We start from the raw sequence: 233,745 nt of genomic DNA, 5'->3' as shown, positions 1-233,745 counted from the left end.
CGCCCTGCAGCGGCTCGGCGCGCACCGGCCGCGCCCCGCGCAGCTCGCCTTCGCCCCGCTCCCGGCCGCTGCACGCACCCACGCGCGCCCGCCTGACCCGACCCGCGCCCCGGCCGCCCGCTGCTCGCCGCGAACACCGCCCCCGGGCCGTGCCCACGCGAGCGCCTGTGCGCGTGCACGCCCCCGGGACCCCGCTCTCGCGCGCGCCGCTGCGCTCAGCCCGACCCTGCCTGCACGCCGCTCCAGCGCCGCCCACGCCCTGCTCCGCACGCCACGGCCGCCTGGCCGCTCCTACGCGCGCAGCGCCCCACTGTCCAGCCCCGCTCGCCCTGCCCACGACGCGTCCCGTCGACGGCCGAAGCTCCGACCCGCATGCGCACGCCGTCGCCCCGGCGCACAGCGCCGGCGACCACGGCACAGTGCCGCCTGCGGCGGTCGCCGCCTCGCGTCACTTCGCCGTCCACTGGTGCCATTGACGAAGCACAGCGCCGCCCCTCGAACCGTCACTTCACCAGCACGCATCCCGCCTCAACCCCCCGTTGACGCCCGCACAGAGCTTCGCCGCCCCCACCCCATTGACGCCGCTCAAAGCCGCCTCGCCGGCCGTCGCCCCGCTCTTACCCCTCCACCGCCTTGGCCGCCTATAAAAGGGGCCGCGGAGCATCCCCAAGTATCGCATCCACCACCCAGAGCCACCGCCGCCGCCCTAGCTTCTCCTTTGCTCCCCTAGCACCGCCGCCGCCTGCCTTGTAGCACCGCCGCCGTTGGCCGCCGTGGCCGGACCGCCACACGCCATCTCCGGCCGAGGTGAGGCAGGGGATCATCTCACCGCAACTCCCTCTCTCTTTCCCCTCTACCCCGGGCCGCCGTCGAGGCCCAGGGCGGCCGAATCGGCCGCCGCCGGCGCGCCCCTACCCCTCCCCTGTTTTCCCAGCGCGGGGGAGGAAGAGGACTGGCATTTTTGCCAAGAACCCCCTCCACTTTTCTATATTCACTAAAGAAACCCCACCCATTTAAAGCCTTTTTCAATTAAAACCCCTTCTTTTGTTATATTCCCAAAATAAACCCCCACCATATAAAGTTAATTACAACTAAGCCCCTAACCCTTTCAGATTAACCCAAGAAACTTCTAAAATATAAACCAAGCCCCTGCCTACTTAATCTTAATTACAATTAGGTCCCTGAACCCCTGTTTAGGGCCTAAACGCTCCCCTGACCCATCATTTTATGTGCCTAACGACCCCGGTTTAACCTAAAATTTTACCCCGCCTCTCCTAGCTCAGTTGTGGCCATACTATCCAGGAATCATTCAAAAATAACAATCTATGCTCTATATTTCATGTGTTCCCGTTTCGAGCTCGACGACAAATCTTTGTTTTGATTGTGTGCTTGTTTGTGTGCGCTGTAGACCACGGAGTGAACGAAGGAGAACCCGTTGACGAGCAGTGCTGTGAGCAGGTGAACGAGGACCCGTTCCGCGACCCCGAGCCCGAAGGACAGGACTTCCCCGAAGGCTTTGAAGACGGCAAGTTCAATCCCATCCTTTGATGCATGTTTCTGTCCTAGTTTTTATAAACACAACCCAATGGCCTGTTTTATAAATTGCATATGTTTTACTTGCATGAAAACACGGTTGGATAGCCACCCCTTGATTTGTGATGACCATTCCTTGACCACCTGGATTAATGTCTGATTTTGTTTGGACGTTAATCGATATTAGAATGCTTAGGACTTTACTCATAATACTATTTGATTTATAAAGAAAATGTGTGCGTGTGGGAAGGGATAAAATGTGGATTTTCGAAAGATGAGTATGGGCGAGATGGATGGCATTTCTGTGTGATTTGCCGATTGGTGTGCTTATGCCTGTGTGGCTGGGCAAAGAAGGGAGATATCCATCTTGTCGCGTCTAAGGACCGAGTTGGTGTGTCATCTCACCTAACTCCACTATCGTGCAAACCACTCGACCGTTGTATGGGCAACGGCGTAGCATAAATCCCACTAGTTGGTGTGGTAGCCATCAGGAGAGCTGAGAGCAACGGGTGACTAAGGAGAAGGGATAAGCCCAGAGTGACTTATGCCCGGTTATACCTAGGTGAACGGTCGATGACCCCTTGGTGCATCCCGTGATGGCTAGTCAGGCTTAGCTATGGTGGGTAATGGCTATGTTGGGATCTACACCGACACGACGGTGTTCGAGTTGTGGTATCCTACTTGTGGGTAAAGTTGCACACCTCTGCAGAGTTAAGAATCTATTCGAATAGTCCGTGCCCACGGTATTGGGCGAGTTACGGTGTGGTCACATAACTAGTGTTTCTTTGGGCTGGGGCTGGTGTGAGTTGTTTTTGAATTGGTTCCGGCAGTTGTGCCGTGTGCTACGACGGACGGGGAGTCCGGTAGCAGTTTTAAAACCTGAACTCTGTGTTACTGCAAAAACTGATTTCTAAAAGGTTTTTCATAAAATAAACCCCTGCATAAAATGTCGTTTTTCTGCAAATTAAACCGTAACCTTATCCTTGATTTACCTATGCATATTATTCTGTTATAACCCCCTCCGTGGGTGTGGTTGGACTTGCTGAGTACGTTTGTACTCACCCCACTCTTACTTTTTACAGAAGAAGACCCGGACTTCATACCAGACGACGCCGAGTAGGGTTATCGTTCTACACCCAACCTTACCTGTGGAACCGGCCCTGTTGAGATGCCTCCGCTGTCGCAGTACTCTGAGCCCGTAGTAGACCCTATGTGGTTCGCGGTCTGGTGTTATGTCGTAGCCTGGTTAATTATTATTATCATCTGTATCGAGTGTCCGCCAAGGTTTGTAAGGTTTTGAACCATCTGATGTAATAAATGTGGCATCAGCCTCCTGGGACTGGTGCTTTGTATCACATTTAAGTCTTCTCTTATGAGGGGACGCTTCAATTAGCTTTATAGCACATACTTGAGAGTGTTAGTGCAAGTTTAGCTCTAGAGAGAGCGAGAGAAACCAAGGTGTTATGCCTTGTGTGTGGTGAGCTGGCCCTTGAAGTCTTGGAGACTCACCGGCAAGTCTTCGATCGTCTGGCTTGGTGTGGAGCAACGTCGACGACCTTGTGCGGATATGGAGACCCATTCCCTTTGTGGAGAAGCTCCTAGTGGAAAATAGTTGTAACACCCCGGGTGTTAATCACCTGTAATTAAGGTTAGTCAAGGGGTTAACATGATCGTTAGCATTAAACCTGCATGAACAAAACCACTAAATAAAATTTTGCTAGTAATTTAACCTAGGTGATGAGGAAATTTCGTTTAAAACGATTTGTAATAAAGGGTTCGAACCATTTTCAAAAATCAGAATCGACTCAATCTAGATTTTATCTCCTTGGAACTAGTTGGGCCCGGATAGTCCGAAAATATGTCCGGATAGTCCGGACCTGCCCGGACACTCCGGAATTATGTCTGGATACTCCAGACCAGGTGGTTGGGCGTCTATAAATACCCAGCTCTGTACTCTTTTCTCTCTCATTTCCTTTTTCCTCCTCCAGCTCGGGACGTGCCGAGCCGAGCGGTGCTCGCCTCCGACGGCGCCCTGGCCATCTCCTGCCGCCGTTCGTCGATCCCTTCTACGTGGACCTTCCCAACCACGTCCCGCACCTCCGCCGCACATCCATTAGCCTCGCTCGAGCTTCCCCCGGCAAGAATCGATGGCCCTATCGCCGACCGCCATGGGAGTGCCGCCCGAGCTCTGCCCCTTCGCGTCGATCCGCTTCTCCGGTTCTCCTCCACCCAAATTGATCATGGGAATGGATTCCTAGTGAGCTCCTCCACCTACCCCACCCCTTTCCCTGGCCCTTTCTCCGCTGCTCCGTGCGCCGCGCGCGCTGCTGCACCCCGTGGCATACACAGTAGTTTGCCCCTTTGTTAGGTTTACCTGGATACTCCGGGTTTGAACCCGGAAACTCCGGATGTATCCGGATACTCCGGATTTTCACCCGGATAGTCCGGACATGAAATTATATATCACGTGTTTTGGGTCTTGTGACTATTCCCAAACATTATTACTCTGTTTTCTCTCCCTTCCTCTCTCCCTCACGAGCTCTCCCTTTTTCCTTGGCCCTAAACCCTAAATCCTTCCTTCCAAATCCATCCCAAGGCCTAAGGGAGCTCCAATCGGCATGGGGGATCCTCTCCTCCAAGTATTCCACCTTGGGGTGGTTTCATTTTCGAGTTTTCTTGCAAGGGAAGCTTACTCAAGGTACCAAAAGCTAGGGCTAAATGGATTGGTTGTTCTAGGGTGTTTTAAGCGATTTCTTTTTGGTCAATCATCTCCATACGAGCACTCTACTAGGGTTTAGAAGAGTTTCGATTTTCGTGGATTAGTTTTGTCGTAACAAGAATTTCAGTTTTGGGGGCGAAAATGTTGTGAAACTCGGAAACTCCGGGTATTAACCCGGATACTCCGGGTAATCCGGAGATTCCGGATAGGAATCCGGATATTCCGTGTTACATTAGGATTGTTAAGTGTAAATTGTGCAAACTAGTAGTGTTTATACTCGGTGCTTTTTAAGTTGTTGTTGTATATTATATTTGCATTCTCATGTCATATGCATCTCATGTAGATGCGCTAGATGTACACTGCGTGAACGTGAAGCACGCGATGTTAGAGCCAAACCACAAGACGGTGTTCGGTGGACATCTCCAGAAGATGGAAGGACCCTAAGGGGCAACCGTAGACCCGGCCCAAGGTCGGAATGACTCAAGGCCTTGATAACATTAACACTGACTTAGTGTTACCCCCAGACAAGCCCCATTGCACATCCTATTATTTTAAATTATGACACCTATATACGTAACTATTACTTGTGCATTAGGTTTATGAATTGTTTGGAACTCTAGTTGCATGATCCCTAGGATTCCCTGAGTTATACTAGTATGTATAGGACGATAGAAGTGCTATGCTTAATGATTTTCCTGTAGAAGACGAGTGATCTCTTGCACTCGTGAGATATAGTATGTTTAGAAGTCGAGTAATTTCCGGTTACTCGCGAGATATGAGATATAATTATATTCCAGTACATGAGATGTTGAATTTGATATGGAATAAATGGAGAATTGAGACCGGACGGGAAATGATGAGGATACATAGGAATGGCAGCAAGACAGGGTTCCTGGGTGTCTTAGTCCCGTCTGTGTCGATTAAGGACCGGTCGTTGTCGGTAGTGCTGATCGGGGATTGAATTGTACTAACCGCATGCCGAGAGTAGGAGGTAGTCGAAACTGGTAAGCCGAGTACTGTCTTACTTCGAAAGTACAGGACTCCATCTCACCTCCTGGGGTGGTCAAGTAGTCGCGGAGAAACGGAGATGCATATATTACTTTTGGTGGTCTCACGTTGAGCTCGGCTGACCATATGATGGTGGGGCGGTCCTGTAATTCGAGGCGGGGAGGGGAAAGGTCGGTGCATGGGGTCCGACGGGGCTTTTGCGTGCCGTGTTGGTTAGGTCCACCTTGCAAGATTAAATCGGATCGATTCGCCGTGTCTCGCGGTTATGAGAGCCTTGATCTCTTTGTTGCATCGTAGCAAAATGTTAGAATGTGAGTTATATATATATATATAATGTTGAACACACTGAATTATGATTGATTGCACCACCATGTTGCTATAGATGGTTTATGCAAATAATAGATTATGGTTAATACATATATATAATCTGGAGCTAAAATAATGAAAGTAAGGATTTATTTTAGTCGCTTTTTCTGCAAAATAACCACCAGTCAAATGACTTGCATGTCTAGACATGTGGGCTAAGTTATACCCACTAGTCGGGTAAGTCTTGCTGAGTATTAGTTGCTCAGGGTTTGTTGTTTACCCTATTTCAGGTATAGAAGCTAACTAGGTTTCACATCGGTGGGCTCGATGTGGCGCTTTGTCTTCACGTCTCGGTAGTTCTCGACTTATTTAGTTTGTTTTATTTATTCCCTAGTAAAAATGCTCTATAAGTTAGATTCTCTTCCGCTGCTATCATTTCTTTTGTAAATTTAAAAGTTAAAGCTGTTTTGTAAAAGCCTTAATGTTAATTACTATTTTTGTAAGATTGTATCATGCTGGTATCTTCTCCGCTCGCCTTCGTGCGAGACATCTAGTGTGTTTTGATCGGCCTGTGGGTTGGAAACAGCCTGTCAAGTTACACTTAATTAAGCTAATGTGCCTGATGTGTTCAAATGATGGCGATTACGCTTAATTAAGCATTTTAACTCGGCGGGTCTGTCACAATAGTATCATTGCATCAAGGTGGCCGGAGAACTTGGCGTGAGTCTTAGGGGCCTAGCAGCCTTCGTGGTAAATCAAGTTGTATCATGAAAGAGACTTGGTGACCATGAAACAATACTCTTTGTGAGTGATTCAACAATATGGACTAGAGGTAGCTTAATGCCTACCGATATCACAGGATAAATTCTTGTGTCAAGAGTTTGCTTCCCCTCATCTCTTCCTTTATGTTTTCGCATTTTGTTCTTGCAACTTGTGTGTCTTTATATTCTTAGTGCAGTATCTTTTTAGGATTGGCTATATGTTGCAAAACTTTTTTGGGATGAGGGTTTCACACTTGATGAGGCGTAGTTGCACATCTAGATAGCTTGATCTAGTTTATATTTTGTGCAACCTAGTTTGAGCCATATGTTAAAATTTTTAATTTTCCTAATTCACCCCCTTAGACTACAAGCACCGATTCTTTTCATCCCCCAACCCTCCACGCAGTCCACAGAGCCCCCCAAAAGCCCCCCCCCCCCCACCCCCACACACTCAACACACACTAATTTAGCCATATAGATGAAGAAGATAAAGAAGAAAAGAAAAGGGGAATAAGAAAAGGAGAAGATAGAGATAGAAGGGAGAAATAAGCACCTCTAATTTATATTAGCATTCTATGTCCTCCCCCTGAGATGATGCCTTGCAGATAATTGCACCTGGAGGAACCCAAAATCCTTGCTGCCTAAGCAAGCGAAACCGAAGAGAAACCTCATTAAGGCTTCCACTATTGAAATCAGCATCGTGAATGCTATGCAATGTAGTGTTTATCTGTTCCTCAAGATGATGATCTATCCCAAGATGTTGGAGCAAATCCACTGTGTTCTTGCAATTTCAAAATAGAACACTTATCTCCTCTTTTAATTTATTGACCCTCTCTCTCATCCATTTCTTGGACCTCTGCAATTTAATAGAAGCAAGATCACAAAAATTTTATCATCTGATATGAAAGAAATAACACCACGTAGTTGTGTAACCCATAAATAATTTAAGGTTCTAGTTTGTTTTGTTTAGTCATGGTAATTTATATGGAATAATTGTGTTGGGGGTGCGCCTTAGGTTTCCTAAGACTAAGGATCCTTTTGTGTACAAAAGAGGCCTAAAACAGGATGTAAGAGCTTGTTTGTGCGGTCTTGAGATCTATTTGAAAATCCCAGGGATTTTCATGTAATACTCGACCCTACCAATAGAATAAATATAAACGACCGCTTCCTCCTCCCCATAAATAGCGCCCCATGGGCTAGACGTGGGGACTTTTGGCCATTTAATCTCTTGCTCGCTTGCTCTCTCCACTTTAAGGTTATTACATTGAGCTTCGTCCCCTTCGTTAGCTTTTCTGCTTGGTTTCGGCTCGCACGATCCTAACAAATTGTAAAAAAAGGTTTTATAAAATTAGAAAGAATAGAAGACAAAATGGATATGGTTTCTTATAATACTATGCATATATTATATAGAGAGAAGTAAACTAACTAGTGCAACTTTCTTTCCAAATATTCTATTGTTGTGTATAAGCAAAATGCAGAGTGAAATAGTAGAACTATATGTTGGGGACACCACCTTCGGTCTAGGCGCCGAAGGTACGCGAAGACCAAGGGGCACGTGCGTTGACGCGAAGGACGAGCGAAGAACATGGTGGCCTTCGGTCGTTTGGCCGAAGACGTCGTGAAGATGCACCGGCGAGGCGCCCATGCTGACCAGCGAAAGGACGGAAGGTCTTTGGAGAGTGCGACGAGGGTGATTGCCGCAAGGAAGGCTGCCTGAGGCAGCGGGGCCCATCTGAGTTGTAATCCACTCGCGACTGTAATAGGGAAATTACATATACGTCCAGGAATATTCCGGGAATATGACCGTTGTAAAGGCTTAGAGTAGTATTTGCACTTGGAAGGCGAAACGCCGCCTATAAATACCTCTGTAATCTACATTGATGGGACACACTGAATAGAGAGAGAACTTCCTACTTGGTTTGTGTGCATTTTTCTTACTGTTGTAGTGTTTGCCCGTTCTGGAGACACTCCCCACCAACACTATACTCCTCCGTCCAAAAAAACAGTCATTTTACCTATTTAGTATGTCTATTTACATGCAGCAATCAATTCGTGTCAAATATGGCTAATAAATAGGGACCAAGGAAGGCCATTTACATCCCGACTAATTTGTAGTTTAATTTCTAAAATGATGACTTGTTTTCTTTTGAACGGTGTGTGGGAATATGTTCTTCCATGTGTTCCTTCGGTGCGTCTGAACATTGCTATATGCATCTGCTCTTTATTCGAAGCAGATCGAAAATAACGAAGTCCCTTGCTTTAGAAATCTGCTATTTTGTTCCTTGCGACCTTGCCTCAGGCCTGTACGCGCGGCTGTCAGTGTCTACCGGCGAACCACGAGGTCTGCAAGGACACTAATATATCCAGGCGTCAGCATTTGGCCTCGTCAGACCTTAATTGGATTCGATCCAACTCGATGCGCCTCAGCTGGGAGAAGTGTCACTACTCAGTAACTAATGGCATGGAACACGAGCTGAATTAATCAAACAGGTAAAAGTTCAGCCGCCGCAACAACCAAATAGATCTCGCGCGCTACTCAGTATAGCAATGCCATAGGAAACAGACGCGAGTGGCCATGCAAATGCAATGCAATGCAATCATCTCCAAACCAAACTAGTTGGCGCGAGGATCAGTCCAACAGCAAGCTAGTGCTCGATCGCCTCATCGGAGCCATGGGTACCTGCGACCCCGCCGCCGCCGGCGGCCGGAGCACGACGAGAGACGAAGCCCCGGCCTTGTTAGAGGCTTACACCCCAAGCCCTTGGGGCGACTTCTTCCTCAGCCACCAGCCATGGGACTCCATCTCAGCTCCTGTCCATGAAGGAGAGGGCACGCGTCAGGGAGGAGGAGGTGAGGCAGATCGTGCGGGAGACCTTCGCCTCCTCCTCAGACATGGCTCTCAAGCTGGAGCTCGTCGACACGCTGCAACGGATCGGGGTGAGCTACCGCTACGGGGAGGAGATCGACGAGCTGCTGCGCGCTGTTCATCGCAACGCCCGCCAGCATCAAGAAGGCCGCCGTGATGACGACGACCACCTCTACGTCACCTCGCTGCGGTTCTATTTGCTCAGGAAGCATGGCTACAGCGTCTCTTCTGGTATAATATTTTGAAAAAAGTTCGATTTACACATTCGAACTATCGCAAAAATTCAATTTTCAACTTTTAACTATAAAATCGGACAACATAGACCATCCAACTGTCAAAACCGGGCAAATTTGACCCTAGTGGTTTTGAAGGTGGTTTGTATTTTTTAAAAAAATCTAATTAGATCTATAAAATCAAAACTAATTCATTTCAAATCAGAAAAATATGAAACTAGTACCAAAATTTTGCTAAAAATGTAACCTATTTATTATTGCTCCATTTGAATCTTAGTTATTCAAAAATAATAGGTATAACTACAAGTAACCAAATATTAAGAACATAAAAAAATTGGATTTGAATAACTAACAAGTATTGTACCAATAGATAGGTTACATTTTAGAAAACTTTTGGTACCCATTTCGTAATTTTTTTGACTTAAAATGAATTACTTATAAATTTTTAGTTTAAAATTGAATATTTTTATTCTTATAAAATAGAAAACCACCTCCAAAACCACCTAAGGGGCTAAATTTATCTGGTTTGAACAGTTGGATGATCTTTGTTATCCGGTTTTGTAGTTAAATGCTGAAAATCAGTCTCGGATTTTTTCCTAATTTTTTTCTAGTAACTTTCTATATATCTGGGCTACAACATCATCAACCTAATAATATAACGAGCTCCCCCGTAATAATAGCATAGCATTTGAGATTCATCAACATGAATACTGCAGATGTATTCGTGAAGTTCAGAGATGACCAAGGAAACTTTGCAAGTGATGACGTGAACGCCCTGGTGATGCTACATGACGCCGTGCACCTCAGAACTCGCGGGGAAGAGGCGCTCGACAGCGCCGTCACTTTCACCAAGATCCGCCTCCAATCCGTGATGGACTCTTTAGAGCCGGAGCTGGCAGAAGAGGTGCGGTGCACACTGGAGACGCCTCGGTACAGGAAGGTTCAGAGAGTGGAAGCAAGGCGCTACCTCTCGGTGTACGAGCAGAAAGAAGTCTGGAATTCGCAAAGCTGGACTACACCATTCTGCATGCTCAGTACTGTGACGAGTTGAGATCTCTAACAATGTAAGATAAGAAATTGTTAGTGGTATAATAATTGTGTTTAGTAGTACTGCAGCACTAAACACAATTATTCTACAGATGGTGGAAAGGATCTCCGGTCACGGGCAGACCTGAGGTTTGCACGGGAAAGAGTGGTGGAGATGTACTTTTGGATGCTGGGGGTGGTGTGACAGCCTCAGTACTCGTATTCACGGATACTCTTGACCAAGTTCTTCAAACTTGTGTCATTGATAGATGACTTCTGTGACAGCTATAGTACCACCGAAGAAAGCGAGAAGTTCACTATGGCGATTGAAAGGTTCGCCTCCATCCATGATCACTTGCTTCTTCCTGAGATAGCAGCAGATGCAATGCCCAAAAAATAAAATTGAACATGCATCATAGTTAAGAACACAAAATTGCATTTGCTTGGAATTGATGGCAGGTGGGATGAACAAGAAGCGGAGCTATTCACAGCATACATGAAGGCGTTATACATCAACGTACTCCACAATATAAACGATATCATCCAGGAGCTAAAGCTTCAGAAAAAGAGTCATGCCGAACTGGTCAAAGAACTGGTAAGTTTTTAATGTTCCAAAGCTCAAGCAAAAAATAAGCACAAAAACATTTTTGTTTTAGGTTGATTTTTCATAAAAATTTGTTCCATTTACATGTTTATAGTTGATTGATATGACCCAATGTTACCATGCCGAGGTGAAATGGCGCGATGAGCGCTATGTACCAGCAAAGGTAGAAGAGCACCTGCAGCTTTCAGCTCCTAGCAGTGCTTGTATGCGTATCACCAACCTCGCGTTCATCTCACTGGGAGATGTGACGACCAGAGAGGACATTGACTGGGTTTCCTCCTATCCAAAAATCATTAGAGCTGTTTGTATTATCGCTCGCATTAGTAACGACATCACGTCACATGAGGTACCCACTCTATGTGTACATAATTAAACATTTTCATAAGTGAATAACCCACTTATTTGTTCCCTTTACTCTTTTCTTTCTTTTCTTTCTTTTTTCCTTTTCTTTTTGAAGCGGGAACAAGCTTCGGAGCACGTGGTTTCCACGGTGCAAACCTGCATGAAGGAGTACGGGTTCACCGTGGAGCAGGCAAAGGAAAAGCTCGGGGCCCTAATCGACGAAGCATGGATGGACATCGTCGAGGAATGTCTTGATGGGGGACACCCTATGGCGCTGTTGGAGAAGGCGGTCAACCTTGCTCGAGGAATGGATCACATGTACAAGCGCGACGATGCATACACCTTTCCGCTTGGTCTCAAGGACGCAATAGCATCAACGTTCGTGGATTCCATGTGATGTGAACCATCCGTCTTGTAGATGATTGACAACGGTCGAGCATCAATTTCGTAAATTCCGTATGAAGGTCACATTTATGCCGACTTTTGCCTCCATGGCGTGATTTTTCTTTTTTTTCTCTATTAACTTATCAACTCAGCAATGCCGCTGGTCGCAAGGTTCTCCGTGCAGTTCGGAGTACCATCCCAAGCGAGATCGGTGTCCTGTGGACACGCAACTCTATTAGATGATCTGGGAACAAAAACGATGGCACAAGAATGTGTGCATGCCATGTGTGTGTGTGTGTCTTATGTGAAGAAAGATAATTATTTTTTCTACTACATCATCAATGTTATAGATCATTTGCTAATATAGGCGAGTACAGAGGCAGGCCCAGGATTTGAGTTTTGGGTATTCGAAATTTTCGAAGGGCGAAAAAAAAAATTTAGGCAGCCTAAGTATATATTCATAGCACATAATTAATTATCAAAATCATAGCTCTTATCATTACATAACTTAAAATTATTCGACACGAAGATAATAGATGTACTAAACGATCAACATATCCAAGTTGCAACATGTAAAATAAATAGAGGATAAAACAGCAAAATGGTAAGAAATCTTACAAATTTTACCCTACAGGTTAACTTTTCGATCCTTAATGCCTTGAAAATAAGAGATGATGTCCTCATCCTTAGCTTGCAAGAAGACCGCAGATCAGTGATAGCACTACTACTCTTCTTCCTCTTCATGTTTGAACCTAAAAATTGCAATCACTCAGTCACTACTCACTACATTGCTCCACAATTGTCACAAATTAACAAGTAATCGCTAATCAAAACTGCACATTGCTCATCATCTGCTTTCTCACCTTTCTTTTTTTCAGAACTGTTGATGAATCACCGAATCATGTGCCGACTCCGAGGCTCCGCCCCTCGCCCCTGCAGCCAGGCGCCTCGACCGGCCGACCCCCTAGCCGGCGTCTGGCAAGCCCGCGCCTGCTTGGCCGCCGCCCAGCCGCGCGCCTCCGCCCTCCGGTGCTGCAGGGTCTGGCCGCCGCGCGCCCTGTCTTGCTGGCCTGGGCCGCCGCGCGCCGCCGGCGCTGCCATGCCTGGCTGCCGCATGCCGTCGCCAGGCCGCCGCTAGGGTTTAGGGCTGGGGGCAGGGAAGGGCCAAAGGGGGCGGGTCGGCAGTCGACGTCTCGGCAGGAGCTGGGGGCGATGGCCGATGGGGAAGGGTGGGGACTGGGGAGAGGGAGTCAGGTTGGGCCTCTAATTGGGCCTGGGGAGTTGAAGGAGGTGGAGTATTGAGCCTAAGATGGAAAATATGATTGAAAAGCCTGTTTGAGGTGGTATTTTGCTATTTTATGATACATACATATGCTATACACTATACCTATAAATTTTTTTGCCAAAAATTTTGGGTATTCAACTGAATACCCATGAATACATGTGGGCCCGCCCCTGGGCGGGTAATTCCCTAGGGGGAAATGCCTCTAGATGATATATGCATCTAGCTCTATGGGTGATAATGGGGAAAGAAAATCAGTCAAATTTCGAGGAAAAAGAAAGGCTCGATTTGCAAAGAAAGTCATATGGATTCTCTCCGAAACATTTAACATGAAAAAATACACATAATAATGTATTCTGTTTTAAAATATAGGTCATTTTAGTTTTGCCCTAAGTCAAAATTCTCTAACTCTAACCAAATCTATAAAAAATAAATTAAAATCTATATAAGTACTTAAGAAGTTAAATGACAGACGGGTGGTGACATCTGAGGCACAGTGTACAGTACACTTGCAGAACTTCAGGCATTCAGTTTTCTGTACAGGGATTACATTCACAACCTATACATGAGAACCACAGAGCAAGATGGGACGAATATTTCCTTTGCTCTGAAAAAGGCAACAGCTTATATATATGCATGACTAGCCTGAACTGCATCAATCAACCTGCACGCTATCATCTGCAATTACAACGTCGACGGAGTGCCCAGACGTAAAAATGTTGCTGGCAAGATTCATTTGGAGTTGCTCAGCGCTTTGCCCCAGGACGATTCTGCAGGTGCTCCAGTCGTCGGCTGCTATATTAACTCCCATATAGGTCAAATGGTCAGAAGCGCTCCAAAACAGCACAAACACGCTCCTGGAGAAAAAACAGAGGCATAAGAATAGATGTTGAGCTGGGCAGCAACAAAATTCAAGCTACCAGGTCCAACAGAAAACAGGTTCCCACCTGCAACAGTTTGGATCTTCACCACTGCCATCGCAGACTTGAAAAGTTGTGTTGCCATTAACTTTATGTTCCCACACCTAATAGATGTGAAAATTTTGGATGAGGTTGCAAAGATGTGAATGTTTGAGTTAGGAAACACTTCAGAATTCAGTTCAGCTAAGATTCAAGCCAGAACATCATATACTGGTTCTTCATATAGACCTATCAAAGTGGCAATCTAATCCACTCCAAAACAAAGAATGATATTTACTTTTTTACAATTCATTAAGGAACCAAAAGATTAGTAACTGTCATTACATACTATGACACCCATATCATTCCGGAAGCAACTAGTTTTCACAATGCTACCAAGCCCAAAAAATAACAAAGTTATATGCTACTCCTTCCGTTCCAAATTATAGGTCGTTTGACTTTTTTATCCCAAATTTGACCACTTGTCTTATTCAAAAATTTGTGCAAAATATCACTTCTTTTGTACAAGTTCTTCAAGAATAACTTAAATTTGACTATGTTTATACAATTTTTTTGAAGAAGACGAGTGGTCAAACTTAAAGTTAAAAAAGTCAAACGACCTGTAATTTGGAACGGAGGGAGTGCAAAGCACGTGAACGTAAAAACACATCGTCATTGAGTTCAACTTATTAGTTTAATCCAGACAGATAAGCACAACAAATATGAGAATTTGGTCAAATGTTTAGTGATTATTAGGCGCTCAGCACATAACACTTCCTAGGTTTATGCAGGGACATACCTCTCTAGGGAAGTGCCGGTATGTCAGTTGTGGGAGGAAGAAGAAATAAGGGGGCAAATGAGGCACAATATCACGTTCATGTGTAATTCTGATTGTGTTTGGCACATATTTGGCAAAGTAGGAGGCAAAAACAGCATTGCCAACACGTGGCTGCCCAAAGGTCATCAGATGAACATTGTTACTTCCAAAGTGGATCTGTAAATGTTGCAGACGTTTCAGACATCATGAACAAAATAGCTTATATTCAATTATGGTAGTCCCCTGGCCAATAAATATATATTTAGTATTTGGTGGTTACTTACAGCAAGATCAAGCGCACAAAAAGAAGCAATTGCTCCTCCCATCGAGTGCCCTGTTACAATTATGTCACTAGCTCCATGTAACTTCCTTGCCTTGCGAACTGCATTCGCGATGGCTGAACGTAAAAGTGTATTATTGTAAGAAGAGTAAAACCCAGCGTGGACCTTTAACCAGAGCAGAAATCTCATTAGGAAAAAGAAGGATGAAAATTAAGGCGTGTCACACTCTTAAAAAGAAGTATATTTATATCAAATGGTTAATAGAAGAAACCTTAGCATTGGGCACATTTGGATAATTAACATTAACCTGCTTCCATATCATGTCCTTAATCCAATTCTGTATGCTGATCAGGAGATTTAAAAAGTGGGACATTATGAGATTGCAACTCCAAGAAACTAAAAAAGATCAATAGAAGTATGCCAATTATTTCGGAACCTGTTCTCTTGAGTTCCCCTTATCGCAACGATGATAGCATTGAGTTTGTGATCGACACCGATGAATGCCTGCCAGATTGGATGGTCAGTCACCAGATGCTTATTTTTATTTGAATGAAATTGACTGTAAAAATACTCCGAACAATATAATGGAAAGGTAGTAGCATAGAGACCTGCAAACAATTCTGTACATCAACAATTATACATGTCATCTCAAAGCCCTGTTTGTAAAAATGGACCCACTATAAAGTCAGTGAAAAGGGCATATTTGTTGTGCTTAAACTGAAACAAATTACATTAAACTATTACTAAACACCATACTCGAGTCAAGTCATTGCATCTTGAGCATGTCCATGTATATAAAGCCGTTAGGTCTGTCATATATACCTGTATTCCAAAGAAAGAAAGTAGGTCTCTTTATGATAATATCAAAAAATAAAACTGAAAAACTAATATTAGACGAATGATAGAAGTAAAAAACAAAAGGTGTTACTGACTCTTGGGAATTGCAAGGAAAAGGTGGTGGGGAAATGATATAGAAATCTAGTAGTACATATGACAATCAGCTAAAATGAAGGGGAGGGGGGATAGCTTACAGCTGAAGCATATTCCACAATAGCCTTGGCCAGAGTATAGTTAAAAACAAAACTCTGTCCATTGCTCTTGACATCGGGTTCTGTGATAATCAGAGCACTTGGTTTACACAAGGCAGTGATAGTAAGAAGCCCAATCCAAAGCCTTATTTACCATTAACAAGCACTACCAAGCTACAGATGATTCAGAATGCATAGTTACTTACTTGTGTTGGGCTCAGTAAAACCGACAGATGAAAAGGGGGAACGGAAACCCCAATCTGGGAACAAAACAAAACAGCTCATCAGAACTTGATGCGATGGGCTTCGTCAGGAATTTCACCCGCGTGTGACGAATCGGCGCACCTCTCCTTGCTCTCCCAGGAGGAGCGATGGACAGCAGCAAGAGCACCATAACCGCTGCCGGCGCCGCCGATTCGACGGCGCGCCTCCGCCTATCCATGTGGCCCCCCGGCTATAAAGATCACCGTCAGAAGCAACAGAAGGCGCCAACTTGACCTTGGCCTCGCCGGCGGGAGCACGCCCAGCGCACGCAGCACCAAGAAGGCTGGAGGAACAAGAAAAATGGAGAGGGTAGAACGAGGGTGCAAGAAAGCTTAAATAAATAAGTCGCAAAAAAAAGAAAGCTTAAATAAATAATTCCTACACCAGATGCAGTCAGAGGAAGGGCAATCGAAACGGGAAATCCCCATCCGCGCCATAGTCGTTGCCCGGTTTATGAGCGGGGACAGCGACAGGACTCGGGAGGACGGAGGACAGGGGACCAAGCGCAGCGAGGCATCGAGAGATGAAGGGAAGCGACAGGAAACTGGGAAACGTGGGGACCTCCTATTTGTCTTCCGGAAGACAGAATTTTTTTTATTTCTATATTTTTTCGATTTATCAAAAATATATGTGGTTATATTTTTTTTTCAAAAATGTCACCCTGCCGCCGGTTGGTTTGGCGGTAAGGAATTACCGCCGGATTAACCGGCGGTAAGATCCTTGGCCCACGGCCCATAGAAGCTACCGCCGGATCAAACGGCGGTAGCTCCTTACCGCCAAACCAACCGGCAGTAAGTGCTACCGCCGCGCTGTAGCCCGGCTATAGCCGGCTGTAGCAGCCGGCTGTAGCAGCCGGCTGTAGCTGCCCTGTAGACGGCAGCACCCTACCGCCGTTTGAAACGGCGGTAGGTGTTCCCACAATTTATTTTTTATTTTTAATTGTTTTATAAGCTTTCACTGCTATAATTAATTGTATAATTATTTTAAAGACTGTCTGAACTGTAATTATTTTCTTTACGTTTAGAGATATTTCAGAAAATAATAGAGATAGCGGAGGTTAGGGAAAAAAATTTAAAAATTTATACAAATTAGATTTAACTCTAATAGTCTGTGAAAATATATTTTCATGAGATATTCATGAGTTTCAATTACGATTTCGATGTCCTGTCACCTTGCATCAGATTCTTCTGCACCCCACTATAATTAAAAATGTGGGAGTACTTACCGCCGTTTGAAACGGCGATAGACATGCGTGAACCATGCCTATAGACCAAATAGCTCCATCTATAAATAAAACATCGCCACATCTCATATGAAGTCAGTAGCCATCTCATACGAAGTCTTTAGTCATCCACGCACGGCCACCATGTCTTCCTCTGGTTCTACCTACATTCCGTGGAACAAGATTAAAGAACCTGTGCCTCAAGGAGTGCAGGTTCCAATGTGCTTCTGCGGTTCGTTGTGCAAGCTGATGGAGTCCAAAGTTTTGGGCGATGACTTCGGCAGGAGGTTCTTCATGTGTGAGAACTACGAGTACGATCCGCCAAAGCGCTACGGCAAGGACAAAGCGAAGGTATCACCTCGCACTATCTAGTTTGCGCCTTCGGAGTTCAGTATGTTAATTCTAACTCGGCTTGGAAATAGAGTCCACCACCTCTTTGTGATTTCATACAGTGGCTGGACACGGAGCAATCGACCGAAGCTAAGGAACACGTTGAGCGCCAAGCAAGGTGGGCTGCGGAAAGGTGGCAGCGAATGCTGCAAGAGGAAAAAATGGAGGAGAAGCGCAAGAAAGATAAAGAAGAGATCAAGAAGAGGTTCGCAGAAGTGGAACGTCGGCAGGCGGAGGAGTGTGAAGCTGATAGGGAGAGGAAGCGAGAGAGGGCCCGCCGTGCGAAGGAGGCGGGACCCGAGGCTATTAGGAAGGGGAAGTATCCTCGGTGCACTCAGTAGATGACTATCATGTAATGTTCGAATTTCATATTCCCTAAGGCATGTTAGGTCTAGATGGAACACGACGTTAGCGTGTTCCATGTACATGCCAGTGCAATTGTTATTGTAATTTCAATGTCAAATTAATCGACATTGTGTAATTTGTACTAGCTGCAACTAAATTATTCAGAAGCATTGCCCTACAAATAAACTTTTCAGACCGACACGATGACAACTCCATTGGCATATATCGGCCAGTACACACAATAAAAACAATGAAAACAATCACCGTTCAAACATTGAACACAAATTAAATAGTGGTCCACACAATTCAACGCACAGAACACATGACATGGCATGTCAGGACCTGTTGCAAACTACGGTAACGAGGTCCAATACTAAACCTAACATGCCTTAGGTAATTCGAACAAACGTTACATTATTTATTCTTACGGAGCAGTACAACATAAATCATTCACGGGCAGTAGCCTTATCACGTCCCGCGATGTCTGGTTTTGCACGCTCGCCTTTGCGTAAATCTTCATTCACCTTCTTTAACCACTCCATATATTGCTTATCACGATGAGTGATCCACGTGTCAATCCACTCATGGAAATGACACCAATGAGTATGCGTGTCATCACCAGCGTACTTTTACAAATAAAAAACGATTCAAAATTAATAAAAATAATAAAAGCATATTTACAAATTAATCTATACCTGTGATGTTGCACCTCTTTTTTGGACTTCCTCGATATTCTTGCAACACCAATACCTCTGGCCAAAAATCTCGTAATCACGAGATATGTTCGGAACACACGCATTTGGCAATAGCAATCGGGTGGCTCTACACCTTTCGGCCATACCTTGCAATCTGTAATACATCTATTGGGATCGTTAGGAGAGGGTCCTAAATTAGCCTCCATTTCCCGACGGAAAGCTGCCCGGGAGAATGAGGAGCTCATAGCTGTTTGGTTGGGCTAATTAAAAAAAGTGGAAACTGAATTGCAAGTCTGTGCTCTCAGGAACCACAAGGTGCTCTTTTATAGACGCAGGGCTGCTTGCATGTCCAAGCACTTTGAACACAGATATTACCTCTCACTGCTCCACAGTCGTCCACGGTTCTGCACTCGCACGCTCCACAGTGCGCACTCATTCCACTAAAAACAACAAAAGGACCTCTCACTGCTCGTACCATCAGTACTCGCACGCTCCACAGCGTTCACTACTACAACTTTAAACATGGATTATTGCATCGATCTACTCATCGCATCGCCCACTTTAAACTCGTCGTACTGTCACTGCATCGACCTACTTGTGATTATTGCACTGCCCTGACACATCCCATCGCCCGGAACACTACACGGTACCGGGTAATCGTCACAATGTTAACCATAGGAATTACATCATAATACAACGTTAATGAAACACACAGCAGAAATGCAGTGGCATGGCAGAACCCGTTGCCTTAGGTAATTTAAAAAAACCCAACAAATACAATGATGCAACATGTCACTTGGACTAGGTAGTCCTAATAGCCGTACCCCCACGTAGCAAACTGCGTTGAGCCTTCTCCGCAGTATCCACCCATTGCAGGTTGCGCAGGCGGTGGTGCCGGAGGGCCAGGGCCCTTATTCTTGTGACAAGGGCAGTTTGCAGTAAGGAATAGTGCATGATTCATCTTGTGAAGCGGCAGCATTGCTGGTATCATCATCTTCGTCGTCTTTGTTACCCTCGCTCACTTCCTCGTAATGGTTCACCTTGCACTCCAGATCAAATATCTTAATCTGGAGGTACTCGATGAACTCCTGAACTGAATCAATTGGTGCAGGATCGACCCACCTGGTAAACCCACAGTTTTCTGGAGCATCTGAAGACTGCAAAACAAATTTCATGTAAGGTGTCTCAATGAAGATAAAGAAATAAAACAACCGAGCATTACCCATGCGTGAGGGCATTTGAAGAAACGCCGACCACCATCCATCCCGTCGGTGCACATCTGCACTAAGCAGTCCTCACCATGTCTGCATTTTGGCCACGTTTCTCTACGGTTATCGTATTGTCGAAGAGGAGTTTCATTGGTAAATTCACTCTTGTGCTGTGGCGGAAACTCAAACACTGGTTCCGGAAAGGAATCAGGTCCAAGAGGCCCCTCCCATATTATGGGGTCTCCCTTTCTTCCCCCTTTTCCTTTCCCAAAACCGTAGTAATTCTTCCCGCTAGACCCACCTCCAGACATTGGGTATACAATGAGCTTTGGTGTTTAAGTGGTGCTGGGAGTTCACAAACTTGTGAGTATTTATAGACGCACAAAGGTCTGATACCCAGAGTGTGGAGTGTAAATGCACATGAAAAGCCTATTGTATTCGCACGCTCCACAGCGCTCACTCGTACCACTTTAAACACGGACACGACCTCTCATTGCTCTTGATTTATACCCTCGCACGCTCAACACCGCTCACTCCTCCCACTTTAAACAACGACACGACGTCTCACTGCTCATGACTTCAACACTTGCACGCTCCACAGCGCTCACTCTTGATTATTGCACTGCCCCGACATATCCAATCGCCCGAAACATTGCACCGGCCTACTCATCATAATGGTACGTAATGGACACATCGAATCATAGTCTGCACATGCATACATAAGATAGTATGACGGAATTAATTAACAAGCTACAACCTGTAAACTAGATGCGTCCGCGCTTACCCCCTCTCCTCCTACCACGTCGCTCTGCAGCCTGGCCCGCCCTAGTGTGGTGCTGCGAGTACGTCAGTGGCTCCGGCGGGATGGTCTGGCGAGTGGACCGATGACCCTGCTCAGGAACAGGCGTCTGCTCCACCTGACTGTAGTCCTGCGTCGCGAGTGGGGCACCCCCCAGCTGTGAAGTGCCGACGACCTCCTGCGTCGGTGCAGAAGAGAAGAACGTGTTCACCCACTCCATCTGCGCGAGGTCGTCCACCTCCTGAATCTCCTCATCGTCGTCTGTCCCTCCCACCTGCCGGTACTCTGATTCACAAACTTCAATCTATCAATATTCAATTAAAAATGCACTTGTTTCCGCAAATTAACAACTGGTCTTACACGTACCTAAATCGTGTATTGGACGACGAAGAGATGAAGATCCAGCGCCGTAGGGATCCATCGACGGAAACAGCGACGAGCCGGGCGCTACACGAATAAGAAGTACAAGTTAATGAATAAAGTTTTACATGATACGGTATTGTAAGTGACACGAGGTTAGAGTACGATTTACCTGCCGAGTACAAATGTGCTAGTCGCGGCACGTACGTGGGCCGAACTGCAGAACCCGAAGGTGTCGCCATCGTGTCAGGTGGCGGTGGCGGTGGACCTGACTGTGCCGCGTGTGCAGACCGTCGTGACGATGGACCGGTCACAGGAACCGGCCCCGAACTGCGAGGTGGGAGGAAGGTGTCGTCCTCACGACAGGTCACGGCTCGTCGGAATCGCTTGCACATATCGACGATCTTCTGCAGCGTGCTCTGGTGCTGGGCGGGCGTCATGTCATGGTAATGGCCCATACTCGACGAAGCCTCGGACTCAATCGCTCGTATGACACCGTACTGTACCAAGAAAGTAGTAACATCATATGCAACCAGTTTTTTTTACTGCAAAATCAATCAGAGAAACGTACCGCTATGGCGAAGTTCTGGTCTCGAACTACGGGGTACGTCTCCGACACCCTTGCGGCCTCGATCGGAGCCTCTGGTGGAACGTGCACGACACGTGTGCGCGTCCTCGGCAGGTACCACCGTAGGTAGTCCGCGAACGCCTCGTCGCTGTGCGGCCGATCCTCGAAAACGACGTCGTCGAGGGCCGCGGCCCAAGAGTCGACGTAAGGACGGATCTTGTCGGCCCACCGCGAGCCTAGTGGCCGACCCTGCCGTGTCCACCTATAATAGAAAGCTTGAGCGATTCAATGCTAAATGGTAGGTTAAAAAATGATGAATTATTAACAGAACTATTTATTCGGTACCTGTGGACGTGGGCCTCCACTGAGTGCACAATCGGGACCGGGGTCTGTTGGTAGAGACCGAACTGCCTCATAACCCGGTGAACGTGGTACTCCTCGATGTGGATGTCGTAAAGGATCGGCTTCCTTGTCATCCAGTACTCGTGATCTCACAGGCATAAGGACGAAAGACCGCTCGGTGCCCGGGCGTAAATGTCGGCTGCAGTGTACGGAGTCCACCTCACGTCCGTGTCCACAAGAGCGTCAAACTGTCCAACGAAGTCGTGGTACGACTTCCTCGTCTGCACGCCAACCCAAGAAGGCTGCATAATGAAAAAATAAGTTAACCACTAAATCGTACATTTGTGCACGCATGTAACAATAAGTAAAACAAACGATGTAACGTACCCTCCTGAGGCACCACAACGAACCCATCGTAGGTCTGTCGACGTCGTCGTGGTCTGCGGACAGCTGGACGTACGGCTCGAAGTCCATCTCTGGCCTACCGACGGGAAAACGCTCGTAAGACCAGAGCTGTAACAGTAGAGGACACCCAACAAAAATGGGCTCCTCTGCTGAGACCTTCGTCACGCCCGTGCAAAGACCCCTGTAACTCGTAGCCAAAACAGCAGAACCCCAGCTGAACTGTGGCATCTCGTGAAGTGGAGCGTCAGCTATCGACCTCGCTAAAGGAATGAGATGTTTGGGGCACGAGTCACCCTGCGAGCTGCAGAACATGACCCAGCCGAACAGCCACAGTAAGTAGGCCTCGAAGTGCCTGGCAACCGTAAAGTCATCTGCGTCTGCCCTCATGTAGTACGCCTTCAAAATGGTACGAGTCGTCAATGCAAATACGTATCAATATAAGTATGGAAAGAATCAACATTTTTGTACTCACACTAAACTGTAGAAGCCACCTCTTTGTAGGTCCGTGTGCGTGGTTCGCAGGCAAGGGCCGGTACGGCAACGCTAGCTCGTTGCGCTGAACCCCGGCGAACAGAGCCAAAAGGTCGTCGCGCCACAAGAGTCCCACGTCCTCTGCACCCATAGCTCGTCCAGCACACGGCAAGCCTAGAAGCATCGCCACATCCTGAAGAGTAGGGGTCATCTCACCGACCGGGAGGTGAAACGTGTGCGTCTCCGGACGCCAACGGTCGAGAAGTGCCGCGAGGAGGGACATGTCGAACTGGAACCGTGGAGCCCTGTCCCTAGGTCGACGTGCAGGGTCCGCCATATCTCCCTCCACAAGTCGCGCAATCGGGAGAAGACCTGAAGCGCGTAACCTGCATCGCGAAAATATAAATCAAGTTAGAACAAAAGGTTAAGGAAACAATTAAAATATGTGACAAATGTAACCCGTACCTAGGAACCCAACGACGGTGAATCGGCATCGTCGACATGGGCACACGAGCCCGAAACGTCCCTAAGCTGATGCCACGGACCGCAGACATGTACGACCGGTGGCGCTTGTCGACGAGAGCATCTAGCAACTCAGGGGTAGCTCCTTCCTCGTGCGCCATACCTGTATAATGAGATTTATTACAAATAATTTCATAACATAAATAACAATATTAAGCATAATAACATTAAAGTAAAACAATACTAAATAAAATTTCAGAACATAAATTAAGTAAAACAACAAATTTTTAATATAATACTAAATAAAATATAACGTAATAAACTTATAAATGATGCACAACAAATTACATATTATATAACTTCAATTTCCAATTACAGCAATAAAATTGAACATACATTTGCGCCACATATTACAACAAATATTCGTACGCCAAGACGAAATCAGTTTACGACATATTAGTTCTTAATATTACATAATTTAACATCGAACATGATTCAATAGCGAATGACACAAATGACAATCGTCATCGATCACATAAGGCCATCGTTGTTAGGACGGCGGCCACGACGACCCGTTGCCTGCGGTGCCGGATTTGGAGCAGCTTCTGATGGGCCCGCTCCATCTGTGCGGCCACCATAACTCAATGCCGTACAATACTTGTACGTATGACCCGTCTCATGGCACTTCGAGCAGAGGCGGACATCTCGACCAGCCTCCGATCGATCCATGTTATTTCTAATGCGTTTCTTCTTGCGTCGGCCCACCCCTTGAAACATTTCTGGATCTGGATCCGGAATGTAAGTTGCATTGTGTCCAGGATCAGTTATGAAGTCTCCAAGGATGCGAAACCCATATATCTCGTGCCTCCAAGTCATCCAAATAGTTTCCTTCATGAAGTAATTTGAGACATACATACGAGCCTGTAGTCCACCAGCTTCAAAACAGGCAGCAATGACATGTGTGCACGGCAGGTGCAGCAGCTTTGGCTTATGACATGAGCAAATACAAGCATCAGGACGAAGAACACACTCCTGCACATGCTTCTCACGCCGGCCCCCATTCGGCCTTTGTCCCTACACATCACCTCGTACCGACGTTCCATAGAGCCAACTGGAGTCACCCGATGTAAACAGACCTTTTTGAAAGCTTCCTCCATATGCTCCGTAACCTTGTATCCGTAAACTTTGCGATTATCGACCATATCTTTCTGTGCCACAGCGTAACGGTCCCTGAAGTACTCGCAAGTGCGATACAAGAAGAACTCCACGATCCCAACAAGTGGCAATGATCTTACACCACGCAGCACCCAATTGTATACCTCCGCTAGGTTCGTAGTCATTAAACCGTACCTAGCACCTCTTTCATCAAACAGTAAAGCCCATTTCTCTTTTGGTTCGTGCTCAATCCACTCAGAGAATGTCTTAATTGCCCTTCTCCTTTTGCGCCTGACATTCGGACCGTCCAAGCCCACATCTTCAAGCGAGACCTGGTCGTCGTCCTCTGTATTGACAGATCTCTTCGCTAGCTCCGCCGTTTGCTTTTTTGTTAGCTCATCCAATTTTTTCCATAGGAAGTTGAATTTCCTTTCCTGATTCTGGCTGCATAACTGCTTGAATAGCTTCATAAGGATTTTGTTCTTGAACTGGGTATGAAAGTTTGCACCCATATGCCTCATGCACCACCTACTCTTTAGGTCCGGCCAAAGTGCAGTCCTACTACGCTCAGTAGAACCATTCTGTATGTCATCGATTGCTTGTAATATACCCTTGTGCCGATCATGAATCAAACACACGTTCTCTACATCTTTGACAATCATCTGCTTCACCCTATGCAAAAACCAATACCAAGTATCCCCTGATTCTTTCTCCACAAAGGCAATTGCCAAAGGCAACAATTGTCTGTTACCATCAGCTGCAACAGCTGTGAGGATTGTGCATTTATACCTTCCTGTCAAAAATGTCCCATCTATACAAATGACTGGCCGGCAGTGTGGAAATGCCTCAATGCAAGCGCCCAAGGCCAAGAACGACCGTTGGAGTACCAGCTTTCCAGGCTTCTGGGCACATGGATACGTTTTCAAGTCGTAGTAGCTACCAGGATTTCTAAGACATATAGTGTGCAGCAATGCCGGCATATTGTGATACGAAGCTTCATACGTCCCCCACCTCATCTGCAGTGCTTTCTGTTTCGCTCTGTAAGCTTTGTTGTAGCTAATTTTATATTTAAACTCCTCCTCAACAGCACAAATGATTGACTTAGGTTCATAACTAGGATTGTCCACGATCAAAGGGTACATGTAGTTAGCTATGAAACCTGCACTGAAGTTGTGGTGCTGTGGTTCTAATTGCTCAAGCAGACATGTGTGCTCCACAATTTTTTTGACCTCCCAGAAATCCTGCCACTTGCCCATAGAAGCATACACCCTGAAAGGACATTCGCTTCTCACACAACGCACGTCATATGTTCTCGGACTGCTCTTGACAACTTTGAACTATCTTTGCAAAGAGAGAGTCGACCAACGTTTTATAGCTTCCTTCATGTTGTCACTGTTGGCATACACCGAACCGATGCATACCTCATTTTGCCTGTACTCTCAAGGCATCGCTTCACCTTCATTTACACTTAATTTTGAAAAATCATAACCGGACCAGTTGTGTGGGACATGATAATCTCCGTCATCATCATCATCATCATCATCATCATCATCCGAGGAGTCATCATTCATTGCATTGTGCTGTTCTTCACCCTCCCTCTGAAACTCTTCAACTATCTCTGGAATGTTTTCCCCTTCATCAGCCTGACCAGTTGCTTGACGAGGTTCGTGTGCAGCATGTCTATCATCTTCTAAAATCTCGAGTTCACCACCTTCTTCATGAGATTCATGCATCGTCTCAGTTTCTTCCGATACTATATCTCCCTGGCCTTCATGATCCCCGCCCGCTTCGGTTCTAAAACTAATCTTCTCGAATGCTTGAACAAACAACACAAGCGGTAAGCCTCGGCTACTACTTATATTGACATAGTTCCTCCAGTTTTGCGTCCCTTCAAGCGGCAATAGCTCCCAAAATACTGGTTCCCTTCGACTGACCACTGCCATGACAGAGATCTCATGTTCATCTCGACTAAGGCCGAAAGCTTTAAATAGCCAATTGGATATTGAAATCCAAGTCCTCTCTCTAGCTCGGGGTATTTTTTTGTGATCGAGCTAAACTCTGACAAATCTACCCCATCATGACCATATCTAACTTCTCCTGACCCATAGAACACTTGAAAATACAAATCATCTGACATGCCTGCCAATATTTCCGACAATAATTACTCTTCCTTAGAATTTAATCAACGGTAAAAAATAATTCTGCTATTTTTGCATATATCTTAATTATTTCTCTACAATTTTTATTACTGACAACAATTTCTATTTTTCTGTAATATAATATTAATTAATACTTTTTTATGCGACAAAAATGTCTGTTTGAACTCATTAATATTTTCAATTATATTCATATGTAAACTAATATTTTCAATTACATGTTCTACGATTTTGTATCGTAATAATTTATTTTCGAATCACTAATATTTCTACACATAACAAAATAATTTCTACACATGAAACTATATTCAAATAATTACAGGCTAAAAACTATTTCTACACATAAAACTATATTTAAAAACACTAATATTTCTAATTCTAATCTACCAACTATTATTACTAAAATTAAAATTTAAAATGTACCTGCGAGCGCCATCTCGGTGCGGCGGCCGGGAGAGCGCTACGAGCGCCCCGGCGCGCGTGCGGGAGCCGCGCGAGGGGCGGGCGGGCGGCGGCGCGGGGCAGCGCGCGGGCGGGCGCCGGCGCGGGCGGAGCGGGCGGGCGGCGGCGTGAGCGGAGCGAGCGGGCGGCGGCGCTGGGGGACGGGCGCGCGCGGTTTAATACGCCGGACCTTACCGCCGGTTGAAACGGCGGTAGGTTCGTACCGCCGGATCATCCGGCGGTAGGTTCCACCTACCGCCGTTTCAACCGGCGGTAAGGCTCGGCCCACCACGGCCCACCGCGGAACGATCCTACCGCCGGTTCATCCGGCGGTAACAACCTTCCGCCGGATGAACCGGCGGCTGGGTGACATTTTTGAAAAAAAAAATCTCGACATATATTTTTGATAAATCGAAAAAAAATATAAAAATAAAAAAACTCCGGAAGACAGATAACGGTGATATCTTTAAAGCCCATCGAGGCCCAGTTAGCACCGTGCGGAACTGGGGCTTGTGATTTCGCAAGCCCAACGCGCGGCTGCGAGAGGAGCGCTGTCACTGTCACCATAATCGCGTGCACCTAGCGCAGAGCAGGAGGGCAAAAAGTGCAACGAACAGCGAGCACAAGCGGAGAAGTAGGCTGTACTTAGTTGCATACCGTCAACGCGAGAAGGCTCAATCATGAGCACGGTGCTTTGCTTCGTTTTGATTTCTTTTCATTTTTCTACTCTAATTCTTGTAACATTGTATTCGACATTTTTTTAATTGATTCAACATTTTGAAAAGTCTAACCCTACACTTTAGATAAACTAATCCAACATTTTTAGAATAAATGTTGAGATAGTATACTACATATGTTGAAATGATCCATTCAAAATGTTGAGATAGTATATTGAAATGTTGAAATTTTAAAATAAAAAATAATATAATATATTGGATCTTATTTTATTCCATTAATTCTAAAGAATATTCTGGTTCAAACGGATTCTAAATCAGATTTATAGGTTAAGAGAAAATATCACTTGAAGTTAGGAACGGCTTTATCTTTCCAACTTCATCCCTCCATTCTTGTTACGACACGTGTCTACCTCAGGCTGCCTAACCTGGTTTCATCCTGTATGTTTATTTTAATGTGCACAGATCTCAAACAATGGAAGCTATTTAACAAAATTTGATGAATAGATTTTTCGGGAAATGTGCGCCACCGTTCTCGGGCCGCAGTGGGGCGGTTTTGTATGGGGCGCACCGGCCCGCGGAAGCTTTAGGCCCAACGAACCAGATGTTTTGGGCCCATAAATGAAATCATGATAGACTTTGAAGTAGCTGTCTTTTCACTCTTCAAGTGTAGAACTGCACTTTGTCAGTCAGAAAAAAAGGAGGGGGCAGAATTTTACTCTGATTTATCGAATTTCTCTTATACTCGGTTTTGGTTCCTCAACAACGTACAAATCCGCCACACCATTATCTTGCACAAATGACTCGTTATAAACAATGTAGGTGAAGTCACTTTCAGTCAGTCAGGGACGGACCTAGAGTAAATATTAAATAGAGGCACACCTTAAGAGATAGTAGATATCAAACTTTAAACATATCACTCTTTTCTGCTGACAACTAATAACAATGTTTTCTCTGACACCAAATCATCATTTGCCATCGGCCACAGCCAGACAAACAAAGTGTAGTGAAAATTTGTTGGCTTGGCTCCTTCCGTATCAAAAAATTTTGAACGACACCAAAGTTGCTGCCACAAGAACCTTCTTTGCGGTACAAATGCGCCGTGAGTCGGACTCTGAAATAAACGGCGCATCCACGCTAATTCTGCGTGTTAATTGTGTAGTGAGACGAACATGCCGCAGTTCATCTTGGACTGGAATAGAATACATGGAATGGACGCTATAATGATACTGCGTCATGGATCTTCGCCGCTGACTCGTGTAGGCAGAGATCGACGACGGATGAATCAACAGCAATGATCTGGCGACCGCTGGCTACGGGAGGACGGGGGGAGCGACCCTGCAGGTGTTGTGCGACTGGCAGTGGCAGCACTTGTGTCCCGCGACGCCGGAGAAGACCTGCGTCGTGTCCCAGCAGTCGTAGCACACGACCCATCCCTGCGCAAAGCACGAGCAAAACCATCAGCGTGGTACTAGCAGCTTCGCAGCCGCTTGTAAAGCGTCTCTCTGAAAAAAAATTGGCAGCTGCTTCGACATTTTCAGTATCTGGATCTGGTTACGGATAAATGGTCTGAATTTTGTGCGAGTAAACACTATATTCAGAAGAACAAGAGAGCAGATCAAATGGGGTCCAGAGGTGTTGGGAGATAGAAGGTTGGGTCATGTCAGCGGAGCAGTTAGGCACTGACCTTTCCCATGTAACAGTAACTTGCTTCCATCTGCACAAGAGCGAAGCAAAGCACTTTCAGTATTCAGGCAAAGAGACTTTTCAGATTGCCGTAACTACTGCAACATTTGCCATATGTACTTGCAGTAATCGGCTATGATTCGTTAATCTTTATGCGCTGATACTAGTTTTCTCCATACTCTTTGGTGCAAATTAGAGGGGAAATGTTAAGTTCTACTTCATAGATCAGAAATCACAATCGATTCTTGCCCCTGGTCCATGGAACATGCTGAGAACTTTTTTTTTTTTTGAGCAACTTCACGCTGAGAACTTTGCTGAGAGATCTGCGCACCTCTGCATCCAAGGCCCTCAGGAACTTGTCCATGTCGAAGATAGACGTCGAGCATATGGGACAAGAAAACCTACATCACGGATAGCATTATCTAGCTAGGAAAATCAAGCTCACACGAAAGGGAGAGATGCCAGTAAAGCAGCATGGGTGCTTACTTGTCGTGCTTCAACATCTCGTGGAAGCACTGCAGGTGCATCGTGTGCCCACACCGGAGCACGGACGTCTCCCGCAACGAATCAAACAGGTACTGCCTTGCAAGAACAGTACAGTTTTCACATGGTCAGCAGAGGTTCATTTCAGTTCCAGTGGGACTGAGAGAGCATGGAACAACGGCAGACGGACACACCTCGTAGCAGATGGGGCAGTTGTTCTTCATCGAGTTCTCGATGCAGCAGTGCTTCTCCCGCAGGGTCGTCGAGTAGCAGGATCCTGATGGCAGAAACGCAAGAATCAAGAAACAGGAGGAGACTGGATTCAGAGGATGGGAGATGCAGAAGAATTGCTTACCGCACTTCTGGCAGTGGAAGAAGTTTTCCCTCCCTCCAACTCTGCCGAAATTTTCAGTCAGCTTAGTAACTTTGAAATAGTAAATATTATTTCAAAGATTCCAAGTAAACCACGTTTCTTATCACTTTAAAATGAAATTGGATCAAATTAAAAACAGCTGAACTGAAGTCGTCCGGAATCGTAGTTTACACAGCAATTCAGATCCCTACGTGGAAAGTGGAGACGCACCTGCAGATGCCGCAGTCTTTGCAATGGTAGTGCTCCTTGTCAACCTACGAAACAGCATCATCCCGTCAACAACCAACCAGACGATCAGCCGAAATAATCTACCAATGGTAGCGTCTGAAAAAAAAATCATCTCACATCGTCGTCGAAGAACTTGCACGTCCTGCAGAAGTACTCGCCCATGCAAACTCCGCAGTTGCAGCACACCTGCGCAACCTGAAAAACAGAAAGGGAAAAATAACAAAAAAAAATGAATCTCCTGAATTCATAGAAAAAAAATCCTTGGTTTGCGTTGCGACGCTGACACAATACGGATCCAGTCCAGTCCCACATGCCGATGAGACGCCCAGTGCCATACTAGTAGCCTGAGTTCATGACTGATTTAATTGAAAAAACTAACCTCCTGCTCGGTGTCGCAAACAAGGCAGATGACCTGCAAGGCGAGGAGAAGTCAACCCAAGAAGAAACAGGGCGGCATCGGGAGCAGGAGGATGGAGTAGTGTATGGTAAAGAAGATGCACCGATTGGACGGCGTGCCGGTCGAGCTCGTGCCCGTCTTTCTGCGCCGCCCAATCCGATCCAATCCAATGACGCGGGCCGAGAACAAGAAGCACATGGATGCAAAGCAGAACAGAAAACAGAGCAAGGGACGTCAGCGCGTCAGGCGTCGCTCGTGAATGGAAGCAGATGAGCAGGAGAGGGAGGGGAGGGGAGGAGGAGGACGGCACCGTGGACTCGTTGTGGCAATGGCGGCAGTGGAAGACGTCGCCGCAGCAGGGCGCGCGGATCCGGCACCGCCTCCGGTAGTGCTTGCACCTGCGCGCGCGCGCACAGCGAAAAGATGCCGTCAGGCGAAAGCTCCAGCCTTGCTGGCGTGAAACCCCGAGGAGGAGCACGAACCCGAAGCCCATCCTGGCGAACCCGCGGCGCGCCTCGGCGTCGTGCTCCATGGGGTTGGGGTGGGACGGCGGCGCGGCGCGGAGATCTGGAGCTGAGCAGGTCGGGAGGAGGAGGAGGCTTCCGCTGCCGCGCAGCTGGGGCGTGGTGGTGGCGGAGTATTTTATACTCCCCCACAGCTAGCGGTAGACTGCCTGAAAACGGCAAGGAACTGGAATGGGAGCCGCGGATTGGGTCGCCGCCGTCAAAACGGCAGCGAGTGATTCGGTGGCCGTAAAAGGAAAGCCTCCTCCTCCGCTCCTCTTCTGGGGGCGAGCTGGGCACTGTGCTGCTGCTGCTGCTCCCAGTATCTTCGCTTCTGGGGCTCTTGTTCTGGTTGGCCGCCCGGCAAGAAGCCTTTAATGCCATGCTTGCACGACTACTGCCTGCACTGGTCGGTCTCTCGCGCAGGGGGCGGACAGAGGGCGTCAGAGAGCTAGTAGGTCGCCGGCCAGGCCCAGAGAATCAATCTAGAACTGTCCCCATTTCCTTACATTTCCTTTGTTTATCTTATCAAGATCCGTTCCTCAACCATTCAGGCAGGCGCCTTCCAATTTCTTCCCGTTTTGGGAGGGGGAGGCGTGCCGGCGAATCAAAGCACCCGCAGACTCTCCTGGCCCTGCTGCTACGGCGATTCCCTGCTTCAGCTCGGCAACTTTACATTGCGTTACGAACCAATCCAACAGGCCATGTTGTTCCCAAAAAAAAAATTCCAACAGGCCATGCCAGAAAAAGAAAAATACAGGGATGCCTCCTGAAAGCCCCGGTCGGTCTACGATCTCCGTGCTTATCCGCGCGCGTTACCTGACCAAACACCAATCATTCGCGGCGGCCAGATCTCACAAATCTAGATTCTAAGCCGACGGTTAGTCCACCCCAATCCGAACCGAACTGACGCGAGTTTTTTTTTCCTCCTGGCTAGGCTAGCACCCGGTGGTCGTCTCTCGGTGGATCGGGACCGAGTTGCAAGTGATCAGGTGGCGAGCGGGATGGACTACTTGTTAAGGATTTTTTTCCCAAGTATATAATAAACTGCTAGTAGTATAAATTATTCGCGAGGATAAGGAGTGTGCATGTTGCTTCAGGGCCCCGGCTCGGCTGGCGTGGCGTGGGGGCATTCATCGACTTCACTTGATGCTTCTTCCCTACCTGCACGGCCGCTGCCGCCCCTCCTGCTACCCGTGCGCAGGATTTCTGTCGCATTCCAGAGTCATGTATACCCCGTTTCTACCATAGTCATGTTAAAAAAGAATGCTGCCCAAACGTAAACTTGGCACTGGAAAGTGAAAATTGAGCTCTGTTGTTGATGGGTGGATTAGATTGAGCTGTGTTGGAAAATTGAGCTCGAGCTTCTAGCTAGGAGCCAATAGCCAATTCGAGATCTTGGAATTGGGGGCAAATGGCTCCAGCAAGGCGGGTTCGGTATGGGTACTTTTTGTTAGGTCACGTTGCCTGTGATTTCTTGACCTGTTCGTCATTCGTGAGCCCAGCAGCCTGCACGGGTCGTCGTATTATCTTTCTCCCTTGCTGTTACACAAGTTTTGCTATTTTTGTTTTAATGCAAGATTTTAACCATTCATATAATAAGCATGCTTGTTTCGTACAAAAGCCGTTTAAGGCTATCCGCAGCGGGCACTGTAAGCCGCGCGTTACCCGGTTTTGCGTTTCCATTTAGCGCGAAAACAGCCGCAGCGGCACTATGTAAACACCGCGCTACCATACAGAGCGGCGGTTCTCGCTCCAAATATGGAGCGATAGCGTTCGTTCGCTACCGCCTGCGCCGGCCCCACCTCGCCTCCGCTCGCTGCGGCGCGCGCCATCTGCAACCACTGCGCCGCAGCTCGGAACCGGAGGAGGAGAAGCACCGCACCGCTGCCGCTGCCGCTGCCGCCGCATGCGCGTGGAGGGGGAAGGGGACCCGCCTCGCCATGGCGGCCGCTCGCCGCACCGCCCCATCCCATGGCCACGCTCCGCACGCACTTGCCGGCGAAGCTCCAGGCCCTGAGCTGCCCTGTGCCGGTCCGCACAGGGGAGGAAGGACGGCCGAGGCCGCCTCGCTGCGGAGCTCCCCCGCGCCTACTCACTGCTCCGGTTGCCCGCCGTGGCGGCAGCTTGGCCGCGCCCTCTCGCCGCCCGCACCGCGCAGCACGGGAGCTCGGGAACAGGGGCCGCGCCGAGTCCGCGTCGAGCTCGGCCGCCGGCGTCCATGGCGAGCCGTGCGGGCGTGGGCGCGCGCCGCCGAGCAGGGAGGGCGAACGCCCGCCGCCATGGCCCCACGGCGAAGCTCGGCCGCGCGCTAATGGAGCAGGGGAGGGGGGCGCCGGCCGAGCTCGCGGCGGAGGGAGAAGAAAGGGAGGGGTGCCGGAGCGCCGAGGGGGATGAGAGCACCGGAGTGCGGGCCGCGGCGGCGCCAGAGCATAGAGGAAGGGAGCCCGCGCCGAATCCGACCGCCGGAGCTCGAGGGAGGAGGGCGCGGGCCGCCGCCGCCGCACGGCGAGGTAGCAGGGAGGAGAGTGAGGGCGGAGAGTGAGGGGCGGTGGCGGAGAGGAAGGGCGGAGAAGGAGGGGCGGTGGCGGTGGCGGTGGCGGAGAGGGAGGGAAGGGGGCGGAAGGCCGGCGGGGAGAAGAGATGGGGAGGAGAGAAAAAAGGGGAGGGAGTGGAAAAATTTAAATGTGGGTCCCATGGCGTGGTGGTTGATATAGAGATTGGATGGGTGCGGAAGACGAGGTATAGAGCAAAGAATCTTGATGACCAAGACAAAATATTCTGTTTAGAGAGTGAATTTAGAGAACGACGAGTGCGGAAAACCTAAGGTTCTTAGTTTCGATCAGTAACTTGGAAAATGCAAATTTATGCGCATTTCGGGACGATGATCTGGGCACTCCCGTGCACGTCTGCGACTTGTTGCGACCATGCCAACCAACTAATCGAAGGTGCTCGTCGACGCATGTGCCCTTGTGCATATCATCTCGTAGTCATCCTCTTAATTTATGGCAATTTGAGGAAAAAAAAAGTGAACAAAGACGAGAAAAGTTGCGGCGAGCTTTAGGAAGAAAACATCTTTCCCAATTTATTTGTTCAATTCTGAACAAAAAAAAAGGACGAAAGAGATTTAGCGTCTTAGTAGAGTTTAAGCACAAGCCTACCCAAGCTTTAAAGCAACACCTCCCTAAACGTTCAAAACAAAATAACGAAAAAAAAACATATGTAACGTCTATCACCGTACAAAATAAAAAGATAAAACCCAAGGAAAAATCGAGTAACAAGGCCGTAGGATAATCTGTAGGTTTTCCACCATGGGTCAGGGATCAGATAATAACCATCATAGTTTCCCACAAACAAAAAGGGTCAATCGTCAGTGTCATTTTCATTTAAAAAAAAGTTTTACATGTGTCGCTCATTACAGACAAGATGGGCCGACAAACGTGAGGTCCAGTGCGTGAAAGGATAATCCTTCATGCGGTTCTCCAGACCTTGTAGAATGCGCAAGCAAGCCGACACCAAACTGTTCCAGTGTTCCGAAAACTTCTGATGCAGAATAGTACAAATTCCGGGCCACCTCAAAGACAAACCACTTTATATGCACCGCGCCACCTTCTGATACAAATCTTGTGGCCAATTCCAGCTCATGTTGTTTGCTACTATGTTTGCAATCTGCAAAATAGAAATGGAAATGCATTAAAAAGTGAGTATTGCATTTATGTATAGCTAGATGACATTTTTGACGTCAAGTGCATCAGCAGAAGAAAAATTTTAAATATGCATAGTTTACACTTTTTTAAGAGTAAAATAGTTTACACGACAAATGAACAATGCTAAAGAAAACATACGATACTGATATACCCCTCGATTTTAGCTTAAGACAATCTGAACTAGTTTCCATTTTCCAAACAAGAATATCATTCCTTGTTTTCAAAGGAAAAAAAAAGTATCTATAACAATAGTAGGCATTGAGCAGTGCCATGCCAAGAATAAATTTTGGCAAATGCCTCTTTCTGGCTGCTGGTGGTGGGGAGAATGTGTGTTTGCCATCAAGGGGATACTAGGTACGTCGCTATGAACTAAGCAGGTATAAAAAAAAGACATGAAAAGGTTCACCTACTTCACAAAGTTCAATGCCACATTTTCCAATGCTAGTAGGAGTGCGCTTACATGTTTGTGACCCTAGTCTGCTGACAAACGAATGGAACACAAGAAATACCTTGGACTTGACAGCACGCAAGGTCCCATCAGTGTCCCTAACATTGTCAATGCAATTCAGAGCAACCTTCAGGAGATCTGGTATGCAAGCTTGAACATAGGGTGATAAATTCCTGAAAATATCAACAATCACATTTGGAGACTGAGGGTCCAAATGAAGGAACGGGAGCCTGATGGTTTCTCTCAAAGCATCTACAGTCTGCCCAGCTCGAGCTAGCCTATAAATATGGAGAATGGCTTCAAGCTGTCTCAGTACAGTTTGTTGCTCAGAAATGAGATCCTTGTCTTGAATGCTGCAAGCAAATTTCCACAAGGCAAACAATTAAAACAAATTGGAACAGGACAAGAACCGGCACTCCACCTGTGCTAGGGTAAGAGAGGGAAATAACCTGGCTTCAGAAGAATATCTGGCTGTCTCCAGAATCTCATTGCCAGAATGGATTAGGGCTGTAGCCTGACTCTCACCATCTAACCTATTGTGTGCCATGGCACAGACAGCATCAGACAGGCACTTGTTTATTATCTGAAGTGCCATGGCAAAAGATCCTACCCTTTTATGAATTTCCACTGCCTGTCATGCGAACGTGACAAAATTGAATTAATGCAGATCAGTACAACACAAAAATTTCCACTGAATTAATGCCCCGTCGTGTTAGGTTGTATCAATTTCCACATGTGGCAAAAAAACACAATAAGATATAGATAGTAATCAAAAGTGGAGTGCAGAAAATGCACACATCATATTCGATCAGCTAAGCATAATTTAGTTGTGTAGCTCTATAATACTTTAGCAGCATGACAGTGCATGCATGCAAGAAACTAAACAAATACATGACTGTAAACACATAATTCATTCAAAGTTGATTGGCCATGTCTCTGCATGGCAGCATTGAAGCAAAATTAATTAGGATTATACACAAGCCATTCTATAGCAGGGAAATGGTGGGACTGATGGGTGATGAGTAGCTAGGATAAATCAGATGGTGTTCTGTAAGAAACCGAGGCTCAGTTTGGATTCACGTGTGATGATTTGGAATGTGGTCTGTAACAAGGATCTTTAATAACTAGATAGATTTACTTCCAAGGCTCAAAAAAAAAGATGCTTTCAACGACCTGTTCCATGATTAAACATTAGCAGAAAAATTTATGCGCTTTTGAAAAGCTGCTACTATTCCAAACAAAGGTTGGATCTTTCAATCAATACTAAGCAGGCAGACAAAAGATTTCAGAAGAAATATAATCTTATCATGAATATATAGCACTAATCTACAGAGAAATAAAGATGAATCAATTCTGCTGCCTTCTGCATATTGTTATTTTTAAAGTGAGCACACAAAATTAAGTTGAAAGTACAAGAAAAATAAAAACACTCGAGTTCCAAAAACAGTTTTACTTACTTTGTCATAGAGCCCTGCCTCTTGACATCGATGGGCTGCTTCAAGTAAAAATTGCTGCCTGCTTCTCCAATCCACCATATACTTTTTTAGTTCCCCTTCTTCCCCCATTCCACTTGGACCTAGCAGAAGTTGTATACCACCATCCCTTAGTAATATCTCCGTCAGGAGTTGCTTCAACATCAAACTTCGGTGTCGCAGCTGATCAGCATTCCCTTCACCAATCCATGATACCTCTCCTCCACCCATCGCAGCAGCGGCTTGCGCATAATACTCTAAGGCTAAATCAATATTGCCATTACGCAAGTACATAGAGCCATACTGCCGTATTATGCTGGCAGCCTCTGCGCAAGCATCCATAACACCTATCTTCTGGCCTGATCCAACACCATCAGGGAGAACACCATGATCAGCTAAAGCAATTGAAATATGCACAGCATCAACATGGTACCCCTCCTCTCCAACTTCTTTGGACAGATAAAGAATTGCTGGAAGTAATTGGATGCTTAAGAACAGAACATAGGGGTAGATTAAGGGATCTTTTCCACTCTTCGTATAATATGATTGCTCAAATTTGTTCAAGTAACTTTGCAGATCATCCAGTGTATAAGGCACTAAGCCTTCATTCAAAACATTAGAAGAAGATGCATTGTATTCCCGCAGAGCTGACAACTTAAACCACAAGAAATCCTCTATAGTGTTAAAAAGTGTTGGCAGATCTTTTAGCAGTCTTTCAATTTGCTGTCGACAACCACAAATTATGGCATACAGTAGCAACTTCTTTCTATCAAAACCAGGACGTCCTGGTCGATCTCCCATTCTTAGCATTTTATCACATTCCTCAGAAGCAGCCAGAGCAGTCTCTTGCAATACAGCACCATTAGTAGAAATCCAGTCTGCAAGCTGTGGAAGAATATATTTATCGGTAAGTCCCCTATCACGAATTCATGATTGTAGAAATCTTACCAGTGGGGCAAAGTTGTGGGCAGCACGAGATGATAGTGCAACTTGTCTTGCTTCATCATAATATCCGGTTCTCAAGCAGAAATAAATCTGCAAAGATGGCGAAAGTACAGGTTCAAATCAAACATACGTGCACGGTAGTTCAAAAGTTCTACCAAAATTGAACAGTGAATTACATGGATTTTTCAATTGAAGGATTAATTCAACAAACAAAGCTAACAGACCCAAGCACAAGCCATTTTTTCTAGCAGCAGTCCTCTAAATTGAGCCTACATGGTAGAATGTAAGACATTACGTAAGGAACCAGATGCACCTTATACTATAAACAAGAATTCACACTTAGATGAAGAATGCAGTAATTCTAGAAATAACCCATTGACTATCGCTGTCGTTTCACATTAAGCTGCAGTTGCAGCTAAAATAATAACCTATTTAATTGTGGGATTCAACAAGCCATTAAATGATGGGAATATTGATGTTAACTACAAAGTTCTTCTTCTTTCAATTTTATAGTGTGCAAACAAAATAAAACCTGCTGCCAGGTTGTATCCACTGGAGGCTGTCTGCGTAGGTCAGTTGCGTCAAAATCTAGCACACCTTGATCCCGCAGCCGTACCTGCCAAGTCATATGAACAAAAAATGCATTGGAGACTTGGAGTGCAAATATTAGCACCAAACCAACTGCAATAGTACAGAATAACATTAAACTTGGAACCAACCCGCATGAATGCCCGAATCTTCTGAAGATTGCCAACAGATCCACCAAGAGCAGCCTAAAACAACAAATCAGAGCATGATTGATTATCAGGAAATGCAACAGGACTACAGGAGAAGCATTTACATGAATTGAGAACAGAAAAAAAAATCCAAAAATGGAAAACAGAACATCATATGGTAAAATGTAAATTATTATAACTAATTGTGGTGGATACTTCATGGTTTAGATGTTGAAAGGTGAACAAATAAAGTTTGAAGCGACTCACGATACCAGTAAGGCAACAAGAGGGTGAATTGTGTCTTAACTTCTGAGCACATATACCAACCAAGTGATATGCTCATGATCTCAGAACATATCACTAATAATGAAGTAAAGAAAATGCCAGAAATTGCAATATCACAAGCTGAATAGGTCATGCCAGGATCCGGAAATTATAACTAAACACCTAGTAAAAAATGTCCCATGGATATGCACTGTGTGCGTGCGTGCACGCGCCAAATTTAGTTTTGTATAGAAAATCAACAGTAAAGCAGGATACCACAATAGTGTGAGCAAGCAGAATAACTGCCATCATCACTTACATATATGCACCAAAATCATCACTACAAACCTTACATAACTGCATTTGAACAGCAAACTCAAATTCCATAAGAAAACAAACTTGTGAAGAAAGTAATCGGCTAAAGAAAAAGAGAAATCAGAAATACTTACGAGAGCTGGATGGCTGTTGATGGTCTCAAGTATGTACTTTTCATGACCCCACTCGAGATGGCGTCTTGCACCTATCACTAGTGATATTTTTCTTGAAACATTTCGATGAGTCAACCCTTCCCCAACTAATGCCTGAATTAGATAAACAACAAAAATTAAGTAACAGTTTTTAAGGAACAAATGCCACATGGTGAAGTTGCCCATGCACAGTATTGTTCATCTTCCAATAATGTACTGAAATGTAAGTGGAGATGAACAAAAATGATTTAAATTTATGAAGTAAACATTATTACCTGAATTAGATGCCACATTTTCTGCATCGTCACTGATTTTGTGCCAACAGCATCAACAGATAATGACTCATAAGCAGCCTTGAAAGCCGTAGCAGGCTAAGCAAAAATACAACATTAATAAGCAGAAGTGGAACTAAGATGGTTCATCACAAGGTATTTTTTATGGTCTGATGATAACATCAAGGGAAAATTCGATTCATGCCACCACAACTCCGTGAATTTGGGTTTCATGTTGAAAATCATGCCACTCAATGGCATGGATTTCAACATGAAATCCAACTTCAAGAAATTGTAGTGGCATGGATCCAACTAACCCTAACATCAAAGGGAAGAACTTGAGCTATTTAATCAAACTTTAATAAATTGGAGAATAAATTGCAGATGGTATGATATTTCTAATCTAGAAGAAACTCCTTATGGGTTATGGCTGATAACATGTTGAATCTTGAGTTCTTGACATAGATGTAAAGGGGCTTACATTAAAAGGTAGACTGCGTCCTCTAGCATCATTGAGGTCCCTCACAACCCCAGCATAAACTGAAGATTTATTTTCAATAATAGTCTTGTTAGGTATAGGCATGATCCCTGCAGAAGGCAGGCCTGATGAAACCTGAGGACTCGAAGTTGATGGTGGCATCAAAGCAGGGCGAGCCAATCCACTGGCTGAGATATTAATGTTTCTCTTGGGTAATGTAGAAAACAGGTTTAGACTCTGCAAGAAGTCCCTCTTCTCTTTCTGCCAGTCATCCTACAGCAGACATATGATAAATTTACAAAAATCAGGGGCACCAAGAAGCAGTCTAAAGTTAAATGATCAATGAGCAATGAAAAAAAAATGACAAAATGTTAACTCCCTGAATGGTGAAACAGAACCATTATTAACAAGAAATCAGGTCACAGAACTATTATAACCAAGGCTATTGCCAGAAAGGTACAATAAAAGCTGTCCAAACACAAATAAAATTCAGATCATCAAGAAACTTGAACAACTAATGAAACGTACACCAATGCTGACCCAGGAAAGTGTCATCTAGAAGGCATTTGCTGCAGCTACTAGCCCTGATCAAATACAAATAGAACTCAAGAGAAGGAAGAAGCAAACCAACCTCAAGAACTTGCATCATGTAGTTGTTGAAACTCTTTAAGTTGTCCTTTTGAGCTTCTTGGATGGATGAAACTATAGCAACTTCATGAAGCTGAAAACATATATTGTGTTTATACTCCATGTAACTCAGGTGACTGTAAACTAAGAGGAACATTTAAGTGCTCACCTGCTGCAGGTATTCCTCAACAGAGGTTGCTTCAGATGGGAAAACATCCTCAAAGGTTGTCTGCAAACATAATGTTTAGACAACAAATTTACAAGCATTAGCAATCCAGCAAATGATATTCAACAGCCACAGAAGCACATATAGAAACATCACTGAGAAAGGTACTAAGGTTTTCTTCTGATCAATTAGGCATCCTCTTAAACCACCTCAAGGTGTCAAAAAAAAAACAAATCAACATCTCGATTTTTTGAATCGCTACGATTAAACTTGACATATCAGTGTATAATACAGGGCCTTAAATGCACTGTTCCCAGCTCACTCGACACGCTCATCCATTACCTTGAGTTCGAATGACTTGAGGTCCCTGGCAAGCTGCTCTGCATTGATACCCTCGCGAGCCAGCAACCTGCAGAAGTACAGGCGAAACCCTAAGTCCCCAAAAATAATTTCAGAAGCTGCAGTTGCAATCAGACGAAACAGAGACCGCACACGGAAGCTCCCAAAGCTAATCAAGTGGGCTCCAGAGATCTATGTACCTGGTGGCGGAAAGCGACTGAGACGGCGCCTCGGCGCGGATGGTCTTGGCCTTGAGCTTGGTGGAGAGCGCCTCGAGCTGGTCCAGGTTCCTCTGCGCGAGCCGGAAACGAACCCGTCAGGGGCGGAGGCAAACACGTGTAACCTGCGTCGGCGGCGAGCGAGGGAGAAGAAGCGGCGCGGGAGGAAACGGAGCACATCGTCGGGGCGCGCACCTGAAGGGGAGGGAAGTGCGGGGTGGGCGCGGCCTGCTCGAGGAGCTTGGTGGAGGAGTGGAGGAGCCCCGTCCACCCGCCCATCTCCGTGTCACCCCCGCCTCCGCCGCCGCTACTGCCGACACCGGCCATCGCCGCCGGGGGAGGAGGGTTTCGCTCGTGGTTTCGGGGGCGGAGGCTTCCGGCGCGGCGCTGGAGCTTGTGGGGTTTTTCGAGTGCGGAGGAGGGGAGAAGCGGTGGAGCGTTCTGTGAAATGGCTCCTGGGCTGGGCTCACGCGTCTCGTCTTTTTTTGCTTTTTGCGACTGCTGGGTAAAATGAAGGGAGAGAGGGAGATGGATTGTTGGGCTTGACGTAAAGCCCATTTTAGGCCAGTCGTATGAAGCGAGCAATGGCAAGCTCGTTTTATAAATTTAAAAAAGGGAAAAAAATACAGGCGCAAAATTTGCATTTTTCAATTAGTCTCGGTGCTTTGGTTAGAGAGAATGTGATGAAGTCTCGGATATTCATAGTAGCTGCGTTTGGCTGTAATTTGGAGGACTTGTATTTATATTTACGAGTTGGTAGCCAAGATTTGACTGAGCTCATGACCCTTAAGTTAAGGAATTTACTATTTCTTTTTTTTTCCAAAAAGTCCTTACATGAGTTATGAGAATAACTGTATAAAACTCGAGGTATGTTGATCACATGATTCGATATTTCACGCATTCACTGTTTTTCAGGAGCGCAACCTTTACGGTGTCACTATAGATTTCAGCTAAGCAGATTTTACAGATCAAAAGCAGAACAAGTTGCAGCGAGTCACCAAAGTTCTATAATTCTAACATTACCATTTTCACAAGCTATGCTCAAGCTGGTCTCGTCTGCAAGATCAACCGACATGACAAATTTCAAATTTGATCTCCCAAGCTACATTACAGGTAGTTATTCAAACAAACTCAACATAATGGATTCCAAATTCAATCTCCCATAAGTTCCACCTAATGAATTTCAAATTTAACCTCCCAATCTCCCATAAACTCCGGCAGAAAATTTCCATTGAATTGATAAGAACCGATGATTATATAAGGTAAACAGAGTGTTACAATGTAATGAGGGTGTACCAAAATGCTAGAGATCTAAAGCTTCCACTCAAATGAATCTTACATCAAACGCAGCTGCTTCGTGAGCAGGAAAGAGAACCTAATATACAGAAGTACCTACTTCAACTGCCTTCGCAGCCTATACAACGATGTCAAAAAAAATCCTCACATGACAAGTAACCGACAAACTAATTATCGTTGCATGCCTCGTTGCAAAACTGCGTGCAGGTACCACCATGGAGTGTTTCTCCATATTGAAGTTTCTTTACCTATGAATGTCGATCCTTAGGATCTTACCTAGCACGGGCGGTGGCTGGTTGCTTCGATGAGTGCCCTGACTTGTGCTTCCGCTTTTGGTTAGCCACTACAGCAGGATCAGCCAATGGCCCAGACCAAGTAGGCACAGCTCCTTTCTCATAAGTGAACACAGTGCTGAAGGAAGAGGGGTCTGGGGGTTCGTATAATGGGTCCATATGATTTGAAGAATCCAAAGGGACGCCAACCGCGCCATCTTGATGTGGGGGAGGGAACTTTTCGCTCTTACTTTTAGTATTTGCATGAGTGATGAACCTTCTTTTCTGTAAAAAGAAAACGAATAAGCACAAGTTAGCAATCTGCAAAGTATTATGTTTTAGGATAGTATGGCTGCCTTTTTGGACCATGGCTATTAAAAAGCAGAGGACCTATCATGAGAAATAAAGTTTGTCTACTTGGATGTAGGATATAATTTACAAATGTAGAGTTTATGTGAAAGGACTCAGACTGGACAAGTGGTTGCACCACCTCAGAACATTGAACAACTCTATCCTAAGTTTATCTTATTAACCTCCAGGGAAACCAAGTCATAGAAACAAATTGTAACGAGTATAAGTTCATTCAGCATACATCAATATTCACTTGAAGTTCAGCATTTGCCTCTGGAGCTGGAACTGCCTTAGGCCGATCACGTGTCCGTGTCTTCTTGGATCCATCACCATTAGCTCTACCACCAGCAGCTCTTAAACTGTTGATCAAGGTGGATGAGTGAGATAGCATCATAGCAGTGTCAGAAGTACTCAACTAACTCATACGAGACCACGAACAGCAGGGGCGGATCCAGGGGGGTGCGGGGGGGGATCAAGCCCCCCCCCCCCCCCACCCCCTCACAAACCATGGATACCCCCCTAAGCCCCCCCCCCCCCCATTATTTTGAGAGGAAGAAAGGAAGAAGAAGGGGAGAGAAAGAAGAAAGAAGGGGAGAAGAAGAAGAGAAGGGGGAGGAGGAAGAAGAGCCCCCCCTAGACTAGAAGTCTGGATTCGCCACTGACGAACAGGGTAGTGCAAGGATATTTGGCTAGACTTGCAGATATGAAAACATGTAATCAGTGAAAATTCAGTCAGAAAAACGAAACAGTAGTTATCTTTTGACTCAATTATGAGGTCTACAAAACATACTCGACAAGTTACCAGAAATCCAGGGCCTTTGGTGCCATTACAAATACTGCTGCTTTTAACGCAATTATGCCACTTAAATTTTGACCACAGTTAGTACTTAAAGTTAACCAAAATGGCTTTTGACAATAAATACCTAATACTTTTGTAGCATAAACTAGTACTGTGGTTGTTTGTTTCAGCCACTAGACAAAGCTAGTGGTCACAAAACCTTCTTATAATGTGCACTCATGTCTTTTCCTTCTTGATAGTATGCACTCACAAAGCCTGGGACCCTACACTAATATTATACTCATTAATTCTGAATACAAAAAATATCATGTATGAATAATTCAAAATATCGAACATGCAAATATGCATATTTAGAGGCAACTATAGATGAAAAAAATGTGGTTTCAGATTACAAGAAACAAAGAAAAAATAGGCAGCCCTGATCCATAAAAGGTAATTGATCCAGCTCATTTATGATTTTGTGCTTATGTAAAGATGGCACCATTACCCCACAGATCATACATATAGGCTGCAGTTGTTATGCTCATTGTGTGCACTTGTAGATCAGCAAAATTGTGTTACTGTACTCTCGATGGAAATAAGTCTATGGCACTGTAGATCTATGTTACACGGATACGGATACGATACGTATCGGATACGCGGATACACCATTTCCCGAAAAACATTGATACGGGGATACGGCTAGGATATTTTTAAAATTAATAATTAGAAGGCATTTGTCTAGCATTTGATGGATTTGCATCACTAATTCATATATTTATATGTTCGTTTGTGAGAAAATAGGAGTTCTAGGGATTAGAATGTGAGAATATAGAAGTTTCAGGGGCTAGAATGCGTTATAAATTCGTATATTCATATGCTCTATAATTATTAAAAAGAGAAAGGGGCAAAACAAAAATAGACCAAACCTTATCTCCCCCACCCACAAACTGATGCCGGTCGTCTCTCTCCCTCTCGACCTTCTCTCACGCCCTCCTCTGCTCTCGATCTCTCTCCCTCTCCCTCCCTCATGGCCGGGGCGGCTGGCGGCGGGGGCGGCTAGCGCGCTCGCGGCCGGGGCGCCCATCCTCCGGCCACGCCGAGCCGCTCGGGGCTCGACCCCCCTCCCTCCCTCTCCGGCGAGGGGAGCAGCGCCAGCGCGGCCAGGCTGGGCAGGCCCAGATCCGGCGGGCGGCGGACGGCGGCTCCACCCGCCAGCTCTCGATCCGCGCCCCGCTGCCGTCGAGGCCATCCAGCTGCCCGCCTTCGGCTCGCGCACGCGCTGTGCCGCGCCTCCGCCGCCGTCGAGGGCGCCCAGCCGCCGGCCGCCGCCCCGCCTCCTCTCACTTCCTCCCTCCTCCCTCCGGTTTCTCTCTCAAATACGCGCCCCAAGCGTGTCGGATACTCGTATCCGAGGCGATACGTATCCGATTTTTTTGGATACGGCTCAAAACGTATCCGGGGCGTATCCAAGGCGTATCCGTATCCGATACGTATCGGATACGCGATACGCCACCCCCCCAGACGCATCCATGTATCATAGCTGTAGATCATCATAAAAACTGAAACAGGTGTCAAGGTGACAAACCGTCTGGCTTCTTCGTCTCTTCGTTTTGCATCTATTTCTTTGCTTGGAGGATATTTTGGGAGACTCGACGTTTCGCATGCAAAAGGTTCAGTTGTAAAGAACTGCATGCATAGAAAGTTAACATAAGGCATTAATACACTACGCCAAAAATTATGCTACAAAAACCTAATGTGTGACAAGGATAGAAATCTGGATTGATATCATATCAGGAGCTTGAAACCCCTACTAGCTCTGCTACCCTATATTCATGTTGGATTATGATGTTTCTGGAATAACCATATGATACTTGAGACCCAATAGAATCATGAGAATCTGAGAATCATGGTCTGAGTTTCCTCATATTGCACAAAGAATTGATCGAGTTGTTTTTGCGATATGCAATACAAAGCCAGCACATTAACAGTGGCTACGGATGCCTGCAAGTTCAGGTATTGAACCTAGATTTAGACCAATGGATACCATTATGCTGGCAAAAGAGATATTCTCATTTATTTGTTAAGAATTAAAATACTGTGTTTATGAAAGTTAGTAATAACTTTAACACATATAAAGAATTTCAAATGTTTGCCAGCAAATAGGGATAGCCGGATAGGAACTTACATCACTTCTTAATGCAGCCGTCGCTGTTAACCGATCAGCTGGATCAATTGCAAGTAGTGTCTCAATCAACTGCAATGCTGATTGTGGAAAATCTTTAAACGTCTCCCTTATTCGCCTTTTGTATGGCTGCTGAGGCTTAAATATTGTCGCGTGAGGCAGCTTTGACTTTTTCCAATATTCTTCTGTTGGGGAGCCGCATAACTTAAAAATTTTATGCAGCTGTTCCACCTAAAAGGGGCAGGCATGACTACATCAGTGAAACGTGAAAGATTAATGCAGTTACTACCCACCTAAGGTTGGGTGGTATGGACAGTATTAAGTGCACAAACAGTGTTACAGGTCATGATTGACTCGGATGCAGTAGATTGAATGCAACCGCAAACTGAAAGAAAGCATGGAAGTTCTCAAAACAAAGGGATACAAAGCATAGGAAATGAATGTTGAGATGTGGCAATATAATCAGACTTTCAAGGCTGATTAGTGTTTTCATGAGTGCCAGGACAAAAAACTTCTATGCTGGCATGATTCAGTTAGAGGGGCTAGTTATATAGAAGAAACTAAAAGATAAGGAAATGTAAAATGATTAAAAAAATGAAACTTCAACCTTTGATTTTTTCTGAGCCCTCACAAGTCACAATACTGTGATGGACAAGGTTGTTATCAGTTTTCACCTAGGTCAGGATTCAGGAACAAGAAGCAAACATGTTGTCTAACCAGCTCAGTGCAGTCCCATTATCAATGGTGCCAGAACAGGCAAGCTCAAATTGAAAACTTTCTCGAAAACTATGACACAACTACACTCAGTCCTCAACTGAGCCCTAGTTTAGCTGGAATTCAACCGAGTCCTCAACAGGCATATCTAAATGATTATTGGACAGTTAAAAGTATTATGCTAACCTCTGTTCGTCCTGGCATAATTGGACTCCCAGCCAGCAACTCAGCCAGGATACACCCTGCGCTCCACAGGTCTACGCCCACACCATAATCCGTCGCACCTAGAAGCAGTTCCGGCGGCCGGTACCATAGGGTCACCACCCGGCTCGTCATCGGCTGCTTACGGTCTGGGTCGAAGAATGACGCCAGACCAAAATCCGCAATCTTCAGCATGCCATTGTTGTCCAAAAGCAGGTTCGAACCCTTGATATCGCGGTGCAGCACCCCTCGGTCGTGGCAGTGCTCCAGACCCGACAGCAATTGATGCATATAGCACTTAACCTGCATTTTATTCATACGCTGTGAGTGCGTGAAGCCGATGGCACCAAAGGATGCAATGGATGATGCGGGGATCTCGGAGCTGACCTGTGGCTCAGTGAACTTGATATCCGGACTCGCGGCGAGGCCGGCCAGGTCGTGCTCCATGTACTCGAATACGAGGTAGAGGCTGCAGGACATGCGGGATGTGACGAGTCCGTCGAGCTTGACGACGTTGGGGTGGTCGAGGCGGCGGAGGATGAGGATCTCGCGCGCCATGAAGCGGACGCTCTCTGGCTCGAGGTTGTCGAAGCGCACCTTCTTGAGCGCCACGATCTTGCCGCTCACCGTGTCGCGCGCCTTGTACACGTTGCTGTACGTGCCCTGCCCGATCTGCCCAGCACGGCCCACGAAAAGACGCAAGCTTTCGTCGGTTCCATTACTAACGCCAATGGCGGCCGCCAGACGCCACGGAGCGGGGCGGGGGGAATGAACGGGAGAAGCGGGGGGCGAAAGCAAGCAAGCAAGCGCGCGTACCTTGTCGATCTTCTCGAAGGAGTCGGCGCGGCGCGGGGTCCAGCCGTCGATGGCCTCGCCGGCGACGGCGGAGAGCCAGGCGGGCCAGCCGGCGGCGACCTGCTCCCCGCGCGCCCTGTTCGCGAAGCTCCCGCCGACGGGGGCGGGGCGCGACGAGCGGGAGCGCCTCTCCCGCCGCGCCGGCTTCTCCGCGGCGGGCTGCTCCGCCTTCCCGGCAGCCTCCTGCGGCGGCGGCGCGGCGGGGGCCGGCTCTGGCGGCTGCGGCGGCGGGTGGCCGGGGCTGGACGCGGAGGGGCGGCCGTGGACGCAGCCCATGCGGTGCGGGGTTGTTGGTCACCGGCGGCGGCGGCGGCGCATGGGGCTGGGGGCTGGGGAGTGAAGTGGAGCGAGCGCGCGTGAGGACGGGGGGGGGGGGGGGGGGGCGAGCTGGCTGTGCTTTGCTGTGCCTGTGCTCCGGAGGGAGGGAGGGTTTGACTCCGCAGCCGATGGGTCTCTCTCGTCTCACGCTCTCGGTTTGTCTCGGTGCCCCCCGGATCATGTCACGCATGGATGTGGATGTGCTCATGCCATGTGACGGCGATATGGCCACACCCATACAGGGAGGGTCGCGTTACAACGTGAGCACACTTTTTGCCTGCAACGGAAGGATCGCCTTTTACCCGTATTTTGCTTAAAAAAACGGCTCATTGGTTTTGATGGGTTAGACTTTGGTTTGGTAGCTTATTTATGTGTTCCATCCATAGCTTTGTCTGCGATCTTAGCTTGACTTTTCATTCACTCTGTTTTTTTACAAAGCAAGCATATATTTTTTTTAGTTAAGACTGTGATAAATAATTACTACTTTGTTATGATTATAGAGATGTTTTTTTCATATGGATCCTTTTTCATATGGATCCAATAGTTTCAATTTTATATCATATATACTTCTATTCCAAAATGTAAGAATTTCTAGCTTTATCAATCAAATCATCTCCAGTTCTCTAAGCTTATAGAAAAGATGACAACATTTACGGTGTCAAGTTGGTACCGTTGGATCCATCGCGAAATAAGTTCTCTATTTAAATTCAAAGAAGACTTAACTTATTAGTCAAAAAAATAGGGAGTGGAGTACTTTGGACTTTGGAGTGCCATAGAGAGCCTTCCCAAGAGGCCTGCTGCTACCACTACCACACCTTTCGTTTGCTTGCAAGAGCGATTGCTTGCTCGGCGAAAAACCATTGCTTGCCAAGGCTATCAGCTGATCTGAGCGGATCGTCGCTTTGACCACGAGCATCCGTCTCCCTTTCTTGACGCGAAACTAGGAGCATCTGATCTACCTGGCCGTTCGTTCGTTGCTGTCACCAGATCTTTGCTTTCCCGCGGACAGCAACCAGCTGATGCAACCTTTTCCGGACCAACTGCCGCCGTGCTGCACCAGGGAAAGGCGCCGCGTTCTGAGCTGGTCCTGGGCTACGGAGCAGGGATTCCTGCGAAACTAAATCTCAAAAGAGTGTGCAGGTCCACGCACGAATTATTCACCTAATCAACAATGGTGTCGAGTTTAAATATTGTAGTGGATGGTTGGTTTCCAACTTTTCTTTGGCTGATGATTCGAATCGACCGCACGTTGGATCTAGGTAGATGATTTCAAACACCGTGTCGGAGGTTCATGTTGACGGTGAAGCTCCTCTCTCACACATACTAACAACTTCACAGGATTCTATTCAAGGACCCGTCTCTGGTTGGGGATTAACTTCTTTATTTATTGAGTGGTGCTTGTGAGTTAGGAGTAATTTGTATGTGCTTAACAACACGTGAAACACCAATGTTCTACGCCGATGGAACAAGGGTGGCAGATAACTACTGTCAAGCAGCTGGGGACCGAAGTTTCTTGCTTATAGCTTATTGTTCCAGCCTTCAAGGGATGCCCAGGTTAATTGAAAACCTTCGTCTCCCCAGTATACTACCAACGTTAAGATCTGATGGGGTGCGCAAACGCTCTCTACAAGCACAGTCAGCATTAAGCATGAAAGGATCTCTCAGCTGCCTAGTTAGCAACCTCTGTTCAGAAAGGGTGAACAGTAACGGTGATTTATGTGGCTGCGACCGCAAAGGTTCAATTTTTCATCAATCTTCTTGATCTGGCAAGTACTTGAATACACGCTAGGTTCCAAAAAAAAACTAATCTCAACATGGTTACTAGCCTTTGTAATATCCATTCTACAAAACAGGGAGTCCCAACCTTCGTCTTCTTGGCTCTCCCTTACCAATAAAATACCTCACTCATCATCAGCGTGCTTTTTCTTCTTTTTCTTCTTATCTTTCTTGCCGGACTCCTCGGTTTGCATCGCAACATCCTCACCATCCGCACCAGATTTCTTCTTTTTCTTCTTCTTCTCGCCTTCTGCAGTGGCCACAGCAGGCTCCTCCTCGCTCTCCTTAGACTTCTTTTTCTTTTTCTTCTCACCATCAGCATCAGCCGCAGGAGTCTCAGTTTCCTTGGACTTCTTCTTCTTCTTTTTCTTCCTTTCCTGGCCACCATCCTCGTTTGCTTCTGCCGCAGGCTTTGTTGGCAGTGCAGCCTCCGCATCATGATGTTTCCTCTTCTTCGAAGCCAATTCTGACTTCTTTGGTGTCTCTTCAGTGGATTGTCCTAGTACAACATCCGCAGCAGCGTTGTATGTCTAAAACAAACACACATCAGTCAAAATGAGCTCCCACAAAAAATAGGAACATACTGCAACAAAAAGGGTGTTCCTATAGGATCTTATTTCGCTAACTAGATGAAGCATCACGTACCAGAACAGTTAATACTTGCCCAAAACTATTGCCCGAATCATTGACAAAGTTGGCAGTGAAGAGTGAGCAACAGCATTTTTCCCAGCCATTCCATTATACAAAAAACTCAAATATTTTTCAGGAAACACAACCATTGTTTACCTTAGCAGGAGTAATTAATGCCCCAGCACCCTTCTTCCTGTCCTTTTCATACGCTTCTATCTTGGGCTTTCCCTTTGCGGAACCGGCAGATTTCCCAAATTCTGTTTTCTCAAGAACTTGAAGCCGGGTCTCAAGCTGTTTAATTGTCACATGTCAGAAGACAATTTATTGTTTGAATTTACTCCCTCCATCCAAGGATACAAGGCGCACACGTAATTCAAGATTCAAACTTTAAAAACTTTGACCTACAAGTAATCTTGTATACTAAAAACTGTCTTATAACAATAATATCATTGTATTCATATTTATAAGTAGTTTCATATAACTATAATTTTGTTGCTACAAAGCATTATATTATAAGAGATATTAAGAGTCAAATGTAATTAAAGACCGTGCCAAGTTTGACCATGCCTTATATCCTGGGACAGAGGGAGTAGAAACTAAATTATTTCTGCAGTGCAGATACCTTGAGTCGACTCTCCGTGCCAATAGAGTTGTCCTCACCATCACCAAGGGCATCATACCGGATGGCAAGAGCAGTTTTCGCGGCGAGAGAACGAGAGATCTTTCCCTTGTGCTTTTGAGAAGCCTTGCCAATTAAGGATGCATGGTAGATGAGGCCGTACTTAGGTGTAGAATGCTTCGTCTTTAGAGCTCTGAATAAAGCCTGGAGAGAAACACAACCTTAAGTAGCTTAGTGGAGAAACAATCCTAGCAAATAACCATAAAGAAAGAGTCTATATCCATGCCATCAATACATGTCACCACGAATTAGAAAATAAATAATAAGAAAGGAGGGCAAGCCTTGGTACATCTTACTTGGTACATCAATACACGCATAGAAGAACAGTATAAAAACAAAAAAGAACAAAAAATGAAATATCCATTATTAAAATCATAAAAAGAACAGTAGCGCGCACCTTCTCTGCACCAAGTATCTGAATTGTGCTGCCAGGTTGCTTGGCTAAATTTAGCAAACTGCCACCATGCGCAATAAGACGAGCACCAACTAATTCACCCACCAGTGCGGTCAGATTTGGCGCAATAGTGTTCATCCTACTTTTTAGATAGTCATACAGCTGCGCTCTATACTCAGAAAGAGCCAACACTTGATCGCATAGCTCTCTGATATTTAACAAGTCAAGGTCGCTAACTTCAGTTCCCATGGATATTACTGCTGCCTCCTTTAGCTGTGTTTCTACATCTTCATCTGACAGTATCTGTAAACACCAGAGCTTATTTCTAAGCACATTCCCTCATAGGCACGTAAATAACATTTAGAAATGTTAATAACTGACCTCAGAGAAATCAATCTTGACTGCATTAGCTCTGTTACCCATCATCTTCACAACTTTTGCATACTGTATATTATCTGTGACTATTTTAGTGAGCTCTGGAAAGTGCCAACCATACCATTCACGGACCCTCATGGCATAAGTGTTAAGCTCTTTGTCAAGATCATCCAATAAGCCAATGGCCTGAATGATCATGGTATCAACCTGTGGAACAAAAACAATGTTGGTCATCTCACTGACACGAGTCAAAATGGGTAATTAACAAACACAAACCCTAACTAGCCAACACACAAGATGTCTAATATTATGAATGTTGCAAAGATAAATTAGATACATATCAGCATCAAAGTGCAACAAGGTGCAAAATGCGCAAATACAGTATTGAAGCTGAATAAATATGTTTATGTGAAGCAACAAGTGATGGGATAATGAAAAGGAAGAAATTTAGCAAAAAACGAAATAGCAATGGCATCAGACTCACCTTCTCAGGACTGAACTTCAGCTTGTACCTAGACAGGCTGTGGGACAATCCCAAGCTCATCGGACCAAGGTCTTGTGCACCCAACCCAGTTATAAGCTCAGTGAGCTGATTTCTCAGCCCTCTCATCAGCTCCATCACAGCACTGTTGTGCACACAGTCAATTTTCTGCAAGAACGTATCACTACTATAAGGAATGCCAGTCACTCTACAAACATATAAAAATCCGAGTGCCACTGACCAGCTTTTCCTTTATAGCATTTCCAAGCTTAGAATCAGCAACAGCTAATGTTTCACCCTCGCAGTGCTTCTGCAAGAACTTGCGCAGACCCTTGCTTGGCTTGCTATCAATAATTAGGGTCGCAGCAGAGAGAGCATCAGATGTGTTCTCAAACTTGTTGAAAGCCTTCAGCTCAACCACCTACATGAAGTTCATTATTTATAGTCAGAACAGACAACTAAATGTACAGAAGCAAAGCATGTAAGAAGAACACAATATCATAACCATAATTATCATAAAAGCTGATCAAGTATTTTGCATTTTGAACAAAAAGAGCTTTGTGCTGGTAGGTGCACAGACAAAAGATCTTCTGGGGGATCCTGTTAGAGGTGATATGCATCATTACCACCTTCACCCATTAATGTAACTTGTATCAGCAGGAAATTTATTCCCCGGGAGAGAGAAAACAGCAGGAATACAAGAATTCTCCAGGCAATTTGCGGTTAAATTTTATATGTTAAATATAGCTAACAAAAAACGCATTCTGGAACATATTCAGCAGGCAACCCATATTGTCCACATTCTGCTGGCAAGTCCACAGCGTTCCACCAAGGCAAAAGAGTTCCATTAACATCATTAATTTAAAAAGACGCGCAGAATGGCATAATGTGCTAGATCATGCAGTGGAACTTCGTAAAAGGAAAATTAGTTTGCCCCTTGAAGGTTGAATGAATCACATACCCTTCTCGCCGAGTCCGATGTCGTGAACTCCTTCCATAGATCCTACAAACATGAACACATGGTATATCGCGTTGAATTCAACAACAAGCGCGAAACATGCCAAATTTATCAAGTACAATGAAAACCAAACTTCAGAAATTGAAGCTGCGGCTGCAGCGACCACTCACATCGACCTTGTCGAGCTTCCCCTCGTCGAGCACCTTGAAGAGGGCGAACCCCGCGGGGGTCTCGAACAGCACCAACATCTCGGTAGCACCCGACTATCTCCGCTGAAACAAACCAAACAAGCCCCCGCCCTTGACCTGCATCAAACACACGCCCACGGAACCAAATCAGACAGGGGAACGCACGCGTGAACCCAATCGGGCGCTGAGGCGCCGGAATACGTCGAACCTGGGGGAGATTGGGCGTTGGAGAGGGCGAGGCGAAGAGGGGTTGGGCCTGCGTCGGCCGGCGAGACGGAGAGGGGGCGGGCGGGTGGGGAAAGGAGAGGTAGCCGCCGCAGGGGTTTTAGCGCTAGGGTTTGGAGTTGGAGAAACTTATACTACTGGGGAGGAGGAAAGGGCTCGGTGTCCCATCTCGCCGTTGGTTCAGCGGGACCGGGGTGCTCGGCCGTTGGATGGACTGTCTGGGGTTTTAGGTCAGTGGTTGGAGTTAACGAGACCATGTTTCTGTCAACTTTTTGCATCCCAGCAACTCAAATTTAAAAATCAGATTAGAATTTGTAGGAGTTTTAGAACAGATTAAGGATCATGGGAAAATGCACCTATAACCTTGGCAAATGCTGCTAGTAATCATTTTGCACGCACGCATATTTTCATGAATGATTAAAAGTAGGTGCCGATGATTACTTATTGACAAGCAACCCAATACTAAAAAATAATTGTTGCGTGCGAGGTGAATATACAAGACTATAAATGATTAAATTCATGAAAAAAATTTAAGTGCTGCAAATACTTGTATTTGTGGACAGATAAATTATTGGTATAATAAGAACAACCATTTATATTTAACTCAGTTAAGTTTGTTCATCCCATTCTATATTTATATTCCTTTGACCAATTAAAAATAGGATTATCATATTCGTTGTACCAAATGTCACACCCTGAAATTTTTGAATTTCAGGATGTGATTAAAATTAAAAATAAAACAACAATTTTCTCATAGTTTTAAAATTTTCGCAACATTTACTTTTCTTCACAGGGAATTTAGTAAAAATAAATGATAATTGGTTGTTTTTATAAAATTAAATGAAGGTGCTTTGTTTGTTGTGCACTCATGCTACCCTTGCATTGTTTTAATGTTGTGGTTCAATTTGAATTTGAATTCTTCGAATTTGAATTCAACTTGAATTTGTTTGAACCGTTTGCAAAAAGGAAAAATAGGAAAACTCGTTTTCAGCCCAAGCCGGCCCAGCCCTCCTTTTCCTTTTTCCTTCCCGCAGCCCAAAATCCCATCGGCGGCCCGTTACTTTTTCCATTCCCCGGCCCAGCCCGTCCCGGCCTTCCCCTTCCGCAGCCCACCGACAGGCGGGGCCCGCCTGTCGGGGTCGCCCCCTACCTCCCGTGCCCGAGCCGGACTCCCGGTGGAGTCCGACCCGGCCACGCGCGCGCCGCCTGCGCCTCCCTTGGCGCGCACGCCAAGACCTGCGGCCGCCCCCTATAAATAGAACCCTCGGCCCCCTCCTTGACCCGCTTCCAGCTCGCGCCGTCCTCGCACTAACCCTAGCCGCCGCCGCGCCATTGCCGAGCTCGGGGTCCGCCGCCACGCCGCCGTTCCACTACTTCGAGGGTGAATTCAAGGTTTCCAGAGCTTCGCGTGGAGGTATAGGAGCTCACCAACCCCGTATTCCCCCTTCCTCGCGCTCCGTTTCGCTCGGGTCCGCTCGCCGGCGCAGCCGTCCCGCCATGCGCCGCCGTGAGCTTTGTGTCGCCCGCTCTAGCCCGCGCCGCTGCCCTAGATCGATTTCGCGAGCCGCACGCTTGCTCTCCGACCTACCCGCGCTCGAAGCCGAGCCCCGGACGGCCTATCCGGCCTAGTCCGGCGGTGCGCCGCCGCACACGCCTTGCCGTCGGCGTCTTGCGCCGCCGCCCTCCGCCCAATCGACCCGAACCGTTAGATCGCGATCCGACGGACCGGATAAGATCTGACCCGAGTCAAACAAGCCTTATACCGGTCAACAGTGTACTTTTTGCAAATAAGCCCCTCGGTTTTATCAAAATAAACCCGCCGTCCTATGCAGTTGAAAAGTATTTACAAAATAGTCTTTTTATTTATGTTTTAGACCCTGACCTTTTAGGAAATAGAACCCGCCGTCCAGGAAGAGTAGTTTTGCTCTCTAACCCTCGCGAGTTAGGTTTAATTATGTTTAGGTCCCTGATTTCTTTAGATCTAGCCCCTGGAAGCTCTGTTTCTTCGTAAATAAGCCCCTAGAGCCCCTTAGAACATTGTTTTAGCCATAACTTCTTCGTTTTAACTCCGTTTTCATCGATTCTCGCGCTCACGTGATTCTTGCAACGTGTGCGATAGCTTTATGACCTTGTTATCCTCTGTGAGCACACTTTAATGTGCCTCACAAATCCTTTTTTTTTTTGCTAGCCCTTCATGTCCATAGTTAATCGCAACTAGATCCCTAAAGCACCGTTTAACCCATAGAATCGCCGTTTTAGCTCCGTTTTCCGTGTTTCTTGCGCCTTCGTAACCGTAGCAGTTGTGGCAGAACCGCCTAAATTATCCCGGCTCAAGTGCGTAAACCATCACCATAAAGGCAACATTAGCTTAAACGCACTTCAAACGGAACAATTTTTGGTCTGTCGGGTAACGTCCCGATACAACCACCGATTCTCGGATCGAACAAGCATACCTCGCACGAAGGCGAGTCCAGAGATATTACAACCACAAAATTTACAACACAGGCAAGTTCAGTAGTGATTACAAAATAGTTCAAACCATTATTACAAAACCAACTTAAGTAAAACAGTTATACAAGCCATGATTATCAGTTCAGAGTCTAAACAGCGGAAGAAGAAACACGATCTCTACAACACGTCGCCAAAAGTATACCAAGCTAGCCCAAGCCGGGTATCACTCGTCATAGTCATTGCCGGCCGAAGACGTATCCCATTCTACGGACCAGCCAGGAGGCAACGAGCAAGGATAGGTCAAGCTAGCGACCTGATCCTCAAAAGTCATACCTGAAAAAGGGTTTCAACACAGCAAGGCTGAGTATTCTAATACTCAGCAAGACTTAACCGACAACGGGTATAAGTAGCCCACCTTAGCTAGACTATGCAAGGCTTTGTAAGGCTCTGGTTTTCCTTTGCTGAAAAGCAATAAAGAGTAGGTCCTTACTTTCAAGTTTTAGCTGCAAGATTCTAGTTGATTAACCATTCTATGTAAGCATCTACCAACCATTCATGGTGAAACTTCTAAGCAAACATCAAGATTAATAAGAATATTGTTGCTCTTATTACTCTGTGTGGCAAAGAGATCAAGCAGTCTCATTTCATCGTGAGAGGCGGACGATTCTGAATCGAAATTCAACCTTGCAAGGGTAACCTAGCACACACGTCTGGAATACCGTCGGGTCATTCCCAACAACCGTTAACCTTTCTTTCCGGCTTGTGGATAGTGCCACTCTCCCCGACTACAGGGCTCCAAGGCCGAACCTTGTCCCTAGAAGTCGTAGTGTTGCGCAACATAAAATAAAACCTATCCCTACTGAGAGAGGGAGGTATATCCACTCCCCGGTCCAATCGGCTACTAGGCTTGCCGCGTACCATATTTACGGCATGTGACTAGTACTTTCAAAAACTTAACCAGCACTACCACACACCGCGACCTTAGCAAGTTCATCAACACAGACGGGGTCTCACATAGGACATAATATCGAACACAACCCCGTCCGTCGTCCTTATATTAATAACAGAAAGTAAACAAGCAATTCCTATAAAGCTCGCGTGTGACAGGCAATCACTCGACTTTTACCGTTCCTATAAGCTTAGCAGATAGTCGAACTCAGGTCTAGTGTTCAGTACATAGGTTCCTAGGATCATGCATCTAGGGTTCCAATTCAAATCCTAAGAACTGTAAATGCACAAGTAAGTAATAACAGTAAAATGATAATAATTTGAAATATAGGTTATGTCCGGGGCTTGCCTTCTCGGTAATTGCTAACTATTTCAGCGCTAGGCTCTTCCGAACTTTGGTTCGGGGCTTCAGTTAGTTCCGCAGTGTTCACTTGAGCTTCGAGATCACCTCCGTCAGACTCCGGAATCAACTCGTACGTCCCGTCTGACAAGTAGTCGTATCTATATGTAATGCAAGAACAACATTATAAACAAACATGGGCAATCGTTTATAGAGTAGTTAAATAACAAATTTAACTACACAAGGCATCATGATCAAAAGCACAAAAGAAGTTAACTAACTTCATAAAAAGAGTGGTGGCGATTTCCTATACAAATAAGTCATGGTTTGTAAATAAATCAACAAATCAAAGTACAAACAGTAATAAAATCTACCAAAATTACTCTAAACAGAACATGAATAAAGTAATCTACCCTACAAAAATCATGCCAAGACATGTAATCATTTAATCACAATAAATCATTTACTCAGATAACATCTAGAACAAGCAAGAATTACACAGGTCAAACTAAAGAAGATCAGAAGCTCAAAATTTAACATGAGATCTAAACAGGGATGATCTAGCTGATGTGAATTTTTCATGATTTTATCTGTACGGAATTAATTCAGAAAAATTAAACTAAACAGACATCAGTTTAGCAAGATTTAATTTTTGCTCCTGTTCTAGACATGAACTAAAGCTCAAACTTCCTGGACAAGCTAACATACTCCAGAAGAACACTCATGAATATTTTCAGGATTTGTTAAGAACAGAAACTATTTACCATGAATAAAGTCTATTAAACAAAGATTAAATCAAATAAAAAGCTACAACAAAGAACTGATCATGAAATTTTTATAGCAAAGCTAGTGTAACATGAGTAAACTACCACCAAAATTTCAAAGCAAACACAGCTTTCAAGCATCAGATAAGAAAAAGATTAAAGAACAAGTAGTTATACACCTAGTAACACAAAACAACATCTACAGCAAAAACTTGCAACTAAGGCCTAACATATTCTGGTTTTACTGCATAGAGCTCTTCAAGAGGATTCCAAAACATCAAGATTTGCTATTTTACGAATTTTCTACGAATTGATCTAGAATTTCAAAGTTCACTGAAAATATTACAAAGCAGCCCCTACTGGCACTATTCATCTGAGTCTATGCCTATGCAAATAACCCCCTGGGTTTCCTTTCCTTTCAACCCGAGGTCCCTGGGCCGGGTCAGAGAGGGGAGGCGGCGGTTGACCGGCCGTTTCCCGGCGAGGGGCTCACCGGCGGCGAGAGGGAGGGGTGCGTGAGCTTCACGGGTGCAAGGCGCACCTCTGGGTGGCCTAGGGTTGCGCGGAGGGGCTCGGAATCGGCGGCTCGGCGGAGCAGGGCGGGTCGGCGGCGGAGGCAAGCGACGGCGAGGGTGCTCCGGTGAGGTTCAGGCGAGGGGAAGTGGCCTGGGAGCTGCGCGAGGTCGAGGCGGTGCTAAAGGTGGGGGATGTAGGGGTGGAGCGGGCCTGGGTTGGCGGCTCCGCGGTGGAGTGGAGCTCGCCGGCGTTCGGGGTGAGCGGCGGCGGCGTTCTGGGGCGTGGGGTTAGGGAACTGGCGAAACGAGGAGGGGAATAGAGCGCGGGGCTTCTGGTAGTGCTCAGGCGCGCGAAAGATCGAGAGCTGGGCCTCTGGTTTGGGCTCTCCGCGGCGGCGGCGAGGTGGCAGCCGGCGGGGAGGTTCTGGGCGCGGCGGGGCGGCGTGGCGAGGGGTGGAGGGCCAGCGCGAGGCAACAGGCGGGGGAGGAGCTCGTCCGCGACGCGTGGCGCCAGCGCACGGCGAATTGATGGCCGGGAAGGCCGGGAAATCGTCGGCGGGCGGCGCTGTCGGTGGCCGGCGGCGAGAAGCAGAGCAGGGTGGGGAGATGGTCATAAGGACGATTTTGCAATTTCCAAAAGTTCCAGGGACCTTTCTGTAAACAAGCAATAACTTTCGAACTAAAGCTCAAATGAAAAAGTGCCCAACATGAAAGTTGTTCAACTTTTCAAGATCTACAACTTTGATGTTGTGCAAAAATTTATTTGACCAAAGATTCAAGAGCTAAAATTAAAATCATTGAAGGGATTTTGAAATCTAGGAAATTTGTCTTTTTCAACGTAAATTCACTACAAACATAGACTTACAAGCAAAATTGGTTGCCATGCAATAAATGCACTGAAATTTTGCACAAACACCCTCCATAAAAGCTATAAACACAATTAACTATATAAAGGACCTTGCATAAAATCATAATTACACATATAACCTTTCATAATTACAAAAAGATCCTTTTTAAGTAATTGAAGCACATGATGCATAGCAAACCTACACCATTACTGTGCAGGCACCAAAATAAAATACTGTGTAAACACCCGGGGTGTTACAGCCTTCCCCCCTAAAAGGAATCTCGTCCCGAGATTATAGAAAGAAAAGGGTGCAACGATTTGGTACCTGGATTGGTTCTAAGAAAGTCGGGAAAGTTTCTTTGGAGAAAATTTTCAGTTTCCCAAGTAGCTTCTTCTACAGTATGCTGATTCCACTGGATTTTGTACATTTTAACTTTCTCCCTTCTAGTACTTCTTTCTTTTGTGTCAAGAATCTTGATTGGATACTCCGTATAAGATAGATCGGATTCAATTTCGATATCTTGTGGTTCAAGGATTTCAGTAGGTACCCTGGTGCACTTCCGAAGTTGTGAGACATGGAAGACATCATGAACGGCGGCCAATTGAGATGAAAGACGGAGTCGGTAGGCAACGGGTCCACAAGTTTCGATAATTTCAAATGGTCCGATATATCGGGGTGCTAATTTCCCTTTTAAGCCAAAGCGTTGAACACCTTTAGTAGGAGATACTCGCAAATATACAAAGTCTCCTACCTCGAATTGTAAAGGATCTCTTCTTTTGTCTGCATAACTTTTCTGTCTTGATTGGGCTGCTTTAAGATTAACCTGGATAACTCTGACTTGCTCCTCTGCCTCAGAGACTAAATCTGGCCCAAAAATTTTGCGTTCCCCAGCTTGCGACCAATTCAAAGGAGTTCGACACCTTCGACCGTATAATGCTTCAAATGGGGCCATTTGCAAGCTAGATTGATAACTGTTATTGTATGAAAACTCTGCCAGTGCTAAGCACTTAACCCAATTCTTGCCATATTGAATAACACATGCCCTCAACATGTCTTCAAGGATTTGATTGATTCGTTCAGTTTTGCCCATCTGTTTGTGGATGATAAGCTGAACTACGAATCAGTTTTGTTCCAAGGGATTCTTGCACTTTGCTCCCAGAAACGTGCTATAAAACTGAGGCCCACGATCAGAAATAATCGTCTTTGGAATGCCATGTAAACGAACAATCTGATCGAGATAAATTTTCTGCGTACTTCTTGCAGAATAAGTGGTGTGTACTGGAATAAAATGAGCGGGTCTTGGTGAGGTCTATCAATGATTACCCAAACAGAATCATGCTTATGAGGAGTAGTGGGTAAACCAACGATAAAATCCATACTGATGTCCTCCCATTTCCAGGATGGAATAGATAAAGGTTGGAGAGTACCAGCTACTTTCAAATGACTAGCTTTAACTCTTTGACAGACATCACACTCAGAAACATATCTGGCGATCTCTCTTTTCATTCGAGTCCACCAGAAATTTTGTTTGAGATCATGGTACATCTTGGTACCACCGGGATGAATCGAAAACTTCGATAGATGTGCTTCATCAAGGATTTGCTTTCTAAGCTGATGATCCTTAGGTACCACCAGTCGGGATTCGAACCATAGAACTCCCCTATGATCCACTCTGAAACATTTATACTTTGCTTCTCCCTGTGATAAACTTTTCCTTGATAACCTTGATACCCTCATCATGTAATTGTCCCATGATGATGCTATCCTGAAGTGTAGGCTCAAGGGATATATGGTTCAAACTTCCTTGAGGTACCATTTCTAGGTTTAACTTCATCATTTCCTGGCATAGAGTTTCATTGAATGGTTCTACAGATAGACAATGGCATTGTGACTTGCGGCTGAGTGCATCCGCAACCACATTAGCCTTTCCTGGATGATAATGCACTTCTAGATCATAATCCTTTATCAACTCCAGCCAGCGTCTCTGTCTCATGTTGAGATCCGCTCTTGAGTGAAGATATATTTGAGACTCTTATGGTCAGTGTAAATATTACAGTGAGTTCCCATAAGATGATGTCTCCACATCTTAAGAGCGTGAATGACAGCTGCTAACTCCAGATCATGGGTTGGATAATTCTTCTCATGATCTCGGAGAGCTCTTGATGCATAAGAGATAACCCGGTTGTCCTGCATAAGCACACAACCAAGTCCCGTACCCGACGCATCACAATAGACATCAAAAGGTTTAGTACTGTCCGGTGTAGACAATACTGGAGCGGTAGTTAATCTTGCTTTGAGAGTTTGGAAAGCTTCTTCACACTTATCATTCCAAACAAACTTCACTCCCTTCTTCAATAACTCCGTCATAGGCTTGGCTATTCTGGAGAAATCAGTAATGAATCGACGATAATATCCAGCTAAACCAAGAAAACTGCGAATTTGATGAACTGAAATAGGAGATTCCCAATCCATCACTTCTTGTACTTTAGTTGGATCAACAGATATACCGTCACTGGAGATAGTGTGACCTACGAATTTCACACTGTCCAACCAAAATTCACACTTGGAGAATTTGGCATAAAGATGATGATCTCGTAATCGTTGGAGAACGATACGCAAATGTTCAGCATGATCTTCTTCATTCTTGGAGTAGATTAAGATATCGTCAATGAAAACCACGACGAATTTATCCAGCTCCGGCATGAAGACTGAATTCATCAAGTACATAAAATATGCTGGGGCGTTGGTAAGACCAAAAGACATAACCAAATATTCATATAGTCCATATCTGGTAGAGAAAGCAAGTCTTTGGAATATCACAAGGCTTGATCTTTATTTGATGGTAGCCAGAACGAAGATCAATCTTAGAGAAAACCTTAGCTCCAGCTAACTGATCAAACAGAATATCAATGCGGGGAAGAGGATACTTGTTTTTAATAGTGACCGCATTGAGTGGTCGATAATCAACACATAGCCTCAAACTATCGTCTTTCTTCTTCACAAACAGGGCTGGAAATCCCAGGGTGAAGAACTTGGACGTATAAAACCTTTGTCAAGAAGATCTTGGAGTTGGACTTTCAATTCTGCTAATTCATTTGGAGGCATTCGGTACGACCTCTTAGAAATAGGGCGGGGGGGTACCCGGGTTGAAGTTCGATAACAAACTCGATGTCCCTATCAGGAGGCATTCCAGGTAAATCATTTGGAAACACATCCATTAGATACATATTTCTCGCTTCCAAAATCAATGGTACATGCAATGATCATACATTTGGATAAACAACATCAGCAAAAATGTAACTAGATGCGGTGTAGCACAATGTGCACAACACATAAATGTGCAACCCACAAAAATTAAAACTGATCAGCTGCTAGATAGCTTCATGCTCCATCGTATAAAGACTCAATGCTGAGAGCAAAGGGTAAAGGAAATAATCTATCAATTCGCTCTTCCTTGCTATGTGCTATGTTGCTAAACAACAGAGATCATAGAAGGGGTTGGACTAAAATTTAGTCTCACAGATTCAACATGCTAACATTTGATGAACACATATGCCACAAAAATTTGCAACCTCTTGTATTCATCAAAGGGCGTGAAAAAATGCACAAATAAAGAGATTTGCTAAGTAGAAGATTATTATTTCCAAACTGGTAGTCGCTACTTATATTACATCCAAAGCAGCCTTGTTCTTACAACCTAACATCGCTTAACCTTACCACATATAATACAACAAGTGGTACTCCTCCCTAAGGCTATTTTACAATAACATCTTCCCTATATACATATGCTACAACAAGAGAACACAACTATCTAGGACAAGTCTAAGACGCCTAGAAGTCGTCGAGGTTGCCCACAGAAGAGGCACTGCCGGAAGAAGAGTCGTCCGGCTGAGGGTTAGGCTCAGCAAGTGCGTGCTCTGAATCTAAGTCAGATACTCCCTCAATCTCCTCTGGGTCCTCCTCTGCTGCTGCAGGCTCAGCTGGGGCATCTAGTTGCTCCTGGAGCATACCAACATGTGCTAAAGCATCAGCCCAATCTGCTTGCAGCTCATTCACCTGTGCCTGAAGAAATCCGATAACTGTGTTGCGCTGCTCTATCTCAGCACCATACTCCATAGCCTGATGCTCAAACTGTGCAATAGCAGTGTCCCTCCCAGCAACGGCATCCTGAAGTCCCCCAATCTGAATATCCTTCAGACGAAGACCTCGCTGAAAACTCTGGGCCAAGTCTATCACCTGGTCCATGTGTCGCTGCTGAAGTATCTGGTAGTGAGACTGGGCATTCATATATCTGACTACTTGCCTCGATAGTCTCATCCGCTACATCTCCAATCAAGTGCCCAAAGTGTGTGACCCTGAACAGCCACTCTGCATCGCCAGTACGGACTGCTGGAAACAAACCAATAGGATATGCTGCTACATCCTCGGGGTGGTGCTCACAAAAAGTGGTGATAGCGTTGAGAGCTACTTTCTCAAACGCATCCACAAGACGATACCCAATCACCTCGATCTCAATCGGTGGCCACTCCAAGGTGGGGTGCTGAGGAATGGTCATCTTAACTCTGTTCTTCTTAATTCCATCCTCCGAGAACTGGCGTCCCGTGTACTGGGGTGGATCTGGGTAGTGGAAGATACGAAGTGAATCCCAAAGAATCCTCGGAAAACCCTCCCAGTACAGACAATCGGTATGAGCATTTCCCTCCTCATCCCAAAAGATCTGGGAACAAGTCGCCATCTGAATCAAAAAGGATTCAAATGTGAGTAATACAATTATCTCAAGACTTCTCAAATAAAGCTTTAAGAAGACTGCGGTAAAACAAATGTGATTCTAATTCACAAGATGATATGATTCCAAACTCAAAGAATAATAAACCACAATCGGTACTGGTTCATCATTTGAGATTCTAAGGAATGAAAAGATCCTTATAACAACAAGATGGGGCTTAGGAGGAAGGCATGACTCGAAACCATATTTTTTTTTATCTAAGGAAAATCTAAGCATCGTAACAAGCATGCTACTAAAATCAGAGTTTCACTCACTCATGTTTTAAGCACACTAACACTTATCTTATAAGGATTCATACTAGAAATTCCTTAAAAAGCTCATGTAGCAACTTTAAATATCATGAACCAATCAAACATCAACCAGATATGTATGCACGTCCTGACCGTCCTCACAAGATAAACAATTGCCAACTATCGTTGGGCTTACGTGGTTAGCACGGTGGTATACATAAATACGGCTCTCCCTATATAGCTATTCGATACATTCTAACCGTTCTTAGCTTATCGAATCGCGGTTAGTGTACCTGCATAAGATTGACAGACATATATATATATATCCAATGAACCTTTCATGCCAGCATTCATGAAAGCGTTCCCAAACATTACCGCTCACTATAGAAGCGGCAGCCATACAATTTCCGCCGTATGGCCAGCGTTAGCATACGCTACTCAGAGGCGTATTCACAAATTTCTTTACTCCCAATATAGTCGACCGAGGTCGGTATATTGGCAGCAGCTCAAGTAGGTCACTGCTTGAGCGCAGCGTTCGGTTCGCATCACCGACGGGAAGGTCAGACTCCCTCAGCTGACTGAGCACACTTTACTTCCAATATAGTCAACTAATCGTTGGTATATTGGGAGCACCTCAAGTAAGCCACTGCTTGAGGGCAGCGTTCGGCTCGCATCACCGACGGGAAGGTCAGACTCTCTCAGCTGACTGAGGATCCTTACCATCTTACCTCACGTAGGTGCGTCGTTACAATAATAAGAGTTGCTTGTGAGTATGGTTTGACAAAATGTAAAGTGCTGGAAGTCAGATAACATAAACCATACAGAAAATAACCACCTAGTAAATCCCATAAATTCCCTAGGACTTTACGTTCTAAACACAACTCTTAACGAATCCAACATAGTTTTCCGAAATTCTTTATGGTTCCAATTTTATATGGAAAACGATTTTTAAGGTTCCAACACCTCTGGTATATGCTTGTAGCTCTGATGCCAGCTGTGGCAGAACCGCCTAAATTATCCCGGCTCAAGTGCGTAAACCATCACCATAAAGGCAACATTAGCTTAAACGCACTTCAAACGGAACAATTTTTGGTCTGTCGGGTAACGTCCCGATACAACCACCGATTCTCGGATCGAACAAGCATACCTCGCACGAAGGCGAGTCCAGAGATATTACAACCACAAAATTTACAACACAGGCAAGTTCAGTAGTGATTACAAAATAGTTCAAACCATTATTACAAAACCAACTTAAGTAAAACAGTTATACAAGCCATGATTATCAGTTCAGAGTCTAAACAGCGGAAAGAAGAAACACGATCTCTACAACACGTCGCCAAAAGTATACCAAGCTAGCCCAAGCCGGGTATCACTCGTCATAGTCATTGCCGGCCGAAGACGTATCCCATTCTACGGACCAGCCAGGAGGCAACGAGCAAGGATAGGTCAAGCTAGCGACCTGATCCTCAAAAGTCATACCTGAAAAAGGGTTTCAACAGCAAGGCTGAATATTCTAATACTCAGCAAGACTTAACCGACAACGGGTATAAGTAGCCCACCTTAGCTAGACTATGCAAGGCTTTGTAAGGCTCTGGTTTTCCTTTGCTGAAAAGCAATAAAGAGTAGGTCCTTACTTTCAAGTTTTAGCTGCAAGATTCTAGTTGATTAACCATTCTATGTAAGCATCTACCAACCATTCATGGTGAAACTTCTAAGCAAACATCAAGATTAATAAGAATATTGTTGCTCTTATTACTCTGTGTGGCAAAGAGATCAAGCAGTCTCATTTCATCGTGAGAGGCGGACGATTCTGAATCGAAATTCAACCTTGCAAGGGTAACCTAGCACACACGTCTGGAATACCGTCGGGTCATTCCCAAACAACCGTTAACCTTTCTTTCCGGCTTGTGGATAGTGCCACTCTCCCCGACTACAGGGCTCCAAGGCCGAACCTTGTCCCTAGAAGTCGTAGTGTTGCGCAACATAAAATAAAACCTATCCCTACTGAGAGAGTGGGAGGTATATCCACTCCCCGGTCCAATCGGCTACTAGGCTTGCCGCGTACCATATTTACGGCATGTGACTAGTACTTTCAAAAACTTAACCAGCACTACCACACACCGCGACCTTAGCAAGTTCATCAACACAGACGGGGTCTCACATAGGACATAATATCGAACACAACCCCGTCCGTCGTCCTTATATTAATAACAGAAAGTAAACAAGCAATTCCTATAAAGCTCGCGTGTGACAGGCAATCACTCGACTTTTACCGTTCCTATAAGCTTAGCAGATAGTCGAACTCAGGTCTAGTGTTCAGTACATAGGTTCCTAGGATCATGCATCTAGGGTTCCAATTCAAATCCTAAGAACTGTAAATGCACAAGTAAGTAATAACAGTAAAATGATAATAATTTGAAATATAGGTTATGTCCGGGGCTTGCCTTCTCGGTAATTGCTAACTATTTCAGCGCTAGGCTCTTCCGAACTTTGGTTCGGGGCTTCAGTTAGTTCCGCAGTGTTCACTTGAGCTTCGAGATCACCTCCGTCAGACTCCGGAATCAACTCGTACGTCCCGTCTGACAAAGTAGTCGTATCTATATGTAATGCAAGAACAACATTATAAACAAACATGGGCAATCGTTTATAGAGTAGTTAAATAACAAATTTAACTACACAAGGCATCATGATCAAAAGCACAAAAGAAGTTAACTAACTTCATAAAAAGAGTGGTGGCGATTTCCTATACAAATAAGTCATGGTTTGTAAATAAATCAACAAATCAAAGTACAAACAGTAATAAAATCTACCAAAATTACTCTAAACAGAACATGAATAAAGTAATCTACCCTACAAAAATCATGCCAAGACATGTAATCATTTAATCACAATAAATCATTTACTCAGATAACATCTAGAACAAGCAAGAATTACACAGGTCAAACTAAAGAAGATCAGAAGCTCAAAATTTAACATGAGATCTAAACAGGGATGATCTAGCTGATGTGAATTTTTCATGATTTTATCTGTACGGAATTAATTCAGAAAAATTAAACTAAACAGACATCAGTTTAGCAAGATTTAATTTTTGCTCCTGTTCTAGACATGAACTAAAGCTCAAACTTCCTGGACAAGCTAACATACTCCAGAAGAACACTCATGAATATTTTCAGGATTTGTTAAGAACAGAAACTATTTACCATGAATAAAGTCTATTAAACAAAGATTAAATCAAATAAAAAGCTACAACAAAGAACTGATCATGAAATTTTTATAGCAAAGCTAGTGTAACATGAGTAAACTACCACCAAAATTTCAAAGCAAAACAAGCTTTCAAGCATCAGATAAGAAAAAGATTAAAGAACAAGTAGTTATACACCTAGTAACACAAAACAACATCTACAGCAAAAACTTGCAACTAAGGCCTAACATATTCTGGTTTTACTGCATAGAGCTCTTCAAGAGGATTCCAAAACATCAAGATTTGCTATTTTACGAATTTTCTACGAATTGATCTAGAATTTCAAAGTTCACTGAAAATATTACAAAGCAGCCCCTACTGGCACTATTCATCTGAGTCTATGCCTATGCAAATAACCCCCTGGGTTTCCTTTCCTTTCAACCCGAGGTCCCTGGGCCGGGTCAGAGAGGGGAGGCGGCGGTTGACCGGCCGTTTCCCGGCGAGGGGCTCACCGGCGGCGAGAGGGGAGGGGTGCGTGAGCTTCACGGGTGCAAGGCGCACCTCTGGGTGGCCTAGGGTTGCGCGGAGGGGCTCGGAATCGGCGGCTCGGCGGAGCAGGGCGGGTCGGCGGCGGAGGCAAGCGACGGCGAGGGTGCTCCGGTGAGGTTCAGGCGAGGGGAAGTGGCCTGGGAGCTGCGCGAGGTCGAGGCGGTGCTAAAGGTGGGGGATGTAGGGGTGGAGCGGGCCTGGGTTGGCGGCTCCGCGGTGGAGTGGAGCTCGCCGGCGTTCGGGGTGAGCGGCGGCGGCGTTCTGGGGCGTGGGGTTAGGGAACTGGCGAAACGAGGAGGGGAATAGAGCGCGGGGCTTCTGGTAGTGCTCAGGCGCGCGAAAGATCGAGAGCTGGGCCTCTGGTTTGGGCTCTCCGCGGCGGCGGCGAGGTGGCAGCCGGCGGGGAGGTTCTGGGCGCGGCGGGGCGGCGTGGCGAGGGGTGGAGGCGCCAGCGCGAGGCAACAGGCGGGGGAGGAGCTCGTCCGCGACGCGTGGGCGCCAGCGCACGGCGAATTGATGGCCGGGAAGGCCGGGAAATCGTCGGCGGGCGGCGCTGTCGGTGGCCGGCGGCGAGAAGCAGAGCAGGGTGGGGAGATGGTCATAAGGACGATTTTGCAATTTCCAAAAGTTCCAGGGACCTTTCTGTAAACAAGCAATAACTTTCGAACTAAAGCTCAAATGAAAAAGTGCCCAACATGAAAGTTGTTCAACTTTTCAAGATCTACAACTTTGATGTTGTGCAAAAATTTATTTGACCAAAGATTCAAGAGCTAAAATTAAAATCATTGAAGGGATTTTGAAATCTAGGAAATTTGTCTTTTTCAACGTAAATTCACTACAAACATAGACTTACAAGCAAAATTGGTTGCCATGCAATAAATGCACTGAAATTTTGCACAAACACCCTCCATAAAAGCTATAAACACAATTAACTATATAAAGGACCTTGCATAAAATCATAATTACACATATAACCTTTCATAATTACAAAAAGATCCTTTTTAAGTAATTGAAGCACATGATGCATAGCAAACCTACACCATTACTGTGCAGGCACCAAAATAAAATACTGTGTAAACACCCGGGGTGTTACAGCAGTGAGCCCTATCCTTTAGTGCATTCTTTTAAAACCTTTATTTGTTTTGGTGTATTGTTCTTAGATGTATCTTGTTGTTTGCTTTGTATGTTTGCCCGAAGATTGTTCCGAGTAGAAGGATCGTTGTTCGAAGTTGAAGATCAAGAGTTCCAAGTGAGCAAAAGCTGAAGAGCAGTAAGAGTAGCTTTTCGTTGGAGAAAGGCAAGTGACCCTAACCATACTTCTATCTATGCTTTATTTACAAGAGTACTATGATTTAATTGGAACACGGAGAACCACCCAAGAAAACCGTACAACCACAATACTAATGGGCTCTGGTCTTGGCTGAGTAATTAGATGAACTATATGTTGTGTTGGGGTTATTCCGCTTGGTGGTTATGAGTTTGTGTTGTGGAGCGGGTGAAGGAAGCTGTGTCTTCTGAGGGACCGCACGGCAGGGACCAACACATACATATAGGGATTCTTTGTAAAGGCCTCGTAGCGTCCCTATGCAATCACACCTCGGAAGTGTGGTATTGTGCCTAGCTAGCACATTGCGTGGTTGGGTTCAAAGTTCTTCGGAACTTTTACGCGAATTATGGTGAAAGTGTACAACCTCTGCAGAGTTAAAACTAACCGGTTAGCCGTGCTCACGGTCAAGAGCGGCTTGGACCCTCACATGATTAATAAACTTAAAGATGAGCTCAAATCATATTCTGGTTATTTCTTGTGGCTTTGCTGAGTACCAACCATAAGTGTACTCACCCTTGCTTACTGCTGCTCAGAAGGAGAAGGTGTATAAAGATTTCTGAAGATGTTGCTGAGTTCTAGGCGTACGCAACCCCCAGTCGATTGCCTGTGAAGTATGAAGCCTTCGTTTCCAGGATAAGCTGTATAACTCTGATAGTCTTTTATTTGTTTTAGTTCTCTTTTTCGTGATACTGTTACTGATTATTCACTTATGATGTCTCTATATGTATGAAACTTGATCCTGGCATACATATAGCTTTGCATTCGGTTTTGTCCTTAAAACCGGGTGTGACACCAAATAGAAAGCTTTTTTCTTTAATTAAAAATATAGTAAATGATTAACGCTCAAATTAACATTTGCACACCTATTGCTAAGGACACTCGAATACCTTACCCTTTTAATGGCTATAGGGTCGGCAATGAGGCGATGAGCGGTGGGCTTGGTGACAAGAGCAGAGAACAACCGAATACGTGAGGAGCTGGTGGTGTGGACGAGAGGGGAACCTAGAACAGAGAAGAAAAGTGGTATGTAGGGATTAGGAGGAATGCTGTCTGTCGATTGGAGCCAGGAGGTATGGTGCATACCTCTAATTAATTCTATGTTTGTAAACACATATAGAACTAGACAATGGAAGAGGTCCTGGCTCAGCGTCAGAAATTTGCAAAAATGAGGCTACAAATAGTGCCATTTGTAATTTTGCCATTGGATCCACATTTCATATGCACAAATGATCCCACAATGTCATTCACTCGGAATAGCAAAATCACGAGCGTTCAATGTTTGTAGCCCTACAGGCTGCTAACCACCTTCCTTTTGCTTGCAAGAGCGACTGCGTCCGCACAAACCATTGCTTGCCATGGCTGTCAGATGACAGCAGCGCGCCATTGTTTGTTGACGCGAAACCAGGAGCATCTATCAGACCGTTTGCTTTCCCACGGACAGCAAGACCAAACTGCCGCTGTGCTGCACCAGAAAAAGGCAGATGTGTTCCTTCCAACACCGAGTGTCCGTATGGCGAAGGGAACCGCGGGTTGCATTTCCTGTTCCAGCGTTTCCATTGCATGGCTTGGTCCAGTCCTGAAAAAAGTTCACTTCAATGCCTTCTTCTGGCATAAGACATGCCAAACATGGCGCTTTAGATTAAATGATCAACACAAAGCAAATATTAGACAACGAAGCCCCATCTTCCATTAGTATAAATTCAGGGTTTAAACTGATTACAAGACAGGACAAACGAAACAATGGAGAAAAATAAACTATCATCAGGAGACTCGAGGCTCTTCCTGCGAATTAGTTTAGATGTTCCAGTCTTGTGGCGATGCCAGGTGATAGAAACGTGCATCTATCCAGCATGCCACCAACACGATCAGATCTGATGGGGGTGCACAAAAAGTGGATTCTCAGCTGCCTAATTACCAATCTCAGTTCAGAAAGGATAAAAAATAACGGCAACTTATGCGACTGTGCCAGCAAAACTTAAACTTCTTCAACGGTCCAGATCGAGTACTTGGGTTCAAAAAAAAACTAATCTCAACCTGGTTACTAGCCTGTAATCCATTCTACAGAACAGAGAGCCCCAACCTTCATCACCGTGGCTCTCCCTTCCCCAAGTGAAATCCTCACTCATCATCAGCGTGCTTTTTCTTCTTTTTCTTCTTTTCTTTCTTACCGGACTCCTCAGCTTGCATTGAAACATCCTCACCGTCTGCATCAGATTTCTTCTTCTTCTTCTTCCTGCCTTCAGCAGTTGACACAGCAGGCTCCTCCTCGTTCTCCTTAGACTTCTTTTTCTTTTTCTTCTCACCATCAGCATCAGCCACAGGAGTCTCCTCAGTTTCCTTATACTTCTTCTTCTTTTTCTTCTTCTCCTGGTCACCATCCTCCTGGATTGCTTCAGCGGCAGGCTCTGTTGGCGGTGCAGTCTCCACATCATGATGTTTCCTCTTCTTTGAAGCCAATTCAGACTTCTTAGGTGTTTCTTCAGTGAATTTTCCAAGAAAAACATCAGCAGCAGGGTTGTATGCCTAAAACAAAATCAAAACATCAGTCAGAATGAGATCCACCCTAAAAAGGAACAAATTCCACCAAAAAGGGGGCTGACAAAAGAATGCTTCAAGCAAAACCCATAGATTTTTTTTTTTCACTAACTAGATGAAGCATCAGGTGCTAGAACAGTCAATAGTTTGGGAAATACTTGTCTTTCAATGCTTTTAACTATTGGCAAAGTTGGCAGTGAAGTGAACAACAATGTTTCCCTTGCCATCCATTATACAAAATATTTCTCATAATGTTTTTCAAGAAACACAACCATTTTTTACCTTAGCAGGAGTAATTAAAGCCCCAGCACCCTTCTTCCTGTCCTTTTCATACGCTTCTATCTTGGGCTTTCCCTTTGCGGAACCAGCAGATTTCCCAAATTCTGTTTTCTCAAGAACTTGAAGCCGTGTCTCAAGCTGTTCAATTGTCACATGTCAAAAGACAATTTATTGTATGAATTTAGAAACAAAAATAGTTTCAGCAGTGCAGATACCTTGAGCCGACTCTCCGTGCCAATGGAGTTGTCCTCACCATCACCAAGGGCATCATATCGGATGGCAAGAGCAGTTTTCGCAGCAAGAGAACGAGAGATCTTTCCCTTGTGCTTTTGAGATGCCTTGCCAATTAAGGATGCATGGTAGATGAGGCCATACTTAGGTGTAGAATGCTTCGTCTTTAGAGCTCTGAATAAAGCCTGGAGAGAAATACAACCTTCAGTGGCTTAGTGGAGAAACAAATTCTAGAATATGACATAAAGAAATAGTCCATATTCATGGCATCAATTGATGTCACTACAAATTAGGAAACATAAAAAAGGCAATCCTTCATGCGCCTTACTTATCTCCTGTGTGTTGACACACATATAGAAGAACATAAAGAAAACGAAGAAATGAAAAAGAACTATTTTGAAAAAGAAAAAAAACTACACACCTTCTCTGCACCAAGTATCTGAATTGTGCTGCCAGGCTGCTTGGCTAAATTTAGCAAACTGCCACCATGTGCAATAAGGCGAGCACCAACTAATTCACCCACGAGTGCGGTCAGATTTGGTGCAATAGTGTTCATCCTGCTTTTTAAATACTCGTACAGCTGCGCTCTGTACTCAGAAAGAGCCAATACTTGATCGCATAGCTCTCTGATATTTAACAGGTCAAGGTCACTAACTTCTGTTCCCATGGATATTACTGCTGCCTCCTTTAGCTGTGTTTCTACATCTTCATCTGACAGTATCTGTAAAAAAAACATAGCTTATTTCTAAGCACATTCCCTTGTAGGCATGTAAATAACATTTAGAAATGTCAATAACACTAACCTCAGAGAAATCAATTTTGACTGCATTAGCTCTGTTGCCCATCATCTTCACAATTTTTGCATACTGTATATTATCTGTGACTATTTTAGTGAGCTCTGGAAAGTGCCAACCATACCATTCACGAACCCTCATAGCATAAGTGTTAAGCTCTTTGTCAAGATCATCCAATAAGCCAATGGCCTGAATGATCATGGTATCAACCTGCGGAACAAAAACAATGTTGGTCATCTCACTTACACGAGTCAAAATGGGTAATTTACAAACACAAACCCTAACTAGCCAACACACAAGATGTCAAATATTATGAATGTTGCAAAGATAAATTAGATACATATCAGCATCAAAGTGCAACAAGGTGCAAAATGCGCAAATACAGTATTGGAACTGAATAAATATGAAGCAACAAGTGATGGGATAATGAAAAGGGAGAAATTTAGCAAAAAAACGAAACAGCAATGGCATCAGACGTACCTTCTCAGGACTGAACTTCAGCTTATACCTAGACAGGCTGTGTGACAGTCCCAAGCTCATCGGACCAAGGTCTTGTGCACCCAGCCCAGTTATAAGCTCAGTGAGCTGATTTCTCAGCCCTCTCATCAGCTCCATCACAGCACCGTTGTGAACGCAGTCAATTTTCTGCAAGAACATAAAACTACTGTAAGGAGTGCCAGTCACTACAAACATATAAAAACCCAAGAAGCGCCACTGACCAGCTTTTCCTTTATAGCATTTCCAAGCTTAGAATCAGCAACAGCTAATGTTTCACCCTCGCAGTGCTTCTGCAAGAACTTGCGCAGACCCTTGCTAGGCTTGCTATCAATAATTAGGGTTGCAGCAGAGAGAGCGTCAGATGTGTTCTCAAACTTGTTGAAAGCCTTCAGCTCAACCACCTACACGAAGTTCATTATCAATAGTTAGAAAAGATTACTAAATGTGAAGAACCAAGGCATATAACTAAGGACACGATACCACAACTACCATAAAAGCCTGTTAGAGGTGATGTGTTCTCTAGGCACTTTGCAGCTTTAAGTTGATGTGTTCAAAATAGCTAACAAAAAAGAACTCTGAAACATATTCAGCTAGCTATCCATGTCTGTAAGCTATGTCCAATTCTACTGGCGAAGTCCATAGTGCTCCGCCTGGGTAAAGTTACATTGACATCATTGATTTAAAAAGGCACACGCAGAATGTCATAAAGTGCTAGGTCCTGCAGTGGGATTTCGTAGAACCAAAACTCGTTTGCCCTTTCAAGGTTAACAGAATCACATACCCTTCTTGCCGAGTCCGATGTTGTGAACTCCTTCCATAGATCCTACAAGCACGAACACAGGACATACCACGGTGAGTTCAATAAACAAGCGCGCAGCAGGCCAAATTTAACAAACCCAAACAAAACCAAAACTTAGTAAGTGAAACAGTGGCAGCAGGCAGCAGCAACCACTCACCTCGACCTTGTCGAGCTTCCCCTCATCCAGCACCTTGAAGAGGGCGAACCCCGCGGGGGTCTCGAATAGCACCAACATATCCTCCTCGAATCAGCAGCCCACGACTATCTGTTGTAACAAACCAAATACCCCCTCCACCTGCAGCAAACGCACGCCGACAAAACCAAATCAGACCGAGGAACGCACGCGTGAACCCAATCGGGATGCTGAGGCGCCTGAAGCTGTCGAACCCGGGGATATTCGGCGTTGGAGAGGGCGAGGCGGAGAGGGGTTCCGCCTGCGGCGGCCGGCGGCGAGACGGAAGAGGAGAGGGAGAGGTAGCCGCCGCAAGGGTTTTAGCGCTAGGGCTTGGAGAAAAATTTATACTAGGGAGGAGAGGAGCGTTGATTCAGCGGTCCGGGGTGCTCAGCCGTTGGATGGATTGTCTGGGGTTTTTTGGTCGTGGTTGGACTTATCAAGACCGCTTTTGTCATTGCAACAACTCTGATTTAAAAGTTACTCCCTCCGAATCTTTCAAAAAAAATTACTCCCTTTGTCTTGTAATATAGGATATTCTGAGGAAGTTTGAGTACTCTATCCTACTTGTGATGAGTGAATTGTCAACCGTGCGGTGTGATCGTGCGCTTGGTCTTTGGATTGCAGGTACACGGGCGTCGAGTGTCGACGGGGAGCTGCCGAGGAGGTGCTGTGGCCGATGGACCGTGCGGTGGACGGCGGTGAAGGGCAGCCGGGACCGGAGCTCGGACCGAGCCGCAGCTGTGGCGTCCACTCCTGGATCGAGGCCGCAAGCGGCGACGGAAGACCGGTTTCTTGGTTTGCGCCACAAAACCAAGGAGGCGGACGGCGGTTGAAGACGCCAAGTCGTGGAGGTGACGGGCGTCGGTCTCGGGACTGACGGAGGCGACGAGCGTCGACGGTGTCTAGGGCCTCACTGCGGGCGAGGAGGTGACGGGCGTCGAGCGGTGTCTAGGGCCGTCAGAAGGCCGAGGCGAGAACGGCGTCTAGGGCCACGGCGTGAAGGCGGGAATCTTCCCGCGCGTGAGGTTTTGGCGGTTTTCTCAAAACCGGCCACCTACCCGGGTTTCGCGGACCCTCCAAAACCGCGGACTGGATCTTCATCAAGATGGCGGCATCGTGGAGAAGACTTCGTTTCGAAGAAAGAACCTCGGCCGTCGGATGAGATCGTGTACAGGGGGTGCTGCAGGCCAACCAGTCTGACCGGTCCAGCGTACCGGTCTGACCGGTCCTGCGAGTATAAATACCCCTTCACTTGAGTTAGGTTAAGTGCGGCTTTTGTATTTCGCCCGTGAATTGTTCTATCTCCCAGGCCGCCGCCCCTGTGTTCCTCTCCCTCCGTTCCTCTCTTTAGAGTAGGATTTGTTATGGATTTGTGAGACTTTGTATCGGATTTGATTGGGAAAGGAGGTCCCATCCTCCTTGTGCCCTCTGGGCTTTTGAATCAATCCAATCCCCTCGTTTTTGTGCCCTTGTGTGATGGATTTCGATTTCATTTTTGGTGCACATGATTGCTAGGATTCTACGAGCTCTTTGTTGTGATTCTCGTGCTTCTAATCCTGTCCCAAACCCTCTGGAATCACGAGCTCTTTTGAATTGGATTTCTTGAGTTCTTGAGAAAACCCCAATCCTTTTTGATCTCCCCTCGAATTCTCAAGATTCTTTGATCTTTAGGACGAGATCTCTTGGGGATATGTTCACGGGGTAGGGCGAAGCAATCCCCCAAGTTTCATCGATTTTCGTGGTCGTTTAGTCGAGATTCACCGTTTGAATCAAAGTTTTTCGGGGTTTTCTGGGTGCCACCGGTCAGACCGGTAGGCAAGACCGGTCAAACCGGTCTGCTCGCCTTTGGACAGACTCTACCGGTCAGACCGGTCCAGTGCACCGGTCAGACCGGTCCAGGCAGAGAAGTCTGCTGTTTTCCCAATTCGCTTCCGATTTGCTTCGTGGTTTCGCTCGCTCGTTCGAGGCCTTTTGTGTTGGTTTAGCTTTTCCATAGCTATTCCAAACTTTGGCCAAAACGTTTGAGGGCTTGGGTGATTTCCGGGATATAGGCCGACTGTTTGAATTTCGAAAGAAATTTTGATCGGCTCCCATTCACCCCCCTCTGGTCACCGGCTTCGGTCCCTCATATTCTACTATTTTCATGACAGATTAAGATGGTAATAAAATGATGCATATACCTCTATTTAATGTCTTGTTTGGTTGTCATTTTGCTGATTTCACGGTCGGCTAGGAAATTAATTTCCAATACTCCCTAGAACGTCTTATATTTGGTACAAATTTTGAACTCTTCAATACCTTATACTTTAGGATGCAGGGAGTAGATTAGCAACAATCGTGTGGGTTGGTTTGTAATTAAAACTTCGCCATGCAATTCAACTTTAAAATCCGTATCAACATCATTTTCTACTTTGCATAGTTTTCACTTGGAATCTCAACTTAAACAAACATGTAACCCGCATGATGATTTTTAGCATCTACAATGTTGGATTAAATTCAACACAAGATCTTTGCTTCATTAGGTTTTCATTTGAATTATCAATTGAAACTAACATATGACTCACATGATGAATTTTAGCATCCGTAAATTTTCTATTGGATTATGATCAGCATAAGTGTTGATGTAGAATTGGTAAGTCCGATTGATGTGGGATTAATGGTATGTAACATATTTTATTCTTGGTAAAAAATATCATAATAAAATTAACATTGATGAGCGTTAAGAAAAAGTATTCATAGGACTTTTAAGACATAAAAAATATTATGGAAACATATGCATGTGGTGTTGACAAAATGTTGCTAGCAATCAACTCTATGTGTGTAATTGCAAGTGTGTGTGTGTATCTCAATAAATAATTTAAATTAAATGTTAATGGTTACTAATTGACAGCGCAACCGGATTTGAGAAATAATCAATTGGTGAGTTGTGAATAGATAAGATTGTGAATGCTTATATTCATGGACAAATTACAAACATTACAACTGCTTATGTTTGTGGATGGATCAATTATTAGTGCTTATAGGATAAGAAGATTGGCCATTTGTATTTAAAATAAAAACAATATAACACGGTTAATTATGGTCATCCCATTGTGTACTTATATACATTTAACTAAAAAATGTTTATCCTATCAACTTACCAAATAGAAAACTTTTTTAGAATAGTACTACATAGGTTAGCACTCGTATTAATGTATGCATACATATCCCTATGTGCACTCAAACACCTATGCACATTAAAGGAACTAGCTAGTCAAACTATGTACAACCTGAATGGCCATATTTATGAAAAAACATGGATTGGAAATACCTTTATCCAAATCCATCCTCCTCGAAGTGAATATGGTAATTTGGTGATTTGAGACTTTAAGCCTATCGGAACTCTATATGCCTCTGTGATACATTCAAAGATTACAATTAGTAGAAGCTTGAGCGGACCTCAAGTTTTCGCTCAATCAGCATAACCATTCTCGCTCATTTAGTACACGATGATTACGATACGTGAACATAAAGCTCTAGTTGAACTCGAATAAGCTCGGTACTCAAGTCTAGCCCAACTACATGAGTGACATAAGTTTAGGCACAGTCCCCAACTCGACTCAGTTTACCCTATGCTCGAGCTTGAACAAGTCACTGCATCATTCGGTTTGTTTTGGTTTTGACTTTTGATCCGGCTCAGTTGTGTTAAATTAGGATTTTGGAACATGACGGTTGGATTTGTGACCTTCGGCCTAACGGATGACGACAGCCCACGCAAATCAGCCACAGGTTCAAGGCCCAAGGCCCACGGGAAGAAGGAACAGAAGGGGGCGGGAGGAAACACATCACTGATGACGTCATCCACCCCCGACACGTCACCGGATTCCCGGCTCCCGCAGGTGTCCCGCTCCCGAGCCGTCCCATCCCCACCAACGGCCGCATCTCCCGCCCAGATCTTCTCCCCGGACAGGGGCACCTCCCCCCCTCTTTCCCGTCCCTGTCGAACCATGGCGAAGCTGCTGCTCCGCGCCTCCTGTCCTCGCCTCCCATCCCATCCCTTCCCCTCCCGGGCAACGCAAACGCAGCGCCCCCGTCCCATCTCCTCCCCGAAAGCGACCGCTCCCCCGCCGCCGCTCCTCCGCCCTCGCCCGGCCGGCCAACTGGCTCACGGGCCCCGCCCCCGAAAAAGAAAAAAAAAGAACAAGAGGGGTGCCCCGTCCGTGCGGGGTCACTCGCCGCCGGTCACGTACGCCCGCCCGGTGCGGTGACAGACAAGGGAACCGACCAGATCACGGGGCACCTGTCCAGCGCCGACGGCCCCCAGGGCTCCGCGCCTTCGCGGGGAGTCGCCGAGCAGCCAGGTAGCAGCGCGCAGCAAGGGCCGAGGCGGCCAGGCGAACCCCCTCGCTCTCCCGTGTCCTGTCCCGTCGCCGTCGTCGCCTCGGCGCCTCCCTTTCCCACCCGTCCCTTTCCGCATTTACGGCGCTCACGCTTGCCGCTCCAGTCAGTCCAGCCTCCGCCCCCCCCCCCCCCCCCCCCCTCCTTCTTATCCCCCAAGCAAAGCCGGCCAGGGCAGAGAGGGAAGCGAAACGGGGCCCGTCTCTCCCCGCGGACCGCATCTCACCCTCCTGCTCAGTCGCGCGATCCAGTGAGGCGGCGCCTGCCATCGCAATTCGCAGGTCCAGCTACCAACGGGATGGGTGAGGAGGAGGACCAGCGGAAGCGCATGGTGGGTTCCGAGCGAGACCAGGAGCTGGAGCCGCGGCCAGGAGAGGAGGAGGAGGTGAAGGAGGAGGGGGCGAAGAAACCCGCGCCTGGCGAGGCGGAGGCCGGCGACGGCGCCGCCGCGGAGGCGGCGAGCTGCGACTACTGCGGCGCCGCGGCGGCGGCGGTCTACTGCCGCGCCGACGCCGCCAGGCTCTGCCTGCCGTGCGACCGCCACGTGCACGGCGCCAACGGGGTCTGCTCCCGCCACGCCCGCGCCCCGCTCTGCGCCGACTGCCGCGCCGCCGGGGCCGTCCTCCGCCGCGCCTCCTCCGCGGCCTTCCTCTGCTCCAACTGCGACTTCGGGAGGCACCGGGACGGCGCCGGCGGCGGCGAGCCGGCGCTCCACGACCGCTGCGCGGTGCAGCCTTACTCCGGGTGCCCCCCGGCGACCGAGCTCGCCGCGCTCCTCGGGGTGCCCCTCTTCGACAAGCCGGCCGCCGAAGACGGTGGTTGGTGGAACATCTGGGAGGAGCCGCAGGTGCTCAGCTTGGAGGATCTGATCGTGCCCACCACTCCCTGCCATGGCTTCCAGCCTCTCCTCACGCCATCATCTCCCAAGGTACTGCTCTCACCGGTACAGAGAAATTGGATTTGTCTAATCCTGCTTCGATTCATCTGATCTGAACTCTCGATTGGTTATTCTCTGAACAAGAATCGGAGCATCTCGGCGGACGAAAAGATGAACGAGGAGATCCTCCGGCAGCTGGGTGAGCTTGCAGAGTCAGATGGAGGGGTGCAGGCAGCAGCAGGTCACGAGGAGGCAGAGCAAGCTGGAGATCAGTTCCCTTCGGGGGCACCGCCACCGCAGTATACCACTGGACATGGCAATTTTGGAGCAGAGAACAGCCATGAGGTCGCGACCATGCCTACTCCTGGCTATGAGGTTTGATCCGTGGACTTGAATTTCTATTAAGAGGATGATTACCCCCTGTTTTTTCAAACTATGGATGTAGCCAGGGTACTTGACTCCTGACAACGCATTGAACGATAGCATCATTCCAGAACTTATACCTAGATACAATATTGGCTGGAAGCATTTGCATTTGAATGGCGGAAACCATATATCACATATTCAACATCATATATGCTTAAAACGTGCTCTCCATTATGTCATACCTATCTCCATGAAGAATATATTCTGAAAAGTGCAAAAGCGCCATGTTTGTCGCATACGTCTCTCGGGAGTAATGACGTCATTATCTCATTCTTGTTAAGATAATTGCGATGACTAATTACCCATGCTGTTCAAAAACTATGGATGAAGTCAGCACTTGTATTCTGAAGTTATGAAAAATTGTATTGGTCACAGAACATGTGATTTCTTCTCAGTGGGCAAAAACATTCGCCACAGCATCAACTGAAAACTTATGCCAATGCAAGATAGTGTCTGAAGCATTTCCTATTCAAATAATAAATATCCTGTATCATATTAGTTTCAAAAAAAATATCCTGCATCATATGCTTAACACGCTTTCCATTGAGTCATAGCTATCTTGAGGAGGGATATATTCTCAAGTTCCTTGTGGTAGCAACTGAACACAACTCTTTGGAATCAGAATGAAGTCATTGTTGTTGAGAATCTTGCAAATTAGATTTTTATAGCCAGAGCAAGACCACCAGAATTTGATAATGATATATTGATATGGTTCTTGTGCTTGTCTTTTCTATTTTCTATTTTCTTTTAAACGACCAGTCTCTTATTCTGGCTATAACATCAGAAGATGCGATTACTGAACCGGCACAATAACTTGATACTGCCATAGTGCCATTCCTCGCTCCACTACATGCTGTAGTAAAACTTGGTCATGAAAAAGAAAAGTAGGTCTAATTCTCCGGTGCAACAGCTAAGAACTCTGAAAAACGCAAACTACTTCTGCACTTGTTCTTATTGGTCATTCTTTTGTTTTGCACACATTGCTTGCTTATTTGGACAACAACTAATAAGTTGGTTTTATCTGGCTCGCAGAATGGCAGTTGGAACAACAATGATTATCATGTCCTAAATGATGCCTGCAAGGTCGAGCTCACATATGATCAGGCTCCGGTCAGCTCATCTGAAGCATGCTTGTCATCATTTGTTCCGATGTCGGAAATCTGCCCCAACAGGAGCAATTTTAGCAGTATGGAGGAGAACCACCAGACTAATCCTGGCCTTGGCACACCTACGCAAGCTTTCCCCAAAAGAACCGGATTTGATGTTGTGCCCTGCCCTGATCGGGGCTCGGTCATCTTGCGCTATAAGGAGAAGAGGAAGACAAGAAGGTGAAATATGGATATGTCATGACATGATGATTACTTTTCCTGACGTTTTCATTGTAAATACCACTTTGTAGTTGTGTATCTTCTTATGTACATAACAGTGTTGCAACGGAACTCTTGCAGATTCGACAGGCAGGTTCGGTATGAATCACGCAAAGTTCGTGCTGATGGCAGGCTCAGGATCAAGGGGCGTTTTGCGAAGGCAAACCAGACATAAAACTTAAGGAGAAAACTGATTAGGAGTGAAGATAATACAAAACGTGCCATAATTTTGTTTGCCTTCAGTTCCATAGCTGATAGCTCATAGCCTCATATACAGTTTGAATGTTGTATGTATATTGCCGTCATGTGGATACACTTATTTGAAAAAGAGATCCAGTCCCTGTAAATAGCCCTACACCCACGAATTCTAAGATTTTGTCATGCTGGAGATATCATGCACACGAAAGAATAGCATACATTGTTATTTTGTTTTGGTACGGTTATTATGCAATTTGTATTTCAAATGCAAAAACATCCTTTCACTGAGGAGCAATCATCAACAATGTAACAGTTAAAAGCAAAAAGATGCTACTATGATGGTTCAAGAAAAGATGTTAATGGGATGGTGGAGTCTGTTAAGACGAACAACTCATTTTCTGTGGTGTGGATTCCTTGGAACAATCTAGCACTAGTGAATTCTGTTTTCAGTGTTTACTGTTTCGATGAAAAACAGTTGACAAAATACAGACTGCGCGCAGAAAAAATTGCATCTTGTTTGAACCAGAAAGATTTGCGACAGCAAAATTTCTCTCCCTTCCAATTAGACAATGCATTGACTATGGTACACTCAAATTGCTGGTTGTGTTTGCATCAACAGCAAGTCAAAAAACCTCACCTCTCTACACTGTCGGCCCAGAATTTATACAAGCCCCTTGCCCCGGGAACCGGCAACGGAAAAGGCCCTAGAAGATAGTCTGCTCGCCGAGCTCCTGCCCAGCCATCCCCTCCCTTATCACTCTTTCGAAGAACTGCTCGAGCGTGTCCTTGCCGTAGCTCGGCGTCTTCTCGTCGCTATACTCCCCGGTCTCGGGGTCCAGCAACAGCATGCTCTCCGAAGCATAGTACCTGCCAATCTTGCCGAACTCCGCTGCGTCTTCCAGCCCCGGGAACAGCTTGGCCAGTCCATCGAGCACCCAGATGACGGCATCCATGATCTGGATCGGCACCTTGATGAACTTGGGCTCGCGCCCGAGCAGCCGGAACAGCATCTCCCCCTGCTCCAGCGGCGTGAGCGCCTTCCCCGGCCCGCCGATGGGCAGCACCTGGTTGATCTTGTCCTCGTCGTAGATGCAGTCGGCGATGAAGGCGGCAAGGTCATCCTCGCTGATGGGCTTGCAGGCGCAGAGCTTGCCGTCGCCGAACATGACGTACGGCTGCCCGTTCTTGACGATGTCGACCTGGCCGCCGAGGCTCTTGAAGAAGGCCGTGGGGCGGACGACGCTGTAGGTGAAGGTCGGATCCCGCGCGGCCTCGGCGGCGAGCTCCTCCTCGAACTTGAGCTTGGCGCGCTGGAACTCGAGGAGCGGCTTCTGGACGCAGATGGCGGAGAGGAGCACGAAGTGGGAGGCCCCCAGCCCGCGCGCGGCCTGGAGCGTGTGCAGCGTGGCGCGGTAGTCGACGCGCCACGAGTCCTGCACCCCGCCGCCGCGGCTGGCGAGGCAGCAGACGGCGGCGTGGACGGGCCCGCGCGCGGAGAGGTCCGCGAGCAGGACGGCCGGGTCGGTGACGTCGGAGAAGACGACCTGGGCCGGGGCGAGGTCCGCGACGACGTCCTCGGGGGAGTTGCGGCCGCGGATGCCGCTCCGGGCCCGCGCCACGGCGAGCACGCGGTGGCCCCGGCGGAGGAGCTCCCGGACCACGTAGCGGCCGATGTAGCCCGTGGCGCCCGTGACGAGCACCGTGGTCTCGGATGGCGGCAGCGCGCGGAAGGGCTGCGCCGCCGGGGCCGGCGCGGGCGGCGCAGCACCCGTGGAAGCGAGGAGCGGGCCCCGGCAGCGGCGCCGAGCGGCGGGGGTGGCGGCTCTGGGGAAGGAGAGGAAGCCGAGACTGGGAGTGGAGCGGGTGGATGCCGGTGTGGCGGTAGTGTTGGTGGGGAGCCGGGAGGAGAGGAGAGCCATGCCTGTGGCGGCGGAGGTGTTCGGCGAAATGAGGGAACCCGGAGCGCGGGCGGCGGCCGATTGGGAGGGGGGCGTCGAGTGCGTGAGCTGGGCAGCGTTTGTGGCGGTGGCGGGGGTTGGGGGGATTCCGGTGGTGGGATTCTGGCCTGGGACACGGCGAGGAAAGCAGGCAAGGGATGGATGGATGGATGGATCACATCACATCCGTCCATGATCTTTTTCGACCACCACCAGCAGCAGCTGTTCGGACAAACAACAAAGCAGTGGAAGAACTGGCGGCACTGTGAAGCTGGGCTCAAGTCTTTGTCTCAGCCCACGATTCAAACCCCTCACGGAGAACGCCACAAAAGAATGCAGCCCGTCAAGGCCCAAGGTCTGGATGGCTGAAATTTCCTCAACCCATGGGCCTATCTAGAATCTCAAAAAGATCTTGCTCGTCACAGAGCGCAGCCTCCAGGAGTTTAAAGCGGAACGCACCCTCATCCACAGAAGAAACCCTAGCGTCCGCGGGCGTACACGCCGCCGCCGCCGGTTTCTTCCACTGCTTCGCCTGCTGCCGCTTCTCCTCTCCTTCTTTGGGTCTCGTCTCTGAGTTTCTTGTGGGGATTTCGATTCCTTTCGCACCACCCGGGAAATTGTTCCTTTCCAGTTCGTTTCCTTTTCCTTTTACTCGGTGTGCTCGCGTTCCATGAAGTCCGTAAAAGCCTCGCGTGATCCGTGAGCGGTTGCTGTGCTGTGGTTTACTCGCAAGAAGTCGTCTGGTTTTGGATTGATCTGGCTGTCTTTGTTCTTGCTTTTTTCTTGCCAAAAAAAAAAATGCTTCTGGGTAGGTTTTCCGTGCAGGTTACTAATTGAGTCGATATGAGTACGCGTTGCCGGTGATGACAGCGTATGGCATGAGCTTCGGTAACTATTTTGCGCTTCGGGTAATCTCTTACCCGAGTTACCGACGGCGAAGATTAATGTGCCAAAATGCTAATCTGAGGCCAAATATTGATCCGTTTACTTTTAATTGGGAACCCGTTTAATCACTCATTATTCATGCAATCGATCTTTTTCTTATTTAATCTCCTCATAATGTGAACATCGGAGCATGGATCCGGATCTATGTCGGTGCAGCAATCAGTTGATCAATGTACCTGCAACGAATCTGCAGTAGCCTAACTTTGAACGTTCAAAGCTAGATGACATGGCTGAAGTGAAGAGTGCTGGTGAAGTGGTGAGACCGTTCTTCATTCTTATCGAACCATCAAACTATATAATTGCGGAGGACCGTTCAAGTGTTACAGCTCGCATTCATCATTTTGGGTGACCATCTTTTTTTTAAGAGGATAATCTGCTTTTATAGAAAGCAATAAACGTTCAGGTAACAAAACATTTTGTTGGGGATACCAACTAACACGGGAGTGCTGAAAGCTAGAAGGAAAAGCACGCCCACACCCGGGCAAATTACAGGACGCAGCCTGCCGAACCCAAAAGATAACTACACTCGATCCAAGGATTTTCAGACGGCGGATTTATTCTTTCCACCAGATTCTTCATCCACGCCTCCATGTTCATGTGTAGAGCTTGCAGCTTCTGTCCAGTAGCACCCACCACTTCTGCATAAACGAGTTAACTTTATACAAGGTGACAATAGGAGATCGAGGAAAGCACTTTTGTATCATGATCTTGTTTCTAGTAATCCACATTGCCCGGCAACAATAACAAAGAGAGAAATTCACATCATAGTCAGCACACACCAAAGGAATCCAATGTGTTAATAAGTCAGCCATATTCCTTGGCACCCTTTCCCAGCCCAGCACCTCTTTGAAGCTTGTCAGTCTCCGGGGTATTACAGATAATACAATTGGCTTCTCCCTTCCATTTTTTTCTTTTCAGGGCTACACCCGTTTGGATCCTCCCCCGAAGCGCTAACCACATAAAAACTTTGAGTTTCATGGGAAGTTTGGATTTCCACAATTTGGTTAGCCGTTTGTCCAATCCCCCTCTAGAGGTGAGGAACCTGTACATAGATTTTGTTGAGTATTTCCCGGAGTTTTCTAGGACCCAGATGGGCTTGTCCTTCCCTGGCTGAAGATTCACATTCTCTAGTGCCCATCTTGTGCCATTTAAATCCATTTGAAGCCGGCAAGTGAGCGATTTTTGACATGAACAGATCTCACTTCTCAAAGCACTGCAGACATGTAGTATATAGTACAAAACCTATAAGACCCTGTTTAGTTGGTGAAAAGTTGTTAATTTTGGTACTATAACACATTTCGTTGTTATTTAACAAATAATGTCCAATCATGAATTAATTAGACTTAAAAAATTCATCTCGTGCTAATCAGTTAGACTGTGAAATTAATTATTTTTTTAAACTGCATTTAATGCTTCATGCATATGTCCGAACATTCAAAGCATTTGACTGTAATAAGTTGTATAAATGAGACATGTAGTATATATGAAATGTTTTCCCAACATAAAACTTGTACAGTAGTGACATTTTTAAAAATTTCTAAACAAGGATGCAATATGATTGAGACATAACATGCAACCACACTGCCCCAAGCATTATTCATACAACAAAATGCTACTCCCTTCTTCTAGCTCGGCCCAACAAAGCTTGAGCTTTGAAGATGGCGATTACAACTTATGACAAACTTGGACCATCCGAAGACGCGTCCATGAGAGCTCTATCGGCCGCTGCGGCTTCGAGCATCATTGATCAAGATATGGTGCACGACTAACAACACTTGCCTAGCAGCGAGCACAACAAAACAATGAGGGAACACGATATGCTGTGCGTAGACAGACTAGCAATAAAGAGAGAGAAAATAATCTTGGAAAGCAAATGATAAAATAATACAAGCTTGAAAAGCCTGTCAGCTCAACCATTATACAATTTTGGCTAGCGAAATTTTTAAGCTCTAGCTCAAACATACCATAAACTTGCAGTATGCTTTTGCCACTACCAAATGTTTCTAGTGTTGGCACACTATTTTGTCACGTCACATCTACTCCCCTATATAGTCCGTCCTATGCATAACCAATAGCTTCACCAAGACAAGCTCCTCTCATTCTTTTTGAATGAATCACACAAGATAGTGTGAGTTTCATTGATATAGCATAATAAAAGTACAAGACTACGGCTCTGGAAGGCCATAGTCAGGAAAATAAAAAGAAAATAAAAAAAAGACTCGTTTGATTGGATTGAGTTGTCAAAACGAGAAACTCTACAACTCAATTCACCCGGTTGGATTGGGATATTAATATAGAAAGAACTCGAAACTACCTCGAGAGGCCCTGACTGGTTAGATTGGGGCCTCAACACGGTCAAGACCACTCCGCTAGGCAACGCCGACCGTACAAAGCCAAGCCGGGGCCATGTACAAAATTTAGAAGGAGAGATCGTCTCCTTCTAAATTTCGTTGTAATTGAGTCATACCTTCTTCGAGTCTCTCCGTCTGAACTTAACCCACTTAATTTAACATGTTCAGAATGATTGTGAATTTGGAATTCTTGCCAAGCTTTAATCAAAATAGTTGTGTTGTAGTTGCCGGCGGGCCACTACATATATAGACTACGAAGTATATGAAGACCATATTTATTCATCGACCAAGTGGCAACGATAATCTTAACATTAGTTTTTTCATATATATTCTGATCACTATGTTTCCCACAATTTTCTTTTCAAAATCTGATCCTTACTTCTGATCGTTATGTTTCCCACAAATTTTTTTTTCAAAATCATTTGCTACCAGCCACTCCATTTTGTTGTTCTTGTTGGTCATTTCCTGGTCTCCATTTCGAGTCATATCATAGCAGAGCAACTTCTTGGTTCCGAACCAAAACCAGATAGGACATCTTTGTCACCGATGCAGCTGCTGTCTACCTTGCGATCGGCCCCCACGGCCGCACAAATCCAGCTGCGCCGGGCTGCCGGCCACGGCCATGTGCCATCCAAACCTCTTTCAGATCAGATCGGTTGGTGGCCACAATCACACCAACCTGGCAACCTCCTCGCACGTCAGCGGCCATGGAGCCGACGGGGAAGGGGGAAGCCGGGGAACGCACCCCGAATCCGCGCGACGCGCCGTGAGCCGGTGGCCAACTGGCCATGGAATGGAACGCGCTGCGGATCGGCGCCGCCCACAGGCCCACCGCCACGTTCCTTCCACGCCGCCGCGTCAGCGACACGCCCCGCTGCCCACTCCTTCCCACACGCCGCCTACCAGCAGCCGCAAGGCGCGGCGCGGGCCCCGCACGCCAGCCACATCCACTGCCACCGTCCGGAATCCCCAATCCACCGGCCGTTGGCGTGGCGCCTCCGCGTTCCAATCCTACGTGCCATCTTATCCACAAGCTCGCCCGCCGGCCGCCGACTGGTGAGGTCAGTCGAAACTAGACCTGGGCATGGGTCACCCGACCCGAACAATCCGACCCAACCCGCCTGAAAAAAACCCGACCCGACCCGACCCGAGCTACGTGGCGGGTGGGCGCGGGCCGTATTTTTTGACCCGCAACAATCAACGGGCCGGGCACGGGCCGTGATTTTTGACCCAAAACCCGACCCAACCCGAAAAAACCCAACCCAAAGGCCAAAAAACCCGACCCAACCCGAAAAAAAACCCGACCCGACACGCCCGCGCAGGGTGCACGGGCCAACCCGACCCGACCCGGTGATAGGTACGGGTCGGACGCGGGCCGTCCTATGCGACCCGTGACCCGACCTTGACCCGACCCGAACCCGACCCGACCCGACATTTGCCCAGGTCTAGTCGAAACGCCCCCAAACCGTCCCCACGCGGCGAGGGCAAGTGACGGATCCACCTGGCCCCACTCGTCTTTTCGAACGGGAGGCCCACCCGTCACCGGGCGATCGAACTGGGCGGCGCGGGAAGGTAGAACGGATCGGCCCCACCGGCCAGCGACGGGAATGCGAGCGGCGCTGGAAAATCTGGCGCGATAAACCCCCGAGCAGGCGAGCACCTGGCCACTTGCATTATTGCGGCCGCTGGCTCCCCTGCCACGTGGCGCCGGGCCCTTCTGTCCCCGCTGCTTACCTCAAACCTCGCCCATAAATACGCGCGCGCGAAAAAATGAGGGGTGAAAAATCGATCCGTGCAAGCACACACCAAGCAAATCGAGGAAAGTGCAAAGCGCGGCGTCCCAATCAGCGGACGTGGTGAGCAGCAGCAAATCCATGGAGGCCGTGCTGATGCAGCGGGCGGCGGCGGCGAGGTGGGGGTTCGTAGGGGAGGCGGCGACGGGTGGCGCCGGGCAGCAGCCGGCCGGCGTTTTCCGGCTCGGTGCGGCGCGGCGCGCACCCGGCGGGGCCGTCCGGGCCAGCAGGCTTGGGGGTCCCGTGCGGGCGCACGTCTCGGAGGAGCGGAGCAGGGAGGCCGCCGGCGAGGCGGTGGCGGTGGCGGAGGAGGAGGACGCTGTGAGGCTGTTCGTGGGCCTCCCCGCGGACGTGGTGGTCTCGGACGGGCGCGGGGTGAGCCGCCCAAGGGCCGTCTCGGCGGCGCTGCGCGCGCTCAGTCTGCTCGGCGTCGACGGCGTGGAGCTGCCGGTGTCCTGGGCCGCCGTGCAGCCCGGGTCCGGGGGCTGGTTCGAGTGGGCCGGGTCCCGCGCCGTCGCCGCCATGGTCCGCGACGCGGGGCTCGACCTCCGCGTCTCGCTCCGCACCGACGGCGACGCGGTCCCCGAGTGGGTGGCCGACGCCGCGGCCGCCGACCCCGACGTCCTCTTCACCGATCGCAACGGGCACCGCCGCGAAGGGTGCCTCTCCTTCGCCGTCGACGAGCTCCCGGTGCTCGTCGGCAAGTCCCCGCTCGAGGCCTACGAGGCCTTCTTCCGCAGCTTCGCTGACGAGTTCAAGGACCTCCTGGGGTCAACCATCACGGTAAGACGAATCCATGAGAAAGGGCAGATTTTCTTTTGAAAAGAAGGGCAGATTTTTAACTTCAAAAAAGAAAAAGAGCACATTTCCTCGTCCTTCCAATTTGTGCCGAATCGAATTGTAAAAGGCTCTTCTTTGACTAGCCGTTTCCTTGGTTCGTGCAGGATGTGACTGTGAGCCTGGGTCCCAACGGCGAGCTCCGGTACCCGTCGTACCCGCCGGGGAGCAACGGCGCCGACGGCTACTCCGGCGCGGGCGAGTTCCAGTGCTACGATAAGTACACGCTGGCCCGGCTGAAGCGTCACGCCGAGTCGTCCGGGCAGCCGCTGTGGGGCCTGTCGGGCCCGCACGACGGGCCGCGGTACGACGAGTCGCCGGAGTCGTCGGCCTTCTTCCGGGAGCCGGGGGGCTCGTGGGAGAGCGCGTACGGGGAGTTCTTCCTGTCCTGGTACGCCGGCGAGCTCCTCGTGCACGGCGACCGCGTCCTGGCCGCGGCGTCAAGGGCGTTCGGCGGCCAGCCCGTGGAGCTGTCCGCCAGGGTGCCGCTCCTGCGCGGGTCCTCGCGCCCCGCGGAGGCCGCCGCGGGGCTCCACGGCGGGTACGGCCCGGTGGCCGCGATGTTCGCGCGGCGCGGGTGCACGGTGATCGCGTGCGGCGTGGGGGCGCGGCTCGACCCCCCCGCGGAGGAGGCCCTGGCGCGGGTCAAGGGCGCCTGCGCGGAGCACGGCGCGCGGCTCGCCGCGGAGAGCGCGCCGCTCGCCGTGGCGCGCGACGGCGCGGTGTCCGCGGGCGTCTGGCTGTCCGCCGGGCGCACCCGGCCGCGGCAGTTCACGTACCAGCGGATGGGCGCGGACTTCTTCTCGCCGGGCCACTGGCCGCTGTTCGTGCAGTTCGTGCGCGCGCTGGAGTGCCCCGAGGAGGCCCACGCGGACGACCTTCCCGGCGGCGAGCGGCTCACCGTACCGTCCGCCTCCGCCGCGCAGGAAGATGCCAGGGCAGTGCAGACCGTGTGAATGGACACGGCATTAATCGTAACTCCTCGATGTACAAATGCAGTATAGCACTACTGCAATGGTAGTTGTATTTTAGTAGTGCTCCATTCAGTAGGATTAAGCAGTAAGTACATTTTAGCTGCGAGATGAGATGAGTTGATCCTTTGTATCAGTGGGAACCAAGAGCAGGAGTGTACCACTATATTGTACTCCCTCTGTTTTAAATTATAAGTCGTTTGATTTTTTTTATATCAAGTTTGACTATTTGTCTTATTCAAAAAATTTGTGCAAATATAGTCAAATTTAAGTCACTCTTGAAAAACATTGATAAAGTAATTCACAATAAAAAAAGTGATATTTTGCATAAATTTTTGAATAAGACGAGTGGTCAATTTTGAGGTTGAAAAAGTCAAACGACCTATAATTTAGAACGGAGGGTGTACTCCATTTATGTATCTTTTTCGTCGTGTCTAAAAATGGTTTCTTCTCAAGGGGTAAAACTAAATTGTACTAACCTCTGTTCACAAATAATTGACAACTTTGATTTTACTGTTCAAAGTTTCACATTCAATTTTCTCATAAATTCATTGTTATGCAATTTCAAACATGCATCATACTTAAAGTATTCTTGACACTAAATACAATGATACTCTAAGTGTTCTAGTTAACAAGATACTTTTTAAATAATTAGCAGTCAAAGTAGTAATAGTAAAAGTCAAAGTTGCTAAGTATTTGTGAACGGTGGTTAGTATTTCATGATCGTGATGATAATGATGCATTGTTGTTGCGTGAAAGTAGTATCTCGTGACGTTACCTCAAGAATCAACATGAGATATTTGTTGGCATTTTCTTCAAAAAATTTTTTGTTGGCATGCCATTTGCGTACAGGGGTCAAGCTGAAGTAAACTCTGCCTCCGCAGTGCACCAGAAGAAGAAAGACGATTGACGCAAAGTGCAATGCAGGCCATGTTTTGTTAGGTGTCACGTCACAATTTCACAAAAACACGAATATCTGCATGGAGTACTAAATGAAGTCTATTTGCAAAATTTTTTTAGGGATAGGTATAACTTTTCGAAACGAATCTAATGAGCCAAGTTCCATCATGATTGCTACAGTAATACTAAAGTGACCGCGCTCAATTATTCCCTAATCATACGGTCAAATGTCTCATTAGCTAGAGTAAACTACTACAATACCACAATTGTGGAGGTAATTTTATAATTAGATTTTATTTAATACATCTAATTAGTAGTCAAAGCATCAAATTTTTTTCATAAAAACGTTTTCACGCCAAACCAAACACGGCCTTGGCACGTTGAAAATTGTCAACTGTAACATTTTAAAGTTAAAGGCTCTGTTCGCTTCATCTTCGCTGCATCCAGCCAATAGTATTTCTCTCTCACACAAAACTAGCACCAGCCAGCCAGCAGTACTTTTCTCTCATAAAAAATCAACACCAGCCACCAACACCAGCTAGCCGAACACAGCCAAAGTGTGCACTGAAGGGTGCAAATTGTCGACTGAACGAGACGTTTTCAGGCTGTTAGCGTATTGGGTTGCCCACCACAACCTAATGCATTGCATGATGAACATGTCGAGAACCGAAACCGAAACATCAACCAAGCATTAAAATCAAGACCTGGTACTACAGTATTTGATATCTGTACCACTGAAACTGAAAGCCTCTTATGCTCACAATGTCACCGCTGGCCACACAAGCACATGCCGTCTTCCACACTAGAATTTTGACTCGCCAACACCGGCAAAGAATGGATATATCGAAATTACAAGAGGAAAAACAAGCTAGGCGGCAGAACAAGACGAGGCCAACGAGGCATAACTATTTACACAGCGACTCATGATCAATCTTGGACGACTTCTTCAGGAGATACGGTATTTCCCAACCCTCCTGCTTCAGCATCAAGCATGAATCATCTATGCAGTCCTGCCAACCTGCAGGAAGAAAAGGCCGAAAGCTTGTTAATACAGGTGGAGAGGGCAAATGTTTGATTGCCAAAGCAAATCTGTGCCTTCAATAATAGGAATTGTTAGATGCGAACGTACTTCAACATTAATAGGAATTCAGGCAATTTAGTCTGAAGTATGAATACTAATGTATCTGAGATTCCTACTTTTTATTCTTATTGTTCCTTCAGAAGCAAATGCTACAGAGATATATTAGTATTGATGCTTCAGAAGCAAATGCTACAGACAGATATATTAGTAACTATGCAGACTTTCGCCTTCAACACTGGAAACTGCAAGTTGAATAGTTTTTTATTGATGAGTCAACTGATGTATAATGGAGATCACCTAGAAACTCAAGAGACAAATGACATGGTAAGCCTCTGCTTTGAATCTAAAAATATCAACTCTAAAGTTCAACCAGATATGGGCAGACTCAAGAAGGTCAGACATCCCTAACAGCAAAGCTAAAAGATTTGGTCACGGCTCTCTATCACTAGCCTAATGGCCAGAGTTGTTCAGTTATGGGACCGATTTGGTCAAGGCTCGCTATCCATAATACATATCAATGGCAAGTGAGTAGCAACACTGGCATAGTAAGGACAACAAAGGCAGAGATAATCACCTTTCCTCATTCACAGGCTATTTTGGTATCGAAACTGCTCAGACAAATTGAAAAAGCTTGAAATGCAGATATTGGATAACGGTAGTCCATGGTGAACAAGTCCTTCCCAATGTTTCCAAACTGGAGAATCACTTTGTCATTCTCCTGGCTACCTGATCCGTTGTCATCTGAAGCCACCAGCTGAAAGTTTTTCACCGAGGCAACAGTGACCCGACCACGGAAATTCAGGCACCAACACTGCAGTTGTTCATGCCACCTAGGAGACTTATTCTTCAGCACTAGCCTATCTTCCTTCTGAGTGGATGATTGCGAAGCTGTGTCTATCCGAGCTGATTTAGATCTGAAGAATGGAATTGATGGGAAAGAGTCAAGGCTGCTAAGAGGAAATTCGGTCTGTGTTGGAGCTTTCCCTCCTTCCTCAACGGCTGATGCAGGAATTGAATCCATAACACAGTTCATCCTTCTTGGACCTCTGCAATAGGCAAACAATAGGACACTTATTGTCAATTCATGTGTTTTTTTATCAAAGGAGGTGATATGGCTTTTGTATAGATTTTTAACCATGAAATGAAACTAATACATAATTAGCTTCTACAATTGCTACATGCAACAGTTTAACCAGTGAGGCCATTGGCACACCAATGCAGTTACAGTTATCAGAAACAAATTCTTTGCACCCCAGATTCACATATAATGGATTTTTTTTCTAGCCATGTGTGGGCAACTATGTTTACCCAAACAACATCCATATTTTATTTGTTGCGATAAGACTTCCAATTTCAATACCTGGATCCCAGAACATTCAGCTCATACGAAATATGTGAAACAGGATAATTCCCAGCAGGAATTCTGGGGGAGACCTGGTTCAAACCAATCACACGTGCAGAGCGACTCTTTGAGACCACTGCACCATCATATGGTGGATGAGCATCATAGACAGTGAACTTTGTTCCAAGAAAGTTTGATCTGTTCAAAAGAGACTTGGTTAATAGACCTTTAGCTATGTTTTGCTCAATGAAAATAATTCAGACAATTGAGTCTAAAGTATGAATAGTAATTATAAATTGATCTGTATGTAGCAGCAAGAAAGATGGATAGTTTTTTTAATCGTCTTCACAAGCATGATTGGTAACAGCAAAGTGTGTATAATTTATATAATATCTAAGAACAGTTGACTTTAGGGGTTTGCGCATACAAAATATAGCAAAAGAAACAAGCAGTTGATACTTAAACAACCTGTAGTATAACTAAAGGGCATAGCTTATGTGTAATACATTAAAAGTTAACATATACTAGAGCTTTGATGTATTCCGACGTCATGTCTCAAAAGATGACCTTAGCTTGCCAATGTAGGTGCTGCTTCCCTTTGACATATCAACCTTGTCAAGAGAAATTAGGTAGTCTGTACATGTGGGCTTCCGGCATTTGCGTGCAGCAAGTAAAAACTTTCCATCATCTGCCAATGCTGCAAGAGAATAATTCTGAACTTAGTAACAAAATTCCATTATTCGTGGATATAGCTCTAGTCTAGATGGTTTGTCCAACCAAAGGAGGATGGATAAAAAACCATACCTTCTGTCAGTCCAATATACAGATAATATGTCTGAGTAGTCCGGTTCCTCCTGATGAAACATTTAAGAGTGCCATCCCTTGGGCCAGGCTGAGTGTCATGGTGATAATAGTACAAGTCAGAATAATTTGTCTTCAGACTTTTAATTGTAAGCCGATTCATCAAAATGTGAAGAATTCTAAATGAAATGAAAAGAAACAAAATATAATGCATTTAGTATGGGGGTTTTCATGCTAAACTCATCAAAGACCGCAGTAACAGGGAAAGGGATAATCCAGTATATTTAATCATGGCTGATTTCTCACATGACCTTGATACATAACTTGTTATGACTAAGTTTATTTTCTCAACAACCATCCCTAATCTCAAAACACAGAATTCATTTAAGTACGGTTATGTAGCCATCCAATGGTTAGATGCTTCAGAACTCAATATGATTACTGACCGCTCCTTTGAAAGAGATGGTTCATTCCTTAAGAGTGCAGCAACAACCATTCAAAAAAAACGTAAGCAATGATTCAACAAAGGCATGATGGAGCACTCATGGAGCGCAAGCAATGATTCAACTAAGGCATGATGCAGCAGACATATATCGCCATCCTTAACCGCTTGACCAAACTAATTCACACATTGGTGACTGGAAGAAGGCCAATACTAATGAGTACCCTTAGAACACTGATCATAGAGCAATTTTTACGGTCCTTTGGATACCAAAAACTATACCTAGGAACCGAAAAAAAAATACCTCAGCTAACAAAATTTAATGTTATAATCGAGTGTCTCGAAGGACCGTAGAAAAGCTCTTGATCCTTAACTTCCCAAGCACTAAGATGATGGAACAAAACGCACAGACACAACAGTAGCAGCAGCAATTATCATCTGTATGACAGACGAGGATGATCGAGACCGCAGACCTGCTTGAGCGAGATGGGGAACGTGAGTTTCCCTGACACCTCGGGGACGCGCACGGCCTCCTTCATGATGCCCCTCCAGGTCCGGCAGACGCCGGCGCATGACACGACGTCCTTGCGGGCCGGCCACCAGCTCTCCGACGCCTCGATCCTCACTAGCACCTCCCGCAGGAGCTCGGGGGGCAGCTGCGACCAGCAGCTCTGATCCATGGCCTGCGACGGCTCCGCGGCAGCGGCCCGCGACGCGTTCCCGGCAGACCGGTGGGACCGGGACCGCAGGGTGTGCCGCGAGATGCTCCCGAACTCGTCCCTCATGTCCTGAATCAGGCTCCTGAAGGACATCGCTCTTCTCCTGCGCTGTCCCTCTCCAAATCAGGCCCAAGAATCTGTCTGTGGACGCCCCAAGAATCCACCACCAGCTGACGCCACCAAATCCCACATCTATGAGCAGCAATAATGGCAAATCTAATCACATACATGTCATCAGCATTCAGGATAAATATCCAGAAAGAGAAGTGGGGTGAATCAACAAGATTCATCATCTAGGAAAAGAGCAGAAACATAAAGTACTGATTCACCAGAAACAGAACAGAAACAAGATTCACCATCATGTAACAAGATTCACCAGAAACAGAGCAGAACCAACCTCAGTTCATGGCGCCTTGAGTGCAGCTGACCCCCATGGCATCGCCCATCCAGAATCCTTCTATTTAACCCAACAAGACACCGATTTGAGCTGGAGCCAAGCAAGAGTCACCGGGTGTAAAGTACTGTCTGGAGCAAGAGGCACCCAAATTCAACTCGCCAAGAAACCGTCGGCAGGAAGAAACCACAAACACCACCTTCCCTCCAATTGGCCTAAATAAAGCCCCGAAATTGACCTGCAAATAATTGTGCAGAGATTCTTATTCTTAGTTTGTGGAGAAGGAGGAGCAAGAATTCCAACAAAAAGGAAAACAAAGGAGTCACCTTTTGCCGATTGGGATGAGTGGTAGGTGCCTGGAATATTTTTTGGTGTGGTAGTATACGAACAGGTGGGGAAACGAAACCGCAACTTGTTTATCAATGGAGGAATGGAATTGGGAAACGGATGGGATTAGGGTTCCTTCACCAGCTGCTGAATTTGTCTGGGTCTGGGTGGCTGAAAATGATGGGTGGGCACCCAAATACTACCTACCGACCCATCCATTCAACTAGGCGCCTTTCATTCACATCCAATTAATCAATTCATCATTAGCACACTAATAAATTTGTGTGTGTGCATGAGTGCAGTTGATTGCCCTTGCCTAAAAGTAATGGAAATTTGGAGCAAGGACAGAACATACTTTGACACGCTGTCCCATGTCACTTTCGGATTCATCGGAGACCTTTGTCAGCAAGACCAGGGAATGGGTCTTTCCCCAATCCAATCTTTTCCCTAATCAGAATAGAGCTTGGAGCCTTGGAGTGTTTGGCACATGACTGAACTGCCTCCCCGCACAGCAGGATGAGTGTGGTTCAAGCACAAGAAAGGAAGATTTGATTTCTCTGGGCACCCCCATGCCAGTTGGGCGGTGTGAGGGAAGTGTTGCTGTCATGCTGCACCTAACTGTCTCCCTGCATGCAAGCCCTGTTTCTGTTAACATAGAGCAAATTCTTGTCTGGCCAGGATGCGAAGTGAAATGTTGCTGTCAGTCACCCTGAATCACTGTGCACCTGGTGAATTGATAGGACGAGGGTGTTATCTACTTATCTGCACTTATCAGGTGAAATTACAATGGGATTATGTTTCCCTGACGCTTGTTTTTTAAGCATTCAGGCTTTCCCTACCGCATTGCTTGCTGGTGGCGCTTTAGCGGCCGGCACCAAACAGCGGAAGTGGTCGGGAGCATCATGCGTCCTCACAAGTGTTCGGCGTTGTGGGTGGCAAAACAGCACTCCAAGAATCATGTAGCGATCTCTGTTTTCTTTCTCTGAAAGGGCGTCAGTGGTATGATGGCTTGGAGCTATAGACCTGTTTTTCTCTCTCGTTTCTCTGAAAAATTGGTCCTGCAACAACCAAGGTCAAAAAAAGGGCCGAACGAACCAGGCAATCATTGGCAAAACACAGGTGAAGGATTTGCTGAGTGATAAAGAAAAGTAAGCTAACCGCCTAACTAACTACAGTCTCTTTCTTCATCGTTCAGAAAACCAGAAACCGTGCGACTAGGTAATCCAAAGTCACGCGCACGGTTTTCAGCTCGCCGAATCTGAAAATTCGGCCATAAACCCAGCGGGTAAACTGCTCTCGCTGGCGAAGTTTTCTTTTTTTTTGATGGTATTTAGTTGCAGGGTTGAGACAGGGACACGTGAGGCCCTGTTTAGTTTCCAAAAAATTTCAAAATTCTCCGTCACATCAAATTTTTGAACACATATATGAAGCATTAAATATAGTTTAAAAAATAACTAATTGCACAATTTAGCTGTAAATGATGAGATGAATTTTTTGAGTCTAATTAGTTCATAATTAAACATTAATTACCAAATAAAAACAAAATGCTACAGTAGTCACGTCCAAAAATTTCTACCTAAACACGCACTGAGTGTCGCGGCACGACCGGACGAGGGAGAGAGACGGGGCCACGGGGACCACCGGAGGCAGGCACCGCACCGGTATACAGAGCCGGCAGCGACAGGCGGCCAACGCTGTCTTGTCCGGCCTGCGACTGCGGGCGCCGCCGGAGAGGACCATCGACCACGGCCAACGGGCCAAGGCAGGCCACGCAGGCAGCGCTGTCGAATCCAGTGGCTGCCACGCCTGTTTGATTTTTTAAATTGCCCTCAATATTCAGATTTCAATTCGAATATTTAAATATCAATTTAATATAAAACTAATTGTATAAATTGTAATCAGAGTCTTTAGACGGATCTATTAAATATAATTAATATATAATTAGTGAATGATTATTTAACAATTAATGGTCAAATTATATATTAATTAGACTTAATAGATTAAGTCATGATTTATAAAATTAATTTTATAATAAATCTATTGTTTAGTACTTCGTATATAAACATGTGATGTGACGAAATTTATGACTTAAACTAAAATCCAAACGAGGCCTAATCAACGTGGCGGCCCCGTGGCGCCGATCCCAGCTAGGACGGACTAGCACGGCCGCACGGGTAGGGTAGGGTTGGGGTGACCTCCTCGCGACGTGGGTGGGAACTGGGAAGCAGCTAGTGCTAGGCTTGCTTGCTAGCGTTAAGCTCGCCATGTTCATGACGAACCCCTCTCTGCCTAAGGTTCCAATAATTTGTGGTTAGTTAGCCGTGAGAAAAGAAAGAAAAAAGAGCCCCGATGGATGAGAAAGGATGGCAGGAGGACAGAGTAAGAGCATCGCCCGCAGTTTGGTAAATCGAGTTGTCATCTTTGATTTTTGATAAAAATGTTAAAAATACTCCTCCAATAATTTGTCAAAAGACTTGGCAATTTTTGACAACTTGAAAAACCAGCCTCCAGCGCGCAAATATACGCGCGCGGCGCGCGGTTGGCATCGTGGTTTCTAGTCAGGTGGGAGGGTGAAAAAAGAAATAAATAACAGAGAAGGGTTCCTGATTTAAGTTTTCAAGAGGTGGAAGAGCATAAATATAATTTTATTTCTCTCTCAGGATTCCTGATGTAAGTTAGATCTGGATTTGGCAAGTGAATTATGCCAAACTGTTGAAGATAAACTCTTTTTTTACTAGACATATCTTTTTAAAAGTTGGCAAAACACAAGATATGCCAAATAAAATATGACAAACTGTTGGAGATGCTCGAAGATGCCAATCAAGTGTTGCCAACCTGGGCTCTGTTTTGCTGCCGACCCGCGAGTCCGTGACGACACTGCAGTTTCCGGCGAACGAACGGATATGGATAGAGCATCAGATCATATCAAACTCTGGAATCTGGATATGGAAGAGAAGAAGAAGGAGAGAGCTGGAGCCTCTGGAGGCATCATCCATCCAGGTAGCCAGGAGCGGACTAGCAGCCACTGCCGGCCGCGCTTCGACGGTGACGTGGTGGAGGCGACGTGCACGGCTGCACGCCCGGCAGGCGGCAGCTCACGCGCACCCGGTCCGGTGCGCCTATCCCTGTCTGTGTCCAGCCCGAATATCTATCTACCTACTACACGCACGCGTATCATCGTCGATTCGTCCCGGGAAATCTCCATTTTCCGCGAGATATGCAAAAGTGACAGCAAGTTTTGCTCAACCCCCCCCCCCCCCAGCTAATGAATCGTAACCTTTACCCGTAAAAAAAAGGGCATAACTAATGAAAACTGTTAGTCCAGAACATATATAGTATCACTTTTGCCCGTCCCCTCCCCCAACCCAATCCACTTTCCTCTCCTTTACCATAAAGTTGGGGGAATTTTGATCTTTTCTTTTTTTCAAAATGCTGGTTTCCATCAGCACTAATTAGCTACATTATTCCAGCTAAAGTTTAGACACCTTTTAAAGTCTGGCTAAAATTTGGTCCACTGATTAGTGTCCTGTTTGGATGGACCGGTACTGGAGTTTAACACTTTCACTCATTTAGCACCTGAATCCAAGTCGAACCTAGTTTACACCATTCTACTTAAGGACCGGCAGTACTACCTTTATTTTTCCCCCTTTTTTTCCAACAAGAAAGAGAACCATAAGAAGGCGCGTTGATATTCCAAAGAATCATGACATTAGCTTTTCCAAGCTAGAGGGCCTTTAAGAACCCAAGCAAGCATCATCGATCACCACTTTGAGATTCCTCCTCCACTATTCTCTCTCTTCTAGCTCCTTTCATTCCTAAAGCGTTTTTTTAAAAAAAAAATCGGAATAGATGATGTACAATTTGACCAGATGAAAAGGAAGGAATCTCATGAACATGCGAGTCTTTTTCCTGAGGAGATATGGTTGTGCAGCTGATCGATTTGTTTATATGGTAATTCATAGTGCACCGTTGTTTCAATTTGCCACTCCATTTTCCGAGCCTGTGGATATATAGAAAGGGGCACATTGGTAGAGGACAATAACAAGCAAAAAACTTTGGAGATAGGGAAGGATAAATAGAGTGTGGTCTGCTGTGGATCAATGTAGCCTCCTCGAGCATACCGAGGAATTCGATGGAGCTACGAGGGCGGCTACTCAAAGAAGGCTCCCTTTGCCGCTCGGGCACTTACTAACCTTTTGACGTCGACGTCGTCTCCATGGTCCGATGGAAAACCACACGGAAGGCACCCAAAAACCTTGGCTCAAAGGAGCAAATTAAAGCGCTTCTACAAAACTCCAAAAATTCACACGTTCTGATCATTACGTTGATGCGTTGCCGGCCGTGTGAGAAAACCTTGTAAGCAATCGTAATGTTGCATACGAATCTAGTTCATTTAGTTCCATCATTGGTAGGCACACGTGCTGTGTCTGTGAGGGTGATATCGAGCCGTGCGACATGGTCCTATGTATATGTCACTACATGCCGACATGCGTCTGTTGCATTGTGTTGCTACGACATGATGTCAGCCCGTATCACCTCTAGGCTCTAGCTTGGTCTCATTGAGTCATTGCCGTCAAAACACATGCACAGCTTTACCATGGACAGATGATGTGGAGCATGTCTCAATGGCAGTTATGCCAATCCGGCACACAAGTACTCTTCAGGATGTTATTGGTAGGTACTCCGTCCGTTCCAAATTATAAGATATTTTAATAATCTTGTAGAGTCAAAAAAATTTATATTTGACCAAATTTATATAATAGAATAATGACATTTATTGTATAAACCAAATATCATTAGATTCTTTATTAGTTATATTTTCATAGTACATCAATTTGGTATCATAAATCTTTATATTTTTCTCTATAATTTTGGTCAAATTTAAAATTACTTTAACTCTCCAAAATTCTTGGAATATCTTATAATTTGGAACGGAGGGAGTACTCTCTATTCAGAATGGTATGTGTGATAGTAGGCGGCACACTCACGGGTGCGCCGCTGTCGTGTGCATACGTAAATATAAATATTTGTGGTAGAGTCGGATTAAATAAATATAAATATTTGTGGTAGAGTAGAGTCAGATTGAACCGGAAGTACTTGGTGAAGAGCAAAGAAAAAGGAAAAGGAAAAACAGCCGGTTCACGACTTGCAGTGCTGGTTCCGTTCCATGGGCCTAAAGGTTAGGCCCACAATTTTCAATAATTCCAGCTTTCTTTTTTATATTTTTAAAAAATAAAAATTTCAAAAATATATGTCCGTTTTGAAATATTTCAAAAATATCCCCCGGTCGCCCCCATAGGGCGACAGGCCCTAAGTGTAATTTTTTTCTTCAAATTCGCAACGAGGTCCCTGTCAAATAAAGGGGCCTGTCGCCCCACCCCACGGGCGACAGGGGCCTGTCGCCCGTTGGGGGGCGACAGGGTCCCCTTTGCTCTATATAAGCCCTGGCCGCCATATGCCGCCATCCCCTTTGTCATTTGTGCCTAAAAATTCAGGAAAAAAGAGAGGGGTGAGGAGAAGAAAAGCAGCGAAGCTCTGCCGAATTGCGTACTTGTGATCTACCGGTAACTTCCGTATGAATCCATTGATATTGTATAAAAATTTAATTTAATTAGCGGATTAGCTGAATTAGATTTGGTGCTTTAGAACACTCGTTTAGTATTACAATTTCAGTACTATTACAGACTTGTTTTTAAATTAATTATGAATTAGAATAGAATTATGAAAGTACCTTATTGATATTGCAGCATAAGGCAATGACTGCCTCAAATTGTGGAGGATTTTCATGGACCGAAGAAAAATCTAGTATAATACTTGATATCATGACCCATCTTGTTATCAGTAAGAAGTTGGATCCGTTAGCGGATGGTACGATAGAGATGCTGTTGTCCAAAGTAGTAGAGTTTAAAGATTTCACATTATTTCGAGGTATTACGACGCAAGATGTAAAGGGACACCTGCTAGAACGTCGGAAGATATACATGAGAGTATGTGAACTAGCGAATCATCCTAATATCATTGGATTCTTACAAAGTTCTTGTAAGATATGGATGTGGTCAGAGGTGTATGAGATGCACATTAAGGTAACTCTCATTCAGTTGTAATCCTGTCCGTCATTTCGAATCCATATTTATAAAACAGTAACATTATTATTTTTAATTATATGCTAGGATTACCCCGAGGTTCGTACTTGGCCTGCACAAGAACAGATGCCCGGAGGTTCGTCGAGTCATGCTTCAGCACCTCAACCACCAACTTGTGTTAACTGGGATGACGACATGGATGACTTCATGCCCCCCAAACCATGGCCTCCAACACATGATGTTCCTCCCCCTGTACATGAACCTTGAATCAGAAAGGAGGCAAAGGGAAAGGCAAGAGGTTCGTCAAGTCATGTTGCACCACCTGCAGCACAAACATGTGTTAACTGGGATGATGACATGGATGACTTCATGCCCCCAAACCATAGCATCCAACACATGATGTTCCTCCCCCTGTACATGAACGTAGATCCAGAAAAGAGAGAAAGGGAAAGCCAAGAGGTTCGTCGAGCCATACTACACCACCTGCAGCACCACCATCTGTCAACTGGGATGACGACCTAGATGATTTCATGCCATGATCTATAACATATGATGTTCAACGGTTTAAGATGTATTTGCATTTAGTATTGTTAATGTTGTATTATGATTGTATGTATGTCTCGTACCTAACTTGCATTCACTGGACATGTACATAATATCGATTTTGAATCGTACTTAGTCGTAATGGAGCATCGAAGTATAAACATGTCACTAGAATGCTAAAAAGCACATATTTAATTAATATAACGATAAGAAATAAGAATTAAGAAATGCATTACATAATGTGAACCATCAAATTTTACATCATAATACAATGATAATGAAACACACATCACACATGCAGTGGCATGGAAGAACCCGTTGCAAACTACGGTAAACAGATTCCGGACTAACCTAACATGCTTTAGGTAAATTAAAAAAAACAGAACAAACACAACGATGCAGCATGTCACTACCACTAGGGTAGTCCTAGTAGCCGTACCCCCACGTAGCAAACTGCTTTGAGCCTTCTCCGCAGTATCCACCCATTGCAGGTGGTGCAGGCGGTGGTGCCGGAGGCGCAGGGCCCTTCTTCTTGTGACAAGGGCAGTTGTAGTAAGGAATAGTGCATGGTTCATCCTGCGAACCGGCAGCATTGCTGGTATCATCAACTTCGTCGTCTTTGTTACCCTCGCTCACTTCCTCATAATGGTTCACCTTGCATTCCAGATCAAAGATCTTTATCTGGAGGTACTCGATGAACTCCTGAACAGAATCAATTGGTGCAGGATCGACCCACCTAGTAAAACCACAGTTTTCTGGAGCATCGGAAGACTGCAAAATAAATTTCATGTAAGGTGTCTCATTGAAGATAAAGAAATGAAAGAACCGAGTATTACCCATGCGTGTGGACATTTAAAGAAACGCCGACCGCCATCCATCCCGTCGGTGCACATCTGAACTAAGCAGTCCTCACCATGTCTGCATTTTGGCCACGGTTCTCTACGGTTATCGTATTGTCGAAGAGGAGTTTCATTGGTAAATTCACTCTTGTGCTGTGGCGGAAACTCAAACACTGGTTCCGGAAAGGAACCAGGTCCAAGAGGCCCCTCCCATATTATGGGGTCTCCCTTTCTTCCACCTTTTCCTTTCCCAAAACCATAGTAATTCTTCCCGCTAGACCCACCTCCAGACATTGGGCATACAATGAGCTTTGGTGTTTAAGTGCTGCTGGGAGTTCACAAACTTCAGAGTATTTATAGGCGCACAAAGGTCTGATACCCGGAGTGTGGAGTGTAAATGCACCTAAAAAGCCTACATGACAACACAGTGAAGAGGCTAGCTGACCTAACACTGAAAAGGCTAGATTCGATTCTCGAAATGACTACTCGATGCATCTCTGTGCATGCAGACTCACAGCGCTGCATTGATGCAGCTCGGTCGATCGCGCCAAGATGCCGCCTTCCCCACTACACGCCATAGACCTGCGCTGTAGAATGACAGGTTCGTCGTCCTCGGCAGAGAGACTGCTTTGAAGGTGAGCTGCAGTGGTTGCCGTGTTGTCACATCTTTTTGAAATGGTGGAAGGGCACTGCTAAACATGTCACGTATGTCGGGGCAAAGAATGCGACATTTGGGAAACCCGTGATCGCCGCGCCAGCTAGTGCCTCCACGTGGTGCCGGGCATAGCCATCCTGAGGCCTCGCCTGGTGTGGCTGCGGGTGAGTGTCAACATAAACCAGACGAGCCCGAGTCCGGGGTAAGTACCAGGTGAGGTAAGCCCTAAAGGAGCTGTCTGTGTGTGGTCCTGTTGGATGGACCAAGTGCTCGTCTGCCTGTTCCCATTGGTCCACCCACGGCTGCATCTTGGTGAGCCAATCATCAGAGCATGGCAAGCCACTCCTTGACAACCTACAAAAGTGGACCACGAAGAATCGTTAGATTCGACACGAATGTATGAGCCAAGTTCATTCATAATTACCTGTGGTCCTGGCGACTGACACGCTCCAACGCGGTGGGCACTGGAAACTCCTGGCGCTGCCCAAACTGTCTCCTGACTCTCCAGGGGCAATATGCCTCAACCGCGATGTCATAAACCAGGACGGCGGTAGTAAGCCACAGACTCGCATTCGCGGAGCAGTGCGAAGACAGGCCTGCTGGTGCACGGGTAGCCACAGCCTCTGGGCTGTAAGGCTCCCAGACAACGTTCTCGGGCGTCAGCATGTCGAGCTCCGAAACAAACTCAGGATATGCGCGTCTGACCTGCGCATGCGCCCAGGACCTCTGCATTCCGAATAAGTAAAATTAAAAGTGCGCTAATACATCATGTAACAATGAATAACAAAATTAGATTTGTTGCTAACGTACCTGACGCCAGATCCAGATAGTTCCCATAGTGGGCCTCTCGTCCTCCTCGTCGCCGTACATGCCCCCGTGGTAAGGCTCGTGGCTGACTATGGGCCAACCAACGGCTAGCCTCTCGTACGACCAAAGCTGTAGCAGTAGTGGGCACCCTGCCAGGATAGCGTTCCCATGTGTCTTCATGCAGCTGTCACAGAGTCCACGGTAAGTGGCTGCAAGTACCGCCTCACCCCAGCTGTAGGGCGGTACGTCCTCGTCCCCATCCGCAATCTCCCGTGCATACGGAAGGAGAATCCTATCGACCGAGTTGCCATGAGTGTTGTTGAACATGATGTAACCAAACAACCAAAGTAGGTACGCCTCCAGCGATCTGGTCACACTGTACTCGTCGGCATCCGCAGCCAACAGGGCAGGCCGCATAAACAATTAAGATTAATGGTTTCAACTGTCAATGGAACATGTGAATTGCAACAATTAAATTTATATATGGAATGAATACGTATTGTAAATTGTAGGAACCAGGTCTTCGAAGGACCTGCTGCTCGCGGGTGAGGGTTGATCGGACCTGCTTCTTCCACGCGGTCAACCAGGGCAAAACGGGCCTCTAGGTCATCCTTCCACGAGGCCGCCACCACACGCGGCCTACAGCCTCCCCGACGATAGGGAGGCCGAGGAGGTAGGCCACGTCCTGCAGCGTAGGAGTCATCTCCCCACACGGGAGGTGGAACGTGTGTGTCTCCGGCCTCCATCTGTCAACGAGCGCCGTCAGGAGGGATCGGTCTAGTTGAATAGGCCCAATCTCGACAAGACGGCTCAGAGTCAGTAGACCGGCCGCACGTAACCTGCAAAAAAAACAAAATTGTCGAAACAAAGGAATACCGATGAATACATAAGTGATAAACAATAATATTTCATTACATACCGGTCACACCAATCGTGGTGTATAGAGATCGCCTCCCGGGTGGACTAGGACGTAGCACCTCTAGGGCTCGGTGCTCAACAGCTGCAAAGTAAGACTTGTGGCTCGAGTCGATAACTGGGTCTAGCAAGGAGTCCATCTCCATACCTGCATTCAAAAATATATGAGAACACATAGGTAAATATATATTTCATACAAACTGGACACATAGGTACAATAATACTTCATTACATACCTGCAATATTTCATTACTACATATTACAAATAATGAAATACAATTGTGGATCATGACACCGAATGCCTTCCACGAGCAATTCTCGCCGATGCTCGTCTGAACGTAGGAGGTGCTCCATCTCTGGGATTTCCGGAAGGACCGACGTTAGCAGCATCGTGAAGTGCATTCTGAGGACACTTCTTGTAGTTGTGACCCAATGCTCCACATTGGCTGCAACGCTTTTGTGCCTTGCTTGCTTCCGACTCGTCCATACCATTTCGAATACGACGTGTCTGACGGCGGCCTTTGCCTTTCTTAGTGGCTGGATCAGGAATAAACATCTTATTCTCATTATACTAAGTGAAAGGCCCCACAATTCCAATCCCGTATACCTTATGTCCCCAGGTGGATACAGCTGCTTCCTTGCTGAAGTAAGGTGAAACAAATACTCCTGGCTGCAACGCAGACTCTGCACATGCCGCAATGAGATGGGAGCATGGCAAATGCAATAACTTAGGCTTCATGCAGAGCAGAAGGCTTTGCCATCTACTGTAATCAAACTCTCCTGTACCACCCTATCTCTACGGATACCACGACCACTTCTATCCTTGCATAGAACCTCAAATCTATGCTCCATTGTACCTGTCGATATGACGCGGTGCAGTTTAGCCTTTTCAATCTTCTCTTGCATATATTGTGTCACTCTTTTGCAAAACTGAATTTGGGGGTTGCTGATGTTTATGCTTGCAGCCGTGTAACGCTCTCTGAAATACTTCATGCACCCATACATGACGAACTCAACAATTCCCACAAGAGGAAAGGCACGACAAGAACACATAACCATATTGAAACACTCTGCATGGTTCGTTGTCTGAATACCATACCATATTCTGTTGGTATCATAAAGGAATGACCATTTCTCCTTAGGTGCACCTCAAATCCAGTGTGAAAATGGCTTCTCAATTGAATCCCTAGCCTCTGCAGCCTGACTCGTGCCTGCTCCTGATGCTCTTATCTTCACTAGTTCTGCAGTCAACTGATCGAGCATCTGCCATAATGCATTGAATTTTCTCTGTTGATTTTGGGTGCACAACCTCTTAAACAGGTTCTTAAGATCCTTGTTCTTGAAGTAGTCATAGAAGTTTGCACCCATATGCCTAATGCACCACCTGTTTTGGACATCGGGCCACAATGGAGGCGTTGTCGCAGTGCCACGTTGAAATTTCAGTATTGATTGCAGCAGACCTGCATGCCTATCACTAATAAGGCACATATCTGGACGTGCAGCAACAACATGAATCTTCACTCGTTCAAGGAACCAATACCAACTGTCTATGTTCTCATTCTCAACAAATGCAAATGCGAGCGGAACTATTTGGTTGTTGCAATCTACACCAATTGCGGTGAGTATCTGACCTTTATACCTTCCAGTCAAAAATGTGCCATCAATGCAGATCACCGGAAGACAAAACTGAAATGCTCTAACACAAGCACCTATGCAAAAAAAGGCTCGTTGCATAATTCTTTGTCCCCTAGTCACGGCTGGTACGAGGTATGTGTCATAAAAGCTTCCAGGATTTCTAGCAGCAACATGGGATAACATACGAGGTAGGTTATCATATGATGCCTCGTATGTGCCGAACCGCATCTCGAACACCCTTTGTTTAGCTCGCCATGCCTTCAAATAACTGATGGTGTACTGGTAAGTCTGCTCAATGTGTCAAACAATCATTTTTGGCTCATAATTTAGATTGTCCATAATAAACCCATACATTTGCTTTGCAACAAAGTCGCAAGATATATTGCGATGCGTGGGAAGAACTTCTGACAGCAAACAAGTGTGCTCTGTCACAATGTAACATTTCCAGTTTGACTTCCATTTTCCCTTGAATGCATGTACTCGCCATGGACATCCATCATTCACACACTTCACCTCATATTCTTTACTGCCAAATTTTATGACTCTGAATTCTCGTTTCAATGATATTGCCCATAGTCTCACAACATCTTTTACGGCTTCAATGTTTGGATATGTTGCACCTTACACTACCTCATTCCCTCTGTACTCCCACTCCTGATTTCGTACATCTTCTGCGACATGACTGCCAAAACCATGCTCCTTCCACTCTTTTGGCAATGAGTACTGCTCGTCATCAGATGAGCCCTCATATTCTTCCATATCTATTGCGGTTTGGTCTTCTGCCTCCAGCTCGTCCACAATGCTATGTATCCTCTCTCCCTCATCAGCAAGGCCCTGTGGTCCCATGTTTTGGTTCTCTGTCTCTTCTGACTCATCTTGCTCAACATAATTGGTCTCTCTTCGAATACTCGGAGTTCCTTGATCTGCACAATGTTGGATTTCATTTTGTCTTCTCCCGAATTTGAACAAGAATGGCCAGAGGCCACCCACGCTGTAGAGCTGCTTGCATGTACTTCTGCCAGTCATCAGTGTTGTGTATCATCATCAATTCCCATAATTCACTTTCTACCTCTCAATTAACAAGAGACTGGACGGTGATCACATGTGTCAACGGATCAACACGGAACCCACGCTGCAGCCACTTACATATGGAACCAAAACTCCTTTCCAGAGGTTTATCTATGGCGCTAGATGTGCATTTAAAGGCAGAAAGATCTACTCCATTTTGGCCCATACATAACATTGAGTCACCATAAAATACTTGAAACTGCATCTTACTCGACATATCTGTATATCACATAATACTTATCGAGTTATACTCTTTACTTCACTACCTTATTCAATAATCCGTAAAAATTTACTTCACTACCTTATTCAATAATCCGTAAAAACTAAGTATGAAATTCAACTACAACATATAAGTATTCATTACTACGTGATGACACTCAAATTCTATACTGCATATGCCAAATTCTATTCTAAATCATAATTAATTTATAAACACGTCTCTAATAGTTCTGCAATTGTAATAATAAATGCGTAGTACTAATTTTCTAAACTAATTTACTACTACGTAACTACAAACTAAAGTATCATTAAACTCCTACTTAAATGATTCTACTATAGCACTAATTAAATTAAATTACTCACCCCTACTTAAATTACTCCTACTTAAATGCGTAGTACTTAAATAAAAAAATATATAAACTAAATGTACTAACCTGCAGATCACACGTGCTGAATCCGGCAGGGCTTCGCCGCTTCTTTTCTCCTCACCTCTCTCTTTTTTTCTGGATTTTTGGTGGAATTTTCGGGCTCAAATGAGGAGGGAAGGGGGGGGGTTGGATCTTATATAAGGGGGGTTACCCCGGTCGCCAGGGGGGCGACAGGCCCCCTGCCGCGCCCGTGGGCTGGGCCCAGTGGTCGCCCGAGGGGGGGCGACAGACCCCTTTTTTTTCCAGAGGCCTCGTTGCAAATTTAAAGAAAAAAAATTACACTTAGGGCCTGTCGCCCTATAGGGGGCGACCGGGGGTATTTTTGAAATATTTCAAAACGGACATATATTTTTGAAATTTTTATTTTTAAAAAATATAAAAAAGAAAAAAGCGCCGGCCAGTACTCACTACAAAAATATGGGCCCATTCCCGTGGCACTCGCCGGCCAGCGTGTGTCCCTGTTGGATGGCAAGAATTTGTTTTTTTAATGGGAATGGCAAGAATTTGTTTGTTGAAAAGGAAAGTGTCTAACGTACTAGCGGCTGTCTCTAGGATGCGAGCCAGCGCTTCTTCCGCGGCCGAACTCCTGGATGGTCCGTAGAAACTCTCAGCAGCACATACCACTCGGCATTCGTCATCGTGGCAGATGCACAGTTCACAACTGATTAGACTACGACTCCATCTGGTCATCCAAATTAGAGGATGTGATTCTTGTGGAGGTCTACAACTACAAAAATGCAGAGAACATGTTATGATCAGCATCTAATTAAGATGTAATAGCAGAAAGTCAGAGAGGACTGCCCGACGTCTGTCCTCGTCCGTCAGTCGGTCGTCTCCCGCCGTCCGTCAGATGCACCCACGACCGATGTCATGCTGCTATCTGATTGTTCATTTTCTGAACCGAACCCCCCAATTCTCTGATCTGAATAACCAAGGAATGGAGAGTGTCAGTTTTCTCTCTGTTTTTTTTTCTGAAAGTGAAGGAGACAGACAGCTTTCTGACGCGATTCAGCACTATCAATATGACGTATGCAGATTAAAAAAAAAGAATATGACGTATGCAGATTAAAAAAAAAGAATATGACGTATGCAGTTGTGAAGGGTATAGTGGAGGCAGTTCTTCGACGTGCAGAAAAGCTTCTTGCCTGCGATCGGTTTCTGTTGGAGAAAAGTATCAAGTGTTTGTCTGTCAAGTTTCAGGGAGCATACCTGTCTACGAGCCCAACAGTAAAATTCCCGGCCACCCAAAAAATGACTACAGTAAAAATTCCACTTCAATTTTGAAAGACTGGTCAAATCATAATACCTATTCGTTGCACAAAAGCTAAATCAACGGTTCCATATTTAAAGGTGTTTAGTTTTATAGCACTTGATGAGATCAAACTAAAGGACTTACTACTATAATGCGGCCGATGGTCACCTACTAGATGGCAAGATCGCTTTCACGCTCCAATTTTACTCTTAACATCTGTCGCCACCCACCCTAACAACTCCATTTTATTCCGTTGTTTTCCCACGGCCGGTCCTACTTCACAGAACACAACGACGCACCGTCTCGCTACCTTAGGGTCTGTTTGGTTGGAGGGTCCAACTGGATTGGGACGGGTTCAACCCAGTTGGACCCACGTTTGGTTTGAAGTTCATCTGGGTTAAGTTAAACTCCAAAAGGAGAATATGTTGCTTAGATGCGGGTAGGAGTGGCCTGCTCAAATCGAGCAGACCATCCCGACCCACTTCGACGCCTCAATGTCTGTCGCAGGGGCCCGTCAGCTCCACAGGCGCGGCGCGCACGAGCACGTTGTCGGCGGTCAGCCTCGCGGCGGCACCCACGACGCCAACGCCGATGAACCTTGCGGCTGCTGGAGGACGAGGCAACTGACGTGCCGCCGCCAAGCTGGAGGAAGGCTGCCGAGGGGGTATCCACGCAGGCTACCACAGCCCGCTGCAGCATCGAGTGGCGAGGTCATGCGGGGCGAGGAGCAGGGGGCGGCGGCCAGGGGCGAGCGGCGAGGCCACACTAGACGAGGAGCGGGGCCGAGGCCGTGGTGAGCGGTGAGGCCGCACGGGTCGAGGAGCAGCCGGATGTGGAATGGGAATGACAGGTGAAACCCGCAAACAGCTGCTCCTAACGGTGTGAAACTGGTATTTGAATCATCCCTCAACATCTCTCTAACCAAACACAAAATTGGGTTGAACCCATCCCTCTAACCAAACACTATATGGGTTGGACCCAACTAAAAAATAGAAATGGATCCAACCCATTTCCAAACCAAACACATGCTCCTGTCTGCCCCTTCATCGACAGTCACCTCCTCCATCTCTCCATTTCCAATCCTAGCATCCCACAAATACCTTCGAAATCCTAATCCTTTCCCGCCATCACAAGTAGTACAATTTATTGCATCAAAATCAGGAGTGGTTGTGGCTGTAGAAAATATACACTCTGTTCTGCTGGCTGTGGATGGTGGCTAGTGCTGATTTGCTGGTAGAGAAAAGTATTGCTGCTTGGCTAGTGCTGGTTTGTTGTGAGAGAAAATCACTGCTGATGGTTGCCAGCAGAACAGAACGACAGTGAATCAATTTTGTAATAATTAAAAGATTTATATTTTTTTAAAGCACCCAGAGCACTGGGGAGTCATGTAAAATTTTGGGCGCCCATGCTGACCGGACTCAACACAGACGGGACTGTCCGAGTAGTCTCGAAACACGCCATACTGCACTCACACCACACCACACACCCCATACACGCATGCTACAGTACCCATGGAAATCGGGTGAGTCTATATATCACTTAAGGTGACAACCGCCGAAACCATCACCTGTAGATATATTATGTAGGCCTTAATCAGTCCAACTACGGGCCTATTTTCACATGCTGTGGGGCCGAATGATCTCATTTAAAGAGGAGAGAGATTATATACATGCAAACATGATAAAAGTGATGATATCATCCACATGCATGTAGGTCTAAAATTTAAAAAATCTATAAGTATTAATCTGAGTGTTCAAATTAAATTTGATTTGCACCATCATCTTTCTTATGAAAAGATCTTCAAAACAAGACCACACCTGCCTATATTTGCACAAAATTTAGAAAAAACATTTTTTTAAAATAATAGTTAATTAGTTTTGGCTACTGGGAACAAAAATTTTAACAACACGAACAAATGATTATTTTTAATGAACAAAAAGTTAAACATGACAAACAAATAATAATGTACTGTGAACAAAATATTAAACATCGAGAATATTTGATTGTATTGGATAGATAATGAAAAATAAATATCACGAACAAACAAATCAACATGGCGGAACAATATAATATACAAAGTGAACAAATAAATTATACGCCTCGAACAACTATGTCATGGACACGAAACAAATATTACTATTTGTAAAAAGTAAATTCTTTTATATACCAACTGAGGATGCAAATAAAATTGGAATACATTAAGCATGAATTATTTTTAAATATGAACAAATGGATAGGAATAACAAACTAAATATAATACAGATAAAACATGCAGTGAATAGAAATGCTAAGTATTAATGTATTCTTAATGTATTGATATCACTCACACACTTAAAACATTGAAAACAAAAATAAGTGACAGTATGAAGAAAAGGAGGCAGAAATAAATAGAAAAGAAAACAGACTAAATATATTAGCAGAATTGAAAAAAAAAGAAAATGGTGGTAGGAAGAAAACATAAGATAAAAAAATATCAGAAACTGAATGAAACCAACGTACAAAGAGGAAATAGAAAAAAATTGAGATTTACTGTCTGTCATGAACTCCGCCTATGCTGACTGGAAGACTCTCTCTCATGAGTCGTCTCAGCATAGCCAGTCCCAAACCCGAGTAAAGAAGATTGGTTGCGTTAGGTTTTGGCAAACCAGCATAAAAAATAGCCACTCTAATGGATTAGAAACCCACAAGAAACTCGTTGAGGCGTAACCCTCTTAGCGACGCGCTACATCGGAAACCGGGTGTGGTGATAAATGGGCAAGGGCCGGGTCGCCATCCCCCCAAGGGCGTGTCGTATCGTGACCTGGGTACGATGATAAGTGAGCAAGGGTCAGGTCATCACCTGAATAGCGCGCGACATCTACGCCCGGGTGTAGTGAAAAATGAGTAAGGGTCTTCGCACTTTCCTCGACGGGTGCGAAGGGTAAGGAAGCTAGCCGAGCCAACTAGGATTCGTATAGGTAGCTGGAACGTAGGGTCTCTAACGGGTAAGTTGCGAGAGCTAGTTGATGCAGCAATTAGGAGGCGTGTAAATATTCTATGCATTCAGGAGACTAAATGGAAGGGCCAAAAGGCGAAGGAGGTTGAGGATACTGGCTTCAAGCTTTGGTACACGGGAGCAACTCCGGGTAGGAATGGTGTAGGCATCTTGATTGATAGGAGCCTTAAGGATGGAGTCGTAGAGGTTAGAAGGCAAGGTGACCGGATTATCCTAATCCGGTTGGTAGTTGGAGATTCGGTTTTGAATGTGATCAGTGCCTCTGCCCCTCAGGTAGGCCTTATTGAGAGCACCAAGATGCAGTTCTGGGAAGATCTAGATAGTATGGTTAGTACCGTGCCTACCAGCGAGAAACTCTTCATAGGAGGAGATCTCAACGGCCATGTGGGTGCGACTAATGTAGGGTTCGAGCGAGTGCACGGGGGTTTTGGGTATGGTAGCAGGAGTCAAGAGGGGGATGATGTGTTGAACTTCGCGTTAGTGTCACAGAACAGTCCAAATAATACCAATCAAGTGCAATAATTGACACTTAACCTTAAACCGGAATTACTGCACTCAACCAGCACACTCAGACCGCCTGCTGTAACCAGGATCGATTACACAGGAACTCTCGCCAAAAGACGAGCACAGATGATTACCGGCAACAAAAGCGTTCGAAGCCATTTACAACCCGAGTTTAAAACAGAAGTACCAACTTAAACTACAAAAAGAGTTTACAAGCCAGTTTTACAATTCAACCTCAGAGTTCAAACACAGCGGAAAGTAGTTTAAAGTTCAAAACAAGCTTCGAAAATTCAGTACGATAGATAACATCGATGTCACAGAAGACGAACTTCACATCTTGCCCACTGATGTGAGGCTCACCTGCCCGACTTCACGGAGAAGACGGGACCCACTCGACCGACCAACCGGGAGGAAGTGGTTGACCGATCCACGAGGCGCAGATCTCCTCGAAGTCCTCCGGAACGCATCCTGCTAAAATATATGGCAACAACAAGTCTGACTATTCTAATACTCAGCAAGGCTTACCCGACTATTGGTATATACTTAGCCGACTCCTAAACATGTAAGGCTTTTTGGCTCTGGAGTTATTTTGCTGAAAAGCTACTAATAGTGGATCCTTACTTTCAGTATTTTAGCTCAAGTTTATTATACAAAAACCGACTAGATTTGCCTGAACATATAGATCACACATGGTTGATCACATTATCTTTTCAGAGCACCACAGCCATAACTCATATTCTCAACTTTTCATTCCCAATTCCATCATTTACTATGATGTGACAGAGAGATCAAGGTTCTCATATCCGCGAGTCACGGCAAATCGATTCGATTTAACCTTGCAAGGTGGACCTAACACACACGTCACATATAGGCCCCGTCGGACCCTAAGTGGCAACCCTTCACATATGCACACCGAATAACCGAACTGCCCTGCGACCCGGGACTGCTAGCCCCACCGCTACCATCGAAGGGTCAGCCATGAGTTGTATACTAGCTCCACTGGTGAAGACAGTATCAAGTCCGGCTACCGGTGCACATATGGTACTGAGCTTACCGGTTTCGACTACCTCCTACTTCCGGCATGTGATTAGTACAGTTCAATCCTCGATCAATAGTGCCAACAACGGTACGGTCCTCAATCGACACAGGCGGAGACTCACTTTTCATAACTTCCATATCCATAACCAAATCCATCTCCGCCCGGTCTCCATTTTTCCTTTCTTTTTCTCAAGGATTCATTCTCCAACAACTTTTTCATAAGTAACAAGACCTATATCTCGCGAGTACAGGAATCACTCGGCTTCTACCGGGTTCCTAATTAGCAAAGCAGTTCTACCGGTGCCTGTATACTAATAGAGACCCAGAGGTACCTAGGGAGAAACATGCAGACTAGGGTTTCATTCAACTCCTATAAAACTTAATGCATAATATTTAATTAATAACATTGAATACTGAAAATAGAGGTTATGCTCCGGGGCTTGCCTTGCAAGTCAGCGGGGTTAGCGAGTTTTGGATCTGGCTCGACGGTTGCTTCGACTTGCGGTTCCCCTGCTTGCGGCTCCTGGATCGGCTCAGCGACCAACTCGTAGACGGCTTCGCTCGTGACGTCTACACGTATGAAAAAGGATGCCATGCAATAATTAAAATGGTGAATGAAATGATACAAGTGTTCACGAGGCAAAGGTAACTCCGAAAGAAAGATTACTTGGCAGCGCAAAAAGGAAAACTGCGGCTAGGAGCGAAACACGTGCAGGAACTCAACTTGCCGACATGAATAAAGCAGCAACAATTTACTAGCATGAAAATACAACGACAACACATGCAAGAAAAATTTATTAACTTTTATTGCAAAAAGGAAAACAATTAATTTTTTTGCCCTAGCAAAAGTAACTGAGCAACAATAGATCCACAAAAATGCATATATGCTATGCACCTGAAAATTTTTCAGTGGACTACCTATACAAAAATTAATCTACTGAATAAATTTCATAATTTTTAGAGCCCCGGAACAACCGGTATTAAATCAACTAGCATAAAGGCAAACCACAATTTTATCAGGGGCAAAAGTGACATTTAATAAGCGTGAGCATTTTTCTTCTAAATATCTTGATTTTAGAAACCTAAAAAAATTTAGTTTGCATTTTTCCCATGTTCTTGTAATTTGTTACACAATTATGAAATATCATCCAAATAAATAACAAAGAAAACATAAAAAAGGGGGCTGACAGCTGGGCCCCATATGCAAGTGGGAGCCCAGCTCCCAGCCTCCTCTGCTTTGCGCCCGCACGGCGCTATGGCCCCGGCCGGCGGCGCTCCCAGGCTCGGCGGCTGCGCTCCGCCGGCGGCGGTCGGCCAGCGGCACAGCAAGACTAGCCACGGCCAGGGCGGACATGCGAAGCCGCGGCGCACGCACAGGGCGGCCAGGGGCGCGCGCAGAGTAGGGCGGCAACGCACGTGGAGCAGGGCGGCGGCGCGCGCATTCCGCCGGCGCCGGCGCAGGGCGGCCACGGAACGGGGCGGCGCGACGCTCAACGGGATCGGGCGGGTCCGAGGTGCGTGGCAGCGCTGCGGGGGCCCACGCAGGGGCATCCCGTGGCGTGCGCTCGCGGTGGTGGCTTGGCCGCTGCGGCGGCGCAGCTATGCCCCGGCGAGGTCGGTGCCAGAATGGAGGGGGAAAAGGGACGGAGAGCTAGAGGGGAACGCGAGGAAGCTCACTGCACCCTCGATTTGGGCGGAGTACGACCGGAGGTGGAGCTCGATGGCGAGGGCGAAGCTTCAGGCGGCAACAATGGCGGACGCAGTGGTCGGGAGCTTGATTCGGCCGGCGTGCGGCACGAACGGGCTCAGTGAGGGGCGGTGGAGGTGGAGGGCGAGGTGGTGCGGCTTGGGGCGCAGAGAATCGAGCGGGGGTGGCGAGGATGGCCGGCGTGGACGCCGGCGGCGGCCTGCTCGGCTCTGCTCGGCACGGCTCGAGGACGAAGGAGAAGTTGGAGGAGAAAATGGACACGGCTTCGTGGTAGATAAGGACGGTGCGTGAGCACGGCGGACGAGGGTCGCCGACGGCCGACGCGTGGCGTCGCCGGCGACGACGCGGGGTCGCGGTATGGGCGCGCGTACGGCTTCACTAGAGAGCCCAGTAACCGGATTGAATTCGTTTGAAATGATTTTGAGCAAAATTTGACCACCCAAAACTCCAAACTTCATATGGGAATATGAAATTTGGCCAAAATAAAAGTTGTAGAGGGATAGAAGATCTACAACTTTGCTTTTGGGCGAAAGTTGATTTGATGCTCGAATCATCGAGAAAAACGGGGTCAAACACGGCTAAAACGATGTTTACTATGCGAACACGATTAACGCTAACGACGCGTTTACGCCATGATTAGCGATTAAGCACGCCACTAGCGTAAACATTAACACCGGGGTGTTACAGTTAGCCTACGACTTGTTGATAGCGAATACCGTATTTAAGAAGAGGGAATCCCATCTTGTGACGTTTCGTAGTGGACAACACTCGAGCCAGATCGACTTTAGCCTTGCTAGGAGGGAGGATTGACGTGATTGCTTAGATTGTAAGGTGATACCTAGGGAAGTGTGTTGTCCCTCAACACATGCTTGTGGTGGCAGACTTTCGTCTTCGGGTACGTGTTCACCGGGACAAACGTGCCAAGATTGCGAGAACAAAGTGGTGGAAGCTTAGAGGGGAAGCGGCACAAGCGTTTAAGGAAAGGATGCTAGGTGAGGGGCCTTGGGAAGAAGGAGAAGACGCAGATGACATGTGGCTAAAGATGGCAACATGTGTTCGGAAGGTGGCCTTAGAGGTGTTTGGCGTGAGTAGGGGAGGCAAACAGGAGGGGAAAGACACCTGGTGGTGGAACGTGTGTTTTAAAGGAAAACTCAATGACTGGATTAGTCTCATATGAAATATGGAAGGAGACCCCTCAATTCGAAACAATCATGCGTACCAAGGACTCAATTTAAAAGATTAAGGACCTTTCTAGTCTCAAGTGTCACAAGGAGACGAAGGACACTTGATTTAGCTAGGTTTTATAGTTTCTAGTTCTTGATCGTACTATTAAGAGGGGTTCATGAGTTAGTAGCTTGATCAAAATTGAGTTGGCCTTAGAAATCTTGCACACTCACTCAAAAACAGCAAAAGATGGTCAATAGAAGTTAACACAACTCTTGGAAGAAGAAACAATCAAAGTCACATTCGAATCCAAGTCAATTCAGATGAAAACAAAGAAAAACAGCATCACCGGTTGATCCGGTGCCCTAGCGTCGGAGCATCCGATGCATGGCGAAACTGAATGTAGGTCAAGTGAAGGCTTAGGAGCTTGTTACTCTTGGTGATTGGCAGCACCTAGATGATCTTGGTGATTGAAGGTGTTTCTTTCGGAGCTTGCCAAGGATTGTGGGAACCCGAAGAAGTTTGTACGTGGCTTGAGCTCCACCACGCCGGGATAGTGAACGGAGACTCTTAGTGAGCGCCCAAGTCTCGGTGACATGGGAGGTGACAAGACTCTTAGTGAGTGTCACAACGTGGATTAGGGGTGTGTGCCAACACATCGACACCACGAGAAAAAAATCTGGTTGTCTCTTGCTCACTCTTTCATTTCAAGCACTTACTTTCTTGCAATTTTTCATGTGCTTGATCTTAGAGATCATAACTTAGCTCTACCTTGCTTAGTTTCTTATCTTTGCTAGCTTGTGTAGTTTGCTTAGTTAGTCAGTTGGTGAATTGAGCCTTTCTAGCATTGCATAGGTTAATGTTGCTTTATTTGTTTTAGAAATTTGAAAAAGGCCCAATTCACCCCCCCTCTTGGTCCATCGATCCTTACAATTGGTATCAGAGCCTCGTTGCTCATTTGGATCATTAGGCTTCACCGCCTAGAGCTATGGCCAAGATGGGAGGTTCACCGCCTCACTTCGAGGGCAAGAACTTTGGCTATTGGAAAATTCGTATGGCCGCATACCTTGATGCGATTGCCCCCGAGGTGTGGTTGACAACAAAGACCGGGTTCACCGGAACTCCCACCTCGGAGCAATTAAAATGGAATGCTAAGGCTAGAAATGCAATTTTCGAAGCCATTAGTGAGGAAGTCTTTGCTAGAGTAAATGGCATGGACTTAGCAAGTGATATATGGAAAGAGCTAATTGAAATTCATGAAGGCTCCACAAAAGTCCGTGAACAAAAATATCACTTGTTTAGAGCTAAGTATGATTCCTTTAAGATGCTAGCTCACGAAAATTACAATGATATGTATTCTCGCTTGAATGTCATTGTCAAGGACATTAATGCTCTTGAAGTTTCTAAAATTGACAGTGGCTCCATCAACCGCAAGATTCTCATGCTCCTTCCGAAGCCCAAGTATAACATCATCAATGCTATGCTTCAAAAGGAGAATCTTGATACAATGGAAGTGGGAGAGCTTGTGGGCGAAATTCGCGCTCTTGAAATAGGTATCCTTGGTATGTCCGAAGAGCCAACTACAAGCAAGTCAATCGCTCTCAAAACCAAGGCAAACAAGCCCCGCAAGCTCAAGATGATCAAGCAAGAATCAAGCTCAAGCAATGAAGAAGAAGATTATCATGAAAGCTCATCCGATGATGAAGAAGATGGAGAACTTGCTCTCATGATGAGAAAGTTCACACGCTTGAGTGACAAGATCAACAAGAAGGGTTACAACTTTGACCCTAAAAGAAGAATGTTCCGGCCAAGGGAAGATATCAAGAACAAAACTTGCTACAATTGTGGAGAAAAATGTCACATCTCTCCAAATTGCCCCAAGCCGGACAAGAGAAAGAAGGACAACAAGAGCAAGCATCGCCATGATTCAAGCGATGATGATGATGAAAATGAAAAAAAGAACAAAAACAAGAAACATGGGAAGAAGAAGAGTCATGACAAGAAGACCAAGCTCTTCCCAAAGAAAAAGGGCAACACCAAGAGGAGCTTCTTGGTAGAAAAACAAGAGTGGGTTACCGATGTCTCATCAAGCGAAGAGTCAAGTGATGAGGAAGAAGATATCATCACCATCGCCCTCTCCAATGAAGAATCATCGCTACCTCCACCTCCCATGTGCCTCATGGCAAAAGGTAAAACAAAGGTATGTGAGGAGGATAGTGATAGTGATAATAATAGTGATGATGAGCTTGACTCTTTTGAGTTTACTATCCTTATTAATGAGTATACATCCGTTATCAAGAGGGAAAAGGGCAAAGTCAAGATTCTTGAGAGCACTCATGCCAAGTTAGAGCTTGCCCACTCCAACTTGCTTAGCAAGTACAATGACTTGCTCAAAAAGCACAATGGGTCACTTGTACTTGCTAAGCAAGTTGAAGAGAGCCACAAAAAGCTTAAACAAGAGCATAGGGAGTTGGCTCACAAATATCAAGAACTTGAATTTGCCTATGAAGCAATTGACCCAAGTCTTGAGAACTTTGTCAATGAAACTATTGAAAAGGTCAATGCTTCTACTTCATGTGATGACCTACTCATTAATGCAAATGCCACTAATATTGTGCCCGAGCTTGCTCCTTCTAGGGAAAAAGAATTGATGGATCAAGTGGCAAGCCTTAGTAGTGTGGAGAAGCTCTCAAGAGGAGAATACATCCACAAGGAAATTCTCTTCAACAATGCTCGTGACTATGGCAAGAGAGGTCTTGGTTCTTTTCCGGAGCCAAATCAAGGGACTACTCCTTCTCCGGAGATCAAGACCAGCTTCATCAAGGAAGTTGGTTCATATTGCCAACATTGCCAAGTCACCGGGCACCACACAAGGGAGTGCACCTTACCATCACGCCCTCTTCCCACTTTACCTAAGAATTACTCATCAATGTTTCAAAATAACCATTTTCTCTTGAGTAAAGTGAAGGGCAAGGTGAAGGCCAAATTCATTTGCAAAATTGCTAAGGAGTCAAAGAAGAAGTTCCCCAAGCAACTTTGGGTCCCAAAAGCTCTTGTCACACATGTGCAAGGCCCAAAGCTTGTTTGGGTTCCAAAAACTCAAAAGTGAATTCTCATGTGTGTAGGTGAACTACAAAGCCGGTGGAAAACATTGGGTACTTGATAGCGGTTGCTCTCAACACATGACCGGCAATGATAGCATGTTCACCTCTCTTGAAGACCCCGGCGATCATGAATATGTCACCTATGGTGATAACTCAATGGGAAAAGTTTTAGGTTTGGGTAGAATAGGAATCTCTAAAGATTTATCTATTTCTAATTTCTTGTTTGTAGAAGCACTTAGTTTTAATCTCATTTCTATTGCTCAATTATGTGATCTTGGACTAACGTGTACCTTTGACAAGAATGGTGTTGTAGTAACTCTTGAAGAAGACAAGTCATTGGTATTCACGGGGTTTAGGCATGGTAATATTTACTTGGTGGATTTCTCTTCAAAGCAAACAAGCTCCATAACATGCCTCTTCACCAAGTCATCTCTTGGGTGGCTTTGACATTGAAGAATTGCTCATATCGGCATGAGCAACCTCAAGAAAGCACACAAGAGAGGGATGATCACCGGCTTGAAGGACGTCACATTTGACAAGAACAAGTTATGCAAAGCATGCCAAGCCGGGAAGCAAATTGCAACACATCATCCCATCAAGACGATGTTGTCTACCTCCAAGCCGCTCGAGCTACTACACATGGATCTCTTTGGTCCAACTACATACAAGAGAATTGGTGGTAACCTCTATTGTCTAGTAATCGTTGATGATTTTTCACGCTATACTTGGGTCATGTTTCTAGGCGATAAGGGTGAAACTCCGGAAATCTTCAAGACATTTGCAAGAAGAGCTCAAAGGGAGTACAACTCCCCAATTGTGAAGATCCGGAGTGACAACGGCACCGAGTTCAAAAATATGAAGATTGGAGAATGGTGCGATGAAGAGGGCATCAAGCATGAATTTTCCGCCACCTACACGCCTTAACAAAATGGAGTGGTGGAAAGAAAGAACAAGACACTCATCACTCTAGCAAGAGCAATGTTGGATGATTATGGCACGTCCGAGAAGTTTTGGGCGGAAGCAATCAACACGGCATGTCATGCATCCAACCGAGTGTATCCCCACTGACTCCTCAAGAAAACTCCATATGAGCTCATCACCGGGAAGAAACCAAATATATCCTACTTTCGAGTCTTTGGTTGCCAATGCTTCATTTATAAGAAGAAAAGGCTCGGTAAGTTTGAGAGTAGATGTGATGAAGGTTTCTTTCTTGGTTATGCATCAAACTCCAAAGCATATAGAGTATTCAATCAAACCTCCGGGTTAGTTGAAGAAACATGTGATGTGGAGTTTGATGAATCTAATGGCTCCCAAGAGGAGGTTGTTGGCTATGACAATGTAGGTGATGAGGAGATTGATGAAGCTTTGAAGAATATGTCCATTGGGGATATAAAGCCGGAAGAGGTGCATGAATGCAATTATCAAGGGGGAGGACCTTCCTCATCTACACCAAGCACCTCCACGGCACCCCAAGTGAATGAAGATCAAGAAAAAGATGATCCACAACCTCAAGAAGATGTGCCAATGCCAACACCCCAAGTCCAAGAACAAGAAGAGCAATTTGTTCCCTCACAAGTACAAGTCACCCATGATCCACCCCAACAAGGATCCACGCAAGTACCGCTAGTGAAGCATGGTCGCATCACCAAGGATCATCCAATTGATCAAATCATTGGTAGTCCTTCCAAGGGAGTAAGAACTCGCTCTAAGCATGCTTCATTTTGCGAATATTACTCGTTTATTTCTTGTATTGAACCCACTAGCATAGAGGAAGCACTTGAGGACTCGGATTGGGTGATGGCCATGCAAGAAGAATTGAATAACTTCACCCGCAATGAAGTTTGGGTCCTCGAAGCTCCTCCGAAAGACAAGAATATCATTGGCACAAAGTGGGTCTTCCGAAACAAGCAAGATGAACATGGGGTGGTGATATGCAACAAAGCAAGACTTGTGGCAAAAGGGTTCTCTCAAGTCGAAGGTTTGGATTTTGGTGAAACTTTTGCTCCGGTCGCAAGACTTGAAGCTATCCGCATCCTTCTTGCTTACTCTTCACTTCATAATATCAAGTTATATCAAATGGATGTGAAAAGTGCATTCTTAAATGGCGTTATTAACGAACTTTTTTATGTTGAGCAACCTCCCGGGTTTGAAGATCCGAGGAATCCTAACCATGTTTATAGGTTGCACAAGGCACTCTATGGGCTCAAACAAGCTCCAAGGGCTTGGTATGAGAGGCTTCATGACTTCCTAATCATGCAAGGCTTCAAGATCGGGAGGGTGGACAACACATTGTTCACAAAAGACGTCAACGAGGATCTTTTCATTTGTCAAATTTATGTTGACGATATTATCTTTGGCTCAACTAATGATTCTCTAAGCCATGAGTTTGCTACCATGATGTCTAGGGAATTCGAGATGTCCATGATCGGCGAATTGACCTTCTTCCTTGGTTTTCAAGTCAAACAAATGAAGGAAGGGACATTCATCCATCAAGAAAAGTACACTAAAGATATCTTGAAGAAGTTCAAGATGGATGAATGCAAGCCGATCAAGACACCCATGGCAACCAATGGGCATCTCGACTTGGATGTGGACGGTAAACCGATTGATCAATCCCTCTATCGTTCTATTATAGGGTCTTTGCTTTACCTTACCGCATCTAGGACCGATATAATGTTTAGTGTGTGCTTGTGTGCCCGCTTTCAAACAAACCCAAAGGAATCACACCTCTCGGCTGTGAATAGGATCCTTCGGTATCTCAAGCACACCCCAAGCATAGGCTTGTGGTACCCCAAGGGCGCTAGCTTAGATCTCTTGGGATACTCGGATTCGGATTTTGCCGGAAGCCGGGTGGATCGCAAGAGTACCTCCGGGGGTTGCCACTTGCTTGGGTGTTCTCTAGTTTCTTGGTCAAGTAAGAAGCAAAATTCCGTGGCTTTGTCCACCGCGGAAGCGGAATATATAGCGGCCGGTGCATGTTGTGCCCAAATCCTATATATGAAGCAAACCCTTTTGGACTTTGGTGTGAAACTAGATAGGATACCACTCCTTTGTGACAATGAAAGTGCCGTAAAAATTGCCAAAAATCCGGTTCAACACTCTCGCACAAAGCACATTGATATTCGCCATCACTTCTTGCGTGATCACGAAGCTAAAGGAGACATATCTCTTCAAGGTGTGAGATCCGAGGAGCAATTGGCGGATATCTTCACAAAACCTTTAGACGAGAGTACTTTTGTTAGGCTAAGGAATGAGCTTAATGTATTAGATGTGGCAAACGTCATGTAAGTTGCCTTGTCATATAGAAAAATGCATACATATAGGACACTTGTCTAACCTTGTCAAGATAGTGATGAACATGGGTCTTGCATGAGCCGGTGGTTTTCGTTTCGCTCATGGCATGAAGAATGGTTCATCATGAAGAAGCTTGCCAATGGTTCAAACTTGACAAGATAGATTTAAATTCGTGCAATGCATGTGCTTGTCATATAGAATGCATCCATGTTTAAATTCTAGCCTTGCATTGGCATTGCATCTCGTTAGTAGCATCACAAGGGAGCAAATCACACTTCGAGAAAGATATTCATGCTAAATATGATATATCATCTCTACAAGGGTGATAAGATCAATGTTGCGCTTTTATGCCTATTGAGTCACGTCCTATCGAACTTAAAGTTTCAATCTCTAAGTTCATAGGCAAAGTGGCTCATACATTTGGTTTTTGTGTTTAAACCTCGCTTGTTTCTTAATTTGCCTATGTTTATATAAAAGCTTGCGAGCACTTAGTATGAATGTTTGAGGGGTGAGGTTGTCTCTCGAAAATGGTCCAATTTGAGTGTTTATGGCTTTGGTTTTGAAAATTTGGATCAGAAGTAGAGTTTGTAGTTCAGCAGAAATTTTCCTTAACGACCGGTTAAACCGACGCCCTGTTTTTTCCTTCATCAGTTCAATCGGTGCTTAAGTCTTCGTGGCTCGGTTTCTGCATCGTCTCTGGAACAACCTCCGACCGTTACACCGATGGCCACCGGTGCATCCGATGGTTGGCGGATGAACCGACGCCTATGCATCGGTTCAACCGGTGCTACTGCGTGGAGTAATGGCCCTTGCAGAGTCTCTGGACTTTACTCCTGCCAATGCACCGACGACCGTCGGATGTTCCGATGCCTCGGTAGCGGTTCTTCTGGTGCCCCTGTTGACCATGTTTTCATCTCTACCAGATCTGGTCAAACTCAAACCGGTGAATAAACCGATGCTCTTTTCTCTGATCCATCGGAACTTCCGATGCCTTAGGGTTTGCGCACCCGCTTGACCTGTTTCACTTATCTCGCCCGTGGGCCCCATGCGTCAGTCACACCGCCTCCTCTCCCTTTCCAAATCCAAACCGCCGTCGCCGCCCAAACTCCACGCCGCCGCCCGCTCGCCGCGCCGCCACCCGAGCGCCGCCGCTGCTCCACTGCGCCGCCGCCTGCACGCACCTCCATAACACCGCGCCCGCGCCTCGCCAGCTTTGCGCCTGTGCCGCCCGCAAGCCGCACGCCGCCCTGCACCCGCGCATCCTTCGCCACGCCACCGCTCCCCACTGCCTGTGCCGCCGCTCGGTCTCCTCCACGCGCCCCTGACCTACTCCGCGTGTGAATCTTCACCTACCAGTCCTACACGCACAAGAGTTTGAGCTCTATCCCATCTTCTCCACCTTTTGCTTCAGCGCCGACCAAGTGTTCGAGGAATTGCCCCTTAGGCATTCTCTTCGTTCCTCGCTGAATCGTTAGGGTATGATCTCAAGTTTCTCGGCATGTGTCATATCTTCGCTTTCATATCCTCTTTTCACATGACCACATATGTCATTTGTTTTTGCACATGCTCACATAGATATCTTTTAAACCTTTTACCGTGTCATCGATATCAAGGATGCTATCCACTAGACTTCGTGTTTTAGACTCATATCATTCCATGTTATGCTTCTATGTCAGATGGCTGGTGACAAGAAGGGCAAGGGTAAGATGGTTGTGCAGAAAAAGAAGAAGCGCACCCGTGAGGACCGCGAGCGAGAGCAAGTAGAGGCAGTTGCAGATGCTGCAAACAGGCAGGGTTCTCTCAGGATCAGGGATCCTCAGACTCAGGGGGAGCCACAACAGCAGTTACGTCTCTCAGGATGTACTCAGACAACTCAGACGACACCTGAGTCCCGCTCTCGTCCACGGACTCGAGGTGGTGGTACTCAGAGGGGAGCAGGTCAGGCACATCAGCAGCACACCGGCAGTGGCACTGAGATAGGAGGTCAGGACAGTGGTGAGGAGCTGCCCGAGGTTGAGTTATTTGACCTCAGGGGTATTCCAGGACCTAGGGTCAAGAGACTGAGATATGTCACCCCGGAGCAGTGGTTTCCCGAGCAGAGAGACATTGGAGTTGATCGTCGCTTTCACACTCTGCTTCAGGAGTCTTTTTACCACACCTACTACCAGTTGGATATCAAGATCAGTGAGCACAAGATGCTCCACTGGGTGGCTATGCGTGTGGCAGCAGGAGGGATTCCAGTGCTTCCTCTTTTCGAGAGATATGATGGATTGCTTGCTCTACTCATTGAGAGGTCCCGGTACATTCGAGAGTGGGTTCGAGTCTTCTACGCCACTCTGTTTATTGAGGAGGACCGACAGTTCATTGACTTCATGTTCCAGGAGAGGCACTATCGTTTGACCCGAGCTTGACTGGCTACCCTGCTTGGAGTTCAGATTGCCGAGGAGCCACACTTCGTGCACTATCAGGCTTATGGCAGCACGGTGCCTCCTCCTCGTCCTCATGTCTCACGTCCCGTCTGACGAGGAGATCAGTGTTCTTTTTCAGCAGCCCTTCCTGCCTGGCACACCGAGGACCCCGGACAGACTGACTCCCGTAGCTCACACCGTTCACCTAGCTTTGAGAAAGAGTCTGTTGTTCCGGATTGGATACAATGAGGGGATCACAGCTCTGCAGCAGTGGCTTCTACTGTATATCATGACAGGACAAGACTTTGACCTTGTCGACTTCTTTATCTGCGAGCTAGAGGACGTGATTCTGGATGGGATGACAGTTCACCATCGCCATCCTTTTGCTCATTGGATCTGCTAGATTCTGGCTTAGCTAAGTCAGAATGAGCATATGGATGAGCTGGAGCAGTCGAGGACACACTTCAGTTTTTACTCACCTGCTACTCCTCGAGACGGTCGTTGTGGCTCGAGAGGCCAGCGCCGAGCACAGCAGGTTCTGGATGAGCGTATCCTGGCTGAGGGCAGAGTTGCAGACGATCCGACAGCAGCCGAGGACGCTTCACTAGCAGCAGCAGAGGCCCAGCTCCCACACTACCTGATCACAGACTCAGAGGACTCGGAGGATGACGAGGATTTCATTCCCACTGTTACTGTTCGTCGAGGTGCTCATGACGATGAGGCAGGATCCTCCGGTGCAGCACGAGCCCCTGCTCCTCCAGTTTCCACTGCACAGGTCACACAGCCAGACTCTCTTGCAGCTATACTTACTCGGCTCTCTGACCAGCAGGACCGGTTTGCTGCAGCTCAGCTGAGTATGCAAGCCGAGCAGGCTCGCCAGCAGGAGGCCTAGACATTAGTGCTTGAGGGGATTCGACAGCAGCAGGAAACCATGAGGCTACAGCTACAGCAGCAGTCGCAGATTCAGCAGCAGATGTTCACTTTCTTCTCGGGATGCTTCGGTCAGCTGTACCGTCACACTGGACTGCCTGAGCCTCAGCTCCCTACACCCCAGCAGCTCCAGTTCGACCCCACTACTCCCGCTCCACCTGTAGGCAGTTTCGTGCAGACACCCTTGTCATCCTTCCCGATGTCACCACTTCTTCAGACCGGGTTGTTTGCCAGTCCTATTCCTACTTCTGCTCCGGCACCTGCACCACAGCCTAGTGTTTGGACTGCCGAGCAACGTGCAGAGTTCCTTAGGCAGCAGCAGATCCTACACCAGCTCCAACACCCCTCGGCTCAGTCCCTCACTTTCGAGCCACCTTCACAGCCTGAGGTGCTCCGTCCGTCCGTCGTGCGCCCCACTCAGCCAGACCTGACTCCCGTCACGTCTGCTCCTCCGACGGACTCCACGGTCGTCGTCGAGCCAGCTTCTACCACTACTCCAGCTACTTCTGCTACTCCGACGACTCCGGTCGAGCAGAAGTCCTCTTCGGTCGACGACGACTGGACGGACGACGACGCCGATGACTCCGCCACTCAGTTTTCCACCGGACCCAGCCTGAAGACCCCGCCTTCTCCAGCTCATGATTAGATCGCCTTCCTTTTTGGTGCTTTGTTGCCAAAGGTGGAGATAGATAGGGGGAGTAGAGATAGGGGGAGCTTGGTGGTTTGTGGCGTGATTGGATCTTCTTGGTTTTTGTGTATGGACATGTTATTTGGATATTGTGTATGCTCTGTATTCACATGTCCCTACATGTGCTTTATTTCGAGTAATGCATGCATGTTTATCGCTTTCAATTTCATATCTTGTGTTTCTCTACTTTGTGTTGTCATCAATCACCAAAAGGGGGAGATTGTAGCGCATCTAGGCCGATAGATGCTAATGGTAAGTTTCGGTGATTCATGACAACCGTATGCGACTAACGTGTGTTTTAAAGGAAAACTCAATGACTGGATTAGTCTCATATGAAATATGGAAGGTGACCCCTCAATTCGAAACAATCATGCGTACCAAGGACTCAATTTGAAAGATTAAGGACCTTTCTAGTCTCAAGTGTCACAAGGAGATGAAGGACACTTAATTTAGCTAGGTTTTATAGTTTCTAGTTTTTGATCGTACTATTAAGAGGGGTTCATGAGTTAGTAGCTTGATCAAAATTGAGTTGGCCTTAGAAATCTTGCACACTCACTCAAAAACAGCAAAAGATGGTCAATAGAAGTTAACACAACTCTTGGAAGAAGAAACAATCAAAGTCACATTCGAATCCAAGTCAATTCAGCTGAAAACAAAGAAAAACAGCATCACCGGTTGATCCGGTGCCCTAGCGTCGGAGCATCCGATGCATGGCGGAAGGACCGATGCCCTGTCGGTCTATCTTCTCTGGAAGCAGGCAGGAATCAAGTCAAAAACTCTAAAGCACCGGTTGAACCGATGGTCCCAAGAAAAGCACCGGTGCATTAGATGTACCTTGTTCCAGAGAGCATGTTTTGGTGGACTTCAACTTCTCTTCAGCACCGGTTGAACCGATGCTTCAGAATCAAAGCACCGGTGCATTGGATGTACTTTGTTCCGGAACGCTTGTTTGAGTTGATCAGTGAACCTCTTCAGCACCGGTTGAACCGATGCCCATACGGAGCATGCACCGGTGCAATAACGCAAGCGTGGATACTGTGTCAGAACTCCAACGGCTACTAATTGGACACAGAGAGACCGGTTGAACCGATGCTTATACTTTCTATCCCGTCGGTTCTTCCGGTGGTCACAGTTTTTCTGCAGAAAACTTCCAACGGCTATGTGACCTCCTCCACTCTATATAAGGGTACCCCCTGGCTCATTTCAGTTGCCTTTGACACCCTGAATACTTGAGGCCACCCTTGAGAAGAAGAGAAAGTGCTTTGAGCAAAAGAGAGAAGATCTAGTGCCTTGTTTGTGCTTCAACCTTGAAGAATTCATCCTTTGTAAGTGTAGCAAGTGTGCTTGAGCTAGGGCCAAGTGAGTGAAGGTCAAGTGAAGGCTTAGGAGCTTGTTACTCTTGGTGATTGGCAGCACCTAGACGATCTTGGTGATTGAAGGTTTTTCTTTCGGAGCTTGCCAAGGATTGTGGGAGTCCGAAGAAGTTTGTACGTGGCTTGAGTTCCACCACGCCGGGATGGTGAACAGAGACTCTTAGTGAGCGCCCAAGTCTCGGTGACATGGGAGGTGACAAGACTCTTAGTGAGTGTCACAACGTGGATTAGGGGTGTGTGCCAACACATCGACACCACGGAAAAAAATCCGGTTGTCTCTTGCTCACTCTTTCATTTCAAGCACTTACTTTCTTGCAATCTTTCATGTGTTTGATCTTAGATATCATAACTTAGCTCTACCTTGCTTAGTTTCTTATCTTTGCTAGCTTGTGTAGTTTGCTTAGTTAGCCGGTTGGTGAATTGAGCCTTTCTAGCATTGCATAGGTTAAGGTTGCTTTATTTGTTTTAGAAATTTGAAAAAGGTTCAATTCACCCCCCTCTTGGTCCACGATCCTTACAGTTGCAAAGCGAGCTGTGAGTGTAGCAAAGTGTAAGGCGTATGATGACCTGTATCAGCGGCAAGGCACGAAAGAAGGGGAGAAGGACATTTATAGGATGGCTAGGATCCGTGAGGGGAAGACAAGGGACATCAACCAAATCAAATGCATTAAGGATGGGACAGATCTACTGCTAGTGAAGGATGAGGAGATCATGGATAGATGGAGAGAGTACTTCGACAAGTTGTTTAATGGGGAGAGTGAGGGCCCTACCCTTGAGTTAGATGACTCTTTTGACGATACCAACAGACGTTTTGTGAGGATAATTCAGGAGGTAGAGATCAGGGAGGCTTTGAAGAGGATGAAGGGAGGTAAAGCGATGGTCCCTGATGGTATCCCCATTGAGGTGTTGAGATGCCTAGGAGGTTGAGCAATAGTATGGTTAACTAAGCTTTTTAATCTCATTTTTCAGTCAAACAAGATGTCGGAAGAATGGAGGAGAAGTATATTAGTACCTATCTTTAAAAACAAGGGCGATTTTCAAAGTTATACTAACTACCGTGGGATTAAGCTGATGAGCCATACGATGAAGCTTTGGGAGAGGGTTATCGAGCATCGCCTAAGAAGAGTGACAAGTGTGACCCAAAACCAATTTGGGTTCATGTCTGGAAAGTCAACCATGCAGGCGATTTTCTTAATACGACAATTGATGGAGAGATATAGGGAGCAGAAGAAGGACTTGCACATGGTCTTCATTGACCTTGAGAAGGCATATGACAAAGTACCGAGAAATGTTATGTGGTGGGCCTTGGAGAAGCATAAAGTCTCAACTAAGTACATTACCCTCATTAAGGATATGTAAAAGGATGCGACGACGTTTGTCCGGACATGTGATGGCAACACCACTGACTTTCCTATTAACATAGGCCTACACCAAGGGTCAGCATTGAGCCCTTGGTGTATGCTCTTTCCTGATGATGTGGTGCTAGTTGATGAGAGTAGGACAGGGGTTAATAGGAAGTTAGAGCTGTGGAGACGCACGTTAGAGTCGAAAGGGTTCAGACTTAGTAGGACCAAGATCGAGTACATGATATGCGATTTCAGCACGACTAGGCATGAGGGGGAGACGTTAGTTTAGATGGGCAAGTGGTGGTCTAGAAGGATACTTTTCGGTATTTAGGATCGGTGCTACAAAAGGATGGCGACATCGTAGGCCTGCTAATGGGTTGGGTTGAAATGAGTTTTATGGGGTGGGTTTTGAAATGGAGTGTGTTTGGATGATTTAAAATGGGTTATATTAGTTAATGGGGTGGGTCGGGGCGGGTTCTATATAAATGCGGGTTGAGGCGGGTTGTGGTGGGTTGAAATGAATATTTTTTACAAAATAGTATAACTATATATAAATGTGGGTCCCATGTGAGAGCTGCACTCTGAAATTAAAACCACGTGTTTATATCAGAAAATTTTATCGAAATTGACTGAATTTTGTTGGAGATGACTGACTGACAGCTATTTTGTGCAAACCAGTGTGGCTAGAACTACATGTGGGCCCCACATGAAGAGCCGGACCCTGGAATTAAAACATCGCGTTCACACTATAAAATTTTATCGAAATTGACTGAAATTTGTTGGAGATGACTCAGTACGACTGTCAGCTACACTGTGCAAAGTAGCGTGGCTAGATATACACGTGGGCTCCACATCAAGAGCCGGACCCTGGAATTAAAACCTCGCGTTCACACTATAAAATTTTATCGAAATTGACTGAAATTTTTAGAGATGAGTCAATATGACTGACAGATACTCTGTGCAAAATAGTGTGGCTAGACATATATGTGATCCCCACATTAAGTGTAGAACCACTAAATTCCTCTGCATAGTAGAACCCATGGATTTTTATGGGTTACCCGCTTATAATGATGCGGGTTGGTTAGAGTTGAGAAATTAACTAATTGGGTTGGGTGGGGTTGGGTATCTAAATATGTTAATTTTGGGTGGGGTTGGGTATGGTGCGGGTTCCAACCCATTAGCAGGGCTACGACATCGATGAAGATGTTAGTCATAGAATTTCAGCTGGCTGGTTGAAATGGCAGCAAGCTTCTGACATCCTTTGTGACAAGAGGGTGCCACAAAAGCTAAAAAGCAAATTTTATAGGACAACAATTCTTCCGGCGATGTTATACGGTGCTGAATGTTGGCTTACAAAAAGGCGACATATCCAACAACTGAGTGTAGCAGAGATGTGGATGTTGCGGTGGTTTTGCGGGCACACAAGGAGTGATAGAGTCCGGAACGAAGTTATTCGGGATATGGTCGGGGTGGCACCAATTGAGGAGAAACTTACCTAGGATCGGCTGAAATGGTTTGGACATGTCCAACGAAGGCCTCCTGAGGCGCCGATGCGTAATGGGGTTTTTGAGCGGGTCGATAATGTAAAGAGGGGTAGAAGTAGATCTAAACTGACGTGGGATGAGTCGGTTAAGAGAGACCTTAAGAATTGGAATATCTCTAAAGAGATAGCTTTGGATAGGAGCGTTTGGAGACTAGCTATCAATTTGCCTGAACCTTGAACTTATTTCTTTCGGGTTTCATCTCTAGCTTACCCCAACTTGCTTGGGAAAAAAGCTATGTTGTTGTTGTTGTTTGTGTCTGTCATGCATGTGTAAGTCTGAGGCTTCGGTTACCCACAAGAGAATATCTAGGAAGATATTTACATTGGGCCACGAGAAACATCGTATATTGGGCTAAATTAAAATTGTCAATTCACATGAATTCCTTCAGGTGATGGATTTTCACTTTGTAGTCCGCGCAATATATAGCTGCTGCGGTGGAAATCCAGGGTCGAGCGATGCTCGAACCCAGGATCGCCTGCCTCCACACCCAGTGCGCTAGCCGCCCGAGCTACACTCAGTTCCCATTATAACATTTATATACCGCTTTTGCAAATTTTCCAGCAAATTTCCGAGTGAAGACGAGTGCCAGAATAACTTTTAGAGCAACTCTAACAGATTGATCTTCCTTTTTTTTCCTTTCTCACCATATAGGGAAATCCCCTTTCTCAATTTTAATATATATAAAATTAATGCTCTAGCATATTGATTTTCCTACTTTTTATATGAAAAGGGAGATGAGATGTCTCCCCTTTCTATTGGGGATTGGAGAGAAATTATTGTAGATTGAGAAAAAATAAAGGGAAAAAAGAGATGGAAAATCAATCTGCTGGAGTAAATTTTTTCAACATCAATCCTCTATATTGAGAAAAAGTAGAAAGGGGAAAGGAGAAGATAAATTTGTTGGAGTTGCTCTTACTTCTGCAAAAAATATACTGCTAATTAGTTAGTAGCAGTAATATCTTATTGGCAGACATCGTTGCGCGTCACCCTCCAAATGGGTTGGAAACCAAACTATATCCACATCACCCCATTCTCATTAGAGAAATTATATAAATCCACTCCACCCCAAACCACCACCACTACTATGCACCAATCCAACCCAAATATTTGACCTCATAATGTAATAACTATTAGCCAAACTATGGTTACAACACAATAAGAATTCGTTTCTCAAAATATTATAATATACATCTTGTCACACTGTTTTGTATAGAGTAGCCGCCAGTCATACTGAGTCATCTGCAATAAATTTTGGTTAATTTCGATAAAATTTTATAGTGTGAACGCGATGTTTTAATTTCAGGTCCGCCTCTTGACATGGGCCCACATGTAGGTCTAGCCATACTGCTTTGCACAGAGTAGCTGCCAGTTATACCGAGTCATCTCCAACAAATTTCGGTCAATTTCGATAAAATTTTATAATGTGAACGCGAAGTTTTAATTCCAGGGTCCGGCTCTTGACATGGAGCCCATGTGTATGTCTAGCCACACTTCTTTGCACGAAGTAGCTGCCAGTCATACTAAGTCATCTCCAACCAATTTTGGTCAATTTTGATAAGATTTTATAGTGTGAACGCGAGGTTTTAATTCCAGGATCCGGCCCTTGATATGGGGTCCACGTGTAAGTCTAGCCATACTGTTTTGCATAGAGTAGCTGCCAGTTATACTGAGTCATCTCCAACAAATTTTGATTAATTTCAATAAAATTTTATTGTGTAAATGTGAGATTTTAATTCTAGGATCCGACCCTATATAAAGAATCCATTTCAATCCAATCCAATTCAACCCAATTTACATTTACATAGAACCTGCTCCACTCTACCTCATTAACTAATATAATCTATTTCAACCCACTCAAATACATTCTGCATCAAAAACCCAATCATTAAATCTATTTGAACCCACACGTTGGCAGGGTGACTTGCGCGCAACTTGACTGCTCGGTCAGGCTGCGCCTACAAATCCATCCTCCTCCTCGCCCCAGCAGCCAACTACCCCCAGTCAAGCAGCCCCGCCCCGCCCGGGAACCTTCCAGAAGCGCAAGATTCCAAGGCCGTCGCCTTCCCACCCGTTCCTCGCCGCGGGGGTCGCCTGAGGTAATGCTACTTGACTAAAACCCCACGGTTCTCGGGGTTCCGATCGCCTCACTGTGCTGCTGCTGCTTCGCATAATCTGCTCTGCTCTCCGATTCCTCCTGAGCAGCTGCGGTTGGATCTCGGATCGGTGGTGCGGTTCCTCTTTCGATTTTGGGGGTTTTCCCCTTTCCGCTCCCGTTAGCTTCTGATCGATCGTGGAGTCAGATCTTACATGTCATCGGTCAATCTTTGTGTGTTGTGATCGATCCCATCTAGGTGTGCCACAAGTGGGGGCTCGATTTGCTGCAGTTTTGTTGTAATTTGTTCTTATGATTAAACGCTTTGAGAGCGATAGATATGTGTTATGCTAGTTCCCTTGTTGGAGCTTGTTGTTTGCCCTGCGATGAGTGGTCATGCGCTCATGCGGAAAGGATTTAGTATATCACATATTCAGTTCTTGTGCTGGCACGACGCTGTTATCGCTTAGACCTTAGGGGCTTGTGTACTAATATGTGTAGATTACATACTTGGAAGATAGTTTATGTGATTGATGCGACTGTTGTTGAAGTGTTGGCTGTAGTGTTTTTTTTTTCTTTTTCTGTTTGCAGTTTGGATGAAAGTATCATCAACAAGCCTTCAATTTCACAAAATTATAATCACAAAAATTAGATACTTATATCCTGTTATAGTATGTTTGGGGACAATAGGAGTAGCATGGTGACCAGCCTAAATCACATCTACGTTTATGATTATTTTTTGGAGTTCTGCTTTGAGAATCTGGTGTTGTGCATTCTATTTCCACTCGCTGGTCGAGGTGTGTTCTCCTAAACTTGTGTTTCTTCATGTGTAACAAATCTTAGTTTTTTTTTCCCATTCTTGGTTGTCTTGTATGAGGATCTGTGTGGTTTCTAGTATATATTTGGAAATAGGCGCTTGCAATATTGTGCCTCATAGACCCTCTTGGTGTACATGGTTTTGAAAGCTAAAGTAGACAATTGTGCCATATATTTGTCTTGATACCACAAATGTAGCCATAGTTAATGTCTGCTGCTTAACATATTCAATCTCCACTAATATGATATGTGTATGTGTATATATCTTAGGGGTAGCCTCTATGATGTACTGGCATACCTCACTGCTTGCTTGTAGCTCAGGCTACTTTTACCTGTACTGAAATGCCTTTTTACTGGTGGAGTTGTTGCAGATCACATTAACAATGGTGAAGGCTGTTGCTGTGCTTGGTAACAGCGAGGGTGTCAAGGGCACCATCTACTTCACCCAAGAGGGAGATGGTAAGCCATTACATATTCTGTGATCTATTTTATTCACTTGAATTGCAGTCCTCGCTTTGTTGATGCTAAATGGTTGGATCTATTGTTAGGCCCCACCACTGTCACCGGAAGTGTCTCTGGCCTCAAGCCTGGCTTCCATGGGTTCCATGTGCATGCACTTGGTGACACAACAAATGGCTGCATGTCAACTGGTATATAGTCTTTTCCTTACTTTGGCTCTGCTTATGTTATAGACTGTTAAATTTTCTACTTATTGGTGAACTCATGTCGTAATTCAGGACCGCATTACAACCCTGCGGGCAAGGAGCATGGAGCACCAGAAGATGAGAACCGGCATGCTGGTGATCTCGGAAATGTCACCGCCGGAGATGATGGTAAAGATCTATTGCCCTTCCTTTTTCCTGATCTGTTACATAACCATGTAGAGGGCGGGCCTTGTTTAGATCTCAAAATTTTTTGGCTAAAAACATCACATCGAATGTTTGGACACATACATGGAGTATTAAATGTGTATAAAAGAAAAAAACAATTGCACAGTCACGTGTAAATTGCGAGACGAATCTTTTGAACCTAATTGTGTCATGATTTGACAATGTGTGCTACAGTAAACATTTGCTAATGATGGATTAATTAGGCTTAATGAATTCGTCTGCATTTGGAATCTGTAATTTGTTTTGTTATTAGTCTACGTTTAATACTTCAAATGTGTCCATATACTTGCGCTAAGGAAACTGATTTATTTCTGTGGTCTTGTAGATGTAGTCCTGTAACTCCATTCACAATTTCACATGCTTATGTATCTGATGATGTACTATTCTTGCCACTGAGTTTATTTCTCTGCTGTCAGGTGTTGCTAACTTCACTGTTACCGACAGCCAGGTAATTAGACATTTCTTCAGCATATGCCTTTATGATTACTGTCACCCTAGCTTTCTCCTTATCTTTAAAATCGATGATGATTTTTTTTTTGGCAGATCCCACTGACTGGGCCAAACTCAATCATTGGCAGAGCTGTTGTTGTTCATGCTGATCCTGATGATCTTGGAAAGGGTAATGCTGCTACTTCATGTTTACGCTTGTGCCTTTTATGTGCAGATGTAGTCCATTTTGAGTTTAGGTTCCGTCTATTAGCACATTTGTTCTTAGTTCAGATAGACCTACAAACAATCGTTATAGATTTCTGTATATGGATGACACGAACAAGTCTATGTAAGAGTGTCTCTGATCATCTGATTATTAAACGCCAGAGAAAAAAATGTAGTCATGGCTATGCCTGTACTGTCCCGATTCCCTGAAAACTCCAGTGCCTTTGGCATTTCTCAGTCAGGAAGGAATTTGAACTTCAAATTGAATCGTTATTTAGCTGTCCTGTAGATCTTGTTTGGAGTTTGTATGTTATGCTTGTTAAACTTGCTTATGGTATGGTGCTTATCACTGTTCAATACACATCTGTTCATTTAAACATCTCGTTTGTGCTCTGTCAGATTGTGTTACCTTGTCTTTAATTTCCAAACTGACAGCCTCCGTCTGTGGCCTGTGGGTTTTATTCAGTGCCATTAAATTGAGTTTAAAGACTGTTGGTTTTGTGTTTGTATGTTCAGGTGGGCACGAGCTGAGCAAGAGCACTGGAAACGCTGGTGGCCGTGTTGCCTGCGGTACGTTCACTGGCCATTTCCTTCCTAAAGCATCTTGTTCATTGTAACAACAAATAGCAAATGCTTCCTGTTATTCTCCATGGATTTCTTCAAAAAAAATTCTCCATTGTTTTCTCACTGCATTACAACGTCATCATTTCCAGGGATCATCGGACTCCAGGGCTGAGAGTGATCACCGAACTCAAGTGCCGAAAGTGTCGTCGTCCCCGCTGTCACCACTCACCACTGGACCAGCCTGAGCATCCTCTGGATATGTGAAATAAGAGCGCCTGATCTATGATCGGCGTGTTTGTGTTCTCGCTCCTGTAGCACCTACCGATGAACTGAAACCTGTGTTGGTGTAACGCTGTTTCACCTGGACCTGTGTTTCATACATTTCGCTTTGAGAACGCCTGGACCGATCTGTGGAAATAAGAAGGCACTTGTTGTGGAACTCGTTGCTGTGGCGCCGTCGTGCAGTGCAGATGGCAGCTCCTGACTGTTGCTGGCTTGCTGGTCACGTTGCCGTTGGGTACCCGTGCCCGTTCCCCAAATCCATATCCGGTGAAATGGGTAGGGTGTGGATGCAAAATAGTTTACCCGTTCGTATGAGGGTAGGGGATGGATATTACCCGTAGAAGAAAGGGTACGGGGAGGGTATCCCCGTCGCTGCCCGCAGCTCCGTCCATTCGTCTCGTCTCGTCAGTTCGTGGGCAAGAGCTCTCGTCGTCTTTTCTGCGCTCGCCAAATCTTCTCTGCATCACTCCTCATGTTCGCACCAGTACAAGCAGACAAGATCCCACCACAGCATGATCTCGCGCAAAGCTAGGATGCCTCTGCAAACTCCATTCTGCATGCGGGAAACCCTAGGCTCGAGTGGATGGGAGGATGAGAAGAAACGATGACGGCCGAGAGCAAGCAACCAGCGACGAGCTAGTTTGATTTGGTACTGATCGGTCAGATGCAAGGCAGCGGTAGCGGATGCTCAGCAGCCCACATCCCACTTGCATCTTCAATCTGGTACTTATTCGTAATAAGATGCAAAGGATTCTTCATTTCTTTCTTTTTCTATTTTTTTGTCAAGATCTGTTCTGCAACTGAATTGTGTCTCGTGGCGTCCGTTCTTCAAATTCCCCCTAAGCTTGTGTATATTTGGCTATTAATTGATCTCAATTCTTGTTCATTTTCAACTTATTTAGCATTCTGTGTAGCGAGTCCACGAAAGTGTTTGAGGTTTTAATTTTTATCCAATTAATTATCCATTATCCAATGGGTATGGACAAATGGGTGTGGATAAATTTGGGGAGGGTATAGAATGGGTAATTGCATTTTGGGTATGGGTAAGTGCAGTATTCCCTATACCCTCCCCAACGGCAACGCGACTTGCTGGTGATATGGGCACCTTGCACAGTTGTCACCTTCTTCTTTTTTTCCCCTTTCACGAACCTGCCTGAGCAAGGGCACGTGTTTGTGAAGAGGATCATCTGTTGCTTCGTGGAGCTGGTCTGTGCGGCCCTGTTGATGGTTCCCTGCGGCCGCCTGCCCGTTTGGCTCTATTTGAACGTGAGGGCATGCCTGCTCCTGGTTTACCCTAGTGCGTGCGTAGACTCCTGACTAGATGCGGTAAAAAAAAAGAGGGGGGCATTCCGAGAATCGAACTCGGGACCTCTCGCACCCAAAGCGAGAATCATACCACTAGACCAAATGCCCTAATTGATGACAAGCAAAGGATTAGCATTTAATTAAATGCTAATCCCTCCCCTTCCGTGGCGCACCATATCCCTGACGGCTGAGACCGGCGTCGTTACCGTGGCCGAGTTCATTTCCGCTTCTTCCTTCCACGACAGCCCGCGCCGCACGCAATCACCAATCTGGCATCGACAAGTTGAGCACGGGCGCAACGCCTCCACGCGCGGGCTTGGGTTCCCTACTCCATAGCTAGTTGGCTACTTGCCTCCCAAGATCAACGACGCACCAACGCGCCATCACCACGCACGCCCTACAAAAAGACGGCATATCACGCTCAAGCCGTCAAGCGAGCGCACAGCACCACGTGCCAGCAAAGTCGCAACAGGTACAACTCGTGGCAGCAAGCTGCCAAGGAACCGAGAGACCGAGGCCCCGTTTGGTTTTTTCTGTGATAGTTTCTGGCACGAATTTTTTTTGTATGCAGTGGCGGAGTTAGAAATGAAACGGGGGGCTATTTTTCCCTGACCAAGAACTAAGGAGAAAAAAGTTTGTCCTTGGTAAGTAGCATTAGGGATTGGACAAACCACAAATTAATTGGGATTGGTGGATTGTGGCAACCTGAGTCCAATCCATCTTGCGGCCGGCTGCGAGGCCGGCGAGCGGCAAACAATGGAGACCGCAGATCGGGGGCGAGGGCCAACGAGATGCGAGCGGCGATGCGACCGTCACCCAGCGCTGCGTGTCATCTGCACTTTCTGGCATGGCTGCCAGGGCCTGGGAGAGTGGGTTTACACGAGATGCCAGTGTGACTTCATTTGGATCAAGGGGAGGCCATAGCCCACTTTTATCGACATGTAGCTCCGCCACTGTTTGTATGCATGTAATATTAAATGAAGTCTATTTGCAAAAATTTTTTAGGGATGGGTGCAACTTTTCGCGACGAATCTAATAATGATAATTACTCGATGATTGGCTACAGTGATGCTACAGTAACCATCCTCAAATCACGCGGTCAAAGGTCTCGTTAGATTCTTCAAAGTTCCTAATGCAGGGGTTCTGAAGTTAATTTTATAAACTGTTATTATTTAGTACCTCTAATTATTGATCAAAATTACTACAGTCATAGTGTACCACAAATCAAACAGGACGTGAGATGGCAGCATGCAGGCACGTGGGACGACACACGGCCGAATCCCATGCGACCCGAGCCGGGCACGGTGCGCGCGGCGCCGCAAATGTTCCGGGTCACGCGCGTGTGCGAGTATAAAGTGGTACAGGGTCCAGGTACGGCCCACGGCCGCCGCCGGGGCGGCTCGCGGTGCCGCTGAGGTAGGGTTGGGGGTGGGGAGGAGCGGCTGGTGGCGTCGCCGCTGATTGAGGTGGTGGTCAGCGTCGGTCACTCCTCGCTCGCGTGCCGCGCCATTCCTTGCCTGCCTCTGCCTGCCGTCTGCCGAGTGACGGCGCCAGATTTTCAAGAGCCTAATTGGTTTACTTTCCACCATACCTTGGCTCGCTGCAACGATATTGGCCAAGAAATCTATTCATCACATATGCAAGCTCCGGCGGACATATTGCACACATACTGTTCGTCTTCCCCGACAGCTGGCGGTCACGGCGGCCTTAGAAGAGGGGGTAGAAGGGAAGACCGGCGGTGGCGACTGGGCGGGAGGGTCTAGTGGAACGGGAGCACAACGTTCACTCGCGACAGAGGGCGGCACCGAGCGGTGGGATTCAAGGGGAGACGGTCAGCTTGCGGGTGCGAGAATTAGACACAACCATGCTGGGTCCCCTTGGCCAGGCTTGCCAGGTGTAGTAGACTTTTGATTGGTTCTCGTATTCATCCAACCAGTCTCAGCACAAAAATCGCTTGGTTGCCTGGACAGCTAGCGTCTGTTTGGTTAGTTGGCTAGTTCTAGCCTGGCTAGAAAACTAAACCAGACTAGATTTCACCAGTCTTAACTAGTACATTCATTCGTATTTGGTTTGAGTGGCTACCGATAGCCTGCATAGTCTAGCATGTATTTGGTTGCCTGTAGAAATTGGTAGGATGACCATGTATTGGATATTGGTGAAGTTACTGTCTCTCTTCTTCCCATCCAAGGTGACTGTCGGCGGCGTAGGGGACATGGTCTGGAGAGGTACAGCGGCGAAAACATCACGGAGGCCAAATCCGGCTTGGACTGGAGGAGCTCCAAGTGGCCTCCCGCCAAGCTGGGGTTGTCGTCGTCCGAGAGGCCATCGGAGTTGGGCAAGAAGCAGAGGAGCGGCGAAACGGCAAAACAGAACTCCGCCTCAGCTAATTGAGCCACGGTGCGGCCGAATCGAGCTCCGCCACCAGCGAAGCCCTTCCTTGTCTAGATCTCGAACCTCCCTATACATGGCAAATTGAGCTCCGGGAGCTTGGGGACCGGCAGCAGCTCTCGCCGTCACCTCCGAGAAGCTAGCAGCAACAGCAGCACTTACCGAGCAAGCTAGCAATCAGAGCAGCGCCCAGCGCTGCATCTCGTCTCTGCTTCTCTCTTTCCCTTTGCTCAACCTCCAATCGTCAAAGCCAGCTTTTTCCCTGCTCTGAATTTCCCCCAATCCAAGCAGCTTGCGCTCCTCCCCCCTCACTTTCTTTCTCAATCCTATGCTACTCCCCCACCAATCCAAGCACGAGAGCTTCAAAATCTTCTATTTGGCCCTTCATTGGCTCCTTGCTTGAGCACGAGCAGAGCAGCACACCACAACAAAATCCACCACCAAATCACCTCCACCTGCAATGGCGGTCTGAGGATATGCGGAGTGCACGACCTGGGAGCTGCGGCAGCTGCCCTAGCCGTGCGTGGCTGCTCCGCCGGCCCGCTGAGGAGGTGCCCCGGTCGCGGGGATGCGCCGCCGCCTCGCAGGGAAGCCGCCCGGCCCAGCCGCTCCACCGTCGCACGTGGCTGCTCCGGCGGCCGCGTGGGTGCTGCCCGACTGCGCCAACACGTCCCGGCGCCGTGCAAGCTAGAGGGCGCTGCTCCGCTGCAGCAAGCGGGAGAAGGAGGTGATGGAAGCACGGGAGGTGATTTGATACACAAAGCTGAAAAGTTGCGGCTTGGCTAAGCCTGGCTCCATGGAAACGACCAATTCTCGCGTTTCCACGTTGCCAGGCCAGCGACCTCCCGCTGCACAGCTGGGGACAGGCTAAAGGGCTTGTACAGGCATCCAAACGCGAGTTAGGTGGCTTCGGGGAGCCTGGTTGGGGGTTGGTCACCCAACCAAACAGCCCCCTAGCGTCCAGCAGCCTTTTCTCCTCTATACTTTCGTCCGATCCAAGCAGCTCATTCATGCACCTCGCGAGCCAGGTCCGGTGGAAACATTCGGAGGCGTTTGGTTGCCTGCACGAGTCCTTGACCAGGCTCTCCGCATGCAAGAACAGAGCTTTATTTGGTTCGCGTATCTATCTGTCCAAGCTCTGCACATGCAGAAAGTCCCCCGTGGCCAGGCTCTGGAGGAACGCAGAAATTGACCGTTTCTCTCGGGCTTGGCTCATCTGGTGCAAGCGAGCGTGGAGCAGTGCACGGCGCGTGAGACAGAGATACATGGATGCGCTGAACCAAACAAAAGCTCTATTTAGCCAGGCTGAAATGAATAGGTGAACCAAACAACAGCTCTCTCCATGCGCTCGACCTGGCCCTCGATAGCCTGGCTCCGTCCACACAAGAATCAAACACACCCTTCCTTCCAAATCCTGTAACATTCCGGTGAGCCTCGCTCGAGTGGTACGCTCGCATGAGCGTAGCCAGGCTCACGCGTCCGCGCAGGCAAGCAAACACCGTGCCGTCGGTCTGGGCAGGGGGCGAACGGGCTTCCAAACACGCCCCAAGTGACGCTGGAACGCTCGTCCCGTTCGGCCGTTCCTCTCTCCTTCCACAAGCCCGCCCTCCCTTTAAAAAACAAACAAAAAAAAAGAAGTCCGCCCACGTGCCAAAACACTAGCGCCGGTGCGCTTCTAGAAGGAGGTGGCCGCCGCGGCGCGCGGTGCCGAGCTGTGCCCGTCGGCGTCAGCTGTTTTTCTCCCGCGCCGTACGCAATGATGCCTGGACGCCTGGTTAATTATCCATCTAACATGGTGCCGTGTGTGCTAACGTGGCAGTGCTGCCAACTGCTCGCCTGCATGGCACCGATTAGTGCCCAACACACGGGGGCGCGTACCTGCACGCACCTGATCCGGCGGGCCCGAATGAGAGGCCAGCGGAGCGGAGCATTTGTTTTTTTATGAAAAAAATAATTCATACTAGAATTAGGAGCGGAGCGGAGCATTTGAACCCTTTCTCTTCTGCACGTGATCACTTTGAGGTTATGCGAGTAGCAGGGCTTCCTAAGGGTCCGTTTGCTTGCTAGAGTTCATCTGATTTTGATTTTTATGGAAGACGATTTCTCAAGAGAAATGATTCTGTTGCTAAAAATAATTCTCTTTGCTCTCAGCATAAACTTTTCAAATCAGGATAGAGAATCACTTCATAAAATTAGAAGAAACCACCTTTTTTTACTCCCAACTTCTTAATTCATTTCACAAAATCACTTTATAAAATCAGCAGAGAATCACTTATTTTTGAAAAAAAACAGTTTGGCAGAGCTCCTGCTGCACTCAATAGAGAATCAGCTCTGGGAGGTATGCCAAACGCACTCTAAGTCTGCGTTTTGAAACCAAATACTTTGAAGATTTGTGACGGCGATCTAAATTTCAAAGCCCAGATCTTAAATTGGAGCGTCAAGTACTAGCAAGACACTTCGAATTTTGAACACAGGGTCGTCACTCGTGCATGCAGCATGCCCATCCTTTCGATTTTTGGCCACTCCATTATTGCTCGTTCTTGAATTACAGCTAAACTGATGGGCGTTCCCAAAGTGCACGTCGGCGTGCACGAGTGAAAAGCCAAAGCAAAACCATCGATACGCCATGGCCCCTAGGAAAGCTAGCAGCCAGGAACGGGTCGTCGCTTCCTTCCTTCCTCTGATCTGTCAGAAACGAGATCATTTTGTAGCCTGTCTCCGCAGTCAGTCCGGAGTCCGCACGTCGGCGCGCACCGGTCGCCATCGGCCTCTCGCGCCCCCGGCCTTTCCCTCGCCAAATTAAACTCGATCCCTTCTTGATCGACTCCATGCCCCGCTAGCTCCATCCATATATATTTCCACGACCAAAACCCGGAACTCATCTTGCCTCGCTTCCCCTCCCGGCCAGGTAATCTATACTAGAGTCTCGGAGTAAACTAAAGCCGCCTCTGGTCGATGGCTGCCGTGCAGCCGCACGCAGCACCGCGCCGGCATCCGCCGCCGCCGGTCCCGCAGGTGCCAGCGGCACCGTCGCAGGCGGCGCAGCTCCCGTGCAAGAGGGGCCGCGCTGACGCCGACGCGGTCGCTCACAGCAGGAGCAGGCAGGAGAGGGTGGCGGAGTCGTGCTGCCCGTCGAAGCGGGAGCGGGAGCGGGAGCAGGAGCTGGTGCTGGTCGACGACGACAGCGGCGAGGAGGACGGCGGCTGCGGCAGCTTCGTCGGCGGTGTCGGCGGGGGACAGGACGACGAGGACGAGGTCGAGGGGAGCGGGAGCGCAGTCGTGTGGTGGCGCCGTCAGGAGGGCAACTGCTCCCTCTGGGCGAGCGGGAGCAGAGCGGCCGGGGGCGAACTGCGCGGCGGCGGCGAGCGCGGCGGCGACGAGGACGAGGACCCCAAGGTGGCGGCGGCCAGGCGGCAGGAGGAGGACCGCAAGTTCTGGGAGGCGTGCCTGGCGTCGGGCTACCCCTGACGAGGAAAGCTCCGGTACGGCCAGATAGGATCGGTGGCCACGCCTTCTTCATGTACAGTAGCGTGCAATTGCAACCCCATGGAATGGAACCAAGATGCTTTTTTTTGAAAAGTGAACCTCCCTGCCCGTGTTGTTCATGTTCATACCGTCGTGCCTGCAACTATTGCACTAGCTCACTGATTCTTTCATTATTCAGAAAGTGTGATTGTGTGTGCACTCTATCTATTTCTTGTTCCTCACTTGGTGGGTTATTTGTTCTATTCGTGGTGCAAGACAGGTGCTGAAAAGAACAAAAATGAACACCACACGTGTAGTTAAAATATTTGTAGCTAACATATTCTTGTCACTCCAGAGATTTTGCTTCCAGTGGAAAGAAAACATATTCTTCCAGGTGATGAACTGTGCATCAACTGTTTTCTAGAATTCCCAGCAGGGAAAAAGTACACCTCGTGCGTTTGTTGACCAGCGTCAGTACAACCGAAAGCAAAGCACCGTGCTAAGTTGCTTATACGCTTCAAAAGGAATTTAAGCAGCTGCTTTCCTCTTGGGGCCCAATTAAATCGCTTTTAGCGATGTTCATGCTCCCTCCTGCGCCTAAGGCAGCAGACGCCGAGACCAAAGGATCAACTACCCATTTGATGTCGGTCACCGGCCAGGGAGGGTTCAGATGCGTCGCTCTCAGTTGGAGACACTGTCCGATTCATCTCGTACCCTAACAACTTGAATGATATGAACTGGCAACTAGAAAATCTGTGGATCCAGTAAGAAAGTCTAAGACAGTCAAATCAGCGCCCCCACCAGCAAAGGAGCATCACGGAAGATTACCGAGAACCAAACCAGAAGTTATATCATGCTGACAGGATAAATGAAGTCATACTGTTTTCAGAGTCATGTATGAAAGGATCCGATAGTTAATTAAAATTTCACAACAGGGGCTACTTTGGCGGAGCCTGACATGGTTATTCACCTTTATATTTCTGTTTGTAAAGAAGTGTCGTTGTCACCCAAATTTTGTGATGGTTTTGTACGATGGCTTACCCGTTCATTTGGGCCTCGTTCTCTGCATTTTTCCTCCCGCCCCCTTCCTGGTTCGTTCCTGGAAATGGAACCCCACTACCTGCAACAATGTTACTGACAGTTGCTTGGATGACTTTACCAACCAATAGGGTCAAGTTGTCACAAGCACACCTGTAAAGCAACACAGTCTGGGTAGATTTCAACCAATTGTCCCACCACATTTGGAATCCAAGAAAGGAGGCATATTGGACTATATGTTAGCCTTACTTGACCCCGACTAAAGGCGCTTAGCCCGGGCCATTATCCTAGACAAAGTTTTGTACCTGAAAGGGAAAGCTTTGCTGCATCACGTCATTGATGGAACATCAATCCACAGCTTAAATAATGAAGTGTACCACTGGGATAGCAAAACACACCAAATACCTGCAGAGCACCAATGGATTCTAAGGGCACATTACAATTTGGATAACAACTTCCCATGATTTGGACAGCTTTTGAGGAAATGGAGGGACACTTCAAGAATTCCATTCCATCAGTCTTCTGCTTCTACATGAAGGGTCCCAGGTACCAGCAAATCTTCAGAGCTTCTAACACTGATTGGCAACCTTTTCACATCGAGAATAAGATCAGAAAACCATATAGCAAACTAGTAGACTGTCACATCTATTATTGTGATTGTACAAGATAAAGGAGCATAAAATCATGACTACAGGTGAAGATAAGATCAGAAATATGGAAGGTACCATACAAAATATAGAACATGCTATGATGACCCATCCATATGCATTCTACCATAAACTCAGTGATGGCATCCACATGTTTAGCTTCTGCCCCACAGCAAATATCAGCTGGAGAACAATCTAATGCTTCGTAAAATATTGAGGCAACTTATTCATTAAACAGAAGTTTTCAGACTATTGCTGCTTCTTGAATTTCAAAAAAAAAGGGAAAAAAGCCATCACCTGTCAAACTAGTATTTATAATTTTTTAACACATAACACAGCAAAACTGGATCAATAACATGAGACTCTGTGTTTTAAATATTGAAGACCTCAGTCCGGCACAATATTTCTCTACAAAAATGCAAAATCTTTATTTGATCTGCGCATGATTGTACAAAGCAACAAAAGGGATGTAATACAACTAAGGGCCCGCCATCATTACGGCTTTGACCACAAATACACCCCTCTGCTGCATTATACACATATTTACATCCACCAAAGACAGCCATCCAGGGTTTTTGATGCTGAGGATCATTTGGAAAATGGAGATCCAAGCTGTTGCCGCATGAACTTCAACGCCTGGTTGAGAAATATTCCATCTCTACAATAGGGTGTATAGAAGTGATGCAATAACCCACCAATGTGAAGATAACCTGGGCGCAAATGCTGCATCATGTTATTGCAGGTACGTTAGACAGCAACCTTCAGAATGATAAGTTTTGAATAAGAAAAAAGACCAGATAATACAGACAGAAGGAAACAAATTTAAAGATACAGATTGCAACTAGTCAAAAAAAAATCTGATCTGTCAGGAAAGCACGCAACAAAGTCTCCAATACTGCACTTTCATATGTACCTTCAGTAATTACGAAAGAGACTATGGGAGCTTTTGCCCTCTAGCAAAGCTATGGCAACTGTTTCTTTTTTCCTGTTCTCTGTCAGGAAAGCACACAATATCATGTTGCAAAGACATACCCCCTTCGTTCCAAATTCTAGTTCACTTTAGCTTTGCCATAAGTCAAACATCTCTAATTTTGACCAAGTTACAACGCCCAATTAGTTTCATTAATCCACCATGAAATATGTCTTGATAGTGCATTTGTTTGGTACTACAGATGTTAATGTGTTTTCCTAAAAACTTGGCAGTTTGGCTTAGGACAAAGCTGAAGTGAACTATAATCTGGAATGGAGAGAGTAAATTGTAACCCCAAGCTAGCAGTTGATAATTTTCGTGTACTATGATGATAGGAAGACATTCACGCAAGCTTATAAGCTAAAAATAGCTAGCAGCCTAGCACTCAAGCGTTTCAATATGATCAGGTATTCAAGTAACAGTTAGTTCTTTAAGTTCTAGCATCTAAACATAAGTCACAAAATTAATAATTTTTCGATTCAACAGATGTTCTGTTATCAGCCTTTAATTGTCCAGTAAGGTTCCATTAAGAAGACAGAGATACACAAATAACCGTAACATGTACTGTGTTTATCATTCTCATCAAGATATCAGGAACTCACATTTCCCACTAACCCATTTCAGATTAACACAAATATTAATGTCCGTTCCTCTGCAACTCAGCATAAGTGTAAAATCAACATAATATCAATATGCATTTCACTATTACTCCACAAAAGTGCTGTTTTTTTTCTATAAATTTCTATGCCAGTTTGTTAGTAAGTAAACTGGTATTGATAACTAAAAATAACTGCATAGCCACAACTAGTATACTGTTCTGGGGGTCAACAATCTTGCTACATGTGTAACATATAGGGATTTTTCTATGAAAAAAAGCCTTATGATTTCCAACGAATAATCAAAGTTCAAATTCAAACCAACTAATAAATATTCATAATATTAAATAGACATGTAACCTACTTAAAGGTCCCAAACATTTAAGTGTACTATTAAAATCTAAAAGCTTGTGGAACAAAAAAAGTAGTAAGTCAAGAGTGCCACAAAATATTCGCATTCAAAATATGATTTTGTCAACAGAACATCCTTAGACACTGTCCAGGATCATCTGGATTACATTTAAAGTCAGTATCAGTATCCAGTATTTTTAGATCGATGTTCTAAGCAATTCTTGTTACAACTTATGAAAAACATCCAGGCAAATGATTTGCCTCAAATAGATATATAATTTATGAGACCCCATGGAAAATCATTAGAATAACTCACAGATAGACGCTGAAGGTGATATCGAAGAGAATTTGTTGGGAGGCTTCAAGGTTCTCATACTGGGTGGCATTGCAGGAAAAACAACACCAGGAAGTGAAGATGATGAAATCCCTGGATGAAATGATGGTGGATCTACATATGGGCCTGAAGCTTCATAACTACTATCTGGAGAAGCTGCAGGCACGATATGGCGTAATACAGGACCCCTGATGGGAGATGAATGGTGCTTAGCAGTGCTATGTTCTTTCTTCCGTGTACATGTAGAACCACAGGTCAGAAAAGTAGGTGCACTGTGAAGAGGAGCAGGAGCAGGGGGAAGATGTTGTAAACTCTGATGACTATTATCGTCGTGGTGGTGGTGGTGGTGGTGGTGGTGGATGTGGTGGTGATGGTGATGGTGGTCATCGTGATTGTGATCCTGGTGGATTGGGGGAGGTTGATTATAAGTTTGAGGAGCTGGACTTGGCGAATGAGCATTGCCTGAGTTGTTCAGCGAATGCTGAAGGTAGGATGACAGACTAATCTGCTTAACTCGTCCAAACACAGAGTGGTTTAAACCCAAGTTTCCAGAAGAAGAATTTCTTAATGTTTGGGCTAATTGTTTTAATCTTTGCAAGGATGGTGGTTTGTTATCTGCTCCTACAGCAAGGAGAACAGATGCTTGAACAATGGTAGGAGGTGCAACAGTTGAACCATACAGATTTGTCAATGTAACATATAGGATCTGCATTTCAAAAGGGAAAGAGTTACTCAAGAATAAAAGAAGCATTTGTGATATAGTACAAATATTAAAAAAAAGTTTGAACAAAAGAATTAGAACTCAAGTAGCACAAACCTCATGTTCATTAAGAAATAACCCAGATTTCATCTGGGCCTTCAATTCACTCAGTTTGTCTTGTACCACATCAATGGGAAAGTTCAATGAGAAATTAAATAATCCATCAGGCTTCTGAGGAACAAAAGCAGTTTGCGGAGGTATAATCGTTATGCCACCAGGAAACCTCAAGATCTCAAAAGAAGAAGAATTCCCAAATAGAGATGGTGTCAAATAAAGAATAGACTGCCGTATAACCAAGGACACCAAAGATGACCGCATTATGCTTAACTCTGTTGGTGATAAGGTGAAATTACTAGGATAGGGCCAAACACCAAATGTCACAGTAGTCCAGTTTGATTCACCAGTTGGATCCAAGGAAAGTACAGATACCTGGAGTAACAGAAGAGCAAATAAATAGACTGACACATGGACAATTGCAATGGATAATAAATGAAGTAAAACATACCACAGAATTGTTGATGCCAATCTCTTCAAAAATATCATACTCAAGTTTTGATTTGTTTCCACTAAGCTCAGAAATCATTCTTTGCAGCCTGAAGCTTGCAACCACGTCAGCTGTAAGGAGAACACAATAAACATATAAGAGAACTGGATTGAACAAAAAAATGCTTCAGTAAAGGAAATGTAATGCAAGAATGCGTCAGAACTTCTGAACAAGCCTAACATGGTTCTCATAAAAAAAATGAGAACTAAGTACAGGGGATGCACGACAACTCCCAGTCTCAGCTACTAGCTTATAGGGTAATTGTGGTGATGTAGAGTAAATTTGAGAAATCGGAATATTATCATGCGCTACAATTGCCAGGCATAACATATTTGGAGTTTAGACAAGTGGATTGTGAACTGTTCAGATTACGTTTGTAACTTTTGGCAGGTACGCACGTCGATATTCATGACAAAAAATTCCTGGACGACAATTTGCCAATGTAGTTTACCAAATCTTGCAACATATTACTAGAGCTATAAATTCTAAGTGATGTTTCTGGGCAAACAATTAGTTTATTATCTAAACAGCTTCGCACCTCCATCAGATGACCATGAATTTGACAGTCTACAAAGTTAGCAAGTGGTCCTATTCAAATATGAACCAGCATCAACTGCAGGTCAGGACAGTACACCAACAATCTCCAACAGGCCAACCATAATTTTGGCGGAAAGCAATCTGACAATGGTTCCACAACCAACACAACCATTAAAAAATGCTCCAATCTTGATGACTAATTAAATGGAGCACGCACTTCTCAATCAAACAAACCATTCGACTACCATTGTTGGCATGAACTCGGAGTTCCTAGGTGGCTAGGTCAACCTGTTGAAGCACGAACACTCCAAATAATCGCATAAAATTTTGAATATCCCCCTAGTGCCACAATTCACTCAAACTAAAGCCAGGCGTGTAAAATTCTCCTCACCCCTGCTAAACGATGTGTAAAACAAGTTTGATGGGGACGCCCCAATTCTAGACGAAGCTGCAAGCCATCGAGCAAGCTCAACTCACTGGAACTCCAATGGAACCCCCCCCCCCAATAAAGCGCGCCTGGCCCGAGGAATCAACCTGCATTCCGCATCAGACAACCCAACAGCTGCATCCTACTACAACCTCGTCACCAGACGCGCGCACGACTCAACTAGCACCACCAAACGCACGAAGAGAGCACAGAGAACACAGCCCAAGCCAACAACGCATGATGCTCACCTCCGCGCCAGGGGTCCGCGCGCGCCTCCTCGTCCCTCCGCCGCCGCGCTGCGAACGGCGGCAGCCAGAACAGCGCCGACAGGACGGCGGCGGCGCCGAGCAGAACCGCGGCCGCGCAGCGCCACCACCGGCGCCGCCCGCGCCCCTCCTCCCCAGGCGCTACCTCCCCGCCGCCGCCTCCTCCTCGTCCTCCGCCTCCAGCCGAGTCCGGCGGGTCCCCCGCCGCCTTCCCCATCGCCCGGCAGATCCGCTCACCGCGCCACCCCCGCCGAGGCCATTCGCATTGCAGGCCCGGCCCAACGCGCAGTTTAGGGTTCGCTCCCGCCCTGCTCTGGCTCCGCGCGCGCCCCTCCAATGGGGAGAGGAAGAAGGGATGGGGGGGGGGATGGATGCGAGCGAGCGAGCGGGAGAAAAGACAGCCGAGGAGGCGGAGGGCCCTACCGCCGAAGCGCAGCGGCTGCGAGTGAGCGCTCGAGTACTGCCGCGAGTTAAATCCGGGAGCGGCTCCCGCAGCTACCGCCCGTGTGGGAAGCGATACCAATGACTGGTGGGGTCACGAGGGAGTCGGGCCCGCGCGTCGGCGAGGCGTGGCACGGCGAGCGGAGGCGGCGGGGGAGGGAGAGGGGTGCCCGGGCGGAGAGGCTAGCTGGGGGCAGCCAGGTTGGTGGGAATGTGACGGCGGTTGATGACGACAGCGGGGGTCGACGGGTGGCGCCCGGGCGTTGAACGCTGTTGACCTGCGCCGCGGGGCGCGGGTCCTGTGGACCGGACCGGGGGGGGCGCCGCGGCGAGCGCGCATGAATGCGATCACGTGCGCGGTTTAATTTTCCTCCGTCTCGCGGCGCGGCGTCGTCGACCCTGGGTCTTTGCGGGTGGTTTTTATATTTTTACCATTATAATGAATTGCACTTATTAGATTGTCATCCTTAAAATGCCACCTACATCTATAGCAGCAGTGAGAAATTTAACTTACATATTTGCCACTTTTGCGCATGTGGCAGCCACGGTGGCATGCCACGCGAGCGCCGAGTCAGCAGGACCCCTACGTCGTGCTCCCGCCGTTATTGCGCGCCGGGCCCAACTTGCTCAAACCCGGCGATGCCATCGCATCGAGTCACTCGCTCCCCCAGCTCCCCCAATCTGGCGACGCCATGGCCGGCACGTGCGCCCACGTCGAGTTCCTCTGCGCGCAGCCCGCCTCGGCGCTGGCGCTGGCCGTCGTGGGCCTACTCATGGCCGTCCGCGCCGCCATCCGCCTCGCGCTCTGGGTCTACGCCCGGCAAGCCCCTCCGCCGCTGCTACGGCGCCTGGGCCGTCGTCACCGGCGCCACTGATGGCATCGGCTGCGGCCGCGCGCGGCCTCCTCCCTCGTGCTTCCTCCCCCCACGCCGGCTCCCTTTTCCCTCCCTCCATGGCCGGGGCTGGTGGGGCATGCGCGCGCGACGCGGCCGTGTTCGCCGCCGGCGTGGCTGCGGCCGCGACCGTGCTCGCGCTCTGGAGCTCGGCGTCCATCCTCGAGTGCGGCGGGCGAGCGCGAGCATGGGAGGCGGCCAGGGATGACCGGAGCGAAGGCCCGCGCGATGGAGGTTCGGCTCCGGCTCCAGGCGGCGGAGCTCCCGGCGGCGGCCGGACCCGAGGGCGAGGGCGGCGAGCGAGCAGAGCACAGCGGGCGTTGCTGCGGGCGCGGGAGCGGAGGGTGGCCCGACCGGATGTGGAAACCCGGAGAAGCTGGCCGCCGTGGCCGCCGAGATCAAGGCCAAGCACCCCAAGGTCCCTGAGGTGCGCACCTTCGTGCTCGACATCGGCTCCGGCTCCGCCTCCGTCATACCCTCTGATCCGATGTACACCATCTACGCCGCCACCAAAGCATGAGTTCTTGCTCACGGATTACTGTTTTGCTTCGTTTCCATTGTTGATTACTGTCGCAGTTGTACATATTATAGCTTGAATTGGCTCGATTTTAGGATAGATGCCGTTAGTGGAAGTAAAATTGACTGACTGAGAACAAAGAATCACGCCTTTGTTACCCACGGTGCAGGGGACGGGGGTGGGCATCTGGAGGTGGCGGTGGCTCGGGTCGGTTGGGGAAGAAGGTCGGGTGGGCATCTGGAGGAAGAAGAAGAACGCGACAGAGGGGAGGGGGGCCAAACGGCATAGGGTTAGCGGCGGCAGGTTGGGCCCAGCGCCCAGTAACGTCGGGAACACGGCGTAGGGGCCCTGCTAACTCGGCGCTCGCGTGGCATGCCACCGTGGCTGCCACATGCGCAAAAGTGGCAAATATGTAAGTTAAATTTCTCACTGCTGCTATAGATGTAGGTGGCATTCTAAAGATGATAATCTGATGAGTGCAATTCGTTATAATGGTAAAAATGTAAAAGCCCCGTCTTTGTGTCAGGCTCCGACTCCTTCAAAAATAGTTTTTGGCTCCGGCTCTTCTAGTGGAGCGGTTTTTTTATGGAGTTGGAACTGTTTTGAAAAATATTTGGCAAAACAGCTTCACCTGTTAGATTGAGATGGTAAAATGTCTAAATTGTCCATTTCTTTTTTTTTCCTTTCTTCCCTTTTTCTTTTTTTCTCCTCTTCTTTTCTTTTTCTTCCCCTTTTTTCCTCCTCTCATCTTATCCATTCGCCCCACCGCCGTCGTCTCCATCCTCGGCCTCGTCGCCCAGCTCCACCACCTTCTCCAAGCGGCGGCAGCCTACGCCGCCTCCTCTCCTCCCGACGGCGGCGGCGGCCCGCATCTCCTTCTCGCATCGGCGGCGGCCCGCGCCGACTCCTCCCGGCGGCGGCCGCCCGCATCTCCTCCTCCCGGCGGCCGCCCGCATCTCCTCCTCCTGGCGGCGGCGGCCCGCGCCGACTCCTCCAGGCGGCAGCGCCCGCGCCTCCTCCTCCTCCACACGCCGGCAGCCCGCATCTCCTCCGCCCGGTCTCCCGCCGCCGCCCGGCCCCGCCGCCTCCACAGACCTCGCTTCGGCAGTCCGGCAGCCCTCCTCCCCGCTGCGCGGTGCCCCTGCGGTGGCCGTCGGCCGCGTGGCCACGCGCACCCGCGCCCGGGGGCAGAGTTGGGAAGAGCGAGGAGGAGCCGCGCGGAGCCACTTTCCCGTGGCTTCACCTCCCAAGTAAAAGCCGAAAACGGCTTCACGAGCAGCTTCGAGGATGAAACTGCTGCACGCTCACCCATTTGGCAGGGCTCCGCCCGAAGCCGGTGTTGGAGCCCTGCCAAACGGGGACAGAGTTGACGGTCTCTTGCCGTTGCGGGTCGTGCATGCCGATGCGATCCGGGCAGCCTCGCCTGGTTCTGCTTGCCGGTTGCCGCACATCATCTTCCGCCCCGCGAGCTATCGACAGCCCGAGTCCGCGCAGCTCGCCGTTGAATCCTTTTTTCAGCTTGTTTCTATCATTAAATAAATGCTACATTTTTTTATTAAGGTGAATAGGCAAACGTCACGATCGGAAGCATATCCTATTCTCTAATTAGGCGGTATTCATAGTCACTTAGTTTTGAGACGATGTAACGAAGGATTCTCACAACGAGTTGATTTTTTAAACCAACACGTGGTAATTGCTTGATCCCTTAATCTGTGTATAGAAAAATAAATATTGTGACTCTTTTTGAATTGTGACTTGTGTGTGGTAGGGCAACCACAACCCGTACAGTGATAAAAAAACATTCTCATTCTCATATAGTTATTTGCAAAACAATCATCTTATTCTTTTATGTTTCTCATCTCTCCATTGTCATAAATCCTAGTATGTAGTTAACGGTGGAGGACGGATTGAAATTCAAGGATGACGGGAACTGAACTGTCGAAGCAAAATGCTACAGTGTAGCACTAGTATTGATACAGGCTTAAATGCATCTCAAAATAGTTCAGTCCAAAGTTGAGCATGCATTCCTAGCAAAACTTAAGATATGGCGGCAGGCATATCTTGCCGTACCGAGCCCTCCACTGCTGCATAGTAAAACCGAGACAAGCGGACGGTGAGGTTGAGGTGAGCTGTTTCTGCTTCTTCCTTTTGAGTTTTGAGTTACTCGTGAGCTGAGCGGAGAGGATGGTGATGTTTGTCGTGTTTTTTTATTTTTATATTTTTTAAAATCATTTTTTACAGAAATATATTTTCGGTTTCATAATTTACAATTTTGTACCCCTACCGCCCGGTTGCGGGGCGGCCGGCCCCCTGCCGCCCTCCTGCAGGGCAGTAGGGACCTGAATGTAAATAAAATTTATTTTTAATCATATTTTGATCCCTGGGGGAGCCTGCCCCCCTGCCGGGCGGCAGGTACCTGCCGCCCGGTGGCGGGGCGGTAGGGCAGACAAAAGTTTATTTCTTTTTTAGTTTCCAAAACAGTGAACTTCTAAATTCAATTAAAAATCATAGAAAAATCAAAAAAAAATACAAACTAAATTTTGTTAGGTTTCTTAAATCAAGATCTACAGAGGAAAAATACTCATGCATGTGAAATTTCAATTTTACCCCTGCTAAAATTTTAGGTTGTGTTTAATCTAGTTTATTTTGTATCTATTGTTCTGTTTGTCTAAAAATCCTGAAAATTTTGTGGTAGCCTACTTTTTGTATGTGTATTCCAATGGAAAATTTTCAGGTGCATAGCCTAGGTGTATGTTTATGGATCTATTATTGTTGGATTTCCATCATAGGGCGTATTAGTCAGTATTAGTCAGTATCTTTGAGCATATTAGTCAGTATCTTGCCCAATTAGGAGAAGCTGGTTTAATAAACGAGTTGAAAGTGCGTTTATTTTCTTTATCTCTAACTGGAACCGCTTTCTCATGGTTTTCATCTTTGGCACCTAATTCTATTGGTTCATGGGAACAATTAGAGCAGAAGTTCCATGAGCACTTTTTCTGTGGACATGATGAGCTTAAATTGTCTCACTTAACATCGGTTAGACAATCGCGTGATGAATCTGTCAATGATTATATAAGACGATTCCGCGATACAAAAAACCGATGCTTTAGTGTGAATATTGCAGAAAAGGATTTAGCTGATTTGGCTTTTAATGGCTTGCGCTCTCATATTAAAGAAAGATTAGAGGGTTATGATTTCTTTACCATTACTCAGGTGCATCAAAGAGCTTTGGCTATAGAAAGCCGAAGCAAAGAGCCTCAAGAGTCTCAAAGACATCATCGTTCTAGTGTGCATATTTTAGAATGCAATTCAAATTGTTCGGACGATGAATCTAATGATGTGTATGCTGCTGAGTTTGCTTGGCCATCTCAAAATAAATCATTTACTTATTCTGCTCTTAAGCCGATTCAGAAAAATCGGCAAGATGAACGATTTACTTTTGATGTGTCCAAGTGCGAGAGAATATTTGATGAGTTATATAGGATTGGATATGTTAAGATGTCACATACTCTACCGCCGCCTGAAGAGTTGAAGCGGCGAGCATATTGCAAGTTTCATAATACTTTTTCACATGCTACTAATGATTGCAATGTGTTACGTAGATAAATTCAATCGGCCATTAATGAAGGACGATTGGTTACTCCTAATATGCAGGTTGATCAGAATCCTTTCCCAGTGCATGTGTTGGAATTGAAAAATCCTAAAGTGCTAGTTCGGCCGAGTCAAGCCGAATCAACCAAGGGGAAGAATGTAGTTATTGGTGATGAAAGACCTGAAAAGAATCTGACACAGAAGATCCCTCAAGATGCAAAAACACTCGGGGGGGCAAGACAAGAAGAAGGCCGACAACAAGTCGACCGGTCTGACCGGCCACAGTGGCGGTCTGACCGGTTCGACCGGTCTGACCGGTCATGGGACCGGTCTGACCGGTGCAACTAGTAAATCTGGGAACTCCTCCAAAATTAAGACAAGGCCGAGTTTTAAAGAACTCTTGGCTAAATATGAAAAGGAAGGGAGTGCTCAAAGACAGAATGGGCCACCAAGCAAAGTCAAGGATACGGGATCATCGTCAAGACATCAAGAGCAATCGAGTCAAAGTAATTATATTTCATCTAGTGGACCGATTGCTCCATGGTATTGTTGGTATCCTTATTTTTATGCATCTATGGATTATAGTAGGATGCATATGCAATCATATTATATTCAATATCCTCCTATGTATCCAAATCATGCATTATTACAAAGACCGATTGTTGCTAGCAATAATCCGGTCAAGCAAGATGTTGATTGCAGCAAAGAGAATGGGAAGAGCAAGGGGCAAGATTCAAAGTATTTACAGCCAAGGTGGTGTCCCTCAGGTTTGTCTCATACTCAGAAGCGAAGGCTGCAACGTATGCGAAAGAAGAAGACAATGGGACAACAAGTGGAGACCGTGCCAAAGACGTCAACGACAATCAAAGTTCAGCTAGCCGCTAGGCGGAATCTAGGCGCTGACCCACTGCCTAGCGCCTAGTCGGGAGTACTCGGCCCTAGGCGGCGCTAGGTGTTTTTCTAGGCGTTTTGGCAATATAGCCATAAATTATATATATTATGTATATAACTATATATTTGTATATAACTACTATATATGAGTCACAGTAAGTATAAAAAGAGGGGCAGTAGACATATCTGATTCCTAGCTGCCTTACTCTTGCATGTTCCTAGCTCCTGCAACACATTTTGACAGCTAGTAGTTAGTAAATTAGTCAATAGACAGCTAGCTGTTCATCAAAATGACAGATTTCACAGTTAGAAGTCTGAATATAGTCTAAAGGCTACAAATCTAGACCACAAATGGACACCTAAAAGACTCTGCATAAAGTACATGAGGCAGACTGAAACACTTCATAACCTGGACATTAACCTTTTTTTAGTTCATATGCTACAATTTTCAGTTTTAACTAAAGCACAACCATCTATCCCTAATACAACAGACCTAATGCATACAAACATACCACCATATAAAGGAGCTTACATATTCCCAAAAAATGTGCAGGATAACACATCTAAGTCATATTGCAGATCACTGTCGACATCTAAGTCATATTGCACATCTAAGTCATATTTGCAGATCACTGAAGTACTGAACAAACACATGCAGAATTGCAGATTCAGTCATTCAGTCATACAGGAGTCAGGGGAGATGAGCAGGGGAGGAGCTGCCGGCATGGGAGGGGAGAGGACCATGGGAGGGAAGGGAGCTCACCTTGGGTACTGCTGGTGGCCGGCGGGGAGGGGTTCCAGTCGAGGACGAGCAGGACGGCGGCGGCAAGTCGACGACGAGCAGGACCGGCGGCGCGCGAGTCGGGGAGAGCTTGGACGAGCAGGGGAGGAGCAGGACCGGCTGTGGCAAATCGATGACGAGTTGGGGACGAGCAGGGGACGAGCTTCAGAGCTTGGACGAGCAGGGGAGAAGCAGAAGAGGAGCAGGACCGGCGGGAGGGGCAGGACCGGCGGGCAGGCGGAGGAGGACCGGCGGCGGGGACGAGCAAATGGCGCCCTCTCCCTTCTAATCCTCCTGCGCTCCTTTCTAACCCTCCCGCGCTCCCTTCTTGTGGCCGCGCGCGGGCCTGGCGGCGCGGGAATTCCTCCCGCGCTCCGATTTGGCGCGCCAAAATTGGCCGCGCTCGCGCTCGCGCCGCGTCCGCGCCCGCCGAGCGCGCCTACGCACCGCCTAGAGCCGCCTAGCGCCGCAACGCGCGACTATGCCCCTAGTCGCGGCGACGGGCTTCGCCCAGCGACTAGGCGCACGTAGTCGCCGTCTAGCCGAACTTTGACGACAATGAAGAAGGTGTGGCGGCTCAAACAAATTGTTTCAACATTGACTTGAGCAAAACATGGCCGATGTAGTGTTAATCATCGCCCTTAGACAATTTTGGCTCAGAAGAATGTTTTTTGGTAAGCAAGGTTTACCAAAAAACAGGGGGACATATGTTGACAGCCAAAATTGGCACTAACCGGTCTGACCGGTATGACCGAGCGGTCTGACCGGTCAAGGCACTGTGGCCTGTCCGGCAGGGGCCGACCGGTCTGACCGATCCAGGTAGAGTCCGAGTACAACTAGAGATTTTTATAGATTTAGATCTGTAAACAGGATTTCTTGCGGGATAAGTCCACCCCACCCTATAAATATAAAGGGTCACGGCCGATTAGAGGATACAATCGAACAAAATCAATACAAACTCTATTTTTTATCTTCTTCTCCAAACCCTATTTTTTCCAACCCCCTCTGCTGTTCTTCCTTCGTCTCCGCGATGTTTGAAGGCGTTCTAGGTGGCCTGCCGATCCTAGAACAACCCTACGTGCGCTTACCCTGACAGGGTCCCTCCCGGGTTCGTGTTCGTCGGCCGTCGCCGATTCTCACCGGTGACCGGTCTGACCGATCCATTAGACCGGTTTGACCGCTCCACGCAGAGAGAGCTGCATCGAGCTCTTTTTCGCACCGCACGATCTAGTGCGTTCGTGTGTTGACCGAGATTTGCGTCAACAATATACATCTAGATATAATATATGTCTAAATACATAGCAAAATATATGAATCTAAAAAAGTAAAACGATCTATATTTTGGAACGGAGAGAATATTATGTACACAATGGTTAATTAGTTTTCTTGTAACTTTATTTATAGTTTTCTATCCTATTTTAGATTTTGTTTAAATCTAAATGCTAACAGATGAAATTGCTAAATTTTAGCACTAATGTTTGGTAGTCAACTTTAGCCTTTTCAAACAGACCTAGCAACCAACTCTTCAGAGGTCTGTAAATTCCACGTAATTGGGTGTGTTTATTGCCATCCAACCTGAATAAATAGGAGCAAAGCGCCCCTTTCCCAACACCCATCGCGCGAGTCAGCACTAGGGTTTTTGCCAAGCAGCCGCCGCCGCACTGCCCCCCGCATCCCATCCTACCCACCGAGAGACCAAGATGACGGCGCAGACCGCCGAGGAGCTCGCCGCCCAGATCGAGCAGCAGAAGCTCGAGGAGCAGAAGACTGAGGTGAGATTTCCCACCCCCCCCCCTCCCTAATGGTACAAATCCGCAAAGTGGAATCAGTATCGCGTAGGTTGGGGAGGCGATGATCCAGTAGATCCGCGAGCCTGAAGTAGATTGGATCATGTAAAGTTGCATTTGCTGTAGTATTATTAGGGCGGATGGAAATGGTTGCTGCTGCTAGCCTTGGTCTAGTTGTTCGTTTACTGAGCGGTTTGGTATTCATTTCACGAGGCCGCCTGATCCTTTTAATCCCGCCTGTTTGCGTGATTTGATCTGTTATATGTTCCCGTCATATACCGCTGTGCATCATCTATTCTTATTTGTATGGCACCTGAGGGCTTCTCTTTTGAATGTCGCGGATAGGCAGAGGATGTTGTGGTTGAGGATGAGGACGATGAGGACGAGGACGATGACGATGATGACAAGGATGATGAAGATGGTAAGTTATCGCGATCATCTTGATATATGCTCCCTTCGTTCTGAAATTAATTGTGATCATCTTAAAGCATGAAATGGCTATGATCGGTCATCAATGGGTTGGTTATTTTAAATTGTCACCTTCTGTCGTTTGTCTCCCTCTCTAAATGGTTCGGCAGTTACAGTGTATGTTTTTTTTATTACAATCAGTTAGGTTCCATATCTATGGTACTACTAGAAGTCCATGGAGCTGTATTTTTTATTTTGAAATATTGGTAATGTTAGATTATGTGTGTTTATGGTTTTGGTTGGGCATTGTATAGTTGCTAGTGTCTCAACTCGTGATATGTTAATATGATTTTTAGCGTTAAATGAAGTGGATACTCCCTCCATTCTCAAATATATGACGTTTAGGACAACAAAATTAGTTCATTTTGAACTAAATAACTTGTCCTAAACGTCATATATTTGAGAATGGAGGGAGTACATGTGTACACTTTCTAAGGTTGAACGATGAGCACATGTTTAGTTTACTCCTATATTTAGCCTGTTGGTACTTGTATCATTCTGAAAGGCAGGAATTATATATATAAAGTTTTAGGTTCTGCTTAGGTTTCCATGATTACCTTGCTCTGAACTCTTGTAGTTAATGATATTTTTGTTATCACTGATTATCTTTGCCTGGTGCTCTTCTGTATAGTTTCTTCTGTCATGTCAACCATATCCTTAATAGATCAACTGCATACCAACTATGCATAGTTGGATACCATGCACAGAAGACAAGTAAACTGTGTTGTATACTTTCATCTGTTGATGATTGGTTCAGAAGCATGCGTTGGTCAAAAAAAAAATTGAGTTCTGTTTCTCCTATTGAAGCCTTTGTACCCTTTAACTGTTCGTTTTCAGTTTGGTTTGTGGATCAATCATAATACCCTGTGACCTGACAAGTATTGTTTTCATTTTTTCATATTCAGGACAAGAAGGCGATGCCAGTGGCAAATCAAAACAAAGCAGGAGTGAGAAGAAGAGCCGCAAGGCCATGCTGAAACTTGGCATGAAGCCGATCACTGGTGTCAGCCGTGTCACTGTGAAGAAAAGCAAGAATGTGAGTTTGCTGTCAGTCACACAGGTTTGCTAATGTTTCCGGTTGTTTGGCTAACACAGCTGCTTTCCCAGATACTGTTTGTCATCTCCAAGCCAGATGTGTTCAAGAGCCCAAACTCAGACACCTATGTCATCTTCGGTGAGGCCAAGATCGAGGACCTCAGCTCCCAGCTGCAGACCCAAGCTGCGGAACAGTTCAAGGCTCCTGACTTGAGCCAGATGATCTCCAAGCCTGAGACATCTGGCCTAGGCCAGGAGGACAATGAGGAGGAGGTTGATGAGACTGGTGTCGAGCCCAAGGACATTGAGTTGGTGATGACGCAGGCATCCGTCTCGAGGCCCAAGGCTGTCAAGGCCCTCAAGGCTGCCGATGGGGACATTGTCACTGCCATTATGGAGCTGACCACTTAGAGCGTTATTTTTGGCATGGTCGAAACATTTTCCCTCTCTGAGTGTTCTGCAGCTTGAGCGTTATCTGTGGACTAATGCTTCGATAAGTTCTTAATGTTTGCTTGCACTTTGGTCAAGGTTGCAAAATGGTTCTTTGCTAGCTTGTTTACGGCTCATGCTATCTCTGGCAATGATATTTCAGCCATGCCTCTGTTTTCTTGAATTTTTATCTTTGTTTTCATTGTTGTTATGTGATCACTAGAGAGCTGGAGCGGATGGTTTCCGTTCATTGAGAAATGAAAGTTTTCAGTCATGCTAGATCGCCCTGATGTCTAAGAAAGGTTGCCAAATATCTGCCCAGCATATTTGTGTGGTTTGAGGTCCCTACTCGTGTGTCGGGCTGTTGGCTGCCCAGCACAGGTAATATTTCCATTTGTGTGGCTTCTGATCGGCCACCAGAGACCGTCAGATGGTCCTCTGTTTTTTATTCCCTAGAGTTCTGATGCTCTGTACGTAGTAGCCCTGGCACAAATTTCGCAATGCATAGTAACCTGTTTTGGTATATTTCCTGTTCGTGTATGTGTTGTGTTGCTGCTACTCTGGACAGGAAAAACCAAAACAAAATCCCCCCCCCCCCCCTTCCTGGAATGTCTTGCCGTAAGAAGCCTTTGGAGAAAAGATGGCAGCGTGCGTGGCTGCATGCACCATCTTTGCCCCAACACTTGTTGCAAAATGCAAATTCAGTTGGGGTCTGGCAATTGTTGGTTGAGCGAGCTCATGGCGGAAGGATCGGAATCGGGGAACAGCCACAGCGTGTGCAAGAAACTGAGAAAGTATCTGGCTATCAGGAAGTATTTACAGGCATGGTGCCCTCCTCCCTTGATCCCTTACAATTCAATCGAGCACAAATGGACATGGTGTCTCACCCCCCCCCCCCCCCCCCCCAAAAAAAAAAGACGACAAAAGAAAGAAAAAAACTAGTGGCAGCCGCGAACGACGGCAGGAGTAGCAAATGACAGGTGCACATGGCCATCAGTGGCTCTTTTCTTCTTTTTGTCACTTTGAACGATTTCGGTTCCGTCCGATTCATTGGCTCGAGAGGTTTCTTCGGACCATATGCTTTATTTAGATATTTTCAAAATATAGTTTTTTAAAAGGTTTAGTTTGATAGTTTTACTGCCATGCATGCTTTGCCTCTTCCATCAGGCTCGCTCATCTCAACGTGATTTCATCTCAGCTACCTGCAGGAAAGCGTGTTGCTGGTGCGCTCCGTTCCGCCACCGTTCACTCGAGTTCTCCAACTATCCACGCTGCTGCCTGCTAGGGCTTCGGCCCCTGGCAGCAGCGAGCCGCCAAGTGAATTTCCCGAGCTCCACTCGCTGCCCCCAGGAACACGGTTGCGTTGCGTCCTACGAGTAGCCTGTAGGTTGCAGCAGCCACACCACACGGCCCCGCGGGTCGCCAACGCGCACCGGCCGCAGTCCCCTGGTGTGACACTGTGACAGCAAAGCAGCGAAGCTTCGCAGGAATGAGAGGACAGGGACCTTGGCGCAAGCCAGCGACACGGATCGGGATCGAGGTTCAGGACAGGGACAGCACGCACACATGGCGTCGACGCCATCCGTCAGCTGCCCACGGTTCGAAATTCAGGGCTGCCTCACACCACTACGCCCCACGTGGTCGCAGAAGTCTGCTTGGAGACAAGATCTTGTAGAACCGTCGGAAGACGAATGACTCGTGGTCTAGCCTAGCCTGGTACCATTTTTTTTCTCGAAAGACCCCTAGCCTGGTACCATTACCATGTGGGATAAATAATGAGAGTCACAGAAAAAAAAGCATCAACAGCGTCCGTTAACATCAGTTTGAGCTGAAAACAGTTTACCAGTCGCCCCATCGGACGATCATAACATCTCTATCCAGCCAGAGCTTTCCGCTGAAATCTGCCACTACCTTTTCGTATCGGATAACCATCCACTCATCATGGTTCTAGTACTCTCCTCACAATCCAACTTGTCATTTATATATTTTTAGTTCAAAATTATATAAGAGTTTGATTTTTAGACCCCATTAGATTATCTAAGCTAAAATTTGAGGTTCCTCACGACTTCTGATCCACAGCGTATGGCGTAATCAACACGCGTCAAGTAAAGAGGAAATGAATTCGAATGATCTCACGCTGCGCAAATACCGCGTCAAACTATTCGGTGCTTTTCAGATGCTGCAGGCATCGTTGATCAGCTACTAGTTCTCAAATGAGACGTCCATCCGACCATCACAGGACCACAGGCTCCATTGGCTAGACAAGTCAGAAGACAGAAGGGCCGTACTCAAAGCAGGTTTGATAAAATTTAAACGCGCTGCAAGTAGCTTAATATAGAAATCGCCACCAAACGCTCAGTTCAACGTAAATAACCACACGAATGCATGTCATTGGTAGAGCAATGTCACTCTGAGGACGTTGGCACACATAAGGTAGGTACCATGACGTGAAAACAAAACAACTAGCTAGGGGAACCAGATAAACAGCGGCCGGTAGGTAAACCATCCAAAGTGCATTGACTCTAACGGAGCCACAGGCTAGTGAGTATATTTCCAGTCAATTATGTCCATATTTATGTACCTCACTGGATAAATCTTGAAACGAAATAACATTACCTAGCAACTAGGTGCTAGAGCTGATAGCGGCTTTGAATGAACAAACAGATCTATATGTCGGGTCAGGCGTTTGGCCTCGCTATTATCAGATCATAGTTTTACATCTTCCGCTTTTACAGTAATTTGCAGTTTTTTTAGTGCTTGTGAATAATTAGCCGGGTATGTATTCTACGGTCACAACAAATAATTAGTGGAATATGGGCAGCCATAACTATAGTCTGTTCTGAAAAAAAAGGAGTAGAAAAGCCATTAGGCTTATAATTGCTTGCAAACTCACAAGTAGACAAAACCGAGTAGCTATGCAAAATAATATACTTGCAAGGAGAAACATCATGTGGCGATCATAAACAAGCCATACAGTACTGATTGAGTACTAAGATCCCACATATTAAAGCAGTATAGTGAACATGGGCGAGATTACCACACTAATCTAGCGAGAACTTGATGAGCGGAAAGGCCATAGGAACGAGAACGGGTTCCTTCTCCTTTGACGGCCATTGGTTCTCCCACTGCTGCTCGAACTACTTGAGCTCTGGCTTTGGTTTGTTGATCTTGTGCGTGAGCAGCTAGCACCAGCAGTAGAACCCTGTGTGGGAAGCTCATAACGGCAAACAGGGCAGGAATTATGCTGCTCTAGCCAAGGAACTATGCAATCCGAGTGATACAAATGCTCGCATGGCATCTCTCTTGCTTCTGATCCCAACTCGAACTTCTCTTTACAGACAGGGCAGTGTGAGTCTCCACTTAGATGCCTCTGAGTGATCTTAACAGTGGGCATAGCATCAATCGAGGACTGTGCGGCAGGGGGTGGTCCACGACGATCATTCTGAGTCAATTGCTCAATGAGATCATCTAATCCAGGCCCAACGAAGTAGTCTGCAATGTTTGCCCTCCTCATGCCAACACCGCGCCGTCCATTGATGAACACATCAAAACCATTATCCTCGGTGAGATGACCAGGGAGCTGGCCACGGAAGAGCAACCATGGCCCTGAGCCAAACTCCATCTCTAAGTCCGAAAAGATGTTTGGTCTTCCTCTGACATCAACCTCCCTGTTCATCCCAGCCATACCATGCCGCATCACGGCGGAGATCGCCTCCATGATCCCAAACCTTGGGTCACGATGGAAATCAGGATCCATCCCAACAAAGTGGCTCATCAGTGCATCTACATCATCCATTTCAGCCACAAAACCGGAATCACAGTAAGGACAAACCATCTCCCGGCCACGAGGCCTTACCCGCTGTCGGCATTGGTAACACCAGTATGATTGCCTGCCACCTGACATTTTCCCCAGTTAATGCACTGCCTCGTGAAAATTCAAAGTTGAATCTGAACCTCGTTGGCACTGCAAAAATGACAAGACGTTCAAGATCTGAGCACAAAGTTCAACAGGGCATATAAGCATATTAAATTTCAAACGCAAGTTACGTGATCCTACTAGACCATGTACACAAGCTTCCACAAAGATCCAATATAACAAAGTCAATAAGAAACTATGATCAGAATTATAAAAAATATATAAAAAAATAAAAGACTGAAAAGATTCAATTGAACACCCAAGATTTCAAAAAATAAAGCTTTACAGATAAGCATATATAATAATTCGCTTTAGAATGAACAGATTGTTCCAAGAAACATATACACATAAGCGAACCTTCTTGCAACTGTTTCTAATGAGTCAAGCAAGTAAACTCTTAACCTGTCTCAACTCTTTTTAAAATCTCAACTCTTAACCTGTAAGACTAGGATGTGAATTCCAACGATCAAATTATATAACTTCGCCGTAGACAATAGCTTTCTCCAACCCACTTTCCAAACAAATCTCCCGCCTCGACCCGAACTAATTTTTCTTCAATAGGAGGCAAGGGAAAACTATTTTTTCTTCAATAGGAGGCAAGGGAAAACGGAGAGACAAGGCAAATTTATTCCAAACGTGAATGGGTATCCTCTAATTTGGTTCTAGAATACGTGCGCTCGATGGGTCCCAACTCCCAAATACATCAACAAACTGGAAAAAAAAACGAAGTGGACCATAAACTGCGGCCGTCACCTCAATTGGGCACCAAGGTGTTCTACGGCGCTGCACCACTGAGATCGGAGGATGGACCTCGTGCGCTGATGAACGCCACCAAGAGAACCCAACCCAACCGCAGATACAGCCATACAGGCCACGGGTTGGATCTTTGGGGTACCGCCTGGCACACGAACCCGGCGACGGACAGGGAGGGGGAGGAAGAAATGGGCGGATCGGGCCGGGCACCAGACCGGCTCTCGCGCGACAAGGGTATCCGTCCGAGGAAGGCTCGGATTACTCACCAGGGCACGAAGAAAGCCGTCGAGCCCCCGCCACCCAATCCGAGGGAGGAGCGGCGCGCTGCCACCAGGCGGTAGAGGAGGAGGAGGAGGAGGAGGAGCGGCGGGCGGCCACCCGCAGCCAGGAACTCCGCCACGACCCGAAGAGGCAGGGTGTGTGGGGAGCGGAATGGTGGGCACGGGGGCCGCCAGAGACCGCGATTTTACACCCGGCTTGACTCCGCCGGGACCCAGTGCTGTGCAGCAGTCACTGTCCCCCACACGTGGGGCCCTCATGGCAGCGGCGGGCCCGGCACGGTGGGTCCGGCGGGTAAGGAAGGAACGCATCGATGCGATGCCCTCTCATCGGGTCCCGAGCCCCTGGCCGCGCGGCCTCCCCTCGCTTTCCGTGAGATGCTTCCGCTAGTGGCCGGGCCCCGGGCTGGCGGGGAGCCGGGCGGGTGCCGCGCGCCCTGCCGACATGCGGGCCCGGCCCGGGATCCGGGGCCACCCGTCGGCGTCTGGGACTGCGGGGGCCGCGTGGAGCTGGAAGTTATTCTGTGGTGAGGCCCACGTTAAATGTCCCGCGGGACACGCGATACGAGGTCGGATCGACCGTCGGTGGGAGGAACGGACGGACGGATGGGGATGTCCCCTCACGTGGTGCTGCGTCATGATGTCGGGGGTTGGGGTGTGGTAAAGGCTATGTTTGGTTACAATTCTCAAATTTTTTTCAAAAAAGACAAATATATGCAAAGAGTATTAAATGAAATTTATTTGTAAATTTTTTTCACGGATGAATGTAATTTTTTGAGACGAATATAATGAGTCAAGTTTCACCAGGATTGGCTATAGTAATGCTACAATATTCATCCCTAATTATTCTCTCATCGTGCGGTCAAATGCCTTATTACCTACAACATATGCTACAATATCATAATTGTGCATATTGTTTTAATTAAATTTTATTTAATATCTTTAATTAGTGGTCAAAGATAAAAAAAATCACCCCTAACCAAATAAGGCCAAAAGTTCCTCCGTGCTGGTCACGCTAGGAGGACGCGCTAATCTGCTACTCTAGGTCGCTTCCATGTGGGCCTCGCTACCACAAAAGCTACTAGTACTACTCTACTCCTAAATATTTTGTCGTGGGTGAAGAGATGCGGCTAAACTTTTAAAATCTAATGTAAATATTTATAAGAAATATAATATGTGTAGGTTTTATTACGAAAGATGCTATTATAGTGTTATGAATTTATTAGATTTTATAGATATTGTTTTAATGAAAAGGTGGTCAAGGTCACACTTTGAAGACAATAAAAGACAAAAACACATACTCCAAGTTACTTTTTATTAGGCAGAGTGCCTGGACTGAAAATACAATACGGTTTAAAGAAAGATACCATATCCACATAGTATCATTTTGTGTCTTTTTATTAGGCAGAGTGCCTGGACTGAAAATACTCCAAGTTGTTGCACATTTGTCAAGGTATTAAAGGACCTATATCTATTATTACTAAAGCGAGTAAGGTTTCCACCCAAATTTTTGGTTTGGTATGTTGGTTTGGTCCGTCTTTGTCATTGACAGGTGGGTCTTAGTCCATTCCGTATACGAGTTGGACCCTCTCAGTCCACGATTTGATCACATAGATTCCTACAAATTAACACAAGGACACCAATATGTATCCGATACTTATACCAATTTTGTCCGTAGCAACGCGCGAACATAATTGCCTGGTCTCTACTAATATGAGCACCGGTTGTTAGTCTTTGCTATGAATTGTGTCTATCAAATCCTAAAAACAATATATACACTACCGATTCCCTCAAAACAAAAATATAAACACTATCCCAAAACTTTGGGTATTCTACTCAAATTATTTTATACAAAGTTCAAGCAGAAAAACAAGTTTTCTAGTATCAGAATGATCGGGGAGCAGTTTATTTGTTTTACTTTGGGAATCGACCAGTTGAAACAGTTCGTGACGCCAAAAAAAAAAGAGAGAGAGAGAGAACAATTTAACGGTCCACCAATTCGCGTCCTCGACCATTTCCAAATTTCGAAACTATCTCAAGATGAAGCCCACCCACCGAACTTCCAGGCCGCGGAGCCAGGCAGCCATGCACCGCCGCGGCGAGGCGAGCCACCGGGGCCAGAGCTCCTCCCGCTGCCGAGGCTAGCGAGGACGACGCTGCCCCGATCATTGGCACCTGCCACTGCCACCCTCCGTGCTCGCGTCAGCGCTAGCAGCCTATTCGGCGAAGGCCGCGACGGCAACAGCCGGAGCCGGCGGGGCGATGTACCCGTGGCGCCAACGCGCACCACCTGTTCGACGAAATCACTCGTTCGCGTGGCGCTTGAGCTCATGGCTACCGTGGTTCCCGTTGCAGACGGCAGACCAGGAAGGAAGGGAACTGGCGCAGAGGGACCTCGCCGTGGTGGAGTGGGTGGGCGGCGACCCCGCGCGCACGTCTCCTTCAATTCCCTCGCCGTCAAGAAGGTGAGCCGTCCCTTTTGCGATTGTCCCCGCGTTTGTTCGTGCCGATGAGTGAGGAGTTTGCTTCCTTGCTTGCTGGTACCTTCTGCCTGTATGTGCTCGACTGCTTGTAGTCTTCTCCCAATTCAAATGGCCTGATGAGTGATGACTAGCTTGGCCTTGGCCCTTCCATGTGGTAGTTGGGTTAGCGCCTGCTCTCTGTGGATGTTTGTCGCTGGATGCATATGTTCATGTACTTTTGCTTAGAGGGAGTTCCGTCAGTCCGTCACGTGTGCTAGCTGGACGGAACTGGCGAGCTCTTCAGGTTAGTTACGATATGCGAGCCATTGCTGCATATGCATATGCCACCAATGCCAGAATCTGCCTTCATGTGCATTCTTAATGCTGAATCATTTCCAGGGCAAAACGGAGCTGGATTGCTATTATTGATGAGAGCGTGTTGAAGATGTTGGCCCTACATTTTAGTTAGACCGGTGTTTCCTTTTTGCTTGGGATTCCCTCTTTTTCTAGTAAGTTTCCGGATAAAAGACAATCCTGTGTTCTTGAATGGCCCAAACGGAAGGTCGGCGAGGAATAGGATCGATAACTTGTAAAAAACAATCCCGCTTAACTTAATTTTTCATCACATTTGCAGAGAAAGAAAGAAGTTTGCGAGTAGATGGTGCCATGGTGGTGACTGATAAATCAGTAGAGCCTTTCTGTATCAGCCTCGGAGGCTATCTTTAGGCAAACAGAGTTTTTGTCTCCTCAAATGATGATAAAACTATAGACCCCCCTGTCCTACATCCTTGTGGTCCTTATTAGCTGCTAAAATTATAATGGTAACATTGGAAGAATTTATTATACCTGTCGATCCAGATCTGAGTTTCTCGTGCCGCCATGAACTGTGAGTCAAATGAAGCGTGCCAACATGATGGCTAGAAATTCGTAGATTGTGTTGATGTATTCTACAATAGTAAAATGATCCCATTTATGAATCACATGGTATAGCTGATTTATCAATTGTAAAACATTGTTTCAGGCAGCCATTTATGCTTTTGTATTTGTCTGAATAAATGATATACTTAAGGCATCCTTAAGTTTTTTTATATTCATATTCCGATGAAAACTTTTTTCTTATAAAGGGTTTAATCCTTTTCCTCTCAATAGCAACAACTAAGTATTCTGTGAATTCCATTTTTTATAAACCCTGCTTTCATGCTAGTCCTGCAGAATTATATCTTCCACAAATGTAATGGCATCAGATATACGCTCTCTGCTGGTTTTGTGAGAAAAAATGGATTATCTATTGCATTTACTGGATTCTTCAGAGTATCTATATGGATTTCATCTTTGATAGGGCAAGTCTATAAGACAAGACCTCAGTATGCAGAACATAGTGTATAATGAAGCAGTTCAAATACGTGAGGATGTGGTACAGTCCTTTGTGAATTCCCTTTATTGCATCAACCATGTTTTATAATTCTTGGTTGTCTTGTTCTTCTTGAAGCTTCAATTTTGAAATTGAACTTATAGAGGTTAATATGATTACCCTTGAAGCTAAGTTTGGGGAGGTCAGATAGCAGTTTCACGTTATTCAAAAACCACATTTCATTCAGTTTAAGTTAGATTTTCTGCACTCTGCAAATCAATCTTAATCTACCTCTTCTTTCCTTGAAGGAATGTTGCAATTTTTTAATTATGTTGACCAAATGATCACTCTGTGCTCATGGTATCAGGCAGATAACTAGACATGCTCAAATGATTGTTTAGGTTTCTCTTTTGTTCCTAATTTAGGAGTGAATGTTTTTTCTCTGAACTATTGTTTAATTGGTGATAATTTCTGTCAGGCATTTTTGCCATCAGTTTTTACCCATTTAGTGGTCTTTTTTTTTGGCACTGTTAATTTTGCTGTGTTGCTGGCATACAATTATTTTTCAGCTGGAGGAATATCATGCTTCCAGTGTAAACTTATATTGAAGTATGCGACATCAATCAAAGCTTTATCTAATATACCTGCTTACTTTCCAGGTAACGTTTCACATTAGGTCCCATCAAAGATTTGCTCAGTCTTGCCAGGGTTCAGATGCATCTTCATTGTATTTCCTAAGCATGGAGAAGTTAACAAAATGCCTGCTTTCTCAGTTTTATTTGTATCACTCAATCCATGAGAGTGATTCCCACAGCAAAAGAGGGGTCGAATATTTTCCTTCTATGTGCTTCTGCATTTGGGCTGCTTTCAAGATTTCATTTCACAGCAGTCTTAGAAACGCTGAAATGAAACCGGCTATTGGGAATGGCCTTACCTTCTATTGCCATTTTAGCTTCACGAATAGAACGCACTTTGTTCTTTATGCACAACTTTTTTTCAAAAACGTGCAAATGCACGTGCTTCATTAAGGAGTAAAAAAAGAAGAGTTAACAAGGAGTTGGTCAAGCTCTCCCAAAGGAAAACTCTCAGTTCGTTGCTTGGCAACTAGGTTTCGCGTATTCTGGTGCAGCTCCTCTCTCTGCTGATTGGTATTCGTCTGTACTTAGATTCACGAATGCTGGGTCTGCATGGGCAGACGATGCTCGACAGTCATGCAGCCACCAATTCAATCCTAGCTTCACAAGTACACATGCTGTCTAGTTTCGAATGTTGTATTGGAAGATTATCTCGCCTTCGCATTTAACAATCTGATCACCTCAATTCAAGCTTTACCGGTCCTGTCAAACAGAAACCGTAACACACCGAAGACACCAAACCACCAGTACGCTTCAAAACGGAACTATCAAACCACCACACGGAAGTTTAACCCTGATCAGCAGACCATCGATTACGATTTTTAAAATCAGCCTCTTCATCAAACATAAATTCCATGCAGGCTAGACAAGATCCCACACCCTTCATCTGGGAATCAAAACTACATATGGAGAGGATAAGTAAACTTCATAGTTGAACATGATTTCAAGCTCTCCATGAACTAGAACCTAGAGGTTTATCTCTGTTTTCAACAAATATTCGAATTCATCCCCCATACAACAAATAAACTACTCATCATCCTCAGCCTTGGCCTTCTTCTTCTTTTTCTTCTTCCCTTCAGTGGCTGTCTTAGGTTCAGCATCCTCTGAAACTTCACGGTTCTTCTTCTTCTTCTTCTTGGGAGTTTCAGAAACTTCAGCATCGCCATTGGTTGCCACATTCTCCTGCTCCTGGGTCCCCTCTAGCTTATGCTTCTTTTTCTTCTTCTTCTTCTCAGTTCCAGGCTCGGCTTCACCGTCAGCAGCATTGGAAGGCTTATCCAGTTCCATTGAATCACCATCAGCCTCAGTTTTGGACTTCTTTTTCTTGCTTTTCTTGGCAGATGCATCAGTCCTCTCATTATCTGCAAATATTGAAGAACAGCAAACATCATCGAACATGGAATGGGTAAGACATTGTCCCAGAGCAAACTAAAATTAAAAGAGCTTGCATTTCTGATAGATGGAATTATCCTATGCTTACCATCATCATCAATTGTGGTTCCATTAACCATACTTTCAATAGCAGCTTTCATAACATCAAGGTTTTTACGAGGCGCAACGCCCTTGTCATAGAAGTCCAGTCTCTCCTCAACTTGCTCACGCAATTTTTGGCCAAAGACAGATGTACTTGCCTCTGGAGTCAGATTACAGTGGCAAACAATCAAGAGGGATGCTTCACAATGAGAATACTCAGCATAACAAAGAGTCTGGTAACAGAAACCTCTGAAACTAACCTGAGTAGCAATCAATGCGTGATGCAATTGAGCATTTGTTTGCCAGGTAACGAGCCATTCTGCCCTTGTTCTTGGTTGAAGCACGGCCAATGAAGGAGGAGTGGAATATAAGGCCATACTTAGGTGTGTTCCCTCGAGTTTTCAGTGCTCTGGTGGACAAAGCAGAGAAGCATAAGAGCCATATTATTGCGACCACTTGACAGCCATATTATTGCGACCACTTGACAAAGTGAAATCAGAATTACAGAAAAACTGGGAAATCATAAGATGTTGACTGCAGCAACCTGAAGAGTGCCTTCTCAGCACCAAGAATTTGGAGAGTGGAGGCAGGACACTTGGCAAGATTTGAAAGACTGCCAGCATGAGAGATTAGACGAGCTCCAACAACTTCACCAATCAATGATGTCAGATTTGGTGCAATATCATTCATCTTAGTAACAAGATATTCATAAAGGTTTTTACGGTATTCAGACAGATTCATAACCCTTTGAGCAAATTGTTGGACATTAATCAAATCAACTGGTGACAGATCCTGGCCTGAAAAACAAACAAACCGTAAGTGAATTTGCTATGACCGCTACAGTCAAATTAAGTCAATTAAACTATATCGCATTACCCATTGAGGCCTTTGCTGCTTCAACAATTTCTTTAGCCTTGTCCTCGTCACCAACTATATCAGCCAAAGCAGGAATATCTTTTTCCGCCAAATCAGATTTGTTCACGATAAACTTAGCAAGCTTGGCATAAAGGTAGTTGTCATTGACAATCTTGACAAGCTCAGGGAAGTGCCACGAGAACCATTCCCTGCATTTTAATTACGCCAAGCATTCAATATTCAAACTACCGCCATATTGAAACTCCCAAAGTAACTAACCAGAGCAAATAAACTCAGATACAAATACGCAGACTCCATGCTACAGACAGTTAACAAGAAATGTGACAGAAGAAAAAATGGAACAGACCTAACTCTCATGGAGAAGGAGTTGATGTCCTTGTCAAGAGTATCCAACAGAAAGATTGCCTGAATCACCATGTTGTCAACACGGTTCACATTGAACTTCACCTTGGCCCTGCTGTAGCTATGCCCCAGGCCGAGTTGTGCCTTCTCTAAGTCCGACTCCTAAACCACAGGTAACAGGAAGTTAAGCATAACCATGCATCCAGCTTTACCACATAACTAGCCTATGATATCATATATCTGCAAGCTCAGCAGGCAAAGCTTCACAAGCATGTTCACGCAACTCAGAGACACAACGGAAGCGTACAAAGCATAATATGTCCTGTACGAATATATTATGGGAAAAAACCACCTTGAGCTCCTTGATGAAGCGGTCGAAGTGGAGACGGACGCCGCGAAGCAGCTCCTGGACGAACTCGTTGCTCTGGCAGGGGATGCCTGTGACCTCGGCGATCTGGGAGCCGACCTTTGGCTCGACGACGCCGAGGCTGTACTTGGCCTTCTTCCCCTCCTTGGGCTTGGGCAGATTCAGCTCCAAGAAGCTCCTCAGCTCATCGGTCATGATCCCTGCCCAAAAATACGACCAAACCCCGCGTCAAAACGCACGCGTCTTGCGGTGAGGCTCATCATGAGGTGGGGGGAAGCGGACCTTCGGAGATGGCGTTGCACTGGTTGAGCGCGTCGACGGCGGAGGAGAAGGGGTTGAAGGCAGTGAGCTTGACGGCCTTGCCGAAGCGTTCGAGGTCCAGGACGGAGGAGCGCACGGCTTCCACGCTCTGGCCGATCTCATCGATGCCGTACGCGTGGAAGAGGCCGTAGCCGGAGGCCGACTCGAACAGCAGGTACAGCGCCATCTCGCCGGCGGATGGCGGCGGCGGTGGCTGCTGCTGGTGGCTGGGGTTGGGGGGCGGCGGAGGGGTTAGGGTTTTAGGTGGACAAGGAAGAAAGGTTGGCGCGGGGGGCAGATTTTATGGGCTCAGGCTGGGCTCTTGTGGGCCGTCGGATTATCCTTTTTCCTTCTCACCCTCCTCTAATTTCTTATTTCTCCATTCGTGTATTAGTTAGGGAGCGTTTAGTTCCCAAAATCAAAAAATTTTGGGTGTCTCGTCGTTGTTTGACCAGATGTCGGGAGGGCTTTTCGAACACTAATTAAAAAACTAATTTCAGAACTCACTTGGAAACCGCGAGACGAATATTTTGAGGCCTTTGACCGCATCATTAGCACATGTGGGTTACTGTAGCACTTATGGCTAATCATGCCCTAATTAGGCTCAAAAGATTCGTCTCGTCGTGTACATCCAAACTGTGTAATTAGTTTTATTATTTAATTACATTTAGTGCTTCATACATGTGTTTTAAAGGGGAGGTGAAAATTTTTGGGTGAAAATTTTTGGGAACTAAACGGGGCCTTAGTACTTTGGGCTAATGAGTCTTACATTCTTTTGGACCTCAACTAAAAAAAGCTTTAAAGGAACATATACGAACTAATAACGATATCCACAGCAAAGGGGAAAAAATAAATATGGACTGTATTCTTGTCTCGTGCTTGTTTGCATACGAAATTTTGTTCACCCATTTATGTGTTCGTGTCATCTTATTCCTAACTTAGCACCAAATTATTCTTAGAGCGAGAATGACCATCTCTCTCATTTTACTTGATGTCAAAGAAGAAAATGAGATAGAAATTGAGCACGGCTTAGCTGGTAAAGTTCTTGCGGTGAAACATGCTCATTCGTATTCGAGTCTGCGACTTAGCATATGTACTTTTATTTTTCTAAGGCCCTGTTTAGTTCTTAAAAAATTTACTACAGTATATGTTACATTAAATTTTTAGACACATGCATGGAGCACTAAATACGGTTGAAAAATAACTAATTACACAGTCTAGCTGGTTACGACGAGATGAATCTTTTAAGGCTAATTAGTCCATGATTGAACATTATTTATCAAGTAACAATGAAATATGCTACAATACCAAAATCCAAAATGTTCACCAACTAAACACACACTAAGTTTTAACCAAAATGCTGTTTCTTTGAGTGATGGCGAGTAGCGAAGTGCTCAGTGTCCATAGTGACTTCATCAATTTCGAGAAACTGCCAGCCCAATCTCCATGTACTTTATTTTTCTAAAATTTAACCAACGCTATTTCTTTGAGTGATGGTGACGTGCTCGGTGTCTACAGTGACTTCATCAATTTCGAGAAACTGCCAGCACAATCTCCGATAGATTATCATATACTCCCTCCGTCCTCAAATGTAAGTTATTCTGGAATTCAAAATTTATCCTCAAATATAAGTCATTCTAGGATAAGTATGTACTCAACCATTAATTGTGTATTGTTTTCAGGTCTTTCCAAATAGAAAAATGTGCTTGCAACCATGTATGGGAGGTACATATGGGGAGAGGTGCATGAGAAAAGACATAGTAGTTTAATTAGCACATTTTCAATGCTTAATAATTAAGAGTAGGAGAGTCTTTTTTAAACAACCATAATCTGTCCTAAAAATTCTAAAATGATTTACATTTTCAGAACGGAGGAAGTAGGTAACAGTGCGTACGTGTGTTGAAAAGGAATAAAGAATAAGCGTGCATGCGTATAATTTATCGGAGGTTATTATATGCGAATGGGTGCTTACGTGTATTGAAAAAGATGAGTGTGCGTGCATATTTGTGAATGTATGCATGTATATGATGTGTCAATGTGTTGGAAAAATAATAAGATAAAAAGGCTTAGCGCTGTAATTTGCATTGAAGAATTGTAAACTGACTCATAAGAAAGCAATAATTTCAGGGTCTGTCAATCGAAATCCTAATCGAGTAAATCAATCGGAATTTTAATCGGAACACGAACAAAATCATCTGAATCCCAATCAAACATGGACAATTAATACCTCGCAAGTCATGATACAACTTGTACACAGTGTAAAAGAGCAAAAAGTTGATAGTCTCATGTAAATCTAGGTAAAATCTATATTACCCGTAGCAACGTACAAGCACCATTCTTTATTTTTTTTACTATTTGCGTGAGGGGGAAGCGTGGTGCATATATTCTTTAATTTTTTTACTATTTGCCAATAATCCCACATTCGAGTATTTCTCAGTTACCAGATAAATGTAGTAGCATAAAAAATACTGCTGGACTCATTTTTTTAGCATAATACTGCTGGACTCATGCTATCACAATAGAACCAATTCTCCTGTTCACCACCAATAACAAAATGGAAAAAAAATCCAATTCCGGTACCGCGTCTACTTGTCCGTTACGTAGCCGCCGTCGGCCCGTCGCACGAGTAGTGGGCCAACAAGCCAACAGTTTGCTTCCGCGTCGTACCTCACGCAGAGCCCAGCCCAGAAAAGGCCCATCTGCCTTACGCGCAGCACCAGCGACGCCGCCATCCATCCACCCGTGTCCTCTCAAAACCCTAGCTTCGCCCACATCGGAGCCTCCTCTCTAGCCTCTCCCACCGCCTCCTGCGACTCCTCTCCGTTCCCCCCCTCTTCTCCCTCGCGAACCCACCACAAGAGAATCAATCAAGAAGAAGAAGCGGGAGAAGGGAGATGGCGAAGAAGAAGGAGAAGGCGGTGAACGTGTCGGGCAAGCCGCGGCACTCGAACGACGTCAACCGCCCCAATGACAAGAAGGGCGCCGGCGGCGGCGCCGGCGGCGGGGCCCGGTCCGCGGCGACCGTCCGGCGGCTGAAGATGTACAAGACGCGGCCCAAGAGGGACCTCTCCGGGAAGGTGCTCAGGAACGAGTTCCAGTCCAAGGAGCTCCCCAACACCCGCATCGAGCCCGACCGCCGGTGGTTCGGTGAGCGCATCGCCCCATGCCCAACCCGACCCTCTCTGTGCCTGTTTGCTTTCGATTGGTCCCTATATAAGCTTAGCTGGTGCGCCAATTAAGCTGTCAAATGCTGCACGGTGGCTCCCGGGTGAATTGCTGCGCTGTAGCAAAGCGTTGCTTGTTCCGATGGTTGCTACACGTTATGTCCATTGACGGATGCTGGTTGCTTGTACCTATCTTATGCTGATGTGGTTCTTTGTAATTGCAGGCAACACCCGGGTTGTGGGCCAAACACAGCTTGCATTGTTTCGGGATGAACTCAAGAATCGTCTTTCTGACAACTTCAGTGTCATCCTGAAAGAACGGAAGCTACCACTATCACTTCTGCAGGATCATCAAAAGGTGCTACTCTTACGTATATCATTATAATCTGTCATGACGGTCATCAGCCAGTTAAAATGTTGGTGAAAGGGGCAAAAATAACATGTGTAGCTTCATTAGTTTGACTGAAGCAACTGGTGTCAATATTGTTCCCCTTTCTAGTTGGTTGAGCTGTTGTCTCAGTTGGATATTTAATAAAAACGAAACATGCACCTTTTCATTCCATCCACTGTAAATTACCATACTTTATGCAGAAATGTTCTTATGTAAGTTTACTTTGTCTTCCTGCAGCAAGCGAGAGCACATTTGCTTGATGTTGAACCTTTTGAGCATGCTTTTGGGCCAAAGGGCAAGAGGAAACGCCCGAAACTAACTGCTCTTGACTATGAATCTTTGCTGAAGAAAGCTGATGATTCCCAAGGTGAGTCAGTATTTTGCTTCTGAATAATTAGTATTCCAAAGTAGTGCATGCCACTTAAGAATATAGCAATCTGATTGGTTCCATTTAACTTTTTAAGTTGACTCAACTATTATTAGTCAACCAATGCTTTTAGTCATTGATGTTCCATAACTGCTATAGCAGAACATGCAACTTTGAATTTCGTTGGATTGTTAATTGCACACTTCCTTGTTTGGTGTACTTTCTGTTTTAGTTTTAGTTGCATGAACATGTATATTTTATCTACTTCAGATGCATTTGAGCAAAAGTATGCTTCCTCAACGTTGCCAAGGGAGGAAGAAGAAGATGGCTTAAGGGATCTAGTGAGGCACACGATGTTTGAGAAGGGACAGAGCAAAAGAATCTGGGGTGAATTGTACAAAGTTATTGACTCTTCAGATGTTGTTGTGCAGGTTCGTACACAGTTCTTTTGTCCATGTGAAAATTGCAGCATGAACTCAACCAAAGGTGTGCTAAATATCAATGCCTTTTTTTTTTATCTTGCAGGTGTTGGATGCTAGGGATCCAATGGGCACTCGATGCTATCATCTAGAGAAACATCTAAAGGAGAATTGCAAACACAAACACTTGGTATTCTTACTAAATAAGGTATTAATTTAAGCTCTGCAACTTATCGCTGTACAGAAGCTGTCACTTTCCTGTTGCGATTTCTGATGGCATAATGATTGTTTGTTCCATTTTTTATTTAGTGCGATCTAATCCCTGCTTGGGCTACAAAAGGATGGTTAAGGACCCTGTCAAAGGACTATCCCACCCTAGCATTCCATGCTAGCATCAACAAGTCATTTGGCAAAGTAAGTTTGCATTTTGCAGGATATTTGTAAGTGTATCATCTCTGTTCTATTATATAATGACCCCTTAATTTTTCTGAACATGTCCAGGGATCTCTTCTGTCAGTATTGAGGCAGTTTGCTCGTTTGAAGAATGACAAACAAGCTATATCTGTTGGATTTGTTGGGTACCCCAATGTTGGGAAGTCATCTGTTATTAACACATTACGGTCGAAGAGTGTAATTCTCTCCTCTCCAATGCTTTCAAGATATCATTTCTAGTGATATTTCAGGTTATTCTGATGATTGTGTTATGCCTGCAGGTTTGCAAGGTCGCGCCCATTCCTGGAGAGACAAAAGTGTGGCAATACATCACTCTCACTAAAAAGATCTTTTTGATCGATTGTCCTGGCGTTGTGTATCAAAATAATGATTCAGAAACTGATATAGTTCTAAAGGGTGTGGTATGTATCTTCAGCTGTGCACATTTGATCCTTTTTAGTTGGCTTGATCAAAGACTTACTTTGAACATCTAGTGACCCCCCCACCCAATAGTTGCTATTGCGCTTAGAACAAATGTCTAAGGGCGTCTCGAACAATGTATTGTCAGTTAGCCAAGGGAGAGCCACATCTGATTTTGCTTATGTGGTGTAGTTAGTACAGTCTATAATGGCATTTCATAGACATGTATTATTAAAATACCCATGTGGATCCATGCAAGTTTTAAAGAATGTGTTATAACTAGACCATCGGATAGGTTATGCTAAATGATGTGGGCAACCTTATAGCTAGCAAGCTATCTTTACTATTAGAGACACCGTGTTCAACATGAGGTGGGACTATACACTTTTTGAGGAGAATAGTGTTGACATGTCCTATTGCATATTCTTGTATTTATTGGGATGCCAACCATCTTAGAAACACTAGTTTTCTTGTCATCCCCTTATCAATACATGTATTCTTTCTAATTTATGTACTTGTCACTAGGTACGAGTGACAAATTTAGAGGATGCTGCTGAGCACATTGGTGAAGTTCTGAGGCGTGTTAAAAAGGAGCATCTGCAAAGAGCATACAAAATTCAAGATTGGTATGCTGTTTTCAAGAACGTTGTAATATAGTATTATCCTGGTTGCATCTTTCATGTTGGTTAGTTGGCAGGAACACATCAAGCATTATTTATATACTGTGTGCTCCCTGATGAATAAATATACTAACAGCCTTTTCAGTATGCTCCTAAGTATGAACACTGATTTTTAGAGTTTGATACAATTAAAACCCATGACACGGTCTTATGCTGAATTAATCTGTTCTTTGCAGGACTGATGATAACGATTTTCTTCTCCAGCTGTGCAGGACTACTGGAAAACTTCTCAAGGTATGAATGTGTTTTAATATCTTATGAGTCTTGCTATACTTCTACCAAGTGTTTCTCCCACTTGTTTGTAGGCAAACTGATATTTTGTATATATTGTATCTGCTTATTACAATTTTTTACAGTACTATGTGTTAGAGAGACAATTCACCCACTATATTGTTTACCCTAATAATTACGCTTTTGGTTCTCAGGGTGGGGAGCCTGACCTGACAACGGCCGCCAAGATGGTTCTTCATGACTGGCAGAGGGGTAAAATTCCCTTTTTTGTACCCCCTCTGCAGCAGAGTGATGATGGTGCATCTGAAATTGCTGAGCCTGTTGAGAAAACCGAAGAGGATGGAGTAAGCAGCGACCGGACTGCTGCCGCCATGAAAGCCATTGCACGGATAATTTCGTCTCAGCAGAACCTGAATGTACCTTGCCATAAGGAACATGATGCAGACAATGAAGACATTGAAAGTGAAGATAACGAGGAGATCGAACTTCCAGAGCAATCAGAGTAACTTCGGGTACGGATATGGACTAAAGTTGATATGTCAGCACTCAGGAGTGTGTAGTTACTTAACCTCGTTATCACTGTAGTTCCAGAAAAGGATTCATGTTGGTTCAGCCGCTACAAAGGATGGTGATTTGCTTAGCCACTCGCCTAATTTTTTGTAGCTTTTATCGTACCTAAATCTTGTAATAGTGCAAATAGAGCAGTTTTGCTAGCTACCTCGTTGGATCGCAGTGTTTATCTGCTTCAAATTCAGTTATATATACATTTTTCTTAAAAAGGAACATATCATGTGCAAACCAACATCCAAGGGGCATGCTACCTCGTTGGATTGCAGTGTTTATCTGCTTCAAATTCAGTTATATATACATCTTTCTTAAAAAGGAACATATCACGTGCAAACCAGCATCCAAGGGGCATAGGGGATTAGGTAATTGTACACTTAACCCCGTTCTAATCATATTTTTGCAAATCTCCCCTCTCACTTTCTCTGCGCACCCTGATCCGGTGGCTCAAATTGAAGTTTGCATGGTTTTCACGAAGATGTTGGTTTGCATTTGATTCGTTCTCTGCCTAAAAATGGTCAAGTCATCCTTATTTTTATATAGTTTCTATCTATTCTGAACTTACTGTTTTTTTTACGACTTTATGAATAGCCGCATACTTGGATCCTTATTTGGCAGTCATCTGGCTTTTCTTTTCTTGTGGAGTTGAAGCCCTTCTGAAAAGGCTTTTTTAGCGGCCATACGAGTAATTTTGGGCAATACATGCCTGTTGTAGGATAGGCCGGTGGTGGGTTTGCTTTTTCACCCATGTCGTCTGGTGAAAATGTATTTGTGGTTTTAGGGCTTCTCGTTTGAAGCTATTTTTGTTTTACCCATTTGATATGATTAAACTCAGATATGTGTAAAAGCCTAACTTAATGGGATTGTTGTTACACTTAGGACAAGCCTAGTGTATATGGATCAAGCTGTCTGTATAGATGGACACCATGTCAGTAGGCTTTGCTTGTCGAAATCTACACGATGTTAAAGATCTAGGTGTAGCAATAGACCCATCATTAACAAATAAAGGTCATAGTGATAGAGGCGAGTAAGAAGAGAGATCCCTTTTTTTTCCTATACGGATCACGTGCTACGGAGCCGGTAACTAGGGCCCAGTTTAGATTCATAAAATTTAGGGTTTTTTGGATTCTTGCCATTATAATTTTCTGATTTTGGAAGAATGCCATTACTATTCATATTATTGAAAATTTGCCATTACAATTTTGCATACCTCACACCCATACCCTAATCTACGCTTGCGGCGCACCTAGGCCCACTGTCAGGCCGTGTATTTCCGTATAGGACGGTATTGCCCCTCCTCTTTCTCTGTTATCCCGCATGCCACAGCCCCGAGTCGTCCCCTCCTTCCTTCTTCGCTTCCTCTTCTCCCGCACGCCATTGCCGTCGACGTCTGGTAGCCCTTGCCGCCGCCGCCGCCCTTGAATAGTTGGCCCCTGGCTTGACGACGATGAGTGGGAAGAAGATCTGGCGGGCGCCATGCTCTGGGTCGAGCTCAGCGCAGAGCCCGGCTCATAGTCCGCTGCTGCCCCCACTGGTGGATTGCCCTTTTTGCCGCATCGGGTTGGTTCGGATCGTGAGCAAGCAGCCCAAATCTTATGGCCAAAGCTTCGTGAAGTGCCCTAACAACATCAAAATAAGGCGTTTTGCATCCAATTTGTGTGCAATTTGGGGTTCTTGTTTGTGTTCATGCGGCTAGAGTTCAATCCCATAAATGTAGGACGACCCAACTACATGTAGCATCATGTCCGAGGCGCAATATGCTGCATACTTGCGCAACCCAGGGGAGCTTCCAGCTCGTTGAAAGAAGGTGATCCCACCCAGCTGTGGAGGCCATGGAGGCGGTTATGATGACTGCATTTTGGAGATGAAGCAAGAGGTAGATGCATTGAAGCTGAAAATTGACAGTGCCGTGGATGGGTTGTGGGATCTGAAGGTGCAAGTACAGAGGTTGAAGTCGGAATCTGTTGTGATAGCAGCAGTTTGTGTAGGTGTAGCTTTGGGTTGTATTGTGAGCAAAATCTGGTAGTCTGGAAGTAGTGAATTAGCTAGCCATGTGTGTTTGGGTTTCTGTCTTTGAAGTTGTATGACAATTGCAAGACAAATCTGGAATGAATGTTACTTGTGTAAGCATATGGATGACCATTGAAGTTACTAGGAATATTGGCGCGCTAACGCCGCGCCCATAGGGAAGGTGTGTATAGCGTGCGCAGTAAGTCGACTGCCACAATCAATAGACAAATCTAATTTGTACTACTGAAAATAAATATGGTAGTTCTTTGTTCATATATAGCAGTTATGTTTACAGTTTTGTCAAACTTAATAGGTGGCTCTATCTAACAGGGGAAAATACTGTAAATGATGATCATTTTCCCATACAAAGTAATCTGATCTGAAGCAAGAAAAAAGGTACATGTGACAAACTATCTCAAAGCAGAAATTTTATGCCTCTGATCAGCAACCAATACAGCATATAGAGAAAAAAATCTGCAGTAAATGTGAGATTTTTGTGAGATATCCTAAGTAGGAATTATAACACTTTGTAATAACAACAAAACCAATTAAACTAACTACAAATACATTCTCGAAATATATCACAATAAAAAAAATGATAGTCATTTTAAATTTATCCAAGTGATACATCGGATCATGAATTACCTTTGATAAACATGCAACAATGCACATGTAAAGTTGTAATATACACGGTAATGGAACTGAATCAAATAAGCAAGCATCAAATTATTGGTAGATGAACTTTAATGTAGTATGGTAATGTCAAACCCCCATCATCAAATTAAATAATGGAGAAAAACCAGTTTTAGCAATGGGAAATTTGCCCCTATGTTTTTTTATATTTTGGATCGATAGGCTGGTTCAATCACATAGTAACACAGTGGTAACACCAACATATAATGAAAAAATTCAAGATCAAGCATAAGGAATGTACATATACCTGCCTGACGCAATTTTGCAACCCAGCTCTGTTGTCCAATAGAAAAGTATTTGATATTTGAGTGGTGCAAGGAAGAAAATGGTTGGTAATATTTGTAATGCAGGTTCCTATCTGTCACCGACAATCATATTCAAAGGTCTAAGGCAGAAAGTACAGGAGGAAACCGCTGAAAATAAAATCAGTTGTCAATAGGCCATAAACATTTTGTCTCTTAAAATCACAATGATGACATTGCCAAGTGCATAAAAATAATGATAATAACTGAATGTGACAATTATGGCGCTAGCATCATGATCTCTATCTTAGGGCATTTCAGTTGAATCCATTATAAACAGTAAACATAGCACCTCTCATATGAAAAGGCATTGAAGATATGACTACGGCTTTCCAAGCACTCAAGCCCAGGCTGAGACAAATAAGAGGAAGCAAATGCTTATTTATCTTCAAGATGATATTCGAAGAAAATATAATTTGGCAAAAGACAAAAATTTGATACACCTCTCATGTGACTAAAGCAAGATATGGTGGATCCTAAACCCTGAATGTTATCATGTTGATAGACCAGCTATGCCAAAAGTAGTTACATCTAGACCAAAACTGGTCATATCTGGTATCTCACAAAACTGCATGGACTTCAGCTATGCACATCACATTTAGTCTTTGTGGTAGCCAAATGTAGAAAAAAAAGTAGAATCAGTGATGCAATTTGATAAACACAAGGTACAGATATGCATCTTAAAAGATACAGGAAGGTGCATGAGATGTTCAAGAGCTACAGATGTATAATAATAACTTTATCTATTCTTAAATATCATTCATCGTCATAACAGGAAGGGAAAGTAAACATAAATGACAATGGAAATATAGATGTATATACAGAGAACTAACCTTGAATTTTGGAAAGAAACTGTGCAATAAAAAATAAGTTCCTACATAGGAAAGAAATAAAAACAGAATGGATTCGTACATTCAAATCTAGCAGGCAATCTGTGACAAATCTAAATTATGTTACCGCACCGGCTGAATTTTATGACAAATATGAAAAGGAAGCAGCTTCCAGTTCTATACATCTCCTTGCATCATACATCACATTGATGTAACCAAAGTTAAACTTGCAATTTTGTATCAGATTCACAATATTTAATTATTAAATGCTAATATGCAATATTGGCTTAACATGAAACAATAATCATAACACTTCAATCATCAATCTATGAGGAATTTTAGCCCTACCAAACTACAGAACCTAGCAAGGCCGCATCCTTTAGAATTCTGACCTTTCCAATGACATCAAACTCAATTTTTTAACATCAAAATAGAGTTCAATCGTGTGTTTCATTTGACCATGTCTAGGAACATGACTTTAGCAAATAATCCACTTCTGCAGGCACTGACATGCCCACATGCACTGCACAACGTGTAAGAAACAAAACACATTTCATGAGAAACAAAGCTATAGCAGTGCCCCCCAATTTTTCTTTAAAAAAAATTGAGCTACATGCTAAAAAGCAACCAGGATGATAATATTTAGGCATATTTTCAGGCTCCATTCAAAATGCACACATATATTTTGTAACACAAAGGAAAAACCTGATGAAATGTAAATCACAGGATGCACATGTAGCTAATATATGACTAACGCGATAATACAAATCGGTCAAATTGAACACGAAGTATCTATAGCATTTAAGTCAATCAATTTAAATACGCCTAGCTAAATGTAATTGAACCCCAAAGCCGAGAGAGAGAGAGGCAAGTATGGCAGAGGGAATCAGAGAAGCCAGCGGAGGGGAAAAGCGGATGTGGAGAGAGAGAGAGAGAGGCAAGCATGGCAGGGAGAAGCCAGCGGAGGGGGAAAGCGGGGGGGGGGGGGGGGGAGATGGGGCAACGTTCATCCTCCCGGCAATCGGAGGTAGAGAAGATTCACTAAAAACCTGCAAATTGGGGGGGTAAAATAATCACCTGAGCCCAGCAAACGCGGATGGCGCTGCAGCTCCATCGATCCACCCATGGAGTCATCAAAGATCGGATGGGATCCTGCCATCACAGGGGGAGAGAGGGAGAGAGAGAGAGAGAGAGAGATCTAAGGGGAAGAACCACCGGCAAGGCAACCGCGCGGCCGCGCACCTGGACTCCCCAGGAACTGCGGCCGCGTTCACGGGTGAGGGTACCGAGGCCGGCAGGGATGGCGCAACCTTAGGGCAGCGGCACCATCTTCAATCCGAGCAGTCCCTCCACAAGGACCATGATGGCGGTGGCGTCGATGGCGTGCATAGAGGTGACGATTAACCGGCGCCCACCAGCCATCGCCGCGCCCGGCCGCTCTGCGAGGCCACGTGTGGAGGGTGGGGTGGGGGGAGGGACGGAGGAGCCAAGGAGGCGAGGGATTGGGAGAAGCTCGTCCGACCGGAGCAGCGAGAAGAGGAGAAGAACGGAAGAAGCCAACACTGACTGAGTGGGTTCTCCTATCCTCGATTTGGTGCAGAGGCAATGGCGTCGCCCCTGAATAGGCAGCGAGCAAGCGGCGGCCGCCTGACTCAGTCATGCGCGTAAGGCGCACGCGAAGCTTCGTGGTGACATTAATCGATGCCTCGGCGCGGTAATTTTTTTTGTAAGAGTCACACGCGACGCACTAGTACAGGTGAAGAGCCGAGAGGCTCCCGGAGGGCTCCTTTTGGTTCAGCGATGTAAGTTTACATATTAATTCACTTTGAACATACTGAATTGAAGTTGAAACCAAATTCACATATGGATGACAATAGCATACACCGAATTAAATTCAAATAGCTTGTTCACATTTACAAGCAGGACATGCCATGATAGGCACTAACACACAAAAGCTTGAAAATAGCTTGTTCAAGTTTACAAGCAGCACACACAAAAGTATTACAAACTTGTTCTAGTTTTCAAGCATTACATGCCATGATAGGCACCCACATCTACAATTCACAGTTGCAAAATACATTGCCACATTGGATTGACATACACCATCAGGTTCAGTGTCCATCACCAAAAAGTAGGTCCAACAAGCTTCTGACTACCTTTGCTGGAGGAGCAGCAGCATCTCTTTTCTGTCTCTTCTTCGCAGGTGTTTTCTTCTTCTTAGGGGTTTTCTTCTTCTTTGATGCCTTCTTCTTCTTCTTCACATTTGATGGTCCTGCTGCAAGTGTGTCCTCTGTCCTCTTCCTGTACAAGTTTGTTTTGGTAAATAACAATAAATGCATATAGTTTGGTCTTAAATAATTGAGAGCAATGACAACCTTTTATTTGTTGGAGCAGTTTCACCATCCTCTCCAACCATGCCAAGTTTGCATGTCTTGGAGAAATGTCCAAAACCTCCACACCGTTTACATTTCACTTTCTTTTTGGTGGCCCTTTTCTCTAGTCATCCTCTTTGCCTTTGAACCTTTGGCCTTCCTGGTGCTCTTCCAAGCAAAGGTGGGTACACCTTGAAGCCAAGATCAACTTGTGACCATTGTGATCTGTCTGGCATTGCCTCAACTCTACCTTCATAAGCAGCTCTGAACTTTGCAACTGAGTAATATTCATGCACAAAATCAGCCAGTTACCTGCCATTCTCTGCACCCACACTTCTTGTTTTTCAGATCAACTTGTGTCTTTTCTGGTTATTCCAATCATCTAGCAGTGTGACTTCTGCAAAGTCATCATCACTGACTGTAACCTTCACAACCTTGAGGTTCATGCTTATGAGGTTCAAGTGCTTCATTACACCAGGTAGGATTCCATCTTTCCATTTCTGTGCAAGCTTCTTTCTCAGGTACCTTTTCTCCATTATCATCTCTCTAATTCGGTCAACTAGCTCATGGAGATGAAGGCCTTTGAAGTCCTTAATCTGAGCATTAAAGCTTTCAGAGACATTATTAGTCAAATAATCACATTTACTATCCTCAGAGAAACCACATCTGTACCAAAATCCTAGGATGATTTTCCTGGAAGTAATCTATTGCATCAGGAGCAAACTCAAAGATTTTCTTCATATGCCACTTAAACATGCCCTCTGTGTAGTTCCTTGCAGCAGAATACAAGTGATCAGTGAAAACGTCTCCCGCGTAGTACTTCATGAAATTTTTGTACATGTGTGTCGGTACCTCTGGACTAGGGGTATCTCCTCTTGCTGTGTCAAGACTCGCATAGTTATCCGTAACTACGCCCTAAAGAGCTGAGCAGCCGGACCCCTGGGTCCGGCTCCATCTCACCAAACCAACGGTCCCGGACCCGCTTCCCGCTCGGGGACGGGTCCGGTGTCACCACGTGTCCTGGAGGTGTTGCTATGTCTAGGCGAGAGCCTCGAAGTTATCCTTAACTACGCGTTAACGGCCTGAGCAGCCAGGCCCTCACGGTCCGAGGCCTTTCTCACCCGGTCAGCGGCCCCGGACCCATCCCTTGCTAGGGAAGGGTCCGGTGACGCCACGTGTCCCGGTGAAGGGAGCGCTCAGCCAAAACAGCCGGGGGGCCCGGACCCCCCACGGGGTCTCGGATCCCCATATACTATCCGGACCCCTCAGCGGGGAGGGAACAGATACCCCGCCTGGGGGGGTCCGGAGCCACCACATACCCGCAGGCGCAAGCACGCGCTCGGCTGCGAGGCTTCTTCGAGAAGACTCGCCCACCTACCGCATTCAATGCGGAAGGCGTTAAGTGCGCTCTGCCACAGCAGAGCCCGAGGTGACTTTTGCCAGGCTGTACTGTTGGTCGCGCGTTACCAAGGCGCACAGTGCAGCCGCTGGCACCACCCACGCCACGCGCGTTAGTCTGCGATGCCAGTTAGACACGACAGCCCAGCGATGGAGTATCATAACGCCTACGCGATAGACCCACAGTCTACGCCGCAACCTACACCACCTCAACGGGCACCTCGCCGATGGGACAAGTGAAGACCCCCTCGGTCAGAGAGTCTACAGGGCGACGAAGCGTATCCGGGAAGAGATTCTCAACCACTGTAGCACCATTAATGTCTATTTCGTGGTATACTATACATCCTCGTTGGGCCCACCTGTCGGGGTCCAACGCATGTGTACGCGTCTCCCTTGCACTATAAAAGGGAGGCGCCCGTTAGAGAAGGACTCAAGTCGGAACAGAGGACTTGGAGGCAGAGGCTAGACTCATCCTCAAACACAAGAGCTATACAAACTCTCAGTGGACGTAGGGTATTACGCTCTGGCGGCCCGAACCACTCTAAAATCCCCGAGTGTTCTTGTGTGCTTGCTTCACGAGTAGATCTGAGGTATCGCTTGCATTTCCCCGAGTAACCACCCTCGGGGATTAGGCGGGTGCACTACGCCACCCGGCTGTGGCCCTCCTCCTAGAGCCACCACATCTGGCGCCGTCCGTGGGGAGCACGCAAGCGTTGGCCAGATCTTCGCTCACCTCCTGGCTTCTGAGGTTGAGCTCATCCTCTGCAACGACAACAAGAAGATGAAGAGTGGCACGGCGTCACTTACGCCACATGCCTTGACACCGAGGCAGCAGTGTCCTCGGTGCGGTGGCGCACGATAGCGGCGCCTGCTGTGCGTCGCCACTACGACACCTCAGAGCCGGCACGGTGGCACGCAGGGGCGACACCTGCTGTGCGTCACCCTGCGACACCTTAGCGTCGGCTCAAGGTTTTCTCTCAAGCAACCACCGGGGGTCCCCTGCGGCGGCACGACGTCGGCTCAAGGTTCCCTCTCAAAATGGAGCCTGGAGCCGACGGCTGTGGCTCAGGAAGGATGTCTGTCGCCTTCTCCCTCGCCTGGCTCAAGCCTCCCTTGGAGCTGCTGCAGACAGGCGTCGACCTCCACCACAAGGCGCGGGGGGCCTGTGCCAGCACCAAGGTGGAGCCGGTGAACGACCGCCCTTCTCCACACTCCGTGCTCGTCCAAACGAGCACTCGTCCTTCCGCTGCGCCTGGGTGACAAGCTGGCTTCAGCTCACTATGAGCGGCCATCGGGTTGGCTTCCGATGGCAGCAAGCAATAGCAGGGCCACTCCCATTCAAAGCCAAAGAAGTTATTCTCATGTTATATGAGCATGAAGTAGCTCTTGCGCTGAGGAGGGCCCTGCAAGCTCCCGAGGTGATGCTGGATGATGCTGTATAGGCACGTCCAGGGCGCCTTCGCCACCAACGACTGAGAGGAACCTCCAAGTTGGCAGTTCCACTCCGGCCAGGAACGCGCATGCCTTATGGGACGACGGCTGTAGGTTACCACTAGATAGGATTGAGTGTGTTTCTCCTTTGTAATGATGTGGTGCCTACGTGTGGTCCAGAGCGGTAAAGGTCCGCCCTTGTAAACCTGACCTCTGGCTTCATCGCACAAATAGGCGACAACCAGCAAGTGGTCCAGAGCGGTAAAGGTCTTGTGTGCTTGCTTCACGAGTAGATCTGAGGTATCGTTTGCATTTCCCCGAGTAACTTTAACACCCCGTGTGTTAATTACCTTAATTAGGATTAATTGGGAGCTTAACTTGACATTAGTGCTAATCGGGTACAGTTTATGGGTCCAGATATATCTTTCCGAAGTCTCCCGAACCGGCCAGCACGTTCCCATGTTCAAGTCGTCCACGGCATCGTCTCCTCCTCGCTCACTTCCTCGCCTCTCTCTCGCGCGTGTGCCACCATGATCGTCGCGGCCACGAGCCGAGCCGCGCCGCTGCCGCTCAGACCACGCCATGCCTCTCCTACTCGCGAGCGAACGCCGTCACCGCACGCCTGCGTCGCCCATGCCACCACGCGCCGCGTCGGCCCTGCCGGCCGTGCGGGTCGCGAGCCCTAGCTCTGCCGGCCTTGATGGCCGTGAGGCCGCCCTGCCCTCACCGCCGCACGCTGCCCACGCCTGTGCATCGCGTTGCGGCACCCGCCACCCGCCCGCGCGCCCTCCTCGGCCATGGTCGCCGTTTCCCCAAGCTTCACCGTGGAGCACCCCTCCCCGATCCTCCTCGGCCCCAATCGACCCCGAAGCTAGCTTCTCCACGGCGCACTGAAGCTTCCCGGTCCTCTCGCCGCCGCTCAGAGCCGTCGAAGCGCTGCCGCCGCGGAGCACCATCGCCGCCGCCCCCACCTCGCAGCAGAGAGCCCATCTCCGGCCGCCCCCAACCCCGTCCGAACCCACCAACGGGTAGAGCTCGACCTCCTCTTGCTCCTCCCCCTCTTTCCCCTCGCCGCCGGTGAGCATCGTCGCTGGAATCGAGCTCCCCGTGCGCTCCTCTGTTCCAAATCGCGACCAGGGACCTCGGGCAACAATTGACACAAGTCCAGGGGGTTTTCTGCACAGCTATAGACTCATATGAATAGTGCTGCGAAGGGCTCTTTTGCAATAAATTGGCTGAAAATTTGAAAAATTGTAGTAAATCATAGAAAAATCAGAAAAATGCAAACTAAAATTTGTTGGATTCCTTGTTCTAAGATCTACAACTTTACTTACAGGTTGATCTTCAGTTTCTAACTAGTTTTTGCTCTAATTTAAATGTTAGTTTAAGTGGTTGCAAGTTTTGAAAATGCATAGTAAATAGTAGAAAAATGGTAAAAAGGTAAAACCAGTTGGCTTAGTTTTGTTTTGACATGTAGAACATAGAAAAAATATTTAACCTGCTGTTTGTTTAATGTTTCATGAGGTATTGATTTAATCATGGTTAATGCTTGTTTACGCTTGTCTATTTAATATCTGCAGTTTTGGAAGTCGAAAAGTTATGAAATTTATGCAGTAGTTTACTCTTGGCATGATTAGTTCACTGTAAGAATTTCATGTCCAAAAGCTATGCACATGTTTGTAAATCTATTTTTGTTCAGTTTGTCTTGTTTAGGATAAAATAAATGCTTTTTGTCAGCAATAAATGTTGGTAAATTGTTTTTACACTCTTTATCAGTATCTTATCATGCTAATTAATTTGTGTTATCAGATTCTTGCTGCATGTCAAGTTTTTACATTTATATGGTTCCTAGATATAATTTTTCTTTTGTTATTGCTAAGAAATGTCTTCCTGCATAGATAATTGCGGCAACTTGTTTTGTTCATGTGCTAACCTTGTAAAATCATCTAGAGCTAGTATGTTGGTGGTTTTTATAAAACTTGCTTATGTTGGCTTGTTAGCTAAATAAAGTCTTTACTTGCTCTCTCGTGCTTTGCCTACCATACTTGATGTTCTTTGCTATCTTTCTATGGAAGATTTGAGTAGTATCTAATTAAACACCTTTTGGTGCTTAAATCGGTGTGGTGTGACTCGGTTTATCTTGTATGCCTTTGAAATGCCTCGTGTGTTGTTTTCTTTACGTTCATGCATTTGCATCGTTGCATATCATCTAGGTACGCTAAATGTGCGACACGTGGAACCGGAGGGCAATGTTGAAACCGAGCCAGAAGATGGTGCACGGGTGGACCAATCCAGAAGATGGAAGGACCGACTGGAGTGCATGCTTGGACTGGGATGATGTCAAGCCGGTGCAAGTTTACAAGCTAACTAACTGACTTTGTGTCAAACCCAGGCAAGTCCCGGAGCATAACCCTAATTTTAAGTATTCAATGTTTATTTAAGTATTTTGTGCATTTACGTTTTTAGGAGTTGATTGGAACCGTAGATGCATGATCCCTAGGTTTCCTCAGTTACTCTACTAGTGTGCAGGTCGTTAGTACTGCCATGCTTAATTATGACTCAGTAGAAGTCGAGTGATTCCTGTCACTCGCGAGCTATATGTCTTTGTTACTTATGGCAAAGTGGTTTGAGAATGAATCTGTGAGAAAAGAAGAATGGAGACCGGGCGGAGATGAATTGGTTCTGGATATGAAATGGATGGAAGTAAGCCTCCGCCTGTGTCGATTGAGGATCGTACCGTTGTTGGCATTGCTGACCGAGTTTGAACAGTACTAACCACATGCCGGAAGTAGGAGGTAGTCGAAACCGGTAAGTTGTGTACCACTTTACAACGATAGTTTGAATTTCGACCTACTACGCTGGGCGTGGGAGTTGGCGGGTGTTGGATAGGATGCCGCCTCCGGGTTCTCTGGGAGTTCACTGGGAGGGGCCCATCACCTGGGTTTTAGCAGGCGTGGTTCAGATGTCGTGGTAATGATGGAAACAGTTGACGCGCATGGCCCGACGGGGCTTACATGTGTCGTGTTGGTTAGATCCACCTTGCAAGGTTAAATCGGATCGATTCGCCGTGACTCGCGGATATGAGAACCTTGGTCACTGTGTCACATCGTAGTAAAGAAGTGAAAATGAGAAGAGAAGTATGATGAGATATGTTTGTGGTAATCTGTAAAGATTAATGTGATCAACCATGCTTGTTTTAGATGTTCAGGCAAATCTAGTTGGTACTTGATAAACTTAAATTGAGCTAAAATATTGAAAATAAGGATCCAGTATTAGTAGCTTTTTAGCAAAACAAACTCCAGAGCCAAAAAGCTTTGCATGTCTAGATAGTGGGCTAAGTATATCCGTGTCGGGTAAGTCTTGCTGAGTATTAGTATACTCAGGGTTTGTTGTTACTCTATTTTCAGGTAGCTGCTGCTGGTTGGAGCTAACCAGGGTTCACATTGATGGGCTCGATGTGACATCCTCACGTCTTCGTAGTATCGTAATTTTTTAAATCAAATTTCTATTTAAATTCCGCTGCTTTTTGAACTCTGATATTTTAGATAAACTCATTTTGTTAAGCTCTATTTTGTAATTTAAATTTGAGAAACTTATGTTGCATGTAATCATCTGTGCTCGCCTTCGGGTGAGTCTTCCAGTGTTTTCGATCCTTAACCCAGCAGGCTGCCCGATTACACCGTTTTAAGTACGCGGTGGCTTCATTAATACTTAAAATGATAGTTAGCGCACTTAAGCCGGTTTAATTTAGGCGGTTCTGTCACAGTAACCACCCTCAGGGATTAGGCGGGTGCACTACGCCACCCGGCTGTGGCCCTCCTCCTAGAGCCACCACAATGTGCCTTGTACACTCCCTGTTTTCAGCATTGGGAAAAACAGCACCAACAACTTTCTCCAATCCTTTACAAGCATCTGAACATAACACTAGACCTGGAGGGTCTTCTATGATACTATGCAAATTTTCAAAAAATCATGTCCAATTGTTCTCATTCTCTGTGTCAAACACACCAAAAGCAATATGGTACAACCAGTTGTGCCCATCCTACACCTGTTGCTGAGGCCAACTGTGCAGTGTACTTTTCATTAAGGAAAGATGTATCTACTCCTATAAAGGATCTACAACCAGCTAAGAATCCATCAATGCATGGCTACAAAGCAACAAATATCCTTTTGAACCTATGCTTCTTAGCAATCTTCTATAACTCTATATGTACTCTACTTCCATGTGAACTTATTTGTACTTGGACAGCCCAATTAAAAAGCAGTTGAAAACTTTCCTCATACTTACCATGAACTTGTTCCAAAGCTACCTTCAAACCAGACCAAGCTTTAGAGTTCTTCAGCTTAATTCCAAAGTCACCCTCCAACTTGGCCTTTGCATCCTTTGCTCCCTTTGTTGGGTTCTTCTTAACCCACTCTCCAAGCCTGTCTGCACACCAGCCTTGACTGGCCAATTTCCCTTCTCTGAGCTTGGTGGTAGCACAATTGTGGGGAGCAGGAAGCACTTTGATCTACAAAACCACAGTACAAAACAAGAAAAAAATGTTACATGTTATGTCAAACCATGATAGAAGATAGAAATGTACCAAAAGATACAATAATATACCTCTACAGTTTTCTTATAAAAAATGGTGGAAGCATGTATGCGCCAAGGGCATCCCTCTGCAGTACACTTTGCTATGAACCTTGTCTTATCAGTTTTGTAATCAGCTTTAGCAAACTCAAACCCAGTCTTCACAGCATAATATCTTATTGCTTTCCTGAATGCAATGATATCAAGAAACAACTCCCCCTTCACAATTTTGGGATTCTCAGGGTCATGCAATATATTGACCTCTAGAGGATCAGCATCATCCACCTCTGCCTCAACATGGACAAAATCAACATCAGGATTGACAGTGGCATTAGAGTTAGCATTGTCAAATGGCTGTGGCTGTGCAAACTCTGGTGCCTGTGGATTTTCAGCACACAAGGCCTCATCATCAATTTCCACATATTCCTCTGCATTATCAAAAATATCTGGTTCTCTATCACACTCTGCCTCTGGATTTTCCTGAGCAACACTTGGACTGGCTTTAGGCTGACTAGGACCTCTAGTGGGTTCGTTAGGAATGTTAGCATCATGACTGCCTAAATCTGCTGCATCATCAGGTGCATCAACTAGTGCATGAGGAATGACACAGATAGGCTCCAGTTCATCAAACTCATGGTCCAGACAGGTAGATCTATCAAATACACCTACTACAACCTGGCATGTCATCTCCTCTTATACATTTCAAACAAATCAATCATTTGTATCTCATCAGCTAGTCTGGTATCCTCGTTCAATCTTTTGTCATAAAACCAAATAGTGGGAGTCTGGTTAGTGCACAGATTCAATTCGGTTGACAGATGTTTCAACAACAAAGCTAATGTCAGTGACCCATACTCCACATTCCACTTCAGAACTCGGCCTTTTGTGTATGTTTTCCTACCACTCGCGTCTTTACAAAAGAAACCTTCCAATTTAAGCTCTAGCGCAAACATCACATCCCTACCAAAAGTCAATTTCATCCCCAAATCAAAAGTGTATACGTGCAGAAAGCAAATCCAACGCCTAAATCGACAATTGTTTGGTCAACAAGGACACCAAGGATGAAGATTGGGTACCTGCTACCGCTGTCCCCCATAGCCGCAGCAGAAGTGGACGCGCACAGCGGCGCGAAGCCTGTGCCTTCCACCATCAAGGTGCCTCCATCACTTCCGGTCGACGCAAGGTTAGGGTTCGTCTCCGTGGCCGCCACTCCGTGTCGGGGAAGCCTCCAATACCGTGGAAAGGAGGGGCAATACCGTACTATACAGAAATACGGGGCCTGACATTGGGCTCAGGTACGCCGCAAGCGTAGATCAGGGCATGGGTGTGAGGTATGCAAAATTGTAATGGCAAATTTTCAATAACGTGAATAGTAATGTTATTCTTCCAAAGTCGGAAAATTATAATGGCAAGAATCCAAAAAACTCTAAAATTTATACCTAAAACATCACATCGAATGTTTGGACACACTATCAAAATGTATATGCGACACACACGTAATTAAAAGAGATATAAAATATATATTTTGTATTCATAGAACACATATGATAGTACCAAACTTTATGTTCTTTTTAGCTTTGAAATGACACAATTTTGAATTGTAGATAATAAATCACTTATAGCTGCAGTACCTAAAAGTACTACCGAACCTATTGGATGTGAGCCATAAAAGACATGGAAATAAATATTTAAAAATAAAAAATATTTTCTTTAAATTTTGCAATGGACCATGAACATATGATTTTGATTCAAAATTTTAAATTTTGTAAATTCTCTTAACTTTTGAGGGTTTTTTGTAAAACTATCGGGACACAAAGATACTAAATTAATTACAAGTTTTGGTGAGGGTCTTTTGCAAAAGCTTGTAGCAATGTTGAGCTCGTTGAAATCCCCAACCTGACGCTTACTCTTTGTTGTGAAATTCATCATCCAACCTGGTTAATCTCAACTCAATCACTTGCAATCGAAGCTCCGTTGATGTCTTGCAAATCCATTTGAGTATTTAAAATCTCAAATCCATGGAGGGATGAGCCAAATTGAGGCCAGGGGCGGCGCGGCCTAGATCCGCTCTGCTCATCGAGCCCGGCAGATGGCTCGCTTGCCAGTTGAGGTGTTGCTCGTCGAGCTCGGCAGCTGGCGCGCTCGCCGGCAAGGAGCGTGAACCAGGCGGCACAGGCTAGTTCCGTTCTATTCGTAGGGCCCAGCAGCTGGCGCGCTCATCGGTGGGGATGACCTCGGCATCGATCCCCCGCAGCCACCACGCTTCCTCCAATCGAGGATCAGGCTGTCGTCACATCTGCTTCGCTGGCGCGCTCGCCGGCGGAGGTGACCAAGGCTTTAATCCCCTGTAGCCGCCGCGCCTCCTCCAATCGAGGATGAGGCCGCACTCCATCATCATTGTTATCAACTGATTTGGGGTCCGGTAGATGGTGATCGAGCAGCAACTCGCCGGCAGCTAGCTAGCTAGGTGCTTGATAGCTAGATCTTGCTTGCTTGCGGACGGATTGCCCGACCGGCTATATATATATATATATATATATATATATATATATATATATATATATATATATATATATATATATATATATATATAAGGCAGGCTGTGGCATGAAGACATCGAAGAGCATCGTAGTGTTGAATTGGCCACCTCCGATGAGCAGCAAGCTGCAGGCAAGTTATACGATGGATCTGTGGAGGGAGCTGCTAGCGGGCTTGAGGGTGTGGTTTCCGGTGCTCGTCGCAAGTTGCAACACACGGCCGCCGTCAGCGGAGGGGGTGGCCGGGCGGGGCGGCGAATGGATCACGACGGATAGGGAGGGGAGGGCAGGGCAAGGCAAGAAGAGTATGGTAGAGAAGGGAGGGAGAAAACAAATGCACGATTGAAGGGAGTCAACGAGCGGGTACTGCGGCGGGTAAGATCTCTCTACGGAGAGAAAAACAATCCTAACATTCCCTTACTCGCAGACATGCGGGTTCAATTTGAATGAGAAAGATTTTTAATTATTTTTGATCTTTATAGTATAGATACGTGGAGTATTTGAGTATCTCCAAAAAGATCTTGTATTTTGGGTGAGTTAGCTAAAAAAAGAAAGATAAAAACTCCATCCAATAGAAACTCTATCTATCTCGTTTACTATCCTCGTTTTCTATCCAGGAGGTGCCGCTAGCCATTTTTGTCTAGCGCTGAGTGTTAGCCATCTATTTTTGGATTTTGGAGAAGTTGTTGGATTTCATTTCTTTTTCGCTAGTTATTTTATTTTACATAATTTTTATATCAAGATTTTAGCTATCCATAGATACAAGAGCTTTTGGAGATGCTCTTAAATAAAATCTATTTATAAATTTTTTTCCACAGATGGGTCGTAAGTCACGAGATGAATCTAATAAGCCTACTTAATCTATGATTTGCAATAGTGATACTACAATAACCATCCGCTGATTATGAACTAATCGTGAATTAATTATGCTTATTAGATTCATCTCGTGAAACCAACACGCACACCTATAAATATTTATTTTTTCACATTCTAAGCTAGACGAGGGTCGGAGACGGCATTGGCGTGAAGCGTTTATGATGGTAGCCAAATTGCCCTTGCACGTATATCAAGAAAAGGCCAAATAAGATGGGATAACTGACGCGTTTCGAGTCTACAATGCTAGCTTAGAGCAACTTGAACAACGTGCTCGTCGGCGCAGGTTGTTGCAGGTCGGGGGGCCTCCCGCCGCAGGTCGTCGATGCACCGGGAGGAAGGTCGATGCACCAGCAGGGTGGGCTTCGCCGGCGGCCGCATCCTCGCGCCGCGCCGCGTCTGGGGCCGCCGGGCAGGGGTGGAGGGGAGCAGAGCACGACGAAGGGGAAGGGGCCCATTTGTCAGCGGGAGAAGATGATGGAGTGGAGGGAGGATGGATGGAGAAGCTGTTGGATTTCTCACCCTTTGGTAGCTAAATGACCAGTTAAATGGCTAGCTAAATAGAATTTAGCTAGTGTGATTTGGAGAAGTTGTTTGAGATACTCTAATATAAAACAATTGCGGTTTGTAATAATACATGCAAATGAACTTGACATAATCCGTGTCCAGTAGCGGAGGACGGATCAAAATGGAGGTATGGTGGCTTCAGTACATTGCTTGTTCTAATGCCTAAAAAAGTTAAAATCTTCTCTAGATAATTCAACCCAAAGTTAAACACGTGTACTCGTAGCAAAATTTGAGGTATGACTACTGCAATATCTTGCCCTACCGGGCGCTCCGCCACTGTCCGTGTCTATGCTAAATATCATTCACACTCTAGCCCAAGGATATTATATTTGCCGTTTCTTTTTCCAATATATAATGAACTCATATTTGTACGGAATACATACGTAGACATATATACTCATATCTTCAAACACTTGTACATACACTTAATTCTAATGAACATCTCTGACAGTCTAGTAGGTACATTTTGATATTTACAAAATTATCAGTTAGGTTCAGTTTTCAACTATTTGAAATTACCAAATTAAATAAGTTCAATTCCTTTACCCAAATTTAGCTCGAAAGGGGACTCAAAAGGACGGGGGCCGTGCTTCAAAATCCAAGAGCTCTCAGTCTCAGGTGGGCGAGCGAGCGGGGCGGAAACCCCGAGCCCTTCCCGTTTCGCTTTCCCTGCTCCCCTCTCTTCTCCTCTCTCCCCCTCGCGGCCAAGCCAAAGCCATGCCTCCTACTACTTCCCCCACCACGTCACAACAACGCCTCCACCCCACCCCACCCCTCCCCCCCCCTCCGCCTCCTTCCCCTCCCGCCCCACGAACCCTAACCCTAATCCCGTCGCCGCCGACGCCGCGGGACCGACCCGGCCGCCGCCCGCGCCGCGCCTTCTGCGTCCTCTTCGGGCTCCGAGTTCTCCCTCCCCGGCTACCCTCCTCTCGCGGCGCGCGGGGGCGCTAGGGTTTTCGTCATGGACGCTCGCCGCGCCCCCCCGCGCGGCGGGGGCGCCAACTGCGGCGGCGGCGGGCTCTCCTACTCCACGCTATTCAACCTCGAGGTAGCCGCTTTGCTCGCTGTGCAGTTCTGCTATCTATCTCCCTCTCTCTCGCGCGCGAAGGGGGGTTTCTCTGCGTGTTAGGGGTTGTGTTGGATCGAAAGTGCTGCGTGGTGGATGCAATTGGTGGGCTACGAGCTCGTTGTCGCTCGGTTTGGGTTAATTCTCTTCCGGAGGGGCTGCTTACTTTTGTTTGTGTAATTTAGTGGCCATTTTGGGCTGGAGACCCGCTTTTAGCTCAGGTGTTAGAGGCTAGCTAGAATTGGATCAATGCATGTTGTTTGGCGGTGCTGTTCCAATAGTTTGTAGTGACTGATACTCAATGTTACTGTTTATTGGTTTGGATTATATCAATCAATTGCTGCATTTTGATTCGCCGGACTAAGTTAGTTGTCACTGTATTGATCTATTTGTAGTGTAAGCATGGGTATTAGTGCATTAAGGATTCATGATCGGATGGTTGGGAAAGAGTGAAGGCTTGACATGTGGGAGCAAGATTGTCAAGAGAAGATTCAAACCAAAAGGGATACGATCAACTGGCGCAGTGGCGTGCTTATCACCTTGTTTAACTTATGTCAACTGCTGTTGTTTGTTTGCGATCATCATTTTTGTCAAAATTTATACTATTTCATGCATCTTCATGATTTTTTAAGCACAATCGCACACACAAGTCATTGGTCTTGTAGTTATACTATATTCTGATTTACAAACTCCGTTTGTTAGTTGCTGGGGGATCTAACCATGCTCTTTTGCTATGCTTTTTGTGATTGTGGCCTGCTTAGTTTGCAGTGTGTCAATCATCACTATTGACATTCTTGTATTGTATAAACTCACACCAACTAGAGCTTTGTGTTTCATTCTTTTAAGCATTTGCAATCATTCGTTGTAATTTTTTTTTGCTACATGAATGTCTTCTAACAGTTCTTTTAAATGCTATCTTTTACAGTCTTTATCAGCAAATTTCTTAGTGGGTTTGATTTTAAGCAGTTTGGTATTCTTACGATGTTTCATCTCTACCCTACCCCAACTTGATTGGGAAAAAAGGCTATGTTGTTGTTGTTGTTGTTGGTATTCTTACGATGTGTGCCTGCTAAGGGAATTTCGGGTCGTCATGCCAGAGTTGTTTAGTCGTTTGCATTTTTGAGCTATCGATCCATTATTTTATTACTTGTGTAGTGTAATTGTTCCATCCGAATCGATCTATTTGATCAGTGTAGGCTCTTTAATCCTTGTAATCTCAGGTAGTGTAGAAATGTGTAGAGTATATTTGTCGCTCTCTTATTTTTTTTTGAACTTCTTGAAGCAGATATTTTTTTTATCTACTCTTATGTCTTTATGGACTCTTTTAATCTTACCAATGCCATTCTGATGATGTGGTTGTACTGAAAATACTTGCAGCCTTTGTTGAACTTCAGGGTTCCTGTACCAGAAGATCTTGCCCGCTATGGGCATAGCAGCCCGAATGGGAGTGCAAGCAGTGAAGGTTGGCTACCTTCATCTTTACATATTGACCTTTAATTTGATGTTTTCCATTTAAGAGTTGTGTTGCTTATTGTCAAAATCCATTGTACAACTTAGATAGCTCTGTTACCCATTTGCCATGCTTCTACGTGCATCATTTTTCTGATTCAACTTTCCTTTTTAGGTCAAGGTTCCTTGTTGGATCAGTACAAAGGTATAAATGATGCTTCGCATGGCCTGCATCGGAAGAGAAAAAGGCATCTTGATGGTGCCAGCGATGATGATGAGGCAGATCCCTATAGTAACCAAATAACAGAGGAACACTACCGTACAATGCTCAGTGAACATGTCCAGAAGTACAGGAGGTCAAAGTTAAGGGAGGGTGCGTTTGGTTCTGATCCTCCTTGTGTTGCAAACCCCCAAATAAAAGATAGAAGTGGTGGTAAAAGAACTATGAAGCACAGAAGTGATTCTAGGAATGTTCCAACATTGGATGAAGTAGAAGCCTCACATGAGTACAGTGGGATAGAATGTATTAAAACCCATGGTGGTTTTAATAAGCTTGTAGCGACCCTTGATTCCACCTACTTAGATATGGGGGATAATATACGCTACTTAGTTCCCGAGGGTTATGATAAGTTAGCATCATCCCTTAGTATGCCTGTTTCTTCTGATATACGTGTTGAGGAACACTTCTTGAAGGGAATGCTAGATTTGCGCACCCTAGCAGCAATGCTTGGTACTGACCAAAAGTTTGAGTCTTCCAATCGTGGTGGATTATCTGAACCTCTGCCACAGTTTGAATCTCTCCAAGAAAGGGTAAAGGTGCAGAAATTTTCTCTTCAAGTTACTGAGGACCCCTTTGCAATTCCGGAAGGAGCAGCTGGGAGGATTCGGAGGTCCATTATATCAGAAGCTGGAAATTTGCAGGTTCATTATGTTAAAGTCTTGGAAAAAGGAGATACATACGAGGTTGGTCTTAGGCTCTTAGCTGATTTAATTTTAGTTGCACTTCCGCACATTCAATTCATTGCATTTAGCCACCATGGCGAATTATGAATGCAGATTATCGAGCGTAGCTTACCGAAGAAGCAAATAATAAAGAAGGAACCTTCTGTAATCGTGAAAGAAGAGGCAGAAAGAACTTACAAACTATGGCAGTCTCTTGCTACCAAAAGCATCCCGAAGCATCACAGGAATTTCAATGCTTTGGTAAAGAAACGGCAATTAGATGCGAAGCGCTTCTCTGATAGTTGCCAACGGGAGGTATTGCACCCATTGATGTTGTTTCCCTGTACTGTACAATTTTCGTGTGCTCTTGTTTACAGTCTTGTTGTTATGCATGTCTGAAATATCCAGGTAAAGCTTAAAGTAAGCCGGTCACTGAAACTGATGAGATGTGCTGCAATACGTACAAGGAAGCTGGCTAGGGACATGCTGATATTCTGGAAAAGAGTAGACAAAGAGCAGGTTTTCCTTTATCCCTTACGCTTACAACAACAACAACAACAACATAGCCTTTTTTCCCAAGCAAGTTGGGGTAGGCTAGAGATGAAACCCGAAAGAAATAAGTTCAAGGTTCAAGCACATTGATAGCTAGTCTCCAAGCGCTCCTATCCAAAGCTATCTCTTTAGAGATATTCCAATCCTTAAGGTCTCTCTTAACCGACTCATCCCACGTCAGTTTAGGTCTACCTCTACCCCTCTTTACATTATCGACCCGCTCAAGAACCCCACTACGCACCGGCGCCTCAGGAGGCCTTCGTTGGACATGTCCAAACCATCTCAGCCGATACTGGGTAAGTTTCTCCTCAATTGGTGCCACCCCGACCCTATCCCGAATAACTTCGTTCCGGACTCTATCCCTTCTTGTGTGCCCGCAAAACCACCGCAACATCCGCATCTCTGCTACATTCAGTTTCTGGACATGTCGCCTTTTTGTAGACCAACATTCAGCACCGTATAACATCGCCGGGCAAAATTGCTGTCCTATAGAACTTGCCTTTTAGCTTTTGTGGCACCCTCTTGTCACAAAGGATGCTAGAAGCTTGCCGCCATTTCAACCAGCCAGCTGAAATTCTATGCCTAACATCTTCATCAATGTCGCCATACTTTTGTAGCACCGATCCTAAATACCGAAAAGTATCCTTCTGGACCACCACTTGCCTATCTAGACTAACGTCTCCCCCCTCATGCCTAGTCGCGCTGAAATCGCACATCATGTACTCGGTCTTGGTCCTACTAAGTCTGAACCCTTTCGACTCTAACGTGCGTCTCCACAGCTAACTTCCTATTAACCCCTGCCCTACTCTCGTCAACTAGCACCACATCATCAGCAAAGAGCAAGGTTCAAAAAAGCGCTACGCGCTGAGCGCGCGCTCGAGCCGTGAAAAAGCTTAAGCGTGCTTAAGCGTTATTACGCGCGATTAAGCGTTTTTGCTAATATTGTTAAAAAACTAATTATATAGTTTTAAAAAGGGGATAGGTGTCTTACAGCAGTAATTTCTTGTCTCTTGTCCTCTTCTTTTCTTGACAGCAGGTGTACCTACACAAAGTGCAACAAATTAATTAGTTTCTTTGCATGATCTCATCTCATAGCCATAGCACTTAATCAAGAAACAATTTTGAGCAATTAGGAATACATTAACAACAGCAAACAAACAAGTAGTAGTAGCAGCAAACAAACAAGTAGTAGTAGATAGCACATGGCACAGCACATATATGATATATGACTGAACATAGGTAGCTGGTAGTTCAAAGTTCAAATGAGAAGCAAATAAAAGGTCTTGGTAGCATGGCTAGCAGTAGCAGCTAACATTACAACACATAGGACAGCACACATGATAATTGATAACACACAAATTGCCACAGCCCACAGCCTCAATCCTCAAAGGAATTTGCTCCTAAGATTTCATCTTCATCATCCTCAAAAGGAATCTGTTCTTCCTCATAGTCTTCGGATTCAGATTCAAACTCTTCCTCATGAATCTCTCTAGCAGGCTGGGCCCTTCTTCCACTCCTATGAGGTTGCAGCTGCTCGTTTGCTCCAATTGCCTCTCCAAGAACAGCCCATGACATCCCAGTTCCAGGAACTTCACCCTCACCCTCGTCATCTGGGTCTTTAAACACAACCAAAGCTTGGTCATCCCCTCCCTCATACAAAAACCCTTGTGCTTCAGCAGCATCATTGCTTAAGAGGACTTCATAAGTCTTCTTGTTGCTGATTTTCTCCTTCTTGGACAGCAACCGTGCATTGAATTGCACATAGACTAACATACTGAGGCGCTCTGTTGTTAGTCTATTTCTTCTCTTGGTATGTATCTACAAAGTACAAATTGCAAAAAAAATATTAGTATAGGAGTCGACTCATTGTACTAGATTAGTAAAGAGAGACTTAGTGACTAAGACTAACAGATTCAAAGGTGCTCCAATTCCTCTCACAGGAGGAGCTTGCTGTCAATGAGAGGATTCTAGTAGCCATACGCTGCAAAGTTGGTGCTCCACCTCCATAGAGCCTCCACCAAGATGCTAACATTCAAAATAAAGTGAAGAAGGTTAGTTAAAATGAAGTACAAATTCAGAAATAAAGTGAATGAGACTGCTGAAATGAGAACAATACCAGGACTAAATTCAAATTTTTCGCAGCTTCTTGCCATCTTCTTTCCAAAGGAACCTTGCCTCGTCCGAAACTTGTCAAAATCTTCATTCACAGCCAAGTACTCTTTCTCTTCATCACCTTTAAAGTATGTCTCACAACAAAGCATGAACTTTTCCATAACATTTGGATCATCAAAGATGGAAGCTTCTTTATAGTAGTATGGATTCAGCATGTATGCAGCAACATGCAAGGGAGAATCAAGTCTGTTCTTCATCTTCTTGTCAACAATAGCCATGACATCCTTGTAGTTCTTCTCCACATTGCCAAAGGCCTCCTTAACCTCCTTCTTTCCCTTAATTAGCTCTCCATACAGGAAATCCATGGCTGGCTTGACATCCCCATCAACCAAACGAAGTAGTCTCACCAAAGGTTCAAAAACCTTAAGGCAAAGTGCTACACTCTTCCAGAAAGGAGTACTCAACATAGTGGCTGTTGCATCCTTTCCCTTTCTTGACTTCACATCTGGTATTTCCTTCTCTTCCTGCAATCACCACACCACCTCTCAAATCTGCCTCTGCCTGCGCCTTATCTCTTTTCTTCTTTCTTGGTCTATCAAGATCTTCTTTGCACTTTTGTTTGATTTCAGGTGTTGCTTTTGGGCAATGGAGAACACCAGTCCCTTCACATGCAAGGTGCTGCTTGAATCGATTAATGCCTCCTGAGCTCTCATGGCCGCAAAGAAGGCACTTCACTTTACTATAGTTGTTTGGATCAAATAGCCTTCCCCACTGCCATCCAATATCATTTGATTTCCTCTTAAGATGACTCTCAGGATCAGCAGCAACATCAACAGCAGCAACATCAGCAGCAGCACTCTCTGTCTCAGACATCCTAGGAACAACAGAGAGCAGTAGATGGTCAAGCTTAAGAACAAGGAGAGCAGCAAGCAGAGCAAATGGTCAAGCATAACAACAAGGAGAGCAGCGAAGCAGCCAAGCAGATAGGCACAAGTAGATAGGCACATTCACTAGTTCAGAAGCACAAGCAGAGCACAAGCAAAGCACAATACAAAGTAGATGCAGATCACACGTTCACACCAGAGTCCAGAGCACAAGCAATAAGCACAACAGAGCAGAGCACAAGCACAAACTACATCACAATTGATGAATTGCAGAAAGGAAGGAGTAGGGTAGGAAAGGAATTGAAGATTACCTGAAGGCTGAAGCCTGAGGGTGGGTCGCGGAGCAGAGGAGCAGAGTAGACGCGGTGGAGGAGGCTCGCGGCGGACGCGGCACGCCAGCGGCGACTGCAGGGGCAGGCCCGTGGCGGAGGGGTGGCCGCGGCGGAGGGGCGGACGCAGCAGTTCCGCGGAGAGATGAGAGAGAATAGTGGATTGGAGGCACATCGATTGGCCTTCGACTAATCCACCCGCCCTTCCCGCCTGCGCGCCCTTCCCGCCCGCCTGCGCGCCCTTCCCGCCCTTCCCGCCTGCGCGCCCTTCCCGCCCGCCTGCTCGCCAATTTTTCCCGCGCGGCGCGCCTGCGGCCTCTTTCTCCCCTTCTTTGCTCGCGTGCGGCGCTTTTCCGCATGGTTACGCGCGCGCCTCGCGCGTAACCGAGCCTATGCGCGATTACGCGCTCGATTAAGCGCGCGCCACGCTTAATTGAGCGCTTAGCTGCTAAGCGACGCGCTGACCCTCCGCTCAGCGCTTAACCGCGCTTAATCGCGCTTTTTCGAACCTTGGCAAAGAGCATACACCAAGGGATCTCACCTTGTATATCCCTTGTGACCTCATCCATCACTAAAGAAAATAAATAAGGGCTCAATGCTGACCCCTGGTGTAGGCCTATGTTAATAGAAAAGTAAGTGGTGTTGCCATCACATGTCCGGACAAACGTCTTCGCATCCTTGTACATATCCTTAATGAGGGTAATGTACTTAGTTGGGACTTTGTGCTTCTCCAAGGCCCACCACATGACATTTCTCGGTACTTTGTCATATGCCTTCTCAAGGTCAATGAAGACCATGTGCAAGTCCTTCTTCTGCTCCCTATATCTCTCCATCAATTGTCGTATTAAGAAAATCGCCTCCATGGTTGACCTTCCAGGCATGAACCCAAATTGGTTTTGGGTCACACTTGTCACTCTTCTTAGGCGATGCTCGATAACCCTCTCCTAAAGCTTCATCGTATGGCTCATCAGCTTAATCCCACGGTAGTTAGTACAACTTTGAACATCGTCCTTGTTTTTGAAGATAGGTACTAATATACTTCTCCTCCATTCTTCCGGCATCTTGTTTGACCGAAAAATGAGATTAAAAAGCTTAGTTAACCATACTATTGCTCTATCTCCTAGGCATCTCCACACCTCAATGGGGATACCATCGGGGCCCATTGCTTTACCTCCCTTCATCCTCTTCAAAGCCTCCCCGATCTCTACCTCCTGAATTCTCCTCACAAAACGTCTGTTGGTATCGTTATCCCTTACGCTTACTATAAAGTAATTCTGCTGAGGCTGATTTTAAATTTAAACTTTTCATTTCATTCTTATTTTATCTGTTCGTTATCTGCATCAATACAATTTTGTCAAGTTCAATATTATCCCCCCCCTCCCACACACACACACACAAAACCTCTTGCATAATCATTACTCCCTCCGTCCCAAATTATTAGTCTTTTTGACTTTTTTAGGTGCATAGTTTTCGTTATGCATCTAGGTATATATTATGTCTAGTTGCACAAAAAAATATAGGTATCTAGAAAAGCCAAAACTACTGATCATTTGGGACGGAGGGAGTATTTGTTTAGTTCAGTTTTGCAAATGGTTGCTTTCCCTTTAGTTGTCTTCAAACACATGGCACGTTCAAATTTACGACACTAATGTTTTCCTCATCTTATCAGTATGAATTGAGGAAAAAGGAAGAAAGAGAAGCCGCTGAAGCTTTGAAGCGTGAGGAGGAGCTGCGTGAAGCAAAAAGACAGCAACAGAGGCTGAACTTTCTGCTTTCACAAACAGAGCTTTATAGTCATTTCATGCAAAACAAGGCTGGTGCCTCAGCACCACCTGATGAGGAAGATGTCCCTGATGAAGATGGGGAAGAAGATCCTGAGGAAGCTCAATTAAAGAGAGAGGCTATGAGAGCAGCTCAGCATGCCGTCTCTCAACAAAAGATGAAGACGAATGCATTTGATAGTGAAGTTGGGAGGCTTCGTCAAACTTCTGAGTCTGGTCTTCCAACTGATGATTCATGTAGCATGGATCCGAACAAGATTGATCTATTGCACCCGTAAGTTCTTAAAAATTTAGAATATTTAAACAATGAATAAGTTCTCTAGAACTGATTGCTTTGTATTATCTTATTTTTAGCTCAACAATGCCTGAGAAATCATCTGTGCAGACACCAGAGTTGTTTAAGGGTGTATTAAAAGAGTATCAGCTAAAGGGCTTGCAGTGGCTGGTTAATTGTTATGAACAGGTAAAATATTAAAAGCTGATACATTTTGACTGTTTGGTATGAGTGCGTTTGATTCACTTAAATTTGGAAGTCGTGCAGGGGTTGAATGGCATTCTTGCTGATGAGATGGGTCTTGGCAAAACCGTTCAGGCTATGGCATTCTTGGCTCATTTGGCTGAGGTTGGTGAATTGTTTTTTAACCTAAAAATTATATTTCCATTAGTCTAGCCAGTGCTCCATTATGATACTACACTATGATTTATTTGACATTTGTGACTGATCTTTGTTGCTTTTTCCACGATTTATTTTTATTTCTTTCCTCCAGTTATCAATTATCATATCTGTAATTGTAGAATAGAGTGTATAGTTTAATTTAAACCTAAGTGTAGCGCACTAACCGTTCGCTATGGACATTGGTATATCATGCAGGACAAAAATATATGGGGCCCCTTTCTAGTGGTAGCTCCTGCATCTGTTGTGAACAATTGGGCTGAGGAGTTGATTAGATTCTGTCCTGACCTAAAGATACTTCCTTACTGGGGCCCAGAGAGGATGATTCTGCGGAAGAATATCAACCCCAAGCGTCTTTATCGGAGGTAGGTTGCTGGCTCGGGCACAATTTGCGCAGGTGTCTCTTTTCCTTAAAGGTCTAAACATGAATGCCTAATCATGTGACTTGTTCTCTGTTACTGTACAGAGATGCTAGCTTTCACATTCTTATCACAAACTATCAGATACTTGTGAATGAAGAGAAGCTTTTGAGACGTGTTAAGTGGCAATACATGGTACTGGATGAGGCCCAGGCCATAAAAAGTTCAAGCAGGTGACTTTACATACTGGAAACTTGTGAATAAAGAGACGCTTTTATTTTGTTTTATTTTCCCCAGAATCATCTCATTTGTGGCAATCTTCATTGATTTATTCTCGAATTCTCATATATACCTTCCCTTGCTTGACAAATTATGTCGCTCTACTGCAGTCAGCGCTGGAGGACGCTGCTGGGCTTTAACTGTAGAAATCGTTTACTCCTCACTGGGACACCGATACAGAATAATATGGCTGAGTTATGGGCACTTCTTCATTTCATCATGCCCACTCTATTTGACAGCCATGAACAATTTAATGAGTGGTTCTCAAAGGGGTACTTCTCTTTGCTGTAGTTCTACCTTCTTTATTTTGTCCATCCTTAAGAGTTGCTGATGATATTTTTGGCTTGCCAGTATTGAGGGTCATGCTGAGCATGGGGGAGCTTTGAATGAACATCAGCTTAGTCGACTGGTAAGACGTTGTCATACTGTTTCTATTGAATATTTTGTGGGGTTTGGTACAATTTGTTATCCTTCTAAGATTATAATGATTCTTCTCCATTTCTACAGCATGCTATTTTGAAGCCCTTTATGCTGCGCCGGGTTAAGATTGATGTCATTGCTGAAATGACAAAAAAGAAAGAAGAAATTGTTCCCTGCAAATTGAGTTCTCGTCAGCAAGTCTTCTATCAAGCCATAAAAAATAAAATATCTCTTAATGAGTTGCTTGACGGAAGTCGCGGCAATCTAAATGATAAGAAGTTACTTAGCCTGATGAATATTGTCATGCAGCTACGGAAGGTAGTATATCTTTATAATATGTTCCTCACTTTTGATCATGTGGAAAATCATTTATAAGAACCCAACTGTCCAAAAGTTGTTCCTTTTCTATTGTAAGTTTAGCTAATTTGGTTCTTTTTTTTTATGTTTGTAACTTGTTCTTTCTCTGCAACACCTTTAGGTCTGCAATCACCCGGAGCTTTTCGAGCGCAATGAAGGAAGTTCTTACTTTTACTTTGCTGATATCCCAAACTCACTTCTCTCTCCCCCATTTGGGGAATTACAAGATGTACATTATGCCGGCAAGAGAAATCCGATAACGTTTGAGGTATAGTTTCTGTTATCTTTGCCTTTGTTTTTTTTATTGGGCATGCGGTTTACAACCTCCTGCATATGTCCATGAGCACAAACGGTATGTTAATACCTGTCTGCCATAATTTTCTCAGATTCCAAAGTTAGTTTATGAGGGAATAATGCGCAACATGGAAATTTCTGGAAACAGCTGTGGATTTCAGAGTGGATATTTGAATAGGCTGCTTAATATATTTTTGCCCAGCAATATCCATTGTTCAGCCATTCCGGAAGCTAATTCATCGAATGAGTCTGTTCTATCATCTGGTGCATTCGGCTTTACGCGTTTATCAAATCTGTCCCCAGTTGAAGCTTCCTTCTTGGCCACTTCATCATTGTTTGAGAGACTAGCATTTTTAGCAATGCAATTGAATATGAAGTACACTGATGAAAGTATGGATGCATTCGTTGATTCAGAAGGTCCCAAGTTCAGTCAGAATGATGCCACAAGCAATCGTGCAGTTGCTCGGTTGTTGCTTTCTTCTACAAAGGACAAATCCAGTTTGCTTAGAACAAAGATTGGTACTGGCCCAGGTGATTGCCCATATGAAGCACTGGTGCTTTCTCATCATGACAGGCTTGCCTCAAACATAAGGCTTCTTCGTTCAGCATATGCTTTTATTCCGCCAGCTAGAGCACCGCCTGTGAGTCCATTTGTCTTGTCCATGTTGGTTTATTTTTGGATAGTGCATTGCATGAGGCAATCAGTGTGTCTGGTCATCTCTGAGTACATTTTAGCTCTAATGTTAAAAGTTTGGAACCGCCAAGTAGGAGTTCTTATTAAATTTATCTGTTTTTTATCAAGTATTGCCAGTGTTCATTAACACCTGTCTCTCCTTCGCCAGGTAAATGTTTGGTGTGCCGATAGAAATTTTGCCAACAAGTTCACTGATGAGATGCATGATCCTTGGGCCAAGAAACTGATCCTGGGATTTGCTCGTACTTCTGAGTTCAATGGTCCTAGAAAACCAGTTGGTCTTCATCCTTTGATACAAGAAGTACATACTGAGCCCATCCTCGAGCCAATGCTGCAGCTACCTTATAGGATTTTTGGGTCTTCTCCGCCGATGAGTAATTTTGATCCAGCTAAAATGCTCACCGTAAGTTTTCATCACTTCAGTTGTGTTATGCTGCATATTGTTGCTCATGTTTATTTTTTCACCTGCATAATTTCATCACCCTTTTAGGGCCTGTTTGAATATTTGGTTCAATTCATTTATTTATATTTAAATTTGAACAAAAGATCGAAAATGTTTAGAAGAATGTGGATATGAGGTTCCTTTTAAACTGCTTAAGCTCAGAATAGCTCATATATGTCTTTGAACAGCACGACTTGATTGTTAGAACATTTAGAGTAAATTCCTTAACATAAATGCCACATCATTTCGGTATTTGTTGCACCTTACTTTAGTTGTTTCGGTACCTTGTTACCAATGTGGAGTGCCTGATGACAGGATTCTGGGAAGCTCCACACCTTAGATATGCTATTACGGCGCCTTCGAGCTGAAGGTCATCGTGTGCTCCTTTTTGCCCAGATGACTAAAATGTTGGACATCCTTGAGGTATTACTTTTTCTTCATGCATTGCAATTGTTGTTGAAGACTTGAAGTGCAACTCTTCGTACAAAATTGCAGATAGAATTCCAAAGAGTAGTTCACTTGAATAAATTGAATGGGAACTAATTCTTGATACATTTAATTGATAGATAGTCATGAAAATTGCATTTATTGGGGATCAATTCCATGTTGCATAGGACTCTAACAGAAACCAGTACCTGCAACCTTTAAGGAAAATTGACAGGAAACACTCAACTCTTTGAAGAAACTGTACCATGATTTTTAAACTAACCAGCAGTAATTGTATACCTTTAGACCTTACATCATCAAGGGAACTATGTTGACCCTGAAGGTTTTCTTTTTATTCTAATAGATCTGTGCTCAGCTTGTAACAAGATTTTAATTTATGTGTTTCCTTTTGGGATGCCACAAGGTAGTGAACAACCAAATATTTTGTGTTACTGACGGTAGTTCGAATTTGGATTATGGAGAGCCATTTGCCCATTTGTCATAAATAATACATGTTTGTAATATGCCCATGCACTCCCACGGTCGAAGACCCCATACCGATCGTGGCTGATTTTTTCTTTCTCTGCGATGGGTTTTCTTTGATATGGATTTTATTGTGTTCTCATTGGATTTGAGTCTGTTTAGGTTACAATATAGTAGTGTTGTTCGATTCTCATTATATATGCTTTGGTCCACATCCGTTGGTGATGCTGTTGGACCAAAAGAAAATTTCTGGTGGAAACGTTACGCGCTTTAGAAATAGGTAAAGATAAAGATATAACACATACGTTTTGAAAAATCTACTCATGCTGCTGGTGTATTTGGAAGAAGTGTGAAAAGAAACTTATTTGGGGAAAATTCATATACCTTCTGTAGCTAAAGGTTAGAAAGCCTTGACCTAATGATATTTAGAAGCATGGTAGCAGTTTTGGTTTCCACTATTCCTAATACCAACATTTTGAATTTGGTGAAGGAGCTGAAAATAGACTTCTAGATATTTTAGCAAAGTTGAAAACCTTACCAGCAAAATGAACACTCTGTCCATTATTCGTGAAGAATGTACTTTTAAGAGTGGTATACTAAAATTTTCATCCTCATAATTGTGTTCATCATATTTTTTTCAGGATTACATGAATTTCAGAAAATTCAAGTACTTCAGACTTGATGGGTCTTCTGCAATCTCGGACCGTCGTGACATGGTCCGAGATTTCCAGAATAGGTAAGCATGTGGTTAGGTGGCAGAGTTGAACTGCTACTATAAGATGATATAACTCTGTTGAAACATGTTCTTAATCGATGTTTTCTTTTTTGTAGGAATGATGTATTTGTTTTCTTGTTAAGCACAAGAGCTGGTGGGCTTGGTATTAATTTGACCGCTGCTGATACAGTTATTTTTTACGAAATTGACTGGAATCCAACACAAGACCAGCAGGCAATGGATAGAACACACAGACTTGGTCAGACAAAAGAGGTAGCTGAAATTCAGTTTTTGCTAACTTTATTTGCTTTACTATCATTATTATGTTTTTGAGTGATCATTGAACTTTCTTTAGGGGACACTTACCATGAAAAACACATGTGCTTCAGAAATTTGACAAACCTCTGTGTGATTTTTTTTATGATTAGCTTGTTTGACATCTATAAAGTTAGATCGATCGATTGTTATGAAAAAACTAGCCAGTTTGACTCTTTTGTATCCACTTCTAGTTATCATTCCTTCCATTCAATTTAGATTGAAAGTATCCACCAGACCACCACCCTATCTTGTTGTTTTTGCCCTAGGGTGTGTTGTTCTACAACAAAGTCAGACTTATCTGTCAAGTATCAACGTGTCAAATCTTACAATAGCATTGCAGAGTGTATCTTGTACTAAAAAAGCGTACCTCTGAATGCTAATTCATGTTGTAATATGTTTATAAAACCTGATAAAGTGATGAAGGTACGTTACAAGGCAAATCTGTACATGATTTGGATGGTCAATTTTTGGAAGCGACTGCTGTATGTTCAAAGCAACAAGTATGTCCGACCAGTTGCTGTACTAAACTCGATATACGGGCTTTGATTAACTGAAGTACCAATATCTGTTTAATTCAGTTGGTAAGCATTTCATTGTAATTAAAGATTAATTATATAGGAATTGAACATTTGAAAGAGAACAGAGTGTTGTTGCTCATTAGTCCATCACTAGGTTTCCTTCATTTTATCCTATAATAACAGCAGTATTAGCATAGTGCATTCAGTGTCTAGGTATAGTGCTTGTTTTGCTATCAGCATTATTGTAATTGTCTAGTTTCCAATTCTGGATATGACATTGCAATGTTGCAAACTGTAATTCTGAATCTAGGGCCTGTTCGGAATTTGGACAGAAGATTTGTATTCAGACCCCCATGATATAATTCCTCAGAGCATAGAGCAATCATCCTAATCAAAATCTGCTTAGCTTGTTAGGGGTCCTGCTCCAGAAAGTTTTACAAATCAACTGGTAACATGGAAGCAGCAAGTCTGTTGGTGCTACCTGGCAAACTGTTGATTGTGGTCATTTGTATTCTCGACTATTTTTGGAACCAAAATTCTTTGTTGTTTGTGGGAATGCATTTTATAATAGCTCGATTCCTTATATTTTCTTTGAAATGTGCAATTTTAGGTTACTGTGTACAGACTTATATGCAAAGATACTATTGAGGAGAAAATATTGCAAAGAGCAAAGCAGAAAAATGCAGTGCAAGAGTTGGTCATGAAGGGGAAACCTGTCCAGGATGATCATTTGATGAGACAAGAGGATGTTGTTTCATTACTTCTTGATGACACACAGATTGCACATAAGTTGAAAGAAATATCCATGCAGGTAACTTTACAGTGTCATTTTCGTTTTTTTGTCACTTGTCTGACTCCTTAGCCCATACCCAAACAATATGCATTTTACCATGTCTGTATTCGAACTTGTAGCGATTGCTATGATGTGGCACATAGTTGTACACGTAACGGAGTCCAATGTTTGTATGGCATCGATATGTAGGGATACATATTAGCAAGTATTGGGGTAATTCTAATTTTTCTGATCATCTCTAATGCTAATGACACCTTCGCTATTTAGCAATACATTTCTCAAATTGCATCCTTGGTGGTCAGCTGCACAGAAAGAGGCAGGTCGAGCCAGAGAGTCAACTGGGAGTCACTGGGTCCTTGTGTAAACTGGGGAAAACTCATTTGTTTAGGGGGGAGAGGGAGGGAGGGGTCAAAGTCAAACATGCAGAGACAACATGGTTTAGCTTTTACTGTTGGCAGGGAACCTATATTAATTGTGTGTTTGGGCTATTAGGTTCCGTGCCTTCATATTGACTAGGGAGTTATTAGGTACTCCCTCCGTCCCAAAATAAGTGTGGTGTTAGCATTTAAATTGTCCCACAAAGAGTGTTGTTTTAGCTTGTAATGAGATCCATCTAAATAAAGCAATAATAAGTACCACGAAAACATTGTATAGGAAAAGGCATAGAGCCAATCAAATACTTAGTAAATGCTACTTTTCTAGTTCCAATGCATATGCATTCATTGAGGATCCAGAAAACTAAATAAATAACACGGTTTTCAATCACAATTGTTAGAAGTAATTAGGGGTAACAAAGTCATTTCTTAGGATGAGCAATGTGTCTGAAATTTTCTAAAACAACACTTATTTTGGGACGGAGGAAGTACACCATTACAATTTACAATTATACTTTTCTATTGTGGCCCGGATTGTTCAGTTGTCCTGAAATTTACTGTTACTGCTGGTAGGCTGGAGTCTGAATATAACAACATAAACTCTACCTCCGTTAAACTTATTTATCAAAATACTGGTCCTCCCCCCTGGAATGATGGCTTCTAGAATCAATTTCTTATTGAAAAGTTATATTGAAATTCAATTGGAAATTCTTGTGAGAATTTTTTCCTGTCCATTTACCATTTTAGGCAAAGGATCGGCAAAAGAAAAGACGAGCAAAGGGCATCAAGGTTGACAAAGAAGGAGATTTAACGCTCGAGGACTTGGATGATGCTACTGCAGAAGCTGTAGATCAAGATAACACAACCAATAAAAAGGTACATCTGTGAAATACATTTGACCTATTGATTTACCTGTTTATATTTGTAATAGGACTACATCACATACCTCTGAACAGTCATTATTCTTATTCGATGTGTGTACCTGCAGTCTCTTGAGCATTCTTCATTTGTTAACATACGTGGATGCAAATCACTGAGACAATAAATCAATATGCAAGCTTGAAAATTCAAACTTTGAGTAAAAGGAGACATTCAAAATTCAATTTTGTGTGACTACAATTTCTATGGTTGGAAACCTTATCTGAAGTTTTATTTTGGGCTATATCGGTTGAACTTAACTTGCATTTTAGTCCATATGATTGCTATATTTGTGCAATATCAATGCAAATTGAGAGCACTAAAATGAAATGCTTGTATTTGATTGGCTCGAGGAGTTTCTTACAGCCTTTAGAGAAGATGTCCAGCAGTGGTCTGTAGCAGGGGCTTGAGGAGTTTCTTATCTCCTTGCCCTTGCTCCTACCCATTAACTGACAGGGGGTGTGGTCTGGTCCTACAGTAGTTAGTTTGTATAAGAGAAATTCTACTTTAGGGTGTGTTACAGACCCTTTATCCCTGTAACATTTTTTGTTTTGGGGGCCCTTTCCCTCCTTTTTATCTTCTTAATATATTGATGCGCAGCTCTCCTGCGTGTTCGAGAAAAAAAATGAAATGCTTGTCTTGAGAAATCTGCTTTGAATTTCTTGTATTTGCCTTCATGATCTTCCATCTTGATGTCATATTGGGGTTGATTAGCTTGCAATTCAAAACTACTGTTGTACACACTACTTATGAACATTTTGTATTGGTAACTGAGATTGTGCAAAGCAACCTACCTCAAATTTGTCTTCATATTTTTTCTTTTGGCACCTTGTTTATTCACCACTTAGACTATTTGTTTGGTCTTGTGCTGTATGAGTCCTGCACACTCATCTAAATGTTTCTTAAATATTTCTAGAAGAAGAGCTCGCACAAGAAACATCTGAAGATGCATGATAATGACAATGTGGACAAGAACGGAGAGGCCCCTTCAGGAGGTGATCTTACGGGGAGTGGACACACAGAAAATGAACAGATCGCCGAACCAAGGCCTAAAAGATCAAAAAGGCTGATGAACGACATGAGTGCTGATAAGGAACCAGCTGCTGCTGCTGATCTTGAGAAACCTGCAGATGAAGCGGAAAATCTCACAGGACATGATTATGATGAGACAGAAGAGGTAAAAGATGGCACTCCAGCTTAATCTACTGAGAGATGATAACCTAGGATGCTAAATGGCAAGATGACACTCCAGCTTAATTTATTATGCTGAGGCTGGGCATCAGAGGTGGTTGAGACCTGGAGTTTTCTTGGTCAAAAAAGTATTTAACCGCACACCTCTTAAGGAAATCAGCGAAGTCAGTGCGGCGGCAATAAGCTCATAAAGGTTGCCTTTTAAAGGCAGAGGGTTATCCTCCAGAGTTTAGAATGCAGCCCTCATCTGCAGTATTCATTGTGCTGGCTGTGGCCATTGTGTACATAGCCATGAAGAGATGATACAATAACCAGCACATATAGGAATAATTTTGTGTAAAGAGTGTAGCTATCTGTATTGATCATAGTTTTGGTGCTGATAACTAGAGAAAATGAACACGGCTGGTAATAGCTGCCGGGGGAGTCAAAACGTGTCTTTTCATTTCTGACCGTGTAGATTTCTGTAGTGCATAGATATTTGTATCTGAAAGATGATGAAGCGCATAGTGCCTGTGTTTTTGTCGAGCAGACAGTTATGTGCATGTCCATCTATATCTGTTAACTCGTAAGCAAGATGGGCAATTCTCGTCGAACGTACATTCTGTGCTTGTGCATCTTCTGTCAAACGCCTTAGCTAAATCGCAATGTGGAGCCTGTCACCTGAATGTTGGCGCTACCTACTTGTGGACATGAACTGAAAACGGAAAAGACTCGGTGGAGTAACCCCACAGATATAGCTGCTAACTACTACTATCCCAAAATATAGTTACGTTTAGGTTTTTCTAAAATCAAACTTTTTAACTTTAACCAACAATATTTCTAAAAGTAAATTATTTTAAATAGAAAATTTTACATATTATAATATAATAGTTGGTTCCACAATAAATTTACTAATATACTTTTTATATTATTAGTCTCTGTGATTATTTTACTATTTATAGTTAAAATTGAAAATATTTGCCTTTCTAAAAGTATATAAATGTTAGGAGGTCTCTTCTTTTAAATATATGATATTTAGAACAAGCTAATTAAATTATTTTATTTATATCTATGTATGCTTATTTTTAAAGCACGTAAGTAATCTTTCGTGAGTTTTGCCTATTGATTCCATCTGTCAACCTCCCCGTATCGCCTATTGATTCCATCTGTCAACCTCCCCGCATCGTGTGTACACGGTTTGTTTTTTCTTTCTATCCGTTTCTCCAAATCGAATACGGCGCCTGCATCCTCTAGCCGCCTCGATGGACTGTCGTGCCGCGAGTTGCTCTGGCTCTCGCCGGCCGTCAGTCCACCCACCCACACGCATGAAGATGTTCTTGCTCCGCCCTTCCAAAGGAGCCGGTAAGCACCGGTGGAGTTTAGTGCATTTGAAAGGGGGCCATGGCCTTCTTGACTTCTGAAAATCTGCACTAAATGAACAGTAAACTAGTTAATGTTTATTGATTCTCAAGACAAAGTACGATAGCTGGCCCCCTTGATTACTCGCACAAGCTCCGCCACTGCCGGTAAGGATTGAGGAGACGACGAGGTGGACGTGAACATGGATGGTGGCAGAGATGAAGAGAAGACGGATGGTGTGAAGCAACGAGGTTGGGGGCAGGGCCAGCTAAGGTGCTGTCGTACTCTACCTCACTTCTCACCCTCGGCGACAAAGAGGCAATAGCGGGGATGGCCAACGACGAATGAAGGTACCAGCGCGGGAGTCCCACACTCCCGCTAGCCGCACGAGCTCCGTTGGCGAGGTCCGCTAGCAGCAAGTTCTCGCCGCACCATGTGGAAGCAACTGCACGCACGATGGAGGTTATCTCGTTCTGTGCTTATTCATTCATCTTGGTCCTGGTCGCCCTAGATATCAAATATATTTTTTGCAGCACGTCACTGAACATATTAATTAGTCCCTGGCCCACACCAAGACGAGCTAAAAACTCAAAAAGATTCCTCTGAAAGAAAATACAATTAAGTTTGATTTCTTCTGCACCTTTTCCGCACACAAAAGTTTCGATTGACTCCATTTTTTTACTAATAAATTAGGATTAGAAATGCCGGAGTTTGACTATTTATCATCACTGAATTGAAAGCAGGACGCACGTGGAAAACGAGAATATAATAGTTGTATAGGGTAACTATATTTCTAGATATTTTTATGCACGTGATCATGAAACTACAATTATCACTCTTTTAATTATCTAAAAATAAAAAATAGTATACATAGTTCTAAAATTATGTTTATCATGACAAAGTGGTAATATACATATTTGATTCTTACCTATAGCAACGCACGGACATATTTGCTAGTATATTTAAAAATACAGGAGTACTCTGCAAGTGAATAGAGGGGGATCCAAAGTGAGGCTTGATTCTTTTTATGTTCCCAAGCACCACAAATGAAATTTGCTTCCTTTTTTTTCTTTGTTTCACCTTGAAAGAGTTGTGTGTTTGGTTCAGTCGTGTGAATTGACTCATTACAATATAACGTAAATTTTAACTTTAAGCTAAACATTTTTGACTGAATAAATTGATGTTGATGTCCTAAAAATTGGTTTTGAAATCCAAATTGATTTTTGTTCATTATTCTTTTTAGGCTACTTTTGAGCCAACAGACTACCGAATAAGCCCCTACCATCCACTTAGACCTCAATATTTTTTGAGATAGCAAACTATAATTGTGAAAAACCAGTTCATACTTTTCTTGCAGTCAAATGGATTGTTCATTGTGAAAAACCAGTTCATACTTTTCACGAAGGTTGTAGTTTCAACCAGATATGTTCTCTACTTAGTATAGGTACATATTTTTTTAGCTGATTATTCTTTTAATGGTAGCTAGTCAGTGGCGGAGGACTCAGTGTGGCAAGATATGGCGGCCGCCATACCTTGATATTTTCGAGTCCTCTACCCAGGTGTTTGAGTCTGCTGTCCGACAGCTGCCATCGGGGCTCTGACTCTGACTCTCCGAGCGCGAGGAAGACAACGTAGGGAGGACGCTTTGTGCGAACCGTTACTTTGCTAGCATTGGGCTAACTTCGTGGGCTTTTTCGGACAATTCTGCTTGCTCAATGGGCCCATCTGCACAGCCCACGTCACAACGACCCAATGTCCCAGAAACGTGAGTGATTCTGATCAAGGACGAAGTGACCATGTGCGAGGTGGCGCGATTGGGAGTCCGAGGCGATGGGCGAGGATGGATGAGCAGACCACACAAACTGCCGAGACGAGCAAAAAAGGTCACGTCACGGACTCAAGTGGCCGGCGATCGTATGCATAATTAACGGAGAAGGTAACTAGTAGTAGCAGGAATGTAAGTGCAAGGCAATGAGAGGTGCATACTGCATGCTCGATGCACATACTGCTTTCAATTCAAATTTTACTTTATCATCAATGCAACTTCGCCATACCTCAAATTTTTTCCGTCCTCCGCCACTGTAGCTAGTGTTTCTCTTGATAACGACACACCTATGGTGATTTTCTACTCGATCTCTCAGAGATGCTTACGCAGGTGGATTAAGTGCATGCATGAGCAAATAGTATTTTGCGTATATACATCAAGTTTTGATGACTTTGCGATACTTCCTCACTTGATAGGTGAAACACTAGACCAGAGCGAAAAAGCTGGCGCAATACGCAGCCTAAATATTCTGCGGATAATGCAAGCGTGCATATGTACAGCGTGTTAAAGTTTCTAAATATAGGTTACCAATACACGCAGTACTCTGTTCTTGTTAATGCACATACAAGTCATTAAAGATCACATAAAAAACAGGCACATGTGCAAAGCCTCAAAATAGAAACGACAAAGGAAAAACAGTGAAAACATGCCAAATTCCTTCAGTGTCTCCTGGAATTGATTCCCCAATTCACCCCTCCATTGTCCATTCCCATGCAGAGGAACCCTGTCCCTCTCCAAGCTACCAACCACCACTGCGGCAGCCTCTGCTCTGCTGCTGTCTCAGCAATGGCTGGGTCGCTGCCACCGGAGATCCTCGCGGACATCGGCATCACAGCCACAATTAACGAGTTGCGCAGCCTGGACCCTGGATATAGTCGACGAGCTCGTTGCTAGTTGCTAGTCTGCCAGCGTCCTCGGCTGGGCTCGGCTCGGCCACGCCGCCGGAGGTCCATGTGCGGGGGAAGAGAGCGGAAGCCTTGGCTGCTTTTAGCCTCCTCCACACCCCACACCTCGCCATACTTGATTTCAACGAGAATCTAATTTATTTATTAAAGTATAATTTACTTGGACTGGTTTTCTTATTAAAAATTGCTAGACATTCAATACTCTAGTGTAATGTGCACGTACGTGCTCGGAAATTATCAACGATATGTAAGACCATGGAGCGTGGACACTGGACACATGTCCTCCAAGCGTGCAAGAAAATTAACAAATGCATGGGTCATGGGGGACATTATTGCCATTCTATATGAGTAAGCATGCACCGTTTTGGACATACATATAGTAGTTTAGTAGAAAGGCCCGCGGTTTTGCGAACTTTATTTGATGCGAACTTTAGTTGATGCATGTAGTAGTCTTTTTTTAAGCAACATAGTTAAGATAAATCAGTCGCTTTGTTATTTTCGCATAGGTGTTATGGTCTGCAGCCTGTTGTTGCACTTGGTATATATTTTGGAGATTCTATTATCGTAACACTATTGTTTAAGTAGTATATTATTTTGGGTATCAAATTGCAGCTATGATATTTGTTGTTGTATTTATTGTGGTGGAAGAAATAATAAAATAATTTATTAGGGAGGGCGAAACATAGTTAGTCAAAACCTTAATGTATTTGTGAAATCATATTGCAATTAATAGATGTGATACTTGGAAGTAGTGGTTATATTACAATATAACACATTATTTGCACGATATTATATTTTTAGCAAAAATAAGATGTTATGTTGAACAAATTACGAAAATGATTTGAATTTACAAAACTTTGCTATATAGTAAAGTTGTAGATTTTGAAATTCTAGACAACTTTTGTGTTGATCATTTTTCGATTTGAGGACATTTTGGTGTCCAAATTACAAGTACAACAGGTCGCATGTAAGTGTTTGTGCAAACGAATTGTGAAAGCGTTTGAATTTTAAATTTTACTCTATAATAAAGTTGTAGTTTTTGAATTATTGATTGAATTCTATGTTGAGAAACTTTTCAATGCGTTTGGGTGTTCAAATTGTATGTATAATGTTGCTCGTGTAGAAGTAACAGATGAAACGAGTTATAGTTTGATTTATTTAAAATCTGAGGGCTTTTCTTAAAAAATTCTGAAAGAGGACCAGGATGGCGGGTTAATTTATGAAAATATAATGTTTTCTTTGCAAATTTTCCTAAACATGGACTGTTGGACTGGGGCAAGATTTCGAGAAAAGCTGAGGGCTTCTTTGCAAAAAAAATTTGAGAGAGGAGGTCGAACCGTGGGTTGATTTCTCTAAAATCTAAGGGCTTTTTGCAAAGTAATCGGGAAACGTATGATCCAAACCTTCCGTCCGGCCGATCCGGCGGCCGAAAATTGCACGCGACGTGGCCACGCTCCCTGACCCTCTTTTGGTTCACGAATCTCTGTCCGGCCGATCCGACGGTCAGAAATTGCGGGCGACGTGGCCACGCTCCCTCTGGCCCTATTTTGGTTCAAGAATCCTACATAGACATAAGAATGTTAAATTGGTAACTTTAGAGTGTTAGTTTAGTAGAATCTACTAAAACAAAATTTACTGAAAATGAAGTTTGCCATCAAATTATTTTTGCTTCAGAGTGGTCAATATATTTGCTGGCTTTAATAATCTACCGATAATTTTAACCCCTTTTAGAACCGGAATGGATTTGAAATTTCATATTGTGCCGCTATAAGGGATTAGATAATAGTTGGTAAATAAAAGCTCCTGTTCAACACACTATTGTGCTTCTATTCTGAATGAAATATATTCGTCAGTTATATTGTGTTGACGGGCTTTTACAAACTATTTGTAATCCACTAGACACCACCATTATTACAATCTGATTTTTCTGAATGACTGAAGGAGCATCATTCCTGCATCTGTGAATTACACATAAAGAAGAAGAACCTCGGTAGCACAGCTAACGTTGGCTGCCTTTTACATCCACAGAGAACACATTTTACATAACACAAAAGAGAGAGCTCATATCCAAGCTAGCAGCAACCCCAGAATAGGAGCAGCCGAGGAAGAACAAAAACATGCCAATGCCAAATTCCTTCACCGTCTCTCCAGGTATTTATCCCACCAGTTCTCCCTCCATCCCCAAGCACTCGATCAGAGCCGCCTCGTCTCCCTTGGCCACCGCCACCTCCTCAACCCTCCCCGCAGCAATAATCCACCTCCCTCCCTCGAGTTCTTATTAGTTCTTACAATGGCTCGCTGCCACGTAGCGGACCACGACGATGTCCACCGGTTGCTGCCACCGGAGATCCTCGAGGACATCGGCGTCGTCAGAGCCGACGACGAGCTGCAGCATCTGGCTGTCGTCGAGGAGCTCGCCGCTCGCCTCGCCACCGTCCTCGGTAGCACAGCTAACGCAGCCCAATGTCAGGCTGTCCCGCCGACGAGGGCGACGGCGGCCAACTCTTACCAGCACCGCCGCCGCCCGCACCCGCAGGTCAATGGGCTGCAGCACGGCCAGGGCCGCGGCCTCCCCGGCGGCAGCAGCGCGCCGATGCAGATGGGGCAAGCGTCGCCGTTTCCCAACAGCAGCAGGATGCAGGAGCAGCAGGACCTAACCATTATGCTGCCAAGGTTTGCTCCGGCGCCGGCGAGACCGCCGGTAGTTGGCGCCGTCCCGCATCATGAAATGGCGAAGTGGAGCAGTAGAGGCACCGGGGTTTTCCTGCCGTGCTTCGATGGGAGCCACAGCCACCTCGCCACCAGGCAAACCATCCCCCCAAGGACAGCGCAGAAGTGCCGGCGAGCGGCGGCCACGGCGGCGGTGCCGGGAGGAGGAAGGCAGCAGGACGGGCATGCAGCCGCCGTCGTCCGGCAGAGACTCCACCTCCATGCGCAGTTGGCAATTGCCCATGCAGTGGTTGGCGCAGAAATGCTGGAGCAGCAGCTACACATGAACAGCAAAGCGACACCTCATACCCGCCCTCTTGAGCTCGTGTTCCCGCATGGATGGATCCACTGATGCATGGCCGCGTCGTGGACATTAGCGATGATGCACGCATGCGTATAATTAAGCCAGACTGCCAGAGAAGTAGCACACATTTGTAACACAAAGTTGTAGCACTAAATTTTCACTACTAAACTAACCAATAGTCAATGCTGATGGCGTGGAGGAACAAAGATCAATGTCTCTCAGCTTTTGTGCCCTCCATTGTGTCTAGCTGATGTGGGTCTGATATGGCATCGTAAGGTACTATACTTTTATACTTTTTTTTAGATAAGGGATAAACTGGTGTGTGTATATCCATCTAGTGGATATATATATATATATATATAGCCAAAAGTTACAAGAGTTTTTAGACTATACATCTCAAAAGAGATTCCCAAAATACAAAAAAAAAACTCTAAAAAAATTAGAAGACTAAGCTTTTAACTTTCTTTCTCACTCCGTTTCATCCTTGTAAAGTCTTTATGCCACACCAATACAAATACCACATCTCTTATCCACTTAAAAATTTGATGACCAAATATCTGATGCCCCGCTGAAGTACCAAAATCAGACCAAAGAACCTCCAAGACGACACTCCTCCAAGAGGACGCTTCAAGAAAAGAATTGACATCAAAGACGCCGTCGCCGCCTCATCCAGTAAGCTAGACTTGATTTCTTACCTGAACCACCGACAGTTGCAGGTGACGCCCGGTAACACCTCATAAGGAAACAACGCTGCAAAGGTCATTGTGTGCAATAGTCCCATTTTTGCAAATTTCTCCGCCCAAAAGCACAACCATTATCAATAGCGACACAATGCCGGAAAGAACTCTTCGCTTGGAACACCTACCTAACATCACCACCATTCTACTAAGAAACGATGGTGATGCCGCTGCCAGGGTCGACGAAAAAGATGACCGTGCCAAATCGGAGAGTAATCCGCTGACCACGGCAGTGTCCTAGGTCCCCAGCCACGGTCTGAGAGTAATCAGCCCGATGGAGGGCGGATCCGGCGCCAGTGGACTAGCACGGCAGCAGATCGACACAGAAGCGACCAAAACCGTCTATCACCAACCCCAGAGAAGGCACGGGGGGCAACGAGTTCGGCAGCACCACCCACTGCGCAGGGGAGATCCGAGGTAGAAGAAGGCGGATCGACCTGGGCGCGGCGCAACAACCCCCCCCCCCCCCCCCCCCCCCCCCCCCAAATGCCGCAATCACCGGGCAATAGCCGCTGGGCCAACACTAGAGGCTCCCCGAGGTCCTCTCCGCCGGATCCGGCCTCGTTAGCCGTGGATCCGGGCAGCCTCGGCCTGCCTGCTGTTCAACGCACCATGAATCAGACATTGTCGCCGCCTTCCCGGTGGCCGCACCGGCGGCTGCGAGGAGACCTTGTCGCCGCCTTCCCGGTGGCCGCACCGGCGGCTGCGAGGAGAACAACTTGTGTGCTATTGTTATGTGCTGCTTGAGAGAGAGGACCATAATAAGCTTGGGCTTGGGCTGGTATCTACAGACAAAGATGCTCGGCCCTGAGCGATTTCTCCCGAGGGAAGGGGTGCGAGAGAGTGTTCTAGATTTTTTTTTGAGACGTCTCTGTTCGTACTGGTATCACCGGTTACCATAATTACTAGAAAATGCGCGGGGCCAGTATGAGACCATTTTATTATAATAGATTTAACTTATTGATAATTTATTTGAATACAACTTAGGTACAAGTATTGGTATGCTTGCTATGTAACTACATAAATGTTCAATAAAAAGATAGAGATGTGCATACATATATGGTGTTTTGTTTTGGTACATATCCATACGTAGTAGCAGTTAAAAGCACGAAGAAAGAGAAGTCAATTTAAATGTCTGCTTACAGTAAGAACAACAGCTATAACAATGCTAGTATTTGATTAGCATCTCTTTTAGATTTTGAGCAGTGTTTGTAGGAACCTATTTATGCAAAGGTTAGCGTTGTTGTGTCCATCAGGAAAAGGGACTATAGGTAAGTTCACTGGTCGTGGCTCACCAATGTCATGGAGTTGCTACCTAGAAAAGCAAATAACTTCAGTTAGAGAAAAAAAAACTAATTTTTGGATTTGACATAAGAAAGAAAATCAAACAATTTATGGATATCTCAGCTAAGGTGGAGGCCATTGCAATTCATTCGATGAAATAGTATGCACATTGGACTAACAGGAAATGTAAATACAACTTCACTCTTAGAAGCAAGGTTTTTAAAGCGGTAAGGCGAGGCGAGGCGATGGGAAGCCGCTTAGTCGCCTAGGTGACGCCTAGGCGGGCTAAGGCGAGCCTTAAGCAAGGCGATGGGGAACCGCCTTGTCGCCTAGGCGACGCCTTAAAAACCCTGCTTAGAAGAAAGGAAAAAAGAAATAAAGGATGGAAGCATGGAATGTGGTATAACTGTGTTTAAGAGAGCCTCATATTGCACACTACACCTGAGGGTACTGTATGAGTGTGCAAGATTGCAACCGCATCAAACCTGCTCATAATGTACTCTGAATAAAGTTTCAGCATGTGGACATAGAATTGTATAGGAATATGTTTATTTATGAATACATGATGGTAAGAGTGAAGCAACACAAACATAAAAGACATACCCTTCTCCAGACCACACTCAAATGGGAGCTGCCTGGCACTGGGCTGCTTTTTTTGCAACTTTGAAAACTAACAAATGTCTCTGCAGTGCGCAAATGCTGCAAATTCGATGATCATTTCATTTTGATATTGCTGCAAATACAGTACGAAGCTATGGAAGAACTTTGTTGTTGCTCACTAAAAGAAAATATATATTGACGAAATCGAAGTATGGATACACTAAATCAAAGAAACAAGACCCAAATTGAGGCAACAGTGAACCCCTAGGGCAACTAATTACATGGTTCTGATCTGCAGGTCGTGAAATAAATTACATAGGCCGTGCTAGATGAGAGAAGGAACATAATATCATAAGCTGAGCTTGGTGATCTCATGTGTTTTACCTTAAGCCATATAATAGATGCAAATAGTTTCCTTCCATTGTCTTCGAAGTCATCTCTACATGCCGCCAACACTAGTTTGAAGAGTGGCATAGAGATGGAGAGCGAGATACCAAGGCACTCTGTATCTGACAATAAACTATGAAATCGTATTACTCATACTATGCTGCATCTGCTAACAAATTAGTTACTTTATTTAGGTCCAAGAAACTATTAAATTGTCTTCATTTCTTCCTTTTTTTTGTAACATGCTCCATTGATTAGACAAATACAGAGCATGAATAAATTTCTTTTTTGATAGTTATGACTATATGGGCCAAACAACATAAAGAAAGGAAACATGTAAATTAGTAGAAACATGTAAATTAGTGAGTACAAAAGTGCACAATTAGCTTACGGAAGGATATTTCAGATGTTCCTAAAGCAGAAGCACACCATGGACACCTTGTTGCTTTGCTGCTCTTTCCCACCAAGCAAAGTGTCAAAACAAAGGTATAATATACAGCACTTGCACTCCTACCTCAGATTTTTGCAAGGAAGCAAAGCACAGTAGCCTTCTTCTTCTCCAGAATTTCTCCTATCCCAAAAACAATTTTATGAAGGAAATCGATTTGGTGAGAGGTTGGGTCAGGGGAAAGGGGGCAAAACGATTTGGTGGATGAACTCACCACATTTCGATGGCCCCCATGTAGAGGAAGGTCAAGAGGTGTCGGCCGACGGAGGGAGAAGCCCTTGTGCGGAGCCGCCGGCAAACTCAAGCGCACGCGACATGGCGACAACAAACATTACATCATCTGTGCGGACGAGGGCGGGTAGGGTGGAGATAGTACCTGTATCTGGTTGCGCTGGAGGGCTTGCGAGCGCTGGGGCACCCGTGCGGGCGCGGCACAGCGTCAGGCCTCTAGAGCCGGGAAGAGGGAGGGGTCGAGCGCATGTTGTTGATAGAGGCGGAGCACGAAGCCGGAGAGGGCGGACATGCAGCCCCGCGGCATCGGCGGCGCAGCGGCGACCAGCGACGACGTCGCAACCTCGGGGGAGGGGGGGAGGGGGCGGACGGCGCTCAGCAGCGCGACCTCGCACCTCCGACTTCCACGCGGGGTGGCCGTGCCCGCGGGCACCGGCGGGGCCGCGTGCCGTACTGGGCGGCCGCCGCACCGTCGGGGTGGCCGCGCTCGACGGTGGCCGGGCAACCGCTCCGCCAGAGGCCACTGGCGCAGGTCGACGCAGCCGGCCTAGGGTTATGGCGTGGGTCGCCGCCCGCCTCGAGGGCAACTCGCCGGAGTCACGGACTCGCGTTGGTGGCCTGCCGCGTCAAGGGATCCCAGCCGGTGGGGCCACAGCTGCCCCAGGAGGTGGCGACAGCGATGCGGGTCGCTCTCCTGGAAGGGACTCACCTGATCCTTTCAGGGCGTTGGATCGCCGATCCGACGGCCGCTCCTTTTCTGGGCGACGTGGCGCGACCAGGTGCTAGAGAATGGCTGGATGGTAGACGCGCTTTCGTATTTGGAGATAAGTTTATGACTATAAATGATATAATTAAAATCGTGCCATGTTATATTATGTTTTATAAAACTGAAAGAAGGGAGTACGTAGGCGGTTTAGCAATGGGAATAATTACATATTCTCGAAATACTCTCTCTGAACTTCAGGTCTGTGATCGAGAACCATTAATACTAATTTCACTTCTGGAAGGTCGGCACTCCATCATAAATGGTCAAACAATCCCCTAAACTAAAGAAAGTCGTTTTGCACATTGTCACTGTATAACCATTGACGTACAATTTTAACAACTATTTTTTGAATATTTATAAGGCGTAATAACTAAAACCATATTTCAAGACGAATCTACTCGTACTATTTTCACATTTTCAAATCGACACCTAAACTTTTGTTTGTGGTCAAAGCTAATATTTAACTATGGGCTATTCTGAAACCAGAGGGAGTATCTAAACTGGGACGATTTTTTTTCGCGACCGTGACTAAGCACATATTTCATTAAGAGGAGGGAGAGAGTTTACAACCGGTTGAAAAGAGGTAGCGAGCAACTTCGCTCCAGGAATTGGATGTTGGCCGATGAAGAAAGCTCTATATGCTGAGGCTGTGGTGAAGCATTGGTCAGCTGTCCACTTCCAAATGAACCTGTCCTCAGCAAGGGCATTGATAACTTGACCCTCAACCAGGTTCCAAATATGCAGATACTCAACAATCACTTGGACGGTGAGAGCACCAGTGATGTCCCTTACCCAAGCTCTGTTTAGCAAGCCTTGAGCCACAGTTCTCTGTTGTTGGGCTCTTGGCCGGACAACCGCCAGAAGAGCCGGCGCAAGCTCTTCGATGCCACAACCTTGTAGCCAACGGTCAGTCCAAAAATAGGAACGCTGACCATTGCCAATTTGTACCGAGATGGAAACATTGAACATATCAAGGACGATGCTCTCTGTTCTATCAGGCAGAGCTGACCACGGCCGATTGGGGTCGGTTCGCTTGGCCCAAAGCCAGCGCATGCGAAGTGCATATCCTTGTATTTGCAGGTCCGGTATCTCGAGCCCGCCTAGGTCTGGAGGGCAACAGACCTTAGGCCAAGCAAGGGCACAGTGTCCACCTGACACCGAGTCAGTACCCTTCCAAAGAAAGGCACGACGGCGTTTGTCAATGCATTTCAAAACCCAAGGTGAAATTGAGATTGCAATGGCCGTGTACACTGGGATTGATGACATCTTAGTCTTCACTAGAACTGCACGCCTCGCCTTGGTCATCAGCCCCGCTTTCCAGGTCGGCAAACCCGCAGCAACCTTGTCAACTAAATGCTGAAGATCACACTTCTTTGGCTTGCGAATGGTCAGCGGTAAACCCAGGTAGCGAATTGGGAATGCTTGCAGGTCCCCTGGCAGGGACTTCATCAGTGAGGCCGTCTCCAACAAATTGCACTGAATAGGAGTTATAGCACATTTGCTGGGGTTGATATGAAGACCTGAAACTGCAGCAAACAAGTTGATAATTGTTCCCACAACGACCAGATCCTGCTCGGCCGGCGATGAAAAAAGGATCACATCACAGCGTACAAAAATATACGCTCAGATAAGCGTACAAAAATAATCCTATTAATCTAGGAGTATAGATCTGGCAGGCTTTTGTAATTAATCTTCCCAGTTTATAGGATTATTGAAGCCAACTACTGCCCTGCCAGATCAACTAGTAAATCAATAGGACTGTTGAAGTCAACTGCCTGTGGATCTAGGATCCCATCTCGGGCCTGTGCTGTATTCTCATCTATATAAGATAGCACTTTGCTCCTTACGTTTTTGTTATCGGAGACCGAGGGATTAATTTTTTCCGTAAGAGAAGTAACAATGGAGCCTTCATACAAGATTTTCGCAGTTGCCTTCCTCCTGCTCTTGCCTTTGGTGATTGGTACGTATATATTCCATACATTTGCAATATATCCTATCTAAATTTTGTTTACAAGTACATGTTACAGAAATAATAAAACAGCCGTGATTGTAGTGCTGTGATGAAAAATCTATGAAATTAATTATTTTCGTACACCAAAACTACTTGCTTGGATGTATAGGCGTATAGCTAGCAATGATGAATCTTTTTATTTTCTATAGTTTACCCGTCCAAGGGCAGTGATGGCTAACCTCTATCAGCATGCAACGTTCCCGTTGCTGTTACGTACATGCCATTCCTATGCAGATGTTGCTCCGGTGATAGTTGTGGAGGCGCAGGTTGATTGCGACAGCTGGTGCGGGCAATGGTGCTGGGGTAACGGTTTTCCCGGCGGTGATTGTCAAGGGTTGTCTGATCTGAATGCCTGCGTATGCCATGCTTGTTGCTATTCGCAGGCTTTGGGCCCATGAATTTCACAGGAATCGCGCAGGCATTTCACAAGAATTAGTTCAATTTCTGACGCCCTATTTGTGTCTTATTTTTGCCACTTCTATCTATCTAAGCGATAGAAAACGACAATGTCTACAAATAAGTTGTGTGAAAAATGTGTTGCCTTTATCTTTCTTTTTCCTCTCTATCTTTTTCTTCATTTGTCTTGGAGCATTGCATATAAGTGCCCCTCCCCTTCTCTTTCCATAATCTCTTCCACGTAGGATGCATGGTTGTTAATGTGTGGGCAGGCTATATATAT

General features: G+C 45.7%; 21 protein-coding genes, 2 long non-coding RNA genes, 1 other non-coding gene and 1 pseudogene across 60 annotated transcripts; 9 read left to right on the top strand and 16 right to left on the bottom strand.

Annotated features, from left to right (window-relative positions):
• Positions 1-9,129: 9,129 nt before the first annotated feature.
• On the top strand, positions 9,130-12,222 carry LOC120652367 (annotated as a pseudogene).
• A 1,172-nt stretch (positions 12,223-13,394) lies between these two features.
• LOC120652366 (lipase-like) lies at positions 13,395-16,910 on the bottom strand. Of its 3 annotated transcripts, none has more exons than XM_039930163.1 (12): positions 16,736-16,910; positions 16,435-16,636; positions 16,296-16,349; positions 16,093-16,172; positions 15,818-15,883; positions 15,670-15,738; positions 15,498-15,565; positions 15,333-15,405; positions 15,065-15,226; positions 14,763-14,957; positions 14,012-14,088; positions 13,395-13,921 (listed from the first exon to the last, which is right to left on the bottom strand). In XM_039930163.1, the coding sequence occupies exons 2-12, from the start codon at positions 16,529-16,531 to the stop codon at positions 13,720-13,722; spliced, it is 1,143 nt and encodes a 380-aa protein (XP_039786097.1). In that variant the 5' UTR covers positions 16,532-16,636; positions 16,736-16,910; the 3' UTR covers positions 13,395-13,719. The 3 variants fall into 3 exon arrangements, with proteins under 3 accessions (XP_039786097.1, XP_039786099.1, XP_039786098.1); XM_039930165.1 differs by having other exon boundaries at positions 15,670-15,717; positions 16,736-16,909; XM_039930164.1 differs by lacking the exon at positions 16,736-16,910 and having other exon boundaries at positions 15,670-15,717; positions 16,435-16,697.
• Positions 16,911-20,977: 4,067 nt separating this feature from the next.
• On the bottom strand, positions 20,978-21,478 carry LOC120648138. Its single transcript, XM_039924887.1, has 2 exons — positions 21,379-21,478; positions 20,978-21,297 (listed from the first exon to the last, which is right to left on the bottom strand). The coding sequence occupies exons 1-2, from the start codon at positions 21,431-21,433 to the stop codon at positions 20,978-20,980; spliced, it is 375 nt and encodes a 124-aa protein (XP_039780821.1). The 5' UTR covers positions 21,434-21,478.
• A 692-nt stretch (positions 21,479-22,170) lies between these two features.
• LOC120648804 lies at positions 22,171-23,054 on the bottom strand. Its single transcript, XR_005665092.1, has 3 exons — positions 22,670-23,054; positions 22,286-22,584; positions 22,171-22,202 (listed from the first exon to the last, which is right to left on the bottom strand). It is a non-coding gene; the product is annotated as an uncharacterized LOC120648804 (long non-coding RNA).
• A 5,883-nt stretch (positions 23,055-28,937) lies between these two features.
• Positions 28,938-32,167, bottom strand: LOC120652365 (E3 ubiquitin-protein ligase SRFP1-like). 2 transcript variants are annotated; one of them, XM_039930162.1, is made up of 12 exons: positions 31,696-32,144; positions 31,524-31,611; positions 31,317-31,355; positions 31,196-31,228; positions 30,934-31,011; positions 30,799-30,842; positions 30,571-30,611; positions 30,410-30,492; positions 30,219-30,310; positions 30,064-30,133; positions 29,734-29,763; positions 28,947-29,482 (listed from the first exon to the last, which is right to left on the bottom strand). In XM_039930162.1, exons 1-12 carry the CDS (start codon positions 31,743-31,745, stop codon positions 29,360-29,362), a joined length of 771 nt encoding a protein of 256 aa, XP_039786096.1. In that variant the 5' UTR covers positions 31,746-32,144; the 3' UTR covers positions 28,947-29,359. The 2 variants fall into 2 exon arrangements, with proteins under 2 accessions (XP_039786095.1, XP_039786096.1); XM_039930161.1 differs by having other exon boundaries at positions 28,938-29,482; positions 31,317-31,611; positions 31,696-32,167.
• A 2,840-nt stretch (positions 32,168-35,007) lies between these two features.
• Positions 35,008-42,359, bottom strand: LOC120652364 (nuclear pore complex protein NUP93A-like). The gene is made up of 15 exons (XM_039930160.1): positions 42,031-42,359; positions 41,818-41,909; positions 41,621-41,687; positions 41,282-41,341; positions 41,117-41,206; positions 40,489-40,758; positions 40,011-40,106; positions 39,718-39,849; positions 39,008-39,061; positions 38,821-38,904; positions 38,292-38,378; positions 37,329-38,228; positions 36,321-36,502; positions 35,933-36,224; positions 35,008-35,385 (listed from the first exon to the last, which is right to left on the bottom strand). Exons 1-15 carry the CDS (start codon positions 42,160-42,162, stop codon positions 35,308-35,310), a joined length of 2,616 nt encoding a protein of 871 aa, XP_039786094.1. The 5' UTR covers positions 42,163-42,359; the 3' UTR covers positions 35,008-35,307.
• Positions 42,360-43,043: 684 nt separating this feature from the next.
• LOC120652363 (probable serine/threonine-protein kinase At1g54610) lies at positions 43,044-48,844 on the bottom strand. Of its 3 annotated transcripts, XM_039930158.1 has the most exons (7): positions 48,449-48,836; positions 48,020-48,304; positions 47,618-47,935; positions 46,721-46,948; positions 46,121-46,221; positions 43,996-44,113; positions 43,044-43,688 (listed from the first exon to the last, which is right to left on the bottom strand). In XM_039930158.1, exons 1-7 carry the CDS (start codon positions 48,761-48,763, stop codon positions 43,404-43,406), a joined length of 1,650 nt encoding a protein of 549 aa, XP_039786092.1. In that variant the 5' UTR covers positions 48,764-48,836; the 3' UTR covers positions 43,044-43,403. The 3 variants fall into 3 exon arrangements, 2 of the variants coding, with proteins under 2 accessions (XP_039786092.1, XP_039786093.1); XR_005666548.1 differs by lacking the exon at positions 43,044-43,688 and having other exon boundaries at positions 46,121-46,536; positions 48,449-48,844; XM_039930159.1 differs by lacking the exons at positions 43,044-43,688; positions 43,996-44,113 and adding an exon at positions 46,397-46,536 and having other exon boundaries at positions 48,449-48,844.
• A 1,651-nt stretch (positions 48,845-50,495) lies between these two features.
• On the bottom strand, positions 50,496-54,623 carry LOC120652362 (probable nucleolar protein 5-2). Its single transcript, XM_039930157.1, has 10 exons — positions 54,495-54,623; positions 54,269-54,403; positions 54,102-54,143; positions 53,382-53,561; positions 53,144-53,308; positions 52,666-52,866; positions 52,288-52,587; positions 51,834-52,034; positions 51,368-51,502; positions 50,496-51,111 (listed from the first exon to the last, which is right to left on the bottom strand). The coding sequence occupies exons 2-10, from the start codon at positions 54,344-54,346 to the stop codon at positions 50,707-50,709; spliced, it is 1,707 nt and encodes a 568-aa protein (XP_039786091.1). The 5' UTR covers positions 54,347-54,403; positions 54,495-54,623; the 3' UTR covers positions 50,496-50,706.
• Positions 54,624-72,206: 17,583 nt separating this feature from the next.
• Positions 72,207-76,126, bottom strand: LOC120652361 (probable nucleolar protein 5-2). The gene is made up of 10 exons (XM_039930156.1): positions 75,974-76,126; positions 75,744-75,881; positions 75,569-75,610; positions 75,009-75,188; positions 74,770-74,934; positions 74,299-74,499; positions 73,917-74,216; positions 73,480-73,680; positions 73,268-73,402; positions 72,207-72,973 (listed from the first exon to the last, which is right to left on the bottom strand). The coding sequence occupies exons 2-10, from the start codon at positions 75,819-75,821 to the stop codon at positions 72,569-72,571; spliced, it is 1,707 nt and encodes a 568-aa protein (XP_039786090.1). The 5' UTR covers positions 75,822-75,881; positions 75,974-76,126; the 3' UTR covers positions 72,207-72,568.
• Positions 76,127-80,290: 4,164 nt separating this feature from the next.
• LOC120652359 (zinc finger protein CONSTANS-LIKE 13-like) lies at positions 80,291-83,259 on the top strand. The gene is made up of 4 exons (XM_039930154.1): positions 80,291-81,066; positions 81,160-81,390; positions 82,474-82,769; positions 82,890-83,259. Exons 1-4 carry the CDS (start codon positions 80,437-80,439, stop codon positions 82,981-82,983), a joined length of 1,251 nt encoding a protein of 416 aa, XP_039786088.1. The 5' UTR covers positions 80,291-80,436; the 3' UTR covers positions 82,984-83,259.
• A 237-nt stretch (positions 83,260-83,496) lies between these two features.
• On the bottom strand, positions 83,497-85,140 carry LOC120652360 (divinyl chlorophyllide a 8-vinyl-reductase, chloroplastic-like). The gene has a single exon (XM_039930155.1). It carries the CDS (start codon positions 84,923-84,925, stop codon positions 83,711-83,713), a length of 1,215 nt encoding a protein of 404 aa, XP_039786089.1. The 5' UTR covers positions 84,926-85,140; the 3' UTR covers positions 83,497-83,710.
• A 4,823-nt stretch (positions 85,141-89,963) lies between these two features.
• On the top strand, positions 89,964-92,059 carry LOC120652358 (inactive beta-amylase 9-like). Its single transcript, XM_039930153.1, has 2 exons — positions 89,964-90,815; positions 90,977-92,059. Exons 1-2 carry the CDS (start codon positions 90,114-90,116, stop codon positions 91,823-91,825), a joined length of 1,551 nt encoding a protein of 516 aa, XP_039786087.1. The 5' UTR covers positions 89,964-90,113; the 3' UTR covers positions 91,826-92,059.
• Positions 92,060-93,404: 1,345 nt separating this feature from the next.
• On the bottom strand, positions 93,405-98,091 carry LOC120652357 (tubby-like F-box protein 6). Of its 3 annotated transcripts, none has more exons than XM_039930152.1 (8): positions 97,846-98,091; positions 97,523-97,757; positions 96,880-97,295; positions 95,968-96,055; positions 95,731-95,860; positions 95,182-95,361; positions 94,396-94,867; positions 93,405-93,758 (listed from the first exon to the last, which is right to left on the bottom strand). In XM_039930152.1, the coding sequence occupies exons 3-7, from the start codon at positions 97,216-97,218 to the stop codon at positions 94,402-94,404; spliced, it is 1,203 nt and encodes a 400-aa protein (XP_039786086.1). In that variant the 5' UTR covers positions 97,219-97,295; positions 97,523-97,757; positions 97,846-98,091; the 3' UTR covers positions 93,405-93,758; positions 94,396-94,401. The 3 variants fall into 3 exon arrangements, with proteins under 3 accessions (XP_039786086.1, XP_039786085.1, XP_039786084.1); XM_039930151.1 differs by having other exon boundaries at positions 96,880-97,341; positions 97,846-98,034; XM_039930150.1 differs by having other exon boundaries at positions 96,880-97,317; positions 97,846-98,031.
• A 38,202-nt stretch (positions 98,092-136,293) lies between these two features.
• On the top strand, positions 136,294-139,841 carry LOC120652356 (superoxide dismutase [Cu-Zn] 4A). 2 transcript variants are annotated; one of them, XM_039930147.1, is made up of 8 exons: positions 136,294-136,482; positions 137,666-137,753; positions 137,843-137,944; positions 138,032-138,127; positions 138,601-138,632; positions 138,728-138,803; positions 139,355-139,408; positions 139,552-139,841. In XM_039930147.1, the coding sequence occupies exons 2-8, from the start codon at positions 137,678-137,680 to the stop codon at positions 139,572-139,574; spliced, it is 459 nt and encodes a 152-aa protein (XP_039786081.1). In that variant the 5' UTR covers positions 136,294-136,482; positions 137,666-137,677; the 3' UTR covers positions 139,575-139,841. The 2 variants fall into 2 exon arrangements, with proteins under 2 accessions (XP_039786081.1, XP_039786083.1); XM_039930149.1 differs by having other exon boundaries at positions 136,453-136,612.
• Positions 139,842-141,025: 1,184 nt separating this feature from the next.
• TRNAP-UGG lies at positions 141,026-141,097 on the bottom strand. Its single transcript has one exon. It is a non-coding gene; the product is annotated as a tRNA-Pro (tRNA).
• Positions 141,098-146,016: 4,919 nt separating this feature from the next.
• LOC120652355 lies at positions 146,017-147,096 on the top strand. The gene has a single exon (XM_039930146.1). The coding sequence runs from the start codon at positions 146,333-146,335 to the stop codon at positions 146,843-146,845; it is 513 nt and encodes a 170-aa protein (XP_039786080.1). The 5' UTR covers positions 146,017-146,332; the 3' UTR covers positions 146,846-147,096.
• Positions 147,097-148,768: 1,672 nt separating this feature from the next.
• Positions 148,769-153,685, bottom strand: LOC120652353. Of its 6 annotated transcripts, none has more exons than XR_005666547.1 (6): positions 153,295-153,685; positions 152,044-152,153; positions 151,596-151,967; positions 150,761-151,484; positions 149,441-149,519; positions 149,097-149,237 (listed from the first exon to the last, which is right to left on the bottom strand). XR_005666547.1 is itself a non-coding variant. In XM_039930143.1 (5 exons), exons 1-5 carry the CDS (start codon positions 153,527-153,529, stop codon positions 149,186-149,188), a joined length of 1,506 nt encoding a protein of 501 aa, XP_039786077.1. In that variant the 5' UTR covers positions 153,530-153,685; the 3' UTR covers positions 148,769-149,185. The 6 variants fall into 6 exon arrangements, 4 of the variants coding, with proteins under 4 accessions (XP_039786077.1, XP_039786076.1, XP_039786079.1 ...); XR_005666546.1 differs by having other exon boundaries at positions 149,108-149,250; XM_039930143.1 differs by lacking the exon at positions 149,441-149,519 and having other exon boundaries at positions 148,769-149,250.
• Positions 153,686-161,995: 8,310 nt separating this feature from the next.
• LOC120652352 (nascent polypeptide-associated complex subunit alpha-like protein 1) lies at positions 161,996-164,329 on the top strand. The gene is made up of 4 exons (XM_039930141.1): positions 161,996-162,198; positions 162,559-162,634; positions 163,587-163,717; positions 163,789-164,329. The coding sequence occupies exons 1-4, from the start codon at positions 162,127-162,129 to the stop codon at positions 164,125-164,127; spliced, it is 618 nt and encodes a 205-aa protein (XP_039786075.1). The 5' UTR covers positions 161,996-162,126; the 3' UTR covers positions 164,128-164,329.
• Positions 164,330-166,996: 2,667 nt separating this feature from the next.
• On the bottom strand, positions 166,997-169,283 carry LOC120652351 (probable E3 ubiquitin-protein ligase RHC1A). Of its 2 annotated transcripts, none has more exons than XM_039930139.1 (2): positions 169,081-169,283; positions 166,997-168,109 (listed from the first exon to the last, which is right to left on the bottom strand). In XM_039930139.1, the coding sequence occupies exon 2, from the start codon at positions 168,047-168,049 to the stop codon at positions 167,192-167,194; it is 858 nt and encodes a 285-aa protein (XP_039786073.1). In that variant the 5' UTR covers positions 168,050-168,109; positions 169,081-169,283; the 3' UTR covers positions 166,997-167,191. The 2 variants fall into 2 exon arrangements, with proteins under 2 accessions (XP_039786073.1, XP_039786074.1); XM_039930140.1 differs by lacking the exon at positions 169,081-169,283 and adding an exon at positions 168,815-169,052.
• A 1,714-nt stretch (positions 169,284-170,997) lies between these two features.
• Positions 170,998-173,970, top strand: LOC120652350. Of its 2 annotated transcripts, none has more exons than XR_005666544.1 (2): positions 170,998-171,858; positions 171,954-173,970. It is a non-coding gene; the product is annotated as an uncharacterized LOC120652350 (long non-coding RNA). The 2 variants fall into 2 exon arrangements; XR_005666545.1 differs by having other exon boundaries at positions 170,999-171,557.
• A 382-nt stretch (positions 173,971-174,352) lies between these two features.
• On the bottom strand, positions 174,353-177,209 carry LOC120652349 (nucleolar protein 56-like). Its single transcript, XM_039930138.1, has 8 exons — positions 176,881-177,209; positions 176,584-176,798; positions 176,236-176,393; positions 175,890-176,077; positions 175,558-175,810; positions 175,274-175,422; positions 175,021-175,173; positions 174,353-174,901 (listed from the first exon to the last, which is right to left on the bottom strand). Exons 1-8 carry the CDS (start codon positions 177,083-177,085, stop codon positions 174,567-174,569), a joined length of 1,656 nt encoding a protein of 551 aa, XP_039786072.1. The 5' UTR covers positions 177,086-177,209; the 3' UTR covers positions 174,353-174,566.
• Positions 177,210-179,621: 2,412 nt separating this feature from the next.
• Positions 179,622-183,804, top strand: LOC120652348 (nuclear/nucleolar GTPase 2-like). Its single transcript, XM_039930137.1, has 11 exons — positions 179,622-180,045; positions 180,287-180,420; positions 180,691-180,820; positions 181,091-181,251; positions 181,346-181,447; positions 181,549-181,653; positions 181,741-181,869; positions 181,953-182,093; positions 182,617-182,717; positions 182,948-183,005; positions 183,197-183,804. The coding sequence occupies exons 1-11, from the start codon at positions 179,793-179,795 to the stop codon at positions 183,506-183,508; spliced, it is 1,626 nt and encodes a 541-aa protein (XP_039786071.1). The 5' UTR covers positions 179,622-179,792; the 3' UTR covers positions 183,509-183,804.
• Positions 183,805-202,031: 18,227 nt separating this feature from the next.
• Positions 202,032-220,063, top strand: LOC120652346 (chromatin-remodeling ATPase INO80-like). Its single transcript, XM_039930135.1, has 22 exons — positions 202,032-202,200; positions 203,596-203,680; positions 203,843-204,630; positions 204,724-204,924; positions 205,018-205,128; positions 210,156-210,541; positions 210,622-210,730; positions 210,809-210,889; positions 211,139-211,305; positions 211,407-211,532; positions 211,689-211,850; positions 211,930-211,987; positions 212,086-212,316; positions 212,477-212,623; positions 212,742-213,290; positions 213,492-213,746; positions 214,101-214,208; positions 215,336-215,430; positions 215,526-215,682; positions 216,856-217,056; positions 218,160-218,288; positions 219,247-220,063. The coding sequence occupies exons 1-22, from the start codon at positions 202,114-202,116 to the stop codon at positions 219,529-219,531; spliced, it is 4,518 nt and encodes a 1,505-aa protein (XP_039786069.1). The 5' UTR covers positions 202,032-202,113; the 3' UTR covers positions 219,532-220,063.
• On the bottom strand, positions 207,275-208,999 carry LOC120652347. Its single transcript, XM_039930136.1, has 2 exons — positions 208,469-208,999; positions 207,275-208,147 (listed from the first exon to the last, which is right to left on the bottom strand). Exons 1-2 carry the CDS (start codon positions 208,843-208,845, stop codon positions 207,697-207,699), a joined length of 828 nt encoding a protein of 275 aa, XP_039786070.1. The 5' UTR covers positions 208,846-208,999; the 3' UTR covers positions 207,275-207,696.
• A 6,092-nt stretch (positions 220,064-226,155) lies between the features above and the next one.
• Positions 226,156-230,949, bottom strand: LOC120652344. Of its 22 annotated transcripts, none has more exons than XR_005666538.1 (5): positions 230,273-230,929; positions 230,002-230,181; positions 229,608-229,732; positions 229,227-229,322; positions 228,342-229,108 (listed from the first exon to the last, which is right to left on the bottom strand). XR_005666538.1 is itself a non-coding variant. In XM_039930133.1 (5 exons), the coding sequence occupies exons 1-5, from the start codon at positions 230,290-230,292 to the stop codon at positions 229,103-229,105; spliced, it is 315 nt and encodes a 104-aa protein (XP_039786067.1). In that variant the 5' UTR covers positions 230,293-230,940; the 3' UTR covers positions 228,342-229,102. The 22 variants fall into 22 exon arrangements, 4 of the variants coding, with proteins under 4 accessions (XP_039786065.1, XP_039786067.1, XP_039786066.1 ...); XR_005666532.1 differs by having other exon boundaries at positions 228,342-228,973; positions 229,065-229,108; positions 229,227-229,743; positions 230,273-230,928; XM_039930133.1 differs by having other exon boundaries at positions 229,608-229,743; positions 230,125-230,181; positions 230,273-230,940.
• Positions 230,950-233,745: the final 2,796 nt, after the last annotated feature.

This window comes from Panicum virgatum, chromosome 9K (assembly GCF_016808335.1).
Source record: "Panicum virgatum strain AP13 chromosome 9K, P.virgatum_v5, whole genome shotgun sequence".
In the NCBI taxonomy this organism is placed as follows: domain Eukaryota; kingdom Viridiplantae; phylum Streptophyta; class Magnoliopsida; order Poales; family Poaceae; genus Panicum; species Panicum virgatum.
The sequence above is the reverse complement of the archived record's forward strand: the minus strand, read 5'-3'. Positions and strand labels throughout refer to the sequence as shown.

Bases quoted from the DNA above. Each gene is read 5' to 3' on its own strand.
- LOC120652349 (XM_039930138.1), bottom strand. From the start codon at position 177,085: ATGGCGCTGTACCTGCTGTTCGAGTCGGCCTCCGGCTACGGCCTCTTC. The intron at 176,799-176,880 runs GTCCGCTTCCCC...ATTTTTGGGCAG, and splicing joins GTGCAACGCCATCTCCGAAG to GGATCATGACCGATGAGCTG. The intron at 175,423-175,557 runs GTTGCTGCAGTC...TTTGTCCACCAG, and splicing joins GCTGAGAAGGCACTCTTCAG to AGCACTGAAAACTCGAGGGA.
- LOC120652366 (XM_039930163.1), bottom strand. From the start codon at position 16,531: ATGGATAGGCGGAGGCGCGCCGTCGAATCGGCGGCGCCGGCAGCGGTT. The intron at 15,739-15,817 runs GTATGGTGTTTA...CTGACTTTATAG, and splicing joins GATGCAATGACTTGACTCGA to TGGGTCCATTTTTACAAACA. The intron at 15,227-15,332 runs GTTTCTTCTATT...CTCTGGTTAAAG, and splicing joins CAAATGTGCCCAATGCTAAG to GTCCACGCTGGGTTTTACTC.
- LOC120652358 (XM_039930153.1), top strand. From the start codon at position 90,114: ATGGAGGCCGTGCTGATGCAGCGGGCGGCGGCGGCGAGGTGGGGGTTC. The intron at 90,816-90,976 runs GTAAGACGAATC...TGGTTCGTGCAG, and splicing joins TCCTGGGGTCAACCATCACG to GATGTGACTGTGAGCCTGGG.
- LOC120648138 (XM_039924887.1), bottom strand. From the start codon at position 21,433: ATGGATCCCTACGGCGCTGGATCTTCATCTCTTCGTCGTCCAATACAC. The intron at 21,298-21,378 runs GTACGTGTAAGA...TTTGTGAATCAG, and splicing joins TCGTCCAATACACGATTTAG to AGTACCGGCAGGTGGGAGGG.
- LOC120652355 (XM_039930146.1), top strand. From the start codon at position 146,333: ATGGCTGCCGTGCAGCCGCACGCAGCACCGCGCCGGCATCCGCCGCCG.
- LOC120652363 (XM_039930158.1), bottom strand. From the start codon at position 48,763: ATGGGCTGCGTCCACGGCCGCCCCTCCGCGTCCAGCCCCGGCCACCCG. The intron at 46,949-47,617 runs GTTAGCATAATA...TGCCCCTTTTAG, and splicing joins TTATGCCAGGACGAACAGAG to GTGGAACAGCTGCATAAAAT. The intron at 43,689-43,995 runs GTATGCTGAATG...TTCTTTTTACAG, and splicing joins AACTTCAAGTGAATATTGAT to AAAAGAAGGTTCATCACTCA.
- LOC120652362 (XM_039930157.1), bottom strand. From the start codon at position 54,346: ATGTTGGTGCTGTTCGAGACCCCCGCGGGGTTCGCCCTCTTCAAGGTG. The intron at 54,144-54,268 runs GTGAGTGGTCGC...TCATGTTTGTAG, and splicing joins GGAAGCTCGACAAGGTCGAT to GATCTATGGAAGGAGTTCAC. The intron at 53,309-53,381 runs GTCAGTGGCACT...ACGTTCTTGCAG, and splicing joins ATGCTATAAAGGAAAAGCTG to AAAATTGACTGTGTGCACAA.
- LOC120652348 (XM_039930137.1), top strand. From the start codon at position 179,793: ATGGCGAAGAAGAAGGAGAAGGCGGTGAACGTGTCGGGCAAGCCGCGG. The intron at 181,252-181,345 runs GTTCGTACACAG...TTTATCTTGCAG, and splicing joins CTTCAGATGTTGTTGTGCAG to GTGTTGGATGCTAGGGATCC. The intron at 181,870-181,952 runs GTAATTCTCTCC...TTATGCCTGCAG, and splicing joins ACACATTACGGTCGAAGAGT to GTTTGCAAGGTCGCGCCCAT.
- LOC120652365 (XM_039930161.1), bottom strand. From the start codon at position 31,745: ATGGAGCACGACGCCGAGGCGCGCCGCGGGTTCGCCAGGATGGGCTTC. The intron at 30,843-30,933 runs GTGAGATGATTT...GCTGTTTCGTAG, and splicing joins GCAAGTTCTTCGACGACGAT to GTTGACAAGGAGCACTACCA. The intron at 29,764-30,063 runs GTGCGCAGATCT...GCTCTTGTGCAG, and splicing joins TGAGGGCCTTGGATGCAGAG to ATGGAAGCAAGTTACTGTTA.
- LOC120652351 (XM_039930139.1), bottom strand. From the start codon at position 168,049: ATGTCAGGTGGCAGGCAATCATACTGGTGTTACCAATGCCGACAGCGG.
- LOC120652361 (XM_039930156.1), bottom strand. From the start codon at position 75,821: ATGTTGGTGCTATTCGAGACCCCCGCGGGGTTCGCCCTCTTCAAGGTG. The intron at 75,611-75,743 runs GTGAGTGGTTGC...TCGTGCTTGTAG, and splicing joins GGAAGCTCGACAAGGTCGAG to GATCTATGGAAGGAGTTCAC. The intron at 73,681-73,916 runs GTGTGTAGTTTT...ATTTCTCTCCAG, and splicing joins AGATACTTGGTGCAGAGAAG to GCTTTATTCAGAGCTCTAAA.
- LOC120652359 (XM_039930154.1), top strand. From the start codon at position 80,437: ATGGGTGAGGAGGAGGACCAGCGGAAGCGCATGGTGGGTTCCGAGCGA. The intron at 81,067-81,159 runs GTACTGCTCTCA...TCTCTGAACAAG, and splicing joins TCACGCCATCATCTCCCAAG to AATCGGAGCATCTCGGCGGA. The intron at 81,391-82,473 runs GTTTGATCCGTG...TCTGGCTCGCAG, and splicing joins TGCCTACTCCTGGCTATGAG to AATGGCAGTTGGAACAACAA.
- LOC120652344 (XM_039930131.1), bottom strand. From the start codon at position 230,292: ATGGGGGCCATCGAAATGTG. The intron at 230,182-230,272 runs GTGAGTTCATCC...TTTTTGGGATAG, and splicing joins ATGGGGGCCATCGAAATGTG to GAGAAATTCTGGAGAAGAAG. The intron at 226,709-229,607 runs GTAAAACACATG...CTTCTCTGGCAG, and splicing joins CATCTATTATATGGCTTAAG to TCTGGCTTAATTATACGCAT.
- LOC120652356 (XM_039930147.1), top strand. From the start codon at position 137,678: ATGGTGAAGGCTGTTGCTGTGCTTGGTAACAGCGAGGGTGTCAAGGGC. The intron at 138,128-138,600 runs GTAAAGATCTAT...CTCTGCTGTCAG, and splicing joins TGTCACCGCCGGAGATGATG to GTGTTGCTAACTTCACTGTT. The intron at 138,804-139,354 runs GTAATGCTGCTA...TTGTATGTTCAG, and splicing joins TCCTGATGATCTTGGAAAGG to GTGGGCACGAGCTGAGCAAG.
- LOC120652364 (XM_039930160.1), bottom strand. From the start codon at position 42,162: ATGGCCGGTGTCGGCAGTAGCGGCGGCGGAGGCGGGGGTGACACGGAG. The intron at 41,910-42,030 runs GTGCGCGCCCCG...CGGCTCGCGCAG, and splicing joins CGCACTTCCCTCCCCTTCAG to AGGAACCTGGACCAGCTCGA. The intron at 41,207-41,281 runs GTGAGCACTTAA...ATATGTTTTCAG, and splicing joins TTGAGGAATACCTGCAGCAG to CTTCATGAAGTTGCTATAGT.
- LOC120652360 (XM_039930155.1), bottom strand. From the start codon at position 84,925: ATGGCTCTCCTCTCCTCCCGGCTCCCCACCAACACTACCGCCACACCG.
- LOC120652352 (XM_039930141.1), top strand. From the start codon at position 162,127: ATGACGGCGCAGACCGCCGAGGAGCTCGCCGCCCAGATCGAGCAGCAG. The intron at 162,635-163,586 runs GTAAGTTATCGC...TTTCATATTCAG, and splicing joins TGACAAGGATGATGAAGATG to GACAAGAAGGCGATGCCAGT. The intron at 163,718-163,788 runs GTGAGTTTGCTG...CTGCTTTCCCAG, and splicing joins CTGTGAAGAAAAGCAAGAAT to ATACTGTTTGTCATCTCCAA.
- LOC120652357 (XM_039930152.1), bottom strand. From the start codon at position 97,218: ATGTCCTTCAGGAGCCTGATTCAGGACATGAGGGACGAGTTCGGGAGC. The intron at 95,861-95,967 runs GTATGGTTTTTT...ATTCTCTTGCAG, and splicing joins GTATATTGGACTGACAGAAG to CATTGGCAGATGATGGAAAG. The intron at 95,362-95,730 runs GTCATCTTTTGA...TCTTTTGAACAG, and splicing joins ACCTACATTGGCAAGCTAAG to ATCAAACTTTCTTGGAACAA.
- LOC120652353 (XM_039930142.1), bottom strand. From the start codon at position 153,529: ATGGGGAAGGCGGCGGGGGACCCGCCGGACTCGGCTGGAGGCGGAGGA. The intron at 151,968-152,043 runs GTATGTTTTACT...CTGTTACTCCAG, and splicing joins TTGGCATCAACAATTCTGTG to GTATCTGTACTTTCCTTGGA. The intron at 149,238-150,760 runs GTGAGTTATTCT...ATTTGCGCCCAG, and splicing joins ATCACCTTCAGCGTCTATCT to GTTATCTTCACATTGGTGGG.
- LOC120652346 (XM_039930135.1), top strand. From the start codon at position 202,114: ATGGACGCTCGCCGCGCCCCCCCGCGCGGCGGGGGCGCCAACTGCGGC. The intron at 204,631-204,723 runs GTTGGTCTTAGG...TTATGAATGCAG, and splicing joins AAAAAGGAGATACATACGAG to ATTATCGAGCGTAGCTTACC. The intron at 215,683-216,855 runs GTAGCTGAAATT...GTGCAATTTTAG, and splicing joins GACTTGGTCAGACAAAAGAG to GTTACTGTGTACAGACTTAT.
- LOC120652347 (XM_039930136.1), bottom strand. From the start codon at position 208,845: ATGCGGAAAAGCGCCGCACGCGAGCAAAGAAGGGGAGAAAGAGGCCGC. The intron at 208,148-208,468 runs GTAATCTTCAAT...TGTTGTTCCTAG, and splicing joins CCTCAGGCTTCAGCCTTCAG to GATGTCTGAGACAGAGAGTG.